Source organism: Anser anser, assembly GCF_964211835.1.
Source record: "Anser anser genome assembly, chromosome: 3".
Lineage (NCBI taxonomy): Eukaryota > Metazoa > Chordata > Aves > Anseriformes > Anatidae > Anser > Anser anser.
Window position 1 is genome coordinate 89,939,012 of NC_139722.1, and position 288,358 is coordinate 90,227,369.

The following is a 288,358-nucleotide window of genomic DNA, read 5'->3' on the forward strand; positions in this document are numbered from 1 at the left end:
CATCCACATTTACCGCCCGCTGTGACTTCGCTGTTATTTGCCTTCCCTGCCTCACGGGGACAGGTCTTCTGGAAGAAGTGGAAAAGTGCCCAAGGTGTTTCAAAATATGGTTGGTTTGCCTTCTGAATGATTGCTGCCAGAAGCCAGTGAGCGTTTCACCCCAGACTTGTCTCACAAGGCCAGAAAACTCCCTTGGCTTAACAAGATTTTCCACATGCCTGTTGTTGTGGGTACAGCCTATCCAAAGCAGAAACGAGACATAATTTCTCGGTTTAGAGCAGCCACACAAAAGCAAGAGAAGCTTTTGCAGAAAACAGGAGATGCAGCGAATGAGCTCAGATTTGCATTCAGACTTAACCTTCCATTGTCAAAGTGAGAGAAATTTGAGGTGATCTTTCCAGCATGTTTCCTTGACGCCTGTTGGCAGTTCAAGTGCATGAGTACAATCTTGTGGCGTGTGCATGGGTGTGTATACACCTGCTGATTATTTATGTGAACTCCGGCGTATGCACTTATGCATATACTCAGGGCTTGCTCCTACCCATTTGACAATACCAGTAAACTTATTTTCCAGTGTTTACCTATGCAAAGAAATAAGCCAGTTGTAGCATTTTGCAGCCAGGACACTGGGGGCACTGTAGAACGACAATAGGAACAATTCAGAGAACAATACAAACACAGTATTAAAATCATCTTATAATTCAAACAAAGCATGCTGAGTTCCTGAGGGGCAGAGCAATGGAGATGTCAGAAAGGAATAAATGCATGGTTACAATTGTTTTGTTTCAAAGCACACTGCCTGAAAAGTGTGTTTTAGATGGATTTTGCACTGACATGATGGTGGGGTGAGCTCCTAGTGCCGGAGCCCTTTCTGACAAAGACTCGCTCTAAAAGCTGAGCTGTGTCTGGGCACTGACACACCATCAAATTAAGCTTGAAGGAAGCAAGGCAGGATTACTGCAATGATCTGCGGTGAAGGGCTTTCAAGCCACAGCACCAGTGAGTGACAGTCACTCTGGCCCAGAGGATGCTGCTGTCGTGCTGAGCGCAGGGCACGGGGAATTTGAGCGGTGCTCATTTCACATCCTAGCAGGTACTGGGGAAGTGACCTCCTCACACTGAGGGCTGCTCCACCAGCCAGCAAAGCGTGTGGACATCGCAGAGACACAGTAGAAGCCCCCTGCCTCCTCTTTTATTACACTTGAGCCTTACGCCCCCATGGCTTTGCCCATCAGGAGCCATCTCCCCAGCTTGCCTGCCGAGTGATGGAGGGGTCCCCAGTGAACGCGGTGGGAGCTGTTATTATTCCTCACATGGCTGTGAGCACAGCACAGAGATACAAAGCCAGCAGGAGCCCCACAGACGAGGGGCTCATGATTCACTGAGAGCCTTCTCCAAGGCTAGCGCTACGTAGAGGGAGCTGCATCTGGTGATAAGCGTCTAGCTCCAAGGCTACTGAAAGCTAAATAAACCTATGTTTATTTGTTTTGCAGCAAGCACAGCTCAAAGCCAGCCTCCCACTGCTGCCCGGTGCCTTCCCCATGTAAATCGGGGAATTCCTGCTCAGATGCTGAACATTAGAGCTGCCTTTAAGTGCCTGACATTGATTTCAATGGGATGTAATCGCTGGAGCTTGGCTCTCACTGAACAAAATGAAAGACCTAAGCAAAGTCATGCCTGGTGGAGCTGACTGTGGTGTAGCAAGAGAAAGGCTGAACACTGCCCTCTGCCTTTTCAGCTCTACGCAATAGGCACTTCACACTCCCACACAGGCTCCCATAGCGTCTGCAGCAGTATTCCAGGAAAAATGCCAGGACACTCAGAAGAAGGAATTTGGGGTCAGGGCTGAGACCTGCTGTTGGTATGCACAGTGAACTAGGAACACTGATGGGAGTAAAGAGTACTGGAGAGGCAAAAACCACCAGAAGAGAGTAGTTCATACTGCTTTGCTCTGGGAGGTAGCAGGAGGCTGTGGATCATGTTCTCTGTCCCACAGGAGTCCCAGTGCCATCACAGCAAAGGACCCCACAGCAACCTGTCTGGCTGTTTTGACTACTGTGCGCCAGAGTCCCGCAGTGCGTGAGGCTTGATGTAGTGTAAAAATAAACCCAACAATTTAATATAATCCCACTGACATAAATACAATCATGAATTTCACGTGCCAGTTCAATCACGAATGTGACACCTGTATTTTCCCTCTAATTTAAAGCACATCAAATGATCTTGGTCCAAACTTTAATTTAATATAACCAGATAGGGAAAGAGCCTTCAGTGTATAAACAAAATTACTTGTTTGTTTTATCAGGATAGCACAGAATACAAATTAGTTACCAATACTTGTACAGTGCTTAGACAAGACAATGGCTCAGGGCTTGGATAAAAGTCCTCCTGGAGTATCCACTCAAGAAAAGGAGACAAAAGACACCGCTCTTCCATCTTTGTGTTCCCTCCGGCGGTTGTTCTTGTGCGAGGGGTAGGAATTGGGTCTGGCTGGCAGGGACCATGCTGCAATTTCTTTTCTTCCACAACAGCCCTACCCCAAAATGCCTAATTGTTACCTGGAAGTGAAGGGTGCTGTGTATCTCAGGGGCAGATCCCAGAAGTGGTACTCCCAATGAAGTCATCGGTGGCTGAGAGGATGAGACCTTAAGGTAGTATTGAGTCAGAAACCAGAAAATCTTAAAATGTATAGTATCAGAGTCATTACCAAGCTTCTCCAGACAGTGCTTTAGCTGGAAAAGTTCCCGTGGCAGTAAAAACAGCATCCCTACAAGACTTGGACAGAGCCTGAGACTCCAAGCAGACCCACCCTAGTCTCAATTTATTAGGCAGAACTATGCAAGAACAGCTACAGCAGCTCTGTCTTTTCAAGGTTAAACATTTGAAATGACCTAATACATCAAAGGAGGTGAAACATCAGGATAAATTGGGACGATTTTTGTAATTAACCCCCAAAGGAGGACTGAATTCCACCTGTCCAGAATCCCTTAAGTGCTGCCTTTCTCTCCAAAGACCTCCTGTTATGCTGCCTCACGTATTATTAGTGACATTAGACCTATATCAATGGCCTCTCTCCCTGTCACAGTCCATACATATCACACACTGACATTGTCCTTTCCTCCCAGCTTTCATAAAGAGTGACATTTTTGACATCAAGTAAAAAAGCAGAAGCAGCAAAGAAGCAAGCTATATTCCTGGATGAAAACACATGGATCCAACTAGCTGGTGATCTGAGAGTTTAGAAGACGGGCGATGTCTCCTGTAGATTCCATCTTCAAATGGAAGGAAAAAGGCTATGTGGGGGACTGTCTCTCACAGTCTGGGGCACCTGGTGAGAAAGCGATTGAGAATGTCCAAAGTTTGTTTCTTGTAGGGCATGCCTATACTTTTGGAGTATTTGAATTAAAAATCTTCCTGAGGCTCCCTTGCTCAGTTTGAGAAAGTCCTTTCTTCTGTGAAATTCTTCAGGCATTTGGGAATGAGGAATTGTGAAAAATATACAGTTTGGGAGAGAAACCTGTAAAGGCTGGCTCTTCTAGGAAGATGTTTGAAAGTGCTGGAAGAGACCACTTACATCTCAGTGTGGACAATTCTGCCTTCCTCTTCTTTTTTCATTATTTTTCTGGGGGAAAAAAAAATTAATAAAAAATAAAAAAGATAATGATCAGCAATAATACAAATAGCACAAAATGACAATACCCAAAAATTTAAAGAGGAAGCACTTTTTGGGGACTGTTCTGGAATGCAGTGCTGGAAGTCACTGCAGAGCCTGACTGCGATGTTGCTCAAACCTCTTGGTGTCAGTTTCTCACCTTACATTTCCTTGCTATCAGCACTATACCTATATGACAGTGTTATATGTAAATGAACAAACAGAACATTTAGTGCTGCCCAAATTTCTGAGGTCATAACTCAGTTTTGACTCAGTCTTTCCTCAGACTCCTTCTGGAGAAAGAGCTGAATCATGATTAAATAAGGAGCACGTAAATAGGCAATGGATAAACAGTGTGATGTGTTTCTCCTAGAACTTTGTTCATTCTTCAGCCATTGCCCTCCATCTATGTACAAAGAGGTGTAAGGTTGGGTACAAATGTGTTCCAGGCTAGACAAAGTAAAATTGATGAAGACTACAGATGCCAGAGTGAATGAGATCTCTGAGGGGTCTGAAAGAAACTCGCTGGCATATCCACTAAATATTCATTGAAATGAGCTTGGGGAACTTTGCTTCATTAGAGCCTGGCTGTGGGGGGAAAGCAGATCCCAGCTGAACTCAGAAGTGTTTTTCTGGACCTGGGAGGCCTAGGTCAAAAGAGACATAACTGGCCAAGGGATGCAATATATTACAGTGACATTTTCCTGAAACAGTGTTTTGGAGGACTCCAGCTTAATGATGCTCATCTCTCTCAGTTATACCAGTGATGCAGTGTTAACACCTCTACAGCTAGCTTAGTATCAGAGCTTTACCTGTAAATGCAGACTCCCACAGATAAAGGGGACTTTTGACCCTACTAGTCAGTGAACAACAATTAGGACAGACTATGGTCCTAGTGACAGTCAGTCTGGAATAAATCCACTTAATTCCTTGAAACTTCTGCAGATTTACAGTAGCATAAACTCTTTTCACATATTCAGTTGTGATACTGCAGGTTTATATCGATATCATCATAAAGCCTGTGTCCATTTCATTTGGAAAGAGGAAGCTACAGACAACTAGAGTCAGCATTACTTATCACCTCCCTAGACATGCATAAAAGCTACAGAACAAGCATGACTTTACCAGTGAAGGTGAAGCAAACAATGCCCTCTGCATTATCATTCTGAACAATGCTTCCCTCATGGTACAAAGCCATATTGATACAGTCAATTGCAATAACATCTTACAATTCTCTAGCACCTTTTATCCCAAAGGAGACAGCGAGGGATCCAGTTCAGAGGTTTTGGTGAAATTCTTTGACTCGCCTTTGCTGCACATAAGCTTACTAATTAAAGATTTCCAAATCAGCACCTGCAGCCTTGCTCTGCCTGTGGAGCCCTTTCCTGGAGTCTACACAGCTCAGTCTGAAGCTCTGAACAAGAACATCACCAAATGACCACCCAGAAAATACCTTCAACGGGAGATCTGAATGCATGTCAAAGACTGTCAGAAGAGCCACGCTTTGTAGGTGGAAGTCATAATCTCAGACTAGTCCCACTGCTGGATCTGTACTGTGAAGTATAGGTGGGTGACAAATCTCCACACAATGAATACATGGCCTGACCTATCAAACATAAAATTAGAAGAAGCACATTCAGACACACTCTGAGAGAGAATCTAGGTCAGATGGAGGCCAGGCAAACGCTGTGCATTTCTATGAGGCTGCATTCTCAGGTTAAGCTGTGAATATCTAGTGTGGGAAGAAAAATCTTCCATGTAGGATCTGACTCTCCTCTGCCTCCATTTTGGATAAATAGTTCTCATGGCAGTGAAGGCAGAATATCGTTTAAGTAAATATGATACCAAACTCTGGAAATAAAGAAAATAGAGCCATTCATAAATCTTCTCGCATCAGAACTTAAACAAACAAGATCAAATTGCTATCTGGTGTAATTTAATTGAATTCCATGGATTTACAAACAGAGACAAATATAGCCAATAAAGAGAAGAATATAAATGTTTTATTCGACATTTGTGACATCATAAAGTTAATATAGCTGTGCAATGAAAGGAAGATTTTCCGAGCACATTTCTCTAATTTAGGTCTCATTTATAATAGAAAGTAATTAAATACATTCCATGAAATTGGAGAAAGCAGAAGAGAATGCTGAAGAATGTTGTTTCATTCCTGGGACAGAGATGTACTTTGATGTTTCCTGCTGTTTATCTTTCTCTTTGCAAGCGGGAGTTCCCATTTATGTTCAGCTATCAGCTGCCAACCCAGAGCCCACTGGAAGATGCATGTCATTTCCTGAAGGATCTTAATAAACACCACCAGTAGAGACATTTACACTTGGCAGTTTATATGTCAGAGCAAGAAATAACTTCAAATTATTTCCATGACCATTCTGCAAGTATTTGTGGAAGGATGCTAACACTGAGAAAATAATACTTATGGAAGATGCAAGCTAGGGAGAACTCACTGGCTTGATTAGGAGAGAGCACGGTTCAGTGAGCTTAGGGGTGACACTCATCTCACCATTGATTTACTACACCAAATTCATCAGGACAGTGAAGAAAATGGAAATAAATACACTTCCTTGTAATGAACAGCACAGTGCTACCAATGGTATCCCGCAGTTTTGGGGTGCCTCTGCCGAATGTCCCTTAACAAGGAGCTGAACCTCGTTGTGGAGGGCAGAGCATTTGTGGGAGGAGGTAGGACTCAGACAAGTATTGGAAAGGTAAGAGATCATCCCTCAGACCCCCCAGGATCCTTCCTCTGCAACAGTGTCAGGGAGATAGCCTTCTTCTCTTTCTCTCAGAAGCTCTGGAAGGTGCTGAAGGTGCTCCACCTTAATTATAAAGCCATACAGCAAACATTCTCAGGAAAGGTGTGCGTATAAGCAGTGTGTCTAAGGAAAAGCATGACCAAGAGGCTTTCTCCTGCAGCCATCTGGCAGAAGCTCCTGGCAGCTTTCCCCACAGCACAGAACTCCTTCAGCAGCTTTCCCCGCAGTGTGGCTCTGCAACCTGCCCTGGGCTACGCTGCCTTAGCTTGGGGCTGTGGACCACAGCCCTAGCCAGCAGCGCTGAATTTTGGTTCCTGCTGTACTGCTCAGGAGCAGGGATGAGAGCAGGGAGAGGAGCAGAGCACAGGCCCAACTTGGGTCCTCTCCTGGAGTGGGTTTATTCCTTGCACGTGTCCTTGCATTTGGGTGCACATGGAGCCCAGCATTGCTGAGCAGAGAGTCCGTAAGGCTTTTGCTCTGGTTTTGACTAAACCTAGTAAGTGGGTCCTCTCTGACAAGGACTGACCTTTATTTAGGAGAAAGGGCTTGGTGTTGAGTATGCATCCACATACTTTTGGTTTAGGAAGTAGGGCTGCTGGGATTTTTTTCAGCCTTTGTTCTTTGCTTAAAACCCTTGCTAGTGCAACCGCTCCAAGCACAGCATGTCCATTCACCCAGCTTTCTGCTCAGTGCCCCCAAAGCACTGCAAAGCAGCACCAGTCCTTGTGAAATAGGAGCTCCATAATTCTGGGCACGTATCCCGAAGGGTTTATTCCTCCTCTGCTTATGCCCATGGACGTCACTACATCATTAAACTGCAAAAACCTCTCGCAGCTACTACTAGATGGGAAATACCCAGTATGGGGTTAGAGGAGCAGGTGCTGGTGTTGCTGTCAGGGAAGCATGTATTGCTGTGGGAATGGTGCTGACAGTCCAAAGCAGGCAGCTGGGTGATGCACAGGTTTCTGACAGATTTGTACAGTTAAGCTTTCTGATTGCAGCAGAGCTGCTGAGAAGACTCAGCTGATGAGTCTTCACACACACATACACAGATACTCACACAGAGCAGCTGTAAGAGTTCACCCAAAAGCATAAATCAAGAGCCTGGATCATCACTAGAGAAGGTCTGCCCATGTTTATATGGTGTGACCAGCAGGGACCTAGGATGCCAGGACCTACCAAAAGCTAGACCTGCTTCATCTAATGAAAAATGTAGCTCTTACTCCAACAGCTTTGACAGAAAGAGTCACACGATTTTTTCCTGTTCTCAGAAAATGGCCTTCCCATCAGTTTTCTCAGCTCATGAAACTTTTTCCTGGGAATTTCTATGAGACTGGCTCCATTCTACCAAGAGTTAATGTGGAATGAGTACAAAGTATATACTTGGAAGGCTGACAAGGATATGACAAAGCTGGAGGCTACTGAGCGATATCTGCTCCTGTGAAATGTGAACCTCCTGTATTTTTTGCCCCATAGCTAATCCTAGCCCTGACGACTCAACGACTGATAGAAAGGAGAAGCCCAGGGTCTTGAATGTGTTAAGGTCAGCAAACTGCAGCAACTCATGGCTCAAAAGGGAAGGGGGTTTGTGTTTCTTCTTTAAAGGTAGGTGCTAACCATGCTGAAATGCAATGTTATTATGCAGCCTGGCAAGATTTCAGTGATTTCATTGACAGGGCATTTTGTTATGTTTATTAGATTTGTCAAAAAGGCATTTTACAATGTTTACGAGCTAGCATATAAATTTATAAAACTTTAACACTTTTGTCAAAAATAGCCTTTACTGAAAATCAAATACTGCAAGTAGTGAAACCTCCTATCAGGCAAACCCAGGCAAAATTTTCCAACAGCCAAGTCATGGACTCATCCACGGAAGAGTCTGTGAAGCACTGTTGGCAAAATCTGTACTGTAAAGCACTTGAATAGCTGCTGGGTGCACCCAGCAAGGCTGCAAAGCTCCCAGGTGGGTGTTCTGGCACAGCTCTCAGATGTGGCACTTCTGTCTGATGGCCTTGCCTGAATACAAGCGTGGGAGTCACAGGGCATTTGCTGGTTTTGTTGCTGTAGCCTTGCAGGAGGAAGGAAAGAGCTTCTGGCTTGTGTTTTGGCGTGGGTACTGCTGTCCTCAATAAGAGCTTGTCCCTGTGGACTCTAGAGCACAACAGGACTGGGGCTGACGTACTGCACAGGAACAAGCCACAGGCACATCCTGCACCAGCTCTTCTGCTTCACTCCAGAAGCCCCTTCTGCAGGCTTTTTTCATTACTGTTGTTGTAGCTTTTAATTTTCTGCAATTCGATTCTGTCTTCTGCCCCTTTCAATAAAAAAAAAAAAAAAACAAAAACACACCTTGTCAGCGAGCTCCCCTCTTCTTGCTTTGTTCATCCTCTACAATACCATCAAGAGGATGTGAAACACTGGTTCTCTTCCCTTCCCCTTCTTACTTAGGAGGTTTATCTGGCACTCTGCCATTGATACTTTCCCCATTCTTGTGGGCTGTGGTATGGCAGCAAGGAAGGCTGAAGAAATGAGTAAATCATTGCTGTGTCAGCTGGGATCTCTGTAGCAGCCATGACAACACTTCCAAAGTGATAATTTTGGAATACCATCACCAAGTCTCTTCTTCACGCAGGGGGAGGCTTATTGGCAATAAAATGTTCCCCATACTGCTTCCCTTTAGCAAAAGAGTCCTAAAAGGAAGGAAAGGTGGAGGTGATGAGAGGCATTGGGAGGTTAGGCAGGAGAAATCCGTGGAGTAAAGGGCTGGAAGAAGAGTGAGGAGCAGGAGGCAATGCAGGCACCCTTTCATGTGTGTTGAAGCAGGTTGTCCTTATGCTGGAGGAGTTCACCCTGGCATGAATGGGGTCCTGAAAAACAGAGAAGGGACCTATTTGAAAGGCAGAGGACAGACAAGGGAGATGTGGTGACTTCATGTGGCAGAACAGCCTTCTCACAGGTGCAGCATCGCTTCACCAACAACTTTCCTGGGCATGCTTTGTCTTCTGCTCTCAGTGAGAAGCTGCAGCATTGACTTGGCTTCCTGCTCTCCTTTATTGTGCTAGGGGACAAATTCAAAGCACAATGCCAAGCAGGGTCCTGCAACAACCTTACTAGGCCTAAGGTCTGATGGTGGCAAGAGAGTGACTGTGACCAGACAAGGGGTATTTAATCTCCTTCCATTTTCACACATCTTGTTTTGGGAAATATACCTCATAAAATGACATGGGATCTGAAAGTTAATAATGTTCATTAAATAGCAAATTGTGTTCTTTATTGCCCAAACTCTCCCTAACTGAAGTATCAGTAGACTTGGATGCCTCTCTTACGCATTCATTTATCTGAAAGTCCTGCACTGTCATTAGTTTGATCGGTCTGGAAGCATGTGCTGCAGTGATTGACCTGGCTGGTATAAAAATGAAAAAGGCTGGGAGAATGGGGATGGTGAGCAAGTGGTGGTGTGCAATTACTATGCAAATTTCAAGGGAATAATCATCACCAAACAAAACTTCTGTTATGTGGATGCTACTTGCAGGAAATATAGCATCAAAATGGGAATTTTAAGCCAAACAGATTGGAGAAACTTCCTAATTCCCATTGGCCTAAAATAACACCAACTGCAGGACTTGCTGAACATATTTAAGTGCCTTCCTTATTCCCTCCCTATAAGCCTAAGATACACCTTAACACAAATTCTGCTACTATCTTCTTGAGAACCCTTTTGCTTCAGTGGTATAGCAAGTTTATGCCGTGTTTATGGAGCATCTCTTCCCTGGGTCTGCTCCAGCTTTTTGTACAGGGAAGGGATCCTGTATTTCCAGGAATTTTCCATCCTCATAGCCCTAGCCAAGTTAGGACTAGTCTCCCCTTTGCCACCAGCACAGGCTGAAGCCTGCACACCCCCTTCAGCACCAAATATCAGACCCAAAGCCTTGGAGAAGGAATAGGTACATGGAGTATTGCCAGAGACTTTGTTTATGGCCTTGGGGGTTTTCCTCCATTTCTGCCAGAGCTCTGTTCCTTCATTGTTGCAATGAGCTATATCCTAAGGGGATTCTTCTCCACTCGTTCCTTTTGGTATATACTCATATAATTTGAGATTGCAGGCATCAAGTTTAGGGCAAATCCAAGCAGCCTGCTCGTCTCCCTGGGTGTAGGATGATCTATGACTTTTGGATGGTACCTCACGTATGCTGAGCAATGAGATTGCAGGGTATGGCACTATATGTGAGATTTTTGAGAGTAAGATTTTTACAGCCTACTTTTGGGTGCACACACCATTAGCCAAATCACATTAGCTTCACCTTTGATCTGTTGAGACCCTACAGGTAAACAGTGAAACAGACTTAGCATGAAGCAATATCGTATGGGACATCAGCAAGATGCTGTGCAGAAGGGTTCAAAGTATAAATGTGTCCACACAAACCTTTATACACTAAAGCTCATCCAAAGATTTTCACAAAAGACATTTTTGTATTGAATCCAATCAACGAAAAATGAACATTGACTTTCTGTAATTCACTGTGAGAATTCAAAGTGTTTCAGGTTTGTAAGAAAAGGGTAGTACAAAAGCATAAATAAGATAAACTGGCCATTAGGTAGCGTTTGTCATGTGGCTGTGAATAACTGAAGAAAGCATGTGAGCAGCACATGCAAGATAGCCACATAACAAAGGATTTGGGAGAAAGGGTTGATCTTTGGGAGAAGATCAGAAGAAAATGTTAGAGTTTATTCCTCTTATGAATTTATTTAACTCTCTGACTGCTTGTTTTTTAAATCAAAATAAAAGATTACTGGTGGACCTCCATGGTCCTTGGATGATGTACTCAGGACACCTCATTCAGCACTTTGGGCTGGACCCTTTGTACTGAATATGTTCTTGGCATAATCCCAGTGCCTTCCACAAAGATGTACCCCATTTCCACAGTGCTGATTTTGCCCTCTCTTGTTGAGCCCACGTAACTGCACTCTGCATTCTCACAGTAGGGAAGAAGCACGTTGCGTGCCGAGACTGCAGATTTAAGGGGTAAATAGAATGAAAGGCATGACTGCAATTTCATTAATTTTACTCAAGTCTGGACAAACTCAGAAAGCTTTCTAGGCATGGTTTTGAAATGAGGAAATATTAAACCACCTTTTCTTTCTTTTTTTTTTTTTTTTTTTAAATTATCAGCTCTGTCCCTGATTGAATATTTTCTGCGTCATTTCAGACACCAGGATTCATAGTCAATCAGACAGGACTTTCAGAAGAGGCTGTCCAAGTACCTGGAGGTCAAAGCAAAAAAGTCTTGGAAATGAACTCTCCTTAATATCTGAATGTTGTTCACAGTTCAGAAGTGTTTCTTGTCCACTGGCAACCACACTTTGCCTATGGTCTTCACGATTTCAACTACCTCAACAAAGAAATTTTGCTTCATGTGTAGAGGTGGCTAATGCCATAACTGATGAAGGCCTGAGATCCGTTCATGTTTGGAGCAGTGTTTACTGTGGAAACAACTCTACTGCATTATCCTTTAGGGCTTATAGAAACAAATCAACAGGGGTGGAAGAAAATAAAAGCTGATCAGCCCTCCCCAGGGCAGCTTTCATGACTTGTGATGGGTAGGAATGAGCCTATGTAAGCTCAGTCCCACTCCCCTCTTCCTTCCCCGTGTGCTGTCCCAGACACTTGTGCATCTTTTCCCTGAGTCTGTTGAATTCTGTCTGTATATGATGAAGTCCTTGATGCTCTTGTAAATTATGCAGAACGAGTATGTGAGAGACTGAAAGTACTCCTAACTACTCCCTGGGCTGGCAGCTTGAAGCAGAGCAGCTTGCAGGGGAACAGACGGCAGCGTTCAAAATATTTGGGCTCCCCAGAGCCAGAGGTTTGAGTCCCAGCAGGGCCAATTCAGCTACTTGTTCCCAGTTGCTTTACTGCAGTCCACAAATCTTCTTGTCCCTAATGCTCTAGACAAGACCTTCAAATCCTGAGACTGTGCCTGGTTTGTATGCCTGCAATACATTTTGTAGCACTCCTGGTGAGGGCTGGGGTTTCCCCAGTGTTTTGGGGTAATGTTTGCACCAGAAAAGATCCAAATATCTAATTGGCAGGAATCCTAGACCTTCTGGGGAATACATTTCCTGGGGAGGTATTCAATAGATAAAACGCCATGTATATATCAATATTTACAATTCCTAGGACCAAATCTGGAGTATCTTCCTGCATAATTAGAACTCACACATATTTTGACAGTGCTAAGTAAGCACGTTGGGCCTCAGCTACAATTTATAATGTGCTTTGGGATTAAAGGTGTTCTATAAATGTAAGATTATTATTAATAACAATATCATTGCAAATCCCAGAACAGTGAGCTGGGAGCAGATACACAGTATTTTGCATGCTTGTTAAACCAAATATAACCACTACAGGAGACCGAGTTATTCTCACCTTTTATTAGACTGAAGCAGACAAGCAGTGTGAACAAATATGATTAAAAAGACCCTCTGGATTAAATGTACCCCTGATTGCTCTTGCAAGCCAGATATCAAATTTTGTGGTATTTTCTAGAGGTTGTTTTTTACTCTACAGTCTTCATCTGATTTTACGGTCAGCACTACTTCAAGCTTATTACATTTGTAACAGGATACAAATACAGCACCATTAATTTAATTTTATTTACATTTCAGAGTTATTCAGATAGAATAAATTGAATGGAATTTGATTGAAACTGCCCTGCAGGACTGACTTTAAGCACATTCAACAAGAGTGCTTGATAAATAATGGCAGCATTTAGTACACAAAAGACACCCCCTTGGACTGGAGGATTTGCAGCAGTCATTAACAGACGAGGAAAAGAAACACTGCCAAGAACAGAGCTAAGCTGAACACTTCCATTTGAAATCCAGTTCTCACTGCAGCCATCTGCAGACGGGACCGCTACTACAGAGGATGGTGACCTTCCACATACAGCTCTGTCTGCGACCTGCAGAAAGCAGTCGCTGTCCTGTGTGTTTCATTAGCACAGCACTCAGTGTTCAAGTGAACATTTATATAAGAGGAAGAAGAAATACCAGTGCTTGTTTTGCAGTGACCCTTGGAAATCCTGGTTAATGATGGAGAAGCTGTTGTATAGACACTTTGCAGAACCAACACACATTCCCAAATTCAAATCAAAAGGACGATGGATGTGTCTTGGCAGACAGGGAAGTGGAAAGGATGAATGGACTCGTGTTTGTGTGTGTGATGGGGAGTGGCCAAACCACTGTCAAGCTCTTCATAGGCAGCATGGTAATGCCAGGGTTTTAGCAGAGGTTTGCAAAAGGATAATGAGGGGGTTTCACACTTCTTTACCAACATTCATCCCAGTAGCACCAGGGAAGACAGCACAGAAGTGTTTCTATAAAAATGTTAACAAGTGAGAAATAGAGACTGACAGAATGATGAGAAGGGAAACGACATTGTCATAGCAAAGGAGAGCTCTTTGGCAGGGTGGGAAGGGCCTGACAGGAAAGATAAATAGCTTGTGTTTGATGGAGTAAAGAGGAGGAATGTAGTAGGGGAGCAAAGAATGTGTAAAATCCTCAAGCTGATGGATTAGGAGGATGATCTTTACAGCCGTATTTTGCAGGGATGTGCACAGACTGAAATTACACTTGGCAAGACCAAAGAGAAGGGTGTTTCAGTAATCAAGATGCAAGGCAGTTTAGTTTTAGCCAGGTTAGATGAGGCCTTCTGATGCTTTTAAACAGGGAAGCTAGGCTACTGCCATGATCTTTCCTATCTTGCCCAGAAGTGAATGGCAGAGTTTTGAACCACTTTTTTGCTACTAATTATTTTTGTTTCATTCTTAGCTGAATGTGTTTTGTTCCTGCTCTTGTCAGCCTGTAGCATTCATAAGACAATCGCATTCACATGTGTGGAAGAAGGACATACCCTCAAAAGCTGTGGGCTGTAGAGTTTTTGGCATCCAGCCACCCCTCTAACTGATCTCATTTAAGCCCTGCAGGAGATTTTGAAGGTATCACAGTTAGGATAGACATGTGAGATTTGTTAGTGACTATTTGGTGGTACCTAATAGGTGGCCCTCCAGGTCAACCTTCTTACAGAGCTAGCACAAGGAAAAAGGGATTCTGTTTGAGGCTACTAGGATTTTTGTGATCTGTCACAGTGGGGCATCTGGTTATGAAGAAATGGAACTGCCTTGCAATACCAAACAAATTGTCCATATAGTTTAATAATCCCTCTGTGATAGTGCCTGGTGAAATGCTTCCGATTAAATACAGGAAACGAAGCAGAAGACAAGTAGGAATGACTTGCCAACAGGGGAAGTTTCTTTCTAATTCTTATCAGTTAACAACTGGCCTAGGTCCTGAAGCAAGAGGGTTTATATCCTTTCATAACAAAAGAAAATACATATTCTATTTAATGAGAACATCCCCAATTACATTATCCGTATAAATGTCTAATCCTTTTTTTGAATCCTACTAATCTCTTAGGCTTAATGTTATCTTATGGGAATGAGCTAATTAGGCATTGTATAAAATGTATTTCCTTTTAACAGTTTTATATGTGGTGCTTTTTATTTCCGTTGAAAGTCCCCTCATCCTGGTATTCTGGAAGGGCAAATAGGACTGTCGATTTTTCCTCTTTCTACCACCTGCATTTTCCACAATCCAACCGGGAACCAACTCCCTGATGTGTAACTTTCGGTGTTTTCCAACCTTCCTCTGCCGAATAAAACATTCATTCACATCCTTTTACAATCTCTGCCACTTGTATCTGAGAGCCTTATTTGGTATCCTCACTGAAACAGGAAACCAGGGCAGGACAAGATCGTGCTGCTTTCTTCAGCAAGGGCATTACCATGACTGCAAACTGACTTGCCCCATACTCTAGGTAGATTTACTTTATTTGCATGTTTGCTCACCCCATTATGCCCTGAGCAAGTGAATCCCTTAAGCTGTCCCTCATACCACCTTAATTCCCTTCCTGCGATGTTACAGCTCAAGCAAAACTCATTGAGATGTCTGGGTGGTTTCCACGACTCCTTCTGGAGCATCGCTGTGTGCCTGCTGGCGTGGGAGCTGGCCCATCATCACTGCCTGCTGCCAGGGGTTGCCTCTGCCATTGCTCCATCTCCACCAGGTTTAAGGAGACTATGGCAGCATCAGATCCACCTCTTACACCTCACGTTTCCCTCCCCTTTCCAAACCAGTGAATCATTGTCAGCTCAAAAACCGATCGCTTGTTCCTGTTTTGTTTCCAGTTCTTTTGCAGGTGTCTGATGGCTCCTCCTCTCACCTTTCACTTGCTTTTTTAACAGTGTCATGGCAGGGGGTTTTGAAAAGCGTTTTTAAAGATCCAAATAAAATCTGACAACTTGTTCACATCCTATAACCCTGCAGTGGTGCTGGAGTCATGATAGCAAAGCTTAGTTCTCACTAGAATATAAAGAGCCTGTATGGAGCAGAATATAGAAATTGTGAAGGACTTCTATATTCTGGATTGAGTACAGCACTTCTGGCTCTCATCCAAGTATCCTCACATTGATTTTTTTTTTTTTTTCAGAGTTTGTACAGGAAGCCAAACAACCTTTCCATTGAACCTAGAAGTAAACTGATCACAAGCCAAAGATGAGTCCTCTCTCTGCAGCTATCTGAACCACTACAGCAGCATTTGTTGAGTGTGCCTTTATTTTTCTGTTTTAATCTGCAGTGTGCTGACAGCCCCAGAAAGATCCTTAATGGATTTTAACAGCAATGCAGCACTAAACATATATAGCACCTGCCACACCAAGGCATCCCAGCAGACCTCCCAAATAATAGAGTTTAAAGCTTCTGCTTTCAGGAGCCAAAGGCAAGGCTCAAGAGAGCAAAATTAAGTCTGGGTTTTAAAATATTGACAAGCTTGCCATTATTAATTTCAAGAGGAGAATTAATCACTGATGGACTGGATTGCAGAGGAGAAAGCAGGGCAGGATCAGCAGAGACAGCGCTGATGAACTTGGAACCACGCTGCTGGATGGGAACCTTTCAAACCCCAGCAACGAAAGCCTCTGTTCAACATGCAACAATTGAAAGTTTACAACTGCTTAGCACATTGTAATTAAAATAAGTCATCCAGAAAAGTGACAAGAAGCCTGAAGTTGGCCTCACTGTATGCCTTTTTGAGTTTTCATGGGGTGCCTTCTATGCAGAGGTCTCAAAGCACTCTACAAGTACTAACAGGTTACACCACTCTGGTAGCAAAAGCATTATAGCTATTGTAAACCAACACACACAAAGATCAAATGATCTGTGCAAATGAATTCATAGCAGTATCAATAGTGAAAATCCAAGAGCTCTGGTTCTGTTTCCTCATCTGCCCATTAGACAATGAAGCTTCCTGAAACTTCAAGAGGCTGAAGCACCACATGCATGACTTCTCTTTCACTTTGCTCCTAATCCTAGGAATGGTTATATATGTGCTATTAAGGCTTTTATAACTTAAATTATGGTAGTCTTATCTGACATAAAGCAGGAGCCATTTCCTTTCATCACTAGAATATCGTGGTTTTAAAGCCAAAGAAGCAGGAGAAGGATCAAAACTTGTGTTTCCTGAGCTGCGTGATCCTTCAGCAAAAAAAAATTAAAAAGTCGGAAACAGCTTGCAGAACACCTGAAACAAGAATACAAGGGGATGCTGAAATGTTTAGAACATTTAGGAACAGTTTAACAGACCCTGGTAAGAGATGTTACCCTTTTCAATGGAATACGAAATCTACTTCTTATCTATCTGCATGAGCTCATGAAAGCTGCTTCTGAACTACAGCTGCACAATTCCAGACAGGTCACCCATTCCAGTAGGAAATAGAGCACATGCACTCTGAATATTACAGAAAATATACACTTTTTGGTTCCATATCTTTAAAACTTAAATGCATCTTCAAATGATTACAGCTATCTTCTTATTCACAAGTTACTCATCACATGTCTAATAAATCTGTGAGCACCAATCTGTGCATCAAGCCACAAGTTCCCATTTGAAACTCTTAAAATATTTTTTTTTATAATGGCAATAAATGATTTTGATTCAGGCAGCATAAGTAACTGTAACTTATAGATATTATGCAGAACTGAGCTTGGAAAAAGGCATTTTTATTTCTCTACTGTAAGACTGCCCTCCTTGATTTTCAAACTATTCTCAGACATTTTGCTGCCAGGCAAAAGGTGACATGTAAAATAAGTTATTGGAAGAAAAGGGTATGACTGAGCAAAAAGTACACAGAGAAAAGACAAAAAGAGCTTTTCTTTGGCAAAGAAAGTTTATAACTAAGCACAAGCAGTGCAAAAAAAAAAAAAAAACTGGTCTGGGGATTCAAATTATTTTTGTAATCCAGTACATGAACTTCACCCTTCTTCAAGGTCATTCTCTCCTTCTGTCTACTAAGAAGCCCACTTACAATTTTTTTTTTTTTTCAGCCTCTGTTGAAGGTGTGAGTAGGAACATAGCTCTGACTGAGCTCTTTTCGGCTAGGAACCAGTTAGTGCCCTAGAGCTTATCTACAAATCTGTAGCATGACTTCCTTTCACCTAGAGAGCATCTGACTCTGGAAACTAAAATGCTGAACTGGTACTCTTGGGCTCTGCTACGGTTGTTTGGTGTCAGAAGAATCCAGCTGGGTAAATCAGGTAACAATTAGCAAAGACACACTTCTGTCATCCTCAGTTCAAGAAAATATAGGACCAGTGTCAATGTTGCCTAATGAAGAAGGTACGACTCAAAATAGGATGTGTTAGAGTTAGTTCCTTCTGGCATTCAGATGAGAAAATGATGGAGGGGCATATGTTTTTCTAAATTCCTAAGCACCACAGAGGTGCCACATAAAACATGAGGCATGCTGCATGTCAGAGCTCCCTCTGGTTCATGCACCATCCTGCGCAAGCCAGGAAACAAGCAGTAAAAAAACTGCATGCTGTCCTTTCTGTCACCACATCTAAAGCTGGTGCAGTCATCAAAAACAGCTGGCGCTGACACTGATTAGAAGAAGAAATCAGTCTAGTATGGATCACAGACACCCAAAAGGGTCAAACAGCTGAAGGGACAAAGAAAACTCATAGGTATTGCATCAGACTGATGTGTCTATTTGGCTGGCCCTTCCTGAGGGATGCTGCCCTCCGGGCAGGTAGTTTAGCAAGGAACTGAGAAGCACCTTTTGCACCTTGCAGCTTAAGGGAAGAGAAGGGATGCTCACTGATTCCTGGGAAAGAGCTGAGCTTTTTATTAGGGTTTATTCAGGGCTGGCACGACATGAGAGGGGAAGAGAAGGGAGAGTGAGTTTAATAAGTGGGTGCTTTATCCTCTTTTCTTTGATGGTTTTATACATGAAGAGGACTGTGTGTGTTTCATTCAGCAACCCAGTACTGCTAAGCGTTGTCATAACATAAAACACTGAGGCAGTTCTGCCTTGATAAAGTTACCAGCCAGAAACAGCGAGCACAGAACAGATCAATATATAATGTGGGAGTCATCAGCAAACCACCTGCTTAGCCAATGTCTAGCAGCCTGTCTCCAGAAATAGACTACATGAGGCAAACACGGGCGTAAGAGGTTCTGCAGTAAATAACTCTAGATGAAGCTAGAGCTAACTACTGAGAGTTTGTCTCTCACCCATTTTTCTACTGCCCCACCTATGGCTGTAGTCCTTGTGCATTTTGTTTCAAGGTCGATTTTCATCCTCATAAAAAAAAAAAAAAAAGCTATACATATTTCAGGATTATAAAGTAGAACCTAGGTTTTAGTGTAAGCTGAATCCAAACTGGACACAGATGAAACCTAGAGAGCGGAGTTTAATTTTAGTAGTCCTTCAATGCCACCACACAGCCTCCTAAGCCTGTGCTTTCCCGTCCCTCTATTGGCCCTGCTTCTTCACCGGCACACTAGAAGCCACCTGCTAGTTTCTAGCAAAGCTTGAACCCAAAATATCACAACATGCTCTATTTCTTCGCTGCTCAGCTCTCTCCAACAGCCTGAAATGACACAATCTGAATGGGTTGCTCGCTGGGCTGAGCACTCAGCTGTTGGTGAGAGGAGAAAAAGTGCGTGGCTGGGGACACGCACTGACACCTGCACAAAAACAGCCACAGAGGCTGGCAAAGGAAAGCTTTGGGCAGGTGGATGTCCTGCGTGGGGGTAGGTTAAATACAGTACCACCACCCCACTGCCTGCTTTGCAACAGCAACCGTGGCCACGAGGCTTTCCCACAGCAAGGAGGTGCGTGGTCAGGTGCTGGTACAGGGTCAAAGAAAAGAGAGAGCAGACTACCTTGAGAGAGACCTTGGCAACAGGAGGACCAAAAAAAAAAGCAGGAACAGACCTTGGGACAGATTGTGTGATCAAGTGGAGCTGGAGATAATTGTATTTTAAAGATCTCCTGGGGAATGGGCTTAGAATAGAAGTAGCAGCAGGGTTGGATCTGTAGCTATGTAAATAGCTAAAGCCACATTTGTTAGCAGGGAGAGGGAAATGGAGAGCTGGGTCTAAATAGGTAAATTTCTTTGTAACAGGTCAGTGCGCTGTTAGACAGATGTGCCAATACTAGTGGTGTAACACTGTCCCACACAGGCTGTTACAAGTCCCAGGGCTATACTAAATGAAATTGTTGACAGAAATACCAGTCTCCAGGGGTTATTTGTTCATAGCCTGCTGTTTGGGAATAATGCAGGAAGCTGGAGAAGAGATAATTTTGTAACCATCTTCTGGTATCTCAGTTCAGCACCATCTGGATGTTCACCCCAGTTTTTCCCTATTCCTGACTGAATGCTTCAGATTTTTTTACAGAGGGGAGACTTGCTGCAAGCTGTGATATTCATAAGCAGGATAAATGTCCAACAGCTGCCAGTGAGCTCTCCCAATTCATTCATATGCTGATCACTCAATAGGTGCAGAAATCTCTCCTCAGAATAAGAAGGTGGTTTTCTGTCAAAAGCCCAGGAAAAGTCATCCTGTCTCTTCTTTAGGGCTCTACAGGAAAATGGCATCCCGTAGGGTTTCTCTAGGTTGGAGAAACATTAGAGCAGCAGTGGTAATGAGCCATACACCTGATTTCAAGCTGCCCCCTCCTTTTTTAACTAAATTTGTTTAATTAAACCATTTGAAACCAACACAGCAGCATATGTGTGGCTGGTGTCGGTAAGTAGGCTACTAATATCTTTTGAAAAGGTTAAGCAATTAAACGAAAGCATGGCTAGTAGCCAAAACCACAAACTAGTGAACTAGTTACCATTCCATAATGTAGGACTTAAAACACAACTTTCCTTCTTGCTCTGGAAAAAAAAAAAAAAAGAAGTATGTTCTTTCATTGTTTTGATAGGACTTGTCACCTCAGACTGGCTAAGGCAGCCGTTCTGACCTTCCAGCGAGAGGCAGAAAGAGAGACGTTAAAAACTTCAGGGGGAACGAGGTGCAAGGAAAGCCCCACTGTGTTGTGCATGTGCTGCACTCTTCTCCATTTTTCTTGGGTATGCATACTGCTTACTGGCAGCTGCGAAAACTTTTGGTATCACATCTGTTATTTCGTCATAAATTGGTTAGATTGTACCATGGATCTGTACATACATGCTGCAGAAAGAAAGAAGAATAAAGATGTTGCACCCAAAGCTTGTAACGAAACATTAAACTCTTGAAATGATAGAAAGAAGGGTAACACCTTCCTCTGCACTTGACAGACAGCTCTACAGAGCATCACCTACCCCCTCACAGCATGGCACAGCCTTCCTGTGATGGTGGTTGTGAGGACAGGGGTCCCCACTTTGTCATTTCGGTCCAGCCACAGCATAGACAAGGGCATTTGCTGGCTGCCCGTGCATGCATGCAAACCAGAAAGGTTTTGAACCCCTTACTGGAGAGCTCTCCCCATCTTCTCACAGACGTTGCACAGATGCAGTGTGCTGCAGAAAACAGGAGCTGCATCCAGCAGGCCTTGCAGGCAGCACGGCCATGCCTTCAGTGCACCAGATGTGCGCTCCAGCAATGGCTCAGCACGCATAAACTGTCTTGTCCCAGGTGCTTTGATTTCAGCAGTTAACTTCTTGAACCAGAGCAGTGCATCTGTTTTTCTTTAAAAAGGGGCGCTCAGCCTCGTTGTGTTGATCCTGGATGCAAGAGTGGCTATCTCACCCCATGCAATAAATCAGCATGGCCAGAAAGCACTAGGGTAGAAGGGAGATGGACACAGCGTGTGGCCTTCCCTCTGGGCCCAAAGGAGGGAGGTGATGGGCCCATCCCAGAAAGGCAGGAAACTACCACTGAGCATGATTAATGGCTATCAAGACCTACTCACAATCATGCTGTCTGGAGGATTTGTCTGACCTCTTGATCAGAGAGATGAGTGAGTTCATGTTAAGGAGACCCTTCTACGAATTGCAGGTAATGATAGCACTTCACTAATTAGCACAGGCAGCTCCCACCTCAGAGCTGTTGTCTATAAATTGCCTCCAAAGGCCAGTAGAAATTCCTGGATAGGGTTTTTCAAGCTTTTCTCTGAAACCAGGAAAGCTGAAGCCTTTTTTGCTTGCTGGAGAAATGATTAGAAATAGACCAATAGAACAGGAAAACAAATCTGTTTGACCCAAATCCCATTTTGAGGTGTCAAAGAGAAACTGTTGTATCACTTCAGAAATATATGCTACTACAGACAAAGCCACTATTTCAGCTTTTCCCTCAGCCTCCTTGTGCCTCTCACATCCCCATTAGCCACTGCTGTGGGGGTTAATAAAGGAACGAGTAAGCTCAGCAGCAGGCAGTGAAAGTGACGGTCCCAAACGTGCAGACCAGCTTCAGGAGGCTAATTGCAACAGTATGAGCTTGAGGATCCCTGCTCAGAAGTCTCTCAATTCTAGTATTGCTTACCAAGATCTCGCTGATACCTTCTCTTTTCCTGTCCTCCTGTTACTCTTTTCTCCATTGCCATGGTTTCAGCCTGTGGTATTTCACTGAACTATTTCCAGCTTGTTAACCATTGACCTGTCCCTATGGTACACCTCCTCCTGTCTCCTGCCTTCAAGATCTACCCTGTAACCTGTCCCTCTGTTTAAAAGTTCTCTGTAAAATACAATAAACCTCCCCAAAAGCCATTTACCTACCCAAACAGAGACTCATGCTCTCTCCCCTACAAGAGAGAAGGGTGGGTAGACATACACGATCATCCAGTCTCTCCTTCCTGTGTCAGCCATCGGCTCCAAACCTCGGTGTGGGTATTTGCACTGGTCTTCTGGCCAAATGTAAGGCCAGACTCTTACTCCATTCAGATTATCATTTGTCCTATGAATCGACACATTTGTAGCATGAACAGGCCAGAGTCAGTCCTGAATTCAAAGACGGGTTTGGGAAGCTGGAGAGGTGAGTGCATGTTCAGCAGGTGAAGTTAAGAAGCTGTAAGGAGTCCATCTCCCCTCACCACCCCAGGACCTTTACATCCCCCATCCATGCACAGACATGTAGAGCCGCTTTCCCGCCTACCTGCTTATAAGCAATCCTCCCTCTCGCAGGAGCTGACAGCCTCTGGGACCATCTGTGTAACTGGAGTGTGTATTATACGCCATGCAGTTTGGGACAGAGAATCCAAGAGCCTTTGAGACAAGGCTTGCCATGCCTGCTGCTGTGGAAAGAAACGGAGGGCACTCCTTGTGCTATGGGGAGACATCAGCCCCCCAGCAGCACCCCCACACCACCCATCCCTCTTTCTGCACTGGTGGCAGCTTCAACAGAGCTGCACAGGACCAAAACGAGGGCCAGCAGCTGGAGTATTGCCTGCTGCTCACACAGGGTGCTTCGGTCATTCAGCTCAGTCACTGCAGCTCTTCTCTCTCCTAGTCTGCTCTCTGCTTTCCATGTCATCCACAATTACGATGTTGTTGGGCAACTCAACTTCTTTCTCGTTCGTCGTGGGTGAAAGCTCCTTCTCATCTCCATTCTCAGCCTGGGGACAGAAGAACAGAGCACACCACCTCGGGTGTATTACTGCGGGAGGGGGGACAGGACTTACAAGCAGCCCTAACCAATTCACCTCCTCTTCCTCCCTTTTCGGCCTCTGTCCAAGTCCAGCCTGCAAGTGCACCTGGAGTCTGCCAGCCATTTGCAGCCAGCAGCTGGCATGATGTTCCTCAGAGGTGACCCGAAAAGCAAGTGGACTGAGCACAAATGTGTCTGCCTGGTCATATAGCATAAAAGAAAGCTCTAAGTGTGCACACAGCAAAGGAAATTTTGCCACGGGTACAACTGTTAACACTTTAAAGTTGTTTTATAACAGCGTCAGACAAATTTGAAACAGCTGCTCTGTATGCTATTCATTTCCAGCGGCAATGTCTGTTTTTTTTTTTACTTGCTATAAAAGAAATTGGTGCTGCTGTTGTTTACAAAATTACCCAGGCTGCACTTATGACTTCTAACTACTGATCTTGCTGTGCTCACATGGACACCAGAAATGGCAAGATCAGGATTTTCTTGGCTAACGTTGGTGCCACATCCCTGAAAAATCTAAATGTTGAGTGCACTATGGAAGGGAGCAGGCAGGGGCAGAAGGGGAGAATCACAGGGTCCCAATTCACATTTTCCTCAGATCTTTTGTCATTGAACTACTGAGCACTTTCTCATGCCGCTAAGCAATTAAGCCTCCCTGACATTGTGGCGCTTATGAGGGAATTGCTGCTCATCTCAGCTGTGCTCAGAAACACCAGGTCAGGAGTCAGACAACTGACAAACCCACTGAGGGGCCTGGAAACGCATTCCGATGCAGATTTCCCCATCCGACATCTTCAGAGATGCTGAGGAAAGGGCAGGAACAGCTCGTCTTCAAACAGATTGCTAGGGGCAGGCACCTTCCAGTTTAATGAAGACCGGACTGCTTTATATTTATACAAGGTCAAGGCTTTATCATGCTTGTTTATCTACCTTAGAGTAGGACCCAGAAGACCTAGGTGCAGACAAGGACCCTTTGGTCTAGTATCTATGTGAAAATACTGAAGGGAAGCCAGGAAGCAAAGGAAATATATAAATATCACGCATCTTCCACCTTTCTGTTTAATTATATTATTTTGCCTTAAGCTCCCTTTTCAAATGAAAGGAAATTTCTAGTGCTTTATTTACTTTTAACTCTTCCATTTATAAACCAAGTAGTTGCATCGAAGATGATTTGGGGTGCCGCTGTTAAGTGATGCTGAATCCAGGGCAAAGGAGGAGGTCGTGAGGGTTGCAAAGGAAGCACTCATGGCACAAGCTCTGAAAGAGGACATAGACCCCTGCATGGGCTGCTGTATTGGGAAGACAGTTTGTTTCACTTTCCAAGGCTGCTTTTCTCCTGGTAAAATTGCTGTGATAATGCTTATCTTTTTTTTTTTTTTAAAAAAAAAAAAAAAAAGTGCCTGGAGCTCACTTGTTAAAAAGAGCTCTCAAAGGCTAAGAATGGTTTTTGCTGAGTCTGCTGTCTATGATTAGGAAATGCCTAGCATGATGTGACCATCATTACACATTCATGAGTCTCACTGTTTATAACAATAAAAAAAAAGTATCAGCTTATATAGAACATCTGATCTGCAGGTTTATTTTTCTGTGAATGATTTCATTCTTAGTCATTGTCACATCTGTGTGGGGTCACTATTATCCCCTCTCCTTTCATTAAATCATGCCAAAAGTTTTGCTGTTGTTGTTTTAATATTTGATCTGTCATTTTTTAGATTAGCCTAGAATGTTTTGTTTAATTGCACTATATATATATATATGTATGTATTTTATTTATTTTTTGCATTTGTGTTTTTCTCAAAGTGTCCTGGATTACATAAAGGGCAGGAAGAGGAAGGAATACATGTGTGAAATAAATAAAAGTATTATTAATAATAATTGCCTCTGGGTTAGTCATATCCTTGCAAATTGCATCTGGCTGTGTTAAGAGTTATTGCTTTCACCTTGGACTCTCCGTCCAGCCATTAATTGCAAAGAAATGCCACTCTTTTAGTTAGAGCAATAATAACAACTAATTCTTGTTTCTAAAAATGCCACCCAGTAAAGATTCTGCTTCCAGACTGTCAATGAGATGTATGAGCATTTCCATTTCAGAAAGCAAAACTGAGGCACAGAGAGATTTAAAACAACATGGAAAAAACGTCAAAGTCCTGACTCCAAATTCTGTGCTGCGACTATTTAAACTTTTCTTTTAGTGTTCAAATGTATGTTTTATGTTTTAAAAAAGACGTAGCTATGAAAACCTTCTAATCTACATGACTCATAAGTTGATAATTCACAGATGATTCTATTTTTTTTGCTTCATCAACACAACCAATGTTGAGAGCCAAGATGAACTCAGCTTGCCTTCTTTAATCTGGAGGCTTCCTCTGAGTAGCAAAGAAGCCTGGAGTCAGATTCATTGAGGCCCAAGCCAGAGGCTAAGGTGCGGGCATTTCTGTCTTCAGATTGCTTGCACTGACACCTAACTCAGACTAAACGAATAAGCAAATCCTGAGGCATTCAGCTGGATCACACCCTGCTATGCCAGCTGCATACAAAGAACCAAGACGTGCTTTTCTAATGTAGAAAACGAGATGAGCTAAGCATTGTAAAGCAGGCATTTGAAAGGCTGACAGCCCTGGTCCTGATTCAGCCAAAAGAATGTGTGCCAGTCTCGGGCAGGGTTCAGTCGCCTTTTTCGGGGTCCTGTCTGTGATGCTGACTTGCTGCAGGTTAATTTCTTCATGGGCGATAGCCTATGCCCCTGGGCTCCTGCGAATCATTGTAATTGTTCACCTTTATAGCTAGATATGACTACGGCTCAGACATGTCATCTCCATCGCCCTTTTCCACATGCTCATTTTACTTTTCAACCTCAGTAGAGGGTTTAACAAGAATGATCTTCCAAAAGAAAAGATTTTGCTACGAAGCATATCAGCCTACTGGAGAGGAATAAAAAGTGGTGATTATTTCAATCAGCTCAAGAGTCTCTCTAACAGATTGGCACCACATGAGTCACTTTTATTATTTTATGGTAATTTAGATCTCAAGATGAGAAGGAAGATGTACAATACTTGTGACATTCTCCACCTGCTCTACTTCACGGTTGTGCACATGTATCTCAACCGGGCAATCATGTTTATACCAAAATAAACAACCCAAAACGTTCTGATTGTACACAGGTACAACTCTTTCTAGTATATATGAAGAAAGGGAACACTTGAGAAACAACGACACTTAATTGTTGCTTCTAAATCTGGTAGAGTTCTGCCTCCTGATCCTGAGAAGTCTGTTACCTCATCTAATCCTGCATTGTGGCCCCACTGAGAATGAGCCCAAAGCACTCAGCAAGAGGTAAAAAATCAGACTTCACCGTGAGAACATTTTCCTTATTTGACCTAAGTATTTCTTCCCTTAGAAACATATCTTTTACATCTTTTACTAAACTGCGTGTGTCCTGCTGGTAAATACCTTCCATGTTTGTTATGTAATCATTCACTGGTCAAACTGTAAACATTACATTTTTAGAGTATTTCATTGTCTGCAGACTACATGTATTTTGGTCGCTCTTCTCTGCATTCTGTGATTTTTCTGCAATAAGATGCCCAGAGAAAAGCTGCAGGGTGACTACAGTCTCAGTAAGCATTACTACCTTCCCCATCCATTTCATGCATTCGGATAAGCAGAACTAAAATTACATTAGCTGTTTCTGTTGGCATAGAGTTAAATTGTTGCTCACTGCTCTTCTGACATAACCACTTTTCAAGTTACTTTCCTACTACTAAGTAGTTTTTTTTTTTCCCAACTAAGTACACCTTTCCTCACCAAGGTTGAAACAAGCCTTCTTGTAACTGGACCATACGATGACTTTCTGAGTATGAATGTTCCCACCCCTATCCAACTAATGCCTTGCATAAGCTTTCTAGGTGCTGCTTATCCATTTGTTTGCACATGCTTGTACATTAGTTCAGAAGGTATCCAGGGCTTGGACTCTCTGGATGAAAAAAAAAAGAATAAAGAAAATGTCAGTAACGAAGCTCCTCAGTCAGGGAGCCAGCGGCCTGGCTCAATAGATCTGTTGGAAGAATGGCTTACACACTCTATGGAGGTTGTGATGCCCTGTTCATGACTATATTAATTTTAGATCAGCTGAACAGATTTTCTCCCAGCCAGCTTCCAAAGAAGCATCGCACACCAGGACTTTCCGTTGCTGTGATGTTGCACTACAGAAACACTTTCTGGAGGTTGCAAATGGACTGATAAGACTAGAAGAAACATGACACAAACTGAAACATTTAAAGGTTTAGAGAAACAAGTTCAGATTAATGTAATGATTTTTCCAGAAGTAATTCTGAATGATACATCAGTAATTTATACCTTCTGCTACTTAAATAAAATAGGAAATACCACAATTATTGAAAAACAGTGTGGCAGAAGTTATTCTTTAAAAAATTCCAAAATACTGTTTTAGACATAAGACATTACAGCACCAAGCACACATGCTCTTTCTATTCTGTCCCAGAGTGTTGAAGTATCCTAGAATCCTAAAGATTTTTTCCCCTTCAGATTATTCCTCCATAGGGCATCAGTATTGGGCAGAGCTAAATTGCTGTTGAGGTATCTTCATTGTCATCGTGTTAAATATATACTTACTTCTTGTAATCCCATTATGTCTGAACTCATGTTTTTCTTGTGTTTAACTTGGAATGAATTACCAAACCACTATAGGATTTTTAAAAATCTGAATTGCTTCACAAACCAGAACTTGGGCATTAAACCCAACATAACCTTACAAAATAAAGTTTATTTGGAATGACACAAGTGTACTGAGCAAGAAGACCACAGAGAATGCTTCTCCATTACATTTGTAACAGCTGAAAGCTGACTCCATTTTAATTGCAAATCAGGACATATGAACTAGCTATCAAATCATCTTTAAAGAAAGACAGAATGTACTGCTTAACCGAAGGGAGTTTACAGCCTCCGGTAGCACTATAGGTAGCCAGCACATAAGGGACAATTTTAATATTCAGTTGACTTACTGGTTTAAAGGGCTGAGTTAATGAAGCTGGGGCTATTTTGTTCAAGTACTCACTTCTCTCAGTGCACTCACAGTGCTGCCTCAGCAGTGAGGCTCCTCCAAGAGCTGTGCCAAGAGGAAGCTCTCACACCCCAGCGCACAGGGCGCTCACTACGCAGCCACAGACTACTTCCAGAGGGCTGGCACCAGTTAATCTGTCAATGAAAACTCTCAACACACATCCTGTCTCCATCGTACCGCTTCGATCTTACACTCAGTGATGTTTTTGCTTTCAAAGTTTCTGCTGAGGAAGAGCAAGGTCTGGCTGAGCTACAGCCCGGCTGGTTCATCAACAGGGAGTCAGTCAGCCTGAGCCTCGATGGTTGTTGGATAAACCAACTGCTATTAGTGAGCTCAGTCATAAACCTCTCTTCAGAAGCAGCCTGTTTACTTGAGTTTAATTAAATTTCAACATGTAAAAAAGTTTTAAGCTTGTCTCTGTGCGTTCCATGACTAGTTTTTTCCCTCTGCCATGAATTAATTTGATACAAAATTCTTAAAGATGGTCAATATTTAAGTCAAAAGAGTTTTGGCAGAATTAATCAACTGTTCACAAAGACCTACATACTCCAGGATCTGTTAACAACGTATATTACTTTCAATGTCAAACATCCTTGGGTTTAGGTTCAAAGTCAAAACGTGAGATAACACCACCTCAACAATGTATTACAATTCCACCTGCATAATCACCACACCGGTATTTTTCCACATGCCATTTTCCACAAAGAGGTCAAAAGAGCAATTTCTGGCAGGGGGTTGGTGTTATTTCCATGTCACAGACAAAACCAAGGTACAGCAAGGCTGCGACTTGCCCCAGGCCGCTTGCTAAGCCTGCACTGTAGGTACGATGCCCATTACTCATCTCCCAAGTCCAGACGCTGGCATTCCGCTCTCCTTTCCCTTTGCAGCCAGCTGCCCAGCCCAGCGGGGTGCCTGCCGCCCATCTCTCTGCTCGCCCTGCTTCACCCCGGCCATTTCCCCCCCTCTGGGGCCAGAACGGCAGGGCCGCGGTGCCCCCATTCCCACTGCTGAGGCCAGCCCTCAGCTTAGCTTCCCCAGACAGCCAAGAACAGAGCACAGGACGGCCGCGTGCTTTAGGAACGTGACCGTTTTTATTTCACAGAGAGGCGAACAGCAGGCGAACGCCCGCCACGGGGCGCCGAGCTGACAGCGGCCCGGCCCGAGCAGCACGGGGCAGGCCCCGAGCCCCGCTGGGCCACCGGCCCACTTCCGCGTCGCGGGCCTACCGCGCATGCGCCGCCACGGCCGGCCCCCCCCCCCCCCCCCACTCCCTCCCCCGTTCGCCGGCTGTACCACTACGGCGTAACGTGTGGGTGGGAGTGAACGCGGGGTAGAGGAGCCAGCCGGCTCTGACAGCCCAGGCAGCCCCTCGTGGCCTCGTTACGGAGATACTCGTTCCCTTCTCGAGTGTGCGGGCGCCTCCTAAGCTTGCTTCTCCCCTCATTCCCACCCCCGCTCAATCCCGTCTCCCCCCGGGGCAGCACATTGGTACAGGCCGCTCCCAGCTGATCCGGCGGCTCGGCGAAACCATCGCGCTCAGGCCAGGGGGAGGCGAGGTGCCGGGGCCGGGCCCGTGTCTGTGTGTGCGCGGGGAGGGGAGGGGGGCGCATTGTTGAGTCAGGGGCCGAGCGGCGCGGCGGGGCGGACGGGCGCACCTCGCCGCGGCGGCGGGGGGGGGACGTCACAGCGGGCGGGCGGCAACGCGGGCCCTGCCGCTAGGGCGCGGCCGCCCCCCCTCCCGCGGCCACCCCTCCGCCGCCTCTCCGGTGGTGGCGCCCGGCTCCAGCTGACCGGCCTGGAATCCCGGCTCACAGCCCCGCCGCCCCCCCCTCCCCCCCCCCCACCGCCCGCCGCCGCCGCCGCCGCCCCGGCCCCGGCCCCGGCCCCGGCCCGGCCCCGGCCCCGCTCCCGGCCCCGCCATGGGAGACGCCGGCAGCGAGCGCAGCAAGGCGCCCAGCCTGCCGCCGCGCTGCCCCTGCGGCTTCTGGGGGTAAGCGAGGGCCCCGCGGGCCGGGAGGGGGCTGAGCTGGGCTGCGGCCGGGCGGGGCGGCGGCGGAGGGGAGGGGGGGGACCGGGAACGGGCAGGGGAAGGGGCAGGGGCCGGGGCTGAGCCCTGGGGAGGGGCTGGGAGGGGGGGGGGGGGCTGCGTTGTGCCCCCCTAAGTGTGGGTTTGGGGCGGGGGGGGCTGCTTGTACCCCTCAGGTGGGGGCAGGCCCGGCTGTGAACCCCCCCCCGGGCCGCCCCCGGGGTCCCCGAGCCTCCCTCGAGCCCCCCCGGGCCGCCCCCGTCTCCCCCTGGTTCCCCCCGCCCAGCCCCACAGGGAGCCGGGGGGGGGGGGGGTGGCTCCAACTGCTTCCCCCCCCCCCCCCCCCCCAGGTCAAGGGGAAAACGCTGTGTAAAATGGTGGTCCCGTCACCTCGGGGAGCCCCACGGCCTGCCTGGCTGCTGGCCGGCCTCCTGCGAGGAAGGGAGAAGTAGGGCTGCTGTTATTTAGCCAGAGCTGGGGTAAAAATACGAAGCCGGGCTCTCGCTAACCCCCTACCCGCCCTAGGGTGCTGGATACGCTTCCATCGCCGATCACTTCTTGTATTTTAAATCAGACGTATCATGGCAGGTGGTTTGCTGCCAGACACACGCAGCCACAAAACGCCCCTAATATATATATATATATATATATCCCAGAAATGTTAGTCCCTAACGCTCCTGCTGACGAAATGCTCGAAGAACACACGACTAAATAGACTTCTGAGGGCTCACCTGAGCTTTCCGCTTGTCTGTGGTTGTGCCTTCCTGGGATTTATGGTGTGCAATGTAAGGTGCTCGGGGGGGGGGGGGAGTGGAGGCTGGGAGGAAGGAGATGCAATAAGAGTGATTTAGCGGTGTCGCTGTGCGTGGGGTGCTTCCACTGGAGCGGCAGGATTTTAAGTGAAATCCGTTTTCGTGAGTTATGAGAGAAAACATGAAGTGCAACATATGCCGTGGCCCTGCCGGGAGTGATTGTGCAAGGCATATTACAAATATACAGTAAATTGTTCTGTTAATTTCTGTTTTCTTAGGCTGCCATGTTTGGCACTGATGCTTTCTGCAGTGTAGTGGGGAGCAAGTTGCTGCTGTCTCTGAGGCAGCGCACCGACTCGTGTAACCTGATCTTGGCGTGAGAGGAGAGTCACAGAAAGTTGAAAGTGAACTTTTCCTCTGGGCTGAACTTTTGGGCTAGTTCAGAGGGTTGTGATAGAGAGACAAAAATCTGGTGCGTCATGTTTGAGGATCTGGTTAATGGTGACAGGAGGCCCTCAAGAAAACCCATTGCCTTTAAAGCCATTACTCTTCTCTTAAAACCTACGTTTCCCTTGAACAAACAATTATCAAAATGCTATTTCTTGCTTCCTTTCTCCCAGGTGCCTTTCAATACTCATTGGCAAGCTTTGTAGCTATATTTCCACTTCAAAAAATGAATAAATTGCACCATCAGCTTCCACAGTCTGATGGCTTGTTGTACTTCTCTGTCTTGAAGAAACTTAAGTGTTGTCCTCTCCTTATTCACCTGGGCCTTGCCAGTGCTTGAAAGGATCTGCTGGTAAATCTGTATGGACATGCCCTTGTAGCAGCGTTGCACTGGCAGGAGGACTCATGGTGTCACGGTGTTATGCCAGCATTCTGAAGGAAGTAAGTCAAGCTAGGATAAAGGGTTGTATGCCTCTGAATTCTGCTGCTCTCGGTGTCAGTTAGGGTTGTGCCAAAAACGTGTCTTAAAGAGGATGGAGTCTTCTCGGTGACCTTTATGTTGCTTTGACACTGGGGATAACAGGGCCATGCTTGCCTTTTCTCTGCAGAATTCTAGCATTTCATCCTATGAAAAGTTCTGAAACTTGTAACTTGATGAAAAAATTGCTATGAACTTTCTAAAGAAAGGCATATAGAGGAATAGCTTTGCTTTGTTTCCTGGTCTGCATCAGTCCAGTGATGGAGAATCCTTGGATGGCCGCTCTCGAGTGCGCCTGAACCACACAGGCTGCAGAAGAGTTCATTGCCAGTGGGTCAGACCGTCGGGTCTAGACGTTACCCAGTACGTCTTGTGGCCGAGTGTAAAAGATAGCGTTGGGGCTTGGTGGTGGCGGTTTTGTTAGTTTTGTTTTGGCTTGACTTTTGTTTACTGCTAGCAGTACCATTTATGGTGAGATGAATACTTTTCTGCAGTAATCCACAAACGTAGCATTAAGGAAAATATTGAGAAAACCATTAAGAAAACCGTTGAAGTAAGCTGTGGATCTGTGGGCTGAACTTTGCCTGTTGATGAATAGTCATAAAGTAGCTCCTGAAGTACACATTGGTCTAGTGGTGGTATTCAAAGGGTTAACAGGAGAGGACTGTACATACTATTGCATTAAAGTTGGAGGGGTTCTTTTAAAATGCTGGATTTTATATTAGAAATTCAGATCCTGTAGGTTGCAGGAATCTCTAGTGACTGGAAAACTACTAAACTCTTGATGTTTCAAGATCTAAGAGACTGAAAAATGAACAACTGAAAGAAGGACTTGAGTGAGCCTGCTCAGAACTTCTGAAACATCTGCTTAAGGTCAACAACTAACGTTTTCTTACCTTTTGTGGAAGATCACAGAAGCAATCCTTAAATCTTCTGCAGACTTCCCCTTCTCTTTAGTATGTCCAGTCTGTCACTTTTGCTCCAGCGAGGTTCAGATGGAACACGGAGATGATCTTTATATTTTTACAAAATCATCTCACACAGATAGCCTCAATTGGGCAAACCTCATCTGTATTGATTTATTTATGTAAAATTCACACAGCTTGCTGTTTGGAAATATTTTACCCCCTGCTCTTTCTATTTTTATATCTTAAACTTCAGTTAGTTGCAACTGTTTTGCTTTTTATTGGGATAGTTTTTGTGTATAAAGGTTGGAAATGGTGCAGTGTGCAAGATGTTATTTTAGATTACTTCATTTAGAGTTTATGCTGTGCTTAGCTTCTCATTCTTATGATCTGGAAAAATTCTTTCTTCTTTTTCTGATTAACAGACCATGTAAATTTTTTTTCTTAGATGAGTGGATTTCAGAAACCAGTCTTTTCTGACATATATAAAATCTTCTGCTCTGTGTTAATAAATACATGGAAATATTGCAATATGTATATATTCCAGTTAAGCCACTTTGCTTATTAGAAATGAGGCATAATCCTTTAATGAAGTTCATGTCGGCAGTTCCTCATCGGCTTCTGAAGGACTCCACAAAGGTTTCACTTGCGTATAGCTCATCAAAGGGCTGGGGCTTTTACTATTACACTGTTAGATGAGTGGATGAGACTTGTAAGCTAAAATACTCCTTGGCTGGTAGAAGCGTACATTGTGAAGGAGTCAGAGAGGGTAATACTGCTGTGATTCTGTTTGTACCGTAGTGAGCGCTGCTTGGTTTTCTTACGGTCCAGATGACGCCAGACCATCGCGTTTAGTGCCTGAGAACCAGGAAAGAAGGGAATATGCTAATGGACCTAAAAGAAATGAATTCCATTCTTGAAATGGTGGCAACCAGCAGGAAGTTGATTGAAAACACAGTATGCTTAGTTTAATCTCATCTTTTTTCTGGCACTATAAGGTACTGTAGTCAGCTGAAACTGATGGCAGTGCTGTTTGAGAACACGCCAGCAGGGGTTTTGCAGGATGGTACCATTTGTTCTGCCTTCTCTGACACTGTGTGCATCATAGACATGGTGAGGCATTGTGCCCCAAGCATTGTGTGCAGACCCAATCCAGAGTTTATTTCGGAGTCTGGATTTTCCAGTTACTTGTGTATCACCAGGGCCCTGCCATGCCAAACTGGCTCTTCTCTCAATTCTGTTTCCTAAAATTAAACGCTTGATCAAGTGGTGAATCATTTAACCTAAGCACGATTAGTTTATGACTATATATCACCAAAGCTTTTTTTCTTCCCTTATATATATATATATATATATATATATATATATATGTCATTGGTTACTTGTATGTATGTGCCGTTAACAAGCCTCCTCTTTGGCTGATCTTTTCCTTCTTTTTTATGGGTGATTGCAGCTGTTCATTCCATAGGAGCTCTCAGTGACTGTCCATTTATACTTTCTAATCTCATAGGCTGTGTACGTCATCCTCAATGAATAATGCCTTCATAAACCTAATTTTAAGTACTGTTGAAACACTCCATAGATGTTCCTAAGTGAGGCTTGATGAAACTGTAGAAATAGGCACCTTTCCCTCTAAGAATTAGTTTTTGCTGGCCTCGAATCGTGCAGTTACTTAGGCTTTCACTTACTCTATCTTTGGATCAGATGCTAGAAAAAATAACAAAATTGGCAGCTTATGCAAGTCAGTGCATCCAGTCCCAAACAAGTTACCGTTTATTAGCCCTCGGTATTAACTGAGGTCTTTGAGCGCCCAGGGAGGACACAACAAGTGCCTGGGGTAGCTGTCTGTGGGTGGTGCCGTGCGAGGGGCAGGGTGTCTCTGCAGTGCTACTGATGACACGAAATGTCAATTCTTTCAATTGCGATACCTTGATTTGAATCAATAAATAAATTAATGATGCTTGTGTTTTAGGAAGGCTAATTCTTGCTGTGCTGTACAAGACCCAAAACGTGTTTTTGTAAGAATAAAAGCTTATTTGCTTTTATTACTTTCAAGTGTGCTGTAATACAAGTAAAATTAACTTCCATAGAATTATACGAACGTTTATAGGCCATCTATTACAGTGAGCTAGAGTTGGTTTGAATCAGGTAATTAATTTGCCTGAAGTGGTCGTTATATTTTGTTTTGGCTTTAGCTTATGGCTAAAACAGTTGAATTTCTTTTTATATACTATAAATGAACTTACTTAATGTTGTGTTACATTCTTGGGTGAAAGTGAGTGGAGCAGTTTGTAGTTAAAGCCATCGTTAACTGCTGCGAGGTAGGTGTATTGCACAAATTGGAAGAAGAAATTATTTAACTAACAGAAACAAAAGGCCTGATGAGGAATTGGTCTAGTCACAGATTTTCCAAGGAAATGCTACAGAGGATGTGGAGAGACTTTGGAGAGACAATGACTTTTTTTGCTTGGATTTAAATTGTAGAAGATACTGAGAATTATGAGACATGGAGAAGCTTCAATCCAAGGAGACAGTGGAGAGAAAAACTGGACTTTTGTCATGTTCCTTGTTTGAATAACAATATACAGAACGAAGAACAACAGTTTGTGAGGTTCTTGGGATTTCCCTGCCGTAATACAACTAGCAGAGCATCTCAACTACAGTCAAAAGGTAGACTTTTTCTATACAGTGAACAATTGCTTTTTGCAACCACATTCACCAGGAAGATATTCCATTTTGTATCGAGGCTTAGCTTTCTTTTTGCTGCAGAAGCTGACCTTTGGGAGTAGGGGTTACTGGCACTTGAAGTAAAAGCAGATGAATTGGATTTGATATTTTAACTGTAATAAGCTCTCTTCTAGGAATGTGAAAACAATGCTTTCTTTTGCAGTGCTTAACAGAATAGACAAAACAGAAAGGAGATTTTGTTATTTAATAGAAAACAGCTGTTCTGGATCATGCCAGAGATGCATCCAGCCCCAACTCTGACTTGGGTGATAAGTGATGCTAGGGAGTAAGTGTAAGAACAGAGCAGGCATGCAGCGATGCTTATCTTGGTATATTCCTCCTTTGCTTCTGGCAGTCTGACACGAGGCTGTCCTCCGTTTTATAGGTGTATGGCTTAGCAGGTCTTAATTATTTTTTATGAATTTGCATAATGACTTCTTGAATCCTTACGTATTCTTGACCCTCACAACATCCTGCAACAAGTAGTTCAGTAATCTAGCCATACTCTTCATGGGGAAAAAAAAAAAGTAATTGATTTTTTTTCCTTTAATCTTGCTGTGTGATAATTTTAAGGAGTGAATAAATTCAAACAGCTGGTGTATGAGGGTGTTTTGTTTAAGAAGATCCAAAAATAGGCCTGCTTGATTAAAACTGTCTGTTTACTTCTTCAGGGAAGCCAGAATTTGAGAAAACAAACACTTGCTTAAACTATGAGTTTATTCAAAATCTTTATATAAAATGTTGTAGAAATACTTCCTAATTATAGATCGATGTGCTGCTAATTATAGACAGCTGTATCCAGCACCTTTTAATCTAACCAAATTCCTCAGTGGTCAGAATGAAATTTGGTTTCCTTCTGCTGCTTCTACTGGTGGAGCAAAGAGAGATGAAGCAGGTTTTGTGTGCTGCTTTTTGAAGCTTGGAGGAGTTGAGAGTAAAAAGTTGCTGTGTCTGTGTCACCGGCCAGGTGTCCGTCTTCATGTCGGTCAGTGTTGTCCTTGTTTCGTTTCTAAACTGTGATTAGCTGAAGGTATTAGCAGTGATTATTCCTCAGGTAATGCTATGAAATTTCTGTCATGCTGGTAAAATGTTCAACTGTTGTGTGGCTGCATAGATGTATCGTGTTTTGTGTATTGCTTCACTTCACTGAGCGTGCTTCAGGTTGTCTGGCGTTCCTAATGGTAAGTCCAGACTGTTTGAAGGTTATAACAGAGGTATCGGTTTTGAGGACATCCTGCTCTTGTTCTTAGTTGCGTAAGCTTTAACCATTTCAACATCAAACTTCCACAGAAATGTTAATGTCGCTGCTGCGTGTCGGGCCCACGGGGCCCAACATGTAATATTAAAGCCTCAAAATGATGGAAGCCTCGCAAGCCAGTGTTTCCTTTAAGATGTTGAAATCGCAGTGATGCGAAGCATTAACTTCAGAGAGTGATCCATGATGGATGTATGCATTGGAGATGTTGGAGACTCGAATATTTTCATTAACATGCTATGCCAATTATTAATGGGTTTTAAAATTATTTTAAATTAGAAGTTTGTGTATGTAAATAAACACAGGCTTCTTAAGAGGCAGTTGGTGGAAATTATCGATGTGATATGTTTTCTCAGTGAAATGATGCTTATATTCTTTGAAGTTTAAAATGCTACAGTGCTCCTCTGTGTCTCCCCAAATATACAACCCTGCCTGGCTCACTTTGGGTCTTTAAAGTGTTGGCACAGTATCTTGTGGCAGTTTTTGGACAATGCTTGACCTTGACTGTGGTGAAACTCTTATCTGGATCTCAGAGAGCAGCTTCATATTCAGTTTAGGCAGGTAAATCAGAATGATCTGTTCTCTCCCCCCTTTTGCTCGGATGGCACTATAGATGCCCTTCCTCTCTGTTCAGTGTCGTCAGGGCTCACTAGCATGGACTCCTTTCTTTATTTTTGGAAGAAGAATTAAAAATCAGGCATATTTGCAGTACGGATTTACTTTCCTAGTTGCCAGATTTGTGAAGGAACTTAGGTTTAAGCAGGGGTTTAAAATAGTTTTTTAACACTTCTTTTTAAATCATGTAACACAGGAGAAGTCAAATAGCTATGTATACGTAGTTGCATTTACTGTAAATTATTCTTTACCTGTATACAGGGAAATGTCTTAAATGAAAGATTTTAATATTCCAAGAGTTGGAGACCCAGGACACTTGCAGTTGTCTGTTCAATTCCTCTGTTAACAGTATCTGAACAGTAGCATCGTGGAAAGTGCAGTGATACGTGTATGGAGAAGTTGTATTAGGAACTTGTGGATGGGTTTTTACATTGAATGGGTTCTCTGGCGTCTTCCAGTTATGTGCAGCAGGGACCTGCCCTATGCCAGGCTCGTAGGGGTTTGGTTCAGTTCCTGCCACTTAACCTGGCCACCGTACGCATGCTCTGAACTTGAACGATGTAGGTCAATGTGAGGAAGGTAATTTTCAGTTTCCTAACGATGTAATATTTTCATTACTGCATTAGGGGAATTCATTTTTAAAGTGTCTTTTACTGGCATTATGTCATTTAATCTTATATATGTTGGCTAGTGTTAGATGGACAATGTTTATTTGGTGCAAATTAGAGTAATTGTAAGCAATGAAAAAAATTGAATGGAGCTAAGAACTGGCTTTCTATAATTTTAATAAGCAGTCAGACAAACTGTGAGAAAGAGAGGGTTGGTGGTTACCACCTGTATTCTCTAACTCTACTGATGTAGTGTCGTGCTGGGTGAGTTGTTTGAGTTGGGGCCTGTTTTGCAATGTATACACTTCTTGTTTGAATGAAGAAGTTCTATTTAATTTCTAAGCACTTAAGATAGCCTCCTAATTGTGCAGGATCCAAAGCCACATCCTCATGGACTTAATGTGACCTACTGAGATCAGCCCTGTCGCCGTAACAGCCGTGTTTTGATCCCTAATGATACGTTGGAGGTGTCTCAGGGGAAGTTGTGTATATAAAGGAGGTAAAATGCTGCCTTTTGGAAAGGATCCCTCAGTACTGGAGGCTGCGTTGTCCTTCTAACTGTTGATCAGATTGATTTTTGGTCAAAGGTACTATCAATATTAGTCTAGACTGTTGATAAATCAATTGTGGGTCTTCAAAACTTTTCTTCAACAAATATCCAGTATTGCTCAATAAAATGCATTTTTAGCTAGGGAAAGGTGAATTTTAGGTCAGGTATTGCTGACAAGAGTTTAATGTCAGCTGTAGTAATGCTTGCTCATAGTTAATGTCCTAGGGGGACTTTTTAAATCCTCTTCAGGGAACTAATGGACAAGAATGGTTTCTTAAACTGTCCAAGTGTTAACACATGCTGAAGCTAGATTTCTAGTGTTGCCCTGAATCATTAACATATTAATCTATTCAAAACCTGATAATTCCTATTTTTAGAATCAATTTCTGACTGCATAGTTCTTTGAAGGAATGAAACATTGGATGTATATTAACATAGCATGATTCTGTAATAAAGGTTCCTTCCAATTTTAATTTTATGTTAGTCTAATTCAGTTTTTAATGGCAAAATTCTTATGGAAAATATTAGGATTTCATTTTTAAAAATGCTCACAATGTTAGGAGACTGAAAATACAGTAGTACTTTGGAGCAGCTGAAATCTTGGGTTTTGTTTTTAGATAGGAGTGTGGAGCCGAGCTATAATTGATAAAGGACTTTTAGGAATAGTCCACATATACTCAATAACTTACCTCATTAACGTAGGTGCTCATTCTTCTTTTGAGCTTTTAAAAGAAAACAATTGACAATAGTACCCAAACACTTAAGGTTTCTTCACGTTGGAGCTTTGTGATTAATACTTCATTGCAAAGTAATTGAAATTAAACTTGCCTTGGAAATAATTAACTGAAGATGGAACAAATTGACTCCGCGTTTGATTTAAGGAAGTAGACCAACTGGTGTTTGTAACTCCTAGTGTTGTCCTGTGCATGGAGTGTTTGTGATACTCTAAAATAGACATGCTGGAAGTGACTTCTCTAGAACTAGTTAGAATTCTAAGTCCATTATATCTGGAGGTGTTGAATGTCACTACATCCTCTTCTCTTCTTCTGTCTGTAGTTTGTTAGTACAGTCATAGGTTTTATTTGGGCACTGGGCACATTGCTGTTTTAACTTCTTGCTTGGGTACGGTGATTCCAGATACATAGATATTGTTCCCCTAATGCTGAGTGCCATTCCCTTTTGTCTTCTGTTTATTTAATAGCTAGAAGTCCTTGGCATTGGAGTTTGTTGGACCATGTTTTTTCACATGCATGTTTGCCTTCATTAATGAATCATGTATCACTCTTCATTTAATTCCACAGTGGTTTAGGAGCCTTGAGTGAAAGACCTGATACAGCAGGGAGTGTTTACAGCTTCCCAAGCTCCGTCCTCTCTAGAGAGGTGTTTGTTTTAAATCAGCACTTGCTGTAAAACAACGCTGACCCATTGACATGTTGTTTCCAAGGATATCCGTGTTGAAGGAAGTGTTTGTGGTGGGTGGAGGAAGCTTCTTTCAATCAGAAGAGTTGCTATGCAATTAGAAGAGCAAGAACCGCCTGCATTACACATCTGCAAGGCTCAGGTGGTTTCGTAGCATGCTCTTGATGAAGATAGGACCCCATTATTATCCATTATTCTGTGATGCAGTGTTTCCTTTTGCTATTAATGTTCTCATGTGACTAATTCAGGCACGACCAGAAATCTTTCTGGTGAATAATTAACACTTCCTGTCCTGCACAAGTGGCTTGTAAAGACGGATTCAGATAGTAAAGGAAAAAACACCGTGATGTATGTCATTACATAGTAAGTTAAGCAAATGTGTTGCATCATTCTTTCAAAATAAAGTAAAATACTGGAAATTTCATCACTTACTGGCATAGCAGGAACTTTACTATTACAGGTTAGAATTCGGTTGCCTGAGCTGACATGTCCTCTGAAATGCATCTGAAATTGAGATAACTGCAATTGCTGCTTGCTTTTGTAACCACTAATTGGAAAGCCAAACTAAACAGCGCTAGGCCAGGGCTTTCAGAAACTGAAATCTGCAGCTTTCAGACAGCGTAGCAGAGGTTGCTGTAGTTGCTGGTTTCCTGTTTTGTGTGTGTCCTCAGATCAGTTTCCCAGCACATTGCTAGGTGTCGAGATGACAAAAAGTGATTGAGCCACTTTCCTATTGGTGTTCTTTCTGTCATTGTTATTTCTGTTGGCTGAATTAGTAGTGGGTTGCTGACTTCTTTAGCAACATGTTTGTTGCGAACTTTAGTACAGAAATGCTTTTAAGTAGTCTTTATGTTGCAACTTTATGTGCATATAAATCTTGGAAGTTTATGTATATACACAGAGAGAATTATTAATTTCTTTGCAGTTTTTGATTAAAAAAAATAAAAACTGAAATGATTTGTCCTGAAGTAGTCATTATATAGTTAGTGTAGCTGGTGACTTAACTGTAGCACAGAAGACTGCTCATACACATTTATGGATTTTGAGGATTAAAGTATCTCTAAGTATCTTTTCTTTGAACACAATTTGGGCTAACTATTCTAGTAGTATTTTTCTTGATATGAATATCATACAAAATAAAAGAGAAGGTTTGGGGGTTTTAGTTAGTTTTGAGGACTACTTAAGGCCACTCAGCCAATAACTATTTCAGTGATTTTATGGGCCGTATATATTTGCACCACTAAGGTTTGTGTGGTAAGACTGGTGCTCCAAAAACAGGGTTGCTTCAAAAGCTTGTATTCTCTGGACATGGTGATGGCAGTTGGAGAAGAGGGTAGGGAGATGATCCTTATCTTGGGTTTTATAGTTATTTGATTAATCAGCAGTGCTTTCCTTTCTTCTGCTTAGCTTTCTTATCCCTTATCGTCTGTGCAAGACAAATTCTGAAGGTAGATTATACATTTTTATTACATCAACTCAATACCCGGCATGGAAAACGTAGACCAACTTTTTGGAGACACAGTCTTCCTTCAGTATACGGGGAAGCTGCTCTGCTTTTTCCAAGTATATATCCAGGCATCACCTCTGTCTCCCAAATCAGTTCTGCCTGTATGCTTATGTTATCATGGCTGCAACAGCACCGCTGGTAGGAAATAGAAGATGTTTTCTACCAGCTAGCTGGATAGCTGACCTTAGTTATTGCTTGCGTGGCTGCTGTCAGTTGGTTATTTGTAGGTGTGGTTCAGAAACTGTTGTTTCTGCTACAATCAGCTAGCAAACACTGAATGTGGTATTACCTTTATCACAGAACGTATTAGCTGATAGTTCAATTTGTACAGTCTAAAGGAAGCTACAGACTTGTTTGATTCACTTCGATTCTGGTTGAATTAGTCAAATGTAAATGTTTTCTGTGGAAGTATAGGTGGCGCGTTTTCCTTTCCCATAATGGAAAGAAAACATATCCTTATTTGAGTTGACTCAAGGAAAAGTAATGCTTAGGTAGCAAGGTCCGAATTATTTGTTTGCCAGGCTAATGTTTGAAGGGGCAGTGTGTTAGGTGAAAGTACTGGGAAGTAAGAGGGCAAGAAAATCATGTACATGAAGTTCATAGCGTACATATTTGCTATTCATTAGTTTCATTGTTAGAGATACCTTTATTTGTCCTGTACCAGTTTCTCAAACTACCGTGGTGAAAGTGGAGAGGGAGGATTGTGTGCTCTCCTTACAGAAGGGGCCCTCCATGAGTAAAGGATGGAAAAGGTGCACAGATATTTGGTGAAAAACTTTTCCATGATTCTGCTTGACTTTTTTTTTTTTTTCCCCAAAAATACTGCAACACTTTTTTTCTCTTGGAGATGAGAGATGACTGAAGAGGTATGACTTGATGCTGCTTCTTGCTTGCTTAAATTTTTTAAATCCCTTTTAACTACTGCTTCTATTTAGGATTCAACGTAAATTTGACGTGGATGATTGAGCAGTAGACTTGCAGTGTACAGCTCCATGCTGGGACAGTGATTAGGTGGTTAAAACTTGCTCGTTCTCCTTGTGTACAACGAGGTTACGCATAGCTTGGATGAGTGTTCAGGATGAGGTAACGTTACGGGGCTCGTTTTTTTTTTTTTTTTAACCTACTGTTAATGATCCCTCAGTGCTTGGTTACGGTGCCTTTCCCTGAGATTGCCGTCAGAAATGCCTCAATAGCTGATCCACCGAAAGGGCCTTTGCTGTTTGCTCTGCATGCGTGTGAACGAAATATTTAACTTGGCTCTGACTTCCCCCAGCCTGAATGAGATGCAGTAAGTGCGCTGATTGTGATTTATCCCTTCAGTCTCAATTAGCAAAGGGAAATTGTAAGGAGTTGAAGCATTTTCCCACGTCCTCCCTATGTTATTTCAAAACAGGAAAATGATGCGGATAACATAATGGTTTCTGTGAGTGCTGCGATACCCTTGGTTTTGTTCATGTAAATAAATGTAGGCTGTCTGCTCTAAACACTTACAAAACAGTAAAAGCTACCTTGTGAAAATGACAACTGCGAAGATTGCAGTTTGCGTTTGCATTAATCTGGATCACCGAAGATGGAAAAGCCAAAATACCAGTGTGTGTAAAGGTTTCCTTCCCCTGTCTCAGGATGAAGGATTGTTTTTTCACTAGATGTTTAAAACCCTTGAACTTTAAGCAGAACGTGCGTGCTGAATGCTTTCTGTGCTGGTAATTGAAATGAGATTGCCTGAGGAGTGGGAGTGTGCCGCGGGAAACATGAGAAAGGACCGATGCATCGCACAGAGGGTCTCACCCCAACGGGGCGCCTGGCACCCTTCTGGGAAGCGCTGTTCTCTGCCGTGTCACCCATCAAATGGCGCACACAGCACCCGTTTCTTGTGGCTAGCATGCTGGCATATGGTCCTTAAGGGCTGTGCGTTTACACCTGATGACTAGAACTGTTGTAGTGGGGGAATGTGAGCTGCCTGCTCAGCGGGGTCTACCACCCCAATGGTGTGATGGGGGCCCCCAAAATGGGCTTTCGAGGCACAGCATGGGACAGGCCATCGCAACATGCCTCCCAGGGAATAAGTTTAGGCTGTGACAAAACTTTGGAGGAGGTGGGAAGCGAGGACGGTGAAGCACATTCCCATTCTGATTATTCGTTTAGTTTCCTTGCTACTTTTTCTTTCAAATCCTCGCAAGTAGGAAAGAAATACCAGGTTGTTTTATCTTTGTCAAAGAATAAAATTTACTATTTTGGGGTGACTTTGTTCTCTGCCCTCCAGCCATTTCTCAGAACCGCTATACTTGCATAAAGGCTTTAGTTACAAATTTGTAAGGAAAATGTCAAGTGGCTGGGCACAAAGTCTGATCTATCTTATTAATTAAATAGGCACTGCAAGCTTCTCCACATACTGCTTAAAATTCTTTAAAAAAAAAATCTCACCGATTATGTGCAATTGTATTATGACAAAGCGTTTGGACTTTGAGGGAACAGGTAACATATTGAGATTGTTTAAGATTTTTGAGATCCTGGTAATTTATTTTCTTAAGTAAGCCGCTAATTGGCTTTACATTGTTAAGAAGAGTAAGCTAATGCTTGTCTTGAATTAGTTGTATGAATCAACTTGTTTAATTCTCATGTTTAAAATGCAAAAGTGAACTGATGTAGGTAAAGCTACTTGAATTTGGAGTTAGGATTTGTGGGTCACAGAGTACCTCAACAGATTGGTTGTGGCAGAGTCGTTTCCAAGCAAGACTCAGTGCTCTTGATATCATGTTTGATTACTCAGCTAAACACCTCACTAACTGCCTGTGATTTAGCATGCATGATGTTTACCTAGTTGCATTTCTCATTACTTAGATGCTGAGAGGAGATGAGATTAGCAGGTTTTATTTATGCTTTGGCAGATTATTTTATAACATTTTGTTATATTGCTGCACTGCTAAGATTATAAAAATAATAGGATACTTTAAAAAAACAAAACAACAAAAAACTTGGTTCTTTGAGCTTTTCCTGTCTGGTTGCTATTTGTTAGTGCTACCCATGAAAACCCTGCTTTACAGAGCTGTCACAGAGACTGAAGTATAAGATAAATACACTTCTGATTAAAACTTTGATTGTGCTAAACCTAAATTTGGAACAGCAATATATCAGTCTATAACATTAAGACTACAGCATGAAAATATTTATTTGTATTTTGCAGACATGAAATGCCCTTTAAAATATCAAGTTGACGTTTTGTGAAATAATTCGGGGTGCTCTGCACTACAATTGTTCAAAACCCTCAAATGAAATTGCCTCCCAGAGTAATTGGGTAAGAGCAGAAACGTGATGCGACATAGCTCAAGAAATGCCTGACATTAGTAGAAGTCCGAATGAGTTTAGCCACAAGATTTAAGCGATAAAGCTTGGGAGAACACACGGGAGATGGAAACCCAAGAAGTTCTTTGTTACCTTATTGCGAGCTTAGAGGTTTGTGAGCAGAAGGCGTGTGTGCAGGATGGTGAGTGCTCTCCTCTGGGTATGGCACTTGCCGCTTACAGGAGGAAATTTTGAATGATGGCTGGACAAGAGCCCAGGGCAGGGTTATTCATGCATGGCACAACTTGGGTTTTCATCTGAGCCAAGTGTCAGAGGAAGTGCAGAAAAGCTTTTGAGGCAGCAGGTAGGTACAGTTAAATGCCAGCTATGGGGGGTTGCCCAGTAAGAAGGGACTTGGACCTTACTTGACCTCTCATGTGTCATCAGGAGGAGTGAGGATGATACTGCAGTGCGTAGTGCTGAAAGAAATTAGTAAGAGAAACAGTAAAAACAATGTTCTGTACCTTTGAGCATGAAAGTTTTAAAAGGAAACAAAAGTAATATTAATAGAGACTGTGCATCAATGGCCGTTTTCAAGCTAGGCAGTCTCAGCTTCCTGGGTTTCACTCACTGGTGAGATAGGTTAGCCTTGTTGTATACCTCCAAGTATTAGAAAACTGAAGACTGAGCTAAAACCACGTACCCACTGGTCAAGTACCATGGGGTGTAATGTGTTTCCTTGTGAATGTGGAGTTTGGTTTGGTTACTGGGAGGGCCTCCTTAGAGCAGCCCTGGGAGTAGCACGGTTGGGATCAAAACAGAAAGAGCTCTCTGTCTTTCATAGGTAACAAGGCAAATACAGTTCTTGTAATCAAGCGTCCTTCACTGAAAGTCCAAATATAAGAAAGGATTTCAAAGCATTTTAAATGACTTGGGTCTCAAATCCCATTGACACTCAGGAGCATTTGGAAACGTCAGGTTGCCATTCATACGTACGTAATATGATCAGACGGTGATTGTGAGCTTGTAGGACTGAAGCCAAAGCCAAAAGTGTTGCGAGTAACTTAGTGGGGTGATTACTTAGTAGTAGAGTCAGCATTTGATAGACTTGTATGTGTTGGCTTCACTTAATTGCGTTTTCAATGTAATTGTGGAGTTCTTTTACAAGTATACATGCTTTGTAGAGGAATAGTGCACCGGTTCTTAACAACTTTGAAACAAGTTACATATTGGAATAAATAAGAGTGTTGCATTCAGATATTTTCACCAACTGGCAGGACAGCAGAACAAAACATGCTGTTGATGTACTTGATAGGTAGCATTCAGCGTTGCAGTAAGGCTTCAGAACATCTGAATGAGGGCATCCATAAAACAGGCTGAATTACTAGCCTTAGCTCTGTCCGCAGTTTGCACATGTGGACGTGGGTCATAAACACATCGGGACTTATTAGCATTCTATATGTCAATGGGAAGTGTTTTTGTTGTGGCTGTGGACAGAAATGTAACTATTTTCATTGTAGACATACAATGATTCCTTGGTGTTGTTGAGCAGTACTTTTTTGACTTCTTACTAACTCTTTTGTGTGTTTAATTACTGGCAGAAATTATCTTTTATATTAAAAATATTTTCCTCCCTAGTGAGGTGTATCACTCCACAGTAGTTTGTTATTGTTCCTGCACACAAACTGTTCTGGGAGAAATAGGGGCTCAGAATTACGTGAGCAATGCATTTATGACTCTGACCGATTCTGTAGCGTATAGCTAATTTTTGTGTGTCATGCAGCCTATTTCCAAATAGTTTTGAGTTGGGACCTTCAGGTATTTGTTGTACTTCACAAACGTAGTGTCACTTTTTTTTTTGTAAAAGAGAAGGACTCAGCACATAAGGATTTTTAGAGCCCACGCAGTGGTCTGCAAGCTTAAGGAAAAATGTGGAAATCCGAAGTTTTCTATGTCTGTAATCCATATGTTCTCCTGTTTATGTACAGTCATGCTGTGCAGTGTTTAACTGTCTCGTGAAAACTTTCTCCTGTCCTTAACCCCTTTTCAGGACATATGCTGTAACAGCATGTCAGGAGCCTTGGTGGCAATAGGATTTTCCCTGAACAGGGTAATCGAGTATATTGCTTTAAGGAGGGAACAGGATGGGATTACTGAACCCAGTGGCAAGGCTCTGGGGAGCAATTTAGATGGTGGTAATGGTGGTAAAAAATAAAAATAAAAAATAGTGCTTAAAATACAAGCTAAGTTCAGGTGTCCTGAATCAGCAGGTTCTCAAATTCACATACTTTCCTATTCAATTCAGAGGAGACTTGGCAGGGCGATAGCTGTCATTAGTATGGACGTTTAACATTCAGTGCTATGAACCTAAAAGTAGTTCGAGTATTTGTACTTTTACTGCCAGTCTCTGCCGTGAGAAAGTTGATTTACGCACCAAAAAAAGCTTTAGTTTCAATGAAACCTGGGAGCATGCCCTCTGTAAGAAAGAAAGACGCCCTTAGTCCAGAACAAGCTGTAAGCTCTCATGTTCCAGGGTGCGATGCTTGGTGTGGGACAGTTGCAGAAGCCTCAGTAAGTGGGAAGATGAGTCAGTGATGAACAAATCAGTTATTCCATCCACACAAATTCTGCCTTTATAAATACAAGCGGAGTTAGTAGAATGTAAAGCTTTTGTACGACGTAGCTTTGATGGAGCAGACTAATGTTTTTAGAGGTGTTCTGCTTTCCCTTAACCAGCCTTTCAATTTTTTGAGACTTTTCTGTGAACTCATACGGCTTTGTTCGTGTTACATACTATAAATGCCAGAAATCCAGCTGCAGTCACTGACCTTACGCTCTGTAATGGCAAGAGAAAAAATTTTCAAAACCTTTGGTCCTGTTGTATAAAGGGTACTGCTTTGTACATCAGGGAAACTTCACTTAAGACCAGGATATTTGTCTGGTTAGTCAGGCCAATTCATAGTGTTTTTTTTTTTTTAATACTTTTGTAATTACTTTTCTTTTGTAATACTTCTGTTCCAAGCAAAAAGTAATGACTCAAAATAAAAGGCTCACCTTAAAGGAACAGAAAATGGCAAAAGGAAAGACAGATATGACTGTCCCATTGGCATCTGAGAAGATGGTTTGTTCAAAAACTGGACCTTTCTGTTCCTATTACTGAGGAGGCTTCTGGACTTTCTTGTGTGCTGGGGGATGAAATGTTTGTGGTGTGTTACAGAAACAAACCCTGCCCTCATCCTATGAACAGCTTTATTATAGGTGTTATGAAAAAGAAAGGAAAAATGAATGCTACTGCAGTGTATTCACAAGTTTCTTAAACAGTAGCAAAAAATAATAAAAAAATGAATATAATCTTTTTTTCCTTTGAAACTGTTGACACAGCAGTAGTTGCATTGCTGTAGCTAATGGGTAAACTCTGCCAGGTGAGTTAGTTAAATGAAAGTTAGTACTCTGTTTTGAAACTCTAAAAAGAGTGTTGGTCACTGAAAAGCAATGAGTGAAAAAAGTGTAGTTTTAGTTGCAAAAGTAGTGTGAGATTACTGAGAAGATGGAAGGATACGGGGTTTTCTCCTTTGTGCTCCCCCCCCCCAAGGAAGTGTATTTTAATGGCAAATAGCTTGTTTTATAACACTCAGGCATTTAATTTCAAATGCAGGGGCATAAGTAGCCATGTGGTTTGTGAGTGTGTTTAGAAAGCGGTCCCGAGCAAATGCCTGGCTAAGCAGTGTGCCTTTCCTTCTGGGCAGAACCAAGACCTGACTCCGTGAGGGTGACAGTCACAGTGTGTTAGGTCTCTTGTACCACTTCTAATGAGATCAGGGCTTTCAGACAGCGGGTTTCAAACACCATAAATTGATGATAACAGAATCTGTTATATTATCCTTATATCCTTACCAATATTCTTATACCGAAGCAATGGGCATTATTGTTTTCTTATTCACTCTATTAACTTGTCTAATTGACTTCAAAAAAGATAACATGGCTTTTTTTTGCTAAACTTTAGGATACAGGGGAACAAAATTTGGTCATTTGTTGTGCGAGGCATAAAAAGTGAGAAGCTTTAATCAGCATTCAGCAGTTCGGAAAATTCTAGTTCTCAGACTAAATTTACATTTTGAGGAAAGCTTAATTCTGAAGTCCAAAGTTTCTGCTCATTAAAAGTCTGAGGTCTTCACTAGGTTTTCAAAAGGGGACTTCTAAAAGGAAAATAATCTCTTTGCTTTTTTTTCTGTTGCTGTTTTAACCTTTATAGAGGAACTTACAAGCTTTGAAATCTGTTTTATCAATTGAACTGTTGGGACTGTCAAGCCACTTCTTGGCTTCTGTTGAATTTAATAAAGTCTCAGGAGCAGAAGTGGGAGCTCTCTCCAACCTTTACTGAGGGATCAGGAAGTGAATTGAAATACCCAGTATTGTTCACTTTAGCTTTGCTCAAGCATTTTGTGAATGCCTCTCTTATTCTGTTTAAATAGGTTAAATATTCATGTTGTATTTGATTTCCTGGGTATTTATTTTTTTAATAATAGTACTTCCCAATGTGTTCATTCTCCTGCCTTCTGAATTACTAGCACTTGTGCTGGAAAGAGAAACAGGGAAAGACAGCCCAGAATTCTTGTAGTGTAAAAATTAGACAAACAAATACATTTTCCTATTATTACTCATACTTTCTTTTATTTTCTGTGGAAGTATACTGGGTTATTTTGCACATGTCGTACTGAACCCCGTAATAAGATAAGCTTTAAGATTTATCCTATTTCTGTTATCGTAGCAGTCAGCATTTGCCCTTGTGTGAATAATGCTCAAGACCACCCCATCAGTAGATGCTGTTGGTTGTAACATACCACTGATACGGTGTTAAGTGTCCATTCTGTATTTGGAGAGTAGTTGTTGTAGATTTATATGGATATATAAATTGATATAATATAAATAGATGTATTTTCAGACGTTGCAGACTGGATTGTGATCTAGCAGTGCCCATTGCAGCTGAAATTCACTGCGGCCCTGCATTTAACGTAAGCAGCCTGTGATTTAAGTTAAATTTTGTAGAGTTGAGGGACGGTCTTTTCAATACGGAGCAAGACTTAGCGTGCCTCATCTGCTGGTACTGAAGTGCGGTAACCCGTTTCTGTAAACCGTTTCCTTTACACAGTAAATTTTCACCAGCGCTGCTAGTAGTTCAGCTGATTCAGTGTTAACAGCAGCAGGAACCCTGTGTGCTGATCGTTTGAGTTATAAAATGCTTCGCAGATGTTAGAGTACCTGGAGAATTACAACTGCTCCGTGCAAACTGGCAGAGACCCGCAGAGAGCGGGGGTTGTAATGCACCCAAGAGGCAGCGTGCTGCATGCTTTTGTCCTGTGCTGGTACTTTTCTGTAATGCCTCGTCATCTCTGTCCCCTTGGGTAGGACCTATTAGGTGGTTATATCTACGGTATATTTGAAGGTATGGGGTCATCAGAGTTTTTATTAAATAAAGTGTCAATTTGATTTTATGGCTTTGGCTGTGTGTGAAGGCTGAGGGAGGTTAGCACTGCCTGGTATGCAAGGCAGGCAATCTCTTCCTAATTTCCTTTACCATTTTCTTGTTGCAATGTGTAATTTCTTTTCTTAAAGAGTTCTGCAGACAGTGTTTAAGCCAAGAGCTGAACCAAGATGTGGAGCACTCTTTCTCTGAGAACAGCGATTAGACATTGAACGATGTGCCAGTTCTTCATAGGATGTGCTCAGGAAAAGACTAGCTGGGTTACTGGCTATTAAATGCCCTCCTGTATCAGCTCCAGGTTGTAGATAATTGATTTAAATCTGCCCAGAGTGAATTAGAGCAGTACTAACTGACGGTGTAAGGAATTATATACATGTTTTTGTTCCTTGCCAAGGATAATAGTAGCAGCACAGAAACTTTTACTGGGAGATAAAAAATTATTTTCAAACAGGGAGTCTTTTAGGCCTATGAGATAAGTACACACTAAAATGTCAGCTCTTCAGTCTTGCAGTTTTTAATGTCCATGTTGTTTTAACTTTCACTTCATATGCTCTGTTTAGAGGACCACATGTGAAACTTGGATGGAAAAGTGCATATCCCAGTGTTAGTCATAACCTAATACATGCTTCAGTTTGTATGATCTCATTTGTTAGTAAATAATCTGGGAGCTATGCTAACTGGCATAGTAGCAGATTCATTATTCTTGCCATTGCTTATTTTTCCAGTCCCTTCCACTTCAGTTGATAGGATGGGGTTTGCCCTGCCTCAGTTTACGTCTTCCACGTTCACGAGCAGGTTTTATAGGTGAGGTGTTCCCAACTGTTCCATGTGTCTGACCAGTTGCACACTAAGAAGGAAGCGAAGCGTAGATTGAGGACAAAATCCTTCCGATAGTCATGATGGGGTGTTAAAAGCAAGATAAAGGTGCTGCTCTATTCTGGTTTGTGCTTAATTTTAACTCTTAAGATTCGTGTCCTGCTCCCCCCACTCCATTCGTTTATTTTACTAATTGTCTAGAATTTGTGGACAGGGTTAAACGGTGTTTGCTGATGTGTTTCTTTTGTATCCTGTTCAGTCTCTTGCCCTGTTTATCTTCTTTTCTGAGTGAAGAACACCAGAGGAGAACTTTCCTGATTCTTATTGCTATCATGCAAAAGACAGGCTCTCTGGAGAGAGATATCTGAAAAGTATCTGTGGAGCTGTTCATTTCCTCTGATCTTTTCTGTCTTCCCCGGGCACCCATACTCATGCTGGAATGTAAGGAATTAGTTTTCAGGTATGTTGCACTTGGACATGCGGAAAAGAGAAGAGTTCTTGATCACAGTCAGAGGAAGGAAAAAAAAAAAAATAACTGAGGTCTTTGACGAGGTACAGCACTCTGGGCATTTTAACTAAGAATGTTTTACAGGGATCACTAGATACATTAACTACCCAATCTTGAATATGTAGGAATGAATTACTGTTGTTTCCTTTCAGAAGTTTGAGAAATAGTTTTATATGTTTTGAGGAGATGTAGACAGCATGAAAGATGGAAGAAGTCAGATAATATGGATGCTTTAAGACACACACATTAGTATAAAAATGCCAGTGTAGCTCTCTAAGGAACAAACTCTTATCTGTTGGATCTAATTCTGCACTGGTGCTGTTGGTCTGGGCTGGTTTTCCAGTACCATGCTCGTTCTGTTTCAGTGCCTATGGAAGATAACCTCATACTATGGACATCTTGGTTGATGCAGTGGCAGTGCCCATACAGGTGTCATAGCTGCCAAAGAGAAGGAAGTTCTGAAGCAACTCAGGATGGACGTCTACGGCTTCATGGCCCTTGGTCAGGTGTTTGACTGTAGTTAAGAAAAGAAAGCCAATATTAATAGCCATCATTGCCTCTTAATGTCAGTGTAAAGTGCAAGGCAGGGGCCTGAAATGTGCACACACGTGCTTTTTTCCATGACTTTGATCATGGCTAGGATTTGGTACTTGTTTCTGCTGAGCCAGGTACGGTAGTAAAAGGTGTTGAGAAGCTTGTAGAGAAGTCCAGAAAAGTTTGGAACGTGGTAGAAAAAGCCGATTGCTGGGACTGGGGAAGGATCTGGAAGATTGACTTACTAGGCTATGAGGAAAACAGTTTGAAACTCATTGAAATATTGTGTAATTCTTTTTAGTTAATTTTAGTTGACATAATTAGGTAAAAGTGGAAAGATTTTTTTCGCATGTTTAAAAGAAAGGAAAAGCATCTGGATTATTGTTAACGTTCATGTGTTATGACTCAAAATGTTTTTGTTTAATTGTATCCTTTCATTTTAATTGTTTCATTATTTACAGTGTTAAAATATGCAGACATCTGTGTTGTCAGCTTTCCTGTTATGGAAAGTTACTCTTTTATTAGGTGTTTTTTTTTTCCCACGAGCTTGTTTTCTGTATGGAAGAAATTCATAAGCATAGACGTGCTAATACGCCAGTTTTATTCAGTGAATCAGATGCGTGATGTCCTTCATTAACTTGTGATAAAATACAATGCCAAAGACCAGAATGCTGCATTGTAGAAGCATGCACAGAGGATGCTCTTCATCTGGCTTTTGAAGCAGCTTTACTGATCTTCAGGTCTCCTGTGTTTGAACCACATTGTATTGTTACAAGGACAGAAAGACAAGTAGTTACACCTATGGGCTAGCTGTAGCTAATGAGAAGATAACTCAGTATTTGCTCTTAGATCAGAAATAGGCAGGTTTTAAATGTGTATTTTGAAAGTAATTTTTTTTCTTTCTGGAATTGGGGCAGAGCATTTAATGTACTTTGTGGAAATAGTTGAGGACTACATCTTCTATCTGCGTGCTGGAGATCGTGTATTTGCACTTAGAATGCTCAAAAAAAGAAAGACTTTGACACCATGACACATTACCTTGTTTTAAAGGTGTTTCCTGTTTTAGGTCACATCAATTCTGGACGCTAAAGCTGAAGCGATCTGGGCTCGGGGTGATCATTACGGAGGTCTTACACTTTTTCTAATGCATAGTTGGTTAGCCCAGTTAAATGTATGCGAAGTATTTTTCTAATCAGAGTAAAAGTTATGAAATAACATATCTGGATAAAGTGCGAAGCTGAGGCAGCTGTCGCTCCTGGGCTCAAGTCATAGGATTTGAGGGAGGCAGCCCGTTCACTCGCAGGCCTCTTTGGCATCATCGAGTCGTGAACTTTCCGTCATCCTTTACTCAGAAAGAGGATGGAGTTGACCAGTGTGTCCCAGGTTAAGCTCAGATCTCAGAAATCGTATTGAAAATGTAGGGGGCAGTTGGGGTTTTCAGACATATTAAGGACTGAAATATTCTTTCTGTTTTAATCATGGCTTTTTATTAAAAAATAAAAATAAAAAGGAAAAGGAGGGGGAAAAAAAGCACAACCAACCAGTAACAAAAAACGTGTACAAAAGTAGCTGCTAGCTATCATGAGGAATATGTTGTGTGTGGATCAAAAATGACAGGGGAGGCAGTGAATCTTTTCAGGGTTAGCAGGAAGAAAACAAGCTTAATGATGTAGTGATGTAGTGCATGCTCTTTTCTGTAAAGCATTCAAAACTTACATAGCTGCCGTGTTCTCTCTGCTGCTACTCCTTTCAGACACTTCCATTTCATTTGTATTTCTTGACTTAACTGTGCAGATTTTTATTTTTTTATTTTTGGCATTCATCTTTAGTGGAATGGTTTGGGAATGTTTTATAGGGCCATATATCGTTCACACAGGTGAAGGGTCTGAGAGACTGCAGGAGTTTTTATGAGCAGCATCCACTGTCTTAGAAGAACCAGAGAAGGCAACATTACACAGCACGCTTCTCTTAAAAGAAGGTGCTACTTTTTTTTATAAACTAGTGGTTGAGCTGTAGGTGACAACTTTCACTGAACTAATGATGCTTAGTATATATATATTCTTTTTCAAAACTTGTGATTGTGCCTTGGTGCACATTCACGAAAAAAATCCCAGCTTTTTCTAGGAGCAGATTAATATCTGGCTTCGTTACAGCTTTGTTTGTCACTATCAGCCTAACTCTTGCTTATACCATTTCTTCTATTATTATTTTTTTTTGTTTGCATATTACAGACGTGTTGTCAAAGCTTGGTTTATAGTGGTTTGTTCCTTGAACTCTTCGTTATTATGGATTTTACCTGATTTATTTTGATTTTCAGAAACTCCAGAAGTTGCATGTTCAATACAAACATCTTGAGGGACATGTTTATAAGCAGTTTTATGCTGTTTAGAAATGCTATGTTCATTTGAATCGCACTGAATTCTGGCTGTGCAGTTAAAAAAAAATACAAAAAAGGCAGAAGCTACATATGAGAGAAGAACTGTTTGACCTCTTAAGTTAAAATATCCAAAGTGTTCTTCTGGGCCAAGACTTTGTATAAAGCGTTTAGTTATGTTTATATTATTTTAGTTTAGCTTATATATAAACTTTATCTTTATAAATTTATAAAATAAGTTTATATTAATATAAAAGTATATTATAACTTTATTTTATAAATTTATAAATATAAAGATGTTTAGTTTATAATATAACGTTTTTAAAATTATTACAATATATACTTTATATATATTGCTGTAGTATAGCAATCAAGTAGTAGAACTCTGTTTCTTTACTCTGGGATGGTTTTTGAGGCAGGGAGTTTCTGTTCTCTTTCTCAGAGATGAAAAATCTGATACAAATTTGTATCTGGGAGCTATTAGAAAGTTAACCGAAACTTCTGGGTGACTGGGAGAAGCATTCAGAACAGTGCTACCAGCAAGGTAGTTTTGGATGGGTGAAATGCAACTGATGGAATTGTGCTAGAAAGGACCTTTTTTGTTTGGTTGGTTGTTTTTTTGTTTGTTTGCACTTGTTATGATGAGTTACCACTGGTTTATTTCACTTCTGAAAGTGACTTTTTCCATAACTTTTTTTTCCTTCTCTTTAATTTTTCTTTAAATGTACCCACTGGGCAGAATAGCTGTCTGCCAGAATAGGTGGATCTTAGGAATGTTTTGTTTAAACAGTTAACTGGAAGATTGCTCCTAGTATAGACATAGCCTTGATAAAGCTCACTGCAAATTTCTGCAGAAAGAGCGGAAGTACTCTTGTTCTCTAGAACAGTATCACGAGACCTGGCTGCAATGATGTTTCCCAGGTGAGAACCGAAAACGAGTGCCTGTAATCAGCTACAGAGGCAGCACTGATCAAAGTAAGAGCGGTGTTGCTTCCTGGCTGGATGACTGGGTACAACACTCGCTGGGATGGAAGAAAGTGAATCGCCCTCAGCTAAACATCTAAAGACTTTACTAAAACTTGGTTTAAAGGGGGAGAAAAAGGCCTGTGAATTTGTGTGCTGGTGGCTTCCATTGGACGTGTGTTTATGAATGGTGTAATAATACAGGTTGGAGGCCTCTTGTGAGAATGCTTCACGTGCTTTTCAAGAAGTGTTACAATTCTACTGTAGTATGCAAATCCAGGAGGGTTCAGTACGCAAAGGAGTGCAAGGAATTGTAAAACTGAGAGTGGCGCTCATTCTTGAAAATACCTTGTTACCTTGCTGCTAATAGGGGTGTTTTAGGGAGGTCTAGGCAAGAGAGTTATCCTGCTGGACATCCTGATTGGTGATGAATGCGATGCAGCTCCTACCGGTCCAGGATGAGGAATGCCTTCTTGCGTTGTCCAAGGGGATGCTCTTTCCTCTTCTTTCTGTCTACTTATTTCTAATTTTAGCTTCACGTGCTTTCCTAACTTGTAGAAATGAATCTTCAAAATAATTATTGGGGTTCTGACTCTTGTCACATCTTTTGTGGATAGTGCACCTGTAAGTATTTCTCCCTCTGTACTAGGGATGGTTAACACTTTAAACTTCTTTTTGCCTGTATAATGATTGACCTGCTACATGTTAAAAATCTCCCTGTGAAAAAGGAGTTTAGGTTATAATTTTGGTATTCTGATAGCTTTTGAGAGAACACATGGCACAGTACTCAAAAAATGCATTTACAAAGTTGAATCCTGTGCAACAGCGTTTTTAACTGGTTTAAATAAGTTTTTGTAAATGTTACACACACATACAGACAGACAAGGTCTTTGAAGAACTTTGCAAGGCATTTTTGTCACTCCAAAGTTCTGCCCATTCTAGGCCATTATCATACCAATTAGCGTTTTCAAGCGTTTTCTAGTAAGAAAAATAATTTTGATTTAAAAAACAAACACACAACCAAAAAACCTCTTGCAAATCCAGGTTTATTTCTTCTCATGCACTTCTTCTCATCTTTTATCTTTCCCTGTTCTAGTTCCACAGTTGGCTGCAGGCCGCTCTGGATTCCAGGAGAATTCTCAGGCTAAATCCTGACGATGTGGGAATTGGTTGCCAGAACAAAAATAGTAGTACAGCCTAGTAACAAATGGAGGGGTGAGACTGAACTAGTTTTATAGGTTGTTGGATTTTTTTTGATTTTTTCCATTTGTTTAGTCTTTGAAAAAATAAATAAAAAAAATCTTGAATTCCATGCTTAACTTTGACTTGGAAAGTTAGTAAATGTAGAAATGAACAAGAGCCATTATATCACCTTGACTTGAAGAAAAAAAAGTCTGAATAATAATCCTTTCTTTACTTTCTGCTAACACTCATCTTATTTCTCTTCTCCAGAAACCAGTATCATAGACAGCTATAATTTTGATTGTATAGGTATAGTCTTGATTTAGAAATCAAGAATAATGCTAGAGACATCAGTGTTTTCTCTTATCCTCAGCTTTGTTAAAGCTGCTGTTATAGTCCAGGTCCAATTTGCCCACTGTAGTTGGACAAGGTATGGATGAATGGGAAGAAGGAAAGAAAAGCTCAAGAATGATCATGGTGTTAGAAAAGATCTCTTAATTGCCATAACTTTGGTTGTTTTGTCCTTACATGAGTAGGGTGCCATGAATCTTCAGGTCTGTTAAAAGTTTTTGCAATAACGAAGAGCTTAAATTCAACAAGAAAGGAAAGGTTTTGTATTTTTTCTAATCTAAATGCAGTTGTTTGGGTGTAAAGTGTTGGAATAGGATTCCTGGGGAGGTTTGATGTGAAGGTAGCCTTGCCTTCAAGTTAGGGGGCAAAACAGATGCTTTCTTGATGTCTCTTCCAACTTCCTTTTTCTTAAAAAGATTTGATATTTATTATCTATTTCTGACCTTGTGATTTAGGTTTTCGAATGCTACTTACCAGTGGAGTATTGGATTGTCTGATCTGAAGAAAACGATAAATTTGATACTACTTAATATTATAAAATCTGAAAGTGCTTGTATTGTCATAGGGCAAAGTTATTTATTACCTGCAATGCATGTAAATAGCAGTGTCCTTCAAGAACTGGTGGAAGGTGGCTGGATCAGAACTTTCAAACTTTATTCCTACTTTTCAACTAAAGACCTTTTAGAGTCTACTAATACTTAGTATTTCAACCTTCTTACTGTCCTTTAAACAATAGGCTACACGTTGTTGTGAAAAAGGTTCAGATGATTTGCAGAGGAATGCTTGGTATAGAATTGTGCTGCTGAGATTTTTTTTTAAGAAAGTTTAGACATGTATTTATGGAGCATTTAGCTTTGACTGGAGGGCAACAACTTTGTACACTCAGCTAGAAACCCCAATGAATCTTATTTAAGTTGTTACAACCCTTCTTCCTTAGTTTAGATGCATTGGATTCTTTGTGGTTTATTGTATGAATCGTTTGGATAAGGCTTTACATTTGAACTCCATCAGTGCTTTTGTGTCAGAGCCCAAGATATGTTTTGTAAGGGTAAGGAGCTACTTTGTTGCTGTATTTTTCCTGTTTTCCCCTCTTGTGTATTTGTTCTGTTCTCTGGCCTTATTATAAATAAAGCATTTCAGTGTCTCTGTATATTTAAAAATATAAGAAGTGCTTCAGCCGAAGAGCTTTAAAAGAAGGCTTTAGTGTAGCTATTGGAAAAATAATAAATCAGAGTTCAGCTACTTCATTGGGATGCATTGGCATATTTTTTGACTGTGGAAAGTTGCCAAAAGGGCATTACACTTGTAAGCTGTGCTGGGCATGAAGTTTACTCTCCATTTCGTCTCAAATTGAAGTCAGGATGATTCGGTCAGTCCCTGTTGGCATGTGACTGACTAACTGAAGCATCGCTTAATGCCGCGTTCCAAAAATCTGACAATGGTAAGGGACACTAAATTGTTCATTGTGAAAATGAGGAGTCCAGAAATCAACAGCAGAAGATTAATGTGTTTTCCAAGCAAGAAAAACCTCTAGTAACAGTAATAAAATCTTCCTGATAACAGTTTCTAATTGAATTGGAATTCCTGTAATTGGTAAATACCCCAAGCATGTGGGTATAGAACAGCTGATGAAGTAGAAGATATAGACCGCATTTATGGGATATTTAATTTCAGATTTTAGTTCACTGAAGAATCTGAGTGTATGCGAATGTTTCTGTTTGCCAGGTTCTCTGCAAGTCCACCTGCATTTGACACGCTCCACTTCTGCTCTTCTATGTGAACAGAATTTGGCATCCATCATTCTTTCAGAATTACTGAGCCACCTCAGTCTAAAAATGTAAATAATTGTTTAAACTGTCCAAAAATCCCTTGACTGTATGCCATTAGAGAGACTACAAATTCAGGAGGAACTGAAATACCAAATATATAGCATACGTGAAATCTATGAGGTGACATTGGATTTAGACCAGTAAAATGGCTTTCTTGAGAAGCTAGTGTACAGGTTATACGGAATTTCCAAAGGGATGATGGAGGGTCTTATTAATACAGTCTAATTAACCTCCTTTCTGTACAAGGTGAAGTGTTATATTCTCAGAGCAAATGATGAAAAGCGTAAGGGAAATACAGAATTGGATCAATTTTCTTTTAATGATGAATAATCCTCCAAGTCTGGTTGGATGAAAGTAAACATGTGTGGGCTATGGTTTTGCTTTTACTGTGTGCCAGGATTCAGCTCGGAGTGAATTCTTCAGCAGAGTTATAAACCTTTGAAAATTGCTTTATAATGGAAATTGTGACAGACCATTAACTACAGTAGTATAAATGCATTGCTTTAACATATGCTATAGCTGTCCTTAAGTTGCCAAATACATGAAACAGTATGTGCAGAATATGTAGGGTGGAGGCTTCTGTGTGGTTTTAAGTAATTAATAACATGACTCATTACATGTTAATGTTTCTCAGACATACAGCCCATGACGTACTGGATGGGTATCATTCAGGAGCTAGGATATATTTGACTGCAGCGACATGGAGATCCCACTCTAATTGCTATACTGGAAGAGGCCCAAGAAGCATTTAACATGATGTGTTTAATCACCACTGCAATTATAGTGCCACTGAAGCAGATAGGTTTTCCTACTACCAAGTCATAGAACTTCTAAATCGTAAAGAATCATTAATAGATATGCTAAAAACTCTTGTTCCCAATAACAAACAAAAACAAAAATACAAACTTGTTCTTAATTTGCACCTGTGGCTTAAATACATTTACAATTAAATATCTAATGTATACATCCCATATGAAAGCTTTCTTTTTTCTTCAAATTCCGTATTGTTCCAGTCCTGAAAGACAACTGCGGAAAAATTATTTCCAGAAATTACTGTTGCTCTCTGGATTTTTTTTAGGCCCTCACAACACCTATGCTAGAATCATTACTTATTTTTACTCGTGTGCAGCCGTAACAGTCTTGCCGTTGGTGAGCATTTGCATTAATAAAGCTATTTCACTATTGCCTTAAATGTGTGGGAGTTATCATAATATAGACCAAATTGAACACTTCGTATTGCTCTTTGGCACTTTAGTGTGAAGTTTAGCTTGTATTAGTTTTTAGCGTTTCTGGTTAGCTTTTTCATCTTTCTTCTTAAAGATGGGAATGGGGAAGCTAGGAAATACCTGACAGTCTGCTGGAAAATGTAAGAGTTTGTTACAAAACCTTCGGTATTTATTAGGTATGCCTATCCAAGTTTCTTGGCAGAAAATTGTTTTCATTAGGAAGTCTGAAGATGCTGAGACGAAGTGGGTTTCTGTATAATTCTTTTAAACTCTCTTCCAGTGCTCAAAGTTTCTGCATGCAATTTATTCTTGAATCTTCAGACTGAGATTCTCTTTTAGATTCTGGCTATTTGAATGAACTGCGATACATCTAACAATCTTGTGAGATTTACGGCTAGAATTCTAACTTCTTTCTCTAGCTGTGGTTTCATATTGATAAAGTTATTTACTGGGAGAGGGCAAAGGAAGAGCAGGCTTCCAGTGAACACAGAAGAGTAGAAGGCACATTGATTTGGATGGTATCTTGCAATGGTACACTGCCAAATGGCGAGAAATAAAAGGAATAATTAGTACATTAGGGCATATATTTGAGAAAATAATTTTCAATGCTTTTAGTGGAGTAGATAAGGCCATGCCTTCATATGATTGTAATACATGAAAAGGGGATCAAGGAGGCGGAGTGGCTGAATAAGAATCTTAGTTTTCAGTTTTATTAATTAGTTACAATATATCAATACATAGGAGTTGAAGAATGTTATTTTTGGAATTTAGTGCTTCTCACTTTCCATTATGCATGTTTAATCTGAGATGCAGATGTTGATCTCACCAAAGTTAAGACCTTATAGCGTGTGTTCTTCTATCTATAGGTTTAAATAGCTTCATTTGCTATAGAAATTTGCAGGCACAACCATCCAAGTAAGGGATGATGGTTTGAATATCCTGAAATGAGCTTTATTTTTACCCTTATATATGATTTATTTAATGCTTGTAGCATAAATGTACTGTAGTTTCTGGGATGTCCTGTTTCCGTAAGTTTCCTGCTTTTTCCAAGTCCCCGCATCATTGTTAGTACTTTCAAGGCTGTGTTTTCAAGGAAGTTTTTGTTTGTTCTTGGAAGTGGAAACACTTTTGATACCTAAACTTACTGTAGACCAAGTCCTGTGAAATAGTTGCATGCAATTTATTCGGTAGCCTCTGGGATTTTTCCAGCTGGCTTGAAGATCCTCTGCCTCTCATTTGCTCTGCCACTTGACCTTCCGAGCATGATTCACCTTGTGGTTTCCAAATCTATATAATAATTTTGTATCACCCTTTAGTTAAATTGTTTCTTTTTGACAGATGGAAGTACCTTCAAGTAGGGTTTAGCTTTATATTCTGCCTCTAGATAATACCATTCTATTTGACTTGATTTATCCATAAATATGAATGTCTTTCTGAATACCAGCTTAAATTATGTACAAGTGGAGATTGTAAATTACTAATGCAGAACTGACTTTGTAGGGATATTGTGCATATAAAATGGATGCTGTAGTAACTCTGGATTAGATGCTGTTGAGCACAAAGCTGACTTTTATGAGGGAAACCTGGAAACTACTTTAATATGTCCGGTTAAAACCAGCAATTTGATAACTGATTCATCGGCATGTTGAATATCCCAACAGAACTGGGAGAGAAGAAAGGTGTGGAAGTGTTGGTGTCAGCCTGAAGAACTGCAGTCTAAAACGTACAATTCTCCCTGCCAAGGTTGACTTGGACTTCGAGCTGCCTATGCCTTATTCACCTTTACGCTCATTTTTATGAATGTTCCTAGAAATCTGCAATGTACTGTTTTTCCTAGAAGTCTTCTCTTTAAGTAGAGTTGACCATGAAGTGGAAACAAAGAGGACTTTATCATGACCACGTGTCGTGACCGTTTGACACCTTAATGCTCAGAGCTCTTCAAATAAAATTACCAGGAGAAAGAACAGGTATTACAGACGTATATTTGAAAAGACTGTCAGGAACATAGGAAAACTTATATTTTGGTGTTCCTGGCTGGTGATGTGCTTCTGGTGAATGCTGGAGTCACTAGGAAGTAATGTAAAATAGCAATGTGGCTAACAAGACTTACATGAGGAAAAATAGCATATATGGGTGTGCTCAGTTTTAAAGGGGTGGTGAGAGGAAAGGGGAAATCGTAGTGATGAGGGGAGGGATTTGCAGTGTACCAAAGAGCTGTCAAACATACCTTTTACTTGACAGACATTGGCGTGTCTTTCAGATGATACCTACTAACCTTGACATACGTAAACTGCTTGATATATTTTCTTAGTAAAAACCTTTGCTCTAATTAAATAGTACACTTTCCAGAAGGGGTGATGGTTAGTCAGCACTGCTACTGTCTCTAGTGTTTAAAAAAAAAAAAAGAAAAAGCATTATCTTAGTATTGGTTTAATGTCAATGCATCTGCAGTGACCTAAGTGTCTAAATCTAGATTCTCATCCAATGCTGCAGCCTCAGACAAACTGTGATGCCTTAAAAATGTGTGTAAAAGGATCAGAAAGTGAAACTTGAAAGAATAACAGTGAACTGAAGATATTTAGCTGGCATAGTTGCTTGTCCGGTAGCACTGTCCTTTCTGAAAAAACTGTTTTTGTGTTATGAGTAAATGACAGTATTTTTCTTTTTCATGTGGCTGTACGTTGTGTGTGCGCATGTGTTTTTATTGTTGGTGTGTCAACAAGTAAATATTGTATGAGGATTTGGATTGATATTTAACGGCTGAGATGGCTGATGATACCAGTGAAAACATTTATCATTGCCCATTCCGATGTCATCAATATGAACCATCTGAACTCTACTTTTCTTTTTCTTTGCTGCCCCTGGGGTTTAATGGCTTCGCAGAGAAGCTCCTGCCTGGCATATTGAGCTGCTCCAGAAGGTCTAACCCATAAGCAGTGAGTACTGAACTGCAGCACACTAATGCTGTAGGTGTTGACTCACCATGCTGTTTTTAATTGCAGCTCTTTTGAAGGTAGATAATCTGTGCAGACTGTCAACATAGATATTGAATCTTTGGGTCTACACTGATATGATGATGTATTTGTATGGCTACAAATGCTGTTCTGCTTTTCTTTTCCTGGGAATTAACTTTTCTCCTGTGCACATACTGTTTGCATTTAAAACTAGCTTTCATGTGTCTGTGGCTCCTGCTATAGCTGGCAAATGCTTACGTCTCATATCTGCAGTGAACTGTGTTCTTCTAGAATCCTTGAGCCTGATGTAAACCAGCTTTCAAATGTGCATGAATTGAAAAGCATCTGTAATGTTTTGATGTGACTAATACTAAGATATGATTGGTCAAGTCTGGATTTACTTTATAACTGGAAAGTCGTTCAAAATATCCATTTGCAAACTCTGTGGGGAAAAAAAAAGTATAATTCTAATACGTGTCATCATTTGCGATCTAATTGCTTTGAAAAAAATATTTTCAAAGTTTTTGTCTTAAGTCTTGATTTTTTTTAATTTGTATATTGTAAGGTGCAGATCTCATCTCAAACTCCATCCATGTTTGGCTGGAATTAGGAACCAACTGTTCTGGTGGTGTCAATTGTTTAAGTGTGCATATTTCCAACGATAAAGATGCAATTGATTTGGCTAAATGGGGTGTTCCAGCTAAGAGGCTGCCTCAAGGGGAAAAAGGTCTTCTGGGCACGGACAGTTTTGGTACAACCCTGCCTATCGATATGTACTTTCAGGCCTGCTCAGGAGGATGCTAATGCTGATATAGAATGGCAGAGCCGATTCAGGAGCATTGACTGAATGAACTATTGGGCAGTGTGCACAGAAACTGGGTTGCTCGTACCTGAAGGCATTTCAGCGCTTAGAGGCATTTTGAGAACTGTCTCCGGCTGACTTCATAAAAGAGAAGTTGTGATATTAGAAGAGTACTTTTTGTAAGCTGGGAGAAGCTCGTGCTCCCATAGTATACCGCTTTGAGTAGTTTCCTGGTAGCCCTGGAGAGGTCTGTAGCCTGAACTTTTGCTGTCGTTTGTCTGTGGGCCTACCGACTTTCTCTGAGGGTGAGAGCTTGTGGCCTAATTGCACCGACACTTGGGAGACATCTGGGAGGCTTAAGGTATTGCTGTCACTCTCCAGCTGTTTTTCTCTCAGCTGAAGGTTACTGCCCTGAAAGTCGAGCCACGCTAATGGATCATGTGAACTATCCTAGTCCATGTCAGTGCAAAGTCAGCCAGGTTATTTTAAATTACTGCTGGATGCAGCTGAGGGTAGTAATGAACAGCTTGAGGTAATAACTCCTTAAACCATTCCAGCTATACTTCCAAGAGCACATCTGTCTATGTCCTTATAAGCACAATACTTTAATCTCTCTATTGCTATGCTGCATTCAGGATTTGTCAGGCCTGCAAAGCTGCTGCCAAAGGGAGCTTTAATATCCAAGTGGAATGTGTTGGCTCTTCGTGTCTATCATTATCATCAGATTGTGATAGAAAGATCTGATTGATGGGTGTGCAAAAATACCTTGAATGGTAAAGGAAGCTTATTCTTGACTATGAGGTTAAATAAGTGAAAGTCGTGTTTTAAAAGCTCTGTAAAGAGGTTATCAGATGAAGTCTCTTCCCCATCCCCGTTCCTAGTTCGGCCACTTCTAGCCTATTGTTATCTTTGACTCCCAGCCATTTAAGTTCTTCCCCTGTCTGTACCCTTGCTTCATTCCTGAAAAGCTTCCCTGTGTTGATTAGAATTATAATAAATTTTTTAGCTCTACTTTTTTTTTTTATTTTGCCCCAGGTCCAGCAAGACTATGAATCTCTGTTCCAAATGCTTTGCTGGTAAGTGCAGTAAAAGGTTTTGTGTTTTTTTTTTTTTTTGTTAGATTATTGAAACCACATTGTTAGCATCTCCTTCAGGGTTTTTGCATGGGTTTCTCTTCCTTCAGTGTGTACATGCAATCAGATTTTCCTCACTTTGGTGCTTCATTTGTTTGCTAATCAAGAATCTCTTGTGTAAATGCACCGATGAAGCCTTGCTCTTGAAGTTTATGGAAGTCAGGAATGCCCTTGAACTAAAGAGCTCCACTGTTAGCACAGCACCTGTATGGATGATGTAGCTTTCACAAATGCAAAAGTCTGAATTTGGAATATTGTAGGATTTACTTGGTAATATTCTCTGAAGTGTGGGATGGATTAAAAAAAAAAAAAGAAAACTGCTATAGAAAACCTCTAGTTACATTTGTTTTTAATTTTCAGCCCGTGGAAATTAAATCATCAGTAGCTCATTAGCAATCTACTTATAATTGCTACATATTATTTTCTTATGCAAGGTCATCGCTACTGTGTAAGATGTTAGGAATTGCTACTGACCTTTTCCTGTTAGAATCTTCTGGCTTTGCCTTTTTGAAATTTTTGTGGTATTTTTTTAGTGTTGTAACCTTATTTTTAATTGTAATTGAAGTGCTTTCATAGTTCATGATTTCAGTTTCTCTTGGGGAACAGGTACAGTATTAAAAAGATGGAAAAAAAATTTAGAAGATTTCAGTCATTGGCTTGTCTGTAAAATATTCCCTTTTAGAACCGAAGCTGGCTATAATATTTGGCTTGCACTTCTTAGTTTTGTTTCTTTTTAAGGTCATTGGTTTCCAGTGGAAAAGTGATAGAATCTTTGAAATTTAAGGCAAAGTGTACCATTCCCGCCCCCTCCCCCCTCCCCCAATGCAAATGCTTTTACTGAGGTTTGTGCACCAAAAAAAAAATATTTTGACTTGTAGATTTCAAGTCTTGGGTTCAGCATCACTTCATTAACAAACACAAGGAAAATAAAGATTGTCAAAGACTGTTCAGCAAATGATGCGTATATTCCTCTGGCTATTTTCCAAATGCATGGATCACTGGAAGGGTATACTGGAGAAAGTGCAAGCGCTTACATATACTCTTTCACTACAGACCATGGTCAGAAGTATGCTGCGAGGTCTTTGATTTGACTCAGTACTGTTGTATTCTTATTAGCATTATAAAATAACTTTTGCTTGCATACTTCAGAAATGTGGATTTTCTGAGATACCAAAATGGCCCACCCTTCATATTATGGGTTTACCAGAGTACCCAAAACTTTATAACCAGCGGGCCAGGCATTAAATAAAAACATCTTTCATTTGGGCTTTATTTTTTTTGTTTGTTTGTTTTTGAAGACATTTTATGATCCCTTCTTGGCTTCTGTTCTGTAGTTTTCCTGAAAAGCTGTTCCCTCTGATCAAGTTCATTTTCTGCTGTAAAAATACACAATAATAACTAAAATGTGTGGTTTAGGGGGAAAAAAGTAGCTTCTCTCTAAAAATTTTCAAGATTTTCTTTGCAATTGTTATAGCTTGTTTATTTTATTGAAATAGTAATTCTCAAAAGTTTGAGAAACTTAAAAAGATACTGCTAATTGGAAAAAAAAAAAGAAAACATAGTATTTTGGTTTTTTAGTAGTTTTAGTATTAGATTTTAACTATGGTTCCTTCATCAACTAATAATGAAATAATCGGAACTCCAGTCCTGTTTGGGTAATAAGACTTGTGAGACTGAGTTTGAGTTTTTCTCAGATATACTAAAAATATTTTAGTGACATTTTTACTGGGTTTCCAGTCACAGTGTTGAAATAAAGAAACATACTTGTTTCTGTAAATTGAACCACCACAGACAACAAGAAAGCTGTTGAAATATGTTTTTAACTATTCCAGGCACTCCAAAGATATGATGTGGAAAAAAAATAGCTTTTTTCTTTTAGTATGGCAGGTTATTCATTCAAATGTATTGAAGCAGATTTGTATACCGGGGGAAATTGGGAATTATTATTTCTCTTGACCATCGTTTCCTTTCTCTTTTATTTTAGAAAAAAGAAATCCACACAACGAAAAAGGTTAGTAACTTCATTAAATGACTTTTTTTCCTTTCCTTTTTCAAATGGTTAGAATCCAGTCTTTTTTTTCCTTTTAAAAATAATTTTGCACATACACAGCAGCGAAGCCCCTTGTATTTGCATAAACCTTGTATTTTTATATAAGTTATAAGGGAACGGCAACAATTCAGCAAGAGATGAAAACATTGTTGGGGTTACATTGAAATATAAGTTATTATGTAGAACTTTACTATCTTTACAGGTTTCTCAGACTTGCTGAACCATATACCTGCTTGTACATACATGATAGTGAGCTATTCTTTGCTTCTACCCTTCCTCTCTTCCCCATTCATGGGGAAAAGTGATCATAGTTAGATGCCTGTGATGGTGGTAGGAAGGAGGGTTTAATAAGCACAGAAACAGAGAAGAGGGCAGTGGTCATGGGCTGTCAGTTTGCCTTCTTGTCTGACCAAATACTGGTGATTTCTAAGTAGTTATTTAAGATTTATTCAAGATAAATTCACTAAAATTAATAGGGAGACTGGAACTCCTGGTTTTGGCTATCTTTGTACGTTTTCTTACATGAAACAGGAAAATATTTTTTCATAGGTTACTTTAGAGATTGGGTTGTTCAGTTCTCTGTGGCAAGGATGAGCTGGATACTTCAGATACATGCAACCCTTTGCCTGGAAGAGCACAGTGTGTTGACCTAGATCTATAAGGTTCACTGAGCTCTTCCACGCAAGGACAAATCTGCTGTTCCTCATATGCCACGTTGGCTTGTGCATAAAGGTTGATAAATAGTGGAGAGGATTTTGAAGTTAGCGGTCCTTTTCAGCCCTGTGTGCCTCCTTCCACCCCATCTGCCTGTTCCAAGAAGGAATACCTGACTTGTTTTGCATAAACCCAGTAGAAGTAGCAGACCCTGAAACGTTCAAGAGCCTCTGAAATCATCCAAAGTTAATTGTACTTCTGCAAAGTACTTTACAACGTTCTGTCTCCAATTCAGTGAGGACCATGTGCTATCGATGCCTCAAAGCCTCCAGATACCGCACAAGCGTAATCCTGCATATTAAATTGCTTCACAGAAATTTGCTCTTGAGATAGTTAAGGCATAGTTGCTTTAGATGTCTTGCACATTCTGGATACAAATGCAATAAAGTGTAGGTTTTCTTTAATGAGAATATAGGCTGGTAAGTGGAAAAAATGCAAATTATGGCTAGAGCATCTCCCTTAGTGACACCACATCTTTTGCTAATACCTCAACCTCTCTTCTTTCAATACAGTAAACTGCTAAATCTGAATGATGATGAGTGAAATTTTTCAAAAGCACTCTTTATTAATCTACTTTTGCTCCCACTAGGTTTAGGGAAGTTTTAATATCAACTTCAGGTAGGGACATTGTTTGAGTGCTTTAGAAAAGCCACTTTGTTAAAGTAGATTCTTTCAAGTAGGAATTCTACAAACATTCACAAAAACAACACCTGGTACCGCAAGAACCCAATTTTAATTGGAGCCTGTGGGAACAGTCACAGAACAAACTACTACAGAGTAAGAATAAATATTTAAATACAGAAAACTGTAAAACTAGACTTTCCACTTAAATAGCTCAAAAAACCTGCACTCTGCCTTTAGTCCATTTGATTGGGAATCTGGAAAGTTTAATTTTTGTGATGGTGCAGTCAGCCTTGGCCAGAGGAATGCAGGAAGTGGATTTCAGGTTGTTCAATTATGTGTGAAGCTAAAGGTAAGTGCAGCACTGGAAGGTTTGGTGGGGAGATGTGCTTGGAAAACTGGAAGAAGATGAAATAATAATTAGGGTATTCACGGGTTTCTGAATCAATTTTGTTGCATTTGTGTGATCGTGTAATTGAAACTTTCTAGAGGTGGATGTCCATATCCTTTCTTAATCTAGCTATCCAATGTTGATATTCTGTGAAGCACTTGTTGAGTATAAAAAAAATTAAAGAATTTTCATCTCCATCCATCAAGTGGGAAGTCAGTATTGCTGGTAATCACATAGGCATTTTCAGTACGTATGCTTGGCTTTATGCCAGATGATAAAGTTTTGTAACTTCAACAGTATATTTTATTTTCTCTGGAGCTTCAGAGATCTGATAAGGCAAAAAAAGAATAAAAATGGACATTTATATCTTCTATATATCAACTGATTTCTAGAAGTATGGGATTATTTGCTATTCTTTCTATTTCCCAAACTCACTCAGATGTCTGACTGGAGTTATTGCATGCTTTTGTGTGTCTTAACCCTTCTGTTTTGTTGAGCAGACCTTTATTTTTGTCTTGCTCAAGTCATGCACAATTTTCAGAGCATACAGAACTGTGGTTTTTTTTGTGACTCAAGAGTCACTGAGTAACGCAGTTTCCTCTTTTTGCTGTCTTTGTAAATCCTGGGAACTATTTAGATTGCTGCCTTGCATGGTCGTAATAACAGCTACTTTAAGGATGATCTGGCAAGAACCAACATTCCTGTCTAAAGAGATTTTGCTGTTAATCAGCTGCTAACTTGACTGTCAGTCAGACTTTCAGGCTACTGAAAACATTTTCAAAAGTTGCATCTTGCATTTTGCTAGTTCATATTTTGTAATCCTTACTGTATCCTGTTGTATGATGAATAATAATTTATGCATAACTCAGCTCTTCATAAAACTTTTGTTCCTAAATGAACAACTAATCAGTCATGCTTACATTTTCCATATCCTTCTAATATCTGATGCGAATCCCTGGTTTTTAGTACTTTATTACTGGAAAAGAGAGAGCGCTTTCAAAAGCGTTGGGTGGATTTGTTTTGTTTCTTTAAAAAGCACAGAGTACTAGTTTTCTGTACGTGCACAGAAAATGCATCTTTTTCAGGGAGGCTGCAGTATGTTGTTACCTTTGTTGGTTCTTAATGGAAGCAAGTGCCTCAATTTGTTGCTTCATTAGGCTAGAATTGTTGCTGTAGTCGTGTCTGGCTTTGTATTTTGAAGTACACGGACTGTTTGCTGCAAAAAGCAGCACTCACTGGCTAGCACTTGAGACTAGTAGAGTTTCATTTTCCACTTTTAGTGCACACTCAGGCTTGAAGCTAAACAATTCTTTGGACATTCTTTTGGAAAATTGTTTAGCTGTTTACAGTGGCAGTAAAGATACTGCTAATTCTTAGAGCACCTGCTAATAAAGTACTGTAGCATTCCAGATATAAACAGAGAATTTATTTGACATGCATTTAATTTCTCTTACTCTGTGCCCAAAGAATTTTTAAAAGGAGAAGACTGGTAGGGAAAAGATGTCTTAACATAGTAAACTTGAAAAAGTCAGAGGTATATTAAGCTTGAGAAAGATAGTAGCCATGAAATGGAATTAAAGAATTAGACAAATGACTTCATGTGGTTTTCACTTACATATAAGCTTGATTTGCGCTGCTGACCCTAACAATTCCTTTTGCTCTGTTAGTTTGCATTATTCTGCAGCTTTAAAAAATGTGAAGATCAGAGTAATAGCTCTGTTGTGGGTTGTTAGGGCAATATTTTGAGAAAGGAATGGGAAAGGACTTTTATGTTATTAATTTACTCCCTTTTCCTTAATCTGCCTTAAAGTTTTGGTGGAGAAATATCAATTAATGGGAAAAAATGAGTTAGGTAAGTATAGTTGTACTACCTAAGCTTAGGACTAATAGTTTTAGTTCTGTCAGAAGTAGTCCCACCAGCCAAATCATCCAGCATATTTATGCTACTTGTTCTTAGTTTGCTATGCGTAAACTGGAAACGTGGGAGAGAATCTAGACCTGCTGTGCTTCTAAGAGTTAAGTAGAGATTGCATTTTAAGCTACTAAATCTGTGTATTATTTTTATATATATGGCATATAAATATATTAGTGTAAGGGGATCCCCCAGCAAGGAGGGGCCTTTTTTTTCCATCTATACCATCTTGGTATGGAAGTAGCAGAGTACAGGGCTCCTGTGTTGTTTTGGTCTGATTTTGCTGGGCATTCTATAGAGGGGCATTAGAGATGCCGTATGAAAGAGCCAGCGTTATCTGCCTGGCACCTGTCTGTGCGATGGTGTTACGTGCATGGCGGTGCAATGGAGCTTGTCAGTAGGGCCAATGGCTCAGCTGCTGGTTTGATTTCCTCAATTGTTTTTCTCCTTTTTCCTCCTCTTTCATCTTCCCCCATATATAGTAGTGAGGAGGGTTAACCGATGGTGGAGGACAGACCCATGAATCATTTCTCTTTCTGTGTGGGCAGAAGAGTTAGTGGAAGAAAGGATTTCTTTCACAGCTGGCACTGAGATTTTGTTTCCTTTGTTCCTTCTTATGTTTCTAACTTCAAGTTCGCTTTTTTTTCAGTAATGTTTGAAAGTGTGTTTTCACCAGCACAGTCTAGGGAAACTGAATGCCTTTTAATTAAGAACTTTTTTTTACAGACAGTCCTATCAGTAGACTACCCTGTAGGCCATTAGTGGCTGTTCCATTGCATTGCATCTTGTTAAATTCACAGCCTAGTAATCTGGAGCTCATTTGTTAAAAAACATAAATTACACTCAAACAACATCTGACAAAAACAATATGACAACATCTCAGTACTGGCTCCCTGAAAAGACTACCAAATATCTTTAATTTAGATTTTTCTCCTAGCTTGACTAGATATCACTGATACTATTTCATGTCTTTTTTTTTCTTATCTCAGGGGATTGCCATACCCATTATACAGGTGGTTGAGCTACAAGCAAACGAGAGCTCAGTCCCTTTTTGTCTTAGGCTTCCATTATTTTTAGTTGGCTTCATAGTTCTGTTATCTAGTAAATTTTCCTCCTTGTGTTAGTGCTGTTTTCTTTCTGTTTCTTTAATATCTTGTTCACCTTCCAAGTCATAACCTTTCCAAATGACTTGTTGAAACACCAGCTGTAATTTAGTCTCTGGTGTATAGGTTCCCTGATGATATTTTTAAAAAAAAAAAAAGTTGAGATATGACTTAATTGCTATGATGTTTGCACATTGCCACCACGAAAGCGGAGTTACCTATTCAGAATGTGCAACCCACAGGTTTCATTTATTAAACTTCCGTGTAACACCATTCTCCTATAAATGCATGCATAAGATATGAGAGGGAATGTTTCTATTTTTTTTTTCACATTTAGCAATTTGCTTGAGTTATAGAAAAGTCTGTGCTCTGCTTTGTGTATTTGCTCGTTTGGAAATCTTCTGTAGTTTATAGAGACACTAGTGATTTGTTCCTTAGCCTCCCTGTGGAGTTTGTTCCATATTACAATCTAATTCCATGTCCGTGTCGTGCACTCCTGAGTTGTTAATTTGTACATTTCGATGCAGTTTGTTTCATCGTGTTTTTGTAATCCAAACTGAGTGTAACGAGCTATGTGCTTTGGGGACCCAGCCTTGCCTTGCCAATTAGAACAAGTGGTTACTGAGAGAGAGCATGTTTTAAATAAAACATGGCACCTCTGCGTGGGACCAGCAGCCTCTGGGGAATAAGGAAATCTGTTTAACTCTTTCTTTCTGAGAAGAAAGGTCAGTATCAGTGAGCACATTTGAGAAGCATTCAACTCATTCCTTTGAGAAGTGTAATCCAGATTCATGTTTCATCTCACAAATAAAATTTAGTTTGTCACTGGAGACATGTTATGCAGTATTGCTTGCAGAGTATTTAGAAATGCACAAGGACAGCTGTCAAGTTTATTGCCTGTTTTCTAGGATTCTAATCACTAATGCCACAAGAACATTGTGGAGAAATACCAGCTAACCTTTCTGTTTCCCCTTGTACTGCTACCCAACAGGCTGCGGTAGGGCAGGAAGAGAGCCAGGTGGTAAAAGAGCTAGTTTCAAAATGTACTATACGAGTGAAAGTGTCTAGAAACAACACTTACTGAATAAGCGTACTAGGGTTATGTGTGAGGTGACCATGAGGAAGGGCTCGCTGTTCTGCCATTCTGAGGTAGCAGGGAAAGGGTACAGCTATGACCATCAATACTAATGAAAGGGTACAGCTATGACCATCAATACTAATCTTTGGGACTGTTGCAGAAGTTATTCAGCACTCTGCTGTTCTTTATACAAAGCTCCCGATGAACTCAAGCAAGACACAACAAAGATTTTAGAAGTTAACTTATTTTTTAATGCTCTTTCTTACTTTCCACCCAAAAATTTTTGTTACTTTCTCTTCTCTTGTACTTGCGCATCCTATGCACTTGAGCACCTTGAAGGGAGGAAGTTACTGTCCACCACCAACCTTCAGCTAAGGACTCTGGAAAATAATTTAGGTGAGCAGTCACGGTGATTGACTAAGACAACATTTCAACAGCCATTGCATACACAAGCAAGGCAAGACCAAGAAAAACATCCCTCATGAAAACCTTCTAGCTCAGCAGCTAGGGGTAAGGGAAGTACAGCTGTTTGCTAAGGTGATTTAAGCTGTTAGGTAAGCAGATGTACAGGACAAGTGTCATCTGGATAACAGAATAATATGTAACTGATGACTTTTCAATTGTCTATCTATTTTATATGAAAAGAGTATGATCTAGCAGCTAGACAACTAGATAGGAACTTGAGACCTGATTTCCTTTTCACAGTAAATTAGCGTTGCTTTGTGATAGACAAGTTTCTTTTTTGTCTTCCACTTCTGTGCCTCTGTTCCTCATTAGTTAGTGAGAGGTGACGATATTTCACTGCTTCACTGGAATGTTTGTGAAGATCAAATATATGTGATATTCAGCACAGTAGCAGTGGTCAACTAAGGAGCTGAGATAAATCTAGAGCTCCATCTTGGGAAGCAAAAATTCATTTTGAGGAACAATATCTGTATTTTCCTCTTCCAAATCAGCTTGAAGTAAGCATGCCATTAGCATATATTAGCTTAAATTGCAAAATGGCTGTCTTCAAAGATAGCCAAGCCCCTCAGGCTGATTAAATTGCCCAAACTGGAATAGAAGCTTGGTCGTTTAGCTATAAATAAGGCAGATCCGTGTTGCACCCCCAACTAGTTAGTGATAATGCAGGAAATTAGTGTAACATAACTCAGTGTCAGATATTATGGAGGAAGGCAATTTGTTTTCACAAAATCTGTAATTAAGTTGATTTTGTCTATTTACGCTTTCGTATCCACGTACAAGCCCTAGGACGCATGTCCAAGTACTCTGGGTGGGATGACCTGTGCACAACGTGGAGAGAAAGGAGTTCTAGCTATTGAGCCCTCACTATAAGCTGATTTTTGACTTGCCTTTTATACTCTTAAGGAGTGAATGCTGTGTGGAACCATTTGCTTCATTATTTTGTTCTAACCCTTAGAAGTCTTAGGCAAAATTCTGGAATTTCAGTTCTCTTCACCTTCTGTGGATGTTCTGTGGTAGCTGTTCTGTTCTCCTTCTTGACATTGTATCTTTAGTTCAGTACTTTTCTTTATTTGAATGAAATCACATTGCAGTGTTGCAATTAATGCATGCCATTTTTTTTAACCCTTTTAAAGCAAGTGTTCCATTCATTCTTTATTCATACTGGTCTTCATATATCCGTTACAAATCTCGTATGTCCTCACAGAGTTAGTCACCAGAGGGCAAACTGCTCATGCAGTTACACATATAGAATACAGCTATAACCTTTAATTTTTCTGAAGTATTGTCTATGCATGAGTTGCCATCTAATTAATGCTATATGTGAAGTGAAAAGCATAATGACTGCCTTCTTCAGAGATACAGAAGTTAGTATTTTACATTGAACAAGAATTTTTACGTTAGCATTCAAACTGCTGAACCTAATTGAAAAACTTGAGGGGAAAAAATCCCGCTTTAGGTTTAAAAAAAATAAATCACTGGTCACATAGATATCTAATTAATAGTCAAGAAGAATAATAAGCTGCACATGTGTTTAAGGTGCACATAAATATAAAACTAAAACATCCTTCCTGTTTTAAAGATCTAACAGTTTAAAGACAGCTGTGAGCTGTAGGCTATGTATGGCTGTTGAATGTTTGTTGTGATGCAAGAGTTCCCATCTTACAGCTTTGAATTTTGTGACCAGTAAGAGAAGCAGAGGATCCCTTAATTTTCCCATTTTTGTATTTGACTGTTCTCCACCCCTTTCAAAGTGCTGCTTAGGAAACTTGTGTGTTCTCAGCAGGAGGTGGTGTATCCTGTCAGCTAACCTGACCCAAAGTGGCTAGGGAGGCATTTGTAAATATGGAAATAAGCAAATACAGAAACAATAAGAGGAGTGCTGTTATTCTTACTCTCTGCATAACATGATGACCACTCAGCGTACCAGCTATCTCACCAATTTGAAATTTAGGTATACTTTACAGGGTGTGTTAAGCTTATTTAGTATTAGGCTCACTGCCCTCAAGTTCTAATGGAACTTCTTAAAATTGTATTGATTGTCATCCTGTCTAATGTTTTACTGATAATCTAAAAAAAATATATTCTGCCCTTTACCAACTGTTTCTGATAATTAAAATCAGGGGAAAACTGTCTGGATAGTCTTGTCTGATAAAGCAGCTGATAGCTCATTTTGTATATGGCTACATGCTTATGCATTTGTATATATGACTAGGTGCAAATATACACACAAACATATACACACAAATAATACATGCACACAGGTGTTTGTGTACAAATGCACGTACTAGATTTGAGTACTTAAGATTTAGGAAACAGCAAGATGGGTTATGTTTCCATAATAATTAATCCAATCTGTGTGTATGCATTACAACTGCTTTTTAATTATACTAAAAGGATTGAAGAGTACCAGAAAGCATAAGATTACTGGCCTAATCTCCTCGTTTATATCACAGGTCATTAAATGTCATGCAGGTAAGCTCTGTTTGCTGAAAATGTCTAAATATCTCCTTTAAACAGATATTCTGTCCTGCTGTGAAGATACTGGTAGTTCTGCATACACAATAAGCACTAATATTTCTAATGAATAACGTTACTCACTGTTAAGTAAGAAATATGATACACATTGTAATTTAAACACTGCTGGGAGATTTCCACAGAGTTGTACACTCATGCTTTGTATAGTATGGTGTATTGAATAGGAAGCAAAGCAAAACAAAAAAATCTCTCTTACCCTTTTTCTTATTATTATGACTTGTACATTGGCCTGAATGGTGAGTTATTAACTTCTTTAAAGAACTTATTAACCCTCTAGTATTTCGGGAAAATAAGTAATTTACCATCTTGACGCTTCTGTGAGTCAAGGTGGTGATACTCTTGTTCATTATACATAGATCAGAATCAAAAGCATGAATGTCAAACATCCACAGATTTTGGATATGCACTTTGAGAAGCATGGAGGTTGTAGTCCCTTCCTAATCTCCCTCCTTTAAGGTATGTAATTTTATGGTGCTTTAAGCATTGAAAGTACAGATATCACTTCCTGCCTCAAGGGAACTATAAGGGTACTGAATGCTTCTGCTAGTGAGGACCCAAGAATGCCTATTTGAACATCCTTTGAATAAGTATGGGTTGGAGGCACATGGAAAAGCCATGTAGGAATTTTGTGGCAGAGGTGGCGGATGGAATCTGATTCTCTGATTGCTCTTCAAAATTTTCTTTGGGGTTAAGACTACGTCAAGAGTCTAGCAGAAAGAAACACTGCTTTCTGTAAAGTTCTGATTTAATGTTTTGAACTACCTTCATTCCATCAAGTAAGAGAGCTTAAAAGTCTTGAGTGTACAAAAGTTTTTAGTTAAAATATTTCCTTCTTGACTGTTCAAACTTAGCAAAGAACGTTGCCAACCAAAAAAAACCCACCACCCTACAACCTTTTAGCTGGTGTCTGTGGAGGTAAATTTAAGTTCTTGGTTCATTTCCAGCCTGAAAATGAAATACACTTGTGCTTTCTACCATCGTGTTTTAGCTGGGCTTAGTAGAGTTTTATTGCTTTTAATAGAGAAGCTTTAGTTCACCTTTGTTGACATGTCCTGCCCAGCAATATGTGAAGAAATAGGAAGTTGATCTCAGTGTAGGTGAGTGCACTGTTTCACTATGACATTTTCTGTGTTTCAGCAGTCTGTGCATCACTTCAAGTCCTCAGTGGAACTGCCTTCCACTGAAGAGCTTTGAACAGCAATTTATAAGCTACATTTTGACAATGTTGGCTCCTTTTTTTTGTATGAGACTCACTAGTATCTAGTGAAAACTGTGATAGATGTTAAATAATCCTAGAAATGTAGAGGAATGGGTGTTTACATTTACCTCGTTGACAAAGGTAAGATAATGTTTAGAAATACTCAAATATTAGTCATTATTCAGTATTTTTGTTAGTGTAGCTATTATTTTAAAATAGTTTTCAGTTATACAATAATGAAAGATGTAAAATAGTAGTAGTAGGGTTTTTTTTGATAATCAGCATGTGAAAATCACAGCTGATGCATGACTGCTAGTGAAAGGTAACTGGATGGGTTCCAGTATGAATAACTTTTTTTTTTAATTGGGCTCTTGAATCAATGAACAACTGAGCTGATGCAAAGGTTGTCCTGAATCCAAAATCAAGACGGCTAATGTTATTTTCCAAATCAATATATCTGGTAGCTGTGGGTAGCAGTGGGTTACTGGTGCATTTCAGTCTTTCAGTCCTTTTTTTTTTCCTTTACCCCTCCAAAAGGTTCTTGTTGGGTCTCAGGGCAAAATACGTAGGAATATTCATCAAATAGATTTAGAAATTTAAAGTTGCTGGAAGCTTTTGTAACAGAACCTTTTTTTTTTTTGGTGGTAACCAAAAGAGCTTTTTTTGATGTAAAGGTCAGATTTCATGTTCTTGTTCCCACTTGAGCTCTTTTTGACAGAATGAAAGCTATTTTGCTCTTGATTTATAAGATATTTACTGTGAGTTAGTACTGCATAAACAACTGATGTTGTGAGCAGCTCTGTGTTCTGCTGACCGTGCCCTAGTAAATAGCGAAAGGGATTTTAAGATATTTATTGGGGCCTCTTCTGTAGGTAGCGTAGCAAAGTACAGTGTCTGTTTACATGAGAACAAAAGTAATAGTTTTGTTTTTAATGTGAAACCATTTTCTCTTCCAATAGCAAGTTGCAACAACTAACTCCCTGCAGAGAGAGAATGAATAGTCAGTTGTGATTCCCTCCATACACACACCTGAGCCTGGGAAATTAAATCATGCCTTAACCTACAGGGAAGGAAAATTTACAACACACTCCCTTTGACTTACGAAGAAGCTCTCAGTTGTACTTGAGACTTTGTCTTTTCCTAGAGAACTTCAGGAAAAGACAAAGTATTGAGCCATATGTAACGTTATGGTGGCTTGTTCTGTAGTTATGCTTGCAAAGGCATTCAAATGAGTCTACCTGTTTAAAAGAGAAAAAGCAGACAATCTTACTGGTGTGAGGACACAGTTTATATAAACTCCACTTGAAAATGATTTCTGTGAAGAACAAGAACAGTTTGTAACCCTTTCTGCACCCCCAGTAAAATTGATTAGAATTCATTTCAGAATGTGTTTTGTAAGGGTTTAATTGCAAAGAAAACTTTGAAACCATCCTAGAGGTTTAAAGATTTCAAAGACATCTCAGCATATTTACCCAAATAAATGTGTGCATGAGGGTGGCATTTCAAGGCTTGCTTTATCAAGCAGAAGTCTTGCATCTTTAGACTACGCTTGATTAATACTAGGTTAAATGGTCTTGTTTATATTGCTTTAAAATACTATTTTTCAGTGAGTAGAAAAACTTGGAAGTTCCTCACTCGTTTCTCTTCCCTACAGTGTTGTTTGATAAGGGTCAGGAATAAAAATCTGTTAATTTGGACCATTTTTTTGGTGTGTGTCTACCTATTTAGTGGGGAAATAAGCTAAAAGCAGTATTTATTTAAAGATGTACTCTATAATAACATCTATGTAATAGATGTTCTCTATTTTTATATGCATATATTCTCTCTAGATGTGCCCTGCGTTATATCTAAGTGCTCTGAAGTGACTTTCTCCCTGAATCTTACGTTGATTCTCTCCCATTATGAAGTTACTTGACTTTTTAGATTTTTATGTTGACTCATCACATTCCTAATCAAAATAAAACTTCAGAAATGGAAATACCTAAGTGATGAGCCTATCCCCACAAATGTTCTTTAGGAGCAACTGACTTCTACCTGTTAGATGCTACAAAGGAGCAAATGAGGCATGAAGTTACAGAAGTCACCAGCTAAGCTGTATGGAAATAGAAAACGATCTCTTGCCGTAGTAACCTCTTCTGGAGGTATAGAAAAAGTATTTTATTAGTTTTGGTTTGTGTCATTACTTTAATGGCAAACATGAAATTCTGAAACAGTAAAAACGAAAAGAAAATTAGCTTTCTGGCTTCCTTGCTTTCATGTGTGAATGGGGGTGTTGGGAAGCAATATCCTGGAGGATGTGGCACTCGGAGCTGTCGTTTTTAGTAACAGGCAGAACATGTAAATAAGTACAAAGCATGTCTTTAACTCCAAAGCATTACAGGTAACTTCTTATCTAACCAAGTAATCAATTTTAATTTCCTCTATTTGTGAATTTTCCCTTGAGTTCCAGTTTGCATTCAGATGTATTCCTAAAGTGCGAATAGACAAATAAGGTAGCAAACAAGAAATGTCCAACAAATCAGGACAAATACTAAGCCAAATTATTATGTAAATCACGTAGATATCCTTAGTTTCTTAGTTAAGAGAAGTATTAAGCTTTATATAAAACCATTTTTTATTGCAAGTTGGTGTGTTAAATGCAGACAGTGACAAAGAATCAACCTTTAAACTCTGATCATCGATTTTAAAAACATTTTGGTTTAAGTCAGTCTTTTGTGAAACAGGATTAGGATAACACGAAGTTTAAAATCTCATAATTCTTGCTGGAGCTGCCAGGTTAGAAGCAATTTATTCCATTTCTCCTTTCCCAGTGAAATTCTAAAGGATTCAGGACGCGAAAATTGACGAAAAGCGTAAGCTATTGTGAGGGTGTCTTACTGAGCAGGTGAAATCCTCTGTTCTGTTCTCTGACTTCTACAAAGTATTAGGCTGAATAGCCATACGATTTGTGTAAACATCAAACTGCAGGGAATGAGGTGTTTGCTATTTTCTGCCCAATCTTCCTGTTTGCTTAGCTGAAAGGAATTCAATATTCTTCAGCTTTGAAACCTGAGGTGGATTCCCTTCAGCATGCAGCCTTGTGCAGGCTGGGGCACCTCCTGGCGTTTCCTGCCCCGTTCTCTGACATGGACGAGGGGAGAAGTTACAGTGGCATGGCATTTACTGTGTCCACAACCTTGACGCCTTTCCTACCTTAGATTAGAAAGCTCTTCTTCCACTTTATATTTTGTCCAGCAAAAGGTAAGGACAGGGACACCACTACAAAATACTAACTTAGTGCATAACTGGGTTAATGAAGGAGAGTCCCACGTTCTGCCTGTTGTGGCTCTCTAGTTACAACTTTCTTTGCTAAAACCTTCCTATAGTACTGTTAAGTGTCACTGATTAGTAACTTAACATGGAAATGAATTTTGTGGCTAACTACAACTCATTTTCTGCCTTTTACTTAAAGCAAAGCAAGTAGGAGGCTTGCTGTCTCGTTTCCCAGTTTCACTGCTTGATGAGGGGAACTGAGATGCTGCAATGTAAGCTGATACCAGTTTGTAGAGCAAGGCATTAACAGGGTTTCGGTTGTGCCCTGCTCACTTGGTAGGAGTATACAGTGATACGGGAACTAACTTATTGTGAATTCTGTGCCTCCATGACCTATTGTAGAACGTTATCCTGCTGCAGTGTTATTAAGTCATTTTTCATCTACTCTTAAATTAACGTTGACATTCTATTACTGGATTTGTTCTTGTCTTCAGATTAGAAGATAAAGGAAAAAATCTTTTTCCTGCAATATTAAAATTAATTGTTTGATAAGCAGTACCTAGCTTGAAGTAGAATCCTCCTAGAAAGATTGTAATGTGGACATCAATCTGCTTTCCATTTGCTTTCGTGTATGAAAAAATGCTTTCAGAGCACATCATTCAGGGCATCAGGAGAATGCAGGAGGTAAGGATGAGTTAAAATCATGGTGAGAAAGGGCAAACAGCAGAAGATACCAGTGTCCTCCTATGCTGGTTTTACAAGGGATTGTAACCATTCAAAGACTTCTACCATTAATGAGCATTATAATGCTTTTTCAATAACTGCATTGTGAGAGTATTTGCTATTTGATGATGTGAATTTTATGTGACACATTAAGAGATGGGAAGGATGTCTGAAACTAAATGCGAGTTCTGTTTGCAGCTGTTTGTTTGTTTTGAAAGCAGCCGTTTTTTTCCCCAAACTGAGTGCTGGTTTGGAGCTGGCATTGTTACAAGTGCTTTCATTACAGATTTTCACTCTAATTCAACTTAGGTCAGCCCTTACTAGAAGTTATCAATAAGGAATAGCACTTCTACCTGTGGAAGACAAATTGGCTTTATAATCCATTTTATATTTAACATTTTTATCAGAGTTTCAGAATACTCCAGATGAAACTTTTGCTTTTAACCTTGGGAAAGAGGTAGATCTACAGGGATAGAGTGATCAGCTGGGGGTGGGAAAGTAGGAAGAAATTCCTTGTTTCGCTTTTAAGATCATTTCAGCACCCTACTTGGAGACTTCTGTCCTTCAGACAAAGCTGAGGCACAAATGTAGGTAACAGGGTCTCTGACAGAAGTAGTGGAGCACAGATTTCTGCCAAGAGGGATGACTCAACACTTTCACAAAAAAAAAAAAAAGGCAAATAATTCAGTAATTAGCAGACCTAGGCAGAAGCACTCGGTTTTCTAAGAGATGCTTTTTAGACTGGTCATTTCAGGTGCTGTTATTTATTCACTAGGCAAGTGATCATATATTTTTACTGTTTTATTTTTCTCTTGATGGGATGGCCAGTAGCGCATGATAGCTGAGGAAGACGATTATCTTCAGCTGGTTCTGGGGGGACAGTCATGTTCTTCAAGGCTTTTTTTCTGTTGTCTTGTATTTTACCTGCTCTAATATAGAGTGGTAGCAGGGTCACATAATAAGGTATGTTTTTTAACCTGTTAGGTTAATGTCTTCAAATTATGTTCATCTGGCTTACACTGGCTTCATTTTTTGTCTGTAAAGCAGATTTCAGTCATTTTGTGCCAATCTAAAACATTTCAAGTTGGCGTGAATTGCTGGTTAAACTAGAGTCATGCAGCAGCAGGAGTGGGTTGATACCTGAGAGAGTTAACTTCTTTTGACTCAGGCTGCAGAGATTTATTTCACTAAAGGGATAATTGGAAACTTTTCTGCTGAAAGTATGAATTGTGCATCTCATCTGGTAAGACTGACTCTTCCTGTAATGGTATTTATGAAGAGGAATGCTTTGGTTTGTAAGAAGTCATAAACTGCTGAAGTAAAAGTGGTTTGATCACCTAGTCCATCTGTAGATGATACAGCATTTCTAACATGGGCGACAGAAACTGCTTTCAGCACAAAAGGCAAATAAGGTAATGGAATTGCTTTATCTTTACAAGGAACAAAGGAAAAATGCTCATTTTCCAGATGTCTACCAAATGAGGTACCAAGGAGAACTGAAAGACACGTACTTAAAATCTGAGCATCATTCAGCAAGAAAATAGCATTTTTTCCTTCTATTTCTTAGCATGTTAAATGCTATGATATCTTTGCAGCTAGATTTGATCCTAGAGGCTTCCAGGGAGTTTGTAAAGTAAAAACATTGGGTTTACTTTGTGTTTGTGCATACGTTAGCTTACCAAAAAAAGTGCAAGGGAGGAGCGTGAGCTTCCTAGGGTTCATGTAAGGGTAACACTGATTTCCTTTTATCTGCCTCATTTCTTCTGAGAATTGAGACCATCATAGGATGTCAGGTGTAGTTTGGCTCCCAACAGAGGTGAGGACTCTCATAGGCTTTCCTTACTTTGGAGCTGCCTTTTGTCATACGTTCTGGTAGTGCTGGCAGTCTAACTACAGCTGTCTTAGGTAGAGTGTACTCGTGATCGTCCCAACTCAGAATGGATTAGTAGTAGTAGAAGTAAGTTGTTGGTTGGTTTTATAATATTTGTGTAAAAGTTGAAAATAATAATGTTTTGATCTGCAGAAACACAGAGAAGAATATGAGGGATACTTTGGCTTTTACCATCCTTCTCGTGAATAGAAACTGCATGTTTGCTTTGCTTGAAATCACCCGGAGTAGTGCATGCCATCTTCTTTAGTGTGATACACTAGTTGGGGTGATCTGGACATATTTGAACTTGGCAAGTTTGGGGATTTGATGATACCCTTGGATCTCTGTAATTCATCTGAAATCAGATTATAAATTGCCATAGTTCTTGATTTTTAAGCAATTGTAAAACAAACAAACAAAAACAACCTGTATATAGCATAGTAATGCTCTGTGTTTTTTCTTTGGACTGTCTTTAGCAGTAAAAGCCAGGAACTCTACAAAATTAGACCTTGGCTTAAATCATGCTGCAAAATTCAGTATAAATATCCAGTTTTTGACTGGTTTCCAAGGGTATCTGCATAGTAGGAATCCTCTCCCACCTGTTTGAACAGAAGAACTTCATTGAATGAGGGACCAAGTTGGGGATCTCTGCGTTCCAGCTGGCAGTGGTTCGTGCTGCCACCTGCCAGCCCTACAGGTGTCTGCTGGAAATGGCTTCCTGATACTGGAGAGCACTTTGGCTTTTTTCCTTTTTTTTTCTCCTTCAGTTTGACTCAGAAGATGAGTGATAGATACGCATCTGTCTGTGTGGTAGTGCCTTCCAAAAAGCAGTACAAGTGTTAAAGGGAAGTGTCTGCATCTCTGATAGCTTTTTGCGAAGCAGTTTTAATCCCTAGGGTGTGCTGCGACGCCTGTCTTGTATTATCAGTGGTGAGTGTTCTCTACCAGGCAGGTGTTTTGGGGCAAACTCTTTACATTCTTGAAATCAAACCCACAGCACTCAGGAATTGTAAAACCAATATTATGAAGCTTCTGTAAGCAGCAGATGCGTATTAAGATGTTAAGCAGCAGGCTCCTAGTGCCTTTCATGGAGGGAAAATAAGTGAAACATTAGCAGTTTTTATTCTTTGTTAACATAAGTCATTTGTAATGATGCTTTTCCCTTCCTTATGTCATCTCTTCTTCCATATAGGTATAAGTGGTAAATGTGAGCTGCGTTTTTGAAGCAGTTTTCTGCATCTGTGCCGTCTGCTGTTTAAATTGATTGGACCTTTTCTTTTAACTTTTATAATGAGTTTTCAAAACTGTTTTAGTTTCTGATCAAGGCTTTCAAATATGTTCATGCTTGAAGTATATTGGGTTATGAGTAAATATTTTTCTATCAATATACTTTTTACCTTTTCAAAGGAATGGAAAATAAATCTTAACTCTAACCTGGCAGCATTGTATTCGTGTGATATTGGACTCCTCCATGATTAAAAATTCAAAGTAAGTTTAAGTTACTCCATACTGACAGACAAATTGTGGAAGGTGTGGTACCTAACTGGAAGAGATTCCCTAGGGAAGCTAAGCTCACTTTTAATTTTTCTTTTTGTTCAGTAGCGGCCATCTGGCTCCCCCATGCAGTTGAATGAGAGTGAATCCACTTCTTGTCTGGAAGTGGATATACATAGCTCCATCAGCAGGGCAGAGGAGATGATCAGTGTGTGTAAAATTAAAATAAGAGATTTGAGAATTCATATTAAATCTCCTCAGTTTTCAGCCTAAACAACTTAACAAAAATCCAAATTGCTGTTCATTTACAATAGGTCGGTACGTCATGCTGCTCCTGTCAAATTTCTTGAGAGCGCTAAACAATAGTGCTGCGCTCACTCATGTAGAGTTGTCAGCTGTGTAGGGAAAATCACTACTTTTTTGGAGCCCATCAAAGCTATTCAGTAATTAGTACATCTTAAAGTAATTGAATCTGCATGATGATTGTACCATGGGATACTACAAGTGATGAAAAGTTGTTAGCAAGCCTGAAAAAAATCATGGCTACTTTACTCCCTAATGCTTTAGTCACTATAATAAATCTTCTCTGTGATCTTCAGTAAAAACAATGATAAAAGCTGCATGTTAATTGCAATTTAATTTCACTTTAATTTTACAATGGTAATAGTCTTCTTGGAATTTTGTTGTGGATTTATTTATTTAACTGTTTTGGCAATTGGCTTTGTAATTTCCATGTGCTTCAGTCAGCGTGCTTTCTTTCTCGATCGAAGGGCACCATGCATTTTGGATTCACTGAAGTAAGGTGCTTTAAAAAGATATGTTCTGATGCTTGCTTTCTGACCACTAGACCCTTTAGTAAGTGTGTGAATTCTCTTGCATCGACTAAAACAAGAAATTGTCAGAGAAATGGAAGTGCTGGGCTTGGCGTAAGTGATGGTGGGAACGGGTGCTCTGCCTGAGGCTGTAAAAGGCAGGCTTGTCCTGTGAAACCATGCAGGTTGTAATAGCTTCTGAAAACACTAAAGAACACAAACCAGTCCAACTGTTGCCCTTTCTTTTTCATAGGTCATAACATACTGCTTTTTAATTCTGTGAGAGCAGCTTCTTTCCAAAGGCTGTTCATTGAGCCTGATTTGATGTAATAGCTTTCTTTCTAGTTTTCAAATGTTATGGGACTGACCTTGCTGACTTTGAAGAAATAAAGAAGCGTGTGTACACATTTATTGATATTTACTTCCCTCACAATTGTGTAGAGACATTTCTTAGTCCTTTTTCCCCACCTGTTTTGGCTATGTTTCCATAGAAATCAGTGATACCTACCCCAGTTTCAGCAGAAAGACCAAGTAGTCCTGTTTCAAGTCTCATTCCTTGATTGAAGATCTCCTTTCCAGGAATAACTACTGGAAAGTTTTCTTTTTGTTACCTATTTGTCATTGTGCTTTGCAGTAATGAGTGTCTTAGCAGTAAAATATCTTTTTGTCTGCTTTCTAGCCTATTTCTAACGACATATATGAAACACTTGACAGAATAAAATGTGTTTATAGTTCATCTCTTACTGGAATTCTGGATGGACTTTTGCAAAAAGGCACTCTATCTAGTGTGTATTTTCCCGTACGTATATATTTTTATATATATATATATGTACATTTATATCTTGTCCCTGGCAAAAGACTCCTCAAGCATTTTGGTGTGTCATGCAGTTCTTTAAAAAGGGAGGGGAAAATGTGCTGGGCATGGCTTGAAATCTGTGTCCTCTACTATTACAACACTTCTAAGTGAAAAATCTCTCTTGCTGCTGGTGAAAAAGAACTGATCAGCTGTATTGAATGTGGCAGTGAATGAATGGGAGAGTGAAAGGTGAAAACAGCAAAAGAAAGATGACAGAATCATAATGCTGGAGATACTTGTAAAAGAATATCTGGTCTATTGATGTACTGTGCTGTGTCAGGGCCATAGAGGAAACTATTGACTCTTGCACAGATTCCATTAACCACATTTTGCTCAATTTAGGAAGTTTCTCAGTAGAAATTTAATTTGTTAACCTGGCACAGACCTTTCCTTTTGAATTGGTGTAAGAAAATTAATTTGTATCAGATGCCTTATTCAGAGTTTTAGTTCAAGTTCTTGGAAATAAATCTCTATTTCAGTTTCATTAGGCAAATCAAGCTAAAAATTTCTGCAGTGAGTTCTATTTGGTGCTGTCTCTAGCATGTATTTATTCTGTGTATAACTGTAGATACTAGCTGCTAGAAGCTTTTCTCATTTGGAATTCATGATTCAGGTGTGGAACACATTAAAAAATGTATCAGAATTGTTTAGTCACATGGTAAAGACAAGAAAAATACCGTGTTATTTCTGTAAGAACCTCAACATAAATCTTAAGTTGGACTTTTATGCTCCTTTACCAAGTCTGCAGACATAGGAACATGCATAATTTGAAGCTGTTTTTACATTGATGATGATGATATAGCTTAAACTGTGCATTTGACTTTGTTTTTGAGGGGCACATTTTAAAAACAAACCTACACAACTTCTAAAGCATTTAATTTTTTGTTACCTAAATAGTCTCATCCATGCAGTATCCACTTGCTTTTGTATCCTTCTTTCACTGTGTGTATTTCTAGTTCAAATCACCTATTGTTTTATTTGGCAGTTCATATATAGCACTTGTCTTTGCTGTACTGGTTGGACAATACAAAAATGTTAACAGATCAAAACTGCTAAAAAGCCAAGAATTAACTAAAACTTCACTAATTTTAAAATGTCATTCCAAAAGCGAAGTTTTCATTAGTTGAAAGATAAGAGTAGTGGTGGGAGAAGATGGCATCAATCACTGTGACTGAAGATGCAGAAAATCCCAAAGTAGGAAGGTAGCTGTGAAGGGTAATGATGGTGTTGAGTCTTGCTGTTAACCACATGCTAAACGAAATGAATGTGTGGTTAATGTTAAGTGTATCTATAAAATACTTTCTATGCTACAATGAAGAACAGAAGAAAACAAATGCTCTTGCCTGTTTTTAAGACCAGAGACTCTTAAAATATCCTTTTGCTTTAATTCATCAGTTGCCAAACCCTAGTATTGAATGCAGAATATGGGATAGAACGCTTTTTGTCATGAAGTATAAACATGTAGATCATTTGCTTTTGTGAAAGCCTTTCAATTTTTGCACTTACACTCAATATACTTTTAGTGCTTGTCAATATTACAAGACAAAAATTAGAGTTAATTTCCAGTGTAATTGATATGGAACAAAAAAAAAAATTATAATCCAATTTTAACCGAAGAGCATGAGCCAAAGGAGAACAAGTTAAGATTCATAATGAGAAAAATTAAACAATATCACGTGGTCTCTCTGAGAATATTTCAGATAGATTTGTTCAGATGAACTCTGTGTTTCAGCACTAAAGTATTTGGATTTTTTTTTTGTACTGTATACTTATTATGGAGTATTCAACGAAGTATAAATACTCTTGCCTGGCGTGTTTGAAGTGTGTGTGTGTTTAAATATCTACAAAATAATGCTTCCAAGCTGCTGGCACCCATTCATGCTAATGCTCTACCCAGCAAGACTATAGGTGCTGTCTTAATTTTCTGTGGCATTGCATGATCTTCTGGAGGATATTGTGTTCCCACGTAGCTACTTGTCTGCCTTAAACATTTTCATATGGCCTATACTGCAGTTGTATTGGCTCAAATGTGGCATTTTCTTATAGATTTAACTCCTTGGTATGGTTTTTTTTTGTTTGTTCCATATAGAGTTGTCCTTATTGCTTGCTTCATTTCAGGCATTACAATGGGATTCACATTTCTTATGGCTGGTTAGTTCTTCTTTTCTCCAAGGGCAAATCCTGTAGTGCTGTTATTAAGTGCATTACTTTATTTTCTACTCTATATTTGTTAGTGACAGCCACATCACCAAAGTGTGCCTTGCCTTTGGAGAAGATTATGATATTTGCAGGGGTTGTAGTTTTTGTAGGAATTCATCATGCAGGTTTGAAATCACAGTGGGGAAGCGTGTGCTGTGCAGGTGAGGAGCCTCACCCTTGCTTTAGGCAGTTTGTGATGTGTCAGTTCACTGCAGGCTTCTCTTCAAATGCCTCCTAGTACCACGTTGGCAGATAACTCTATTTCATAAAGATAAGATCTTCCTAAAGCAGGGCTACCTAGGGCCAGTTGTCCAGGACCATGTCCAGATCACAGCCATAGTGCTTTTGAGCATCACCGTGGATGGAGATGCTTGTGCCAGTGCTCGGTCACCCTCACAGTGAAAGTGTTTCCTGAGATGTTCAGGTGGAGCTTCCTATGCTTCAGTTTGTGCCCATTGCATGTGTTTGAAGAGGTGTGGTTGTCAGGGAAGGAGGAGGATGGGCAAGTGGCCCAAATGAATATCCCTGCTATTTATTCCAAACTAAGTATTTGATAAGAAGGAGTAAAAGTATAATTACATTCTTAATTGTTCAGGACTGATTCAAAGAATATTTATTGTTTCCATGGACGGTTGTATTTTGATGCCATTACGTGAAAAGAACATAAATATCAAAATTCTGTTTGCTTTGATGTGGTTGTATATCTAAATGTATAGAGGTATGCCAACCAAATATCACTGAATCTTTTTTCTGTGTTCTATGCCAATATTCCTTTTTTCCTAACTTTATTTGTCTTAGACGTCAGTCGAGCAAGAATAGAGCTCTTAGCTGATGAAAAGTTCAAGATTTCAGGTGTTAAAGGCCATTTGATAAGAAACAGGAGAATTTGTATTCGTACCTCCCAAACAGCCTTTCATTCCCCATACTTTATGGGGATATGAATATATCAAATGAAGTAATTATCAAATAATTGGTCTAGATGTGATGATGGATTTCAGAAGTCATTTTAATTTACATAGAATTATTGTGATATACATAGTTAATGTTGTAGCTTGCCATAAGGCAAGCAATTGTTATTGTTAAAATCTGTATTTGATCAAATTCTCAGTGTTTTAATTTTTCCAGGCAGAGGATTAAAAACAGTGGCACAGCATTGTGTGGTGTCATTTCCAGAAGCTATTGAAGCATATTTAGAAGAACAGGCAAAAGATGTCATGTGAATTGCATGCAACAGTTCATTATAGCAACAGTGTAAAACAGTACGTCTGGCTTTTTCTTGCTAGGATTTTCAATTCCCAGGTTCACGGGACTGTTTTATAATACTGTAATCTGTCACTCTGCTTTTTATTTTTTTCCCCCTCCAGTGTCCATTAACTTCATGGTGATTGTAATAAAGAAACAATAAGGTGGATGACTGACACTCAGCAGCTCACCTATTAAGGATGTAACTGTAAAATCTGACACTAGAAGAACAGCTAATATACCATTTTCATTTTGTATTTGAATGGCTTTGAGCACGAATGTATCATGCCCTAGAGAAAGGTCGAGTTAATCCTCTGCATTGTGGATACTATGTAATTTATATAGTGTTTCCAGTAGAAAAGCAGTTAAATGGATCTGCAGGTAATGTTTAATAACTGAGAATGTAAGTTAAATTGACCATCTGTTACATGTCTCTGCATTGCCACAATGGCCTGTGAGATGGCGGAGAAATTTCACACTCATTTTGTTTCAGATTGTTCTAATTGTTTCTTTTCCATGAAAAGCTTGAAAAGGCTCTTGCAATTAAGAGAATACCCATTTATTCAAACTAATTGCCTAAGTACATTCACTCCTCCTCAGTGATGTGCCTAGAAGGGACTGTATGTAACTTCTTAACTTCTTTGCAATTGGTGCATCTGAGGTACCTGCTGAGCTGCTGCTGTGTCATTTCTCAACCAGTTTGCTCTGAATAGCAGACTACAGTTTGTCCTGGATTGTTTTACTTTGGATAGTTGCATAACTTGCAGAGTTTCTTAAAATCCTGGTAATTTGCCTTTACGTGGGATTTTTGGACCAGTGTTTCGAGGTCATAGGGATAACTAGAGACTCTGGAAGGAGTCAGCAGGAAATGAAATCCTGAAGAATTTTGTCCATATACAAAATATGATGAGGAAAGTGTTAATTTTGGAGACTTTAAATAATTAGATGGTATCATCCCTTGGTAATTCTTGTGTTTCTCCATGGGCAGCAGAAAGGGTGCTCCCAATGCTAGCGGAATAAATAGCACTTCCTCGTTATGAGAAGCTGTAGCATCTCAATGTCAGCTAACTTGAAAAATGTCCAGAATGAAGTCATGCACCATAAATAAGAATGTTCTTGAGGTAATTGCCAACTGCAATAAAAGAACAGTTTTTAAAATCAAAGTTATTTCAGGGATCAAAACAGGAGTTGAAAAGTGCCCTCAAACTGACATATATTGGAGGGGAAATCAAACCAGGTTTACAGAGTTACTTTGGAAGTGTTAGTACCAAAATCGTGTTCATTTCTTCAGTATGCCTCGAGTTAAATGGAACTTGTCTTAAATATATTATATATATAAACATGCTGTGAGCATAGTTTATCTTTTCCAGTGTTAAACCTGAGCTGTTAGTGGTTCAAACACACACAAATGAACTATATATGGGATTACTATGTACAGAAGTTAGTCTTGACATAAATGTGAACTGAATTTTGAGTAAGGTTTCATTATTATTTTTTTAAACTACCTACATGGTTGTAAGTGATTTGTAACTGAGAAAATATATTTTGTTAGGAGCTGAGAATGCAGTTTTTCAGTAACGTGAAGTCAGGGTTGGGGAGGGAAGGGAGGAACAAACAAAGTCCACATTCTTGGTTGAAGTATTAAATAATTCTTATAAACTATTTTGACCTAGTGCTCAGTTGGTTAGATAATGATTAAACTGGCTTTATGATACAGAAAACTGCACTAAAACCAGTTAAAAGTCATTGGATTTGGTTCAGAAACACCAACACTGGAAAGAGGAAAATACTTTTAAAGGATGATCCTCTTTTTTTTGGGTGAGAAAATACAAGTACTCTTCATTTCAGGACATCAGTTACTACATGTGTTTATATAAGCCTTTTTTGTCCTCACCACTCCCCTGGCCCCCACCACAACAGCCTGTCCACCTGATGAGCAGCAGAAGTCGTCATCTGTTGCTACCTTGATACAAAACTTCAGAACGCTGAATCCTGGCTGCTGTGCCCCACGTACTGGAATGTGCTTCAAGCAGCGCAGGGTAGCTGTGCCACCAAACAACTGCCGATCGTGGGTGGTGTGAAGCGTTGGCCTTGTTCCTCTCTAATGGAAAGCTGACGTGATGTTGGCCGTTTTCCAGAGAAGCTGATGATTGTATTAGTCAGACGTAATGCAGTCGGCTCCTTCCTGATGGAGGAATAGGAAGTGTTTCTGTGCCAAGTACTGCGAGGAGAGTCCATGCTGCCTTTCTTAAGTTGTACTCTGATGATGTATTTGTTCAGTTACCTGCCTTGTCTTCTGACTGAGCAGAATCGCAGTACGAAAGCATCTTGAATTTACTGGACTCGATATATTTGTAGAACAGAAACACTTTACTTATCAAGAAGCTTGTGTAATAGCTGTCAATCCTTTAATTTGAATCTCCCTTTTGTGCAAAGTGGTAGGAACAAGTTCTCAGGTGCTTCTGCATTTTTATTTTTTTAGCCTTACGGAAGGCATTTAAGTGCTCCAGGGGCTGCCTTCTCAGGGTTTTTGCAAGAATGAAAAATGACTTAATCTGCTTGATTTTCTAGCATAGAAATATCATCCCTTTATGTTAAATTGCTGTTGATTGTTTCAAACTTGTTATCCAAAGTTTTCTTGTTACTGTACATAATGTCAGAATACCAGAAATAAGTGGAAGCTGCTGCATCTGTACCTTCCAAGTCAGAATAGCCAGTCAACCATCATTGGTATGAGAATTCTTACTGTTTATTTAAACGTCTTTAATACTGTGCCATGGGGAAAATATTTGCCTCTGCCCAGTTCGCAAATGATGGAAGCAGTGTCGTGTATAATCTGTCTCGCACGCACTAGTATTTGTTAGTTACAGATGAAATTTTGTAATCCATTTGTGTGGAGCAGTATCCTTTCCAAAATGCAGCCGTGCATCTGTTGAGAACAGTATGTGTCTCCCAGCTCACCAAATGCAACTCAAGTGCACTGCAAATTGTAATAACAGGTGAAACAATACAACATTTATAAATCTCTATTTTACATCTGTTGGTTTTGCAGCAGCCTGCCAAAACAGGTTTCTATGCTTTGAGACTTCTGTTGCAGTCATTAATGGTCCCGTAAGCTCGTAATTCCGTTTAGGAAACCCCAGCTTTCTCATCTGTCATCACGCTTTGTACTACTAATGCAATAAATATTTGAATGGTTAACAAAATCTTGTAACTCACACTGCTCTCCTTACTTGAATTTTTAATTTTACTTTATGCTGACTGCCAATACATTTCAACAACTATGAATAATAAATCATTGAATTCATGTCACTGTAAAGATCACATACTCTTTTGAACCCAAAATTTTCACCCAGAATACATAGCTTATAACTCAAGTGACAGCCAGCACTGCACTTTCTAGTATGCTAATTAATGTGTATATGTTGAAGAGATGATCCTGTTTTCACTGCTAGTTGATAATTCTCTTGCTTTTCATGTGTCTTCTCATGGCTGTCCCATGCTCTTAGCCATTGTGTTTTTTGAGAGCAGGGAACGTCTTTCCAGTTAAGGAGCTGAGATGTGTGTTTTGGGTTCTGCTGTAATCTATGCGGTTATACATCTCTTCATTCCCACTGCTCTGCTATAGTTGTTTAAAAATACTTTTGCTGACCATACAGATGCAGACTCTGATACTTGCGAAGCAGGGTTTGACTCTTTCCCTTCCAACTTTCATCATGTAATCTTGTCAGGACTGTGTGGTCAGCTCAGCTCAGCAGCTAGCTGTGATAGCAGACTCACTGCACCATGCCTAGCGAGAGCACGCTGCGACACAGGTATCTCGGGTTGTTCTTTAGACAATTAACTGTAGACTGCAGCAGTGGTTTATGACTCATGTGAACATAGAACCACCAGGGACAGGTCATTTTGACCTTTATGGGTATAGGGAAAATAATAAGAAGATTTTTACTATAGTGCTCCTAAATTTAAAAGAAATATGTTTTATCCAGATTCCGAAGAGTTCAATAAATGTGACTTTATTTTAGAACAGAGGTCAACACTTTCTAAATCAACCAAAACAATAGACTACGAGGGTACTTTTTGAGAAGCGTAACCCAGGTCATTAGCTTGTGTGCTAAATAATTCTGAAGTCTTCCACTTAGAGAAGTTTGTGTATATCAGTTTTAGATATGATAAATTAGATAGAGGGCAAATAGTAGAGACTCTATTGTGGCGTTTGTAGACAAGCAAGTAGGTGTAATGGAAAAATAAGCTGTTTTTCCTGCTTGACATTCATTTAGTTAGGCTGTCTTTCCATTATAGAGCTACTTCAGTTGGTATTTGAAGTTGGTTATTAGTGTGCCCAGCCAGCCATGTATTCAGTGCCTTTAAAATACAGTCTGAAAGCTTGATCTGCTTAGTTCCACTATATCAATATTCCTGTTTCTGAAAACACTTAACTGCCTCTTCTCGCTTTGTGCATACAGGGATTCAGGATGAATTCTGAAATGTATATTTATTTTTAAAGTTTTTTTTGTTGTCTCTTGCGATGCAGAAGCAATAGGAGCAAAATGAAATTCCACATCTTTGTAGCTATAGCCTAACCTGCAGGGAAGAACTGGAAATCGCATAATCTGCAAAGCTGTGGAGCTCACTGCTCAGGTTTCTCCTACCATTGTCCTTTGAGTTGGACAGACAACGAGATACAAAGTTTTCTGCTGACAGCAAGGTGACACTGTGTTTTTTTTATCTTAAAGATAACACCATCTCCTAGAGGCATAATGTTATGTTTCGTGTTATTACTTTTCCTAAAAATCATTTTCAGAAGGCCTAAGCTGTCTCCTGATTTAACAGTTGCATTTACCTCATATCTTTCCACTATAAACTGTTTTTTTCTGATTTTGTTTTCATTTTGGACGTCACTTTTTTCATGCAGTAGTAGACAAACAGTGGTACAGATTGCTTTGTTAGATTTTATGCATTTTGTTTGATTGCTCTTTACCATTTTTACCTGCCAACTAGTAACTGTGCCTCAAAGAAGTGCTTAAGCTCTCAGGTTCTCAAGTTTTTATTTTGTGAAGTTTCTCAATATTTGGACCAATCTTGGCCCCTAGGCTCCTGGTCAGTAGTTCCAGACTCAGGGTTGGGAAGTTTCATCTGAAGCTTGATTAAACTGATGAATGATGAATGAATGAAAATAGATGAATGAAGTTAGGCTAGCTCAAATCTAGCTCAAAATGTAAGTTCCACTTTGGAGTTCCACAAGCAATAGGAAGGGGTATAGGTAAGCCAAAATAGAAAGCCTCACTTGCTTTTTCCCTCTTCTGGCATGGCTGTTTTGGCCACACAGCAGACTGGTCTGGGGGAAAAGTAGCCCATCAAAAAATACAAGCTCCTGGATGAGTTCTCCGTGTCAGCATATTGTGCTTGCAAAGCTCTGTGTGGTGGTACAAGGGAGGGAACAGCTATGCATTAGCCATACTGAACAGACAGTGGAAATCAATAAACTAATTAAAAAAAAAAAAAAAGATATCATCAAGTTGTCTGAAAGTCAATTCAGGAGTAACTAGAGATGTCTTGGTTTTGGGATCTCTTCATTCTAGAAAAAAGGAATCCATGCCAATGATGTGCTAAAATGTTGCTTTGGACAGGGAAATGCTTAGAGGTACTTTCCAACCAAAGCATACATCGCTGAAAGCAAGAAGATAAAAATAAATTCATGTACTCCCTTTGTTATTGCTGAGAAGAATTCAGGAATATCATGGAAATTACCGCACTGAATTCAGTTGCATTCAGGACCTTGTCTGGAGCAGGAGATGTCCAGCACTTCTGCTAGGAGAAGGAGCAAATAAAATCATCCAGAAGTACAAAATGGACAAGTATCTAATAACTGATAGCAAAGGAAGGCGGCTTTTTGCCCCTTGCTGGCAACTGACATCCCTCTGGAGCAAACGGGTTTCATTTGTAATTTATGTATTCTCTTAGAAGCAATGCCAGTGTTGCCCCTTTTAAATCTTTCTAAAATTTTGGCTCCCTCGATACTTCTGGCAAAGGCATATGCATGGTTACAAAGGAAGGAATTTTGTCCTTTAGTTAAAAAATGGAAGAAGGGATATTTGTGGAAGACATGGGGCTTATTTTAGAATGTTTGTTACGAATACTTAACTCTCTCGGAGAGGGAGAGAGACCCTGTGCTTTGTGCAGTTACTTCTAACTGAGAAGTACGCTGAAATAGGTTCCAGACGTGTCAAGGGGAAAATGCATTCTGAAGTTTGGGTTTTAGAAAGTTGATTGAGCTGTATGGAGAAGGAGATAAAAGGTATTGATGCATCAACTCCAAGTATAGCACATTCATGGATATTAAAATACGTATGCCTCTACAGGAAGAAGGTTTCATTTAAGAAAACTGCTACTAAAGCAAAGACAACTAGGCTACTGGATTTTGCAAACGGCTTTAAATGTTCAGAACTTGACCTCTGAAAACTGGAGCAGTGTTCACTCTTTGGATATCTGAAACTAAAGCCAGGGTTTCAAGTCCATGATCGGTACCGCTCGGAGGACACCCTTGTTTGCTCCCTCATCAGCATCGCCCCTCTGGTTCTGCTGTGCAACTGGCTGGCAACTACGTGCTGCTTGCTGGAGTCCAAAAAGTTTGATAGCAGAACTGTGTTTGCTCTGGTGTATGAGGCTCTTTGGGATGAGAGGGGGTGTTCGTATTTCTTCCAAATTCAGCTCAATTTTCTGGTGTGGTTCATCACGCAGTCGTACTGGCACAGCTGAAGGCACAGTGTGGGATGGTCGGCTGAGGAACAGGCAGTGAAAGCTGCTTAAACTGCCACAGCTGTTAGAAGAAATGTTACCCGAACTGTGGTGTGTTCCTGTCTGCAGTAGGAGATTTTTAAACAATGCAGTCATCTTGTTTTGGGTACGTTTTGGTTGGAAAGTGCTTAGGTTATTTTTGCGCTGGACGGTATTTCAGACTTCTGGCTCATGTAAGTAATTGAGTGGGATAGGTCGAGGGTTCTCTTTTTCCAGTTCTTGGAATAAAATCATCATCAACTAGAGATCAGAAGAACTGTATTTGAAAACTGATTTTTGAAAAAAGCGAAGGGAGGTTTATTTTTGCTGAGGTTAAACTTTTTTCATTATTGCAGCATGTAAAAGATTTTTTCCCATTTAATAATACGTAAGATGGTGCATAATTCTAAAAGTTTATTGTTGGTTCTTTATGCCATTGTAATATTTGGGGTTTTACAGACTTTTTTTAAGCTCTTGGTACACAGATATTTCAAAGAGGAGATCTGGAGGAGGAGAGCAGGTAGTGGATTTACAGGTCACCAGGTGTTTGTGTTCGGTGGTGGGAAATGTCAGGTTCCAGAAAACAGACAGCTTGACATTTTCCTCATTTCGATTATTGCAAAGGATTCGTGGGCTTGAAATTTTATTAGTCTGCAATAAGGAGCATGCTCGCAGTGCCACAGAAAATTGCTCAAGAATATACGAATTGACAGAATGATTGCCCTTTGTGCTGAATCATAAAAGAGGGCAATCTGATCTCCTTAGTCACCACAAAGGTGGAATCGCACAAATTCTGCGGAAGACCTTGGACTTTGGTGATTTTATTACAATATTTGAAGGACACTGTAGCATTCCAAATATACTTTTTGCAGTCTTGTCTCTACATGTTCTCTTCTGTGTATACCACGCCTTGCACAATAGCCCTGTTTGAGCTGTACTTGCTACTGCAGAATGAATAGATAAATAATTGTGCTTTTTTGCTTACTTAAAAATTGAAGTAAGGATTTTTAAAATTACTATTTATAGGTCTTTATTTCCCACTGCCAAGAAGTTGGTTTCAGTCAATATACTGGTTAACTTTTCTGTCAGTAGTTGCACACAATAGGGCTGTCAGTGGATGAAATTTGGATTTTGAAATGGGCATAATGTGAGCCAGACCATCATTTATATTACAACCACGTTCTGAAGTGTCTGAAGAAAAAGTGGTATGGTGGCAGTGTTATTAACATGAAAATCTCCTTTAAACTCGAGCAAGTCTGTGACATGCTCTGTCCAGGGAGCTTACAGATCTGTATAAAAGCATTTGCTTTGCAAAGCAGAGGCAACGGTTTGTGCACTGAAGCAACAAGGCTAAATAAAATGACTTGTGAAATTAAAGACTGCCATCTCCGTGAAGAAATGCATCTTCTTGTTTTCCCTCTCCCAACCTTTACACAGTCTTATATTGTCCAGATTGCTGTGGGTCTCTTTGTTAAATGAGCTTTGTATCTCTCAGTTAATTTTCTGCCGCTATCACTCTAGGCTGATGACTGGAGGTGTTTGTGTATCCATTAAGTGCACTGCCAGGACATGTCCACCACTTTCCACCTCTCCCATTAAACAGCTGTCAGCAGGTTTGCAGAGCAGCTTTCTTGCTTTGCATTAATTGCTGCAACTCACTAGGTGCAGTGAAGAACACCTATAAAGAGAGAAGACAGCTTTCGGTGAAATTTCTAAAGGTAAATAGAAATGCCATGAGCACTTAAGTCAGATTTCATATGTAGTCATATCAATATGATTAGCAGGAAGGAAGTGTCACTTCTTTTAAATGTTCTTTTTTTTTTTTTTCAACTAACCTTTCTCCTTGAGCTCTCACCCCATATGGAAAATACTGCTACTATAAACAAGTGCACGTCAGCAGATTCTTGGAAGAGACCGTCTCATTGAAGTTGTATATAATCCCATGCTGAGAGTTACAATTGGTTCTGAAATGGAAATCTGTTACAATCAGGTCAAACATCATCCTAGCTGAGATGAGCATTGTGGGGAAGATGAATGATTTGGACACCAAAGTCAGAATATAGTGGGTTTATCGGTGTAAGGCTTTACAAGACAAGTACTCTGGATGGAAGAAGAGCGCTAGGTTAATTTGTTGGTATTCAGCTAGTTTTCCAGTCCTTTAATTAAATATTAATATTGTATGTTTGTGCAGAATAGGAAATACTAATTCTTTAGACAAGCTTTTTGGAATAAAAATTTCTTTAGTACTACGTGAAGCAGTAAAAACAACAATTAATAAATAATTAATAAAGCAGTATTTTTTTTATATCCAGGCTTGTTTTAAAGCACTGTTTGGAGATCTGCTGGCAAATAGAAGGCCAACACAAGATATGGGAAAAGTTAAGTGTATTGACTCGTGGTTTGAAGTTTAATCTAAAGATTCGGTATGTCTACTCAAGAAATCTGTGATGCTTTACTGTACTTAGCCTTATGCTCATTGACTTCAGGCTTTTCAATTTGCCGGTCTTGTCAAACTGAGAAGCGGAAAGAAATTCTGCTCAACTGACTTGTGCACCATCATCCAGAAAGTGTGTTGAGCAGAACAGGTCCCAAGTCCTCTGACACAAATACGTATCCTGCACGCTGGATGGTGTGGTCTTGTGAAAATGACGGCAATAAAAATTCTCCCTTTCATTCTTCTACTCATTCTGTTTTCTCTGTCTTCTCACACCATGAATTTTTTAGCTGGTAATGTTCTTGCCGGAATCCGTGTTGTTTGTACTCCTTGCCAAGTATCGCCAAATTGGTCTTTTGAGGGCTCTTGCATGTTGCCTTTCGAGCAGCCTACCAAGAGTACTATCAAATGATCAGTTTCTTACCTCTCCTGCCAAACCTGCTGGGGGTAAGCATTCTATGTCCAGTGGTCACAGCATATTTATGTAATAAGCAGTTTTTAAAGATGATTAAGATCTTCTCCTGGTCACGTTTGTGTTCTGTGTTTTATCCCAGTGCTGCATTTTTCTCAACCCAATATCTCTGTGCGATGTACGACTGGATATATAAACCGAATCCCAGTGCAGTTGTAAAATCAGCTTTTTCACTAGGCATGTTGTGTTCCCAGCAGTTTCTAGGCTTCTTGCATATACCAGTATAAAATGATGTTCATCATCTGACTTGCACATTTTTAGTTCCTTTCTGTTCCTTAGTAATCTTTGCATTGTTGCTCATGTAAAGTTTTGATGAAAATTAACACCGTTGCTCTCACTGCTGAATTGTAAGATGTATATAAGATGTGTGTCAGTCTTTTTCATAGAGAAAAAGAAAAAACCCTGCCTTTTAAATATACCACTTAAAAAAATTCTAGTCCCTCCTCCTTCCTTCTGCTCTCCATCCCATCTATTTTGCTCATCACCATAGTAGGACTTGCTCTCTTAACAGAAAATAAATATTATCTCTTGGGTATTCTGTAATTTTTCATAGTTATTCTTGGTGGTTTTATCCATTAAACGTGGTTGGTGATTTGTTTCTGTCCTCTGAGGAAGCCAATAGTTTAATGGATGAAACATGATAGGTAATGAAGAAAAATGTTTTTTGGCGACATGCACCGATTTGAGAAACCTATCTTATGAATGTTATGTTGTACTCAGATTTTGATATAACAAAAAGGGCCACTCAAGTTTCTAAATTTTGTTGGACATGCTTAAAAATCGTGTTGCGTTTTACTCCCATACAATTAAAGGATTGTTTTATTTTGTTATTTTAAATAATTGATATTGAGTAAACTTTTTCATGATTTATGTTGCCTCTCAGTCTTAGGTGTGCCTACTCCATCTTGCCCAGCACTAGTTACAATTAAATCAGTGAACTGGTAATGGTTCATGGTTTCTGAGGGAGTTTGTTAAAGATTTTGGCTAATAACTTTCCCTCTCTGTTTTGCATATCTGATTTTTATTAGTAGTACATACATGTGATCCAGTGCATAGAGAACATACAGATAATGAAAACAATGGACAGTTTTCCACTGCGATGAGACAAATTCTGCTAGCCAGTAGAAAATGATAGCAATAGTAACTGTAGCTTCGTATTGAGGTGCCTTGGAGATGAGAGGATGAAAGCAGAGCTCTTCCTAGTGCAATCAAATTGTCAATTTGGAGTAGAAAAGTCACGTTTTCTTAAATTTCTTAAAGATAGTGTGCCACACGTTTGTAGTTATTTAGGGTTTTTAACTTATTTTCTTTTTTTTTTTTTTTACTTTTAATGTGGAAATGTATATATGCATTCTCACTAATTAGGATATTATCAAAGCACCTAAGTCTTTAAAGTGATGTTGAACTCCGTATGGTAGAAGAAAGAAATACAAGTGGGAAAGGAAGAAGATCTGAAGATGTGGACTAGTTTGGAATTTCCCACAAAAGTACTTTAACCTGTCAAAATTAATTTCCTACTTCTCATTTTTAAAGTGTGCCATAGGAGAAATCAGTAATATTTAAATATCTGAGAGAGAAATTCAGGTCCCCATAGCGTTGAGTGCTGTGTAAACAGCAGTAAAGTGGTCCTTGTGCTAAACATTACATCATCTCAACACCCAGGAAAAAAACATCTTTAACACTTGCTTTTATTCCAAGCTTGTAACCCCGGCGTTTTATGCCGAAGGTTGATATATATATATATTCTGCTACGTGGAGATCAAATCATTTGTTCAAATGTCATTGGGACTTGAAGAACATTTGAGAACTTTGGAAATTGTAAGCAAGAGGAGCGAGTTAAGGCTTTCTAACACTTGTGTATAAATAGCAAGCCATCAAATTACAAATATGTTAATCAAAGATCCTTGAGACTGTAGCGCAAGGAAGCAAGATACTTCACAAGTACAATGACTTGTTGTGAAGGTGTTAGGTACTAATTCACACTAAGCCTGTCTTTGGTTAGGCGCTCGAACTGGAAGTTCTGAATGTGTGACTGGTGTCTGGTGCGGCTCCATCGAGCTGCTGATGGGAACGTGGAAGTTGCTGGTCAGATCTTAAAGCAAGGTATTGACTCTAAATGGGTCAGGCACATTGTGTAATTCCTCAGTTCTGAGGATTTTGTCAGTATAATCACAGTATTTACGTGTTTTCCAAATTGTTTTTTCTTCTCTTTTTCTCCTTCAGCAGATCATAACTCACTTAGTGCTATGAACATGTAACGGCTATGCTGAATGTAAATGTCAGAAGATGTTCTGAATAGTTAAGTTACTCTCAAATTTCAAAAATCTGCAAGTGAACAGTGTAAGTCAGAAAACAGTGAGTGACAACCGAGAGGTTACTTTGCTCTTGTGAGAGTCTGGTGAAATAAGGGCAGAAGAAAATTAACTTGAAGGCATGTTTCTCCTCAGTGTCTGGAAGTGTCATTGCAGAGCTCTTTGCCAAACAGTATCTCCTAAAGCATTTTTAATACACAAACACTTAAAATGCATACAGTCTTTTATCCTTAGTATTAAGTATTTAAAATATAAATGAACATAAAGATGAAAACCCTAGTGGAATCTTGAGGCTAACCCAATTTATGCAAGATTGGGTGGAGCCACAGAAAATCAAAACAAAGATTTGAAGAAAAACTGTTCTTCACAGCTGGCTGCCTTTGTAGATATAAAACATTAATATTTATACAAATGACTGCTGGTTTCCGTGGAGACTATACATCTGTATGGATATCTGAGGGAAAAGGTTCTTAATCAGGAAAAGTAAGATTTCGTAAAGTCAGAAAAACCAGCTCAAGTAGTAGAGCTTTCTGAAGCCAGTAAGTTGCTGCTCTTCTGTGCATTTTGTTGTTGTTGCTCTGGCTTCTTACCACTTCGGTGGAAAAGTTTAAGATTTGCGTTTGAGTATGGTTGTGGATCTTAAAAAGGGCAGAGTAGCATCCCTTGTAGTTGTACTTCATGTCGTTACTGAGAGGATGGCCTGACAGCATCCTGTGTATCCCAGTCTGACAGTAACTACCTGTCATGGTACTGGATTAAAATAACTCAGTGGTGGTTTTGGCTTGTTTTCTGTCTTTTGCCAACATGTCGATTAGAAGAAGCAATGTTACACTGGCTGGAGAACTCAGGAATTGTTGCCTTCTTACTCAGTAAGGCCCTAATTAGGGTGAATGATCTTGGAAAACAGATAATGAAATACAGGATTTAAAGGTAATACTGTGCCACAAGAGTAAAGCTTTCATCATTGTGACTAAATTCTGGCACATGAAAAAATACTGAGAGGATTAAATGGGAGAATGGCACGGTCAAGTGATAGTTCTGTTCTCAAGGCACCATTTCCATTTGAAAAGAAGAGCTACGGGTAGACTGTAGATGAGGAGGGATGTCTCAGCCTGCTCAAAACCTCTACAGGGAAAGCAGAGAAGAGAATGGACCTAGTGGATGTCCTCACAAAAAAAATTGCTTGCCAAATCATTCTTAGGAGAGCAGCGGATATTCATAAAGTTAATGAAGTTTAAGGTGTATTTATCAATATATTTTGCTATAAATTGAACTAACCAAACCAAATGACTTTTTGGGTTAGTTCAGTGGGAGCCTGGCACATATACGACTCTCATAATTTTGAATCATAATTGATCTAAGGTTATATAATGCATTATTAAAAATGAAAAATGAATATTTTTAAAATAAAAGCAGTATGTAAATTGCATGCTGTTATTACAGGGTCTCATTTTGAGGCCCATTCTGATTTTTTTACTTTCTGATAAAAATTACTTTCAGGTGTGTGTTACCTTGGGAGTATCTTTTCTCTCCCGGTATAGCAATTCATTTTCTATTCACTCTACTCTCATTTTATTTACTTGTTGAACTGAATTTTAAATAAATATCATTTTTAGTCTGCAATTGCAGGTTTAGCTGGAAGAAGCACTTGAAGTTGCTATCATACAGTTGCTTTTCCATTTGCATCCACAGCTCTGTTCTAGATGAATAATTGAATTATGGAGCAATCTGAGTGGTGATTTTTAAAGAAATTGCATAAGGTATTGTTACCTCCACTGGACACTTTCAAGAAAGAGCAACTGTTCTTAAGTAGATAAATATATACTCTAGTGTTCTGTATTTTTCTGATGTGATTTCTAGTGCTGTAGTTGAAACAGGATTTCCAAAAATCTCTTGTGCAGATGGTTTTGTTCGCATCTGCTTTTTGCAGTTGCGTACAGAACAGATGTTATCTTTTGCCTAAACAAGGCGTGTAACCTCGGTTTAAAAATTTCAGAAATTCCCAGCTGTGGATTTCCTCCTTCCTGTTCATTGTTCCCACTCATTAAGGAAAACTGAATAAGTGCGGGCACCGAGCACAGGAGCATGGAGAAACTCCTAGGCATTAGTGATAGTTCCGTGGCGTAACCTGCTAGAGATGATTCTTCTCTTCTTGTGAAAAATTGCAATGTAAAAATAACTTGGAGCTTGTCAGTAAGACAGAAATCTGCAAAGTAGTTTTAGCTTGGCAATTTTGGATCAGTTTCATTTGAACTTCAGTTAGACAGTCATTTTGTGTTAAAGTAGAGAGCTACGCTTCCAACAATTTTTCCAAGCAATTTTTAACAGCTGATGTTTTTGCAGATATTTTAGTACTAATCAGGCATCCAGGTGGAAAGCTAAAGCCTTCTGTTCTTCACCACATGAGATTTGATGAAAGCCTTTCAGTCAGCTGTCATTGAACAGGTAATGAAGATAATAGAAACTCCACTTTCTCAGCATCCGAAGAGCAGGCTGTGATTTGTTTCCGTGTTTTGTTTTGAAAGAAACTACGAAGATGTATTCAGAACTGCAGAGGGATAGCTCTGTACCTTACTGAACTTCCAGATCTTCCTAAACGTGTTACTGTCAGTGTTCTCTGCTTTTGACAGGATTCAGGTGCGTTGGGACTGCTTTCCGTTTACTCAGTACTAGCATCTTTTGCTGATGCAGCGTATTAAGGATAAAGTTACTCTTACTTGCTTTTAGCCATGTGTTGTTTTTTTTTTTTCTGTCCACACTGGCAGAAGGAAGAGAATGACTAAAGGAAACGAAAGAAGAATGATGTTTAGGTGAGAAGACAGTAAAAATATAGCTAGCAATAGTATACCTTGCAGAGCACTAAAAGAGGAGGTCTGGCAAGTAGGTAATGCAGAAAATCATAAACACAAGTCTGCAGCCTGGAAGTTGGTGACACATCATTCATGGCATGTACAACTGCTGCTCCCCACTGACCTGTGTCTGTAGCATGAATTAAGCAATGCATCGCAATGAATCTGACAGACGAGGCTGTTCCTAGCACAGTCTTTGTGACTATAGTGCATTTTTAAATGATTACTTTTCTGCTATGTAATTTTGATGTAAAAAACAGTCTGAAAAAAGAAGTAGTGTCATGTCTTCAACGTGAAGGACTCCTCCTGACTTCAGACTGCCACAGTTATTCTCGTGGCATTGCAGATCAATATTTTGCAGTTTTCTTGCAAAGCAGATTTAATGAGAAATACATAGTGTGGATTAAACCATCTTTAAATTGACCGAAGAACACAAATTTCATGTTTCTAAAACAGCTTTTTTTGAGAGAGTATAGAGAAAGGAAGAGACTTCAGATTTGATAAGCAGGGATAAGAGAAAGAAGCTCTAGAACCAGAAAGTGGTAACTTTACACACCTTATTGTGTACTACTTCGGGGTCTCCTGGAAAAGGAGAGCAAAAGTCAAGGGCTGAAAAACTCCTGATGTCAGTTGTGGCATTATTTTATTTGAACTTCAACTAGCCACATCTGCAAAATAGCAGGCTATGTAAGTAATCTCTAAGTGCAGTTTCTTTTCAGCAGGATTGGATGAGCTCTTTTTCAGAGACGATCATAAAAAACAGGTTTTGCTTGCCTAGGAGGGTCAGTGTGATTAAGCAAGATATAAATGTCAAACCTTACAATCTGTGAGCAAAATGGCCAGTATTTGGAATATTGATTTTTAATTGATTTGTGGCGTTAGAATACTCCTTTACATAGAATAGTCCAAACTATTTTCTTTACATAACATTTTCCTAACTATATTCTTTCTTTGCTGATTTTTTTCTCTGCTTTCTTCAGTTCTATTCTCTGTACAGTGTTGCTGTTCTTGCTATCTTCAAGCTGTTCAATGTGCTCAAGTGAATAATTCCTAAGTGCTTCATGGACCTGGGTAAAAGAATGTCTGTGCAGGGCCAGCCAAAGCTCTGGCTAGGCAGCACCCCGTCACCAATAATGGCCAAGAGTGCAAGACTGTAAGAAAACAGGGCAAACTGTTATCACAGCTTCTAAAAATACTCATGGGGAAAAAAAAAAAAAAGAAACCTTCCCAAATTTGAGATGAATGTAGTCTTCCTGACTTTGTCATGCATCTCTCCAGCATGAAATTGAAGAAGTGGCTTAATTTTCTTGATACACAGCTTTTCCCTATCTCTAAAGGCAGTTGGATACCTTTGCAAAATGGATACGAAAATGTAACTAACAACATTCAAAGTCCATTTGCAAATACCAAAAAGATAATTCAACAGTAAACACAAACATTACCTTCAGACATATTACATGCGACATTTTTCGCTCTAAATGGTGTACAATCCTGTATGAAGCAGCTTGAAATATTCCAGCTGAACATACTACAGAAGCTTGGATTTAATCTGTCACCTCTGCAACTGTGGTCTCTTTGGGTCACTGATTTGTCTTTGTTTTTCAGAACTTCTTGTAAACGTGTAAATTGAAATCTGCTCTCTTGAGCAGCATCACAAACAGTACTAGGTTTGGTGGTGTTTTAATAACGCAGAACTTGACTCAAGACAGACAAGGCAGAATAGAATTAGCACAGCTGTTAGTGTAAATGTCTGCAAAATAGAAAAAGGAGTGCTCTTTGTAATATTAAATATGAAATAGTATAATCTTGTAATTGGAAGTTGAGCTTCTGTAGCCATATTGTTTATCCCAGATGCAGCTGATGAGTTTCAATATAGCCCGGGGAACTTGGAAATGAAGGAATAAGCAGGAAGTCAGGCCAGAGTTGCAGTCCAGATTGAATTATGTTCTGAGCTGGGAACTAGAGGAGACTGTAGATAGACGTCCCACTGTGTGTTGCAGAGGTCACAAATTAATTAGCAAGGGAGTATGTTGATGGAATTGAATGCTTGGGATTGATATCAGCGTGTTTGTAGAGCTAATGTGTTCTTAGTCATTGCTGAATTTGGCAGGAAGGAGATAGGAAGTAACTAGGGACACTCTTAGGTCTTTGTGAAATCGGATGTAGGATTCTTGCCTTTATGGAACAAGATTTAAGATTCAAATATTCATACTTAACTGGATTCGAGATGCTATGGAATATCAGTGCGGTTAGCATGGAAGTCCATGAATTAATTTCTTAGTTAAAATCTTGGAGAAAACATGCATCAGCTTGGAATCTATTTCTAGGGGAAAAAAACAAAAAAAAAAAATAGGTTATGGGTAGATGTAATAACCTAAAATACCCTTATTTTACTTCTCTTTTCAGTTGAGCTGCAACTATTATTTGCTGAGAACCTAAATATATTAGTGTTTACGTAAACATTAGGCAAATAAGAGAAACATTTCTTAAAACTGACTTTAAAAATATTTAGTGGTGCATATTTTTTATTTAAACACTTTTTTTTGGTGGAAGTCGTGTTTCTAGAGATAATTCAAGCCATGGTGTGAATAAAATTTATGATTCTGGTGTTCCTTTCTCATGAGAAAAAAAAAAAAGCCTTTTTCTTCCATTTTGACCTGTGCTAAATATATGTATTTTCTTGAAGTTAATTTTATATGTGAGCATAAAAATAGTAGTACATATAGTATCATACCCACCACTATGGTTCTGCTTTATGATTATGAAAATAAAATCCATCCTTCAGAAGGAGAACTTCTGAAATTGTTTGTCTCAAAATTATTTTAACATAAAGACAATTAGGCAGCATTAAAATGTTGCCTTACAGCAGTTTAGGTGAGAAAGAACAGTGGAAAGTCAGCCACAGAACATTACGTGTTAGATTTACTGATGCTGTTTCCAAGCAAAACCCATTGAATAGGGAAAACTTTGCTCTTTTTTTCCTAGATCCATTTTTGCTTTTCCAGCAAGATTGGATTTAACACTGGAATCTCTACTAATAAAACATACCACCTAAAGTTCTGATATTGAAGAACTTAGACTTTACTTTTAAGTAGAAATACCCAATGCAGTGGATAGCACAGGTTTTTCGGTTGGTTTGTCTCCTGAAGGCAGGAATCAGTATACCCTGTATTTGAAATGATACACACCAAAAACCCTAATGCTCCCTTTTTCATAAAAATTTCTATTTTTTGTTGTTTAGTCTTGCAGATAACAGCTATTCAGCTCTTCAGTGTAGGAAGCCTACAGCTCTCTTCTGGAACACAAGGCTCTTGCTCTTATTCCTTACTTCTGCAGAATAAGTGAAACAGCTGTAAAGAGAGATGGCTGGTTTGTGGGATATTTTTTCCCCATGCATAACTGAGTTGCCAAGTGTAGTCAGCAGAGACAAGTAGGTATTTCAAGAGAGTGAGTTAGACACTTAATATTGCAGTAGTTTTTCTCCTAATGTTGGTATTCTGAATCTTTTTCCAGAGGTGTCTGCCCACTCACAGTCATGCACAAATTAATTGCCTGCAGTTGGGCTTTGTCAGCACCACTCCTTTGTCTTTCAGGAAACCATAATATTGGTTATTCCCACAAATTTTTGCAGCAGAATTTACAAAGATGAAATGACATTGGTCTTGCTACTGCAAATCTCCCTCTCCCCTTTTTAATTTGTGTGTCTTTCAATCTCGATGGCTTGCTGAACTGATTTATCCAACAAAGCAAGGTGATGCCACTTCATTTTTCTCTCCCCACTGAAGAAAGCTGAAATAGTTTCTGTTTTGGAAAAAAGTCTCTAATGCTCCCTGGTCAGATGGAAGATGAGAATTTCTATTGTCATCACATTATGGTCAGAAAGAGAGGATTAAGGGCAAGGTTTTCTGCTGATAGTTTGAGTTGGAAATGTTGGATTAGTTACTGAGTTGCTTCTATTAAGTAGAAAATCAAATTTTCCAGAGCAGTAATTAGTCTAAAGTGGATGTGCATAACAAGAGGCTCTTCAAAGTGCCTTTAAAGAAAGAAGGAAGCTTGTTCCCTACTGGTGATGATTAAATAATGTTGAAATCAATGTGTAGGGAAGGAAGTTTTTGGAAAATGCAATCTAATAGAACACCTCCCTCTGCTGGTAGACATCACATAGTTTAATGTGCTGCATCACACACTTGATTGGAAACTTCCTACTGGGGCATGCCTCTTAGGGAGCTCCTGAAGGCTAAGGAGAACTTTTCAAAAGAGAATTGGGTTGCATAGGGAGGTTCCTGCCATTCTTATTCTTTGAGAACGATGGGGGAGAGGTTGGGCTGCTTGTCCCAAGTTTGCTCTGAGTTTCTTAGCTAATGAGACTTTTCAGCTACCTGCCCTCTTACTCTTGGAGTTGGCTGTGTTTTGCTGTTCTTGCTGGCCTACTAAGGATAAGCATCCAGAGCCTGTGCTTTAATCAGGTAATCAGAACAGCACTCATGAAACAGCTATTAGCTTCTAGTAATCATTTAGCTCTTCCTGAAAAATTATGTATCCTTTAGTTTATTCACATTTAGTTATTTGAGCCTAGGTTTACGTGCCAATCCTCACTTAGTTTCCAAAGTAATGCCTGAAGTTACTTGCTTTTGTAACAGAATTAGCCACCATAACTTGAGGATAAAGCTTGTCTGTTAACTGTTTATCTTCTATCTTACTAACAGCAAAAAGCAGATAATTTCTAATATTTTCCTACAAACTTTTCAGGGGTGGGTTCAATCACACGCTGTTTGTATACAGTGCAAGCTCTTGAAGAAGCAATATACTATGTTATTTCTAGCTCTGTTTAAGCATAACAAAAACACTTGAAAGAATGCTTTCAAACACTTCTGGAAAGTACATTTTTGTTCCTTGCATTTCCTGGGTATTGCACTTCAGATGCGAGCAAACTAGCTGAATGCATGAGAATAGCATTTTTCATCCTTGCTTTCCTTTTTGTTGGTAAGCATTTGGGGATGATTTGACCTGTTCTTTTTGGTAAGCGCATTGAAAATTGCTCTTTCTGCACCCCCACCCCTAGTTGAACACTCAAAATAGTTTTTCCCTGTTTTGTGTTGTTAATAGAACTTGTGTAATCCTGTAAATTTTCTCTGAGGCTCTAGACAGAAAGCAAAACAGCTGGAGCCTTTAGGTGAGGAGGAGTCCCAATCATGTGGCAATGAAGCTGTTGATCTGCTTGAAACAAAGCTTGGAACATGGAGAACTGGTCACAAAATCTGTTTTCACATGCAGGATCCCACCTTACCAGCATTTAATTAATATATTGTTACAGGTCTACACATCACTGCTGTGATGTAGAGATTTTATTATTATTATTTACTAATGAAGACTCCTGTCTAAGTGATTGTAAATTTCCCATGCCTAATAAGCTCATGCAACCCAGAGCTCTGGAAACAGCACTGGCAAAAGACTAACTTTCTTATCTCCAGTAATTTGCAAGTGGTGGCACAAGAAGCCAAAAATCACAGATTTATGAAGCAAAAGGATTTTATTTTTTTTGTTTGTTTATTGCACTCTTTTTTTCAGTTAGGACATAGACAAGATTGTTTTGTCAGGTTTCAGCAGTGATCCTCCAGCAATGAGATGCAGAAGGATCACTTCATTGTGGCAGGAGATGCCTTAAGTTCACATGTATTTGCTGTATAAAAATAAGTAGAGTGTATTTATCCATTGTTCCCACTGGAGGGACAGGAACATATCATTCTGAAGATGGTAGTTTTTCCATTCCTCTCCAGTTTCTGCACTTCTTTGAATGTAAAGAAACCAGAGAAGTGTCGAAATTTTGAAATAGTCAGCATTTGTAAGGGAAAAAAAAAAATCCCTAAGGTTTAGAAATGAGCATACTAGATGACTTAACTTTGCAGCCATTTCATAATAATTCCATATTTTAGGTCGGGTTCCAGCTGTGTTGTTTGGGATTAGCTGGCTACTAATGCAAATGCCTGTTGTCATTGACTTGAATTCAACATTTCTGCTATCTTCAAGAAGACAATTTTAATAATTAGAAATAAAATATTTGTTTTCATTAACTCAAAATTTTGTTGTTTTGTTGCTCACAAAAGCGTAAGCAATGTTTATTTTATGTAGACAGTTCTCTGATATCTGCATATTCATGTATTTTTCCCTAAAAGACTGCAAAGGGGAATACGTATATACTTCAAGTATGTTGAAAGTAAGCAAAGGGGGCTGAAATTGGTTTTGTGTTCGTGAGCCATGCTGTTCCATGCTCAGAGTTCAACGATAATGCAGCAGCTTGTGGCACCTGCATCCAGTGACAGTTTGCTGTGTTTGACCTTTTGGATTCATAAATCTAGATCATCTTTCTTTCCATGTGCCCTGAATAGTCTCACTTTGGCACTTTTTTCCTTGGCAGATTGACCACTGTGCTCTTGTGCATTTCTGTATGATTGCAGAGTAAGGAGGAGGGGATGATAAGTGGGGAGGCTACAGCTACTCCTTCAAGTTCCTGGACTCCTTTGGGAAGTTACTAAACTGTGGAGCTTGAAGCTAAGGCACAACAGTGTGAGTTGAGTTTCCAGTGAGCTTTCTCATTTGTGTGATTAAAACATGACCTGCTGTTAGCTATTACTGTAGATTATCACAGCCACAAGTTGCTCACATGGGCTCCAACCATAGCGAAGTTTTGCCTCCACACCTGAGGCCTGTTGCACTTGGTGTTCCCTCTCTCCACGCTTCTCTCCAGGTGCTGTATATGAAAAGCAGGTATTTATTGCAACAAGAAGCATCAGATTCCAGTGAGATTTTGAAGAGTGGAAACTCCTTACATTTCACCTTGCAATTCATTGGTTTGGTGGTTAAACCTAAGTAGCGATAAAATATGAAATCATCTCCTCAGACAGATATTTCCTCCCCCTCCTTTCCTTTAGAAAGGAAAATATGGGATGAGATCTGCCTGCTTTTCCATCGTGTGGTGACTGTGTGATGGATTTTGAAGCCGGATGGTTCTGCTGTGCTCACAGCAGATGGGTTAGTAGCATGGAAATGAAATGAGACTCATGAAATGAGGCCATGCTCTCCTACCTCTTCTGGAAATCTAGAAAGAGCCTTAGATCTGCCTCGTGGTTGTTCAGCGAGAGCTGTGGAAAAGTGGCCAAGAAATGAGTAACTCTGAGGGATGTTTTCAGAGTTTGGACAAAGGTAGTTTTTAAGGTGCCTGAATTTGGAGATGAGGGAGATGGAAATGATGAGGAGTTTGTGGGTTAGTGCTAGAAAGATTTAATTTGCTGTAGGGGCCTTTTATCCCATGTGAAAATCCTGGCAGTTTATAGAATAGGCAACTTTTTGAGAATGCTTCAACACGTGACTATTATTGACAGAAAATGAGCCGTGTGTTCAGTTTAATTGGAACCACATAATTTTGACTGGAGGAATTAATTTAAAAAAAAAATAGACATATGTTTTGAAATTGGAAGGTTCTCTCTAGGTATCGGAAAGGGCATGATGAGGTGAGTTGCAAAGATAACTCCAGTACACGAGAAGCTAATTGAAGCATTTCCTTTATTAAAACAATATTAGTTCCTACGTGTCTTGTGAATGAAGTGTCCAAAATAAATATGAATGGTAATTAAAATCTATTTCTATCAGTTAACAGTCATGTTTTCAAGATCTCTCATTTATTATAAAAGTGCCTCTAGAAGTTCACTTCATTAGTTTACTTCATATAACTCGCTGCTGTTGCGAAGTGCTTGTTTTATGGGTTTACTTATGAGATTCTAATCAAAATGAACATTTCCCCCCCTCGGTGAGCATAGATTTTGATGTATCATCAATCTGAATTTAATTTGAAATGGGACTTTCCTTAATAATTTATTCAATTCCATAAAGTACTACTAGTGCTAAATATTCAAGCGATGAAGATACAGAAGTTTAGGGGAATGACAGAGCTGCAGCTTCTTGTCAGTTTTCTTCTTTTCTTAGTCAATACACGAAAATTTTGTGTATTTTTTAGAATTTTTCTTGCCTATTTTTAAATGTTCATGTTACAGATTTTCCAATTCTGCTTTGAGAATAAGTTCTGTAGATCACAGCTGCTTAGATGTTTTCCCCAGGTACTTTTTTTTTTCTAGACTCTCCTGTATTTAATTCTGTTATATCCCCAGTGTTGTACTGCACTCAGATCATGTTAAATGATTATTTCTCCTTAAGTGGCACATGGATCTTTAAAGAAGTGCAGTTGTTTAGTTTTACAGACTAATTTCTAAACCTTTTATTGGTGTATTTTTCCTGACTGTTGGGTACCAGGGTTTACTCTTGCTGTTCCTCTCTAGAATTGGTTAAACCATCATTACTGCCAATTTTTGTAGTGGCAGCACTTAAGACTCCACGGCAAGCTGCCTGTTGGGCTGTGTGTTTTCTTAGCAGTCCATTTTCATAGGTGTTCTTCCTGATAAACTCACACTCTCTACCTATCATTGAAAAATAAAACATTTCTCACAGTCATGATCAAGAAGTGGTTGCTTTCTGTTTTCCAGAATTTCTTTTAAAGTTCATGCTTTTGCCGGGGGTTGGGTTATTACAGATATTCTTTGACAGACATTCAAGAACCCATACAGTCCCAATTAGTTGGGTAATAAATTGTTTTAATTTCCTAGTTCTGCTGTCAAGTGCAGGTGCTATAGAGCTAGACCTTCACTGGGTTGGGTTTTTGTGATGCAATGATACCTTCTCACTGCCTGTTCTCAGTACTGGATTAAAGCACAGATGCTAACCATGGATGTGAGGGATTCTGTAACAGGAAAATTAGAGTGGCTGTTCAAATGGTAGGTTACTCGTCATAGCTTCAGTACTTTGGATGCTGTGGTGATGGGCAATAATATTTATACTTCTCTGTTGGTGAGTTTTATGGAATAATAATGAAATTTTATATGAGATAGGTAAGCATGCTACTTAAAGTAACAACACAAAATGTGACGCAAGGGTTTTTAAAATGCTTCTCCAAAGGCTTTTGGTGACCTTGTTGCCGGTCAGCACTGAAGCAGCTCCAGTAAGCAAATTGCTGTGGTCAGACAGAGCAAGGAGTGTGTTCGGTGGGGAAGCTTCTCTCAGAGGCTACTTCTCTAGGCGATAATGAAATTCCTCTTTCATCATTTCAGTATTTCACAGCTACTTTGGGGATGGTGGGATCATGTGCTGTGGAAATGGCAGGTTTTTTCATGGCAGTCTTGGAAGGTGTTATAAGCCTGGTTAATAGAGTTGCTGCAGATTCTTCTGCTTGCTCCCATACAAAGCTGCATTTCTCTTCCTTAACAATGCAATATGCATATGTGTTTATTAACAACTTCGATCTTAAAATGAAGGTTATTTGTAATAATGCTATGCTTGTTGGCTTGCTAGTCTTTGTTTAGTAGTCATTTGTGAATTTTCCTGATAAACAGTAAGCAAAATGGTAGTCAAATCTGGAATTTCCCACTTAAGCATGGGGCAGAGTCATTGTATGCAGCCAGGAGAAAGACGGGGCCTGTTTGGGGGTGTTACTTACCCTTAAGCAAGGGTGTCTCTTTTAGGAACTATGGTAGGACTTTACTCAAAAAATGATGTCACCAGATTTAATATAATTAAAGAGAAAATTGATCATGTTAAATGTCCTTGTAGCTTTACAAATATGGAGGTCATATATAACTTGATCCTGGTTCCTGAATGACAAATACATGTAACTGCAGCAAAGTTTTAACTAATTGCTACCTTTGCAGACACTTTTTCATATTTATTTTACCCTTTTTCTAGTGTTTCTGCTTGTTTGAAAAGAAAAAAAAGTGTATGAAAAGCTCAGTGTCTGTAACATCCAAATCACATTATCTGAAACTCCTATTAATGTGTTGCTGTTTTAAAAACGTGCTCAGAATTCTAAAGTTCAGTTGTACAGAAAATGATTTTTCTAATATTTTTGATGGTGTTAGTTCTCCCTGTACTTTGTGCTCAACTGTGAAAGCGATGAGCTCAGCTGATAGTTCATGTAAATATTAGTTCCTACTCTCCAGTCTATTATTATTCTATTCATCCACTTATTTTTGCTATTATTATTACTGTGTACTTATTATAAAACATCTTTCTAAAACGTGTGTACATGTTGTATTTATAAATGTAATTTTGTACAGTACTTACCTCTGATTCCATTTTATGACTTTGGCTGTCTTCTTCAATACAAATGCTTGTTCCGTAGTGCATTCCCCTTACTAACTACTTTCACGCTAATTTATTATGCAAAATATAGGTATAAATGAATGCCACTTCAAATGCCTTCAGTAGGCTATGAAGCAGAAAAACACAGTGAAGAGTTGTCAATAAAAAAGTAAATAAAATCTTTAGGTCTTGTAGTGAATATATCATGGTCATCATGTATGACCAGGCACATGAAAAAGAAAAAATAAAATTATACAATAACTTAAAACAAACGTTTCCCTATAGCAGTTTCAGTGTCATATTTGTCTTACTTCCCAAAGTACTTTCAAAATGCACTTTCTTTGAAGTGTGAAACTGTTTTTTGATTAGAGTAAGGTAAAAGTCTTTTGTGTGCAGTGTTGTGATGCTAATGGACATTTGATGTAACACTAACATGTTAATTTATGCTCTGTAAAAGAACAAGATGCTCTGGTTACAAGAAATGTGCAGCCTGCACATTTAATGCAGTGCAAGAAGCAAGCACTCTCCAAACAACTTTTTTTTGCTAGTTCACACTGTGAAGTTATGGGAGCTGTAGGACTGGAGAGTAAGGAAGTGGTGTGCTATCGCCTCTCAACTGAAATTATTCTAAAGGCTCTAATTTTCCCCTCTTAGCATGCTGTTTACTCTGACACTTCTTGCAACATCCATCATTTATTTGAATGAGCCCGTTCTTTTTTAATGACAACATCTCTTGTAGACCAGAGAATAGGAAGTGTTGGTAACCTTGATCCTTAAACTAGGCTGAAAGGAGAGCTTATTAAATTTAAGACCATTTGTGAGTGTCATAAATTTTATGATTTACTATACTATAGCATTGGTGCAAGTGAGGGGAAAAAAATGGCTTAGTCATTGTATATAATATTCTGACATACATATATTTTTCAGAATTAAATGCTTAATGGTATATTGGTATGGCTCATATTTGACTGTACCTCAAGTTTCCACTGTCTCTAATCACAGAAGTTACTTACCAGAAGCTAAAGGGTTCTTCTTCCCTGTTCAATTACAGACCCCTTATAGTTAAGCAAAAGTCTAGGACTCACTATTATCTTATGTGTTTTGTCAGATATTGATGGCTGTAATATCAGAAACTATAAACGTGCTGGTTTTCATTATCAATGTTATTTTAGAAATATGAAAGGGTGTAAGATTGTCTTACAAAAGAACTTGTCTTCTGATGTCTGGGAACAAATCTGGCTTCTTGCTTTCATTTGAATCTTATCTATTTGAATTTATTGTATATAGAAATTATGAAAATTTTGTATCATGTCTGTATATGCACAGAGTCCTTGTGCTGTTTACACATAAATCCTAATTAACAAAACAAAATTAACTCTCTTATTATTAACACCAGTGCATCAGAGCCCTGCCTGAGACCTTCTGCTTTCACTCGGCTAGTTGGGATGCGGGCTGCAACCCTTAGACACAACACAGCAAAAGGATTTTGGAGCTCAAAAACTGGCAGTGTTGCTGCTTGCTCCTAGCAGCTTCTCTACCATACAGCACAATTTTTTTCAGATTGATTTTGTGCATTTTATTGAGATCTTTTCTCAAGTCATCTTTTAGTGCTGGCTCTGCCTGATAACAAAAAAAAAATCTGAAACCTGAAAGCAGTGGAAGAAAGGGGACAGTTGAGCAGGAAAAGAAAACATTCTGTCAAATGGAGAAAGTTTTAACTAAACCTGTGTACCAGTTGAAGGTTCTGTAAAAAGTTATAAAATTGCATTTTATTAACAGGGAAAGGGGAACGTTGGGTGATTCGATGGATTTTGGGTCATACATTGTGCGTTTTGGCACTGCTTCTGCTAGCATAGTGAAAGTCTCAGTAAAAATGGAGGAGACAAGTTAATGAAGGTGTTTTTGTATGCTTCTGTAGTTAAAAACAGAAACTTCTGGGAATGATAAATTCCTTGCCAGCTCTTGTTCTGGTTTGTTTTTTCCCCCCACATTGAGTCTATTAGGGAGGTCATTGTTCTGTCAATAGTTATGTTCTGATTTTAATCAGAGTAAAGCCTCCCCTTCAAAACTTGCCAGGATCTTGCCTGGATTGTGCATGTATTTCTGTTTTATTTGTTAAGCGGTTAAGGCTTAACTGTATCCATTCAGACACAATTGCTCTGGTAATTGTTGCCAGCTTTTATTGTGTTTGAGGGAGATCAAGGTGGTCTGCAAGTTATTTGTGTTAACAGGTGTCCTGGTTAAAAAAAGGCCAAATGGAGTCCACCAAAGTAGAGAAAAAGTATAATGCAGCTCATCCAATATATCATTAGATACATATTTGCACCAATAAAATATGGGGCCACAAATCAGAAAGCAGTATTTCAGAAATCTGTTGATAATTTAGGTCAAATTTATAATACAGATTATATTACTGAATGGGTCTTGCATTGCTGTTGACGTTACTGAAAGTTGTCTTAGCAATGCAATTTGAAGATGGCAATATTTAGTAATAAACCAGTGTGTGTAAATAATACAAGTTGAGTTACAGTTAGTGTGTCTCAGGGTACACCAGTTTCAGTATCTTCCTCAAGTACTCTCTTCTGCAATGAAAAAGTAAAAGGGTGGACAGGAGATGTTCCCAGGTTCCAGCCAACTGAGCAGGGTTAAGACTTTTTTGAAAGTTAATTGATCTGCAAGCTGAATAAAAACTTGTTCTGGATACAACATAAAGGCAAAAAGGATGCAGATGCAGTGGTGGATTTTCCTGCTGTGTGGCAACTCAGTGTCATTCACAAGCTTTTTGTGAAACACAAACACTGAGTGAGGATTTTTCATAGCCTTTTGTGTTCTCTTTTAAGTTGGAGAATTTATCAATAGGTTGCAAGTACGAATAGTTCTTCAGAAAAAAATGAGCTTGGTTTATGCACATCTTAAACGTACAGCTTTGGGAGGTACTGCATAGCATTAGCATCTACCATTCTGTCACTGAGCAACTGTCAGGACTTTTGTTATTTAGACTATTTCCTTAAAAAATGTTTTACATTCATCTGGAAATGCCCTTTGTGGATGACACTGAGCTAGTCCAACAGAAGTATTTGCATGTTATCTAGGGAAAAAAAAAATACAGTGGCTGAGAGTTTTTAACTTGCTGAATTTTAATAAACTCCATAGTATCTATTGTTGTTCTGCAACTCTGCACTCGTTTTTTTAAATGGATTTTGTAGATTGCTCACAGTGTATAATATTGAGAGGAACCATTTTCTTGCTCAGCTCATTGAAGATGGAAGCGCTCCCATTTTTGATACATGTACATAATACGGCTTCACTTTTGTGCCCTGCCTTGGGTGCAGTGTCACATAAAACACTCTCTGTGGCTACCTTTGCAGGCAACGTGCACTTTTCATTTCTTTTCTCGACGGGTTATTTGTAGGCCAGTGGTTCCCAGGACGTCTCCGGCTGTGAGCTCCCCCTCTGCCAGCACCATGGCCTCAGTATAGGTGTGAAGAGTTGGGGATCTCCTAAACTCATGTCTCCAGGTCTCATGGCTGCAGCTGTCGTGTTGTGGCTGGTGCAGCATCACAAGTGCTTGAAGCTTTCTTGATTGCACAAACACTACTGATGTTCAGGAGCCTGACTTGCCTGAAACTGTGGTGATAACAAGTGAGGCCCGAGTAGGGCATCTTCCCAGCTCCATTATGACCCCTAACAAACTGCATCCCACCAGTTGTTGAGATTTTGTTGTTGAGGCAGATGAATTCCTGTCTGCCTCCTCCCCCCTCCTCCCTGGCTTTGAGTTCATTCCTTTCCAAGCTTGGCTTCTGGCTGAGTCTTCCACAGCAGAAGTTACAGCTTCATTTCTCTGGCAAATTACTTTTAAATCCTAAGTCAGCAATTAGGGACTGTTGGACTGCAGTGCTTCCCAGTCCCAGTGAGTCATGTTGGCAACCAGCATTTCATCATCTGCAAATATTTGTGGACTGCTCCGTTTTTTTCTGTCATGACATAATGAGCAACCTTTATTGATGTATGTGTATTTGCATAATAAATAAATTCTGCCTTTTTATTTCTTCTTCTTTTAAATAATGTGTTAGGAATGCCAGGAGATGATGCAGTTCATCTTCAGCAATCTTTACGAGGAAGAGATGTCTTGTGTTGTGGGAATAACTGGATGTCAAGCAAACCAAAATCCGCTTGGCTGGGAGGGGTGTTCTTGGAGGGTGTCCGAGGGCAGAGCTGTGTCGGACTGAAATCAGTGGTGTAGCGGGTAGGAACTGAGACCAACGCTATTGCTAATCGAGTATCAGGACTGTGGGTTTTGGAAAGCCCTCAAGAGAAGATTTGCACTTGGAAAGATTTCACCTCAAACTCTAATCTGGTTTGGAGCCAGGGTAGGCCTGAGGATGGGATCTATCCAATGTGTGGAGTTCAGACTGTGGGGGCAGTTCTGAGACTTGGCACTTGCTGACAAAAAGAGGGGAAAACTAAAACTTCGAAGCCAAATTAGCTGTACGTAGTTTTAATGTCCTGGAGGGATTTACCTCCTGAACCTAACTCCATGGTCGTAGGTCAATCAGCGAGCAACTTCTAACGCCAGCATTGGAGTTGGCAGTTGTATTCAACTAGCAGATCCGTAGTGCCCTGATGTAGGTGTGTTGGCTGGCTTTTGTTGCTGCCGTCTTCTGAGGTGGTTTTATTTCCTTGTCTGGTTCAATGCTGTCCCCTCCACAGCTCGGTTCTCCCCTCAGTTGGGCGCTACAGGAGGAGGGAGTTGGGATGGGGAGAGAGGCAGCTGCCTCAGCCAGCTGGAGGCATACTGACCGCCACTGATGATGGCTTTGTTAATCTTGCCTGTTGGGCTAAAATAAATGTCTTGGCATCCCTGTGGCAGGACTCCTAGAAAACCTATTGTTTGGTTTGACTAACAGAGGGAGCCTTATCGTCTGGTGCATTTGAAATGTGTTTTAAATTGTTTAAATTACTGTCAGAAAACTGGTAAAATGCATTAGTTTGTCAAACCAAAAAAGTCATATTTACAAATAGTTGATAAGCTATGCTGCAAAACATGCGTTGGCTTCAGTGTTGCAAAATAGTTGTCTTTTTTTCTTTTTTTTCTGGTTTTTATTTATGATTATTCCCTACCCCCCACCCCCCTTTTAAAACATCAACTGGGCTATATCTTGGTAGGTACAGAAAGGGAAGAGGGGATCTGCAAAGGGGATGGGATTGCTTAAATATTCCCGGATTCAGTTCAGTCTGAGCATGGGAAAAGAACTTAAGACAGTGTGGGCACAAAAGGAAGAAGATGCCACAGGTAGACTGAAGCATAAAGAGGCAAGACGTGGACAAGTCAGGTGAAAATAGAAGGGATTCCCTTTGTGGAGAAGTTGATGTGGCCTGAATGGGAACCAGGAAAGAGCTTTGTCCTCTGGTTGGTATACATACACATTTTTTTCCTGAACTTGCTGCTACAATAGTTTGAGATTTAATTTTGTGCTCATAGGACTCTGTTCTTTTTTTTTCATTGTCATAATGTTGTGATAACAGCGTATTTTATTACTTAACTGGAGTGTGAAGCATTATTATTTCATTTTTGGTTCTAGTTTGAAGTTAAGTATGTAGGAGAGAATTGCTTTGCATAAATAACTTTGCGTTTAATATTAAAAGCAAATATGACAAAGTAGAAGGTTAAAAATTACAATGTTTGCAACACACTAAGAAATTTTTACTCTTCTGTTGTTTTAATGGAAACTGTAAACATAAAGGATTTTCTCTTTCAGACAGCTTACTGCACAATTTAACAAAAAGCCAACATCACAATGCCTTAACTTCTCAATTTTTTTGTGGACTATGTAGAATAGTGTTTTTCTAAGTGTTTTTAAATTATTGAAAGCCACAGTTTGAAAGGAAAAAAGTAGATATGCTACTCATTATGATGATGCTTGGTCTTTGAGTGAACATCTAAGAGCATGGTTTAGGTGTTTTCAAAAATGTCAAATGGCAGGCTGGTTAAATATTAAAGGGAATATTGTAAAGACAAACCATTTTCCTTTCAGAGGACTGCATTCATTGGTACCTAGGCTTTTAAAGCCTCCCTGGGTGGTCACTGCTAGCTCAGGGATGGGCATAATGGGATAGGCACAGTGTAAATACAGCTCCAAGGTGCCCCTTGCAGACATCATACCTGCTTTCTTAAGCAAGGTTGGAGCATGTGGTGCCTGCAGCCATGCTGTACTGGGCTGATCCTGGCTGGCAGTGAAGACCCACACAGTCAATTGCTCGCTCCCAGGGGACAGGGCAGAGACGGGAAAAAGCAACAGCAAGAAAACTTGTGGGCCAAGATAAAGAGAGTTTGGTAAGTGAAGAAAAGATTAAGAAAATAACATAACCACTAAACAAGTGGTGCAAAGCCCAGCTCCCACATGCTAACCTGGAACCACAGTTGTCTACATGAGCTTTTCCGGAACTGTTACACTGGTGGGGTTTTAGGTAATGGCAGTGAGAAATATTGTTTTTAGAGAAGTGTAACGTTTCCTTGTACTGCATACCTTAGTTCTTCCTCAGTCAGAGGTTTGCTTCTTTATGCTGTTACAAGTGCTTTGTGCAAGCAGTTATTAAAATGATACCACCGTGTGGTGTATACTGATACACGCAGTATTAAGCTATTGGATGCTCTGAACAGCTGTAGAAACAAGAACTTTGTATAGTTCTGAAATTGGTGGTTGTTCTCTAGCATTAAATAAGTCTTAAGATACTTTGAAATAATGAAAAGCTACTCTAACTTTGTGTTATATGAGATTTAGAAACTGTCAGGATGATGATGCCTCTGACAGTCTTTGGGGGGTTATTTTTGTTATGCTACTTTTTGTACAAAATTGATTAGGTTGAGCAATTGAGATGACATGTGGATCTTGGTTTTGATAGATTTCCAGAAGAAGCAGCCAGATGATGACTCTACTCCCAGCACAAGCAACAGCCAGACAGATTTGTTCTCTGGAGAAACGAACAGTGACAACAGCAATACCTCTCTAACCACACAGGCCGCTAACTCCAACCAGCAACTTTTGACAGAACTGAATGTAACTTCACCGAGCAAAGAGGAATGTAAGTGCACAAGTCCTCAGTGAGAGCAAGGGAGGCATAAATGTTTTGCTTTGTTCTCTGTCTTATGTTTCACAGACTTCTTTCAGAAAGTAAAGAAGGACCCTCTTGAGAGCAAGGGGAGAGGTTAGAAGTGATTCACGAAATACAAAACTGTTGGTTTTAACAGAAGAGCAAATTAAAAGGGGTCACAGGAGTTTCTAACTTTACAGCTGTCTGAACTGCAGTACGCAATTTAATTATGATTTTGAGGTACTCTTATGTTGAGAAATTCTTTCTCATATTGGTAGTAAATTAATACACATATTCTAGGATAAACACCAATATCTTGTAAATTTTGGCTTTAAAACATTTTAAATGGGTTTTAATCCTTGCAATTGCAAATAGCACTAACTGTAATGCATGTTTGTCGAGACTCCTGCTAGGTCACTTAGATAACTAAGCTTCATGTGGTAATCTGTCTCTTATTTCATGGTCTTTATTGTGCTGTTTCAGGCTAAATTAGCCTTAAGCTAGGCTAAGATGTTAAAAATTAACGAACACATAGTGTGATAAAATCATCCTTATTGTAAACCTCTTTATGAGTTCATTCTGTATATAATATATTGAGTTTTAAAATCTGCATTCTAACAACTTAAGCTTAAATGTGTCATTTGTAATTTAAACATGCTTAAACTATAGCTTCATTTTAAAATGATTTTTTATGGATGGAATCTTTCTTGAGTTGAGTTTGCTTGTACATTGTGGCCAGTAGATAGATGTGTGCATTGCAAGAAAAACATACTCATTTAGTATGCTAGACTAAGCTAGAGCTGCTGTTATTTCTCTGCTGGAAATAAGAATGCTGACAAAGCAGTAGGACTAAGAGATCTTTGATATGGCACATTTGCTTTCAGTTGTCTTCACTATTTTTAACTGAATTCCCCAAATATTTATTCTGTTTACAGGTAGGTAGACTTCACATTTATGTTCTTTTTACTTGTGCAGAATGGCTGTGGACAAAGCAGGAAGTGTCATTTTGGGATTGTAGTTGTTTATTAGACTTAAAATGTTTAATTTTAAGTTATGGTTTTCTACCCGTATATGGGAATATTTTCAGAAATAGAGCCCAAAGTAATAGGCACTTTGTGTTGTTTAAGCTGACCTTTCTAAAATAAGTTATTTGTAATAAGAGTAATTTGCCATGTAACTCCTGTCTCTCCTTCACATGTACAGTTGCTGCTGACCACCCATCTCTTCCTTCTGTCCAGCACTTCTTCAGGGGAAACTTGCAGTATGCTGTAAAAACAAAGCCTTATTTTGTCCTTTCAGCAAAATGTTGTGCTTCAGCAACACATTTGAACTTTCACAGGGCAGTGGGGCTCAGCACCTTTGCTGGCTTATGAGTCAAGATCTACTATTTGGCATTAGAGGGTGCTTCTCCAGTGCATACTGGGTCAGGTTTTATGAAAATGTGTTCAGTGATGAATTAGATTGTGTTCAAGTGTTTCTGCTGTGGCTGAGAAGGACTTGGGGGTAAGTGGGAAGGTGATTACAGGGATGGGAAAGAGGGAGGGAAATTAAATAATGTCCTTCATCCTGGATTGCTCTGTGCTTGTGAACATACACTCAAGGTGATGGATATTAGGCAGCACAGCCTGCAGAGCATTTGAAAATATTACCTATAAAAAAATTCTTTATGACTTCCTGCTGGGGTGATTTTAAGTGAAATACAGTGGAGAGATTTATGTACAGCTTGAGCTCTCTCTGTCTTCTCTCACATCCTCACTACCTCTTTAATGAAGCTTAATATCATTTATCAGAAATAATTATACACTGATGGAGCTCTTCTGATGGATAATGGCCTCAGGGTGGAAAATTCTTTCCTGTAATGAAGAATGCCCAAACTTTAAATGTCTTTTTGATTTTAATTTAAGGGTGTATTTTTTCTGTGCAATATTTATTTATTTTGCAACAAGTTCTTTAAAGCATGCACTGCTCTCATTACAGCTGTGTTCTTCAGAGATTGATACTTTGCAGTGCTGTGTGGTTATGTACAGCTACGTGCTGTTCTACATAGAATTGCAGTAATTGACCAGAAATCAATGTATGGGATCATTAAGGTAATCCCTATCAAAGAATGGAAAGATTGGAGTGCTCAGGAAGGATTCTGTGGTGCACTCAGTTTCTCCTTCCTCCCTTTCAAGCTTTTAAGAGTCTCACATCAAGGCATTTGCCATAGCAGTTGAGTCCATAGGGTAAACAGATTGAACAGTTAAGACAAAGTGAAGGTGGGTTTTTTGATTATTTGTTTTGTTTCAAGTAGCCATTAGTTAGCCATGTTAGTTTCAAGTAGCCATTTCCTTTTTAAAGACTCAATGAGTGATGAAAGAGAAAAGCTCCTTGGACTGGATTTTACAGGAGTTCAGTCTGGCAATATGCAAGTATGATCTCTGCCATTTTGTAACTGTTCTGATGTTCTGTGAGGGTTGCACTAAATTCCTGAGTGTCTTATATGCAAAACCAGGTGGTAGCAACTTTCCTCCTCCTGCCACCATCGCTTCTGAACAATCACCTACCCAAATGGCTACTTTCTCAGTATTACAATTGCGAGAGAATTGTATTGAGAATTGCGAGAGAACTGAGAATGGCAGTTCTCAGTATTACAATTGCAGTCAACAAAAATGTGTTAAAAATTTACACCTGGTGACAGTGGCACAAGCTCGAGGACTTTTTTACCTCTCCTCTCAAGTTTTGGTTTTGTGGAGTATTACATGTCATTGATTTCAAAAAATACTGTTACGGTTTAGGGAAAGAAACCATTCTAAGATCATTCTGTTTGTTTTATTTTCCGTATACACTATTATAGTTGCCTTTTTCCATCTCAAATCATCTTGTCTATCGTATTGCCAGTTGCAATAAGTTTTCTGAAATAAGATTTTGCAGATAAGGAACATATTGGTATTGCTTTACTAAGTCTAGATTTGAATGGATTTTAATGACCTGTTTCTTAACAGATAGTTAAATCAGTCTAATTTTTGTTCCTGTGCTTCTTTATATGCAGATACATTTCTCTGTGTTCAAGTTCCGTCTAGTTTTTAATCTATTCTTATTTTTCTCTTTGGCCTCCTTTCTTCTTTTAGGATGTCCAGGCAGAAGTTACTTCAGTGTTAGTCACCATATCAGCTGTTTGCTCTAGCAATGATTTCCTTTTTTTTTTTTACTGGGAGGGAGACTTGTTTATTTTCAATAGGGAGGAAAAAGGGGATTTGTCAATGACCTTCTGCTTCTTTCTCTGCCCCCCACCTCCAACCACTAGCACTCTTTAAAAGGAAAAAAAAAATAAATCAGCTTGTTAAGGAAGGTTCTATGTATTTTGGTAAAGAAAAGGTCACACTGAATATGGAATAATTTTTGCTTGGTTTCAGGCCTTCATCGCTTTCTTTGGGGATGTCACATTATATTTCTGTCACTGAGCGAGTAGACCTAAAGTTGACACTGTGCAGGTTTAAAACTAACTGTGTTGTTATGTGACAGGAGAAATGTCAGTTTGAACAACTCCAGCTCTGGCAGCTGGATCAGATTTTAAATTTCAGTAGTTCTTAGCTTCAGCTGACATGATTTTATTTTAATTATCTGTTTAACTCTTCCTGGCCTCCTTGAATTAGCAAGAACCACAACTGAAAAAGGACAAAAAGAATAGCTGATGTTTCTAGAACAGTTAAATGCTCTACATTTCTACATTGAAGACTTTATAAGAAAGTACACAAAGATGTGAGGTATTGCTGTAACTGTCAAAAAAATACATAGGAGATTTCAGCCCAGAAAGAAGGTGGTTATTACTGTCCACACCTTACCTCTGTGTGCTGAATTTTAGAAGCCTAAATGTGATCATCAGGACTGAATGTCTGTAAATTTTCTCTAGTTATTATAAAGCCTCCAAGATTTAAACTGTTGCATGTCAAGCATTTACAACACCATTAATTTGTCTCAAATGCTTAACTGCACAATTTGCAAGACGAATTTAAAGAATGCTTTGAAACGTTAATTTTATTAAGCATTTCTATGTGCTGCAAACACTGAGTTACACTCAATTATGAAGTTATTTTGCCAAATTTACTTTGTGAACATAAAGGGTACTACATCTGAGACGCAGATGCACCAGGCTTCTATAAAAGATCTCTGGCAGAAAGGTGAGAGATTGTTTTTTCTGCTGTACCTATTGGATGTTTATCCTCTGAATTTCATGGCTTGTTGAAGCATGACTGTGTAAAAAGCAATACAGGCTACAGTACACAGTACTAGAAAAGTAATGATATTTTTCTGTCTTATGAGTAATAATAATAATATAAAAAAATCCTGTGTCAGTTTTTTCAACATAACCTCATGAAAAACAGATAAACAAGCACATCCTTTTTTTCTTTTTTCCCCTCTGTTGAATAGCCTGTTCTCTGACACCATGCAAAAGGTTTCTACCAACTTAAAACTACTTTACAGTTTTTGTATTTTTGTTTGGGCTTGTCAGGGGAGTCAAAGATGTCAACTTTCACATGTACGCTCTCAAAATACAAAGTATTTTGAGTTTACAAAGTATTTTGAGTTCTTATTGTGATATGCTTAATTGTCTTTTGTGCCTTTTAAATAAGAACAGTGATTTTTTGAAATGACAGTTGCTCTCAGATTCCATGCATTTGAAATGGCCTGGCTTTGAGAATTCACTTGTTCATTGTGATACAAGTCATTTCTGTATTTTTTTGGTCTTTTTTCTAATTCTGGTTGCAGGGAAATTCTTCTGGCTCATATTTGAAAGCTATGTGTGTGCCTGCTTTTATAATGCATTGAATGTATAAACAAACCAAGCTAGTAGTCTTTTTTTCTCTTGGTTGTTATAGATGGTCATTGAAATTAATTTGTTTTGCTGCTAACCTGATTTATTCAGATACCAATTTGTAGGGATTTTTTTCTGATACAAAAGAATGCAGTAACTGCTGACATTATGCTGGGCTACAAAACTAGCCTGCCTGACCGACATTATTTAATACTGCAATTAAACTTGTAACTTCACATAACGAACAAAGCTACAGCTAGATGATGGTGATGAGTAATTCTGACTTTCCTTATAAACTCACAAGATTGTCACATGTTCTTTCTTCTTGTACTCAATTTTGTGTCTTGTGTCAGAGCAAAAGAAAACACACCACTAGTATAGAATATGCGTCTGGCTGTTGTTTGATATCACAGTTGTTTTGCATCTGTATACCACAATAACTAGCTGTTTTCTGAGTTTGTTTTTAAACTTATTATAAAGTCACATAATGGTAGATATTCTCCATCTTAAGAGTTTTTTTAACTTTATTTTCTTTAAACGTACTGTGTATGAAGAGCCTTTTGGTACTGTTTAATGTTGAATTAACAGAAATTCAATTTTTTATTTGATTTATCATCAAACCTGGATTTTTTTGAATATTTATCACAAAGTACACTTTTTTAAAAGTATTTATTCAAGCCAACTTTCTACAAGAATGCTTTGAAATATAGAACCGTTCTGAGCTTGATGCTATTGGAGTTATGCTTTGAGAAATATGACTAGTATTGGGTGCCAATGCAGAACATACAGGCAGCTATAAATCTGAAAGAAAAAAAACTGTCCGGTAGAAGTGTTGCCTTTATCATTATTTCATGACTGAGGATCTTTGTCTAAGTTCTAATCAAATCTTTACAGTCCCAGTTTTATCTAATGAACATTTCTGGTTGCTCTTACGGCTTAAGCATATAAACTGGAAAGGTCTGGCATGTAGATTTATGAAATGAACACTTCTTTCCACGTCTGTAGCATGATAATTTTGAAACATAATGAAGACCAGCAGAATAGTACCACTGTTAATTGTTCAGTCTGATTTATAGTCACTTCACACTGCAGAGTAGACAGTGTATCCTAGGGTCCCATTTATTAAAGTGAAAGGACCTCATGGAACGTGAAACAGAAACACGGTCATATAATAAAAATGTGGGCTAGAGCTGCACAGCTATCAAGGTTATATAAAAATTATTTCTAATAATATAACTTAACTGCCAGTTTCAAAAGCCTGTTTTTGCACTTCAAATTGCAGCTATAAAGTGGGAAAGTATCATGTCTACTTTACAAATGGGGAAACTGAGGAAAAGCAGGTAATGGAGTCAGACAATGTTAGGGAATAAAGTGCAATCTGAATCCTGTCGGTTTACTTCATTACAGTTGTTAAATGTAACTGGACTGCTTTGCTGCTACTGGTTTTGTTTCTTTCTCCAAAAGCCGTGTGTAAATAAAAATCCATAAAAGTAAATAATGGCAGATTTGTACAACTAGATTTTTAAAAGTGTATATTTGTATGTGGTTATATATATAATCCTCTTATCTGTTTCGTAATGACATGACATAAATTACCATGCAGTTTACACGGTCTACAGCAGATAAGTAGTTAAATGTTGTAAAATTCTCTTGCTTTTATTTCCTTAGAGACTATTCTATCTATGCAGGCTGAATTTAGAGATTTACATTCCCGTTTATGTATTTGTGTTTGTAATCAATGTCTGTTTTCAAACTCAATTGTGTAGATTAATTAGATTGTGTCTGTACCAATTCAGCAAATGCAAATGCACAGCTAATTTACTGGTTTGGACGGGTTTCCAAAGTTGTGTTCTTTCCCATGTTGCATATAGCCATAACATTTCTCTCTGTCACGGCTACAACACTGCTATCCAAGGATATTCAGCCCTTATATGATTACCCTTTTCCTGCCTGTTACATACACAGAGCTGGTCTACTTTCTTCTGAAGAGGAAGAACCATCACAGTACTGAAGGCTCAAAGCAGCATTCAAGTGTATTTTTGCCACTGCGAATAAATCTTACTGAGCTTTAGGCTCTGTAACTTATTTTTCACATTCATTCATTATCTGGCTTACAGATTTTGTGTTATCTATAATTGTTTCAATGTGTTATTGTACTCTTAGGCTTTGTACTCTTGTATAAGCATGGCTTCACTCCATTCTGCATCTCTTCCTCTGGTTAACAGGTAATGTTCCAAGTGCTGTATTTGCAGTGCTGTTCTAATACAGCTGGCTCAAATGTTCTGGGTTCAAAGAGAGGTTACCCTAGGATTTTGCTCTTTCCTGCACAGGAAAGTCTGACTCAATGGAGTCACTTTGCTTTACAGAAACTTCAAAAATGGGGAAATAACAAGTTACCGTGACTCAGGGTATGTCCTGCAAGATAGGTGCTACTTGGCAATCATTAGTCTTTCAGGAGGGGAGATGGTCAATACAGAATGGCATTCAAGAAGTCAATTTAAACATAAATAAAAAATTATAATAGTTAATAATATTAACACACAGAGAAATATAAGTAATACAGAATAAAATTTTACTACTTAAGAGCTTTTCCGGAGAAAATGGCTTTGAAATGTTTACTTATTTATTGAGCTGCACAGTTCTTAGTAATTTGATAACCTGTTTTTCCCAATTGGTGTGTTAAGTGTACTGTTAAGTTAGTCATAAGAAGCTAGTGGTATCAGAAATCAAAAACATAGCAGCTACATTAACAAGACCTTTTATGTGTATTACAGTGTTCAAGTTAAAAGATCTTGTATTGTCTGTTCTTAACTCTGCTTTTCAACTTGCAGACTTGGTGATGCTCACAATTATTTCTTTAGTATTTTTGCATTTTTAATGTTCTGTTGTTGGAATTAGATTATGGCTGGGTAGCAGCTGCTTTTGTTTGGAAAGGGAGTTGCAAATGTCAGAAGGCACACGCTGGAAAAAATAGGAGCAGAAGCTATTGTTTAATCTGTTAGTTGGATATAGAATAGAAAGATATCTTTATTCTTCCATTTTAATCTCTTGCTTGTATTGAGAAAAATAGTAGTCTGTACAGCCCTCTGGGTTATGTTAGAAGCTAGGCATGTGGCCTCTTGCTGTGCACTGAAGTGTTTTGTGTATCACAGTCATATTCCCTGGAAACAATTATTTTTGGGAACAAAGGTATAGATATATCCTGAAACATGCTAAGTAATAAGCCTACCTTTATGTACAGCAAAGAAGGACTGGTGCTGTACTGTCTGACTTTGCTTTGCTCTCATGCAGAATTTTTATCAAAACTGGAAAATGTGCTGCTGTTTCCAATAATATAAGATGGCCGTATTGGATGTTATGTATACCAAAAAATTCAATATAATGACTTCCATGAAGAATTACACAGTCAAGCCCATGCTACATAGTATTGAATTATGCATGACATTTTTAATGATGGAACAAAAACAATAGCAGAAGGAAGGACAGGAAGCCTTCACTGGTTATTAGGCAGTGTGCGTGCCTACTGTCATTAGGCATGCATGTGCATGCAAATCCCCAAATATTCTTTGTTGAAACCTTAATGTTGTGCTATACAAATCAAAGCTCTATGAAGGTAATACCTAATGAGAGAAGATTAAATAAAACAAAAACTCTAATGCAGAGAAGTGCAGAATAGATACAAACTTATTGTACTTTAGGGACGGAAAAGTATAAAGATCTTATATTTAGTCAGATGCTGAAAATATAAACTAACGGAAATAATTATTGTACAGTAAGATTAGTCTTATGGAGAGTCGATGGTGATGGTGCCTGCCAATGCCTATTTAGTGAAACTGGAGGAATGTAACTAAGTATTTAATGAAGAGCTGTTGCATCTTAAGAGGTAGCTGTGGTCTAAGGTCAGTTCATTGAAATCCCATATCCTGTTGTATATTTTGTGTGTATGCAACCACTGTATATTTGATCTTTAAAAGCTGAGACTGACTTAACAAATGGGCAGTGTAATTTTCAGCGTAAGTATCCAAAATGTTCCAATAGAAAATATGGTAAGTAAATTTTTTCAATAGAAAATTCGGCACTGTTGTGCTCACTCTTGATACGGAAAACAGGGCAGTATCTTATATTCCCAGATGCACCTAATCCTAGAGTAGGCCCTTTTTTCTGAGCCTTTTGCAGTAGTATTACTAGCATAGATTGATCTGATTTTTTTTTTACATTTTTTCTTTTACATTCTAGAAGAATTCTGGAAGAAGATATGTTATGAAAACTGGTTTGAGTTTATTTGACCGCTTCTAAGGGTTACAAAGCTTGGCAATGCTGTCAGGCCTGGAAAGGGCACCAGCATGGTGATACCAGGGTGCTTGCTCCATCTGTCCTGGATGTTTTCCTGTTGGCCAGGGAAGGCATCCAGCCCATGCCTCCCAGTCCTCTGGATGGCAACAGCAGTTTGGCTCTTCTTGTATGCTAGGACAACAGGTTTGGTTTATTATATCATTTCTCACAAACCCGTCTTTCGAAACCTGAAAAATCCAGCCGTCCCTTACAACACTGGCTGTAACTTATCTCAGCTGCTTATGTAGGTGTCTGTCACATGCAGCATATTTCTTTTGTCGCCTTCGGTAGTTCTCTGTGTCCTGTTTGGTTAGCTGAACCCCTGGCCAGGCCCTAATCCATGACCTAGTGTCTGCCTGCAGGCCGAACCCTCACCAGGTTGCCTTTATAACCATCACTTTAAAGATTACCTCTTGTGTGATTACAAGATGGTGTATGTTGCCAGAGGGATTCTTTTTTTTTTTTTTGAAGAACAAAAAGCTTATCAGTCTTTCTCTGAAAAACTGCAAGTGTAAAACTAGTGAGATCTTTGCTCCCAAATGCGTTTAATTTTAAATCAAATGCACCAAATTAATTTCCTCACCTCTTTCCTTCCCTATTGCTTAAGTTTCTTTTGTTTTTTTTTATAGTGTTACGATGCTACAAGTATTACAGTGCAGACAAAGTTACCTAAGAGCTGATACTGAGAGAAATAGAAATAAAAGAAAAAAAATGAAGGGGAGAGAGGGGGAAGGACATCTCTGAGAGAGTCAAAAATAGTTTACTACCAGGTCAAATTTTAAAAATATTTAAAAAGACAAAAAGATTGCCAAAGCCTGTGCTGCTTTCTGGATGTGCGAAAACGGGAGGGATGGAAGAAAAAAAAGGAAAAAGTGTTTCTCAGTGGGTGAAGACTTACGTTAAAGCTTACCATGTCACAATACTCAGCTCTGTTGTATTGTCAGCATGGTACTACTATATTACCAGCAGTCCAGTGCAAACTTGATTATTGGTATTTTGCTAGCCAAACCTCTACTAGATCTAACTTAATTTCAGGCTCTCTAACATCATCCAATTTATAATATCCAATTATCAAAGCTATGATGTATCATTACCACTGGCAATGCTACTCTCAGGTTATCTTGGCTTCACTGTGTAGGTTTTATTTTTATTTATTTATTATTACTGCAAGTTGCTGAATACACTGAATTGGTTGCTATTTTAACAAGATCTCTGGAGAACTCTTCAATGATGATGCATGTTGAGAAGAAAGCCAGAAAGCAATTTACTACCAAGCAGATACCAGATGAGTGGGCAAGAGTCCAGAGTTCAACAAAAAACTTCAGCATGGGAAGAGGTCATTAGCATATGCTTGTGCCACACTTTGAAAACATAATGAGAACAAGATAAGAGGCAAAGTCATTATCTGACTGGAGACAGTGACAGGATTTCTGTTGACATAAGGGAAGTGATCAGTTCCTCCAGTGTGTTAGTTGTGGGTTGGTTAGATAAGTTTTTAGCTTTTGTTCCAACATAAACAGCACCTTTTGTCAACGCTGGAAAAATTGCAACTACAATGTGTATTTTCCTAAAACTGTCTCTTAAAATATTTGTGAAGTAATAACATAAATTGTCTCTTCTCCCCCACTTCTCATCTGTGTTTTTTTTTCAGCTGAAGATGTATTCAGACTTGGCTGGGAAGGAGATACTGAGAATAGTAGAATACTTCTATATATGCATTCCAAAGACAAGTCCTCCTAAGTTTTATTTATATTTCTAAGTATAATTGTGATGTGGTTTTAAGTGTTAAATATAGGCGGTATTTTGAGACTTACAGTCCTCTCTGTTTCCAGGTGGGCCATGCACAGGTACAGCTCATGCCTCATTAACCACACCAACCAAAAGATCTTGCGACTCAGGTATGTGTTTTGTGGGGATTGACAAGTTGGATTTTGCGTAACATGTGGCTGTATAGATACAGTTTAATGATCAAGGGTAGCAACTGTACCTGGAGAATGTCAAAAATAAACATTGTTGATTTGCCGTCAGAAAAATATGTATAAACATAAAAGGATGTGTATGGAAGATGGTTCATCAGAGTCTGGTCAAAAGTAATTCCCTAAGTACACTATGTTTCCAGTTAACCTTTGTAGACCTAAGAAATACATAAATAATTAGTTTGATTTAAGTGTAATGATTGCTGTAATGTTCTGGAAATCACTCCATTAAATGTGAAGTATCAAAGGAGAAAACTTCGAGTTTTATGATTGAAGATGCAGTAGAGACAGGTGATGTTTACTTTAATCAAAACTAAATTTTACCTGCTTTGGGTCTTTTTGGTGATTTTATTTCTACATGGAGGATATAGATTGGATGATCTCTCTCAGAGCTAGTGATATGTTAGGTCATTGCCAGGCTGAAGGTGCTACCTCTGCAACAGATCTGTCGTAAGGAATCATACCAGCACTCATTCAAGCAGGCAACCCAAGCTATCTGTGTTGGCTCAGATGTTTTTTCAGACCTGGGTTTTGCAGTGGGTTAAGGAGAACTCCTACGATCCTTTCCACCAACGCTGTTTTGGAAAGCCATAATCTCCTGTGGAGAGGCACTGACAGGCATCTAGGTAGTGTTAATGTTCTAGCAGTCTGTGTTTCCAAAATAGTTTTTGCCTATATTTGCATTATTATACTAATTTAGCTGGATTGAATGCAGAAAGGAAATGTCTTCCCATTTGATTAAGGACTCTTGCTCTTTCAGGAGTTAAAGGTAAATTTCCTCTAAGGTCATTCTTTCAAAAATTGTTTCAAGCTACTGTACATTTGGCTGAGCTGTGGTTATTCCCTGTGTGCATGGTATTAGCTTGCTTGGTCTGCAGTGAAGGAAGTTTGAGAAGCTACAGTAGCATGTGCTTGCTGAAGGTGCAGAGCTCTCAAGTGATGCACAATAATCTGTGACAATGTTGTAAATACTGTTTGTCAGAGAACTTTGTAAGTGTGGCACTGGAAGGTGCTGGATTCAGCTTCTTCAGAATATGAAGACTGTGGATTCTTTTTCATGTAGATATGGAAGCATACCTAAACAACAAGGGGTGTTTGCCACTGTTTCCCTTGCAAACGAATCTGCATCACAATGGTGTTACTAAATTGTGTATTCTTTGTGTTAGTGGTTGTAGCATTTAACTCTGATTTTCATTGCAGGATATTTTAAAAGGTTTCTGTGATGTTATACATATTGAAAACTAAGAGTACTATATGAATAGTAAAAATAAAAAATATGATTAGCAAGCAGACGAAATCCACTGTTTGCGGTGCCATACAGGACAGTAAAAGCTCCTTAGAGTAAAGCCACTGAAACTACTAGACATGTTGAAAAATAGCCATTAAATGGTTGGCTAACTTTGCTCAGTAGTTCTCTTATTATTAGTTTATGCTAATGTTTGCTATCCTACATGCCTGTATGTTAATCATTTTATGTGTTTAACAAGAAAATAAGGAGATCTTAATTTGATGCCACAAGTTTAATCTTCAGTCTGCTAATTCTACTGGCTTTATATTGTATCATTTTTCCTCATTTTTTTTTTACTATGGGCTCAGTAATTTGCATATTTTGTTTGTAGTCCCCTACACTAATAAACCTGTTAACAGGAGTGGCAGTTTTCTTCAGAGCTTGCGCTTTCAGCAAACTTTTCAGTGCCATTTGGAAAAGAAATAAATATCTTTGTAAAGTCTGCATTTGAGAATCGAGATAAATACGGGAATTGACAGGAAAACATTGGCTATAACATATTTGCCAGAAATGTTATGATATCTTCAGGCTTAGGAAGCAGACTATGTAGGTCAGTATTTCACACTACATTCGCTTCAGTGTAGTCTCCTTTGCTCGTATTCACCTAAATAATATCCTAGGAATGTTTTTCAACACCACACATTGCATATAAACCTCTCTTCAGTAAGAATTCAACATTTCTTCTGCTCTAGAGTGCTTTGAAGAAAGAATGTTTTGGTGGAATTCATCTGTGTAATTTTTTCCCTTCAAGCATAGTTTTTCCCTAAAGTCTGCCATATATCAGCATTTGAGACAGAAAATTAGAAATTTGACCTACATATGTTGCATGCGGGTTCCCATCAGGAGGATATTAAGGAAGGCATAAACCTTTCATATTTTATTAGCATTAATATAACCATTGAAGAAAGATCAAAACAATAAATCTGTCAAGACTCAGGAAAAGTTCTTTTACGAAAAACAGTTTTTACCTCATGCACTTGTCAGCTTGCATGCTGGAGGAGCTGTTCAGATAAAAAATTGTATTATGACACCAAATAGTGGTGGGTGTTTTTTCCCTCCTCCTTGCCAGAGTCACTGCTGTGGTAAAAAGTATTTATATTCCAAAGTGTGCCCATAGGACAAGGATTATAATGAAAAGAATGAGTAAGGACTTGCAATCATTAGTTTGGATGATGCCTTGAAGGTTTCGGAGAGCCAGTGGTCTGAAGGTTTTGTAGGGAAAAAGATGGGACTGTGGCCTGGTATATAGCTTTTTATGTATTCTGATTTGTTTCTTAATAGTTAACTAATGTTCTGATTGATGGCAGATACTCTGAGGCTTGCTCTAGTCAGTAGGGCATCCAGATCCCATTTATATTGGGTGCCTGTGTTGTGAAAGTGCAGTACTATGTAGCATATTACTCTTCTTTTTCTGCTGTGGAACCTAAAGATGATTGAATATGCAATTCGAAAGAGCCAGGTTTTAAAACATTTTCATGCAGCTTAAAGAAACCTGGAAAAAATCACTGGAACTGTTTGAGTGCGCTCAGTTAATTTTTAATTGTGTGGTAGAGAGAGTAATAGAAGCAGACTGTTAAAATGCAGTAATGATACAGTCAATCCATAGATTATATCCATAAAGTTGGTGAGTTTTTAAATACGTTATTTCTCAGTAGTGGTTCTTGAGAAACATGTATCTGTAATACTCTGCATAGATATATGTGCAGAGAGCTTACATTTTGTGAAGATATCTGTCCTAGATGGGTATGGTGGTATTTATTTTGTGCAGGATCACAGTATCTGTCATATGCTCTGTGTCTTCTCTAGTTTAAAGTTTGAGTCTAGAAGGTGCAAAGAGTTCTTCCCCTGCTTCAGCAAAGCAGTTAAGCAGATGCACGGTCCTTTTTGTTGAAGTTTCAGGTTTATTGATGTTCTCATACTGACACTTTGAGGCTGAATCTTGACTATCAAGACGACAGCCTTTTAGGAGTTACAGAAAGGGCAGGTTGTGGAAATAGGAATCTGACAAATTTTTAGCCACAGCGGACTCCAAGAAACCATTACTTTTGTGTGATCGTTTTCTTAATCCGCATGTGTTGAGTAAGGACAAAAAGACCTGGTCCACCACTAACTAGATTTTTTTTATTCCTCTGATGTGCTTAAGTGCCTTTGCAAAGACTGTAGGAAAGATCAGTGAACAGAGTTTATAACATCAAAACAACGTAGAGATATTTTGTTGTTGTTGCTTTTAGGGACTTCTAAGGTATTCTTCAGCGTTTGACTTTTGGAGGACACTGTTAGAGATCCAACCTTCTTAGAGCTCTCACACCAAGAGGAAAGTGATGATAGAACAGCCTTCAAGAAGCATTATAAATCACCCAGCCCTGGCAATAATAGTGCCCATTAGAGATGCTCTTTTTTTTTCCCCTGCTCAGTTTCCAGCTGTACTAATAGAACACCACATCAAGCAAGGCTGTAAATAAAAGTTATAACCTAATAGGTGGGCACTGAAGTGGAACGGACAGGAGCTGAGGCATGGAGGCCTTATTACTGCTCATCAGCAATTATAAACAGGATAAAGTGTCTGGGACTTGCACTGATGCAGCAAGAGCTAATAGAGGCTGGGAAATGACACTATACCATGATCAGATGATGTATGTTGATGGGTTTTTACTATCTCATCTTATTACCTATTTCCGTGATGTGTTGTATTATCTGTTCTGTGCTTCCATATGCATCTGGATAGACACGTTGGTTTCCTCTGCTGCTGAAACGAGTTTGGTGTTTTCTGCACGCACGCTTTGCATCAGTTTCCAGTAGTGGCTATCTGAGAGCCTTCTCAAACTGATGATTACGATTATTGTAGATTAAAATGTGTCTAATGATAAGGATCATAATAGTCGCATCTGTAAACAACTTTACAGACTTGCTGCAGTTGTAGGATTTATTTTCAGTACCACAGTGTTCAGTTTTACAAAATCACCCTCATTCATTATGATACAGTCGTCTTTCCTTTCATTATGGATATGGTTGTCTTTTGCACTGAAAACCTCCTGTGCATTTTTAGACTAAATTTATCATAACCACTGTCTCTCATTGGAGAGTCTGAAGAGATGGGTTTGGGGTCAACATATCAAAAAGTTTGTTACGAGTCAGCTGTAGGTGTGATGATCCTTGCCTATGAGATATAAAAACTTCAGCAGTTCCTGGGAAAGTTTTTAGGAGCTTGTTAGCACACAGTAATTGGTAATATTCACAGAAAAGTCTTTCATGATCTTTTATCTATCACAGTGTCTAGCACATTTCTGTGCTAGACATCTAAATCATCTCTTTACAAAGCCACTGAGAAAAAAAAATGCCTTGAAATTTAGCCTGTACTTGCTTTAATCTAAAGAGAAGTTTTGCAAGCATCTTCATAGTTCATACATTAATCACTCATGCCGTTTACTTCTGAACAGAATTTTTGTCTAAAGTAGTGGGAAAAATACAACATTCAGAAATGAAAAGGTGTGCAGCAGTATGATGGCAGCATGTGAAAACACTGCCTTCTATCCTTGTCTATTCAATACACCCAGGATAAAATAAACAGATTATTTTTCTATCATCCTAAGAATTTAGGACAGGAATACTTACATCTGCCTATGTCAAAATACACTAAGCTAAGACAAATAGAAACCAATTCTGATCATGGTTGGTATTTATTTGAAATTAACTTTCACACATACTGCTTCCTAGGTGCTCCCTTCCTCCTGTGCATTGTGCATAAAGTGAGGACGCCAGACAGCTGAAGTGGCCAACTCGATAACAAATGTAACATGACTGTGGAAGCACTATTTCATATGCTATATAGAAGGAATTAGAAATACCCACAGGCAATGTTTTCAGGATGTTAATAAAAGTGCTAGTAATTCCTGTTCTGGGAATAATCCCCTCTTTCTAATCAATCTGTTAAAGCCATTTATGACAGGCTAATGCAGGTCTTAAAAAGAAAATAAAATTACTATTATAGAATAGGATAAGTAGATGAATACGGTAATGTGTATACTTAATAACATTTGCCATTTTGTTCTGTTGTATTGCCCAAAGTTGTACCAAAACAGATGAACGTTCTTATGAACACATAGGGCAGTCAAATGTGGTATCCATGTCAGTGGTGCATCCTTTCTGAAGACAACAGAAAAACAAAGGATTGCTACTTTGCCATTGTGTGGTCTATCAGCGTAGCTTTATATTTAACTACCTTGTACGGAAGGTGAGATTTGGTGCATACTGGTTTATGTGGCAGAAAAGTGTACTGATTTAAGTAGGTTTGGGTTATACAGGTGTGTATAGCTTATGAGAAATTAGCTTTTTCTCCCCTGTGAGGAGTGGAAGAAAAGCACTTCAATACTGTAAAATTAAAAAATAATAATTCAAACCTTTATTAGGAAAAGAACAAAAGGTCTCCTGGCCTGTATAACTTCTCAGCAGATGGTGAGGTACATCCTTCTGTGCAACTCCAACTATTTGATAGCTGTCCCATGTTGTCAAGTTCATTCAGAGTCAGACTGAAATTTTTCAGATCCAGTATCTTAATGGAGAAGGTCCTCCAGATACTTTGCTGCCCTTATTTATTCTCTTAAATAACCCAAATTCATCCTCTTATATTCTTCATGCTGTTTGGGTAAGTACTCGAACCTTCCTTTTTCACTACTACTTCACAAAATAACCTGTGTTCAGCTTTTTTGATTACTTGTAAGTCCATTCCTCATCTTTCACCTGTCTTAATCTCTTTTTGCTGCTCTGATTCAAATTTTTCATCTGTTTTCATAATGGAATTTGGGGTATGAAAATAGAAGGCTGCATTGGAAGTCAAACAACTTTGAGGATAATGTGCATAAGTCGAGAGGGCAGGCTGATCTCTTGGAAGGAGTTCACATTAATTTGTAAGCCAATAGGAAAATGATTTCAAATGCCAAATTAAGGGCAGTACCAGATGATGGGAGAGTAAGATCGGCTGTGTTAGGAAGAGCATAGTTGACAGATGAAGGGAAGAGGGTTTTGCCCTCTCGTTAGTCCTGGAACAGGCACCCATGGAGGCTGTGAAATGTGTATTTTTCAAGTTTGTTAAGCAGGGACTGCACAAGTCTCTGAGCAACCTGACCTGGGTTTTAGGGTTACCCTGCTTCAAGCAGGAGGCTGGGCTGGGGGACCCGCTGGGTCTGATAGGTGGTTGAAAGGTTCAGTCTGGTGGGTGAAATGCTTGCCAAGTACCAAGTTGTATGTTTTCAAGATTGTTATCTTTTAAAATTCAGATATGAGTACACCTTTGTAGTAAAGTCTCGCAGAGTTGTGACAAAGGATTTCTCCTAGGATCTGTTGAAACAGTAGGTAACTTTATTCTTTATATATATACTTTGAATAAAATGAAACAAAGTTTTATATCCGTTTTTGGTAGTTTCAGGCCATGATTAGTTTTCTAAACTATCGCGATCTCTCTGTGATCAGTTTAACTGACCTTTGACAGCTGATTAATATTTATTATTAGAGAATATACAAATTTGGCTTTATGATCCCAGCAGCTCTGAATTCCTCTTTTTATTGCCAGCATCTGCCCACAGACTGTTAGAATGCCATCATCCCCTAATAACAAAGTCACAGCTGAAAACTTCAAATAACTTGCATTTGTGTTAATTATAGGGACAAAGGAATTGGGGTCCTATGTCCTGCATTTCCCACCTGTAACCCCGTCTTAAAACTTGGTAAAAATATCTGTTGGAACAGGACTGGGGGAGATGGGGTTTGCTTTACTCCCGTTTGGGTTTGCTCGGTGACCAGACGATAGGGAGAATGCTGCAGAGAACGGTTGCGATCGCTGACTTCAGGGACCTGCAAGGGCCTCTGCTCCTGCCAACCTGAAGAACCGAGCTGTTTCTACCCCAGTGTGTTGCAGTTATTAAGCAGCACCTTGGTCTGATCTGTTCAGATCCGGAAGACGACTTTCTTATTGGTGGGCTTGAGCAAATGAGACATAGAGCTTTTATCATTTTTCATTTGGTATTTTATTGCACTCGAGGCTCGTTCAACCACTTCAGCATTAACTTTCTGGCCTGAAACATATTTAAAAGCACATGGACACTTAAATTTGCTAACTACTGATTGCAGTGAACATCAGAGAGCTTCAAGTACAAGTTTTCACTATTTTCTGTTTAGAAATTAATTTTCATGAGGACCTTAAAATTATATGGAAGTAGTTTTAGTCTCTTGGAATTACGCAAAGCATGAACAGGGGAAAGTACGTATCTTAATACAAAATGAGAATTTTTTCTTTTTTTTTTTTTGGTTGTTTTGCAACCAAAGTTGCTTCATTTTCCTATTCCAGTTCCAAATTATTATCCATAATGTAAACTTCAGGGAGTAACTAATGAGACCAATATCCTGAAGTCAAAGAAGGTTGAAAATGAGCTAGGTGTAAGACGCAAGACACGGCATCAGGGCATGTACTATTGCATCTTCGTATGTTTGTTGATCTGTTCTGCTTCCCTCTTTGTGGAGGTCTGGTCTTCAGGTTAGTTTAGATGCTCCCAAATATCCCCTTTCTAAACAGTAAGAGTTTCCCAGTAAAAGCCTGACTTCTGACATATTGGAGACAGCAATAAGGTGTGCAGAAACTGTATTCTGTGCCAGGACAGGTTGTGTTTTCCCCATGAAATTGCTAGGAAAAATAACAAAATACAAACTGCTTTTAATGTTTTATTTAAAATAACTGAATTGAAAACAAACTAGCAGGTAGATAAACTGTACTTTTCAGAACTCACACTTAATGCATTCGGTAAAGTACTTATCAAAATACGAGCGCTTTCAGGTATTTTTCTTAACATTAGTCAGACACAGTCCTTGGAATGATAGTCTCTCATCGCAAAATTTCTGTTGCTGTTGGCATCACCCAGGTTCTGCAGTTAATGACAAATAAGGTTTTTTTGAAAGATAAATATTGAAAATACATATTTTTTCACCGCTAGCAGGCAAGAATTCTTTACAATTCCTCTTCTGAATCGGTGTCTTAGCCTTGGAAAACCCTCATTATGCCAATGGGGGAAGGGTGCGCTCAGAAAAACTCGGTGTATGAGTGAAAAATAACAGAGCAAGTAGTTTCTATATAGAACGGGGTTTAGGCTATTAGTTTGAAGAATTACTTTCCTGAATACTGTGTACTGTTTGATTGATGAGGACATAGCTGGAGTATACTACTAGTATTTTGAAGCAGAGCAGCACTGCTTATTTATGCGCTCTTGAATTGACTAGCAAATCTGCAATATTTATAGCATTACCTATTCATGTTAATCCAATTTTAGAGAACTTCACAAAGCATAAGAGGGCTCTCAATTAAGTCAGCAAAAACAAAACAGCTTTCAAATTTCCCATTTTACCAGAGCCAGTGTAAGCTTATTTGTACGTTTGCACAAATGTATTCATATATGTAAATATGCATATTTGAATACTAGAAAGTAGGTTTCAGGTGCTCTGGAATGCCTGGGATGTTTGATTTGCCTTCATAACTTTTTCATCATGTATATTCCTGTGTTGTAGCTTTTTTTCTTCCTTTTTTAAGGTTCTGTTTTTCCAATTAGCTCTCTATACTTGTTCATTATTCCTTCATTTTATAATCCTGTTCTTATGATTCAGCGTCACCAGAATCTTTGTCCCTCTCCCAGCCCTAACCCTAAATTGCTAAAATACATTATCTAAAATGCATGAAATATAAACACTTTCTTCAAATGTTTACGCTCCCAGCAGGAGAGACGGGCAGCAATCAGCAGGCTGAGTGCTCAGCAGGACCGGCCAACCTCTTCTGCCTGCACAAACCGCTCTGATGTTGTGGGCTCTAGAAGTTTACAGACCTCGCTTTTTGACGTGACTCAGGGAATGACCCCCATCGGCCTAGGTCTTTAAATAAGCAAGATCCTTCCTCCACTCAGCAGCAGTATGGGTGGCCAGTGCCTTACAAACTGTTCCAATGACTTGAAATATGCACTATGCTAATCCATCAAAGGAACTGGACAGTGCAGGTGCCCGAGTCCATTCAAATATTGTACTTGTTTGAACTAATTGGGTGTATAAGTAAAAACGCTTAAGAAATAAATTAACATTTTCCATTAACTGAAGCCATACTGACATCAGAGAGTGTATAGGGAAGGGAGTAAGGCAAGAATTTAACCATGAGGCAGATGAAGTACAGGAGCCTAAATATGAGATGAAAACTAATTCACTTCTTGCTTAATTTAGCAATTATGAAATTTCTTGACAAGAAAGAATAATATGCATTTTCTCACTCTAATTATAACTTGCATAAAATGCATGCAGTATCCTATGTAGTTCACTGTCATGCAATTTCAACTTGCGTTTTGTTCATCTAAGTTACCAGATTAGTCTCTTCCGTTTCATTAGAGATGGCAGTTAATAGCCTCATTAAGTTACCCTGCAGTTACAGCATGCTTCCTTTTGACTGATGGTAGTACCAACAACACAGGCTTAGAGGAAAAAAACGTAAGAGAGCTAAGAAGGAATTAGTGCATATATTTATATATTAGTGCAATATATATATATATATATTCATCTTCCCATCCAGAAATTACATAATTACAGGATAACTGAGAGTGGAAGGGGCCTATGGAGATCATGTAGTCCTCGCTGAGAGCGGGGTCACCTACAGCAAGCTAGGCACCATGTCTAGTCAGACTTTGATCACCTCTGAGGATGGAGCATCCACAACCCCTCTGGGCAACCTGTCCCGGTACTGGATCCTCCCCTACAGTTTAAAAAATAAAAATAAAATGCTTTATGTGTAAATGGATAGTTACTAAAATCAATGTTTTGGCAGAGGGAGGGGGGAAGGCGTGTTTTGCTAGCAGAGTCAGAAGAACATCAGTGGTGTTTCAGATGTGGAATGTCTTACAGTAACTCTTTCCATTGTGTATCTCAAGGAGCAAAGTTTGAAGTTGTTGGTTTCATTGCTGTAGGGTGGTTGGTTGGTTTTGCTCATTAGGGCCGTAGGAAACAACTGGTGTTGACTGGTTTTGTTAATTAGCATGGAAATCATAATTTCTGTAAAGCAGCTTTTTGGGGTTATTTATAGTCTTCAGGGTGATTTCACTGGGAGCCTCCTGAGGCAAAGAAGGGAGGGGCTGATAGGATTTGACTTCCGTAGGGGGTATCCTATAGCTCCACCTTGTGATGGGACAGTGAGCTTTACAGCATCATAACTGCTTTTAAACTCTACATGGGGGGAAAAAATGAGTGAAATGGGGATGCTAACGGCACTGCAGCAATGGTAGAAAGAGGTTGTGTGGTTAAACGTTCCTGAAGGGTCTATGTAAGTATTTGAGGCATCTGTCTGCAGTGTTTTAAGGAAAGCTGAGGTGAATTCACACAACAAATTCCTTGTGAGTGCTTCGACAGAGGTGTATGCTTCGGTTTGTGACACAGCTCCGACATGCAGTCTTGATTGCACAAGGGAACAAGATGCTCATCTTGATGTAAATACCAGAGTTTCAAAATAAGTGTTTTCACAGCATGAAACAGCAACGGGGAGGAATTGTTGGGGTCATCGCTGGCAAACTCTGCTCATAAGATGTTAATCTTGAATTTCTCTCTCTCTTCATTAATAGTCAACAAGCAAATGTGTTTTGGAGTAACTTAATTTTAGGTTCATTTGAAGTAGAGGAGATGATTTTAAATAATGATTCTGGTAAATGTAATAGGAAAGATTTGTAAAGATGCAGTTTCCTCTAGATGAAATTTCTAATGCATAGTCAACATGCCGGGGAATTAAATAATCCCTCATCTAAAAATGGAATAATGAAGAAGAAAAGAGGGAGGAGGGGGCAAGAAACTGGAGACAAGACATTGCTCCAACTCAAGTTAATCCCTGTTACGTGGTTATTGGCTGTGACTGTGTGAGGTTCTTCATGGACAGAGGTTTTAACAGCTCAAGCTCCTTTCAAAATGGTTTCAGAGTAGATGGCAGTGATGTTGGAGGGTTCATTAATTATTGCTGTTACTGGTGTTTGGACAGGCAGTTGAGATCATAAATGCCAGTCTGTCAGTGTGACGGGTTCTTTATGAAAAGAAGAAAACGTGATTGAGTGCCTCAAAAGCTGTCATCAAACCAGAGATGAAACAGATTCATTTCATTCTTGAAGCAAGCAGCAACAGAGGAGGGCTTCTTTTTCCCTTACTAGTCTCCCATCTCTTTCTTCCTGCCTGTTACCTTTTCTCAGCACACGTCTCTGCTGGGCTTACAGCTCCCCACCTCTTCCCCAAATGCCATGAAAGAGCCACTGATTGTTAGCGAAGCCAGGGGTATGCAGCCCACACGCTCCACCTTGACAGGAGATTGAGAGAGACTGGGATTCAGCTCTGACAGTCGTAACACAATTTATTTGGAAGATTTTGAGGGGAACATGAATAATGAAGACAAGAACAGTGACAGTGAGGAGCAAATGTGAGCTTCTGTCCAAGGCACAACACAATTTCTAAGAACAGTACTCGTCGTTTCTAGTCAAGCCTCCAGTTTAAATCTTGCTCAGATAAATTCGTTCTCATATTTCAAATGGGAGCTTGATAAAAAATGCCATAATGAGATGTATCTGCATCCTCAGACATAGATGAGAATAATCCTTATTTCTTGACTCCAAAATTAAAGTTGCAATGGGGAAGTGACGATGGCAGAATTACTGTAGCTGAGAAATTTCTTTGTGAAATTTCTTACATCTATTGTTGTTTTTCTTCAGAAAAAATGTTACAGTTTTGACAACTGCAGGTAAAAGGAAAGCATCCCTTTTTTATCTCAGAGGATTTGTTGGTTTAGGTATAAGCCTAAAATGCAAGTTGAGCGTGGAAAATGTTTCTTAAAAGCAGAGGAAGAGGTAATTCTCGTTGCACGAATCATCCTTCTAAGGAAAACTGTTACTGACTGAAAGAATCCTTAGCCATTTTTGATTGCTTAATAGTTTATACTGAGAGTCTACCCTTAACTCTTGTTGCAGCACTTTATTCTGTTCCTATTTTTTTTCTGCAATCCAGGTAGTAAAGCTGGGAATGATAATTGCCATTTTCTATCAGCTCTCTGAAATCTCGTCTTGCAAGATTGCAGGTGCTGGAAGCTGTATTTTGCATCCAGCATTGTTTGCGTCAGTATTGTGAAAGGCAACGTGATGTGTAAGAAAAAGCACACCAAAAGTTCTGATTTCTGCTCTGTGCTTTCTCTTTGTTCCTTGTACCTACCCATAAGAAGATGTAAGCACATGTATTGGTTGGTCCATTTTGCAGTATTAGCATGTGCGTTGAGGGTGTTGTGCAGTCGGTAGTGGGACTGCTGGAGCTGTCCCTGAGAGTTAGGCTCAGTTAGCTCAGTGTTAGCTCAGATACACATTTAAAAATCAGATATGTAATCTTTCATTTCTATCATATTAGTCAACTTATGTTAATATTCAATTAGTCATTACCAATTAACAGGAAATGTATAATTGAATATTGTAATTAAAGGGCTACTAGCCTGACTTGAGGTAGCTATTTTTCTCATTAAGGCACATGACTTCATTAACTGATTAGACACTGGTTGGCTCACATGCATGAATTCCATATTTGGACTTATAACAAGCACAAGACCGTGTTTTCCATAGGCTCAATGTAGAATGCAAAATTCGCTTTTGAGAAGTACCAGATCGGCGTGTGCTTCCAAAAGGAAAGAAGTGTGGGAAGCAGCTATTTCAAAATAGCATCGTATCTGTTTCTCTGAGTAATGAATAAACTACGAACTGTGTAGCTCCCCACCTTTGACAATGAGGTGGGCTGTGGCAGAGTTTTCCTGAACCCTGCCTCAGCTCAGTGACAGTGGATGAGTTGTGTATTGAAAGGTGCACCCTGCTACATTCATGGCTAGCCCACTTCTCTAAGCACTCGGAAAAATAGTTTATATACGATAGGATGGCTGCCTCGGAGTGTGAGTCGGGATCTCTGCAGTCTATTCAGAGGAACTCTCTCTTAAATCATCTTCTGCAGAGATTTAATTAAAGACAGGACTAGTTGTTCCATAAATGTGTTAATTCATTAGGCGCTACTTTTCATTGTCAGCGTTCCTGCACAGCCAGGCATGCAGAGGTGGAATAAGTTACGTACGGAATGTTAGTTTAGCCCACATAGATGTATTTTGTAAGGTGTAAGTTGTAATCTATGACAGTGATCAAAAAGAAGGCTATATTGAGACATACATCAGATAGAATTATTGCAGCTTAATAAAAACTTATCACCTGTGTACAGTGCAGAAAGCTGCTCACTTTTCTGTGAAATGTGAGATGCGGGGAGTTTGTACGTATTGAAAAACCAGGCACATTTTCAGCATGTCTTAGCAGTATGACAGAAAGAAAGAAGACCCAAGTGAGGCAAGTTGCATATTTATAATGGCTGTAACATTGGATTCCAACCACTGTAAAAATGTTTGAGACGAGATCTGAAACACAGGAAAGAAAAGTGAGTTAGTTTCTATTGCATGTGAGGAACCAGGGAAAGTTAATGGAGCATCACCTGGAGAGGGAGAGGCTAGCAGGTGTTCCTGGTCCAGCTGCAGTAGATATTTGGTTTGGGAGAAGTGCGTAAGCAGTGGACCAGATAAAATCATTGAAATAACAAGGATATGGGCGGTGTTTTAGCCACAGCAGTTATTTCTGCAGAGTGATACCTGGAAAATTACTGTCTTTCTCAGCTCCTGCATCGGAACTTACTTTACAGGAGGTATTCAAGTTAGCCTTAAGTAAAATGCTTCAAATTCTGAAAAATGTTCGTGGATAAGCCAGGACAGCTAACACAAAGTAGACATCTCTTCCGTAAGCACAGGACACCATACAACAGAAATTTAAAATAAAGGCAAAAACAAGTTTGATAGGGTAAAGCCCTCCCAGAAAAATACAGTTACCGTTTTACCTGTAGATTAATTTCCTTTAAAAATGGGTTTAAATGAACTAATGTTTTTTTTCCTTGATCACCATCCTGCAGTAGAATGCTGACCCACTGCAGTAATGGCTTTCAGCAGTTGCTCTCCTTGCAACACTACTACGAACAATGTAACTTTTTAGTGCAGTTGGGGTTAAAATTATTCTCAGTTTCTATTAAAAAAGGAAATACAGGTTTGAGTCAGCTCTGCACAGTCTTGGGAGGGGAAGTGTCTGTCTGACCTGACCTGACTCAGACTGCAGAGCAGCAGATCTGCTGAAATCCACTGCCTCCGATATGCCACAAAAATAAGGTCTGGGCATTGCAGGTTCCAGCCAGTACTGCACATTTCCTTCAGGACTCTAGAGCCCCAGCCAAAGCACTCTACGTTGTTTAAAAATATATATATATACATACATATATATATAAAAGAAAAAAGCAACACTATGTTGCCTGAAGTAGTAATCACATTCCTGAACTTTAACTTCTTAAGGAAACATATTTTAAAAGGGTCTTTCTTAGGTTAAAGGCTAAATTTGAGAGTGGTAGCAACTTACCTTGAACTCTTCGCTAGCACCTGTGTGGCAACTCTGACCCACAACAAAATACCAACAGGGATCACTGATTTGCTTGTTTTTAACTAAAGCAGCACCTCTTGATTTGTATCTTCTGAGAGAAGGATGTTTTCCACAAACTATTTTCTTACAAGCAGAAATTTATATAGATCAAGTTATTAATGCAAATGGTATTCTGACTAATTCTTTTAAAATGGCTGGCACTTTGGATTTAGAGCATGCATGTACAGGTTGGTCTTCGTTTGTATTGTTGGTGTATACTAATTTACATTTAAATTGTTATCCATGTGGAAAGAGGGGAAAGCACGGTATGGTGCTTTCGTGTAAAGCCTTCAGTCATAAGAGAGACAGTTTACATGCTGTGCCTTAAAAATCTTCCTTCTGCCCAGGGAGGAAATAGGTCGAATCTGCTTTTGATTATTTTTCATCAGAAGCCTAGTTCAGTTTGTTTGTGGAGGGAGAACGAAGGCACATAGGAGAAACTAAATGAGATGACAAATGAAGCCTGCAATTGTTTAGGATGGTTGGTACTCTACATGCATCTCTATGCAACCTAGCCATGGCTGGAAGGAAGTTAATCAGTTCACTTTCTATTCAGTATTGTCAACAAGGAGAGGTTCTCACAGGGAACAAAAATAATTTGTCCCTTACTTGATGCTCATGGTGATTGTTCAGAAAATGTATGCATGCGATAGAATGGGAAGTATCAAGCTGCTTGGTGGTGACCCCAGCTGAAAGCAATATACCTTCAATCTGCCCGAAGGGATGCCTCAGCGAGGAAGTTCTAATGTTTTTCCTAAAATATTTGTGAATACAACAGATTCACAGTCGGAGAGTGAGGCTTCTCCTGTGAAACGGCCACGGCTACTGGATGACAGTAATGACAGGCCTGAAGAAACCAGTCGATCCAAACAGAAGAGTAGACGTCGATGCTTCCAGTGCCAAACAAAACTGGAGCTAGTACAGCAGGAACTGGGATCATGTCGCTGTGGTGAGTACTCTGGCTTTCTACCACAGCGGTGCTCGAATCTGTATTAGAGGTGGAAATACAGGGAACCCTTGCATTTTACATCTTTCAAAGGTATCTTAAATAGAAGCTATAACTTCCGCTGGTGGCAAAAGTTATAATTAGTTCCTGTCTGTCTAATTTCCCCTTTAAAATTTTAGCCCTGCTGTACTGTCTTGTCTCAAGAGATCTTAGATATTAATGAATTAAGCTTCAGAAGTCCCTGTAAGGCAGGAGAGTGCCATGCTCACTTGACAGAAGAAACACAAAGCGCATCAGTGGATATGCAAAGATGACAGGTTTCTTACAGAGCTTAAAGAAACATAGGTCAGCACCTACATTATGCATTTTATAATTACATTGGTATTAAGAAGTTGAAACAAAAAAAAAAACTTCTAATTGAAAATGTTTTCCTTCTTATGATCAGCTAAAGAGATGGGGGGGAAGCATTGTTGTTCGTGATACACTTAATATCATTCAACCTGATTTTTCCATAGTTGATGATGATGTTCAGCTAACTGAACTGAGAGTGATAATCTCATGCTGGTAGCTAACGTGGGGTTTCATATTAGATACAAATAATTTTTCTGGAACAGTAAATGTGACTAGATTCTAGAGGAGATGCTCTCTCCTTTATGCAACAGTTGTGCCCATACCTGGTTTATAATGTGCTCATCGGAGCTAGTGATAATGCACGTGGTAGTTTTACCTGCTAATTATTTTTTTTCATATAGTCATGTATTGAAAGCTTACACTTGCACTTCCTGACCATGTTTGTATTGATACATTTGGAGAAGTTTCAGTTGCTTTATCACGTCTCAGCAAGGGGGATAATTGCCAAAGGATTTGCATAGGCAGGTGCAATTCACATTGCGTCTGTGCTATGTACAATATTGTATTAAAATGTTTACTGAGTAGAAGGCAAGTCCATCTGAGCAGCAGTGGGAAAAGAAAGGATTGGCTAAGCTGGTTACAAAGACTGAGATAATGAATTCTCTATTGAATAAGTAACATCAAGTGAAATGATAGAAAGCTGAAAAAAATCCATGTCATCCTTTGTTCTTTTCTTCAATATCTGTCTGTCCGTAACCATTAGAGATAACTGCTGTATGCTCTTTTGGACATGAGACAGGCTTCATTTCAAACACTGGAGCACTGCCATAGAACTAACACACACTATCTGTGAAGCCACCAAACATGAAACCAATGACTGTAATACTGAAATGCTTATTATGGAAATCATGTCTGGATACTTTGAAGTATCCAGTAAGAAATATATATATATATATGTATGTATAACTATATATATATGTATGTATGTATAACTGTAGAAATTCAGTACTATCAATGACAGTTTGGTTTGGCTCTTTCTGCTCAGACTTACGGCAGCAGTTTCTGCTCTTCATCTGCTTATGTCACACATCAAATGAATGAGGGTGCCTGCAAGTACCTTACTGACATAGACAGAAAAATCTACCCTAATATTGGGAGTAAGAGAGCCTTACAAGTTTGGGGAGAACTGAAGAGAAAACGACTTACGTTATTGTATATGTTACATCATTAATCTTTCCTTCATTCTAAAAAATGAGAGCTATGCAAGAGCAATGAAGTTGAAAGCAACTTTTAGAAGTCCTTCCATTGATTAATAATGTTTTTAAACTTTATTAAATAAGACCCTTTTGTCTTGTCAAACAGGGCACAACCTGTTTAAAACAGAGCAGAGAGGGGGCTCATTTTTTACACCTAAGACTTCATGCCTGATCCTGAGATATTTGGGAAACTGCTGTGTTGAGTCTACTGTTTCTTGTAAGACCTGTCCAGAGAGAGGTGGTGCTGTTGAACCCGTTCCCTTGACACTACAGGGAATTTTATGCAGATTTGACAGTGCCGCAGGGCTTTGCCTCGAAGAAAAACAATTTACTACTGAGTAGGGAGTTTCAGTAAGGCTTCTTTAATATCAAACTCAACATTTTTCAGCTGTAGAAAGGATTGTTTATTTTCGTGCACGCATACACACATACTTGCAAGAACTCTTTTCATTCTGCTTCCACTCTGTACAAGTTATTAACTGCTGACAAGAAATTCACATCTCATAAATAATGCTTAAGAACCATTGCTATATAAATTGAATGTGTTATGAATTGTGATGGGCCTTTTTGTAGCGTTCTGTGCCTAGAGCAGGAAGAACAGAGGATGTCATTTTCATTAATTTCTAATGAGGTGCCAATTAAAGGCAAGGAAGGAACTCAGAAGGGAAGAGTCACAGAGCTCCCCTGAATCCTGTGCCCTGGGGCTGTCAAATGAGCATGCTGCCAAGCCTTCTCTGAAAGTTCCAGTAAATTACAAACTCATCTAGAGCACACACAGACAAATTCAGCTTCCTTTTGATCTTCAAAAGAGCAATTTGTAAGACGAGTTCTGAGCCTTTTCACACAGCGAACTGGGAGAAGTGATAGGAATTGTTAATTGCTGATGCACTTTGCAAGCTTCAGTGAGAAAGAAATTTTAAAATGAGTTCTCATTTTGTGCCTCTCTGACTGGGTAACCTTTAAATCAACACTACTAGAACAAAACCAGTTTCATCTGAAACGTTTCTAGAAGACAATTACACCAGGCATGTTTTCCAGACAGCGAGATTCTCTAGTTTGAGTTGGACCTCTCAATAGCTTCGTGTCTTACGATTTATAATGCCTATATTGAAATAATGTATTTATTTAATACTAGCTGTAGCAGGCAATTGGCTTGCATCAAGGAATTACAAGGGTCATGTTCTTAAAGTTGCATTCTATTATTGCATTTCCATTGGAAGTGTAAGTCGTTTGAAATCGATCAGCTAATCCTTGATCTCAAAATTAAGTCATCAGTTCAGCGATGTGATAAGCAGGTGGACATCACAAACTCGGTTTAAAACTAGGAGCAGTGAATTTGGCAGTAAAAGTAGCTATATAACACGTTTCTGGAAATGTAATTTGGACAAGGCAGGTTTTTACACTATATATTTATGGGCCTTATCTTAATTATCTGACTAGATAAATATCGCTACTAAATAGAGTTGTATACATTTTTTTAAAGATTCTGAGTTGTAAATTTCTAAGCCATGGAAGTTATTTACACAGAAAACACTGCTTAATTTTATGGCAGAGGCTTAGTACTGTACGGCAAAAAATAGTTCTGGTATCACTTGTTTTTTAAAGGCAAAACACAGAAGTCCTTAGTGGTCTTTAGTAGTGTTGGAATTACGCGAGGCATACAAGGATGTTCTAGGAGCTCATTAAAGGAATTTCACGTCTGTCGTGTTAGATCCAGTTCAAGTCAGCAATTAAAGAGAGATGAATACAGTGTGCTGGTTCACAGTTCTGCAGTTTGGTATAGAATGATTTGCTATTTATAGGCCACATCCTAATAGACATGTCTGTAGCTCAGGCTCCACATATGCAGAGCTGGGTTTAGTTGTATCCTCTTGCAGTCAATGGAGTGGCCAAGATACTGTGCCCTGGAATCTAACTGTATCTATATTCTGGTAGCAGTGCCTTGGAGAGATGTTGCTGATCTGGTTGTGTGCTTCTCTGATAGGAATCTATTTTTCTGTGTTTTTTTTTCTGCCTGTTTTAGGCTTTGCAGTATACGACGTGCTGGGCTTGTCAGAGATGGCATTGAATGTGACTTTAATGCAAACTGGATAAATTCCTTATTAAAGTTTTATTAGAAGTTGGTGAACTGCTTCATCAAGACATGATCAAAGTGGATAAGATTGCCTTGCTAAAATGGTTTCTAGTTCTAACGTGTTTAATAGCAAGGTGATTGCCACAGCTTAGCAACACAGAAAATCAAAAGATTGCTTGAATAGTTTATAACTCAATTTGTACCAGACTAATTTGTGGTTTGTTTTCCTTAAAGTCGTTGCATGCAAACACTGACAATTGTGCATTCTTTTCTGAGAGGGAACAGAAGGAGAGGAAAATAAAGACAAGAGGCCATAGTAGCACAAGGTGTACATGTTGCATAGTGCAGATGGCTAGAATGACAAATTCATTCATACAGAAAAAAACGAAAGAGAGAAAAGAGAAGCTAAAAATTCATGTCAGGTCTTTGCATTAATGTCTACACAGGTATCAATGCACCATGTCCCTTTGTATGTGAACAGTGATCACGAGGGAAGCTACTCATAGGAACAAAATTACAAACTTGATAAGTCATTTGAAGAAAGTAGCTCAAAGGAAAGCTGACCTTAAGGTGATGAGGGACTAAACCTGTTGGGAACACACTTACCTTGCACAAGAGAAAAACTAAAACCAAACCAGCATTGTGTCTGTTACAAAACATCTTACGTCCTAAGCCATCTCCTGACTTAAGTCTGATGGGGTTCTACAGATAATTTGCCACTTGCCAACATTTGAAATATATATGTATGTTTTGTTAACAATGCAAAGAACTTAAATTGCATTTACTCATTAATGTTTTCAAAGGAGATTGACCACCACAAGAAAACATCATAAATGTTAAAATCTGTAACCATAGAAGGGAAAGAAACAATGTTTTATTTTGTTTTTGTTGTCTGTTTGTTCATTGTAAATATTTGGCAAACATTTTCTTACCTATTTCAAAAGCTTGTCTCATGTTATATACATATATACCTATAGGTGTATACATACATGTACACATTAGCCTAGTTAATAGGTATAAAAAAGAGAGTTCTGGTTCGTTAATATGCTTATTTTTCCACATCCTTATTTGTATTTCATTTCTGTATAAATGTACAGCAGCCTGGTAGGCTTCTTTTTCTTGCCACTGTTTAGAAGTGTTACTTCACTTCTGTTTGCTCAGCAGAGGGGTAAGAGGGAGATAGGAACAGACAGGCTCCTATCAAGCACTGAGCATTTCTGTTAGCCATCAGAAACAAAACGCATTTGTGCAGAAGAGACTTTACCATTTTAACAGATAGTGTGGCAGTGAGTCTCACTGTGATTCAGTAACAAAACAGGTGGAAGAAAAACAGCTGCAGATTCTTAACTTGTATAACAGAGCTGCTTGTTCATAAACACAGGAGATGAGGCACTTGTTTGGATTGTGCCAGAATAAATTTGGAATGATTTGATTTACTCAGTTAATTTAGAAATTATCTTCAAAAGGACAGGAAGAAAGAAACAAACTTGAATAGATAAGCAAAAAGAAAAAAAATGCTCTGACAACTGCTTGATCTCTGTACAAAATAGTCCAACATGTATTGAAAATAATGTTTCTCTTAAAACCGACTAAAATACTAAATTATGGTTCCATTTCTCTGGAACCTTTTTGTATGCAGAAGAATTTGTAATGGTACTGGTAAATTCACTTTCCAGATGGGTAAGGTTTATCTGGTACAAGCCAAAATGTCTTCAGGACATGATTATGTATTGCTATAACAGATGTATAGTACTTCCATGGATTAAAATTAAATACACGCATTGCTTCTGGAGGTTTAGTCAGCCTGCTCATTAATAAGTACTAAAGGAAAAATAAATCTTATTAGTAACTGGTGACATACTATAATTCTGCCTTTGCTGACAAGCCTTGCTGCTGTGACTTTAGATGTGCCATATTCAGCTGACTTATGTTGGCCGGGCACCTCAGTGGTTTGCTCCCAGAATAGTACTTTTGCTTCAGCCACTCCGGTAATGCCTACCATCTTAGCATACATTGCTGCAAGCATTTTAAAAGAGTTTGAATTCAAACTCAAAGGTATTTTTTCTTTTGTTTTATTTTATGAAGATGGTAATTGAAATGATGGGGAATGGGAGCTGTTAACTAGTATTGGTCTCTCTCAGTAACGTGTTCTGAAATGAAACAGTGAAAAGCAGGTAACTTACTGGTGTGTCATGGGTCCTAAAGATGGGACTCAGAAAAATGCTGTAGTGTCTTTGTTTCAGAAAAGCTGTCTGCAGATTTAGAAGTGCAAAGGGAGTTCATGGTCTGCTTGTAGTTAGGAATCAAAAGATCCCATTTGAAAAGGTTCTGGTATATTCCCCCTGCTTGTTCAGCTAGTGGGGGTTGTGTTGCAGCAGGTACTGATCTTGATTTCTTCCACTGTGCTACCTAAAGATCTGCAACAGGCAACTTCTTTGATTTAGTAACACATTATCGAACCTGCTGGTTACATCTTCCTACAGTCCCGATCAATAAATGTAATTGAAATGGGTCAGTTGATCTCTTAAGTCTTCCTTATATAAAACAAGTTAGCAGGTTCCTTGTTTAAAAAAAAAAAAATTTTTTTTAAAAAAAGTTTTATTTTGATGCTACTGATGTAGTAAGTCCTTCAGCATATAACTTCAGGGAGTTTTTGCAGAGATAGTACAAATGTGAGGAAAAAAATAAGCGTTCTGTTAATGTGCCATGTTAGGTCTCTGCTGTCAGTACCCATACTGCAGTGAGAAAAGAAAAGAAGCGTATGCATAAAGTAAAAGATGATACGTTTTTTTAATTGTCTTTTATACCCAAGAGATACGTGGCCTAGTGAACTTGAACATAAAAATCTAGCTGAGACTACCTTATTTCTAATTCAGTCTTTTTCAGTAGCTTTAGGGAAGTAATTGGCTCAGTCTCTAGTTGTTTTTTTCTTATCAGAAAAAAATGAAGATAAAAGCCACTTACCTGCCAGATGTTAAGGGAATCGGTTTTTGAAGGTTAAAATGCTTTACCTTTTCTAAACAAAGCTCTTCCTTTACACTGGTGTTGTTTATCCAGCGTCTCACAGGCAGGTGTAGCTGCACCAGGACCGTGCACTTAGAAAGCTGCTGGAGGTTGGCAGGAGTCCGCAGCAGCCTCTTCTCAGAAGGAAGGAGATGGCCTAGAAAGCATCTCCCTGAAAGTGAATCAAACGTGCTCTGTCTGTGTGCTAACAATAGCTACACGCTTAACATGAAATGAAAAGGTTCACCTATGGAGGTGCTCGCAGCCATTAAATGTTCCTGACTTTTTGAAGTCATGGCCAAGTATGTGAAGAAATGGGGCACGGGGCATCCTGCCATATTCTGAACAAGCAGGAGGGCAGGGATTGTTGTGTAAGCCTTTTCAAAAAAAACCAAAAATAATAAGAGAGGCAGGGTGATGGAAATGTGCATCGTTAAGTCTTTATATTCCTTTATGGTATAAATACATCTTCTGAATGGAGCCCTGTTTTTCTCTGAGAGGAATTACTCGTGATACAGATTGCAGGAGGGTACAGGAATAAAGACTTAGATGGAGCAGAAGGGGTAATCTAAGAGACACTGGAAGTAAGGTGTAAGTAGGGGATAAAGACCTAAAATAAATTTAATCTAGGTTTAAAAAAAAAAAAAATAGAACTGCTTCTCTCCAGTGATTTGGCCAATAAGTGGAGCTGTCAGCCTGTGGATCAATATGGTGCAACCTCTAGAAAGCTATTACAACCCAAGGCATAAATAATATAATTCAGGAAGTACACTGAAAGTCAAACCCAGTACCGTATTCAGCATGTGATGGTTTGAAGTCAAAATGCATGAAGGATCGGGGAGAAGTGTTAGAATTAATGCAACACGTACAGTATGTTAGTATAGAGCCTTTCATTATTTAATCCAGTTCTTTATTAGAAGCTGTATCTTTCTGGCAGTTTCATTGGTCCAAACAAAATGATACACATACATTATTAAATCACTCAGTATTGTTTTCTATTTTAATTAAATTACTGGATACACTTTGGCTCTTAATTAAATCCTTAGCTTCTGGGATGAGCATATTAGCTCCAGTGGGCTTGGTGTACAGAGACTTCTAGAAGTATTAATACCAATCTATCTCTTTTGAAAAAGTCCAACCCTATACACAAGGCCCTGTTACGATGTCAGGATAGCTCTAGCATCCACCTGCCCTTTTTCAAGAGACACTTTTTTCTTTTTTTTTCTTTTTTTCTTAAGATTTCACATTACTCTCAAATTTGTGTTCTGCCTAGGAAACAGATACTTGCATATGCTTGTATAGCCTATGGAAATAATATTATATGAGTACTACCATTTGCAATAGCATTACCTCTTTATATCTCAGTTTTATTGGGTGTCTAGTCTTGGACACTGAGATGCCTTTTTGGCACAACTCTGCCTTCCTACTGCGTATCTCCCAACCTCCATGCTGTTCTTTGGGTTCATTCTCCCACATCCTACAGGATGTAACCTTGTGAACCTGGGAACGATAGGCAAGGTGTGGTGTTGCTTCAATATGTTCCTGGGCACACAAACTTGGCAGTCAGTGTTCCTTTTATGAATATAGTGGTGATATTAAGTCCTCCAGAATGTATTATTTTCAAGATCATGTGATTATTCAAAAAAGGAAATTCTTTACACCTACATAACATCTAACTTTTTAATGTTGTACAAAACTCTCCCCCGCTCCCTTAAGTTATTTGTGCAGTGGTGTTACCTGTCTGGTATTGCTGATGGGGGCAAAACGTATGATTTGAAAATTGTCTTGTTAAATTAAACCGGTTTTTAGCTTCAGTGCTTTAACAACTGCATAAGTCTCTTGAAGAATAATAACTTGTATCAAGTTGAAAAAGAAAGATAGATTTCCCTCCCACCCTTTTTAAAATAGCTTTTTTGCTGGTATCACTTCCAACAAATTAAGCTATCCTTCCAGTTGGAAGGGATGGGGGAGATGCATAAACATTGTTTCGGGGATAATTACACTCTTTGGGGAAATGATGTCCAATTACCGTGAGCAGTGCTGCAGCAGCATGTATCACTGCATGAGCTAATCTTCTCTGTTGGTTAATCTGTGTGATTTTGCTGTTTTGTCTAATGTCCCGTAGATATGTTTACCTTTTAAAGATACGTTAGAATCTGTTCTTGCACTTTGTGTGGTACACAGACTTTATGTAGAAACCTGCATATAGGCTCACATGTGCCGAATTAGATGATACATCTTTAGCAGAGAATTTTTGCGGCACCCTCATCTCTTAAGGCTACAAGGTGCTTTTAAGTTCTGTTCGAAACTCTGTTGATTGGAATTTCAAATCAGCAAGAAAGGTAAAATTTCTTATGAAGCACATGAAGAAGTCAAAGCATACAGTGTACAATTCTGTACAGGAGTAAGTCTTTGCAATTATTGAGGCTACTTTTGAAGAATCTCTGTGTAGATCTACACAAGTTGTTTATTAAATAAAATTTGGAAATGGCCTAAGCTGCAAATTCTGGCGGTTTTGAGAGTTTGACGGGGGAATGAAAATTATAAATGCTGCCAGCATGCAGGTAAGGTGGTTTTAAAGTTTTAGTAGCTCTAGGGTTGTGTGGTAGTATTGACCTTCTTTTCCTTTACCTGCCAATGGGAGCTTCTTCGAACAAATTGGAAGGGGGGTTGGTATGGTATATAAGAGAGTCAGTGGATGCAGTGAAAGTAAATGTCTAGCTTGAACAATTAAGAAGATTGATAGTTGGTGGTAATCAGAGACTTCATCTTTTCATGCCAACAGTTATATTTTTGTATCTGAATGGCTTGGATTTTTCTAGAAATGCAGAAATGTACCTGTACATAAGCGGGTTTCAGTTTTCATCAGTAGATGGGTCTGCCATATTAAGTATATGACATGCTGTATGGAAAAGTCTAAATACGCTCTTTATTCTTACAACAGTATGGATGTACAGAATGTGAGGCAGTTATTAAAGGGTAATTGTGGGAGCACGCAACTACTACTTAGGTAATATACAGCAAGATCTTTCAAATAGGGACACTGTTAAATGTGTTTAAGCCACTTTGTAAATATGTACGCTTTGTAAATATTTAATAACCTTACTTGGCATTTCCACCACTTTTCAAAACATGCTCACAAACAAGAAATCAGTTTTCCTTTAGCAGCTTTCTGAATGTTTCATCTGTGAGATCAAGACCAGAATCTTGGTGGGGGTGGGAAGAATTTCCTTTCTATTATGTTGCTATTCAAGTAACAGGGATCATTAGATTTACCTGTATCTTCTGTAACAGTATAGTGTTCTCCAGCAGTGTGTTAGAAGAGACCAGGACATCATGCCTGGCCAAGTATCTCCACTAGAGTACTCCCACCATGTGCTGTGCCTCTCTGGTGGTTTGCAGTAGCCTGCTTAATGGGCATTTGTGCCATGCTCCAGAAAGTCTGACCACATTTTGTTGAGTTTACAAAGAGAAAAAATAAATTTAAAAAAAATCAGGGAGCCTCCAGAATTACAATTTGGCTTTTGTGTTGTGGATTATCATGCGATTTTGTTTAATAATTTACTGATGCTTCATGTATTTTGCTGATATTTTAACAGTTTCCCACTTTCAGAATTTGAAGACAAAGTTATGAATTGAATTCAGGTTTCAGTTTAAATATTTTTCTTACCATCAATCCATATTCTAGTCTTGTCAGTGCTCTTGAATGTAAGAATGAGGAAAATGCAGTCTGTTTTTGGTATCACCCCTACCCAACAAACTAGGTTTGTTGTACTCTGTCAATCTTAGACTTCCTTTGACTGATGTTTTTTTGCATGTCCTATGCAAAAGACTCACCTACGTGGTTACAAATAAGGCAGAGCTGATATGCTCCTGGCTTTAGCCGTTGATGCTCTGGTGATGAAATGGAAGTGAATTTTTGATGATCGATCATGAAGTAGTTTCTGGGGTACCTAAAGCAACTTAAAGGTTTTGATGCACTAAATAATGTTTTTCTAAGATGTTTGCATTAGAGGCCTGAGGTGTAGATGATTCATAGTCTACTTCTAGCATCAGAAAACAGTTGCAATGCTGTGAGATGTATTATTGCATTTACTAGATTGACATCTTCTGTGGTTGTAGTGGAAGTCTGGCATATTTTGGTTGATGACTACGGTAAACTAACTTTAGTTGGAAGATGGATTCCCTTTTCCAGTGCTCTTTTCCCTAGCAGAAAGTTATTTATTTTGCCTTTTAGCTATGGTGTGGTAAAAGAAGCATTTCTGCAATAAAATCCTTTAGGGGAAGCAACCCGTATTTGATATCTTCCAATAATGAACTTAACAGTAAATATACCACAAGAGCTCATTAATCTAACTCTCCTTTATAACCATAAAAAGCAGACTTCTCAGGACACAAAGTTTCATCTCTAAATCTGGATTGGTTTTAAGGATCAAAATAGAAGCAAATATATTGACCACCTGTCCCAGTGCACATAAGTAAATAATTTAACTGTTGTAAAAGCTGATGGTCCTGAGACTAGACAGGGCATTAGTGCACATGCAGACTGCAGAATGTCCACTGTGATGTCTAGACGAGAGAAGAAGCCAGGAATGAATAGAGCAGTTATAACTTAATTGAAGAAATCTGCTCAAAACTAATGAAAAAATGTTCCAAATTAGTGTTATTCAACTAGCTATCATGTAGCAGTATTCAAATCCTCTAAATTCTAAATAAAACTTAATAAATAAATAAATAAATAAACGAGTTCCAACCTTCAAAGTCACTTAGGCATTTGGAATAATGGGACTAAAGATCTGAAGTATGGTTTGGAAATGAGGCTTTAGAAGATCCCTATTGCTATTTTGAAAAGAATAAACTCCTTCATTAAGAACAGCTAATATATGCAAACCTGTCCTTAGTGATGTTGAAAATGCTTGGGTACTCTTTCATTTATTAGGTATTATCAGTTCTAGTTAGCTATTCATATTTAAATAGATACATGAATAGCAGGTTTAGATCATTTAGTTGCTGCAATTAGAAATACTTTTCCCTCAGACTGTAAATTAGCAGGATCAAAAATGAAAATCGTCTGTCATTCTTTGGGCAGTTATTGAAATTCTGTTCAGGAATAAGGAAATATTTGATGAACAGAAGAAATAAATAGCGTGTTTTATCTAGAATGAATATAGTATACGGTACAGCTTTTCCTGTATGAAAACAGGTACTCTAAGAAGAACTGAAACGTGTTTGATAAAGATATGACAAAGTAGAGAATAGATAATATTTTCTTGGGGGAAGCAGAGTAGAAAGAAACATCTTGAAGCTACTATGGTCTAAAAAAGGCCAGGAGGCTTTGTAGAAGGTGAGGAGATGGTGCAGCTGAGACGTTGTGTTCAAAAGTGATAAATCATCTTCTAAATGTATTTCCATATTAGATTTGTTGAACTTGTCAAAAGGGTCTTACTGAAGCTGTGCAGGGGGCTGTGTATATATTTGGTATCTCCTTTAAATCACACTAAATAGTATTTCTGCGTGTGCTTGTTAGCCAAGTGGAGAGGATCTGTAAAAAATAAATAAATAAATAATCAGGATTTGAAACCAGTCTTTACCTATTGGGGACTGAAATGACTTCAGCCCAATCCTTATCTGCAGGATTTCTTGCATCTGCTTCTGTCACATCCATTGCAGATAAGGTGATGGACTTAATTGATTCTTGAGCTGATCCAGTCAGGTGTTGATGTGTTGTTGTGCCTACAGTGGACACTGGTTCAGTAATTTGAAATCTTATTTCAAAAATAATGAAGGGAAGCCTTCAGTCCTTGCTCTCTGTAGGAGAGAATTGAGTGAAAATGCCTATTCAGCATTGAAACCATAGTCTGAGGACATTTTCATTTTGACAATCAAACCTTGAATTTCTGGCACCTCACAGAAGATATTCATCACATTTCAGTGTGGTATGACCAGATTGAGATTGAAGTAGAGGCAATGATGACAAGGAGAGAGTGTTATCTCAATTCAGTCTGCATCACATCTGTATTCCTGAACTTGCACGTACCGATACAGAAAACTTGTCTTTTTTGCTTTTGTTTCTAGAACTGGGTTTCAAAATCAGATAATAGGCATGTATTTTTGTAGCTGGTGCTATTGAAACAAAGAGCAAAGCTGAATCAATTTTTTCTTCAGTTGTTTTTTTAACATAATTCTGTGTGTGATACTTTTGTGTCCTTTTCCATTTTCATAACAATGGCATTAACATAAAGGTAACCTGTTGTTCTCTCATACAATTGATGTTTTGTAGTTCAGGAGCTTGAAATATTTTACATACACATGTATACAACAAACACGCACGGCTATATGCATATACTCTCAATCATTCATTCATTTTTATTCTTTTCCATCCCTCAAATGTCATCACTTTGTGGCTTTAACGTCTTTTGAGCATTCAAGGAGAGGCAGTAATGTAAAGCATTCAGTGGGAAGCAGTGTGATGCTCTTTGCACCCATTATTCAGGAAAACTATTGCAGCACAGGCAATAGCATACCTCATTTCAAGTACAGTGGACTACATAAACCCTCTGGCTGTGTAACTCTTCTCACTACTTTATCATCCTAATACTACTTATCACATTCATCTTAGAGGTAAGGAATTTGAGACAATTTCTGTACTGTTCTGAAGTCAAAAAGCTGATTTTCTTTGTAGACTAGAAGGAGGTGGCTGCTGGAGATGACCTCCTGGCAACACTGATTAGCTTTAGACAGAGACAGTAAGCTACATCTTTTCAGCTACAGAGCAAGATGTTGTGGCATGATGTGTCCCAGTGTCCAATGCCTGAGGACTTCCTCTTAAATGTAAGAGGATGGCAAAAAAACCACTAGTGTGACTTGGGCTTTGAATTGTGTTGATAAATATGCAAGAAAATGCAGTAAATAATCAGATATTTATTAATGCCATGTCAGGAAAGTAAGTAAAAACTTGATTTTTGAGAACCGAGTGATCCCTCGGTAGGCAATATCTCCCTTCTGATTCAGGTAAGATTCTGCCACTTTCTTCAAGTCCTTAACTTTGCTTTTTTTTTTTTTTTCCCCTCTTCCTTTCCACGGTAGGTTATGTGTTCTGTATGTTACATCGCCTGCCTGAACAACATGACTGCACATTTGACCACATGGGACGTGGGCGTGAGGAAGCCATTATGAAAATGGTGAAACTGGATCGGAAAGTAGGAAGATCTTGCCAACGCATCGGCGAAGGATGTTCCTGAGTGCAAGACTGCAACCAAATGCTGTTCTCTTAGTTCACTAATGTTAGCCTTATTTAGGACAAAGTCAGCCAGACACCTTGTACTAGGCAAGTTTCAGACTACAGCCAATCAGTTTCCTTTCTTTAGCCAACCGTCCTGGTACTGTAGTTTAGGGGATGATGGTGGTTGAAATTGATTTCTGGCTGGTTACTAAGGTGCCTGCTAGCCACCGTATAAAATTAAAACATGAAGAAATATTATTTTTTGAGCATGGCTAGTGGATTTAAACAAAACAAGAAAAATCCAAAGGCTTCTGTTATTGCTGGAGTCACTGTAAAAGCCTTATGCTGGAAACATTCCAGCTGCAGAGTTAAAACAAATAGTTGTGTAGAAGCTGGTGTAAAAGTTTGCTATGCACATGGCTTTCAGACAAACTGTTTAATGTGCAGCCTTTCACCTCTTCACTTCTAGTTAATCCTGAGGAGGTGAAATACTACTAAGAGCAGCAACTGCAGCTGCTTAAGCCCAGAAGACCTGACTGGTCACTCGTGCCTTCATCGCGTGTGGCTTTTGAGTTAGGCAGTGTCACCAGCATCAGGGATTCTGTTGGGGTAGGAATCTTTCTGGTTCTTCCCAGGAAGCCAAAAAGAAAGGGGGACAGAGATTCTTATGAAAAATTTTTATATCTATCTTACTATAAGGAACCTATCAGGGTTTTTTTGTTTTTTGTTTTTTGTTTTTTTTTCTTCTCGGTTAAATTATGATCTCACTTTAAAGCCAACTCCATCCCAGAGCAGTAAATGGTGCATACATTTTACATGGCATCCACAGAGATTCTAAGAGTCGTGTGAAGATTGCACATGCATTGAGCAGTGCAGCCATTCCCACCGGCCGAAACCTGATTGGCTCTCGTTTGCCTTTTGCTAAGTGCAGGTATCTGATAATTGATCAAATAAGGCTAATTCACAGCACAGTAGCCATGGCTGGATTCTACAGACTGACTTTCTGTAGCTAGACTTATATATTGGGGAAAAAAAAAAGGACATTTTGTAGCAAACGGAATTCAGTAACAGTATTGGGGAACAACCGGTGAAACACCCTGTATCAGATTGAGTTTGTATTCCTCGCTTCCAGAGTGTCAATGAGATAATCAAATGGGCTTCGTCAGCCCTGTTTCTATGCAGCTGAACGCTCTCATGAAAATCTCTGCCCGCATCTATTGCAAAGCAAGTATAGCAAGTGAACGTGAAAAGCATTACGTGGAGTAGGATGTTTTGGCTCTGTTTAGACCTATGGTTCTGTATTACGGTATGTCGCATTGAGCTGAGCTGAACTGAATTGCACCGGTCTCGTCAGTTTGTGAACAAAAAAGCAAAAATAATATTCAGCATGTCTCCTGCTGCACACAGGGTTTATGCAAGTAAAAAGGATTTGTACTCATGTGGCCCAGCTAAATCCCGAGTGAATTTCCCAGTCCATTGGTAAGGTATTAACAATCAGGTAAATGTGTAAGAAAATCTGAGGGAGGAAAAGATTTTGTCTCATCTTGAATACTGGGCAGACAGAAGACATCAGAGAGGTGCAGTAACGTGTCACTTGAAAAACCCCAGTGTTTTGGGAGAAGGTTTGTATGAGTCATCCTCCATTCTACTTGTCGCAGGTAACTAACTCGTTATCGGCCAAATCATTGTTACACTGGTAGAAGCATTTAACAAGGAGAACTAATTCCAAAAACAACAACGAACAACAACAACAGCAAACCACATCTCCACACACACATTCAGCATCTGACTGTATTAGCATAAATTAACCACAAATCAGAAGTGTCCCATCACTATAAAACACAAGCTATCTAAAAGGCAAGAGTTTTTTTTATTATTATTATTATTATTATTGTTATTATTCAAGAATATGAAACCAGCAGCAAAATCTTCTCTAATGTGCTGCATTTTCAGGAAATGGTCCTGGTGAAAGGGACTGTCCAAGGATATTATTTACATTGCCGTGAAGAATTTATAAAAGCATGGATTTCAGCTGCTGCAGTGAAACGCACTTTCTTTTCCTACAAAACCCTATTCATAACATTTGATGGGCATTCTGATTGATACACGAGACTTTTCTGCATTAATACTGAAGATGCTTTTTTGTTCCTCCTTAATATTCTCTTTAAACTTGTTGCAAGTGCACAGATGGTTTCAAGGTGGCTCTTGTGAGAACACTACTTAAAAATTCATGTGAATTATGGACAATGTTCACTTTAAACAAACAAGTTGGGGACGGGGTTGTTCCTTTGCAGTATCTGTTCTGTGAAGTTTGTTAAACGTAAAGAAAGCTTAAGTTCTTGTATCTTAAAAGAAGATCTTATTTAACCCTTTTGTGTTCTAGATTTACTTACACATGTAGCCTAGAGCTCAGTTTTAGTTTAACATTGTGAAAATATTAAAAGAATCTTGTAACTTTATTCTTTTTCCTCCTGCTAAAAAAATTAAACCAATCAGATTAAAGTTTGAATTCCTTTCTGCCTATTCCAACAGGTCTTGCTATTTTGCACCATTTCTGCTGTAAGGTCATGTAATAAATATGAATGGGGAAAATGCCAACGTTAGGCCAGTGACTTAGAGCTGAATTTACAGTTGGTGGAAGGTGAACAGGATTTTCTGCCAGATTGAAAGGGGAGAATGGTGTTTTTGCTGTGTTCAAGTTTATTGATTTATTTTGTAAGCAAATCTGGCTAAATCTACTGTAGCTTGAGTATTGGTCAGCTTAAGCGTGATGTTAGATAGAGCAATCAAATGAACAAGTTGTTCTTGCTCTTATCAAGTCAAATCTATACAGTGCACTGTATGATTGACATGGAAGTGCTAAAACATCCTACATGTTCTTTCATATATTTTGGCAACTTCTGCACCTATAGTAGCTGTATTCCAAATTATAGTGGGCTGTATTCACAATGGGTAACTAGAGGAGTAGTGACAGTTTCTTAATCATTTAGAAGCTAGACACTCAAAGGTAATAAACAACAATGTATTAAAGAGAGAACAGCAAGGTGATTATTTAATACTTCTTAAATTGTTTGGAACTGAAATTCTTCCTCATTCATGGGACATGTACACCCCTTATTTCCTCCCAGATTAATATGGTACTTTCAATTTTAAATCTGTATGTGATTCTTGAACAACATGGCTGGGCGATAGAAAAGGTAAGTTACGTAAGACAGCTCTGCCTTTTTTGTCAAGTTCCAAACCTGTAGCTGGCTGCAAGCCAAGGCTTTGAGGAAAAGTAAGAATTGTCCATCAAGGTTGCTACACCGGAGTCTGTCCTTGATTGCACCTGATTTCTGTTTTGAAGCAGTTCAGTGTCTTGAATGAGAGATGATGTAACTGTGAAATGCGAGAACACGAGCTCCTCTGCAGTAATGCACAGGCAACACCCTGATGGAGACCTGGTGCAATTATAGCAGTCCCAGAGTAACATTAACTGCTTTTTATCTACTTCATGGAATGTGATTAATAGGTTCAAACCGTGAATTTTGCATGACTTCCTTCTTTTGGAACATCTGTAATCCACTGGCCTCTTGAATACAGTATCCTGTTTATATTTAACTTTGTGCTCATTGTGTTGTTCAATCGATGCAGTTCCTTCTGTGACTGTGCTACAGCTTGTGTATAAATCTCTGAAGGGTAAAAGCACGTTTTTTTAATCTTACACTGATTCTTTCAGTACAGAGACTCACCAAGGAAGAAAACTGATATTAATGGTGTCACTAAAAATACAGGTCTTATAACAGCTTTAAAAAAAAATGCATCAGTGGAATAATCGGCAGCACCCATGCTCATAGCGATGCATACACAGTTAAGTGCCCAGACAAATGAATTGACATTTTCTTTGTCGTAGTGTAGTTACTGCAATTGTCAGTCATCAGTGGAACAGCAAAGAGAAAGTCTAATTGAAGTAATTCCTTAATGTCACAATGAGATTGCAGCCAATTTGTGCTGGAAATAATTTTGTATGCTCCTGGGTACTTTTAAACCTAGAAAACAAATGGAAATGTTTTAGACAATGCTACTTAAAAATCTGTATCTATTGGCACCAGATGTTTATTTCATCACTCAAATACCTGGTTCTAATTCTGCTCACAAAATAAAAGTAATGTAAGCATTGAGCAGTGGTTCAACACGAAAGCTGATGTGGCAGGAGCTGCTGTATAAGGATACAGTTTTAGTGCAACCAGGTCACAATCTTACAGGTGAGTGAGAGTGTGCGTCTGTTTGCATTTTATTGCAAAGGACCACACTGGAAAAAGAGTATGTAGATTAAAATTCTCAAAAATATTCACAGTGCATGTTTTACATGCTGAACTTGTGCAACAATGGGTTTTATATCTCACTCTATTAGCAGCTTTTCCAGGAAAGCAAACATTAATGATGCTGGAAAGAGCCACTCTTAAATAACAGTGCTCAAAGACAGCAGTTACAAGGATATATTTTTCTGTCTCTCCTACTCTTTATTCACTTTTCACTGAGGCGTTCAGCATGTGCAGCTGGTCATTTGGAAGTAGTCGTGCTTGAACGTTGCTCTTTCTGGATTCTCGGCACTCACCACAGAAAAGAAAGCATCAGCTTTGGTCCTTCTGCAAGCCCCTGTGCAGTACTTCAAACAGATTGAAATCTGGATGATTGGTTGTAAAAGCGGTGAAGTACACGAGGAGGTTACCACAGCGACCGGCTATTTTTTCTCCATTACGTTTCAGTTAATTGATGTGACTGATGTGTTAGGCCATTAGGTGTCTTCAAACCATCCTTTGAAGGGGGCAGGACACAACCACAGCTCACACCCTAGTTCTGTTTTATTGCTCACATCCACTTTCCTGTAAACTCTGTGTGCCTCACCTGCCAGTCTGAAGTTGAGTCGGGAGGAAGGAAAGCACAAAAAAAGGAGGCAGAGGCTGCTAAGTGACTGGTGCTTACTGATCGCGTCCACCTGCCTCTTCAAGTCAGCTCAGATCATAAAATGGTAAAGAGACAAATAATGAATTGCCAAACCCTACCGACGTTCTTGAGTTGGTACTGCAGTATATACTGTTTTGCTTTCTCTTTGTGAATATACCATGTTAGAGTTCGAGTCAATTCCACAACATATGTTATATGCAAAGAAATGAAACAGAACTGTCATAATTAGAAAACATTTTTGATGGATTATTTAGAAAAACTATGGATTTTGCTACAGGACCTTCCTATTTTGCAATACGCTGCTATATTCTGTGAAAGAAGACAAGCAGAACTTTGTAAGACTAACAGTAAACAATTTCAATACACTCTTCTGAAGCATTCAGAAAAGATTACTGAAATAACAAGCATTTTTTAAAAATGACTGCATCCTCTAACAAGGGTTTTGTTCTGCAGCTAGTAGCATGTGTTAACCAAAAGCAGAAGGTTCCTTCTGCTAGGGTCGTGCAAAGCTAACCACATGCAATCGGATGCTGTGCGTTAATAGCTTGTGGCACAGTGCAGTGACTGTAAGTAATGAGAATAAAGTTATAGAGACCTACTCTTGTCTGTTGGCTCTCCCTTTAAGCAAGAGGACAAAAGCTGGTGCCCACTTGGTGCCCAAGCTGGTTTCTTGGTTGCTCAGTCCATTTTATTCTCTTCTGAGTTGCAGACGCCTCCTTCCTTCTCTCTTCCAACTCTGCTCAGGGAGGATGGGAGACCACAGTCTAACTAGAGTACTAAGTACTTCAACGATTAAAAAGAAAAAAAATGACATCTCTGAAAGTGAAGTGTTGAAGAGAAGTCATCCTCTGTATCTGAGATGCAGCACCAGAAGGACATCTCTTCTGGGTGCTCAGAACACTTGACAATGTTCTTTTTTTATTTCTCTTAATGTGTTCAGGGTCTGTTTGAAGTAAAGTAGCAATCCTTTAAAAAAGAGGAAAAAAAAAGTATAGCATTGTATCATCTTTTGAAAGGAAGTTCTGCGTGATCAGCACTTCTGCATTAAGAAAACCAACTGAGAGATTCATTGTTAACTCCTGAAGTGCTTGGTCTCAGCTCTACTTTTCAAAGAAGCAAAGACAAGTTCATTCTTAACTGCAGCAATAGCTTGGCTTTTAATTATATATTTTTTTTCTTCTGTAGCATTTAAATTATATGACACTTACTTTACATTCCTAGAAGCTGGCAGTAGATCTGTTTCTGGAGACCTGCTAGGACATACTGCAGTCAGCAGCAGCATGAGCTGAAGACTATGAGCTCCAGGAATAAGCTAAATTTTAAGTTAGCCTCTGTTGGCTGGCACCACTCGTCTTGTCTACATTAATGTTTTAAAATGATGGCTAGCTAAAAATGTTTTAAATAAGCTGCCTTGTACCAATGTTGCACGAGTCACGCTCGTTTGGATAGTCTGCCCCGTGCACAACAGCCCGAGGTATCCCCTTCGTTCTATCTGCACGCAGTTCCCTCTTCATTACCCTCCATGTCTAAATAGATTAAAGTACTCATCAGTGAAGCAGCAACTAGTTACAAATTCTACAGTTGTCTTCGAGTCACACTGCTTACCCATTGTTTTCTCTTTCTGACTGTTTGGCCTCAGGTCTTGCCAAGAGTCATGGCTCCAAGCAGGTATTTCCATGCACCAATGGCAAGTCAAATTATGTTTCTGGGCTTAAACACCCATGCACGTATAATCAGTCCTTCTGGGGCAACATAGCAGGTCCAAGTGTCTGAATTTGTCTGTGTAGTAGTAGCTGGCGGTTCAGCATTACCAATTACTGTAGCCTCAGCCCTGGAAGCACTGTTACGCTCATTTGCAGTGCCGTTAAAAATCCACCAACCCCAAACAGCTGAAAAGGCTGAGGGCATGCCGAGAGCTGCAGAAGTGAGCACGCTGCTGGGTTGCAGGCATTACTCAGTGGTTTGTCTCGTGCTGTTCCTGGCACTAGGGGCACAGGCTGCTGTGACGGGGGGGGCGTAGCGGGTGGGTGTAGGAAGGTTGTGAATGTGCACATGTAGGTATAGGATCAGACCGGTGCTGCTGACCTTATTCCAGCTGCTAAATTACAGCCACACTTCGCTTCTGTTTGAGGCAGCCACTCCTGCAAAATTCAGCCCTTAGTGAGAGCAGGGAAATACCTGCTCCTCGACACTTTGTTCCAGGTACTCTGGCACCCACACAGGCCCTCGTTTCTCTGCTCCCTGGCTTCTGTGTTCACCGTGATTTCCACAGACGTGCTGCAGCCTCCCTTTGCAGACTCTCCCTCATCAACTGCAATGCTCAACTGTGTTCCCCAAACTGTCATATTCAAAGAGTCTACATGAAGACAACGTAACAGTAGAGACGATCCCTTCTGGAGGTATCGAGGCATGTGTTGCCAGGAGCTGTTGCTGGCTGTAATGAAAATGCTTTTAAGTGTTAAATGACTGCTGCTGTTTACTATACAAAGTCCCTAGAGCTGTGTCTTAACACTGTAAGGCTGAGTTGGATTTCCAATGTGTATTTCCAATTCCTCAGCGCTCTTAACTTTCTCTGTGGACTTTGTCGATACAAGGACCCTTAAGGCTGGTTTGGTGCTACAGCCACGGCAGATAGCGAGCAGTGTGTCAGAGTTACCTCCGCAGGAACTGACAGCCCATCCAGCCCAAGCATCCAAGCATTTTTTTTGTCCTTTTGTTCTGCCTGTTGTTATCCCAGTGTTGTTGTTCTGCAGACAAAACATAAAGCTTGCACTCATTTTCCAAGTAATACTCCAGGTCTATGATGCGGATATAAAATTATGGCCACGTGGTTGATACCGTGGCTTTGTTTGGTTTCTTTACATCAAGCTTCCCAAAAACAATTCCCGGCTGCCACAGCTACTGAAACAGGCTGATTTGACTGATGTAGAAACCACGGGGCACGCGGACCAAGTCAAAAGCATTACATAAGTCAGAACCAGCTCCTTGCCTGTGTTGGTCTCAGCCTGGTGGCAAAGGTAAAGCCAATCACGCTGCCTCGGCTGCGTCCACGCACGAGCTGCCCCTGGCCCCACAGCTGCAGCAGAGCTCTGCGCTCTCACCCCAGGCCCTGCAAGACCTCAGGATTCACAGAACCAAGCAGCCACGCGTCCCTGAAGCGATCAAGTCGCGTATCATACCTGCTCTTTCTAACCACATTTGTCGCGCGAAACAATAAAATTGTTTATAAAGAGACACGATGCATTAAAGAAGCCGGTGCTGGTCTGTGCTTGGATTGTGCTTTCCAGGGTGGCTTGTTCCTAGCAGCCTTTGCCCCTAGCAGGAAGGCAGGGGCGGAGAGGAGCAGCCTGTGGCACCCACGCCACTCACGGGGATGGAAACACCCGCGTGCAGCCAGCAGGGCAGGGAGGTTGAGACAGCACCGACCGCCTGGCTCCTGCCAGCCCTCATTCAGCCACGCAACGGCCCCACGGAGCAGCTTTCCTTGGCTGACACTCAGCACCTTTCTGGGGCAGAGGCGGGGAGCACCGCTTATTTTGAGAGCGGTCTGAAGACAAAATATATCAGGCAGAGCTAGATACCCACCTTAAAGATGACTCAAATTCGTGTAGAATGTACCAAAATGTAATTCTAAGACTAAAACATGTTTTGAATACAGCATTACCTTTCTGATTCCCCAGAAAGCACCATGGCAGCTGGTATCGAGGCATTAACAGCAGAAGGAACAAAAGGGGATAGGCTTCCTGCACCATACAGTTCTTCCCAGTCAGATAGCCAGACCCTTGCTGTTCTTATTATTTATGGCTTTCTTGCTGTAATTCTCTGTTTGGGAGGGCTTAACTGTGAGCTACTCTTTGTGGGTACTGCGTAACACCGTCACCAGATAACTGCTGTTCCAGAGCCTATGACAAGATGGAAGAATTAGCCCTAGAATGGCTAATTTTTACCCTTTGTTTTTAAAGCATATAAATAAGGGTTTGGGACTAGGACACTCCCAGGACAGGCTCACTCACGTACCCAAGCGTTACTTATCTCAGAGATGACAGACTATGCAACCTTCACCTGCAGACAGCTCAGCAATTTGTGTATTCAGCAAGGATAGAGAAGTACTACTTGGCTCTGAAGTATCCATTTATCCCCAGCTCATTTAAATGTGGAAGCCACCTCTGATAAGGAGGCAGAGTCCAAGCCGCCCCATACACAAGAATCACGCTCCACTGGTGCATTTGTACATACTGGATATGGCAAACCAGGGAAAGAGCTGGCGTCCCCGGTGGGATCGGCGCACAAGTTGTACCCCCTTGCAACATCATCCCCCCAGGCAAGTGGCAGCTCGGCACAGCCAAAGGGGACGCGTGACTTGGAGGGGAATACCCTCCTGGCATACAACGAGGGCAACGCTTGGCTGCTTTTTAGGGTTAGCACTCACCAGCCCCACCTTGGAAGCCAGGCTGTGGGCAGAACTTGATTCCAGGAGCTGACAGTGCCCACCTCGTCACTGTGGGCCTGGAGCTTGGAGAACCAGCAGATCTCTCCACCACGTCGCATTCTGCATGCTCAGGACGAGGCCTGGGCCCCGTTATTTCACAGGTCACACCTTGCCAGTCCAAGTCGAGCACAGGATGGGCCCTGCATCAGGCACTGCACAGCGCCAACACAGGACACAACTGCTCCAGGCTGAGCTAACGCTTTGGCTCAGTACCCAATTTTCACAAGACACGGAAAACAGACGTGTAAGATTAGTAAAAAGACGCGACGCTAGCCAGGATGACTGTGCACTAGACCAACTTCTTACAATTTAGGTTTCCTAAGCCTAGCTGAAGTACAATTCTCTTTCTCACACTAGGATGCTGTTCGATTTTTCGGGGGGATGTTGCAAATGTGGCTGTTTCCTCCTGAGGCATTTGCCCTTTGGAAAGGGGATCAGAGCATGCAATCCTATTTGTAAAGCATCAAAATATATGTAAGAAGTGTTAAATGCAGACTATTGAGAGGTCGTCTGTCAGTGTTAATTTCAGAATTTCATAAAGAACCTTTTCTGTCAGAAATAAGCTGCCTGCACGTAGGAGAAAGGGCCACACACTTATTTATTTTACCCAGTATAAGTAAAGCCAGTACGTGGCTCCTGGAAAAGAACATGAACAAAGTAAACCCAGGAGCTGAAGGTCAGGGTTTAAAGGAATTTCCTTTCATTTAAGTTTTAGCAGCCTTGAAAGCAGAAATTCTCCTCCAGCTCCCATGGCTAACTCCTCCCTAGGCCAGGTCCTTGGCAGCAGCCCAGTTTCATGTCTATATTTATCTAATGATTGATGGACGTTTATTGAGCCGCAGCATTTAGGGCTGAGAAGTGAAGCTGAGAAGTAAGGGGTGTATCAAAGAAGTATGAAGACTTCAGATATCTGCCTGAAATGAAACTTGTTCCCAGATAAACCAGCAGCTCCTTCTTCCTGACCATTAAGATTCCTTCCCTTTCCATTGGTATTCAAAAAAACCTCTCTGGAAATGCTGCAACATCAGAGAAACTGCACAAAGACTTGTAAATTTCTGGGCTGCTGCTGAAAGCTTGAGGAAAAAAACACCACCAATGAACACTAAGTGCCATGAAAATGGGTTTGCTAGCATCTCCTTAGGCAGAGCATTGCTCGGCTTGCAAAGGCGTTGATCAAACCAGCTCACAAACCTGGCTAGCAGCATTAGGGCTGTGCTTGTCCACAGTAAATCCAGCTGGGTCCCTGCCACAAATCTGAGCCTGGGGGTCTTCGAGAAACCCAAAGCCAAGATCTGAGTGCACATCTGCTGGCCACGCAGTGCCTGAGAGCTCTGTACCAAGACACCGCCACCACCCAGCAGCAGCAACACTGACCGGACTTCAGCAGCCTCTCACGACACAGAGGATGCCGGTAATTTCCAATAAAACACTGCACAAACATGTAACGAGGCATTTGTTTCCATTCACTGTTGCTCACCCTGCTCATACAGATGAAGGCTTGGGATTTTTGAACATCGTCTTTGCTTTTAAAGCACTCCAGACAACCACAATGCTGAAAAAAACCCACATCTATTTATTTAGCTGCATGACATGAGCTCTGCCTGTTACACTGATGCAAGCAAACTGACATTTTTATTGATCCAGGTACCCTATTTTACGTCCCTGCTTCATTATTTTCCATTTGTCCAATTAATGTAGAAGGAAAGTAGAAAAATACACTGTGACAGGACCATGAATCCGCTAGAGTATGGAGCTATGCCCCACCTCTACTTTCAAATGAGCACAACAGGTACACCAAGAAGCTCCTACTCTCTGAACCAAAACATGTTCTGCTTTGTCAGGCTCTAAAATAAGCCCTCTCTTTAAAGAGAGAAAAAAAAAAATGGAGCTGTGCTTGCTGAGGCAGTCAAAAGCCACCAAAATATATCAAAGCCACCAAAACTGAGGTTTTTCCACTCATCACTTTGTCCTTGTGGAAAAAGAGAGGGACTCTGCCCCTTCTGCTGGAGACTCCCTGCCCATGCCTCTGCTCTCCTTTCCCTCCACAAGGTTTTCCTAACTGCAAACAGCTATTTTTTTTTTCCTCTGAGGGAAGTACAAGGCTCTCCTCCTTCCCCAGGGCTTCACCTGAGCGCAGCTACAGCAGGATAAGCGGGCAGCTCTCCCCCACTGCCCCTCTGCTACAGCACACAGTGTTTAAGACAAACCAGACAGAGCAAGCAGCTATTCCCTTGCCTACGCAAAGCCATCCAGCTGGTGCCGTCTGCATGTAATAAAGAAACAAAACCCAGAACTGTCCTAGCGCAGCTCAGCTGATGGGCCCCGATTCTGCATACTACAGCATGCCCAAGATAATGAATTTCCAGCAGCCAAGGGTAGGCAAAAAAGCAAAATGAATAGAAGACCTGGGAACGGGGGCTAGCTAAGTCTAATTCAAAGGGTGTTAAACCTTCATTTTTGTTGCAGATTTGATGCATGACACAAAAATAAGCCACAAATTGCTGCAAAGACGCTATTCTTCTTTCCTTTACAAAGAAGAAGCTAAACGGAAGGCGGCTCCCAATGAAGCAGCCCTTGCTTTAGTCACACAAATACCATCTCTGACCTCCATTTCTCCATGTCAGCACACGACAGTAACAGAGAAGCTGCGGTGACAGCAGGTCTCCGTGGGGCCACAGGTGATGGAGGGCCAAAAACGCCGTGCCAGGTGGGCAAAGCCTCTGCAGTGTCTCTGTGCACCCACAACGGCTTCTCCTGCCGTGGGATGCAAGCGGGACACGGTTTGTGCCACAGCTCCAGGGGGGTTGTTTCATTTTAAAATGAGACGCGTGAACCTGCAATCGAAACGTTTTTGATTGACTCCCTTTGCAGCGCTTCCTTTCCCAGCTGCCAGCTCGCTCCGTACCCAGCAGCTTTGAGAACGCTCACGGGTGCGGGATGAAATGGCTGCACCAGCAGCCGCGGGGCTGCTCGCTGCTCGCGGACACATCCGATTAGTTAGCACGGGGCTGGCTTTGGCGCCTAATTTGTTTCTTTTCTGTCTCCTCCGATACACGGCTGCTGAGATCAGAATACCAGAAGCAGTCTCTACAAGCCAATCAATGATATCAGGCGCTGAACCCTGCAGATGAAGCCGTAAGAAATGCCTTTTGAACCGCAAAAATAGATTTTTGGGGGTAATTACAGCTGGGCTGCACCCCTCTACCTCCATCTCCCCACCAACCAAAGATCGGGCACGGCTGCTTCTCTCTCATTTGGAGTCATTTCATGGCCTTTACAAAACAGGCCCCCAGCCTCCTGCATTATCTTCGTGATCATCGCGTATTTTGAGAGGAAAGTAACACAGGTCATTTGGTCCAGCACATCTGCAGAAATGCAGACTCAGACTTCCCTTCCACAAGGCAGAAAGGGAGCAAGTTTAAGGTCCATCAGGCTGACTGCTGTAAGTGTAGGAGCACAGAGGCACATGCAGACGACACCGGTAAGGCCAGCATGCATTCTGCCAACACACAGCTCTCAGGGGTGGGAAAATAACGAAGCCATTTGGCAGGGGACCTAAATTCCACATTTATGTGCCGTGAGAGTCTCAAAATCCCCATTCAGCTAGCAGGAGTCTACTTTCAAATGCTGAAACCTTCCCTTGCGATGCATGGACAGCCTTGCATGGACCAGAGAATGCATCAAGTGTGAAGGCGCTTCATAATCAGCTGTTGCGGAGAAATTAATGCAACAAACACATATTTCTCAGTGGTAGCTGAGCTGTCCTACACTGTTTATGCCATTTTCCCCTCCCTGTTCCAAGTGCATAACAGTATTTTACCTTCAGTAATACAAAGGGAAGGTCAAATTAATTAATAGTGAAAGAAAAAAAAAAAGCAGTTTATCTTGTATAGGAGGAGAGTAAGGACTGCACAGATTAGGCAGCCCATTATGTTCTTTTTTATCTTAGCTTTTAAGAGGCAGAAAAATACTAAAATGTCATCAGAAGCATTGGAGGTGAGTCTGTACAGTCACACCAAGTTGAAATGCAACCAAGAAGCATAGAAACCACATGCAAAACCTTGGCACCCAAGGACACCAGGCAGCAGTACCTCTCCTTATCCTTTCCACTACAAAAACCCAAATGTTCACCCCACTGCTGAAATTTCCCTGCTAGGCCTCACCTCACTCGCAATTTTGACTACATAGCTTGCCCACGAAGAATTTGCTCTTACAGAAAGAAAACCGTGACCACAAGGATCCCTTTCCTCCTGCTGAGTTTCCTACGCTTAGGTAAACAAAGCCCAACCATCTTCACCCAGACAAACCCTCGATGCGTGGATTAAAGGCAGATTAATCACTATCCTTCCTCCATCCGGACTATGAGTGTGAGTGATTTAGCTACCAGGGCGCGCAGCGGATCGCAGCTCGTCAGCTGGGCACAGTAGCCAAGGCCACGCGTGCCTTTAGCTCATCGCAAGTGCAAAGTAAAACCATTTTCATGTTGTTTTAAGCAAAAACCTTGTGCTTTAAGTCACTGTTTATCACCAGCCCCTCAGTAACACTTCAGATGCATTCCCCTCGTCTTGCAAATATAGTCCTTCACACACTGTGCCACAAACACTTGTTATCATACGAACGCAGATTTAGGGAGGCAGCACTGAAGTTGTTTACATGGAAAGAGTTTGAGCAGAATAAGAATCCCCGTGCCTTGGGACCTTCTAAACTGCAGCACAAACTGGATGCAGGGTTCATGCCATGCATGAATGACGGCAATTCCAGCAGGACAACGTCCCCTGCTATCACACCAAGGTAATGAGTCAGTCCTTGAAGAGAGAGGAATGCCACCTCCTCTGCCAGCGACAGTAACAAAAAAAAAAAACACCTCGCAGCACCTAATTTTTCTTTAGCATTCTCCCACCTAAGAACTGACCGAGCTTGAACCTGTGTTACCTCACAGAAGTTAGGAGAACCGCAGCCCGCAGCAGCCTGCCAGCAGGCCAAATCAAGTGCTGTTCTGATCTGTGCAGAGCGCGCGTTTGTTTTTCCCCAACCCGTCTGATTGCCTTTGAGCTGGATGCTCAGCTTCAGCGATATCTTCAGGGAGAGCAACAGCTAGGAGGTATCGCACCGAATCCTGCAACAGGCTAGCACCAAAACTGCATCAAAACTACACGGGTGTTGCACCCAAACACGGAGGTGGGGGCTGGGATGGACAAACAAGACGTGCAAAGGAAACACACTCAAGGAAGAGCATACGGTCTAGGCCTGCACAAAGACCTCTGCAGGTTTGTTCTGCTGGGTGGAGGGCGGCAGAAGCACCATGACACATACCTCAGAAACATCTGGGATCCCGGAGGCCTGACCTGCATACAGGCAAAGTTGTTGTGAGGGTTTTGTTCTGGATACAGATACCTGCAGTCTGCAGACAGCTGCACTTTCAACATTACAGGCTTCCGCTCATCTGTGCTCTTACGTCAGGGATGACCTGGGCCTGTCCGTGCTGCCAAAAGGAGCCGGGCATCAGAGGCAATCTACTCAAAAGGCAGACTGCTGTCTAGACTTGGACAATAAAGCCAATTCTGCCTCTACTTTACCAAGAACAGCCAGGAGACTGGAGGAAAAATGAGAAAAACAGGTGAGATCACGGGGTAAAACAAGATAACGAGGGGTCTACTCCAGCAGAAGCTGCATACGGGAGCCACCCACACTCAGCTCTTGCAGGTGTGCTCATCAGCTGGGGGCAATCGGAGGTGCAATTGCTGCCCTTTATGAGGTTAGAGTGAGACGTGAGCATGTGCATCTCAGAAGTGGAGCATATTTCAGAGTAAAGCAAACAGTTTTGCTGTAGATGCTCCTCAGCCTTTGCATTAAAAGGGTAAGCCTGAACGAGAAGGGTTATAGATCACTGCACAGCCCAAATTTGCTAGACACTGCTTCCTAAAACTGCCTCTTCAGTTGCTGAATCACCAGAACTGCTCTCTCCACACCTGCTGCAATTTAATGCCTGACCACAGGTGACCAGGCTGTATGCAATATTCCGTACGTGGTGATGTAGTCTCAGTGCTTCCCTTCTGCTGAAAAATCCTTTATGTCTGGGAAGAAAGGACACCACGAAGCAGGCTTAAACAGGAATACAATGTTGAGATCGTCCCACAGCCCAGATACAGCAAGCTGTCATAACATCCCACTATCCACATTCAGTTTGGCCATTCTCTTGGGGCAAGGAGCTGGCTACTCTGTGTTCCTCTTTTCCTCAACCCACTGGTTCCATTTTCATCGCTACCATAAGCAAAGCAACGGCCTTCACTCCTCCACAGCTCAGTTACCTCCACCCTATATTTTTTTTCTCCTAATACCGAGGCAGACCTTATCGCTCCTCAAGCCAAGCATGCCTTAGGCAGACACCTCCTCAGATCTTGCCTTCGCTGCACTGCCCAGAAGACGCAGGACAACAGCCGGACAGACCATGCTGTTCCAACACTGGGCAATTTCCCTTTTTTTTTTTTAATTTTCTTTTCCTTCCCCTGTTATCTTGTGTTCCTCCAGTCTCTTGTATCCCACTCCTATTTTTCTCTCTTTATAATTGTTCAAAGGTCTTTGGGATGGGGCTTAGCTTTTCATTATGTACACAGTAAAGTCTTCAATCTGATGCGATGATACAAATTAATAACAATAGCTGCAGAATGGTGGTAATACCCGCCAGTTGTGATGGGCATGCTGGAAAGATTACTTGATGTTTATAAAGCTCTTTGAGACTCTTGGATGAAAGTCAAGCTAGTGATGCACAGGATTTATTATTCTATTCAGCACTTCAGTATCCAAGGCTAGCATCTATTCTAGTTGAAAAAGATTTTTGCTGTATTGTTAAATGGAAACAAAATGAAATATATACAGTGCCTGGTGCTTTATATATAAGGCACAGGCAGCCCGGAAACAGAATCTCATTATTGAAATGGATGTAGCTGAAGCTGTTACGCACAGTAGGTAAAAGACCAGATTCAATGACCTCTTATTCCATTTAATCAAAATTGTTAGTATATGGTTTTCCAATGGTGAAGGAAAAAAAAAAGTGTTTTTTTTTCCTCTTCATCAGGTATTTCAACAGTTTGTAATAAGCCTTTGTAGTTGCTTATGATGTGAATTTTAGGCACACCTGACCAGCAGTGAAATGAAAATAAAGTGGATGTGTGTCTAACAAACAAAACCACAGTTCCTCTGTAACACCCCATTCACTTAACCACCAGATCTTACCCATTCAGCAAGGCTGCTCTCCCTCTTTCCCTTCCCCACCACAAGCTTTTGTTCATTTCACAGCCTCCCCCACTGCTCTATTTAGATGCGGGTCCCCAGAAAGTTCCCCCCTCCAGTTCTGCACTCGCAGAGCACAGAGGGGAGACGATGCTGTTTTAATGGTGCTAGTTATGCTATATGTGGTCTTGCTGTTTCTAGGAATAGACATGTTCAGACATCAATTAACATCTAATTGCTGGAATTAATCTTGTTCCTCCGCTACAGATGCCACAGAGATCAAACCAAGCCCATTTGCAGCTCTATTTTTAATTTAGTGGAATGACAGATTTTCCATCCAGTGAAAAATAATTAAATGACATGCTGTCCAGAGAGTACACAGTTCAGGGAGCAGGATGTTTATTAAGAAATGAAACAAGCAGGAAGAGATAATAATTGTTTGTGTCAAAGCAAAAGCATCTTTGTTACTGCAAGTCTTCCCTCTTCTTCAAACCTTCTCACCAGTATTTCTCCTCACTCCTTCCTGCTTGAGTGATCCCCACAGAGACAGCGAGGCTCACGAGAGTTGCTTGGGAAGGAACTGAACTTGTCACCCTGGCAGACAACCCCTAGTTCTCAGGGCCAGCCTGTGCATAAGATGAAAAAAAAAAGCCTGGAGAGTAGATAAAACAAGGAAGTGGAGAGAAGGGATGAAAAAACAATATATCAAGCAAAATGTTTTTCCAGCACTCCCTTGAAGCAGTCACCCATCCTCTTTATTACCTGCTGGAGAGAGAAATTGCAGGCCCCAGATAAGGCTTTGTACTGTATTTTGCAAGACTTTGTACTGAATGAAGCCAAGCAGTCTTCAGCAGGCAGCTCCCAGTCTTAAGCTACCGCTCCAGTTTCGTATGTACATGGCAAGGAAGACTTGAGCCTGGCTGGTGAAGCCAGTGTGGAAACAGGCTGGAGTATGCAGCAGGAGAAAGTTGAATCCTATACAGTAAGAGCGAGCCTGCAGCAGGTCCTGGTCAGAAAGCTGTCTGAGCATGACCCTCTTACAGGACTGTGTGAGATAGTCCAGGCCTGAGACTGCACCCTGGGGCTGGCTCACACCACCTGCTGTACTAAGCCTAAGAAAGCCGAAGCAGGCATTCTGCCCGCTTACAACACCAACTAGTGAACCACATTTCTTACTGTATCGAAGGGCATTGTTGTAGTTCCTCCAGTTTTCAGAAAGATCTGAACCGCTGCTTCCCTGTTCCCGACCCAGCTGTAGAAACATCTTGCTGGTAAGCAGGTCTTGAAACAGAGGAGAGATCTGCTCCCTGCCTGGAAGAGCATCAGCTGTCAGAGCTGGACAAGGTGGAGGAGGCTGAGGACACATCAGTGAAACATCAACAGCAGACAGCAGGGTTTCCCAGGAAGCAAGGAAGAACAGTAGGGTGTGGGGAGGGAAGGAGATCTAAAACAGTCTGTGATTTGCACTGGTTTAGGGCATCCTTCGGGGGCGAAAGTCAACGGGCATGACATGCAGCTTCACTCATTTTTAGTTTGTGTCAACCCAGCTCCTCTCTTGGTTCCTCAGCACCAGTGACTAGATCAGAGTTGATCTCACCCAAGTCCACCGGCCCCTTCCTTCCTTTTTTTCGTCATTTTTGAAATACAGCACACCTCGTAATGAAAACCACTGAACCCCACCTTTTGCTCCCTCCTTCTGTGTAGGATATTCCTCCTTCAATGCCTTCATAACAGCTCAAACTTCTTCCAGATATGCAGCTCAAGGCAAAGGTGCGTGTGTGAAGCTTTCCGATACCTTTATGGTAGGTTACTCCCCTGGTGAGGATCCCATGTGGAGTGAACGAGCACCAGCCAGCTCTGCACCCAAAGAAATTGCAGAAATTTCCAAGAAATAAAGAGTGGTGGAAGAGCAACGCCACTCCATCTGCTCTCACAGGCTTTCAAATCCCACTCTCTTGCTTTAAAAGGGGAGCGGTGCCCAGTGCTTTGGCAACCAGACCCATCCTTCCCACACTCCATGGCTGTCCTAAAGGTGATAAGTGTTGGTGGAGATTTGACACACTTGATTCAAGAAACTTCTGGTTGCTGCAGAAAGGGAAGATGCTCAAAATGAGACTCAGTTTGATAAGACTTTCCTAGGAATAGTTCAAAGTTATACATAGTTATATGTGGGTGAAAGAGAGAGGCAGGCTGTTTGTAGCAATCTGCAGTAAGAAGTAAGACAACAAAACCAAACCCATTTCTTCAATGCGCATCATTAGTTACTTAATTTACATTCCTGCCAAGCAGCAATAAATATCCTTCTGCTGCTTCCCATTCCCCCCCCTGCAACCTTTCCATTAGGAGCTCAGTTGGAGGCAGGGAGGGAGAGGAGGGGAACAGAGAACCTATGGCATAAAACAAGTCTTAGTTCTCAAAATACTGATACATAATTCTGTCAACACATGTCAATCCTGACTTATAACCTCTGTGCCCCCTGCAGTCCTTACTCATCACTGACAGTGCAGCTCCAAACCACTACCACCACATCTCACAACCAATTTGACTTGTTTGCCACTACTTCTGCTTACCTTATTCCTGGAGTTTTCCCCTGTCCCTCCCAATAGTGGCCTGCCAAATTATTCTTCAACCACAATTCTGGCTGCTAGCATCCATACCGTTACGATACAGGACTTTTCTGAAGCAAAATAAAATTGTATGATCAGTGGGAGAGCTAAAAGAATCTATTCCATACTGTTTCATTCTACTCTACAGTGAACGTGCCTCCTTTAAGAGACTGACACTGCAATACGACAAGAACATAAAGAAAATTGAACCCTTCCCAGCACAAAGGTCTTAATGCCCTGTCCAGCTGAAAGCCCCACAGAACGTAGAAAGCAAAGACTTTCCAACTGGATGGCAATTACATCATTTGCAAATTATTTTCTGGTAAGGAAAAGCATTTGCTGTCACACCTTGGAAATATGTCCTATAGTGTGGAAGAAAATACGGAATTAAAACTTGCAGATAAAGAAATTAGCTTTAATTTAAGTCTTCTGCATAGAAATAGTACTTAGAAAAGTAAGCCATGCTCAGACACAAACACGCTTACATTCAGAGATCTCCTTTCTTCACACATCTCAAAGGCAGAGACAGAGATACTGCGACCCAGGAGCAATCAGCTTACTTCTGCAGGGTAACAGCTACAGACCGGAGCTCAACAGTAAAAACCTGCTACAATTACAGCAGTTCAAACATGAGGAAAGAATTCAGATTGCAAAGCACAACAGTGGTTTGGGGGGCATACCACAAGTACAGAAGTAATGCCAAAACACACCAGCAGCCCCTGCATTAGATTTTGAAGTCACTTTACACATCGTTTGTAAATAACAACCATGATTTTACTAAGTAGAAGAAAGGGTACATAGATGAAAGAATGCAGTATCCAATTTCTGTCTTTTATATTGTTGCAAAGCAAACTGAAACATGACTTACATTCCTGCCTCAGTTTCCCATCTATATTAATGATGATACTAACATTCAGACACTTAAAAAAAAATATTTACTATCTTGGTTTGACAAATGCAACACTAATTGTGTTTATCCATGCTAGTCACTTCTATCATACTCATTAGCTCTACTTGAGGACATCACAGCTTTATTAGAGACACCAAAACTGCTTCATAAATTTCAATTACCTAGTACAAATCATTACTACTATTTTATTAACTCTTGTGTAATTGCTTGTTGTGTATGCAATTACAAAGTTAATATATGTAAATCCCACTTTAGAAGCTCTTTCTGTACCTTTTATCTTCATACCTAGCATGTGTGTGCTTACATATTTTTTTTCATTAGCTTCTTCATCATCCAGAAATTTTCTCAGTACTTAAGCATACTGGTGTGATTTTAGACATTAAACTATATTTTTGTTGGTGATATTGCTTACTTCCAAAGCAGCCATTTGAGCTTCTGAAGTATAGATATATGTTCATCTTGCCAATTAGTTGTATATAGAAATATTTACATTTACAAAAATATTGAAAAAGAGGATTGTATCATTTTTTTGGTTGGTTGGTTGGTTGTGTGTTGTTGTTTGTTTTTCAAAAGGGAGAGAAAAAGAAGTCACCAAGTTGGGTCTTAGGCATAACTAAGGTATTGAGATCCCAAGTACAAAAAACCTTGGCACAGCTTCTGTGTGCTGATACAAGGGTCTCCTCTGACAGAACACCTAAGGACTTAAAACATGTACCTGGGGAAGGCAGCATTTGGTGCTGAGCACTACCCCAAGGACCGTTATTAATCAGTAAAGTGCCTCTGCAGTCCCTGAGGCAGGGATCAGAACTCTGGACTCCCAGGTTGTCCAAATACTTCATGCAGGAGCCAAATTTCCTTTTCCCATGTGTTATTTTCTGCATGAAGACATAGGTAGCAAGTACTGCAATTCTTCCCCAGTAAGCTACAGGCTTACTTCTGGGAACAGCGAGAGATGTTACTTTGGAAGTCATGAGCTTGCAAAGTAAATGATCTCTCACCTTCTGCAGAGTTTCTCTAACAAGGTGTTATATACCACAATGACACCTCCATCTCCTCTCACCAGTAGGAGAGGAGGAATGTATGTATACGTAAAGGAAAAACTAAGAGCTCTCTTCTCTTTGCAGGCACCTCGGCTCATTAAAGAGCTCCAGACCACATCTCAGGTGTGTGGAGGTACCTTTCTACACTAAACACCCAAACTCCAGAGAGAGCTGGGATGGCTGCCGTACCTTTCTGCTCGGCGTTTTCTCCCGGGCAGGCCCGTCCTGTGCCCAACGCAGCGTCCTGGCAGTCGCTGTGCCACAGCTGGCTCTTCCTACGCCTCACTGTGGGAGCACAAGCAGGAGCTGATCCAGGCTTCAGGCTCGACTCCGAGAGCAGGTGATTAAAATTAAAGCTTTCTGACATTTGAAGTGCCGCACTTCATTGTGATGAATTGTTTTCGGTTTCTAACTCTTCGAAACTGACATAATGAAGCTGTACTTGCCTTCCTCAAAAATTAACAAGCACCTGAAGGCAAACACAGCAAGTTAATTTAAAAAAAAAAAAAAAAAAAAGTTGGGGGGAAAAAAGAAGTGCAAAACTAACCTGATGGAAAGCAGAAAACATCTGTAGAATCTATGAAGACATTTCAGACCACAGAAAGAGGGGAAAGGGTGGGCAGGTCCTGTAGAGGCCCCAGCCTTCCCTAGAGTGTGGTGCAAGGAAGAGAGCGGCACTTCGGGGCCGTGACACCTGGCAGTGCCCGAGAGCTGCCCCACACGTTAGGGTCACAGAATCACAGAGTGGTTTGGGCTGGAAGGGACCTTACAGACCACCTGGTTCCAGCCCCCTGCTACAGGCAGGGACCCCTCCCACTAGAGCAGGCTGCCCCAAGGCCCCATCCAGCCTCCCAGCCCCGCAGTGAAGGCAGACGGGCCAGCCGGGCCCCCTCACCTCAGCCCGGCGGTCTCCGGCTCCCCCTGCCGGGGCCGCGCCGCCGCCATCCCGCCGCCGTCCCTCAGGCCCCGCGGCCGCCGCCGCCATGTCGGGCGTGGCCCCAGCCGCGGGCAGCTCCCGGCTCCTTCAGCGGAGGGAAGCTGGGGCAGCGGCCAGGAGCCCGCTGTTGGCGGAGGGAGGAAGAGGGGAGGCGGGGGGCAAAGCTCGGGGGTCCGGAGGGAGCCGTCCGAGGGTCCGGGGAAGCCGGCGGGGAGATGAGTGTGAAGGCTGGCGCCGGCTTGGGGTGCCCCCAGGCAGAGCGGTCGGAGCCCCGGTTGGGTGCGGAGCTGCCCCCGGGTCGCCCGACACGGCAGCCCTCGGGTGCCGGGGGATTCCCAGTTATTTCTAGGCCGGGCCAGGGAGCTGGTGGAGCTCCGAGGAGCCCTGAAGGTCGGGAGATGGCCGCTGCAAGGAATTGTCTTTGGTTCGCCAGCAGCCGCCTTGCGAGGCTCTGCTAGGAGAGGCTGCTTTGTTGGGTCTGTCAGGGTGGTATCTGATGAGAGCGAGGCGCCTCTCCCTAGGAGAGATAAGCCACCTTTCTTGTAAAGAGTAATCTCGTTTTAAATTTGAATGGTCTCCTTTAATAGAATAAGTTGTTTTTATCGTTTTTTCTGTCTGTACAAAACACACCAGATTTGTTGCTAGAGATAAAGCTATAGCAAAGGACAGTGTTTAACAAAAGTGTCAAAGGATTTCTCACAAAGCAATACTCAATATACGGTTCACATTACTAATACCAAGGAAAGAAATAGATGGCCATTGTAGATCATCCATCTCCAGAGGAAAAAGGACTTTCCACAGCAGGTTTTATGTAAAACTTCTGGCACTTAGAAGGTCCTGGTGTGTTATTTCAACTGTGTTTCACTGAGGATCGTACAACAAAATAGTGAATAGATGTGCTTGCATTAAGCTCACAATGTCAACCATTAACCCACCTGGATGGCTGTCTGGAGATCAGAAAGCATTAAAAAAATTTTAGGTTGCTTTCCTTTCACTCTTTGCTCACCCAGCAGCTTGGCGCCATTTGCTCGGGATTCTCTGCAACAAATTATGTGGAAGAAGCAAAACTAAATATTGCCGCAGCTTCCGTAGCGGCGTGAAGCTCATACTGTAGCTCAGATAAATCCTCCTTTGAGGTCCTGGCCAGAGAAACTGTTATTTAACTCACCTGTTTTTTTTTTTTTTTTTAATAAAATTGTTTTTAAAATCTATGGGGGACATCAGAGGGGACAAGGCGTACAAGGACAGCAAATGTGCTGTCAGCCAAATAAGCATCTAAATGCAATAAGTAAGTAACCAGAGGAAGCAGAGAGCCCTGAAAGACAGACCAGTAAAGGTGCTGGAAGGCCCAAGACAGCAGTCTGGTAGATGAGCAAACTGTAGCTTTGCTCTCTGACTGCCACCCAGCACAGGGGATGAGGATGAGGAAGCTGCCACTTCTCAGGGCGTGTGCAGTAGGGCTCCAAACACAGGCACAGCCACTTCCAGGGCTAGAAATATTAATGCTGCACACAGTATTCAGACAGAAGCTAGCTGGAGGTCACAAGGGAAAGGAGAATCCGGTCCTACTTACAATGTGTGTGACTGTCGTATGGGGCTTAGATAGCCTGCCATTTCAGTTCACTTATATTTCAGTTCACAAAATATTTGGCATCATTCAGCAATGGCTGAGGCCAATTCAAGCAAATCTGGAACTGACCCCTCATCTTCCTTTCCCTTCCCCAGGATGAGACGGGCAACAGTCACCTTTCTCTGATGCCATGTGCCCAGCAAATCTGAGGCACACAGCGGCATTTCTAAACCTTTACAGAAGTGCCCGGGCTGCTTGCCTGCTCATAAGTGAAATTAAAGTGAAAATGGAGATTAGGGAAGGAACATGACTATGATCTTCCATAACTGGTACATTCAGATATGCATGAGGAAAAATCCCAACATCCATTTGTTGGAAAGCGACACCATTGTAAAACTGTTAAATCCGAGTTGATGCCATTATTCCCAAATGTTTCATTGATTTCTTACATTGCCAAAAACATTATTGACTGCCCAGATCACTGTCTGTCCTTGGTTTCGCATTTCTCCATTTAAATAGATGGAGACTCTGGGAGATACTTTCAAATAGAGAAGCTGTAAATTTAAGCACTATTTGATTTTCAGAGGTGCTGAGATTTCTTAACTGCAGGTGAAATGCATCACAGGGGCATTTGCTCAGTACTGCTGAAAATTAGGGTGGTTTTGCTCAGGTAGTGCAACAACATGAAAAAAAAAATAAAAATAAAAGCCTAGCATGCACACCCAGGTTGGAGATTTTGACCATGATTTTTATCAAATGTCAGTTTAAGTGCAGGTGCAAGATCCTTGTGACACATGGAGAAAATCCTCATTTCATTCTTCACAAAAGTTAAGAGCAGAAATTTCGACTCAGCTTTTCTTTCTCAGTAGCACACTGTTGTGGAGGTTAGTGGGTCTGCTCTTTTTATATTTAGATGCTCATTGAATTGTCCCTGTTGGGGCAGAGGGGGGTGTGGCAGGGGATTGATACCTAAAATTTCTGACCCTGGCAGTGGAAAGCCCTTTTTTATGTTCCTTAGGAGGGGAAAACCTATAAATAGATTTGTTTACCATGAAAATGCAAAAGGACCTGCGGTACATTAATTTTTCATATGGAAAAAGATATAAACAGGTTGCAAGTTTAAATAATTTACTTAGAAGAGGTAACAGCCTCCCTTTTATCTGACTCATTCATTTTTCAAATACAGATGTTGCTGCGAAATAGACTGCTGCTGGCTCCTGAGCATTTTGCAGTGGTGTGGTTTTACTGGCTCAGTGGAAACCCCGAGTGACCGGCCCCTAATGCCCACTCTTCTTGCCACAGCTGGATCAGGTGTACAACAGGGTGAGAGGGAAGAAAGGCCCTGCTGGTCAAGACTTCTGTAGTACAACGCACAGGTGAAACACAGAGAACTGTCGCTAAAGCAGACTAAAGCTCTACAGCAATGCCCTTATGAATTTATTCTCAGACCTTTTGGGAATACTGTTTCCCACTGCAGTTATTAGATGGACAGCAAGTTTTGCAGGGCTTTAGTCATCCTGCTTTCTGGTGTAAGCTCTATATAAGGAAGAGGAATGGCTCCCAACCCTTTTCTGGCTACATACTACAATATTGTTGAATCTGACAATTATGATTAATACTATGCAGAGGGTTATAAACACAACAGTGCTAAATACAGATCAAGAACAGAAAATGTTTGAAATGCACCCAAAGCATTCAAAATACTTCACAATATCAGAAAAAAATGAAAAACTGTTTACAAGCAGTAGAATTTTTCAGAAATCTCCATCCAAATATCAATGTTGGAAACATTTCTTTGCCAAGTATTAACTCTAGTTAGAGACTGAATCAGAAAACAAAATCTTCTGCTGCTTTCAGCACCTTTTCCAACAAGAAAGAGCAACAGAAGTGTAACAATAAAGAGTTTTTTATAAGGCATTGCTCTCACACCAGGGAAAGAAGCTTGGGAAACACCACCACCTCCAGCCTCCCCCACTGTCAGGAATGGTATGAGCAACAAAACTGGCAGAAGAGGAGAGTCTTAATCTCTGTTGAGCAGTATTGGGGTGTAACCAGTCACAAAACTCTATCTACAGTGCAAGGTCTACTAACAAGAAACTAGATCAGTGTCTCTTGTCTTTCACTACAGAACTTCCCTTTTAAAAGGAAGTGCATAGTGAAATAATTGTCTTCAAAATTCCACATTACAAAGCCATCAGACAGATGGCACCTGATGGGGAATGTGGCTGTTTTGACCTAACTTACACATCTGAGGGGTAGAGCATTCTGCATTTAGGATGGATAGTTAAACCGTGCTTATACTATTTGCTAATGATTAGTTTACGAGAGCTGATTATTTAAGATACTAGCTATTTTCCAACAGTTATATGACTTCACGGAAGAGGCCCATATCAATCTGATTTCAGATTGCAAATACTATAGTGCCAACCAGTGATGAGTGTGAGTGCAGTCCCTCTGCTAAAATTTCTTCACGCAAAACACTCAGTGAGTGAGCTCCACTTATAGAAGCTGTTCTCTGTTCAGAAACAAAATTCCAACTCAGTGGGTAAATAATTTGCTGCAGACAGCTTGTGTAGATTGACTGTGGCAGGCTGGGCATGCTGTCACTGTTCTCTTGTACCCACAAAAAGCACTTGTAAGGGTACGTGCTGCAGATCAACATAACGGAGAAGGAGAACATCAAATATTTTCTGTATGGAAAAAGTGAATGTGATGCTTTTGTCAGCTGCTTCCAGTAGACGACATGAAGCTGTGGGCAGGAAATGGGAAGCTCTGATATTACAAAGCTTTTCTAAAGGGCAAGTCAACCAAGCACTCTCTGAAATTTCCAAAAGAACAAACACACATATTCCAGGTAAATCTGCTGTCTGGCTGGATCTGTTTACAACATGCCTTATCTCGGAGGCACAGCTGAAATAATAACAAGGATTTTGATGCTGGTGAGTTACTTTACATATGCCTTATTAAAACTCAGGGTGACTTGGGAATGTGAAATATTTGCTCTAAGACAGTCATGTCAGTACCAGGGACCGACACGTAAGAATGCCCTCATTGCTGGCCAGCTTGTGGCTGTGTGCTCAAGGTGGGGTAGAATATGACTTGTTTCACTGAGGAGGGGGCTGGAGGAGGATATGGGAAAAAGGCGAATATGTTTAAATCACAGAAGTTGCAGGTGGACAACCTAGTCTACATCTATATCAGTGTCACTGTCACTTGAGATGGTAGCAAAGATACGATTTATTCTTTCAGAGCTTTTATAAGGAGCTGAAGCCTCCAAGCAGGCTGGAGAGAGAACTGCAGTGGGACCCGGTATGACATAGTGCTTTTCTTATTAAAGATGCATGATTAGCCTATTGCTTACTGCACTTTCTAACCTTGGAGGTTTGAAGCCTTTTCATGCTGACCATGCCAGGCTACGATCCCAGTGCACAGATCCTTGCTGTGAAGGCAGTCAGCTACCCAGTGGGGACAGTTTGTGGCTCCCTCCATCACCCTCACCCAGAAAAGGAGAGTGACTTCATCTGCACTCTGCAGAACACCTGAAGCTTCCAGCAGACTTCACAGCAAAACAAACCTGATACTGAATCAGTAGGAACCCTGCCACAGGCATCTCTGGTCCACGCTTACCTGCCATTAGAGTACACTTGGCTTTTGCACCCTCCAAGGAAGACTCGCGTGTTTCCACCAGCTCCTGAATCATCTGTGTGTCATCACAAACATAACAGTGTCATAACAAACATAATGATTATTCACTGAAGCTGGGGACTTTTAACCAGGACTTGTCTATTAACATTCACTCTGAATCCTTATCCACAAAGGTGAAAAGTCAAGGGGAGGGAGGGCTCACAGTCTTTACAGCTTCACATTAAGTAGAACAATTGATTCTTCATGGAGCAGCAATACTGGCACAGAGGTATCAATCAAAATCCTGCTCTCTAGCCCACAAGTGTGGTAGCATGTGGGTATCAGAAGAACATGCCAAAAGAAACAACGTGACTTTACCTTTCATTATATAGTAACAAAGAATTTCTGATCCTCCATCTGACTCCATCTTCTGCTTTTTGTCTCTGAAGCAGGGCAACAGAACGTCCGTGCGCTGAATTACTCACATCCAGTATTTAAGAACGTAGAAAACTGATTACAGTACTATGCTCTGCCAGTTCTCCAGAGATCTTACAACACTTCGTAAATGCTAATTCGGCCTCAGAAATTCCACTAAGATAGGCAGGAGTCAGGATGTTCATTTTTAAATACGGGAAGACTGAGGCACAGCGGAAGGCTATGATTCATACAGTATTGCATCAGGAAGAGATCTCAGAAATACGAAATTGCTGCCGCAGAGCAGACTGGTTGGTGAAGGCTGGGTCCCCATCCTCACTGAACTCCTAAGCAATGTACGTGCTTGTCCTATAGGTGTTGGTCACGCATTGGCAGTTGCCACCGCCAGATAAATCAGAGGAAGGCATAAAATCCCAGGACTCTTCATTCCCAGGGCATACATTCCCAGGGCTGTTGTGTCTGGTTCCTGTTGTATCACTGAGGGCATTATAATTCTGGATAACCTTTGAAGGGTAAAATGAAGTCTTCCTGTGAATTTTTGTGTCCCCACAAATGGACAGGTATTGGAAAAGGAGGCTGGTTTTGCTTTTGCTTTCTACAACTGTAACTGAAGTGCCTGAAGTTGGACACCTAACATCCTTCTTTTGCAGTATCACATCGTGAGTCTAAGTGAGGAAAGAAAAGTGTCCTGTACCTTCAAACTCCCCATGAAAATAAATTAGTCTTTTATTAGGAAAAACAAACAAACATACTTTCAACTTCAGTTCCTATATTTTTCCAGGAACACCTAGATATTGAAATCCATAATGTTTTGGGTTGTTTGCTTTGTCTGAGAGCCATTTTTACCTTATTACTTCCTAAAATCTTGTTTTATTCCTGTCTGTAGGATAGATGCAAGTTAAGTAATTCTTGGCAGGGGGTTTCTGGTGTTCAATTTTCCTTTGGTCATTAGAGAATCAGGACGGTCTATTAGTGTAGTTGTAGTGAAAATACAGTTCTCCTTCATAGTCTTTAGAATGACAAAGCAGCTGATTTTAGCAGCTGGTTACATATTCATTTTAATGGATTTTTCCTTCCTCCCCCATTAACCAAGAAGAGGAACATTTCAGATTACTGCTGTCCCCTGCAGTTTTCCATGTTCTGGCAGGAGGTGAATGTATCCAGAAGGCAAGTGAAACCTGCTTTGGTTCTCTCTAAATATTTGAGTACACGTGATTTCCTTCAAGAATTTTTCATTTAGCTGCCTTTCCTTCAGCATATGCAGTTCAGTTGACCTAAGAAGCACATCCTATTTTTTCTGCTGAAAATACTGATAGTCATGTATCCGGTGTAGGAGGACACTGGAAAACAAGCATTTTTCCGTGCTCAGCTGATGACACTGTTGCAATCCACCTTCCTCTCCTGCACCCCCAGTTCATAGTCCCCCTATCCTTGCTGAGCTATAATTTGCAGAACTTAATGCTGTGCACGTTACTATTCAACCACCTCTCTATTTTCTAGGTTTGGATTATCCTAGACGTGGCTTATATATGCCATGGTGCAGAGGTAGTCAGAGCTCTGGTACGCTTTCCATTATAGCTGAGGTGCAGTGGTGGGGAACATGGACGTGCTTCTTACAGGCTTGGAAATCCCAGAGCCGTTTTGTGTGGCATGGAGCCCCAACTGCAAACCTTGGCACACTGAAAGCCTCTCAGCGCCTGAGCCGCACTGGCAGGCCCAGGTGGGCAGGCGGGACAGCATGCAGGGACAATTTCCAGAGCCACAGGGAGTAAGCCAGAGCACAGCTGTGCACGGTAGCTCCGCTCTGCTGGATTTAAGCTAACACCGTGCAGAACCACTGCCTTGCACCTGCGGCTCCGTGCTCCTGCTTCCAGGGCTCGCTGCTTCAAGCCATGATGTAGCTGTGGACCTAGAGCAGGGCCAGCACTGCACTGGATCAATGAATCCTCTCTCTGGAGGTCTGGGGAACACCTGAGTGACTCTGCAAGAGCCAACCTAGCTCTGGGATGGCCAGAAAGGATACGCTTTGCATAACTCAGATCTGCAGTGGACACGGACATTGGGTATGTTTTGCTCTCAGGTGCCCCCAGCAGCACCTGTACGATCTACTGTACGATCTTATCTCCCATCTCCTATCCAGTAGGATTTTTGTGTGTGCAAAGAAGAACAAGTATGGCAGATGAGATCTGCAATTTGCTAAACAGTGTAACTGCAGCAACTCAGCACGCACTTCCCCGCTCCTACTTGTATGCATTTTGCATGAGATTCTAAAGATGAAAAACCTTACAGATACGACTTTATCAAACACAGCCTTGTTCTTGGCTCGTTTGGTGTCCCAGATGCTTTATTTACTTGCACAGAGACAAGACAGACAGACTGAACCTGGAGCAGCGCCTGCCTTCCAGCTCCAGGAGGCTGGGGAGTGACCAGGCGGAGTGCCAAGGCCGAGGAAGCTACTGGAGAGGCCACCTGACCACCAAGAAAAATGGACTGGTTTCTCCAGCAGGGGTGCTAAATTAATTAACTGTAGTTTGCAGTATATTTAGTAGACTTTGGGCCTTTCATGTTCAGAAGAAGCAGCACTTTGGAGGGAAATAACAGTAAATAATTTTAAACTAGCTGATTACGACTACTGTTTCTCCACTTCTAGCTTTACTCCCAAGACCTTGGCTGTCTTTTTTGACTTAGTTGTATGCATGATTTTCTTCAAACTGATTTAATAGAAAGCATATTTGCATGCACATTTCGTTTCACTTCAGCGTCTCCAAAACTAAGCTTCTCTGAAATTTTTGGCTTCCTGAATATTTTATTATATTTTTTTCCTACCACAGTTTCTCAATTTTCTCTTTGCTTTTTTTTTGCTTTGGCTGAGATACAAAATCTGAGGTTTGAGCAACTTTGCTTATTGAAGTTTCACTTTTTGAAAGAACCAGAAAATAACTTCTGCACCACCTTTTTTATTTATCCTAGTTCCCACCTCTTATTTCTTTGTTCTCCTATGCTTCCTCACTTACACCCCTCTAACCTTTCTTTTTCTTTCCAGCTTCTCTCCACTGTGGAGTAGAAACTCCTGTTCTTCTCTGTGGTCCAGCAAGGTTTTCCTCTTAGCCGTGCTGGATGGATGTTTAAAATGAAAACTATGTTTTGGCAAATAAACATACATCAATAAAATGTGAGCCTCCATCTTTCCATTTGCAGTCAAGTTACAGTCATCAATTATACACGATCCTCCACCTGACTGCAGGGACAGTCTGGCAGTCAGAAATGCAAGTTCATCCTGAGTTTCACTTTTTAACCTATCTGCTGAGGCCTAACTTTACCACTTTTGAGCTTCTGTCCTACAGAGAGCTTAAACTGTCCTCCATCTCTAGACTGTAAATACCTGACCTGGCATTGTGTTGAAGGGTACTGGTTTGCTGTTTTGCTGCTACAACCCTCAGAGAGGGCTTTCTCTTGACCACAGTCCACAAAATAAATTCCTACAGGTCTCAGCCTAGCTGGCGGGTTAGTAAGCCTCCTTGCTTCCTGACATCAGAAGAAGGATATAACATGAATACAAAGTGGCCGTGAACATGGAGAACACTGCGGTTATTTCGAGTTCATATTTTTACCAGCTGTTAATCATGCCAGCAGTTTCCTTCCACTCTGCTTCACGTGCTGAGCCTCCTCATTTCCTTTAGTCACAAATTAGTGCACTTGTCAAGCAAAAGGATTCTCACAAAGTCCGAGGCTGCTCTGAATTCGGTGATTGTCAGCCCTGACAGCCTTTCAGCTAAGTTTACTGGGTACGTTTTAGCAACTCCATTCACAGAAAAACACTTTGTCACCAAGCTGAGATACCATATTGATCCCCGCTGGTTATATTGTAGAGTAGCCACTTTCCTGACACATGCTAGTGCCAAAGGGATGCTTGCAGCAAATGCACGCCATGAAATGATTGCCCAAAAGAGCGGGAGCAAGGCCCAGGAAAGAGGAGACAATAATGTGCAGAGCTTTGAATTTATTCATCTAAGATGCCTTGCTTCACTTGTTGGTTTCTCCACCCTGTCTCAGCACATTTTTCCCCTTAACATAGATGCTCTTTCCTACCTTCATAAATTGTAAATTTTATTTCCCAGACTGAATATAGCCGTGATGTTTAGTGGAAGCACACCAGGCTGAGCATCAGTACAAGTACACAGACTTCTATAAATGTCTTGATTTTTTCCCTTAGGGAAGCCATAAGTCTTGTTTGGTAATCCAAACCCTGTTAAAGGGATATTTAGACAAAACATTTTTTATATTTTGAAACACAGATGTACTATTAGAAAGACACCTGTTTTAATCTCTTTTGCCTCTATGTATGAATGAAAAAATCAATGCCCCAAGTTAAATTTCTTATGTTGGCAGAGAGCTGGAGCAAATCTCTATTAAAGGCCATAGCAGGACTGAATACACTGGCTGCCTTCTGTAGTTTTAAAAATGTAATGAATATAGCATACCGTGTTTTCTACTGATAGAGACCGCTGCTCTGTGGATTCAATTTTCATGTAATAGACATTTGGGCAAGTCATTTTAAATCCATGATACAGTGTCTGGTATACAAAAATCTCTCTATATGTATTTTTTCACTATCATTTTCCTACCTTACCTATTATGTTGTGTTTGAAATTAAGAGTTCAAGTTCCTTGATGCAGGGACCCCATAACCTTTTTGCATTGTATAGGTGTTTAGAATTAGAGTAACTTTGTATATATATACATATATAAGAATAGAACAACGATTGTTGTCGAATGGCAATGATTCCAACTTTCAGAGGCCCTCATGCATGTCTCTACCAGCTTTTACTTCCCATACAATGGATTCTGGGTTAGACTTGGAATTAAATACTGTAGGTGGGTCAACTGTGAGTGAAAACTATACCTATGCTCAACATTTTTACAAGTTTTTATTTATATGGATCTTCTAGTAGGCTGTCGCCCATATAAAGCGAGGCTTTCCACCCATCTAAGTGATCAGAAAACAGTGTTTTTACCATAGACACTTAAGCACTGAAGTAATTAGCTCAGTAGGCTTTTTATAGTGTTTCTTGAGCATTTAAAGATTCCTTTGTCTCATGAAATCACCAGCTCTTGGGGAAAGACATTGTCTTCAAGCCGTGTTTGTTCCACTGTTTCTGTGGACACCTAATCTTGCCATTGCTGGGACACTGATATTTACTTCTGATTTTACAATGTGTTTTATTTCAAGCTTTTTCTCTAATTCTACATTCAAGAAACAAATATTGATTCAGCCACAGAATTTAACGTTACTCTCCTAACTCACTGATCTAGCTAGACACATGCAATGCCCATTTCTTTGTTATCTGAATGCACGGGCAGAAAATGCCACACCAGTTGTCATGAAGAGTAAATAGAGTAGCAACCAAACAACTGTGCAGTCATGAAATCAAGTTTCTCTCAGATGTGCTTAGAATCCGCACTGGCTGTTCCACTCTTCTGATTGCTTTTCGCCAGAGCTCATTTTCTGGGTGACATGGGACAGCAAGACGCAGAAAGAATTTCTGAGAAATGACTGCATTCTCAATCTCTGGGCAGTGACAAGAGCAGCACAAACTGACCTTATCTATCACTGATGAACGCTCCCCATAAATACAAACAATGCAGGAAAGCAGCTGATATTGCAGCTTCTTTGGTAAAACTCCATGATTTAGTGTGTAATACAGCGGCGCTTACTGTGTAACTTTACTACAGAAGTCCAGGATTTACAGCAGCTCACTCTGTGCAAGAACATTGCCGAACACTGAGATTGGTATGAGGGAGAATTCGAAGAGTAGAAAGCATGGGTAAATATAATACATGGCCTTTGCTCCTTTTAGCTGCTTTGTTTAATCTTTGATATGTATTTACCGGTTAGCTGAGAGACTTTTGGGGACCTAGATCAAACAAAGCTCTCACATGTATTTATTTTTAATACACGTGTACATATATTCACACATCTATGGCATAATTTAACTGGAAAAGTGGGTGAAGAGTTACAGGTAGCCTTGTACAGTAGTAGGTGCACAAGCAGTATCTATAACCAGTTGATTATCCTCAGAAGAAACTCTGATAAGGATTTTTGTTTTATTTTATTAGTCTACAATTCCTATTTTGTTTCATTAATGCTACTGTATATCTGATATTTCAGATGTCAGAAGTACTAATAGAATATAGGCAGTAACTATAAATACTGCTTGTGACAAAGATCTTAGCATATATCTTTTCCTGACTTACAGCCTTTGGAATTCACCGATCTGCCTGATTTTGCCTAACAGGGAGAGGGAAAAAGGAGAAGGGTGGATATGGGGGTTGAGGGGCAGAACATGACAGTTGTTTGTGTATTTTCTGTTTTGAAACCATAAGGAAGACAATACAAAAGCAATTTAAGATAATACATTTCTCACATTAATGTTTTTTGTTACCATTAATTCATCTTTGTTGATGGTATGCACACACTGCTGCCTCTCAAAACCAGTGACATCTTTCTGTCTTGCTTTTCGACATCCGGCGGCATTGTAATAAGACATTGTATGGAATTCCTTTATGAATATGAATAGAAAAGTCAAATAGATACCTGAACGATGAACATTCATTGCAATAAACCATGCTATGCTGTGCTGTGACATGTCTAGTAGGGACTAGAAAAAGCAGCATCTTCATTTATTTATTTTTTCAGCAATGGTCTGAACTTGTTTTTCTTCAGCACCAGAAAACACTGCAGTAAGTGTACCGCTAATATCCTGAAGAACCTCGCTTAGTTTGCATTTCTTTAGATGATGTCTTAGGATGTGTTGTCAGTGTGACTCGCTAGCTTCACTGACTCCTGTTGCCCTCTGCAAGAGGAGCCTTAAGCAAGGCAATGCACTTGCTCTCTTCCACCACAATCACTTCCATAGATGTTCCCCCAGTGCAACGCTGTGAAAAGCCATGGTTTTTAGGAAAGGAAAAGTGAGACAGCGGGACAAGGGCTCAGGCTTGTAAAGCGAATTTTTCATTGCTTTACTATGAAAAGTATGTTTTAAATTATTTTTTTCTTTAGTGGAAATCTTATGAGCACTCAGATTTAACTTGGCAGTTTCACTGAGAAACTCCCATTTTCATATCGCATGGGTAGGACTATGGTATAGTACAACATTACTGTGACAGCTCAACAAAGATCCTTGAGCATGTACCATGTTGTAAATCTGCTGTAATGGAAGAAAATGTTCCTGGTCACTTCAGGGGTGGGGAGGTCTCTTTACTGTTATTCCCCTCACTTTGCAGTGGAAATCAAGGCACAGCCAGCTGCAGGTAGTAGGATCTCAAGCTGCCTGTTTGTGACAGTTTCCATCTTAGCATGTTTCTCTTCAGTATATGATGCCTTCTGCTCACTCTTTGGTGTCTGTACAGCTTTCAGTATTCAGATATTCAACTTTAAAAGCTTTCCCCAATTTAACACAGAGCCCCTGATGCATCCCTAACTAGGGAGGATAATTAGATGAACCGGGCATACAACGATGTTCCACTAAGGATAGTCTCTGTGACAAACCTTTGAAAAGCAAAAGAGAAACTCCCACTGGAATATATAAAGAAGCAGTAACCATATGGGGATTGTGATGTTGAATATATCTGAGAAATCAAGAAAAGATATATATCAGGATAAGTCAACATATGGCAGGCATCAGCAAGGCTTAGGCATTCTCAGCTTGAACTGTGTGTTTCTTGCACAGGTCACAGAATAAATACTAATGCCAGGAAAAAAAATATGAAAGATCAAAGTTTGCACATGAGTTAAAAGCAACTCAACATGTGGGCACAGCAAGTAATTTGTGCAGCAAAATGAGCAGTGTAATATATCACAAGCCGGTGCTTCTAACACCTGATTGCAACCACAGGGGTACAGCCACCTCAGTTCCCTCACCCTGCAGCCTGTTCCTCTGACCACCAGTATTTGCATTTTGAAAAAAGAGTAATCAGACCTCACATCTCAGGCCAGTCAGTGATCATATGAAGGAATAATTAGAATTTTCCTTTGCTCAAATCTTATAAAATGTTGATCATCATGGCTTCTGAAAATGCACTTGAATCAAAAATTAAACAATTGTTTTTTTCTCCCCTCATTTTTTATGGATTGCTTCCTGACTCTCTGTCTTCTTCTGCTCAGGATTGTTCAACAGGACAGGTATGTTTTAGAGAAGTCTTCCGTTCAATCGGAGCACCAGGCATCAGCCCCAGCCAGCAGCGATGTAACTGATTTGACAAGGCAACAGTTGGGTGACATCATCTATGGTAGGAATAGTTTCCTCTCTTTCTGGAGGCAGTTCATACATTCAGAACTGGTCAAATTTGTTTTGCAATGCACCAGTCTATCATTCGGTGAAAGTGAGTTAGCAATTTCCAAGGTAATTCCCCTACTTCCCTGCCAACAGCTCTGACAGGAGTCCCTGGGGAAATAACTATTAAGCAAACACCTGTGTGTCCCCTATCTGTCAGTATCTCAACAACTCCAGTAGTGGGGGCTGACATGAAGGACCTGCCAGCTTTAACAGAGCCCAAATTCTGAGGCAGCTGAGATTAGCACAAACTCTGACTCAAGAGTGATAAAGACCTAGAGATATACTGAACAGTGCAAACTGCTGTTTTCCTAAATGTATTATGTTCACCTTGATACAATATATGTCAATTTTTACAATAAAAATCTCCCTTGAGAACCTACTGCAGGATTAGTATTGTCATCTGTCTAGTGTCATCTCTCTGGTGATGATACATCATATTGTCATCTTGTCAAAATGATTAAGTGAGCTAAAAAGCTAGAATTTTAGCAGTTTCATGATAAATAAAATGCATGAAGTTCTTGTTTGTCAGCACCTGCTGTGTTTCAGTAATTTGGCTCTGAAGGGTGAGGGAAAAGAAAAAAGAAAGCGGAGAGAAAGACAGCTAAGGAAAACCATTAATCTTGAGAAAAATAAGATAGGCAGATTGCACAATCAACCTTAAAATTAAAATCACTCAACAAATGGGCAATTTTATTTACATTTGAGAACGAAAATGATACAGCAACTTGCTACTTCACATTCTTAGAAGTAAAATTTACATGACAGCTATTACCTAATATCTTCAACATTTTCAGGGGAACAGAATACATTAGTATCTTCCCTGCAATAAAATGGACCAGTGAACAATTCCAACCTAAGCCTGAAATACAGCTTTGCATAACACCTAGGACAGGATAGTTTCTTCAATTAGATCATGGGTACAACTGTTACCTTATTTCATCTTGAATATTTATTAAAAACAGGAGATGTTGCAAGTGACATTAGTGATGGAAGCTATACTGTAGTTATCTTCTTACAAACTTGTAATCAAGTTGAAAACATTTGATATTTTGGATTTAGACATTACACAAGCATTTCCAATTGAATAAAAGTCAACCATTAAATTTGATGTAGGACTGCTACAGGCAATTGTGGGGTATATGCAGTGACCTTCCATGGCATCTTAGATTTATGTGCCTACTGCTATGTCGCAACCTAAGAGAGCATGGCTGATTTGACCTGCCCACTACTGCAATCAGTGGGGAGAATCAGAAATCATATTTAGTCCACATAATATAGGTACCTATTAATTTAGGTATTTAGCCTACTACCCACTGACTGCATAGGATTTGGCAGCGTTGGAAAGCAGCTTTTACAGATATCAACCTTACTTGTCAGTCCGTTGGTCAATATGGTCCTAAATATTCATGTTTCATCTGCTCCTTTCTGTCTCATCTTCACACAGTTAAAAACCCTTTCAACCATTACAAGAGCACCTCCTTGGCTATGGCTCATGATAGGCTAAAATGAAGGACCAGGTCTTTTCATGAGCTCCTTCACGTCTGGCCAAAGGATCATTTCCTGAAGATGAATAATAATCTTTCTTCCCTTTTCCTTATCCTGCTGAAAGAATATCTGAATTGTGTAACAGTTAAGCTTAGAAATCATTACAAAGAAGTTATTGGGAGAGTCACTTCCCTAAACAGCTACCACTGAGAGCAGTTTTCAGAGTTTAAGCTTGAAAACACAAGAAAGAAAACGTCCTAGAATATAAGTAAACTTGCAGTTTGCATTTTTAAGGTTGCAAGTATGAATAAGGACATGAGGGGAGTAACAGCACCCCCTTTGAGCAGAAGTTTTAATTGTCCTAGTCATGTACTGGAATGTCTAAATGCTGTCTATCACCCAAAAAGATTATGTGCAAGTGTAATGAACCATGGAAGTTGTTAAACACACCATCAGTCACACCTGAGTCTTGCAAATGACAGAACATTACAGGATGTCTTGCTGTCTGTGGCGGCTACGCTCTGCTGCTGCACTTGGCCTACGTCTTGCTCAGGCCTCAGTAGGCCTCAGTGAGATTGCTCCTTCAACAGGACCAAGGGAACCCCAGACAGAGCTCATTCCAGGAAACAACCTGATAAGGAAGCTGAGCTTGACTACAAATCAATCACTTTATCTAATAAACATGAGAGGAAAAGCCTCATTCCTCTGTTATCTACAGAATGTGGTGAAGTCCGACACTGCCTCACTCCCTTGTTCAGGGCTAAGGGGGAGGAAGGGGGGATTGTGCAACGTGATTCCTAAACAAAGTAGTGAAAGAACTGAATCCTGGAAAATTCCTGACCAAAAGACAATGGCCTCGCAATCCTATAAATAGTGATCCCAAACAAGAACCCTTGGAGCTCTCCAGGGAGCACAATGGGCTGCACCCTCCATCTCCCCTTGAGCTGGGACACCTCTTAGGCTACCCCTGAGGGGAAGCTCATCACAGGGCTGACTCCTTGGGGAACAAGCTGGTCTGCGGACAAACGCTGATGAGGGAGAAGGGCTAGTAATTCCTTCTGAAGGGGTATTTTGGAAGTGCATGACTGGATTCAGATCCCCAGGACCCTGCAGTAAGTCTCAGGTGAACCTTGCCATTCATAAATCTTTAACTAAGTTGCTGTTTCTAGTGTAGCAAATTCCTTTAGATCATGGTGTTAATTGGCTGATACTTAGATACTGATTGAGTGCTGTTAAAATCATATAATCTAAACTTATTTGCTATATAGGTATATAATAAATCTTTAATTGCTGCTACATTAGAGTTGTGTAAAATCTAATTCTACGATGCTGGCCTAGTCTAGTTTGAAACAGAAAGAAAGGTCAATCTAATGAAGAATTAGGATCTCATAAACTGTCCAGGATGACCTATGCATATTTATACTATTGCTCCCGATTCCAGAAAAGTGGAAAGAATGCTGGAGCTAACTGACTGTTCTAGTCAGGGGCTAATATGATGGTAGTGGGCTATAGCTGTGGCAAAACTCTCCCCAGTTAGTTTTTAAGACTTTGAAGTTACCAATGCAGTATTCAGTGTTCTCTGCCCAAGTATTTCCACAGGTCTGCAGTTAGAGACATTACTTTTGACAACGGAGCTGTCTGTATTAACCTGCATTTAAATAAATCTTTTCACCAGTTCAATATAAGAACACGGACAAAGAAAGTGTTTGTATAGTAGGGACATGCTCCATTTCCCTCTCAACAGATTGAACTTGAGAGTCAGAGAACAGTGCTGTCACTGATAGAAGCCCCTGCACGTTCAAGTTACAGTAGCACAAAGAAGAGAAAAGCTGCTGGGAGCAGGCCAGAGGAGCAGACCAAGAAATCACTACCATTAAACATATGGGAAAGAGTTAAGTGTACATATCAACCGGAAAGCTGTTGACTGAAGATATTCATATACCACTACTGTTACGTCCTTCTGTATTTTAGCTGAAAAGCACATTCCTTCTAACAGCCTTAATCACAAAGGCTTTTCTTTCTTATGATCATCCTAATAGATTTTAACCTAGACAATACTATGACAGCAAGTAAACTATGCATTAATTCCTTTCCTCATTCCAGTCACTTACAAGGGTAGTTGTTTCTGTCTGATATTATCATTAATAACTACAGAAATTAAAATGTAACCATAATGTAAGCTTATGTATTTGCAGTGAACTTCTTCTGATGCCATACAGCTTAGAACATGACTAAAAGCACCATGACACATTTTCCATTTATATCAATAAAAACCCATTTATCTGCTTATTAATAGTAAAACTATTAGCTTAAAAATACTTCTGTAAGAGAAAGTGCCAGCTCCATTACGTGATGCTGAAGTTTGGACAGTGCAAGCAGCAATAAAATTACACTGTGTCAGCACCTTAGGAAAAATATCTTTTCACCCAGCAGTTGATAACAGAATGTGATAATGTCATGTCTGAATTAAAACAACAAGGATATTTATGCAGTGGTCTACCAAAGAGCACTCAGCATAAAGAACACACCTGTCAAATATATCTATTTGTTCCACATTCTCATTGATTTAAAAAAATACCCATCTTACGTGTTCATTTCATGAGACTGTTACAAACCAAGACCTTTTGAGATCCTTACAGTGGCGTCGGTTTAATACATTGCAACGTTGGATTGATAGCAAATTGCTTTGTTAAAATAGACTTGTAGAACTGCACCAGAGAGCCTCAGGCATTTCCTAAGCAACTTTCTAATACTCTTTTATTATACTCTATTGATATGTTCAAGAACACTTGTTTGTATATGATTTCTTCAGACATTTGTCTAAGGAAACCATGAAATCAGGCTGCAAAATAGCTATTTCTCAAAAATGAATACCTCCAAATACAGCTCAGACTTGGTCTAACGCACGGTCTCCAAGGTAAGAACAATTAGGAACAGTTGTTGCTAGAATCACTTTTACTTTTATATGGTCGTTAAGCAGAAATTCTGGAATCCTCAACAAAGCTTATTAACTAAGAATACAATAGCCCACATTTTCAAAACTCACAATTTCTACAAATCAAATTAAGGATCTCTCATTATCCAAGCATGTGCATGCACATAACTCATTTGCTTGCAGCCATTTGCATACATCAGGTACACAGAGGTATGGGTGGATACATGACCTACAAGCAAAGAAGTCTTTAGATTAAATAAACACATTTGTGTCTCAACCTATGTTGTTGCCCTGTGCATGAGCCCCATGCACCAAGGCACACAACTGGAGAATAAGGGAGGCACAAGAAAGTAGCCACAGGCAGTCATCAGAAGCAGGTGCATGAGCAAGCACTTGGCAGTGAATGAGGATGACCAAATTCCCAGGCTATCCCATAGCTACGCTTCTTTGGCTGGGTGGTGGATTGATTTGCAGGACACAACACATGCAGTCCCTGACCAGTGGCTCATGTCTTCTAAAATCACACTACATGCAGTAGTGAAGGACTCCAAATGAAAGAGGGGACAGGTAAAAGCGTATGATCCAACAGATCTGAAAGTGTAAAAACTCTTCCCCAGGGAAGAGATGAGCTGTGTTTCTGTGTTTCCCCTTTGGTAAACACACAAAAAACTCAAGATGGCTTTTGCAGAGGAAATAATTACCTCAGAAATTTGTTAGGTGCCTTGAAAAAGTAAATAAGCACAATAATACATGTGATCAAGTTGGTATATTTACGTTTCCAAAAAGCTTTAGATAAGGCTCTTCATGGCATCTCACCCTGCTATGGACTACTAGAGAAAGGATACCAGGGCACAGAGACTGTATCTCTCCAAAGGCTCAAAGCAGCAGAGCAGGACACAGAATGTCCTCTCTTAAAGAATAACTATTTGAAAGATAGGAAGCCAAATATACCTTTTATATTCTAAAAATACCTTCTCTTGCCAATTTGATTTTATCCTAGAGATGATGATATTTCAGTGCTAAGCGATACCACTATCTCCCCTACACACGCACTGTGAATCTTAACATTCAAAACACACAGTGTTTGATCAAACGGAATGACAGAAGCTTGCATTTCCATGAATACATCGATAACAACTGGCCCACATCCTCTCTGCAAACCAGGAGGGAACCCGTGTAGCAGTCAGGCAGTTTGTTGCTGATAGGAGCCAAGATCTGTGAATATTTCAGTTTCCCCCCCTAAGACTATACATCTTGGGGGGGAGGAGGGAGGGAGGAATAATAATAAAAATAAAAGCTTAAATTTTTAAGCTTCAACCTCCAAGCTTAACATCTTAAAAACTAGACAGCGAAGAACAGTTCATAAATGGGGCTAGAGTTACCACTTTACCATTGCATAGACTAGATGTGCAATTTCCCAATGTCTCTGCTGCATTAAGGGATATTTTTGTGATGCACTCACTCTTGTTAAATGGGATACACTTTGTTCTTCTGATGCTTCAGAGAGAACAAAACAAAACATAACACAACACAAAACCACACTCCCTGGCATAGAAGCTTGGCATATTATTGGGAGAGAAAAAAGGGAAGAGAATGGGAAAGCCCAGGAGTAGAGAGATTCAAGTAAGATATACGAATCTCTCTCTCTTTTGCCTTAAGCTATAAGGAAACCATTGCCTACATACTTAACCTGCTTTCCAGATTTACTTTGTTTAGTACAGCCTAAGAGGATTTTTAAGTAGTAGTTCATAAAGGGCAAATTATAAAATGAGTAAGTAACAAAAATATCACATCGATGTGCATTTTGCTCCCTATCATGAATTCAAAATGACTGTGACTTGGTATGTGTCTGGTCTCTCCAACTCGTATTCAAATGATGTGACAGTGTTTTAAGCTTAAATTGCTACTGCTCATTTACAAATGAGTCCATCCTTTAGAATTAGAAACAACTTAGAAATCAGTCCCCAGGCTGTGTAGCATACAACTGCCTCGCCTACTGTTTGGAAAGGTGTCTGCATTTCCATTTCAGTCTTCAATTCCTCACAATCCCTTCCTGTTAATAGATATTTTACCAGCCTAAGCACATAAACTGGATTCTTACCAAAGCAATGAGAAAGAATATTTCTTCCTAACTTTGAGTTCATCCAACCTTTATTCCTCTCCTATCCATGCTTTGTAAGTGTATTTTTCCTTCTAGTATAATATATCCAACACTCGCTATGAATTGCATTATCCTGAACATAACCAAAATTTTGCCTGAGGGCTGCAATGGAAATTTCTCCAAGCCCTCAAGAGGGCTCTGATTCCCCAGGATAGAGCAAAAAGCATTTACCTTCTTTTTAACTTGGCCACATGGCCTGGGAATGCAGATATTTTCAACATGTACTACTTTTCATTGACTGGGTTATACCGTTTTCTGGCTTACATTTAGTCCGTACTATTTTAGGCAAACATTATCTCCAAGGCAAGCCTTCCTTGCATAAGTATCCCCATATATTAAAAATGCCAAAATTTACTAAGTGAGGTGACGGGCACTTTATACTCCAACTTCTATCTTAAAATCACTGGGCATTTACTCTCCAAACCTGACAACTGTCAAACTTATTAACAATTATATGTCTAATCAACATACAGAAGAAATCAGGTCTAATTATATTATGCCATTGCATGGATTACTACAGCACCTTGGTTTGATCTTACAATTTGGTATCATACTTCTGTCTTCTGTGTTTGGCCTCTCCATTTTCTAGATAACAAAGACTATGCATTTATGAAAGGAACACACACCCACAACTGCTTAAAAGATTACACAAGAGAGGATTTGATTGTTGTTACTAGAGAACAGAACCTGCTTTGGGGCATGAAGTTCTGAAATCCAGGCAAGGCTTACAAAACTTCTGTTTAGCAAGTGAAGTTGAAAAAACAGGTTGGCAAGGGCCTGTTATTTATGAGTCAAATGCTCAGTGTTCCCAACTTTCATGGAAGTCCAAAGGAAATCAAATGCTAAGCACTTCTGAAAATCAAATTTTTTGCTTGTTTGAAAACAAATAGATTCCCAAGTTTGCAAATAGTTCCCTCCCCCTCCCCCCTTTTTTGGGTGAAATAAAGTGATGAAATACCAATTCACACAGTACTTCCTGAAAGTACAGCAACACAACCTGGTAGCAGCCTACTGCAGCTGTTGTCCTCAACATTCGCCACAGCATCATGGAGTCCCATTAGCCTGCAAGTCACTATGAAAATCACCAGCATTTTTTATGTCATATTTAAGCTGCTGCATTATGAGTTCTACATCAATAAAAGTCTTGCCGTGCTACGATGTAAGTCCAATTCTGCCAGAAGTCTCTTATTGTTAAATGCAAAATGTGAATGGCACCAGACAGGCTCTACCATTACTTTAACAAAACTGCAGACAAATTGTTAAGCACAAAAGATCACTTTATGTCTCAAATCTCACCTCTCTCATTCTTGAAAAGGTGGCATTTCTAATCATCACTATTTTAAATATATTCTTTTTTTTTTCTGTGCAGTTAAATACTTTAAGGAAAAATCCCCAAAGAAATAAATACGAAGCACAAGAGTTTCACTTGACGGTTTGATTTGAGCATTGTCTGGTCCTGCATTCACTTTGGAGAATTTGGCTGCTCTTTGAAACTCTTAAATAAGAAATCCAGATCTAGCCTTCCTTGCTCTCCATAAGCCTCTGCTTATCAGCTGTTAATACAAACTGTTAATACAACGCTGGAGCATGCACAGCATAGCTTATAGCAGTTTAATAATTCTACAACTTCTGTTACAAATATATGTTGTTACTACAAAGGATATAACTGTGATGCATCTTTTTCTAGATGTACATAGAAAATTTTGTGTTACAAAATGCTTGTTTGATGATGTGCATGTCTGCTGGTTAAAAGGAAATCAGTACAAACAAGGCTTACTGCCTTGCTGAGTGGATAACTTACAAAACCAGACAGTTCCCAAAGTTATTGATTGGATCGCTGCTGCACAATCTGCAACCAGCATTCTCCCTGAAACCTAATTAGCCCAAATGGTTGGCAATGCATATCCACTGCAGTATAAAACGTTACCAAGGTCATCAGAACATGCTGTGTGGGGGATTATTCTCGTCTGATAAGCACAGTCCAACACAATTGTGAAGTTCTTGCTAACAGCCAGAAATGGAGGTCTGACACCACAATTTTTATGACGGTTGTCACAGTAAACGATAGGTAAAAGTAGTCCAGTGCAGGCAATATCACTTTTCTTCAAAGAGCTGAGACCAGAAAGTCAAAGCACTTCCCATATCAGAAGCTGTGCTCCTTAAATGTTTTCTGTGAAAGAGTTCTGAGTATGAACCTGAATGGGTGTGCCTCTGAATTCATCCCAATTAAGTGTCTTACTCCAGGGAGATTGTGCTCCTGAAATGCAGTCGCTGCCAGGCAGGCTGATTTAGCTACATATACGTGCATTTAGGGAACATTCAAAGGCCATGACAAAGTATTCACTGTAGCTGAAAATCTGTTCACAGCAAGGTCTGAGGTAGTTTAGAACCAAGTTATGGGAAATCGATGTTTAGGAAACATGAGAAAGAAGGAAAGGGATTTAATGCACAAAACTGTCAAGATACAATGATAATTGCAACAGAAAAGGGGAATGTAACCACAGAGTTTTTAACTCCTGTCTGTCATGAAAGAGGAGCACTGAGAAATGAGTGGAAGAAGTTAATTAATAGCTGAAATTCTATTTAGCCTGGCTCCTAATATTTAATTTACAGTATTTGAAGGAACAATATTAACAGTCACTCCAGAAAGACAATAATCCAGATAATAATAAAATTGAGCAAAGCAGAAAGGAAAGAAAATTTTACAATATATTGGACAAAGTTAATAGACATGGGCACCGAATTGTGAAGTAATGCTGTATTTCTCAAAATGAGTCCATGTACTCAGTGTGATGCTTGAATCTTCAAGTAGCTGAAACACCTTCCCTACAGGTACTCTGAAAAGTTACAGATTCTTTCAAGGTTCACTTTTGACAATGCAGTTTATTGAGAAAACAACACTTATATACAACTAACACAGTGAACAATGAAAAACTAACAAATTGAACATATATGAACATCATTTGAAAGAGAAACACGTACAATTATATTTGACTTAAATTGGATAAGCCTGCACAAAGCCTGACCTACAATTTAAGTCAACAGAAAACCTCTTAATGATTTTTCTCTTAAGGGTAACAGACTGCAGATTATAGAAGTACAAGCTTGAAATGGGCTAGTGTTTCCCATAGCCACAGCCAGCCAAATTTAAATTTTGCTCACTAGCACTTGACAGCCTAGCAGGAATCAACTTTGAAGTCTGACATGAATGAACTGGGACTAGGATACTTTATCCCACATAAGACAATAAAACAAACAAAACAAAGCAAAAAACTTAATATATTACAATTTGGAGGAAAGTTCCAGGGAACACTGCAGCAACAGCAAAGCAATTCTAGGCAGGGAGAAAAAGAAAAGGAGTAACAAGCAGACTGGGGGAATCCTGCAGGAAAAAGAGGTGTGAGGTCAGGAGACATACAGAAGTAGCTCAGACTACAGGAATCGGACCTTCATGTTGCTCTTCCCATAAAAACTACTAAAGCCTTGCTGCCTACATTCTCTTCCTCTGATCAGTACTCATATTCAGCTAAATAATAGATTCCTTACCAAAATTCACTAAACTAAAAAAAGGCCATGTCAAAACACATCTCTTCAAAGTCACTTCAACTTACGAAACAGATACATTGTCTGAGCTATATATGCACAAATGCATACGAGTAACTACATAGCAGTTTTCTCCCCCAATTTTCTCCTCCTTGCAACTCCAGCCCTTGCTCTAAGTGATATGTTTCTAACCTAATCATTTAAGACCCACAAGCCTTCTACTACTCCATAAAAACATTTACTCAAAATATTTACCTCTCAAAATGAGTATGTTACCTCATTCCTGAAACAGACCCAAATCATGCAACATCAATGCATGTGCTACTAAAAACAGCTCAAACTCCCAGAATTATCCACATGGAATCTGGGACAGCAGAAGAAACCTGTCTCTGTGCTCCAGCAATGAACCCTCTGAGATTGTTTCAAAACTGGTTTCTCAGTGTGAAAAATGAAGAAAAATTCCTGTGAAGAACCCTACAGTCTTTTAGCAACTGAAAATAACTAAAAAAAATGTCCCACCAGATAAATATGGAAGATGCCAAAAAACAATTCAGGGGACTGACCATGCTTCGAAAGCACAATCCAAAACCTTTCATTAAAGACAAAACTTCTTCACATCCATTATTAAACACAGTTATTGGATTCTAGGAATTGACCATAATCAACCTAGCAATTATAGCTCAGTAGTAGAGAGACAACATATGTGTGATGTAGATGATATGAGGAAATATAAGGAAAATGAATGATTTCTGGAAGGCATGCAAGTTCCCTACTTCCTCTCCAGAAAGAAGCCGCAAGTATTCACTCCAATTACATGGCACAGAGTTTTAGAGGTGCAAACCTTCATCTCCACAATAATACAGCCTGACTTACTAAGATGTTTCAGGCGTTACTTGATACTGTTTGGACAAACAGCATTTGTTGTAAAACAGCACAGAGGTTAATTTTGTAAGCTCCTTAGCATAGACAGTAGTGGTGATGCATCTGTTGGAGTCACTGGATAACCCAGAAGGCCCCAAGAAAGCAGGTAACCTTCTTCTAACTGAGGGATGAGGATCTGCACAAAGAGAATGGATGCACCAAAATGCTAAACACAGAACAGATGAGTAAAAGTTTTAGCGAGAAAAAGTACTTAAACTTCACCAACAGTGCAGCTCTCCTTCCTCTAAAAAAGCCCAGGGCCCACCTGAAGAAGCAGGAGGCACTGGAGAGGCAGATTTGCACCTAGGCAGACTAACTCATCACTCATTCAGATATTTAGCTATAATAATGTACATTCAATTCCCATAACATTTATGTAATGAATCAATTATAATTTTTTCTTTCAGAACACTGACCTGTGCTATTCTCTTAGGTTGGAACAAATGGGAAAATAAAGAATTCTGATGTCCTGGTGGGGTGATAATCTCTAAAGCCAAGGGCATGTTATTACTTAAGTGCAGAGCTGATAATTCACTTATTTCCACCATTTGTATATATCACAGTAATTAAACACATATGGTACTACAAAACTGATGCAAGTAGTTAATTTAGTTAATAGTCAACAACAGATACTTGCAGTTTCCTCACATTATACTACAGCTGTTTATTTGGGCTTTCTTTAGCTAAGAAGAGTTGCAGGATGATTTTTAAAACTATTTTTTCAAAATCAAACATAGGTCCAGATTCTGTCACGGACTATTGGTGTGACTTCTATACTACCTCAGTCAATGCTTTGCAATGAAAGCTTGCAAAGGGCCAAAAGAATGCACGTGCATTTCGAGCAGTTAACAAAACTCACCTGGAGGCTCGCTCTGCGAAGACTGCAGGCCATAGCACGCAGGTAGCTAGGAGGAATGTGCCTGTGTTCTTGGGACTGCACCACTGCCCTTGAGATGAGTGTTTGGTTTGCTCTGTTTTACTTACACCCCGCTACAGCCAAATTGCCAGCTCCTAACAACTGGGCAAAACCAGCTTTGGACCTGCTTATCCATACCTTGTTTAGACATTTGCACATTTTAAGCAACCATAAAAGAGATTCTGCATCCTGCCATACCTCATGGGTAACATTTCACACCTTTTTATTTGGTTGGTTTTTGTTCTGTTTAGGAGCTTTAGAACCTGTTCTAAATTCAAGCTAAGTGATTAACCGCAAGGTCAATTCAACACATATGAATATTTAGGTACTCCAACTAACCCTGACCCAGGACTTCTATTACTTGTATCCTGTACAAAGCTTTGGGAAGCTTCTATATGTAATTTAACCAGCACAACCAATGACAATCAGTTCAGAGACAACTAAGGGTTCTGACCTAAATACATCATCAATTAAGAGAAGGGGAAGGGAACCAGGCCTCAAGTGTCCTCTAGGATCTACAAGTTACTGTTTTTACAGCACAGTTTAGCCCTCTAGGAACTGATATGATGACGCACAAACCTAAACATTTACTCTTAAACACATTAAGTATTACTTGCTCTGATATTTGCTGACTACTCCAGCCACAGCAACAAAAATACCAATGCATTCATTTGCCCGTTTGATGGTGTATTATCAACAGTTGTCAAAATACAAGCCAACAAAGACGTTCACAGAAGAAAAACAACATATAGCTTTTCTGCTTTCTGTTAAAACACAGCTACATTCTCATTCCATATTAAGTGTCTCTGAGTGGGCGTCACTGTATAAGCAGAGCTAACACACAACAATCAGACAAAAATGGCATTAACTTTGCCTTCTAATCTTCACACTGATTCTAGATGTACAAAACATTGCTCAATAATGAGTAGATGTTACATGCATTTGGTTAGAAGAAGTGGAAAAACTACTGATATCATTGCCTTTCTTTTCTTTCACAGAAGCTGACTCTCACCAAGTCAGATGGCAGACTGAAGACTCTCTAATTTGATGTTATGATTAGTAGAGATGAAGATGCATTAAGTTCATTTGATCTTTTCAGCAATGATAAGAAACACTCAGCTCCTTCATGAGTTATCATATTAAATAAGCAGAAGAGATTTGCATGGAAAAGGCATGAAATGGAGATGTAAAGGAAGGAAAGTGCGATGAAGAACAGATCCTTCCCTAAAAACACTGCTGATTCTTCCCTCTGTGCTCTTTTACATTAGTCTTGGATTACCTTCTCTCACTGTAATTCCTATTAACATACCATTCAATTTTGTTTTAGAGCTGCTTTTCCCAGATAAATAAGTTTTACAAATACTGAATTTACTCTTGTTGAAGTTGATTTTTGGCCCTGGATTTCTGTGAATAAAAATATTTTAATTAATTTGAAATTGGTTAATTAAAGAGACTTTAGAAAGAGCTTTGTTGAGCTCCGTGTGAGTTAGATCTAACTCTGAATTCAACCTATGGAAGAAAAACAGAGAAAAAGAAGCCTGGAGAATTTGAAGGTAACAATAACTATAGCTCAAGTAGTAAATAGAATTAATGGTTCAATGATGACAATATAGTTCTGTTACCTAGAAAATTAACAAAAGATCTATCTCATAGTTTCTGGCAAGAATATAACGAACACCTGGTCAGTTCTGCTCTACCTCTGTTGCAAATAAAATATGAGTTAAGTGATCATGCACTTCTGAATAATTATATTATTTCATGACCCTGATAGATCCTGATACTGTAAATGCCCTGATGTTAAGTCATAACAGCACAACTTACTTCCACTGAAAGCAAAAAAAATTAATAAATAAATTAAAAAAAATCAGAAGAACATACAAGAGCTACATCTGATATTAAGAGTCAATAAATAAAGACAATAATTAGAAAGCATGAGAATACTCGCACAAAAGCACAGATCAGTTCTGTGTGGTATTTTCCTTTGCCTCTAGTAATTATCTCTTGCTGCCACTATGTTTAAAGCAGGAAACTATACTAGGCAATAAAGATATCAGGAGTGTTTGTAGGTGGATGATATTAGAAGACCGTGAAGAGTTCAGGTCCCTTACACATTTCAGCATTATTTCTTAGAATAAAAAGGTAAAGGATTCACTAGAAATTGTCAAGCTGTGGCAGGGTTTACCTTAAAGGCCTGAAAGCTCTGTGACACCTCTGACTTAGTCACAGGTTCTAAGAAAAACTTTAACAGAAAAAAATAAAGATTGTAAGAAAGGCCAAATGTGACTGACAATACCTAATACTAAAAATTTTGATTTCTCTGTATGAAGGGACAATGATAAACTGATTTTTGTTTTGAATTATTTTTGGGGGTAGGTATTGGAAGTTCTGTAGGAGCTGATTCTTTTTGTTTTGGGAATCTCTCCTATCTGTTCATTCAGATTCCTGGCAGAGAGCTAATGTCATGGGAATTAAATAGACATTTCTCTTCAACAGTGAGTCATAGTACAAGATCAAAAAGGATTTGCAATAGCTTACGGTCTGTAAGGCTTATTAGTATCCTAAAAATTAATTGTGCACATCAAAGATTACAAACTGAAAATCCTGTTCTTTCTCTGAGTGCCTAAACTCAGAACAGCTGGCACAAACCTTCCCACCCCCTTTTTTTTAAGCATTCCCTATAACAGTGACTATTAAAGGCTAACAGCTAGGAAGTTATGCCCTTTGCTTGCCCACAACTTGAGAAAAGCAAACTTGTTTGATCAAACTGCAAACAAATACCACCACTGACAAGGAAGGACTTATCTACCAAAGACAAGACATGCTCCACGCATCTCAGTAGTTCCAGCATGGCTTACAACTAGAATAGAGGATTTTTCTTTTTTAACTTCTCAAATAAAAAAAAAAAATCCAACTTTTTGGACTTACACAAAAGAATTGCGTCCCCAGTAGCTAGTCTCAATTTTTTCATGCTCCAAAGGCTGTTAGGCCATAAGGTAATCACAACCAAGACTAGGTGCTGGCTCATGAGCAATAAATATCCTGCCTCACAGCTCGGGGTTGTACGAGGCAGCCATGGCACGTATTACAAGTGATATATAACGCAGTGCGCATGCATCTTCACTCACAGACATCACAAGTCAGAAAAAGGCAGTGGCAAAGGAGGGGACTGCACGCAAATGTCTGAACCCAAAAGTAATTTGACAATGAAAAATAGTGTAATACTATTGATGAAGCCTAGTCATTCTTATTGGAAACAAGAAAGCGGAAGCATTTCTCCTTTGAAGGTTCTACTGATTCTTTGCTATTGTTTGTTATGTTTCTTCCTGTTTTAAGCACAACCAGTCAGGAAATTCTTTAAAATTAAGTAGTGTGACAGATTAGCATACTATTTGCTATATTGATATAACTCATTTTATCAGTATGGTTATGCAAAGGAAAACCATATTTATCCTGCACTAGCTTTCTTTTTCTCTGACAAGCTTATCTGTCACCAGAGGAGATTCCAAGTTCAAAAAACTGGTTAGCTGACATTTCCAACATAATATGCTTTGTGAGGAGTAACAACCTCCTAAACAATTTTGCCAATTACATCACTGTCGCAATACAAAAACACTTCATCACACACTGACAGACCACCACGGAGCTCTTCCTAAAAGTCATGTAGGTCTGGAGAATGAGAGGCTGTGTTCTCATCAATATGGAAACACTCGGAACAAGCAAAGTAGTACACAATTTAATCCAGACGGACATGGATGGATAATCAATTCTGTGATGTAAAGCAATAGTCAGATCCTTTACAATACTGTGTAAAAGCATCGCATTTTTTGAAGATTATGAGAAAAGTTTATGTGAGGCCTTTAAATTTTTAGCTCCAGAGTGTAAAGCATTTTGTCTTGGATACAAATAAGTTTCTTCAAATTCTTCTTTTTGTATTCAGAACAACTGCTTTTCAGTGACTAGATGCAGTTCCATTTTTCTATGGCAAAAAAAGAAAAATAAAAAAAGATGATCTGTTGCAAGTTTTCTTAGAAACATAAGTAAAATTTAAGCAATAATCTTCATGAGTGAAAAATAAGCTTTTCTCAAGATGGAAGTTTGATTTAGGGATTCTCTTTTTGAGTATAAGAAATGACAATTTTGTACTTCGAAAAGTTAACTAAGGTCAAGATTAACATAGCATCCATTAATTAGTTTGTTGATATCATGAAGGCTTTTCTTGTCATCCCACTGATGAATGAGGGAATTTGCATCTCAGCAGGTAAACATATTTGATACTTCCTTAATCTACTGCACAGCATTTGCTACAGCCAAAAATAAGAAAAAGTGGGATACAGAGTTAAAACAATTTAAAAAAGAGATTACATGATAAAAAGAAATATGAATGAAGAATAACTTTTAAAAATAACGTGTTCTGTACTGATGTGTTTTTTAAACATTTTCTTTGCTAATGGAAGCCTTCAGGGAATAAATATTTGTTTCATATGCCTTCCATTCTGCTCAAGTCATTTTAGGTTTTCATTGTAACTCTGCCTTTTTTTTTTCCTTCTGTTCTCCTTGCCTTGGTTAGATTAGAGAGGTAGGTGTTAGTGGGGTACTTGATGAAGATTGAAGACCTATTTTCTCCCCCCTTGAAGACCAGCCTGATTTGAACAAATTGAGGAGAGTGAAGCAGTCTCTTCATGTCCTTGGGAAAAGCCTTTGCCATTTCAGTATTTCCATCTTTCAGACATGGTCCCCTTTGTTCACAGAGAAAAAGAAAGAAAAGGTACCAGCACAAGAAAATTCTGAATGATTTTATATAATGTCAATGGGGCTGCAAAAGCTCCCTTTCAGCCTCCTTTATGGTTGGTGAGCATGTGAACGCGAGGTGGATCCAGGAGGGGAATGCAGGGAACTAGTGCTTGCAGCTCGAACAGGGCGAGAAACAAGCTGTTGTCCACCACCTCCCACCTCTGTTGTTGCCACTTCCTTACAACCCTCATCCTTGTGGGTACCGTTTTGTGCTGGGCACTCAAAATGCACACAGTGAAAAACCTGGAAAGAACAAAAGATGAAGATAAAGCAAAACAACTAAATGCTGTCAAAAGCATGATCAAAACAAGACGAAATCTACATGGAAGTATGCAGGCCAAATCAGTACTTAACCAAATTAGAGTGTTTCAGCATGATGTCAAAAACATCTTTCCATGTGTCATAAATATTGCAGTGACATAATGAGAGTGGAGCAAGAGAAGGCCTTCAAATTATACAAACCTTTACTTACGGCACCAAAATTCAGAAAGACAACAATTCAGAAAGTTCAATGGCAGATAGAGATATTTGTAACTGATTTTTCCTTTGCCAAGTGGCATAAATATCTACTACATGCTATTGGAAGACAACAACAATTATATTAATTGTTTTAAACGTATCTTGTGATCTAATTACATCCTCCAAAGACTGAATGTTCATTCACATGAAAAATGAAATTTAAATCATTACCAATATGACTCTATTTCAAGATTGCCTTCTTCTATAATAGCAACGATAGTTCTACAGAGATATCCTGAAGTATGTAGAGATGTATTCAGACTGTCCAAGGAAACTGTCGCTGTATCACATGAAATATGCCCTTTGAAACAGTGATCAGTTTCTGATATTTCAAAGCAACCCGGACCACTGTACAGGTGAGTGCTTCCTGAGTAAGAAACTCATCTGTTAAGTATTTTTTTCAATATATTTTCTACTTGACTTTTACTTAAACTTGTTCTTGACTTGCCTCGGAAGATAAAAGGGAGGAACACTTAAACTGTTACAAAACTTACTTCTACATCATTTGTCACTGCTATGAATTGCACAGCTTTGCCACATAGTAATTTAAGTATTTTCTTATATTGCTTTTAAAATTTCCTGTTTTGTCATTTATTGTAGTTTTATAGCTAAACTTTGACAAACATTAAAAATTGAATTTAAAAATTGTCTTAAGTTAATTATGTAACTTTTGAATGACATCTCCTATCATTCATCTTGTAAGTAGTTCGTATCTTTAAAGCTCTTCTCACAAACAACGGGAATCTCTTATAATCCTACCTGCCCTTTCCCAGGCCCTTTCAAGTTAAAGTGGACAAAATCAAATACCATAAACAAAACACAGGTATACTACATATTCATAGAAGACTACACACTATTGTATTTTCTAACCTTTCTTTAATACAACTGAAAATCCTATTATGCTTTTTGACCATCCTTGCACAAGTGTGTATAGAGCAGATATCTACAATGACATGCCTAAAGTAGCCCCTGGGTCTTTTCTGAGGAGGTGGCTAGTTTTTAATTCAAATCCTGACAGCATGAATGGAATGAATAAAATATATTCTCATTCACTCTGTTTTTTGTATCCCCATTATATTTTCTTGTGCCTCTCAGTGTACAAGTTCTTGTAGTTTTTTTTATAGAGATACACAACGATGCATGTTTATATTTCCACACATACACACATGCTAATATAAAGATGTACTGCTATGTCTTCATATATATATGAACAGATTAAAAATATATCTGCACCCACACCCACACACATACACACGTGCACGAAATGGCTTTTTCTCTGCATTTCTTCTGGTAAGCTTTTTCTGAAGCCAAACAAATTTCTACAGTGGCATGAATTCTCTCCATCTGTTACAGTTCTTGAGAAGCCAATTTTTGTGTTCAGCTACACTTCTTGAAAAGTCCCTTTTATACTCATCACACTCCTATGCTTTTAAAAGTAACAGCTATTGTCATTTTTCCAGCCACACTTATCAGCATCAGGATTTGCAGGAGAGAACAATATCTCATCATTGCATTTCTTTAATGCATTGTATTTCTTGAAAGGAAGTACAGTCTAATGAATGGGATGGAGATCCACAAGTCAGAAGATTCCGTAACTGTACTGTATCTTACACCAATAAGGTTTTTCATATAAAATTTCGCTTTACGTAGTGATGCATGCTTTTTAAAATATATTACGCTCACCACTGAAATTTAGCAGATATTAGCCTATAAAATCTGAAGTACCTGATTCTTAAATTATAGCTTTAATTTTTACCATTTCTTTCATACTAAATTCTTAATGGTCATCTCAGCATCTGGCAAATTAACAGGCCTGTGAATTTATTCATTCCATTTTCAGTTACGCTGCCACTTTAACATATAGAGAATTCAGCTTATGAAAGAAGCAGAAGATAGAGAAGTACAATTGAGCTCATCTACTTAATCTAATGTTGAAATTATGTACTTAAGACCAGTATTACTAAAACAAACAATCCTGTGTTTTCTACTCTCAAAAGGTTGAGATCACAGTTCAGCATCGTTCTCTAATGTTATGTTATAGTTCTCATGGATGTTTTAGGGAAGGTTTGACATACAAAGCAGTAAGGCCAAGCACACACACACTGGTGCAGCAATTTGTAAGACAAAGCTTTCACTTTTGCAACTAGATGCTCTTTCCAGGTCAGTACTACTGAAGAGGAATAACATGACAAAACTTATATAGTCAGTTAAAAGTATCAGGTGATCTGTCTGACAAATAAATGATGATAAGGACTAAGGAAAAATAATCCTTTTATTTATAAAAGTAGGATGTCTGTAAGCTCAAGAAAAACAGGTTACATTTTTATCACGTTCTAACCTACCAAAAAAAGAGAAAAAAACAGGTCAAGAAAATCTCTGTAAATTATGTCTTTCAACAAATGGAATATATCGTGGAGGAAAATACAAGTTTAAAAGATAAAAACATTCAATAAATGGAGAAAATTTACATTTTTGTTTTTGTAACTCCAAAAATCAGATTGTGCTTCAAAGTTAAAAGGTATGCTGCAGCTGTGTGCTCGTAGAAAAAATAGGGTATATAAAAGTAATATAATATAGCAATATATGTACGCTAATAATCTTCCTCCAAGCTTTGGGATGAATAAACTGTTTGAAAAATAAAATAAATTAGAATGGGGTACAATTTTTAAAGACAAAAGAGGGTAAGACTTAGAATGGCAACATGCGTTTATAGTTCCACTTAGCTGTTACATGAATAGCCATAAACTCTATTAGCATATACTGATTTCACTATAGTTATGCAGTGCTCCATACAAATAACTACACAGGATATTAAATTCCTTGTTAACGGGAACCAATTTGTAATTAGAATTATGTTTAAAAGCCCATAAATCTGTTACTCTTCAGGGCTTAAAGCTACCTTTAAGAATTACAAGTTGGAGGTAATGTTTCTTATAGGCCGATTTGCTAAGTTTATGCAATGTTCCTCATATTCTTTTTTAATAAAGAGATGAGAAACTACAGAGATTGGCATGAGAGCAAATAGGACTGTCTATGCTGATCAGTAATGGAAAAGGCTTCTTCATGCACGCACAACAACCTGAAGGCAGTTTCTGATTACATATTTCTGAGAACTCACTGATGAGGATTGAACCACACGCTACAGGAGATGGTGCTTAGAAAGAAAAATGTTATTTTTGGTTCAGTATACTGGTCAGCTTCTTTCTAATTGTCTGCTGAAAACTGATGTTGACACCTCATATGTTGTCAATAGGTGCTCTAAAATTGGACATAATGCTATTTGACAATTCTGCCCATGTCTAAGAACTAGCCTTCCCTTATGCTAAATATGATCAGAAATTGCAGAATGGTTAAGGTTAGATAGGACCTTTGGAGGTCATCTGGTCCCATCCTAATCAGTAACTCCTAATACTGCTGGAGCTGGCAACCCTTAATACCACTATCTACAGTTCATTGTAAAGGGTGAAAGTACAATGTTCTGGGCTGAACTATGCATGCGGGCTGTAGATATACATGCACAAACACGGAAGCAGCTCTTGGTGCCTCTATTTTTTGTCATGTAAGATCATGATCTCTCAAAGACATGCATATATTCTTAAATCTACATATTGTAAATTGTTTCACTGAAGTCAACTGTAAAACACGGACTTCCTCTGAGGCAATACACAACAATAATAAAAGACAGAAGCACAAGTAAACAGAAAGAGGATAATGTTGCACTGGGTTGTTGTAAAACATTTTTTTCTGTATAAAATGAATGGAAAAAATCTCTTTGGTCACTGTTAGTTAACTGATTTACTGGGTACGAAAATCAGTTATAAGAGAATAATATGCAAATAAGATTTTCTTATGAAGAATGAGATTTTTCTTATGTTTCCTTCATTAAAAATATAAAAGTCATAAAACCAAATAATCAGAGACTATACACCTTTCTCTAGTGCACTAAAATAGTATTTTCATCATTCATCAAAATAAGGGATAAACTAAATTCTAATCAAACTTGACAGGAATGTTTGATGGCACTGTGCACAGGTCAAAACTAGAAACACTTTGCTGTACTTTGTGTGTAAAAACTAACCAAACAAATGTATTCTACACACTAGCAACAACCCTTCAACTCTGTAGAGTCTGGGAAGATGATAACAGTTTACCAATATTTAAATACAGAAAGCATTCATTCTTATTTTGCTAGATTGCCAGAGGAGAAAAAAAAAAGCATGTACACTTTAGCGAGCATCATTAATTTCGTTGCAAGATATGAAAAACTATATGGTTATATATTCATGAAGAATACAGGCTATGTTAGAAGTTCCTTACCTCATTAGCTGTGTTGTGAGTTCCAACTATTCTGATAAAAGATGCAGGCTGTTTATCAAAAGTGATTGTTTGCCAGGATCTACAAAAAATTCCAGAAAGACATACAAATATTAGACACAATCACGACAGCTTGAAGTAAAATATACAGGGGATCTGTTCAAATGACAGTACATAATCACTTAATAGGACAAACAGAGAAACACTTTTCATCACCTGAATTTCCAGTGCTACTTGTTCATGTTTATTTTCAAGTGCCTTGACTCTGCTTATTTGTATTTATACATACCTTATACTACTATAATTTCTATGCGGGAATAATACACATACTGTGACTGAAAGTTAAGAAAATGGTAACAAGGGAAAAAAAAATCTTGAATGCAAAGTCTAAAATCCTTGACGGTGCTACTGTCTGTGTTAGATAAACAAAAGATCAGATAAATAAAAGTAAATGCATGTTAAGTACTCATGAGAAATCATCAATCATCAGAGCTCAGTTAAAGAAAATTACAGCTCTAGGAAAAACAAACAAGCAAACCTCTCCATCCCATTCTGTAACATGAGTAGTGGAGGCAGAAGATCCAAGCTTCCCTTGTATGGGTCCCGTCCTTCCAGGACACTAAGCATGACACGAAGCATTTTGCTCAGCTCGTGTTATGACAATTTCACCATCCGGACACAGAGGCAGTGGGGAGACCAGACCACTCCTCCCAGAGCTAGAGTGCTACTTTTGGAGTGTAGGAACTACACCGGGAACACTATAATCTGCCTTCATTTGTACTCTTCTGATTTGGGTGAGATACAACACATCACATGGAGCCCCCCAAACAGCAGGCAAAGGACACCACTTCCCACCACAGCTTTGTGCTCACAGAACATACTAACAGTGGAACAGAGAAAAGAAAATGGGACCTAGAGGCTTCAGTTTGATGCCAGTCTTCCACTGCACTAGATTAGTGCCTAAACATATGAGAATGTAATATTGTTTTTTATTCATAAAACAGTAAAGCTAGATATAGAATTTAACTATTTAGCAAAATCAGGCTCTACCACGGAAGGCTTTGGTGATAAAATGTAGTTAAGTATAACTACATTAACTCACTGAAGAGAAAAAACGTTGGATGAAATTTTCCTGAATGTGTCCTAAATACCTTCAGAAATACTCACAGAAGAAATAAGGGACCAAAGCAAAACTGGAACAAAACACCACTCCCCATCAGTAGAGTGCACCAAAGCCTCGCAGTATTAACAGCTTTGCTGTCACGTACTAGAATTTTACCCTAGCAGAAAGCTATCATCATCTCTGACACAAACATAGCATTTCTGGGTCTAATTTAGTTGACTATTAGGTTTTCAATCCTGTCAGGTTATATTTGCTTTAAGAAGATTATGAGACTGATTAAGACCTAATTTCACGTAGTTTACTGGTATTACTGCACGAAGTAATGGATGTGATTACAGTTACTCATCATAATAGAAGCGCAAGGTCTGAATCAGGCCTCAGAGGTACAGATGTTACCTATCTGCACTTCACAGTTTATTTATATCCCTTATGTGGCTATGTTCTCCTTATTTTAAAGCTCAGGCTGTTTCTTCAAGTATTAAATTAAAGTGAGAATGGACTACTCTTGACTGCCTCAAGATATGAAAGGATGTCATGATTTAAGCATTTTTTTCCCTAAACAGAAGAACAATTCTTCTCGAGTTTCCTTCTCATATTTCTCTAGTATAGCCACTCAGTTAATCTTCATGGCCACATGTAGACTACATAGTCCCTTAGCTTTTAACCTTGAAATAGAGTCCCAAGATGAGTGGCTGTGACAATCAGACAATTACGACACTATTTCTCGCAACAAAGTATTGCTACAGTTTACACAATGTATATGATTTTACATTTACATGTGAACTCTGTGAGAAAAGCAATGATGTAAAAATCAGACCTCCGAATTCAGTGGTTTTTAAAATATTCTAAAGATGTCCTAAACACAAAGGGTTTAAAACCCCAAGGAAGTTTCTGAGAACAGCCTATGCCTTCCTAGCCTCTAAGACAGAGCTTGTGTTCTGCGACAAGAAAAAAAGGTTAATTAGGGACCACGAAATAGAATATAATTGGGAATGTATTTTTTATAGTAATTCTGAGTGCTGGTCGAAAAGTACTGCTAGAGTTCAGTGCAGATTTTCCCAGGATGGCAGTAAATGACACTGTCTGTCATATGAAGTGACACCAAAGACAACACATCCATTCAGTAATACAGAAGAACATGATGAATAGCAAGAGGTTGAGAAAAAGGCCTCTGAAAATCCTTTGACAACATTCATCTCGATCAGCAACTGCAGGAACCTCCTAAGTTCTTCCACTTCTCACTGCAAGTCCTTTCTTTCAGCTACCGATTGAGATTGGTTTATAAGTATTCTTTTAATAATACCAAAGCTTGATATAAATTACTATAAATAAATAGAATTGAAAAAAAGAATGTGAGACTTGAAGGAAATAGGGTTTTCAATAAATTAGGTCCTAAGAATATTTAGTATTTTGGTATGTGTCCATTTTATTCCCTTCCCATTGGAAAAAAAAAAGTCAAAATTATACACAGCTTGTAGAAGAGTTATTAAAATTCAAGAATATTGCCACTAGAGAATTAGTACTTGATGGGATAATGAGAACATCAGGTCTCTTAATTTATTTCCTTAGCAAAAAGGAAAAAGCAAAACAGAAAACAAGCCAAATGGATTTGGAAAAAGTCACTTTTGAAATAAGGAAGACAAACTTCCATCACTAAAAATCTGCAAAAATTTCAACTGTAACAGTACATGTAAGAACATCGATATATATATATATTTATAAAAAATACCTCTCCAGTACAAATATAATGCAGCAGAAAGATAATTTATGCAGTGTAACTATACCATATGGGAAGAGAGATTACTGACAACAAATTATCATGGCATATCTGCTTTCTTTGTATTTCTTTTTATTTTTTGCTGATAAAATAAATTCGCTAAGACTTCTATTGATGTATCAACCATAACAATTGTTCAGTGGTGTTCCTCAATTAAACGAACAACATCTGAGGCAAGCCTTAAGTTTCTTTTAAATTTTCTTCTTTTGCTACAAGTTACCTCTTCTGGTACTCTTAAAATAATTTCAGTTTCTGTGCAGAACTTTCATTTTGCAAAAGGTTTTGCAAAGGTGTAGTCAAGCCATGCATATTTGCTTATTTTATTCTTTCCTAACAAGAGCTGGTCCTTCTACCCTCATAATTCCTTTTGATGGTCTTTACAAAAATTTTCTCCAAATTCTATGCATATCTCTGGTGTTGATGCATTCATATGTCACTGCATACAAGTAACAGCAGCATTAAAACATATCAAAAGCATCTCTCTTTTTGGTCTGGGATTAGACATTTCTGCGTAATAACTGTCATTTCTTCACCTTTGCTTCCCTATGCCAAGCAAACAAACCTTTCAAGCTAGCGGCAATGCTTCCACCATTCTTTACCTAGGACATAGTCATTACGAGGCTAACAGAACTTCTTTCTCCCATAAACTGACATTATCATCTTTGGACTTTTTATATCTCTGTATTCTTTATTACTGATCCATTACAGAATTGACTTCCAGAGAATCTTAGAATGTCTTGAGTTGGAAGGGACCTTAAAGATCATCTAGTTCCAAGCCCCCTGCCATGGGCAGGAATGCCACCCACTAGATCAGGTCTTTCAGGGTTTAGCGTTTTTAAATATTCAAGAAGTGTAGATCTTCTTTCTTCTGCTTTCACATCCATCTTGGTGGTTGGTTCATTTGGGATTTCCTACTTAATCGTCAACAGTTGTAGCTATCACTTTGAGATGGTCATCTTTAAGAGAAGATTAGGGACTATCAGTCTACTCAGATTTATACTAGGGTCCTCAAGCTGAAAGGCAGTACTGCAAATTGTTTGGCCAGCAAAGGTCTCCTGATAACACAGTTCCATTTTCCAAAAGAAATTAGCCTTGTTACAGCCCTATGGTGTTTTATTTAACACTCTACATCTCACCTCAGCCATCCGACTTCTAACTCTCTTGTTCTGCATGACTCCCCTAAGGAGATGCAGTAATTGATGATTAGCATTCCAAAGCCATGCTTGCATCCTGTGAGCCTGTCATATTTAATTACATTTTAACTATATTCGTCTTCTATAATAGCCTGAACATAATTTAGATAATTATCTTTTGCTCTCTTATTCTCTGACTCTGCCTGTCTCACTTAGAGCTCCTTGCAACGAAAATCGCTTTCTCTGCTCAAACGTATAAACAGACTCTTGGGCCAAGTGCTTTCATCTCTCCAACAGCAACAGCTGTCACTGAAAACTCAATGGCTCTGTGCATCCCACAACCTATTCACCATATTATTCACAGGAAGAAAAAAATCATTAGAAGCCCCTGCACTTTCATGTTTCTTCCTGTCTTTTTCTTTAGTAGCCTATTGCAAGAAGAATGCAAAAAAAAAAAGTCCAAGTAAATTATAACAATAGCTTGCTATTGCTTAAGCTATCTATAGCTCTAAAATAGCAATTCACCTCTTAGAGAATGTAATGGCTTTTCCCAGCGTTTTAAATTCTTGCCTAGTTATCTCTATGAAAACGTGCAATCTTTCTAAAGATTTATTATACACAATGGGATATAAAGAGTGACCCATCCCCTTTACCTTTATTTCCTCCTCTTCGAGGAGGAACAAATTAAGAAAGAATTGAAAGCTTATCTCTTATTGACGTTTTCTAACAAGCCACTGGCATTACAGAAATACTGCCACACTGTGGGATCACCAGAGCAGCTCTGATTATAGCTGAAACCAAGCTCAGGCCAAAGACATAAGACCAAAGAGAAGGCTGTTATACGTAACTAACTTTCACGAAGATGTAATAACCACATTATATTCATATCATGGCTTGCTTTAGGCTAAACATGTGAGGTTCGTGTATGCATGCTGCAGCTTTGCATTTTCCAAAGTGACACACAAGCTCCATTTTTTGTTCCTCACTCCAAGGAGAGAAGCGAAACAGTCAGGAAGCAAATGTGGAAATTAACCACACACCTTGAAAAATTGCGATTACCAGCAAGTAGCCTCCATCTTGCTTTCTAATGTTTGTCCGCACATGCCTCATTCTATAAGTGAAGAAGCACTTCCTAGTTATTTGGATGTGGACTTTTTCATTTATGACTATAATTTTTTATTAATGAAATACATCATTTGTTGTGATGAGCAAAGAGACATTTGTAAAAGCAGATGAAAGCAAAAGGAAAGAGCAGTTGTGTTGTCTTTCCATGCATCAGTCTGATGACTACTGATGAAAACAAGACAGCAAGCTAGTAACTAGTAGGTGAAGCTGCCAAATAAAACATTTTGCGCACACAGAAGCAAGCCAACCGAGACTCGAGAAGTACTGTAGTATGTTCTACATGATAAGTATTACACCTCTTGATTTATTAACAACTATTATATTAACCTCTGCTATGGAGTACCTACAAAATAAAGACAGAAGCATGCACTAAAATTGCCTGTAACAGCTATTGTTATACAGACTTTTTTTCTTTATAAAATACCCCAAAGATCTACAGCTACCTCATAAATTGCCTATAAAAAACATGTTTTCCGTTATAACAGTACTAAAAAACAAAGTGAAATAAAAACTACCTCTCTCTTAAAGCTGTAATTTAACATATTAATTCAGAGGGAAAAGCCATAAAGCAAAGAAGTCAGTCAAAGCTGGTATCTGGTGCAGCCAACCCTTTTTCTTCCTGCTTCCCAAGCCCCACCGAAGGGAAATGAGGACTATGAGAAAGCCTGTGAGGACTCCGAGGTCATCTACATTTTAGTTTTTAAGACAAATTAAGCACAGTTCTACTCCTTGTCTTCTTCAACTAAAACCTGAGACCAAAAGCTGAGTTTCCATCTATCCTGCTGTCATCATGACAGCACACTCACAAAAGGCAGCTTTGAATACCTGGTATTTCTAAGGATGCAAGGAAAGTGGAAGCTTGAAGTAACGGCTTGCTGTCTGCAGCTCTCTTAGAAACAAACTCACCTAATAATGCATCTTGATTCTATTAATATTTGGTATCTCTTCAATGAGCTATAACATACTTTATCCAGTGTCTACTAAGGGAAAAAAACAAACAAACCACAAAGGACTTGCAATACTAACAGAAGAGATAATAAAATAAAAATAAAAAATTATTTGTTGCAGTATTTGTTACATAACTGCGCTATATGCTGACAAGAAAGTACGTAATGCCATCCACCCCCTTTGGGAAAACTCCCCCAAAAGTTTTTATTCTAAATATGTTTCCCGTATTGAACACACACAATTTAGAAACAATCTGAACAAAACTTGAGGTTACTTCTGTAGTTATGACTGGCCCCTCCACTGCTATGGCAAATCCAAAAAAAAAAAAAATATATATATATATAATATATATTAAAATATATATATATAGCTGTATTTCTCACAGCTATAAGAATACTTCACTAAACTGCGATAAAACTGTTATTGTACATGATTTATTCTAGAAATTAAATGTGGAGATTTATTGTTGAAAACAAATGTGGGCTTGATAAAGCAGACTTATTAAAAATTCTGACATAAATTAGATTTACTGAAGTCTATACTTAATTTCTGACTTCTTTAAAAGCCTTCTAATATAAAAGACTCCTCACCGAATCTTTGCTTTCACAGCTTCAGGGCTTACATTTTTGCTGTTTTAGAAATAATATTACATTAAAACACATTAAAATATAGTCAAATTAAGCAACAGTAAAGCTAAATGTAGCAACTATTTCTCAAATATATCCACATGCCAATATAGGCATCAAGTAGCATTTTTATATTGCATAAGGTGTGTATTCATATAATTTAGGATGCTTGGATATTCTACAACTTTTAATAGGTTGTTTTTCTGTACTTTATATTATATATAGAAATATACTTATATAAGTATATAGAAATATACTTTATATTTTAAAATCCTACAAAAAAAAATTAGCAATTTGCTGCCAACCATCTGGCAAAATGCCATGAGCTAAATTTTTATGCTGTGTCAGGAACTGTGTGTGTGGTATCTACCCCTCCACCCTTGGTGGATGGCAGTGGCTGCAGACAGAGGCTGTGTACTTGAGTATCTTTACCTAGGAATTCTTCTTATTTCCATACTTTTCTGTACACCATAGAGCATGCAAGCAGAAGACACACATGCACAATCCTAGAGATTGAATTGGTTTTGTTCTGTTTCCTCATTACCAATATTTATTGCTCTTGATGTTCATTTAGATAGCAAAGATGAAAAGCCATCCAACGCATTAACATATCCAGTAATACAACGAGGTGGCTGTTTGTAACTTTGAGGGCTTCTTGCCCCTGTAATCCTTTGACAGTTTGTAAGCTATTTTTATTATATAACTTCTCGTACAAACGGAATAGTTGATTAACAGCAAATATATAAAAAATATTTTGAGAGATATGAGGCAGAATCATGCTCCCTATTAATCAGTTCCTTTGTAGCAAGTGGTGTGACGCTATTTATCGCTCTTCTCTCTTACATTCCCTTGGGCACGATTTCATGGACCACTCGTAAAAACTTCACATTTACAGCAACCACCCTTCTATTACTGTCGATAACATCTAATTGACATGTCAAACATCCAAGGAATGCAGTAAATTGAGCCGCAGCCTCTAAGAAGAATGAAACAGTGGAAAAAGTAAATCAGCATGTGCCTCCTCATAACAGCAATACAAACGTACCGAGGTTTGCTAATGGAAGGGAGGAAAACTGTAGCTCTTCATCCTACCACACTGAATTATCTATTAACCTCAAGGTCAGCATACAAAGCCTGCTGACTTCAGGCTCAAACTCGCGTGGGCTGCCTAGAAAAAACTGTAACCTGCATCCAGGACTGCAGTAATTTTAGACATGAGACTGAAGTGAATTAAGACAAAAATAGTAAGCACAACTTCTGTTTCTGTTATCATGTTATAGAACAGAAACAATGCAGCTGCCCTCCCTTGTGATTCTGATGAAACTAGATTTAGTATTTCATTCCAAACTCTGTACCTTAACACTAAATATACAGAGACAAAGTAGAAGAAGTTGGGTAAGATTAATAAGCATCATTTTAAAAACTGAGGAAACAGACTTATGACGAATGAGCATGAAATAAGTCAGGCAAAAATTGTTTAAGAAGCAAACAAGGTGACAGGAAAAAGGCAGAATGACTTTATAAATATATGGTTGAAGTGTATTAAAACCCATTAAGCGAGAAAAATTGCTTTACCGGGATAGAAACAAAATAATGGGATGAAATTAGGTAACACAATGTTCAGTACTAGCAACAAGAAAAAAAAAAAATTACTGTGGGAAATCAGTGTAATAGAAAAGCAAAGAGCAGAATGGAAGCACCGTCCCTTAAAGTACAGGAAACAAACGGATGAAGTACTGCTGTAAAAGACACACCACACGCCATATGAAGTACTGCTGTAAAAGACACACCACACGCCATAAGGTACAGAAATCCCCAAAGGATGGGCCTAAAGACATAATAATTCTTCCTTTTTGTGATTCATGGGTATAATCTGCCCAGGTACAAATACTACTGTGAATAAATCAATGGATTAATTCTGTATATATCTTTACACAAAATATTTGTAATGCTAAAGACTATACTTGTTTTGGCCAGCATAAGAAGACATGTACTTTCCAAAGTTTTAATGACATTAGATCCTGAATACCAACAATCTAATTAGTGCAAATCTTTAGAAAGAAAGCAGAACGCCACATTTAGCATAAAATGCATTAACATCTGACTGGCCTGACTATACAAGGAGATGTCAGCAGTTGCTATATTTAATGATTGTGCCTGCAAGAAAGGGAAACTGAAGACAGAATAGCAACTTAGCATCTAGTTCATGAACATCTGGGCATCTCCTATTCATTGGGTTGTCAGATGGCCCTATGCAACAATCAACTTCAAAGTAAACAAAGAAATGCAAAACAAAAGTGGAAGTATTAGGCGTCCCTTTTCAATCTCAAGCAGATAAATGGGTCAGTTTCACAGGAGATCTATTATCTGGATGAATTTTGTAGTGTTATTTATTTATAAAGGTGCTGAGAGTGTATGTGTGTGGGGGCATGCGCATGCCTGCAGGTACGTCTGTGCTCTGACTCACTGAGTGCAATCCGATGTACTGCCACAGGATCCTTCTGTAAGATAGAAGTGGTAATCAGCATTTTTGAGTTCTGACACAAAAGCTGTGAATTTGTGCTGACTGGAGGAAAAAAACAAAACAAAACTTTGCTTAACAGGATGCAAGAGAGGAGTAATATTCTTCTCCTAGTAAGAAAAATAGGATTTTTGTTACATTGAGCAGAGTTGGCAATAGCTGGAGAAGAGCTGTTAAAACAAAAGGCTTTTCCTGAATTGTCATAGGTCAAGAGGCTTTATGTCATAGGTTAAAGTGGGGCCCAGGTGCTTTATAGAGGGGAAATATTTAAGTCAATTTTCAGAGCCCATGTGAGCAAGCAACCACAGAAACAGGAGAGCAGGAACTTAAAGTATCTGAGAGGGGCACAACACACTGAGGTAAAGCTCAACCACTGTGTAAAAGCAAAAAGAGGAATAAACCTACTAAGAGCAAGTTTTCTTACCCTATAAAATAGCTTTTTCATGGCAAACAACAGAGAGTCAAACAGGTGAGACTGACCACCAAAAAACTGTAGTGCTTGTTTCAACACAGAGTAACATCCTAGATTCTGACTACAGTTTTAAATTTCATTTTAGAAGACAAAATTAATGTTTACTTATAATTTCATCCTGGTAAATGACACAGTGATCATTTCCTATTATCTTCACATTTAGTCTGCACCTACTAAATAGTGTTATACAGTGAAAAAACATGCAATGTGTAACTCACCATCTTACTGATATTCTTTAATATTAAAAAGTGACCACAGTGCAATCATGCAAAATATATCCACGTATTCATGCTGTAACTCTCGAGGAATACATTGACCTCTTGTACTTCTATGCTATACAGAATGTTTGCAGACCAGATACATTGCTTCAGAAAGGGGCTGCTCAGATCTCCATCTTAGTGTCTCAGAATCTTACATTCTTCAACATAAGCAAATATTTCTTTCTATTTAATTCTCTTCATTTCAGATTTTTTTTCTGTGCCCTTAGGCTTTCCAAAAGCATAAAGTTTTCATATTTCACTATTAAAAACAGTGCTTGTATCATTTGATTTACTTTTTAGCCTGGCAGAAATGATAGATCAAGAAGAAAAGGCACAAAGAGGAGAGGACAAAGTTTTGTGATTACATCTCAGGAGTATGAATATATAGAACAGGTCTCAGAGCTATAGTATCCAAGAGCATTCCCCACCTACAAAATACAAATCATCTTTGTGAACTTAGTATTGGTTCTGCAAATCCTAATTCATTAACACTGGTAATTATCTGTTTTGGTGGCAGATGTTGAAAACGGGCATGGTACCACATTCAAGTAAATGCAGAATAGAAGGAAAGTTGAGAATAAAGATGTTTCAAAACGGAAGGGGAGGAGCCCTTTCCCTCCTGCTGTAGAGTGGGATAAGGGCTCTTGACTTGAAGCACAAGAAGAGGGGAGGTCAAACTCCCTCGGCTTCCAAGCAGGAACTTGAAGCCAACTCTCCAATTGCCCAGGACAACAACCCACCCACTACACAGAGTGCGCTCCAGAATACGCGTGCCACATAGCTGAATATTCACTGAGCTATTCACTGAGCTAAACGGAACAATGAAGAAAAACGTTGTCTTCCTTTTCTAGTGGGTTAGGTAGGTTGGAAGGAGGAGATTAAATCTGTACTTTAAAGGAAAAGATATATATATATATTTTAAAGGCACGGGGAAAGTGATGTCAGTAGTGGTAAGAACCTTCACTTCCTCTGAAAAAAAGCTTTCCCTTGCTCATATTGGTTTAATCTAGTACTTCTCTGCACAGAGAAGTTACTTTTCTAAAGGTGACAATATTCACACTGTTTAAAGTCTAAGTACTAGCTCTGCAACATCTATTCATTGAATATGATAAATACACAGAATCAGGCTACACAGTAACTGAACTCCACACTAGCTGTTAACACCAACTGAAATAAATTCATTAATAAACTCATTTGCTATTGATCATTTATACTATTTATTCACATGTGTTTTATCAGTTCAGAACCAAAAAGTCTGAATACTTCTATGGTCTGTTCCCTGGGCTTAGGAAAACACGTCTGTTTTGAATTTTAGCTTTTGTATAAATCTATCCTAACAATAAGCAGTAAAGAATCTCAGATGCTGGATGTGACATCCCCCCCTGCCAACACATTCTACCTATGAAGGAATGTTTTATCTCTGGCATTAAAGGAAAAATAAAATGGACTGAGAAAGACACTGACATTGAAGCATATTTGAATTTGCCCACTGCATGTAAAAAATGCAACAAAAAGCCTGTGAAGTGATTGATGTCTCAGAATGACATATTTACCATAAAATATCAAAGTGCATGTACAGTAATTGGTGAAAGTGTAAAGTAAATTAATATCAACTTTAAAGAAAGAGGTAGAACTACAATAAAAAGTCTTACTGAAAAGCCCTAGAAACTGTTTGTTCAAACAAAAACTCAAACTGGTGTGCAAGAGTCTTTCAACTATTGCTCAGTAGACAGTGAGTTTGAAAATCTGCTGTGTCAGAACAGAAGGTGAAATTGCATTACCTAACCCATGACTTTGCACTGGTAAATTCTAATTTAAACGTCATCAATTTCTGCACATTTGAGAAATCATCTGGAACTGTATGTTGTATTAAAACTCACAGGCATCAAAACGGGAGGCAAGGAATCTACAGGAAGGCCACGCTTCAGACAAATGACAGCACAACAGCTTGTGATGAAAGCACCATGGCAAGAAAGCATTGTGACCATTTAGATAGCAGCACAAAAATCAGCAACTCTGGCAGCAGCTGGCCTTGCTCAAATTCAATAGGGATAAGTAGTCGCAAAGATGAACACATAAATGAAAGGATGGGCTAGTGCAGAATATGCAACAATGAGTACAGCAGCCAGAAACCAGACAGATCTAATCTCATCCACATTCACAGTACAGAAAACAAATCCCTAAGTGGCTAAACCAACAGGAACAGGAGCCCAGGAAGTAAGAGAATCAGGAAAAGGAGAGAAAAGGAATGTCTGAATATGAGAAACATATTTGGGGTTCATAAAACAATTAAGGCAGTCTCCCTCTCCCTTCTCTTAGGGAAGCACTCCCTTCCCTAAGTGCTTTCACCCTTCAAAGCAGAATGGAAATACACTTACTGAAAAACCCTCCTATACCTAGCCCTTGCAGTAAAGCAGTAGTTAACTGTAAAGAGGGAGAACTAGCTTATATTTAAAATTTAATCTCTTATAGTAAGAATAACTTAGAAGTTTTCTGTTCTACCACAAAAGCATTAGAAAGCTACCTGGCAAGAATCAAAAAGGAAAAGACATTAGGAAGTTTAACTTCTACCGAAACTTCAGCATAATAAATAGTTATTGCTATTTAATACTAATGAATAAAAATAATTAATTTGATTTTTATTTTAAATGTGACACTATCTGGGAGATTATACAATAGATATTTTATATAAACTTAAACATTTCATTTGAAAAAAACATTCCAAATAAAAAAGTGCTCATAAATGCATTTTATCTCAATTTCTTACTATGAAAGTCAATGTAAACTTCCTTTTATTTATCAAAGAGAAGTAGAAAACTAGCGCTTACTGTAAAGCATGATCAACAGAGTATCATAAGTAGATTAAGCACTCATGGAGGAGTAAGACCTATTCCTTTCTTCAGGATTTATCAGATTGTTTGAAATATTAAAAAACTAAACAAAACAGTTAAAGTGAGAAGTAATTCAGTAACATAGGAATCAGGTTGCCCATTTCTAGTGAACACTAGGGGTTTGGAATACTCCCTGGGATTTCACTGTTGTCGGCTAAGGGTTTAAAAGTCTCTTCTGTGCTTAGTCCCCCTAACCCAGAAAAGAACAAATGTAATTTAGCTCGGTCAGCACAGCTTGGCTCTCCACAGAGTTTCCTTTTATAAAGCTTTTTGTGTACATCAGTGACACACTTTGGGATAATAATTATTTCAAGTTTCCTTTTTCTCTCCTCATCAAAATGTATTTTTTCTAGATGATATATTATGAAATATTAAAACACACATCTATTTATATCATTATCTCGACAATTTTTAGGGGTCTCCAAAGACACACTCAAGGCTTTGATTGCATGGGAGAAAAACACCTAAAAGAAGCAGTTACTGATACTATGAGTATTATTGGTTATTGCTTGTTTTCTCTGAGGCAGAACCAAGCTAACATCCCAATTTATGTCAGTGTTACTGTGATGTTTTCTCCACCATCCTCACAATAGCATCCTGAGAACATGGCAGTCACATGGCAAAACAGAGCAAAGCAAAAAAGAGCTATACAAGCTTCAATGCATATGGTGCATGCAGAGCTGCAGTATGGTAAAGCATTCAAAGGAGACGACATGCACTGCAGTCTGCAACTCCTTATTGCTCTTTTCAAGACTTGTTCAAAAAATCCAAGCATATTTGTGGCTGAAAAGCAACAAGGAACAGAAAATAAAAGTGGAAAAAAAGCGTAAGGCATTAGCAATTTGAAAACCTTGTGATCCCAAATCACTGTTAAGAAACAACTTAAAAGAAACCAGGCCTTTCTTAATCAAACTAGACTCAGCTAAAATAAAAGCCAGCAAATTAAATACTAGATGCAGAATTTTCATGCTTCCGAGAGCCTCCTAATGTTCTGAAATAGTATACAACTCTGGTTTGTGGCTGTGAAATCTTTGTGCTTAATAAGGCAGGTATGTGAAGCTGCAGCTTCTTTCTTCTTTTGCTTTATGAGAATCTTTCAAAATACGAGCATATAAACACAAGGTAAAATACGTACTTCAGTGCCTCAATCGTTCAGGGCTTTTAAGCTCAATAATTACACAAAATGACCCTTTATATCTGTCTGACTTGCTTCAGTAGGCATTACTAGCAGCATAATGAACAGATTAATGAGAACCCTCAGTTTATTTTTCTGAAGTGAGACTTGAAATTGAGCTTAACAATGTAGCAATTTCCCAGACATCTTGCTTAACTATATTTCATCTTTGTATTGTATGAATGTGGCTGCACCAAGACCCGGACTCAGAGAAGACATTCAGATTTCACAGAGTCGCTGTGAAATTAAACTTCATGTAAAATGGGATGAACCGTGGTCAAAATATACCGTGTTTGACGTGAGGTACAAGAACATTTTTGCTGTGGAATTAACTCCACGCACAATAGGATGAGCTGTGGTTTAAATACACTGCTTGACGTAACAGGTACAAGAGCAGCTCTTTTTACCCTGTTCCACTCTGCCACTTGGGAGCTCAGGCATGAAACAGAACTAAGGACTAGACAAAAATTAGACAAAAATGTTATTTTTTCATTCTAGGTATGACAGGATAATAGATACATGTAAGACAAACAGGAAGCCACAGAAAAAAACAATGTGAGCGTATGGACAGTTGGAAAGGCAAAACAGCTAAGAAGTGTTTTAAGAGATTTTATTGTAAGAGAAGACAGTTGGATGAAAGTGGTTAAGGAGAAAGCAATGGAGGAAAGTGGATATGAGTGAACTGCAGATGGGATCACAGAGAGGGACAAGAGGAAAAAACTTCTATGTTTGTGGTAAAGTATGAGGAGCTACATGTATGAGTACGCAACTAAATCAAAAGAAATATCCACACTATGATAGAGTTTACTAAGATTTCACACATGTATACGCAGGGAAAAAAGTAGCATTTGTCACTAATATTTTGCAAACTGGAACTATTTTCTAACTTTAATTCCTTAAACAAAATAAAAAACACTCTGTTGTGCATTAAAAAAGCTGTTTAGAACAGTTAAATGCAATAGCTGTTTTTAGCCTTGGATCTCTCTAGTGTTCTTTACCTGCGACTTGCTATTAAAGGAACTAAGGAGTTTCTGAAAACTCAAGAAGCACACAGGACATCACAGAATGAAAATTTGAAACTGAACAAGAGCAATAAACCTCAAGGCTGAAAATTATTCTTGAAAAATTAACAGGACCAGTTAAAGAAAAATAAATTTTGTTAATGAAACTTGCATCCACATCCCAAAGGACTTTTCACAAGAAAGTACTAATTACATCCAGGCAAACTATAAAAAAATAATCGAGAGGAACTGAGCTCGGAATTTCGGAATTGATATACCTATTACATAATAAGACAATAAGCAATGGAAATAAGAAATTAAGTTTGGAAGTTATTAAACATCTATCATAACAGCAGTATACTTTGCATAATTAACATGAGTCCAGCAGAAAAACAAGTTGATATAATGCAATATAGAATCACAGAATCATAGAATATCCTGAGTTGGAAGGGATCCTCAAGGATCATCAAGTCCAACTCCTGGCTCCACTCAGGACCACCCAAAAATTCTGACCATGTTACCTGCGAGCACTGTTCAAGTGCATCTTGAACTCCCTCAGGCTCGGTGCCATGACCACTTCCCTGGGGAGCCTGTCCCAGTGCCCGACCACCCTCTCGGTGCAGAACCTTTCCCTAACACCCAGCCTGACCCTCCCTTGTCCCAGCTCCATGCCGTTCCCTCGGGTCCTGTCGCTGTCCCCAGAGAGCAGAGCTCAGCGCCTGCCCCTCCGCTCCCCTCGTGAGGGAGCTGCAGGCCGCCATGAGGCCTCCCCTCGGCCTGCTCTGCTCTGGGCTGAACAAACCAAGGGACCTCAGACGCTCCTTAGCATCTTCCCCTCCAGACCTCTCATCCTTGTAGCCCTCCTTTGGATGCTCTCTAATAGTTTTATGTCCTTCTTAGATTGTGGCGCCCCAAACTGCACGCAGTGAGCCTGCACCAGCGTAGAGCGGGACAACTACTTCCTTCCCTTGACCAGCTGGCAATGCTCTGCTCAACGTACCCCAGGACATGGTTGGCCCTGTTGGCTGCCAGGACACGCTGCTGATTCATATTCAGCTTGTTGTCTACTAAACCCCCCACGTCCCTTTCCACGAGGCTGTTCTTCAGCCTCTTATCCCCCGTTTACATTTATCCATGGTCCCCGGTGCAGAATCAGGCACTTGCTCTTGTTAAACTTCATGCAGCTGGTGATTGCCCAGCCCTTTAATTTGTCAAGATCTCTCTGCAAGGCCTCTTGGGTAGCCTCAAGGGAGTCAACAGCCCCTCCCAATTTAGTGTCATCCACAAACCCAGTATAGCTTCAAGTCCTGCAACCAAGTCATTTATGAAAACACTGAAGAGAACTGGCCCTAAAACAGAGTCCAGCAGAACCCCACTAGTGTTATAAACCTTTTGAAAATGAAGCCATGCCCTTCACCAGGAAAATGATAAATCTGTCCCTAGGCAACCATATAGACAGTTGATACCAATTGCCCTAGAACTGCTCATAAATAAACAATATTTATTGTCTCCCAAATTCTATCAGAGTATTCAGTTCCTTTTTTTCCTACTGGAAAACTGCACATTATACAGCTGCTATCATGGATTAGATCCATTCCACAGTAACTATACAAGAGAACTTTAAAAATGATACTCCGTCGATAACCTTGATGATAGCCTGTTTCATATTTGTCTTTATGGGACTTATTTTATCAAAAGAGTCATTAACTCTGAGGTCTGACTCCTACTGGCCTTTGGTATCTTGTTTTTCGTTTGACTTTCAGCCTTTTTGTCAGCAAATTTTTCTAACAAGTGCACGACTATTTTTCAACACTAACGTGCTCAAGCCAACTTATCATAAATGCTTAAAAAATAGAACAAAACATGGCTGTTTTTCATTACTGTCATACTGTGTAGAGAAAAACAGTTTATTGTGGAAAAGAAAAAAAATGCCTATGTAGGGCATTTTAAAATTGGCAATTAGACAACAACCAGTATGCATTAATTGGTTATCACTTAGGGGAGGTAAGGAAGCTTTCTCTGCGAAGATAACAGACATCCAGTTTGTCTTCAGCCTTTTTAAAAGGCTGTGAGAGATGAGGAGGTTAGGAGTAGACTGTCAGGTTTTGTCTTTGAGCACCGAATTATTAATTTACACAAAATACTACATTAAAAATATGATTAGAACAACTCAAAGCAGCATACTGAGAGTTTAAATGGAAACTTCATACTTCAGTAGACTGCCAAAATCAATATATGCTATTCAAGCAGAATTTGATTTAATTTTCTTTCTCATTGTTTTGTTTGCCACTTACAAATCATCAGAGATGGCTGTTGAGGTTTGTGTTTGCTGCCTTTATGGGTCACTCTATCTCGTGTGCCAGAGATGCGACAAAATGATGTGGTGACCTCACAGAACACTTGTAAGGCAGCACGCTAATGACTTCAGCAAAGGACTGTAACTCCACTGAAAGAGTATGCAGACAGAAAGCCAGGCAGCAAAGAGCAAAGCAAACAGCTCTGATCCACAAGTCTTTGAAGACAGAAAAAGAGAATACAGAATATTACTAGCAAAGTAAATTTTCTCATCGCAAGTATTCTATCTCTTGGAATATGGGCCCCTGTGAAATTCTCTCGAGTTTTAACTCCATCCACTTTCATTTGCTACTGCTGCATATTCTGCACAGAAAAACAAGCAAGTTACTTTTCTAGAGTCTACTGCAGGATATTTACCACAGACCTAATGCCAGGAAGTGTAAGCCCAGGATTTCAAGACATCATCAACCACCTAGAATTCACCCACATATCTAAAATTTTTAAAAGAAACAGAGATAATCTCGGGTATACTTTTTCAAAGAATTCATATTTCAGCCTCACACAAATACACATATAATAATATTTAATAACAGATTCTCAGTTGACAGTTGCTCTGAGAGGTACCTGTAGCCAAACAGGCAATCATAATCCCAAGGACATACCTACATTTATTTATTTTTTAAACAAAGAAATGCATAAACCTAAGCGATTGGAGTTCATATTTTTGAGTGCTAGGATGCCTAGCATTCCTCAAAAAAATCAGGATTCGGATGAGACAAAAAATAGCTGCAAACTCCGAAAGAGAGAGAGAGGGCTGTTGCATTCATAAAAATAATGAAGACTGAAGAGACAAAGGTGTTGTTGCGTCTGTCCTATTATGCTGTAGTCTGGTTATGGCAAGTTGCTAAATGTGAGAATCCTTAACTGGTTCCCTAAACCCTAGGATGAGTCAGGCACAACGCACAAGCTGATTCTCGCTTGTCCTTGGGGAGTGTTTGAATTGCTTGACTAAAAGTCATTCTGAGGCAAATTTCTCTCTTTTGGAACTGAGATGCTTGCATAATATACCAATGTATTCATGGTAAGGGGAAGGACAGAGACAGAATGAACTGTTAACTGTAAATGAAAAGTTAAAAGCCCTGTGGGAGGTGAGATACCTGTACTCTGCACAAAAGTCCACAAACTACTTCATACAAGAACTCAATCTAGAACACATTAGATAAAGCCTCTTAAGTAAGAAACTAAAATCTCAGTACTAGAGAAAAAAAATCTCTTGCATCTAACTGGAGTATTTTAACCACTACCCTATAATGGTAAACCAGACAAATTGCACCATTTCTGCCTTAATGCAGCATCTGTTAATCTTGGTTAAAATCCAGCTCTTCGTCTCCTCTGTAAAGCTAAAATAACTTGTTTGTTTTTCTCGTAGAAATAAATCCACTCATTTTATTTTTTTTATTTTTATTTTTTAAGTACAGAAACTGAAAAATCAAAAGTGTCTGGTTCAATTTTCTCTTGTTTATTAAGATGTCTCCTTCACCATACTGAAACCTTGTCCTACAAGTATAAAGTGAGGGGCTTCATTCAGTGCATGAGTCACTGAATGATGATGTCTCTTCCACTCTACTCAACCATTGTTGAACACCAAAAAATGTTAGCTTTTTTTGGTCATAGTACCACCATTTTTCAATAAAATGAAAGTGGTCCATCTCTAACTGTAAGGAATTACGATCCTCTGTACTTTACAAAAAAAAAAGTCCTAATTTTTGTAGCCTTTGCCATTTCTGTAGTACTATTTATAAAGCTTTTTATGTATACGAATATATAATGTATAAATATATAAACATTTTATGTATGTGTATATATGTACATATACATATGTACTATTTAGATGTAGCAATCTGCTATTACAATCAAAGTAATTTTTGAGCTGAAGTCACTTCAGCATTTTTGAAAATCAAATGTATTTAAACAGCTTTCTTTGGTGAGGTGGCTGTAAAGATGTGATTTGCTGATCATAAAGTGCAAAAGATTTAAATTGGATATAAAAAATGCTCTCGAATGCAAAGAAATCACCTGAAATTTGAGGGATGGGGCTGGGGTGCAGTCCACAAATCTTTTAACTTATTGCATTTACAGGTGATATAGTATTTAAATGTAGTTACAGAGGATAATTTTTAAAAGGAAACATTTTTCAAATGAAAAAGATACATGAAAGATTTTTCAAATTGATCCTTTTTCTTTATAATTTTCTAGTCTTTGCTAAATTGAATTGTTCTGGATTTCACTGAGCTTTTGTAATTTTAAGTTTTAGGACAACGGCATTATTTGTTGAGAACAGATAGAGACTGTTACAACACTATAAATCAGTAGACTTTAAATTTAAGACTGTCATTTTGGAAGCTGGATGCATGTCTGTCAGAGCAAGAAGTTAGGGAAAGTACAATTCTCTAATTCACATGAAAACAGTTCCTGCAGCTACTGCTTTGAGAACTGCCAGAGCACTTATGTTTTGAGTCAATAATTTGAAGTATATATCATGAGGCAACAGCTACCTTCAGTTCAGGAATGCACCTATATTTGTCCAAGGTTAAGGGTTTCAAAAATCCATGGTTTGAACATTGTGAACAGATACCTGAACTGGGCAATCAACTGGCAATTCCAGCTGCACTGTGCATACTTAACGAAATGTTCCTTTTGGCTGGTCTAGGCTATTAGTACCAAAATGTACAAGGGTGAAGTGCAAAACATTTTGACTCTCTGCTCCCACTGCTGGGACAGCCAAAAAAAATAATAATATTTTTTTTTCCATTGCACTGAGATACCTTTGAAAATGATTACATATCCTTTACACTTTCTCCAGAACTTAAGGCAGAACCCAGGATTTCTGCTCATCAATACCCTGTCTGTTACAGACAGTGAAAGAATGTGTCAAGTTCTCCTTCACCCGCATATCTAGCCTGCACTGTAAATGCATCTTTGAATTGGATACATTAAGAGATAGAACAGAAAGTTTAGGAAATGTGCATCAGCAGTGTTGCTAGAAAAGGACTGAATAACTTAACCACTTGGCACTAACACAGGATGGGTGGCAGCTGTCACCACACAGCTGATGACTTCAGTTTTGTCCCACAAAAGAAAGAATATCTTATGGAAAACTGACTGGGGATAAAGAAGGAGAGAAATAAGATTTTTGTAAGTCTGAGCTTCCCTGGGGATCAGCCAGGAGATTATATCCTATCAACATTCACTGATTGCTGAGCATGCCTAGCTTCTGTATATGTAATGTATAAATTTGCAGCCTATCTTTTCAGTCCCAGTTGGAATTAGAACTATCAAATTGTTTAAGTTTGCTATCAACACTGAATTATTCTTCCACATTAGAACAACAGGTTTTATCAGCAGACTCAGTAATTACAGAAAAGCTGATAGAGAGTAAATATGTGGAGAGTATTCATACCTGAATTCTTCTGATTGAAGTATAAAATAAAAATGAAACTTTTTCTTCCCTTTTCTCTTTTTAAGAAGCTTTTTTTTTTTTCCTCTCCCTATGGAAGGGGTCTGTTCAAAAGCAGAGTACCTGTCCTGTGTGCACCGACCACATGGTCATCACTGAGAAAAGGTCAAGCTAGGTAACTGAGTTCAGTGGGTGATCTGTGACAGTTTTGTCCCAACCCTCACTTCCTCCATCCCTTTCAACTCTCTGTATCATGCTTCTATGTGCTTTGGTAGGGGTGGAATACATTTGGTAAAGAAAATCCTTTACCAAGCTCTCTTCCCTCCCGTACCAAGTTTCTCAACAAGGGGTGATTTAAGGGTTACCATATACGTGAACTTTGGACAAATGTGGTTTAACTCCCAGGGCTCACAAAAACAAATGTATGGAAGCTGGGCTGTTTCTGAGAATGAATAATCAAACTGGAAAACATAGTACTTGTCTGGCTCTTCACAACGTGATCCTGGTTTGAAAGGCTAAATATTTATCCAGATGAGAACCTACAACTTCCTGAAGTTATACTTATAATGGTCCAGAATTTGTAATCTATAGGTTATGCAATGATCATTCTTTTCACAGTCAAAAAGTCATCTATTTAAATACCGAACAAAAGGAAAATAAAAAGTTTTCTAGTTCCAGCTTTGTGCAAATAAGAGGAAAAAAATTAAACTCACTTGCAGGAAATTTTTGTGCGATCAGCCACCATAGTCCATTGCTGCTGATTTGTTGAGACCTCAATGTAGTAGCTATAACTCCGATCGTCACAGTCCCAAAGCAGCAACCTAAGTGAGGAAGCAGTTGAGTGATAAGTAAAATAAACATAAAACCAAGATGCTTAAGTTTTCTAGTCCTGTATTTCCACCTCTTAAATCCTTTCTAAAATCACCTGTTTATTCTGGAAGGTGCCTCCAACATTCAGGAAGATCCTTACTGTTTCCATCATCTCAAACTTGAGAATCTCTATTCTCATTATCCTAAGGCCAGTAACTGACTTACAATAACCACGTTACTGACATTATTCTATGACATTCATCCCATTACTTTTAATGTATTTGAAAGTAAATAAATGAGCTAGTCTATTTGGCATATAGCATTGCCTGCTTTAAACCTGCATCAAAGATGTTTCGAAAGGTCAATTTAAAAGGGGAAAGATAAAGAGATTCTGGTGACTAGAAAGATTACACTGTATTTTTATATTATTATTTTTTTGGTAAAAATAGCAAACAGTTTTAAAAGAAAAAGAAAGGCAAGTAAGAAAATTGGATTTCCTGGTTCATCATGATATGAGGGAGAGTGCACTGAATTTTTGACCAAATTGCAAAAGAACAAACAAAAGAACAAGAAAAAAAAATAGTGGTCTCAAGGATTCATTCCACATGCATCCTCACAAATACTCGTATCTTCAGGAAGTGTGATAAATGGTATAGCAAACAGGCTTCAAGTTCCATCCTTATCTCACAGAGAGGAAGATCTAAAGCATCCGGGTTGTGATTTTGCCTGAGTATATCGTTCTCAAAAAACACATCTGGCAAATGTTGTATCTTTACTACTCCTTCCCTTTATATGGGGATTATCTCTCTCTTGTAACAGATGTTTGAAACCCCAAGCATCGTTTCTTCATTTCGTTTCTCATGATATGAATTAAAGCAAAGCCAAGAACCTTTCCCTTCCTCTCCTCCCCTGTCAGTGGGATAGGACGAGATGTGTGCAATAGAACAAATTCTAGTATGAATTCTTTCCAGCATATTTGGGAACCAATATGCAGCATCCTTTTTGCATCCTTTCTTCACCGCCCCCCCCCCCAATAAAGCATCCACAAATAACAGGAGGGTATTTACACACACTAAAGGGGCAACTGACTGGGCGAAAGAAAGGCAGACACTTCTGCAATTTCTTCTTTAGAAGCAGTTAAACATTCACATTTTGATTATTAGATGAATTTTTGCCTACGTTTTACATAAGTCCCCTTGCTGGCTTCATTCCATTGGTTAGCAGGGTACAACTGGGAACAACTAATTGCTGCTTTCATACAAAATTTCAAAAATATTTTCTATTTTAGTTAAAGGTGACTGGTGGCAATACCATTTTCTAAAATAATGCTTTCTCTTCAACCTACCCAAAGTTTTCGGATTGCAATATTCTAAAGTGAACAATCCACGTTATGTCTGCTAAAAGAAATTATGTTTTGCTGATTTTGTTGCTGTTAAAACTCCTATTCTCTGAACTCTTACTTGATACGCATATGGAAAACAAATACCATAATAATGCAATGTACGGCACAACTGACAATCAGTTGTTGTCACCTCTTGATCCTCAGGTTCTCGTCTTCAAAGTTAGCTAACACTTGCTAGGGTTGCTAAAATCCAACAGTTTGTTACAGAAGTCAATGAACATGACTTCACTTCTACAGTGAATTTGTAGACCAATAAACAAAGAGCAGCTAACCACCCAAAACAGCTACAACTGCACGGATGACCTGAATCACAGTAATTACAGCAAAACACAACTAGAAAACTGTGAAAGCCGGGTGATACACCTAATCTGAGTTCGTTCTTCAGCTGTGAGAAAGAGCTACTGCAGATCCACACTTTTCAAAGTGCAATAGATAAGGATCCAATAATGCAAACAGCTGAAATGTTTGAAAAGAAAAGGAAATTGTGCCACACTACAGTCTTTCCCAGGCAGATAGCTTCAAGCTGTCTCTATTTAATCATCTTACAGAAGAGTACTCAAGTTTTATACTATGAATTCCCTTCTTCTAGTTGAGAAAATCTTTCTGGCTTTCAGCTGCTTCTTCTGCTGGGAGAAATGTAACTGCAAACAATATTGCTCACTTTTAACATTGAAAAACAAGACTGCTAGAGGGGGAAAATGACCACGCCATTTGCTGAACATAGAATCCTTTCTCTTATAGAGAAATGCTGTCCAAAGCAGAAGCTGGACTGTCTTCGGAATTAGTTAATTAAGGACATGTGTTTATATCTTTGTCCTAAAAAAAAAAAAAAAAAAAAAAAGTGCTATTACCTTCTGTTCAAAGCAATCTGGTTTAGCTCTATTTCCCATTTGGAATCCCAGCATTTGAAGTGGAATTGGGTCTACAGGTCAAGCAGATTTAAAATAAACTCCCTAGATGCTCTCAACTAAGCCCAGCACATTAATATTATGGAAAATAATAAGCTACCAATAAATAGCTTTAGGAAGCTAAAATAAAACACTTAACAGAAGCCTTTTAGTACGTGTGAATACTGTCTATTTGCAAATTAAAAATTCAGAGCTGACATAGTAAAAAATTAAAGTAGTTGCGTACAGCATCATATAAGACTTGGTTTAAAAACAACAACAAAAACCTAACCCCTCTGTTTCATGAGATCTTCCCCATTCTGTTTTTCTACAGCTTGAGGGTGTTCAAATACTGAAGAGACTGAATGAAACCCATTTTCTGGGTAAAAAAAAGAAAAAAAAAGTTTATGGATTAAAATCCTGGATTTGGTAAATGTGAATAATTAATAGATCCTGACTTCCTGACTTAATACCCACGTTTAGACTAAGCCTTCCAAATGCTAAGAAGAAAGAAGAACAAAAACATATGTAAACTTGTTTTCTTTTAAGAAAAGTTGTTGAAATGTAGCTAATTATGGTTTTTAATAGGATCTTTTTCATCATGGGGGCTCGGTCCTGTTTCTTTGAACCAGGTTTTCAAAGCTACGATCAAGAGTTTGAATATCATAAGCACACTAGTGACTGTAATTACAATTAACAATACTGTAATTAAAACACAACTGGCTTGGCTTTAGAGCAAAAGGCTAACAGGACATATGTATTATATGCATTCCTTTTAAGGACACATTTAATTGCTCTCTGCCAAAACAACCTAGCCCAAGTTAAATAGCTTGAAAAAGCATATGGCTTGGGATTATTACAAAACAAACAATGAGTCAATTAAAGTTAGAAGAATCTTTCCCAAAGTGATTTAGGATGAACGTTAAATGTAGATTTTTGTTGCTTTGGGATTCATGAAAGACAGAAAAAGTTCTTACTTATCTTACTTCATTATCTTTCATAAGAGAGAGAACGGAAGGAGACTTGCCACAGAACCTATTTCAAATTTATTCTGCATGAAATGCCTTTCTGGGTAAGTAGCAAAAAACTTTCAAGTGATTTCATGAATATTCACCAGTGCACACTGGGCATAAGGACCACTTTTTATGCCAATGCCAGGTACAATAATCTTTCAAACACATTTCAAGCAAACTACCAGGCTAAACTTCTGTAGAAAAACTCTGTCATGCTATGATGGATATTAAATCACTGGAAAGAGAATATTTCAATGAAAAAGTCAAAACTATACTCATTGGAAACGCATCTGTTTAAAACAAAATTGTCCACGTTCCTAAGACCTTCGATATTAGAATAAAAAGCTAAATTAGCTCTTGTTCGTAAATCCCTCTCTCAAGATGGAGAAAGAAAAGCTGAACAAGCTTTATCCAGATCACTCCTGCAAGATCATGAGATTTAAATATATTTCTGATATGCCACTTCTTTCGGTATCTAAATTGTAAGCCTGTTAATCATTTAACATGATACTGTTATTTATATCACATGCTGAAAACACCTCATTTTATAAAATAAGAGCTTTTCAAATAGAAATAAAATTTAATGTTAGAGGTGTGGGAAACTGACTATATTGTCTGTTACATCAAAAGTGGCTGCTTTCTCAGCAGCATTTCCCTAAATGCCACTTGTTTCCCTGTGATTGATGGTTCCGCACTTCCACAAGCGTCCTGTGCTGTCTCTGCTTGCGTTTTATGGTCAGAATTCTGAAAAAAATTGTCACTGTTTAGTTCAGACTGCTATATAACTATATAAACAAAAAGTGTTAGCAGAATACCAAACAGTAATAGTTGTGAACCTTACAGGATGATACCCAATTCTTGAATACTATAAAGTTAGTAACACATACAGCAAAAGTATTTTATAATACTATGTTCAGAAACTATATGCATACTTCTAGAAAGCCAAAGACTGTAGGAAATTAAAGCATGAGGTAACTACATTTGTTGAAAGATGGAGAAAAAAGAAAGAAACCCCACAGAATGAGTATTTTTATAAAATTTTCATTGCATTTTTGTCTCTGGTTGCCTATAATCCCCGTTCAGTTTCTGCAGTTATATATGGTTCAGTAATTACCTTGCAGAAAGTCAATCTTTTTTCTTCAGGATCCTGCAAAGGAATCAAAATCGTGCATATTTCCTATATGCTTATATGATCTTATATGATGCTTTATTCTAAGTCATGATTTCACTCTCAGTTCAGGCAAGAATAGAAAATAAAAAGAATAAAAAACTTCATAAGCAGAAGTGGTATGGAAACTTAGAAAGCATAAGAGATGTATAGGATGATGGCATAAGCAAACAGAAAACACATTAAAGCTGTCTGATATAATTTGTTAATTTAAGAATTACTCTGAATATGAAAAACAGAAGTGTTGAGCCCAACGTATCCATGTTAATAATGAAGTCTTCAAAGAGATTAAACAGGGATTAGTGACTAGTCTGCTTTTACAGAGATGCAAAATATTTGTTTACTTTAGCTTGGAAATCACTACAGTACCAAAGAATTCTGTCTCCCTCTGTCAAGCATTACTAGAGCAAGTCCCGTTCTTTCAGGACTTTTCTTTCTTTTTGGAAATTCACAGAAAAAATACACCTATAAGGTTATCAGCCAAAGATTGCAGTATAATAGTATTAGATTGCAGGATAATAGTATTATTTGTCTATTCAAGATAAATGCAGAGAGAGTTAGAGCTATTGGGATATGGCAGTCTTTTCAATATTAAGGTATTAGCCATTTAAGAGTTAAATAAAAGGCACTTACATTACGTTTATAATGCTGTCTTTCTGTGTCCAGTTAAATATAATATTTTTTTCTGTCATTGATAAGGACATTTTCAGAGAGGAAAAAGGCAAGGTGTTTTTTTTTCCTCCTCTGTCCAGACATGCAACAATGTGGAAAAAACAGCCAGTGAAGTAATGTATTTTCTCTGTCTACTGACTGATCCAAGATCCAAGTATCCTATAAGCTCTTGCAAGTAGGAGCGATAAACTTCTTAATTCACGTTTTATCTAAATTTTCATGTGTTTTCGCTAAAGACTCTATATAGTTACAACTATTTTAAAATTATTTTCAGGTCTTTTCTAGTAGAATCTATTATTGAGCACTATTATTAAAATTGTTTCAGAATTTCTGAGTAAAATTTGATGTGGAAGCCAAGAGCTCCAAATTTATATAAGAATATCTGAAAAAGTATTTGGTATTAACAAGGTTTCAACATGGTCTCCCATAGCATTCCTGTATCCTAGTTGGGATGTTACAGTTTAAATGGGTACACTACAAAATAATGGGTGAAAACTGGCTAGATTGTTTAGCTGAATGTGTAGAGGTTAACAGTTCATCATTCTCCTGGAGGCTGGTTGCAAGAGTTCCTCCAGAGTCCATTCTGGGAAAGGGATTATTCTCCTTTACTTGGCACTCATTAGGTCCCAACTGGTATATTATATCCAGTTTTGGACCCCAATACAAAACTGATAAATCTAAATCCCACAGAGGACCACCAAGATGCTCTGGAGGTTGGAGCACACAAACTGCAAAGAGGCTGAGGAAATTGGCTTGTACCTAGCAGCACTTTTCAATACCTGAGAGCATGTTATCGAAAAGACTGAGCCAGGCTCTTCACAGAGGTGCAAATGGAAAAAATAAAGACAACAGCCATAAATTAAAACAGGAAGTTCCAGATGGCCTAGAAGCATGGGAAAACAGGAACCACATGAAAAGGAAAAACTGTATACTCCGTGAGGATAATTAAATATTGGAACAAGCTACTCAGAAAAGTTTTGGATTTTCCTTCCTTGAAGGTTTTCAAGACCTGACTGTGTAGTCTTTAGTAGAATGGTCTTACGCCATAGACGACCCTGCTTTGATCAAGTCTGGACAAGATCACATCCTCAAGTCCCTTCCAACCTGAATCGTTCAAAGATTCTAAGCAAACTGATAAGATTTTGCAGAAAACATGCAGACAAGATATACTCCAGAACCATTTAGCTCCCTATGCATTTCTAATGCATATTTGAGTACCAATAGTTCTTTTTTTTTTTTCATAATCAGAATTTAGTTGCCATGGGAACACATTTTGACTTTGAGCCTCTCTCCAGCGGAATTCTGATTTCTATAGACTAAAAGCATATACTACCCCTCTTTTTACCAAAAAAAAAAAAAAAAAAGCTCATATTTAATCTCTCTGATACAAATATATCCAATGGCACATTCATGCCTCTAAACTTAAAAGATGTATACTTTAATTTCTAATTATTAATTTAGAATCCAAACCCACAGTTCTAATGACTCAGTTTCTCGGGGCAGAGCAACTCATGCCATTCTGCAGTGACTAGCCTACAGAAAATGCTCCTGGAAATGTTTTTCTCCTAGGTGGATGAATGAGATCAAGGGAGTTTTCAAGTGAGCACGAAACTAACAAGCAATGAACACAGTTCAATCAGTTGGGGAAGATCTGTTAAAAAAAAAAAACACAAAAAAAACCTACCACTTTCATTAAGATGAAATGTTAAGACTTTGCTTTGATCTGTGTTTATATGTAATTTGATCTCTGTACCAGCCATAGATTTCCTAGTGCTAAACACAGAGATCATTGTCACTGTCTTCCACATTGCAGAGTATAGGACATGTTCTAGACCCGTGCTAAAGCTGCAGCTGCTACACAGTGAAATCTTCCTTCCCCACTTAAAGGGGCATCTTTCCCTCATCTGCCCATGATCTCACATAGGCATGGATGTAAGCCAAAACACTTATTCTTCTGGGCAGAACGTGAAAAGGAAAAGATGACACAGTGCTAGCATTTCTGTCTCTAGCCAATGCAGGTCATCTCCTCTGTCAGATCCTTTAGATGATGATGATGATCCTTATTGTCATTTTTTAAGGAAAGCTGTTCATCTTGCTTGTACTATACATGCAGGAAAAAATGTCAAAGAAAGATGAGATTCTGATCCCATATCTGTACAATGCAATACCACATAAATCATTAAGTGCCTATTAGTTTTAAAATATGCAATAATAATGTTTATTTTGCAATTTGCTTTACACGCTTATACAATTATTATTTCCTGGCAACCAAAAATCTAGTTCACCTAATACATTATTTAATAATAAGCCTTATTAAAAAAAATCCTCCTGCTCAAGAAGAATAAATGCTAGCATAGTATTTAATATAGGAAAGTCAATTTATTACACTAACTTGAAGAGATGGTATGATTCATCAGTTGAGAGCAGAAAATTGTAAGACATGGAGACAGAGGGTCAATGAACTGAAAACAACGTTTAGTTAATATATTCTTCTCTTACTCCCTCACATAGGCAAGCCTTTGCTACTACTAAAAATTTAAGCTCGAAGTGGCATGAAAATGATGTAATTACATTTTCAATTACCTCTTTTAAGAAATCCGAGTACTGTGTCTTCCTGGTTTTCTACTTGAGATGCAATACTTAATTGAATAATAAAAACACAAAACTCAAAGGCGTAAAATATTCAACATGGAAAGCTTCCAACTATACTTCTCATTCAACTTGTTTCACATAGTGAGAACAATGCTGAACTCCCGTTATGCATAGCTTCTGTAGCTGGTAAACACACAAATCAGTACTTCTGTTATGGACAGAGATTTGCCTGGATGTCTGATTTTAAACTTGACCTTCAAAGTTTTATAACAATCACAGCAATGCCAGAGGCTAAAACAAAAACACAGCCGCAGCTTTGGAAGAAGGGAACAATTTATTTCCTTCAATTTTCATGATTCAGGGATATGGGAATTCTGCACTTCTTTTTTCCCCTGAACTCACTTCAAAAAGGCTACTTTTTATAAACGCAAACGTACAGTGATTGATAGAGAAGAGGATCCAAGAAAACTAACCACACAGTCTCAGGCATTTCCTGACACCTCCCTACTGATACTCTCCTTCAGCCTGAACAGTTTCAGACTTCCTTTTTTCATTGTTGAAGAACAAAAATTGGCAGTTTACAAAACTGACTTCAAATCTCACTTGCTAATCAATTAATTCAGAGGCAACTCTAATAGGCAGATGGCACAGAGATAGATTCTAGCAATATGCGCCTATGTATAGGGCCTCTGCTGCTAGCCAGGACCTAACCTGAAGTTTCCACATTCACTCACTGGCATGCTAACTTCAGAAACCTTTCTCTTTTTTCATTGTCACGGAGAATACAAATTCAGTTCCAGACAACACACTCTAAATTTACAGAGAATAGAGAGGTATCAAGACAAGGTTCTGAATGTCTGATTTTGTGAAACAACATCATTTAGTCAGGATCTGAAGTTGGCAAGAATATTTTCTTCACCTGTAAACAGTCCTGCTTTCCAATCTATCTCCAAAGCAGAAAAGAAAGGAAAACTGAAAAAGATTGAGTGTAAGAAGCTTCTGCACTAGCCAAAACCTTGTCTTCTCATAGACACACACACACATTCACTGGGGAAATGGCTCAATGAATTTCAATCCAGATCTAAATACCTTCATTAATCCAACACTGTAAAGCAATATTCAAGTTCTGTGCCTTTATTATACACTCTATGTTTGAGTTCATACTAATAGTGTATAGTGAAAAGGAAACCTAGATGACTTTGAGATGGTGGCTTTCTTTAATAAATGCTTCTATTTTCACAATGAGATGCATATGAGGAACTGTACCTACTGTGATCACAAGTTAAGCTGCAATTGAATTTCTGTTCTAATATAAATATACATCTTTAATCTTACAATTTGACTATTACTATTATTATGCTTCAGAAATGCAATATCTTCTGGAATTGCACTGCTGTATCTTGACATACAATTCATACATTTAATTTTTAACATGCCTATTATACTGAAATAAAAAAGCTGAAAGACAATTAATAAATTGGTCCCCTAATTACCATCATTTCCAAGTGTCCTATATTTTATAGGAAAATAACTGTACTCAGCAGAAGTCTCATTGTTGCCCTTAGTTTGGAGAAAAATAAACCCCCTTACCGTATTGATCCAATCATGTAGGGCTGTGCTAGCTGTACTACAATAGCTCCACTCCCAAGCTGATGGCATGTGTACCCAGAATCCCAATCATAGTTTTTTGTGTCTCCATTCAACAAGGCATTGCGACTTCGACTTACACCCTCAATCACACTGGCACAATCTGCAATTGTTGCAACATTTTCAGCAGGAACTGCAAATTAAAACACAAAGAAGACAGACAAGGTAATACAGTCAGAAAACAGTCCAGATAATAATGGTCCTTATATCTGGCAAAGAACTGGAAAAAAAAATAATGAAAGTACGATCAACACAAGGAAACAACTCTTACTTAATATAAATTACAAAGCTCTGTTTTACAAGTACTTCAACACTTAATTTTTGAATTACATTTAATTTTCCTCTGTTAACATTTAACCAACTATGGAACCTTCTCTCTGCAATTCAGAGAGACTCCCCAAGCTTTTTGAATGTCACCTTTCAATAAGATGATTGATGGACATAAAAAGAACCCTATTCAGGTCCAGCACTTTCTCAGAAAATATGATTTTTAGATAACTTCCTGAAGTTTTCAAACATGTATGTCACATACACTTTCTTTCTCCCTCTCTCAAAAAAAGTTAAGATGAATAAGGTTGCAAAATGATATTCTCTATGACATGCAAAAATCAAGGCTACCTGTTTAGCCATTTTGTAGGGTACATAATATTGAAAATGCAGTTTTTGCTAACTGATGACAAAAATTCTGTCTACACAGGCTGTATAAAAAAAAAAGGTAAGATTTTGTATGTCATCCTCTGATGAAGAATGACCAATCCGTGTGTGGTAACGCAATAAAAAAAGGAGAGGAAAAAATGTTACCAAATTATGTGAAGGACAATGATCAATTCGACAAAATTTCCAAATTCACAATATCTCATATGGAACAAATTAAAAAAAAATCAGAACAAGAACAATACCAGCTAAAACATGAAGTGCACAAAAAAATTAGAAATACATGTAAAACCAACACTGTGAATTTTCACAAGAAAAAAAGTAGTATAGATGAAAATGGATTTATGCAACATTTTAAGCCCACTTCCAACTGATTAACTTAATTACAGACAATAATTGTCTCTAAAATATGTATTTAAAGTACTACAACATCTGAAAATGGCTGAAATACAGCTATATGAAATCTCAGAGCTAATTTCACAAGTCTCCATCACCCATAAAAGAGCTAATTTTCCATGAGGAGCTTAGGATTCCAGTACTTTATGAGGGCCTACAAGAAAGATGGGGAGAGACTCTTTACCAGGGAGTGTAGTGATGGGAAAAGAAGTAATGGTTTTAAACTAAAAGAAGGTAGACTTCGATTAGACATTAGAAAGAAGCTCTTTACTCTGAGGGTGGTGAGGCACTGGCACAGGTTGCCCAGAGAAGCTGTGGATGCCCCATCCCTGGAGGTGCTCAAGGCCAGGCTGGATGGGGCTTTGGGCAACCTGGTCTGGTGGGAGGTGTTCATGAACAGGGCAGGGGGATTGGAACCAGCTGATCTTTAAGGTCTCTTCCAACCCAAACCATTTTATTATTCTATGATTATGTGATTCTTTGTTTTAAGTGTGCTATTAGTGTCAGGAGCAGAATCTTAAACAAACATGAAATGCTGAGGAAAAAAAAAAAAAAAGGAAAATGTGTAAGCTCATTGTCAAGTAATAATTCAAGGTAATGGAAAAGCAACAGTTTCCTAAAAATCTACTGCACTATCAAATTTGATATCATCACTGTATGCTCATCAAGAACTACTAACCCTAAAAACTAATAACCCTGCCCAGAGCAGGGGGGTTGAAACTAGATGATATTTAAGGTCCTTTTCAACCCAGGCCATTCTAGGATCTGTGTTATATGCAATGTTGCTACTATCAAAAAACAAAAAGGCTTTATGTATAAGAAGTTACATGGTTTCAGGACTGCTAAGAACATGCTTTAGGAGAACTCCCCAAGACAAGTCTAAAACTGGAGGAAAAAAAAAGTGAAGAATAAAAGGGAGGAAAGACATCAGCAGATTAAAGCAGAAGTCAATATGTATCAACACGGAGGTTTAAAGCTCTGCGAGATTTCAATGCAAGTCAGTTCCGTTCCTCCCACTACAAGAGACTCCAGAAGACCTTTTCTTCTGTCTAACTCATAGGAGGCAACATGTCTAAATCAGAGACACTGCTTTAAAGTGTTCTATGGCAATCAGGTTCCTCTTCAGGTTGCTTTGATTCCACCATGACTTTACCTTCAAAGGTACTTCACAGCACACCAGCCGATTGCTCATGTGCCCGTCCCCAGCCTAGTCAAGGTTACAGCTCTTGCTCTGACAAGTGTTTTTTGTTATCATCTTCCTAAGCAACCTGAGGAAAGAGTACTCAATTCATGTGCAACCCGACGTGAATGTGTGTATGTAAGACTACAAAGTGATGAAGTCCATGTTTTGAAAGAAATAATTTTGCAAAGATCCTGGATTCAGAGCTGAAGAATGTTTTTGTAAATAAATGTGCTTGTAATGAGCAAAAATGCACAGAAGGTGGAATATATGCAAATATGCCTTGGCATATGATTAGAAAAATTGTTTTGTGCCCATTCTATTACATAGCACTGATAGACACCGAGAGTCCAGTGCAGGGCCACAAGGATGATTAAGGGAGTGGAGCATCTTCCTTACGAGGAAAGGCTGAGGGAGCTGGGTCTCTTTAGCTTGGAGAAGAGGAGACTGAGGGGTGACCTTGTTAATGTTTATAAATAAGTAAAGGACGAGTGTCAGGAGGACAGAGCCAGGCTCTTCTCGGTGACATCCAATGATAGGACAAGGGGCAATGAGTGCAAGCTGGAACATAGGAGGTTCTGCTTAAATATGAGACAAAACTTTTTTTTACAGTGAGGGTGACAGAGCACTGGAACAGGCTGCCTGGGGGTGGATTGTGGAGTCTCCTTCTCTGGAGACTTTCTAAACCCATGTGGACACATTCCTGTGTGATATGATTTAGGTGTTCTTGCTCTGTCAGGGGGATTGGACTAGATGATCTTTCAAGGTCCCTTCCAATCCCTAATATTCTGTGTGATTCTGTGATACTAAAAGCACCACATTATTATTTTAGAAATGTCTTGATTCAGTATTACTAAAAAGAGACATACAGAAATTTCCGGATTCTTATGGGGGGAAAAGTATTGGACATGAGGTATACTTCACTAGGAATGATCTGAAAAAAACAAAGACCAACAATGAAAAACTATGAGCACAGGCATCAAAACAAAGTTTGCTTTGGCTTTCTTTTCTTCCCCTTTTCCCTGGCAGTAAGGGAACTTCTCTGAGTATCCATTTTATACAGGCATTAAAGCATCTTTCATTTAGTGCTGCTTTTTGTAGGAAACAGAAGCTATGAATATCTAGGTTAAAAAAAATACGTAAAAGATAAAATATCAAAATCAATTATCACTAAGGCTCTGTGGCACATTCCAGACACCTTCTAAGTTATTTAAGGCATTAATTTAACATAATACTACTCAGTTCATCCAATATCGTACCTGCATGCCCTCTAAGCACCATCACGCTCTCTCACATTTAAATTTCTGCACTTATCCATGAACTCCTAAAATGATGTTATTCTGATTAGTCAAACTTCTTAACAACCACACAGAAATTGTCTTACTGTGCATTCAATACAATTCTGTCATTTTCACTACAATGGTTAATTAGAAAGTGATTCTAACTAATTGAAGCATCCAGAAGGTGCCATACTGTTTCTTCTCTCTAGGGGGGTCTGCCACTCCCTATTTTGAATGTTTATCATCTTCTTTTATATCTGCTTGATAAATCTATTAAAAATACCATCTGGTGGGGACTCTGATCTGTGCTGTGTTTTCAAGTCCGCTGGTTCTCCTCCTTTTTCCCATTAGAATTTCTACTACAATTTGGGTCACTTGTTTACAAAAATGTACTGCCAAAAACAACATTTTTAAAAATTTTTGTCTTGCTTTGTTTCTTGATTTTTTTTTAATCTACCAGCTATCCAGCTATTACAGTAACCAATGTTGTTAGAAAAAACAAAAGAGGAGATTACAAATATGTAAGTTCTTCCTCCCTCTTCCCCCAGTTCATACTCTTGACAAATCTAATTCACTTTTATGGAACAGAAAATATGTTTGTTAGCAAAGCATACACATTCTGTAAGCAAACAAAAGGAAAAGATGATTGAGGCTACAGTACAGGAGGAAGAAAACAGTTATTAAAACTTATTTTCTTGTTTCCTGGTCTTATGCTGAGGTATGGAGAGATGAATTGCTTGGCAGTATATTTAATTCTAGCATTATTATTTTAAGGATTCAAGAAAGGGCTTGGATACTTTTTTTTTTTTCTTATCTGTTCTTATGGTATAAATACATCCACAAAATTCTGACAATCATCTGATTTAGTCAGTACTGTTATCAACTACTAAAATGTAAACACCAGGCTATGCCACAGATATTAGAACTGCTGAAGGATAAACTTTGACTTATGCCATAGACACTGCACTGGAATGTGAAGGTTTACATAGCCATGTCTGTGACTTGGAAGAGAGGGCAAATTACAATTTTGGCCAATTTTAAAAGAAAATCCCACTATTATTCCTCAATGTGCAATTGTCAGTTTGGATTAAAATAATTGCAGAGTAGGCTGCTTTTGATTCCAAACATCATACAAAAAGCATAGAAGTCATTAGAATTGGGCACACTTTTAATTGGCAACCAATTGGTTGATTACAGAGCTCTTTAACTGAAATTTGTCTGAGGAAGACTTTAAGAAATAGCAATCATTTCATAAAAGCCTTCAGAAGTAAGCAGCCTTTGTTGCAGCACTGGAAATAAGGGGGAAAAAAGTAACTGGCACCATATGAACAGATCTTTATTAAAGAATAGCACTAACTAAACTGACCATGTGGCTGCCCTTTCCCATAGAAAAAGGAAAAAAAATCCCTGCAGTATTTAGATGGTCTTAAAATTTTCATTATTTCCTAAGGCTATGCTTGCAGTAGAGATGACTTGCATTGCTGGAGAAACCTGCATGGCTCTGAAAGAAGACTAACCTTTAAAAAGAGATGAAATAAAATAAATAGCTTTGGGTGGAGTCAGCATTAAACTAGATGTGGAAATAGCACCTCTTGAGGCTTCCTTGGAGAGAGTCAGCAGTATTTTACAATGCTGAACCACATACTAGGAAACTGATACAACTGGTTTCTCTTTGTTATACATTTAAGTGGTTTTTTGTTTGTTTGTTTTTGCCTTTTAATAACTGCCAGTGAGTAAAAGACAAGTGAATGATTACATATTCATTTCATTTTTTCCTTTAAAACAAGTACTCCTAAGGCATTGAACAAATGGAGGTTCACAATGATTCACAAGTACTGAACAGCATTCCCCAGAGGGTGACCAAGGACATTCCAGTGTTTTATATCCATCTCTTGCTCTTCAGTCATTATTCACCGTTTCCCCTTTTGTTTGTAATGCACCAGTTTAAGGATAGTCTGAAAGACTGAGACAGACCACAGATAAACACAACTTTGTGTAAAAGCCTTCCACGTTGCACTCCCTATGGCCCTCACCAGGCTCAAAGTAGGACTGTGGCCTAGTAAAACCCGTGTGCTTGCACAGTCCTTAACCGCACCTCAGCACTGGTTAAAGGTTTTTTTTAACCACAGGACTTAGGGAAATTATCATTTTTTCCCCCTCAGGCAGATAAACAGAATTGATTCCTATATATATATGGGAAAACAAAAAACAAGAGTGGCATTGCATAGGAGAAGCCCCTTGCCCAGGGCTGTAGCTTCTTGCCACCGGGCAGATTAGAAGCCATTACGAACAATCGCATCATATTGGGTACTGCTTCTCCCTTGAGAGGAGCATGCCTCCTGCTTGTGAGAATGTTAATTTGTTTTGGATTGCAGATTAAATATTAACGACTAAAGACCATTCAAATTTCAGAAGTTAAAAAAAAAAAAGTTTTTGAGATTTAAAAATATTTGCATCCCTGTTACACAAAACAGTTATGTCAATCTAGTGAATCCAGTATATAAAAAAAAATGCAAACTTACAAACACATTTAGAGATAATATGCCAAAAGGAAAATTACATCTCAACCCCAACATCTGCGTTAGGGAATAATTTCCTATGATTGAATTCATTTCTGTCACTTACCTCATTTAACAAGACAACAAAGTGTAAACCAACACTAAAACATCAGACTGAAACATCAGTGCTAGAAAGAGCACATCCTGCTACTTTTACCTCAAAATTGCTAGTTAATTGCCAATGGGTCAATTCAGCATCACATCCAGTATTGTGTACTGGAACTACACAAATCTTCCATATTAACTTTTAAATATAACATGTCAAGTTAATCATTTGTCATGAAAACCCTGTATGTAAAAAAAAGACAACATAAAATTGCTATTACCATGTGATGACACTTCATTTTTATTATTTGTTTGCCAGCCTTCTAATCTTTGCTTTACAGTGACAGCCGTTAGATACTATATATCAGTAATAATATATCCGACAAATTACCCTCTTTGTATATACAGCTTTCTGATCGAGTTGAATAGGTTTAATGAAAATTAAATAATTACTTTTAAATCTCTGAGTAAAATCCCTAAACAGATACCTCAGTGGCCTGAATTCTTTGGAATGAGATTTGAAATGAGAAACTCCTTGTATAGTATCTTTGGTGCTCTTTTTGTAGAAGGGTCACAAAGGCTTTCTGAAAGGACCATACAGCCTTCAAGGGATGAGCATTTCCTTTCCTTAATAGGATGGATTATAGCAACAGCAGTAAAGGTATTAAATTAGGTTGGAACACATTTAATACCATACTGCATAAACAATGAACTCAATAATATTACCCAATACTGCTTTTCAAGGATAAGGATGAAAGCTTCTCTACTCAATCAAGCTTAGAAGCAACCTACTCTGATTACTGCACTTTCATATACTTCACAGAGCTTTCCTAACTGCTTTCAGTTCACTTTACCCTATCCTGTCACTAGAGAAATAGAAAGAAACACTATGAACCCTCATTAGAACAATAAGATAAATCTGTGCCAATTATCCTATTGGTAGTCACACAAAATTTTTATGGAAGTGGAACTGGGACAGTCTGTTTGATAAAGGGAACCAGACAACACGCTTTCTTATACAGGTATGTAAAACAAAGCACTAAATGCATATAAGGTCACTTTGCTGGATGAAAGCTTTTCAAGAGGTAACATTGTTAGCAATAAATTCTGGTGCAACAGCCATTATACCCCTGCATTTCACAACTGCACTGCCCCCAACTTGTCTCAAAATCTTTCCATTTGTCCCTTCCTCTGCAAAGTCACATATTCAACTGTTGATGCCTCATTTGCAATCAGAAATTGGTCCACATATTCCCTCTTTCATGGTATTCTGCCATTAGTCATCAATTTTCTCATCAGTTCACACCTCTAAACAATATCAAAAGCATCTCATAATGCAGTTCATTACACACACTGAAATTGCAACTCTGCTTGTAGTTTAGGAGGGTAATCTGTTCTGAACAGGGAACAGTATTTGTTTTTCAGTGACTTTGCATGCATCTGCATTACTGTTGGCAAGGCTAGTAGCACATTCTTACCTCTGATGCTAAGATTTCTAGTAAAAAGGAGATGTGAAAATGATAAAGTGTTCTGTAGTGCTGGGAGGCAAGGAGCCTTTTCTGCAAGAGTGGCAGCTAAAATTGGAAACAAGCAGAAGGCTACCTCCAAACATCTCCACAATTTAATAGACAGATGCACTAGGGGCATGGAGCACTGAAATATGAAACAGCAGGTGATATGCCTGTGGCATATGTTGGCAAAAATACCATACAGTTAAACCAATGGGAATTTGATCATAGAATACAGATGTATATTGGCAAGAGATGTAGCAATAAAATGACTTGGCTCTAACAGTCATATCCTAGCCTAAATTTTGATTTACATAAGCATTTACAATATACAACTGATATTGAAGAATGGCCACATATTACTTTTCTTCCAAAGTACAAATAAAATCTGTAACTACAAAAAAAAATCATGAACCAAGACATTTTAAATAAAGCCACTTGAAGTCTCTAACCCCTAGATTAACCTTGAAACTCATGATTTGAATTTGGAACCCACTATCATGCAATGCTGAAGCAGATGGAATTGTTCACCTCACAAAAAAGCTCACTAAAAAACAAATGTCATTGTGTACCTGAAAGGCAAGTCAGCTATGGTACACATACACTCCAACAAGCCAACATGGATTCACTACCTTGCCTATTGTTATGACAGAACAATCTTCAAGTTATTTAAAATACGCAAAAAAGGGGAAGGTAAATATGTTATTTTGGTCCTAAATTATTTACTAAATAGAATTGACAATCTTAAAACAAATGTATAAAGATATATGCATCACTTACCTGCACAAAATAATTCTAATTTTGCATGAAGCTTTTGACAAATTCATAGCTAGCAGCAATACATATGAAACTTAGCTCAAAGTTTTTTATCAAACTCGAAACATTTTGTTTCTCTGGTAACTAGCTTGCTACAGCTAAATATTTTCTTTAAATTCTGCCATTCCTTACTGCTTATTCTATTTTCTTGTCGATAACAATTGCAGTACTACTTGCAAACTCACTAAAACAAAGGAAAAACTTTCTATTTGCATTATTTGACAGCTTATACATTTTCAGGCTGCATGATGTAAAGATCAGTAAAGTTTGATTTGTCAGGCAATTTATTTATTCAATGATTCTATAAAGACATCATGAAATCCCACAGCAAATCTCATGAGACTGGGTTTAGTGATGTTATGCCTTTGTATAATGCATGGAGGAAGGGCAAAAGGAGTTGGGACCCATTTTTTTTTTACAGCCAGGTATAGTTCTCCTCAGAAAACAATTAAGAGAAGTATGTCTGACTATGTCTTACTGAAAATTTTCCCTCTGATTCTTTTTCAAGAACTGTTTTCCCTTCTATCTACCATAGGTGCATGCTTAAAATTTAAATTCATATTTTAAAAAAATAGCATGAACTCCGACAATTTTGCTGAAAATTCTCAATTTCTTCCCAGAACAAGCAACAATCTGCAGTACTATATCATACACAACAGTAATAGGTGGTCTGAAAAATACAAAGAAGGACTAACTCAGAAGGACTGAGTTAGAGCAAAACCACAAATTGGGGAAATCCCTCCTATAAGTACACAACAACTAAAAGGTATATAAAACTCTTTTTCCAATGAATTTCAAGATCTCACTCGTAAGCTTATACAGAAGAATATGCAGAGATCACCCTGTTTGAACTACTAAGAAATCTTACTTTGACCCAGTTTATCATTTAGTATTGTTGATCTGTTTGGGATTTCTACGTTAAGCAATGCAATATTATGTAAATGTACTTAAATTAGTATAACACAAGCTGTCTGGAGCAGACAGCACCAGAAATAACAGAACATCAACACAGTGTTCTGAGAATAAGGGTAGCCAATATGATGCTCTGTCATGGCTAGATGCGTCTATAATTCTTTGGTGGAAAATCAACACATTAGAGTTCACTTTCAGCAGTTGAAACTAGTCTGCATAAGAGGCCTTAAATGTCCAAACCCACCTTCAGTACAATAAATATCTCTGGTTACTCCATCCCAGTTACAGAGTTCAGGCTAACCTAGCTGGAGGCAAAAGCAACCCTACTATGACATGGAAAGAAAAATCGGATTAGGAGCACAGAGTGACTCAATTACCAGTGGTTTTGTCAGCAGCAGTTAATTTAATTTGAACTTTAACATTCCTGCAGCATCACTAATTGATCCACAGCACTGGAATTTCAAAGCAGCCATGAGGACTAGCCAACTAATCCTAAGATTACAGCACGATTTAACTCAAGTTAGAGTGGAAGGGGAAGTACAGTAAAAGTGCAGTGATGGCCAGTCTTAAAAGGCAAGTGTTCACAGCAGTTCATATAAAAGGAAAACAGTTGCATCTCTTACCTATCAGACCCTTCTCAAGAGTAAAGGATTTGTTGGTAAACATGCATTCAAATGCAACAATGTGGAAAACTTTGTTCACTGTGTTGTGGGTCCCAACAATGCGAATATACCTGTGGAGGGGAAAAAAGACAAGTAGTACAAGTTAGGCATGATGAAATTCTATGCACCAAAACATAAATGATTCATTGGGACTGTACTGTGAAAAGCTGTAAGAACCAAGGAATAAAAAGAGAGAAAATTTACAGCAAAACTTGCCAGGCTGCTGGCACTAGTACAATGCCATAAAATTTATCAAAACCTTTCCAGACTAATTTGCCCAGAAAACCAACATGAGACACCTTCTGGTTCATAAGTTGACTGTTAGCACAAATGTGTGTTCATTGAGGCATTAAAAGAAAATAAATAAATAAAAATCCCCTAACCAACTGCCTTCTACCACAATGAAAAACTTCATACAACCAGGACAAACCCAACGAATCTCCATGACTTCTCTGCAGAAGCCACTAATTATTTACCTTTTAACATGACTCTGTCAGTAATTCACTGGATGTACAAAATACCAATGTCTTTGTTGGCATATCTTTTATTAATAATAATAAATATCTGAACAATCAAATGCTTTGAAACAAAGCCAGTTCTGAGTTTCATTCTGGGTTGTGTAACTTGTACTTTTAAACTCTAATTCAAAATCAAATAGAGCTACTCTTGAATACCCTAACCTATTCACCTTTTACCTTACCCTGGAGACTTCACTTTCTATAAACAGTCATTAATCTCAATTCAGCTTGATTCCTTCATTTTTCGGAAGAGATACAACAGTTCTTACTATAAGTTTTTACTTTAAATGGAACATTGCACATCATTTCAATAAATGTTGAACAAACAACACAGAAGACAGTCTTGATCAAATACCATTATCTCACAAAATGGGTTACCCACACTGCAGAAAACTTTGTATTAAATTCTCTTCAATTAAGAACTACCAGAATATACGAATATTAAGCAATATCCTTTGTCTGCTATAAAAAACTAACCTTTCACTTATGCAATACAATTATAGGTCCAGCATAATGGCTGTTCACCAACAGAATCATTTTAGCTTGTGTTTTTTATCATACCGAGTTTGAAAGATACACAACTTTCAACCCTGACTTTTTAAAAAAACAAAAAAACACAATGGAAGAGCTCCTAGCTACATACCATAGTGATGTTAACCCTCTTCAAGACTTATTACTGATATTACTTTGTCTTTAGTGTACATAGCAAGATATTTAAAAAAAAATTAAAATCCACTTAATACATGCAAATGACTGCAGGAGACAACTATGTTATCTGAATATCATAACATCACTAAAATTGCCAGAGCTATTGTATTGACCTCTGATCCTTTTAGCTTATATAACCACTTCGTTAAAACAAAAGAAAGAAAAAAAAACTCATTATTACATATTTCCTTTATGTATAGAAAAATGATATAAAATATGCTCAAAATTTCAATTAATTTTAAATTTATTTTTATTATCACTGCTTGAAACAAAAAAGACTGGTGCTACGTGAAATGCCATATTTTGCTGTCAACAACATGATGGTAAAACTGATACCAGCCTCAGTTTTTCTTAACATGCTGAAGTTGCAGTGCAAGTGACACACAGCTAGCCAGAGCAAAAGTACAACAGAGAAACAGAAGCAAGAACCACCCAACCCACTGCAGCGTGAGCTACCCTAAGGCTTCTTCTACTCACAGAGCTGATCTTCTGCAAAACAGGCACATACCTATTTCGTCTAGTCTTTTCAGGTTAGATTGTTTTTTTTATACATATATATATATTATTTTTTTTTGTCAATTCATGAGTACAGCATGAACCCTAAATACATTGGCAATGACCAGCATACTACAATGCTTTATTTCTATCAAGCATTAGAAATGGAGAATTTAAGTATTAAGGCTAAGCACAGGAATGATCTTGGAACGCTTCAAGTACACATGGAAGGCTCGTCTTACCCTAGAGACTCTTGCCTGTCTCAGGCAAGAAAGGTATTGACTGAGTTGCCATGCTTGCACAAAACACACTTTAGGGTAACCAACAGAACATTACTAGTGGAAATACTTTGAAATACTTCAGTTATGCTTCCCTGCTTTAAAGAATTTCAGAGAATATACAAAGTAAGAATACTAATAGGAATGCAAGGAACTGCTTCACAAAAGGCTCCTTGTGCACAATGGCACAATTGAAAAAAAGCTAATTTATTTAGATTTTTTCATGTATTAGAAAACTGTAATACTTGGGCAAATTTCTTTTTTTATATATATATATATATATACACATCAAGAGGGTGAGAAACACACAAAGACAGTCTGTCATTGGAAAAGTGTCTTTATCATACTGCACGAGTTAAGTAACATTATCATTCACTGGTTAACACAGTTCTCTGTTCAACAAGTAGAAAGGCACAGAATATTTTTTTTTGTACGCCAGATACTCTTATCAGTTATTTTGAGTAATAGTTGACAGTATTTTATATTGGTGGAAAGCTAGAATTTTGTAGTAATATAAAACAAAATCCCATCCATTAAAATAATTACATATAAACTAATCTTCTGAAATATATTATTTCAATGTGGTAATATTATTGCAAAGCAGAACATAATGATATGGCAAACCTCATCCTTTTCACAGTGACAATACATGTATCTTATTCCTTACTTATTTCTCTCAAGGTGAATAATAAGCATTGTTTCCTGCCTGAACCTTATATACTTCTACTTGGTGGAAAATAAAATTAGGCAATCTTCAATATTATGTTAAATACCTTAACTTCTAAAAACAAATTCTGAGATTATAAATAAAAATTCTAAGTTATCATTCCACTTGATGCAAGCTTGATGTAGATTTTGTTAGAGATGCCCAGTACCTCTAGGTAAGGAAGTTATATCTGCATTTTAAATATCAACAATGAAGAAAGATGTTGAAGATACATAACCTGTTTCAGAACATTAAACCATGGACTGAAAAGAATGGCTCAGAAATATGATGCTGATGAAAAACTGCAACATGGGTGACTTTAATATGAACAATGAAGTCTTAATTCAAAGCTTACAGATTTCAGAAATTTAAAATATCTATTATAGCTCATGATGTGCTTGAAAATTTGTAAATTTTCCTAAGCACTTTTCTGACAGAAGAAAATGCAACATGATTAAAAATAAAAGGATCCTTCATGCAATCAGTGCCTGTGTATCACCTCATCATTTTGTTGGAACAATTTTTTAGATGGAATATGCAACTACAGGTAACAAAATTAGTATGTACAGTTATTCAGCACATGCACATTTACAAATGCTTAAAATGCACTGAATGTGTCCTGTGTGATTGCTTCTAAAGGATACTTTCAAAATCAGCAAAGTACATTACCAACATCACCAACACAAGTACAAAAGGAGTTTGAAATAGAGATTTTCTACTGAAGTGATGTATAGGTTATGGAATACACACTGACCTTGAAAACAAATCTCCCAACTTTCCTTTTGTTAGCTATATTTCCACAATCTCCAAAGACTTTACCATTGACTTCTACTGCTTATTCCAAGTCTTAAAAATCATTTGAATATTAGTTGTTGTTCTCCTCTTTATGTACACTTTATTTATACAGAGCTGAACAAAATTAGAAGAGTTGAAATTGAACTTTAATATTAATATGATGACACAAAAATCTTGCATTTGTTTACAATGAAGAAAACATGTATATGTTCCTCAGTTGTCTTACATCCACTCTGAGTATCCTGTCCCCCTAACAGAAACAAGCACAGTCTGGTAATAAAGTACTGTAAAATCTGGGTGGGCTTGAGGTCATACATCCTGTGTGTGTGGACACCATGTTTCTGTAAGCTATTGTCCAGCTGCAACACAAGAATACAAGTAATAAAGTACTGTCAAACCCAGATGCTAATTTTGCGGCCAAATTGTCAAATCACTCTCATCAAAAGGCTTGATCAAAAATTCGGGAACTCAGTTAAGTGGTAGTTAAAACATCTCTCAGAAGAACTTAAGAATTCCTGTATTGCTGATATGCAATAGCTTACAGAAACATGGTGTTCACATGGGATACACAACCTCAAACTGCAATGCAACAAAATGCAGAAATTCTGCATTTTGGTTATGTCACTCATCTGGGTTGATGGTGTCATAGTCAAACTGAAAGCTATATTGTATACCATAAATTTTAATGCATTTTTTTAAATCAAATTTTTGGGGCTAACCCACAAAACAATGCTGCTTTTGGGTTTTGAGTGGCAGTGCATCACCAGGTAAAACCTTCTGTATCTGTTAAGAGGTCTAAGCTACAGACAGCTGAGAATGAGGCAGCATGAGCCCTAAGAGCCTTCTGGTTGCCACAAGCGCATCTGGACCAAGTACCAAGAGTAGAGCACCTGGAGATATTCAGTAACATGGACAGAGAGTAGTGTGCGACTGTCTACAGCAAACTAGGAAAAAAGTCCTTAGGCCAGAAGCACGTTACAAAATCTGTCCTTCCCTCCACAAAGCGTAGGAAGTCTTCCATGAACTTGAAAGCCAAAGCTAAGACCCTTTTCTGAGGAACTGCTGTGGGCACTGGTGCTGACAATCCTGCTTTGTACAGGAATCTGTTCCAAGAGAACCACAAATAAAGGCTCCGATGAGTCCCTCTACCAGTGGACTTTATACTCAACTGGTAGATTTGGCACGGGGAGAGAAACGGAAAAAACACTGTCTCGTTCTTCAGAAGAGAAAACCTTGATCACTTTGGGGGGTTTAAAAGTATTTTACTGGTAGGAAAACAGGACTGCGGCATGAGAGTTTTGTCCCTTTAGAAGACCTTTCACTTTGGTTTCTAGCCCTGTTCAAAAATAATGGATATTGATAGCATGGAAATGCTTTAAGAATTTCATCCACATATCACAGACTTCTCTAGTCACAGGCTACCCTTGGCCTCAAGATCCCTTTGGCAGGAATACCAGAAAAGCCTGAACTCTCATTTTTATTATTTGCACTAACAAGAAAATTATTTTAACTAGAGGGGAACACTGTGTTCTGCTACATCTTTGTAGAAGCTTAAGGTATTAAAATTTGAATGAACTACCTGGCTTGACTAATTCAGCAGCCACATGGCAATGACTTCATCCATCCCCTCTTTTTCCCAGGGCAATCCTTCACCTCTACGTGAAAATATGACTCGGGCACTTTGTTGCAACTACAAACACCCGTATTTCTGAACAACTACATTATGTTTTACTTCTGCTCTTTTCATTTGTACAGCTGACACATTTAATTCAGGTGACAGCTGCTGCTGAGCATACCACTGATTCAGCTACCCTGGAGGGCTACTAAAAACAAAACCGAGCTGCCTGCATCCAAACAGTACTTAGGACATGTGTGTCAAAGCATAAGAATATGCATACTCTAGGATCCTTTTTAATCCTTCATTATAACAGCATCAGTAAGATGTAGACAAAGTCTGGAATCTATTAAGCACGGAGTCCAATCCCGTAAGAATACTAAACAGAAGACTAAGTAAAGAGAGGTAAAGGAAATTAACAGATATTTTGCATTGATATCCCACTCTGAGTTACTATCATGGCAAAACTGAACAGCAACAGGGAATTAAAATAAAGAACTAAATTCAATATGTACAAAACTACCTCCTCAGAACTTAGCCTTTTATTTACATTCATGGAGCATTTTGTATGAGACACCCGTGCTAACAGTTCATATACCCTTTAACTGCTTAGAAACCATTAACATTTGCATTCTGATCATTGCCACAATGATGTACGGAATACAGCCCAGCACACAAGGGCATGAGAAGACATTCTGTTTGTCTTTTAGTGGAAAAGGAAACAGTGATATTCACAGCCATCTCAACCTCATTTATTCACAGTTCTTTAAAACATACAGTCCTGCAGACACACACAGCTGAATCAACAGGCTCATGGCAGAAGGATGAAAAAAAAGGGGGGAGAAAAAAATCTGTTGCCAGAATTAAATTATGTGGAAAAGCATTGGGTATAAATAAATTAAATAATTAAGCCATAACAAATATGGAAAGCATTCCTGTCTTCTAACTGGAAATAAGTTTTCCTGCATTTAGAGAAGAAAGTCTAATACAGTCTATTTTATACCAAAGGAAATCCGCACTGGAAATATAAGAAACCAGGGTGACAGACCAAATCAAACGCCTACAAGATCATTGAACTCTAGAAGGAAACATATATATAACATTTACAAAGCCTGTGCGGTAACAACTTCCACCTGTGTAACCGATGCAAAACAAACAACAATTACAAAGAGAAATGTGTTTTCAAAAATGTTTAGGTAGTCTGTGCTGCAGCCTCCAAAAGGCTAAAAATATTGATATATAACAATTATACAGGATACACAACTATTTGTGTACTATATATAAGCAACACATGGACTAAGAACATCACCCAGTGTTTCTGGGAATATTTAATCATATTAATGCTGGCACTGATGGGAACGTAAGTAATATTTCCATGATGTGGAACACGTTTTGCATTCCACATGTAAGAAAAGTGAGCTTGCAAAGCTGTATTTTTTCATTACTAGTTTCCAATTTTACTTAGACAAACAAACAAACACAGCAAAACTTGAAATCCCTGAATCTGAGATGACCTTGATTGAATCTGAATTGAACATTGTGTGCATCTCTGGTTACATTCGATTTCTGAACATGTCTCTGCAGGTTTTGTTTCAGGTCAGATCTCAACCCCGAATAGTTCTATTTCCCAGAACCTGTCTGGTTATGGACAGGAATCCATAATTTCACCTGATCTCTTAATGGACTTTCATTCATCACATAAATTCCACACCTGTTAGGAGAATACAATGAGATTTTGATGTCATGAAATCTGTCCTTAGATCCTATCCCTGATTCAGCTTTGCAGCCAAACCTTACTTAAACACCACCTTTGTTTGCCTCTGTGCTATCTCTATTGAATACATAAAACAGGACTCTCAGAAATTAAATTTCAAGGACAACATTAGTTCTCTTAAATACAGAAGACAGCAGTGGTCCTCAGGAAGCCTGGTTTTAACACCATGCACACATGGGACTTGGAGAAGAGATGTGGGAGTCTGCTCTGCATCTTCTCCAGGCTGGTCTGACAGGGAGGCAGATTCCTTCCAAAAGGTACAATCTTCAACTGGACTTGTTTTCTTGAAATCAGTTATACTAATACGGTTTCATGGCTTTGGTACAATTTAGCTTAGACTACATTATACAGACCCATTGTAGACTCCACATTTTAAACTTATTGAATGTACCAAAAGAAAATGTAGGAAAGTTCAGGGTGTTGAAATCTGAGAATGTTTTCCGTTTTCCCCAGTTTCTCATGTTCCATCAGCCTATGAATTTAACATGCAATAATAATTTCTTGCTCCAAGGGCACCTCAGCAATAGTTGTCTAGATTTAGACTGGAATCAGCCTATATAAGATATGACAAAGAGAAATATTTGGAAAGTATTAGAGCAAAGCGATCTACAAGTAAGCGGATAAAAAAATTAGATATCAACTTGCATTATGGTAGCTCAACAAAGAAGTAATTGTGTTTTTGACTTGTGTTTACAAAAGCAAGGAATTTGGAAATCCTTTGTGTAAATCTGTAGCTAAGGTACATAAAGAAAATTGTGTTTAGCTCTGGCATCTCAATATCAGAAAGATGGTGGTAAGGAAGGGTGGATTTTCAAAAGAGGGTGAAAATGATTAAAAAGATAAGATGGCAATTGCTGGAAATCCTTTTTATGTAAGGGTTGTTTGGATGAACCATTACTAGCCAGAAGTATGGCAACTCTATGTATTTGAGCACATAAGCAGAAGAGAATAAGAACCAGATGATCTTTAAGGTCCCTTCCAACCCAAGCCACTCTATGATTCTATAAATAAGTGAAGGCTTCCAGGACTCTTGAAGCAGGGAGGGTGGGGAGTTATAATTGTACATGAAGCTTGTAATATTAAAAAAGTAAATAAATAATAATAAATTAAAAAAAAACAGTAAAACATTTTATCTACTGATAAATAGGAGAGCTGCCTATCACTGTATTAAAATTACAACAGAATATGATAAACAAAACTCTACTGGAAACAGCAAAGTACTGGTAAAAATGACTGGAAACATCTTTTTCATCATTATTTCTATGATTTGAAAATTATACCTAAAGAGTCAACTCCTTGTACTTGGAGAAGATTAGAAAATAAATGCAAAGTATTGCTGGCTCAGTTTGTAATTTGCTGTGCAAACAGTTTTGGAATGCTGAAATGTGGTGTAATTCATTATCTTATGCTGAGTTTGCCTTATTTACTTTAAACATTTATCATAAAGCATTAATATTCAAATTGTTCAGATGTGAGGCTCTATTAATTGGTTCCTTGACTTAAGCTATTATCCATACAGTTGTTAATGAAATTGTTGTATATGAAAACCATTGTACTACCCACTGATTTACTGATAGAAGTGCCAACAGCAACTATGTCACTTAAAAGATTAACATTAACATGAACTCTTCAACAGTAGAGATTTTATGTTTGTAGGAGCAGAACCCCTGGAACACCACAGCTAATGCTAATTTAAACAAGAGGAACATCAGACCAGGCGTTCTCCCTTATCACGCTGCAAGGTCCTGCTTCCCAGGCCCTGCTTGCATGGAAGAACTGCAACAAACTTGAATCTTAGCACCCCCCAAACGCCCCTCCACTAAAATGACCATTCATTATTTATGTATTTAACAGAAGCATTTTGACAGGCTTTATTCTGGACTGTATTCTAAGCCAAAGTGCCCCTGTAACCATGAAGGTGCAAGAATTTTATTACTTGGCTTAATTTTTTTGCCAATTTTTTTTAATCCATGCTTTGTCAATGTGTTATAAATACAAAAAATATATATTCACTTCAGTGAGCACTTCCTAAAAAAATGTTTTATTAAATTCACAAAACTTAACTTTTCAAGTTTTAAGTCATGAATTACAAACCTATGCACAATTTGTATGCAGCTAAGAAGGAATTTTCTCTGTCAGGTATCACACAGAAACCTTCTCTGTTATGAACAGTTGCACCTAAGAGATGCAAAATGTATACAGAGCTGCACATAAAACCATTATTATAAAATAAAGCCTGACACAAGAGCATAGCTTCTGCCAGGTCATATCTGCAGGGGATTTTTCATGTGTATACCTGCACAAATTTCATGCATGCAAGAGACATACACAATACTTACAATTTACAAGTTAAAATTTTTTGTGCAAGGTACTCAGCATATCACTACCAACTCTTGCTATATACATTTTCACTTTATGATGAACAATGGCACAAAACCCAAAATTCAGACTCATAAACCTTTAACGCATTGCAACAATTAACAGGACACTGCTATAGTAAACTTTGTGCCTATATGAAGACAACTTTTTTTTTTTTTTTTAAATAATGTAGTCTGGTGCACAAATAAGATTTAAATTCAAATTTAGCATAATACAATGCTCCATTTTAAGTGTCATACTTAAGTTCTGATCTTGTCCAAAGTTTCAACAGGGAGAGTACTACAGATAGTTCCTTCTAGGTGGCATTTATCCATTGTAATAAATAAGCACCTGAAAATTAGTCATGGATTTCTGTTTCATTCTATTGAAACATAATGTAAGCATAAGAGCTGAAATTGCTATGGTTTTAATAAAATTATATAAAAAAAAAAACTTTACTGGGAGCCAGTTTGGTTTTGTCTTTGACTGGCACCTTACTTTAAGGTGATCATACTCTGCACTGCAATACTAGCTAGTTGATGATTCCAGACAAAATGAAAGAAGACCAAACATCTTTACTAATAAATGCAGTAAAAAAGTTGCATTAAATCAAAAATTTTTATGTGATTCTATATTAAGGCAACTCCTTCAAGCATTTACCAATACATGACAATATATGCAGCCCAAACTACACAAAATCACCTAGTGCCAGAGGTACCTAGAAAAAAGAGCTGAAGGAAAGAATTTTTTTTATTTATTTTTTTTGGCTCACAACATTAGACATATTTGCACTGAAAAACAAAGAAGTTAGGGAGTATTTACGTGCAAATAATGTTTCATGAAAGTTACTGGATCTTTCCAGGAAAGCTGAAGAGTTAGACGTTGTCACACATCTTCACTGGCAGAAGAAAGATCTGACTGGGGCAAATGCAGTAATTTGTCATTTATACAATGCCTTCAGGCCACCACAGCTTCACATTAACAGGACACCAACAACACAATCACTCTGCATTGCAGTGAAGGGCATTACCATTGTGAACACTTCTAAGGAGAGAATTTTATGAAGGTAACTGAGCCCTGATAAAGAGAATCATATTGTATATTTTTTATCAGTAACAACAACGAATCTACCTTGATCTTCCTTAGTAATACATTTCAAATACCTAATAACAGATCCCACAGAACACTGAAAGGACATGGAAGAGTCAGTATCTCCTTGTGCACAAATATTTCTAGCAGTTGCAGGATGACTGCTTCTGCAGTGAAATAAATTTTATGGACATGGAAAAAAAACAAGTATAATAACTTCCTTCACTAGAAACACAGAAATGCAAACAAAAAGTGTGTACCCCTAACAAATCTTATGTGGCTGAAGATTATCTGGCAAGAGTTAATTTAAATATATTTTTTTAATTTACATAATGGTACATAACATTACATAGTATTATCAAATTAAAAATATTATGTACTATGAATTCTATTGAGAGCAGTTACTAAAATTAATAATGTTTAATCACTGCTCAATACCATAAACTGTTTTAAAATCCATTTTCAAAGTAAGATTACACCAATGTTTGGCTGAAAGAAGCTAAAACAAAAGGAGACTAGAAATATAGTGTTTTGCCTTGAAGTAGGAAAATATTTATTACTGAGATGATGCTGTTTCTAAATCCCTGAGCTAGATAACCTTAAACGAGAGGGGGAAGGTTGAAGGGCACTTTGATGAAAAGTTAAGATTTACCTCACCTCTTTTATTTGGGAATCCAACAAAGCTCTCTCTGGATACCTACTTAAAGACAGAACGCATTAAACCATTATCCTTTTAGCTGTCTATATAATAAGTGCAAGAAAGGTGTTTCATCAACTGTTTCAAAAAGAGCAACATAAACTCACCGTGTATAAAAATTGCAATGAAAATGCTGAGAAGTTGCAAAGATAGGCTTGGAACCAAGTTATGACAAAATAAAGGTTCCTTAAGTGATTTTAATAATCTACCTATAATGTAACAAACTTACTTCTCCATATGCCTTTGCCTTCTTTAGTACAGAAGAAATGCAGTACTCAGAAAGGATAACCCTTTTGCCCAGCTTAATGGCATCACTGAAATGCTTCCATAACTGATGAAGCCCCCAGTTCAGGTAAATCTTCTTGATTTTTTCTCTGTCATTACACGTGGTACAATGCTCACGATGAAAACCACTAAAATGTAGCTCTAAATACCATTTTTTCCTCTCTCCAGAAAAAGAAAATGTGAAAGAGATCTTTAAGTGCTTTGATCAATCTAAACCTTTATCACAATTTCCCTGATATTGCCTTTTAAACTTGGGTGCCACATCTATGTTTTCACCTTGATAGCAGCTGGAAGAATCCTGCCCATCTTACACATCTCTATCACTGACAAACCAGAGCTCCTAAAAAAAAAACCATGAAGGTTGTTTTAAGAGGAAATTGTTATCTTTCACTTCTGTCTGCTTTTAAGTATTGCTGAATTTACTTAACTGAAAACACTTTAAAACGTGCCTACTCAACGAAGAAGTAAGCCATTATATTTGAACCAAAGTCAGAAATAAAAAAAGCAAATGAAAACCTTTTAGAATACAAACTGTTGTGCAACCTTACAATTGTAGTCTTTTCAATACTCCCTATCCTGCACATAGCAGATGAGATGGTAAAAATGAAACTAGTGATTTAGGATATTAGCTAACCATTTTACAGTTGAGGCTATGCAAGCAAACAACCGACCAGCTTATGAGAAACCTGCAGTAATACATTTCTGTTGGAAGAAAAAGTGCTGAGCTAGTGTATTCATATGCTTGTTCAACCATACCTGTGCTGATATCTGATAGCTCTGCATTGTTATTACCTTGTATTTGGTCTTCCCAAAGTGGCTATGTTCATACAGAACTCTCTCATATTCAAAATACAATTAGACCATTACAACTTCTCCTTGGAACAACTGCCACTGAAGGGCATGAGCTTGTATTGTACCTTCTTCAAGAAGATTTTTTTCCTCTAAACAACATGACTTTTGCCTCAGCAGTGACAGCACTGGTCTGTGATAAATATCATCTTTTAAAGGAATCCTACCGTACAGTAAAGTGAAACTTGACTCTACAGACATAACCTTCATTAGTATATTAATTCAATTTACCTGATGTGCTATATTACCTGTTAAACCATCCACTTCACTTTATTAAGCTGATAACGTGAACTCAGTACTGCATTATTTTGATATGCAGCTAGAAGATGAAGTTTATATATTGTATTCATATATATTTTAGTAGCAACAACATGTTTCAGGAGGGAGCTCTTCATTGTTGTTCAATGTTTTATTCCTAGCTGTAATTGATGTCAGTTGAGACTAGGAGATTATTATCAGGCTAACGCTATCTCTAGACTATTACAGCTAACTCCATCATATTATTATTCTAAGTATAATGAAATAAATCTGTGTTTGGAAATAGAAGCAGCCAATATTATTTATTGCTGTATTTTGAGTAACTAGAAATTTGCAGGGAATACAGGACTGTGCCTTAGTTTTGTCCTTCACCAAGTGGAACCTTTGAACTTCCAAACTAACTTTCCCTGTTACGCCTTCTAACCTCCGTTACCTATGCTCCAATTCAAATTTTCATACTTTTTTCAGAACTCTTACGCACGTGCTCATCTCAGCTCATGCCCACTTTCTTTCACCTAGGCAGCTTACTGCAGAGTTAGTGTTTCTGATTTCCCTACAAGGTCGTATGTCCTGAAGTAGATGATATATTCAGAATAAATCTTCGTTTACTTAGAATACAGTCTCCAAATTCAGATTGAAATCAATAACTGACCTGTTTACTTTTCACCATAAACTGTTTTAAGAACCTTACTGTATCCATGTGTAGCAGGCAATTGTGATATTGATGTAATGTTTGTTCTTTCCTGTATATATCTTATCCACCTACTTCAAATCCAGCCATAGAGCTTTCTTGACTTTGAACAACCCTCAACAGCTCAAATATGTCAAACACAAACCTCCTCCTCATCATCATTATTATTTACATTATTTCACATTAGAAACCCCTACCTTTAACAGCACAAGTGTTGAGAAACATCACATACAACTTCCTGCACAGTTTAACATTCTCCCTCTTATTAATTTTTAAATAGTTAGCATTAATACATTCCTCTTTGCATTACTACTAAATCTCCCTGCAGTTGCCTTGTAGCTTGGCACACTGATGAACTGCAATCCAGCGCTTCACAAACTTTCTGCTGTATTTAACATCAGGAATGATGCAAACTGAGGTTCCAACTTTTCCATTTTTATTCTCAGCAGTGTCTTTTCATGAAAATTGGGAAAAGTTACATTTACAAAAAACTGCAGCGTAAGTTTATTTCAAGTTTCCAAGGAACCTATTCCATTTCATAAATTATTCTATAAATTATTCTACCATGCCTTTACCAGAACTAGTGGAAAAGACAAAATCCAACCCCCTCCATGATCCCAAACCAACCATTGTCTTTTATTAAACCTTTTTCGTAGCAATATTTAGAGTTCTTTGGGAAAGAAAAAAAAAATCCCTTTACTGCTAATCTAAAATATGGTTACAGAATTGTCGAATTATGAAACAGCTATGATACTGTCCAAACCAAAATGGTGCTTTCTCAATGTTGTTCTTGTGGGAGAGGTCCCTGAACAAAACTCAATTACTTTTAGCATCCCAAGAGAAATTAAACTCTTCTATGCTCATTTTCTGTGGTAGTTTTTCCTTAAACTGTAAATCATTGCAACTTTGGGGTAAAAGAAAATTATCAAAAGAGATTGCGAAGTATTAAGAAAGCTTTTTTTTTTTTTTTTCCTCCCTTTTTTTCCTCCAGCCATCAGCAGCTCAAGTTCTTCTGGATGGGGGCAATGAGAAGAAAGGGCTGGTCAAAGGTCTTTGTATTAACCAGGAAACCACAATCATCAGTTTAGTTACTCCTGGGAAGACTGGTCAGTGAGTCTACCTAAAGACACAGCTAGGTCTCATTGTCTCACTTTCAGTGTCAGCTCAGAAAAGGGGCAGATAATCCAAAGAGGTCAAGAGTCCCAAAATGTTTGTGAAACATTGGTTTATAGAAAAACTTTAAACTGATTTCAGGGAACAAGAGTCTGGGAATGCACTTGCTTAGCCAAGGTGACTGAACCACAGGGAAACGAAGTCATGCTAACTTTAATGACACAACATCATTGGTTTTACACTCTCCGATTTGGATTAAAGGGTATATAAGTCTTAAAAGAAACCACACAGTTTAAATGGATGGAGAGTGCAACTTACGCACTGTTATTATCCACGCTAGCCAGATTAAACTTAAAAAGTGCATGCCTAGCTCATGTTAGGATCACGTTTTCATTTTGTTATATACACGTACCATAGAAATGAGATTTCTAAGGGACCAAACAGCATTTATAATGATTTCTTATACTTAGGAATTCTACTATATTTGCTGATTTTCCACAAATAAGTAAGTAAAACAAAAATATAGTGGTTAGACCTGAACAAGTTTCATCTTCAATAAGTTTATATAGCTGGAATACTAAAATTAGTTTGTCCAATGCTTGAATCTATCTTTATACGTAATGATAAAGTCCACACATTAACCACTGTGTGAAAACTTTACAATGATATTATGTAAAAGTCCATGTCTGTGCATGGCTAGGAATTTGTGAAACAGAAAGAGATAACAAAATGCATAATGCTCAGAGAAGATCAATTAGCATAAGAGACTTGGCATCTACTTCTGTTTCAAGAAATGTATTTTTCAATACCTTAAATACAGGGTTTAAATACAGTGTTTTAACCACCCCTCTCAAAACAAACAAACAAACAAAACCAACAACCAGAAAACAAACAAACAAAAACAAATAAAAAACAGCCTCCAAACATGAATATAACTAAGGAAAGAAAAAGAAACAGTGAAAACTAATGAAGAGGCAGCTCCACATCATTCTACATTTATCTTATTTCCACGTATCCTTTTAAAGGAGATTGCTTTTAAGATAGTATTTTAACCTCATAGCAAAAACTAATATTGTTACCTCATACAAATGAGATCTGATTTTACTGTGATAATTATTAGCATATTCAGACTTTAAAACATCCACCATGTTTTGTGAAGAAAAGACACTTTGGTTGCTCTAGCACAGCGACCTAATGCTCGAGTTTATCTGGTTAGAAATCTTCTGTTCCGCGTCACGCTATTAAGTAAACTGTAAAGGAGCATTACCAAGCTTCTTTAGTTCCTCATGATATAAAACTCGGTCGTCCTGCATAAGTGCAACATAATTTTTAAATTATCTTATCAGGCGTGCATTGCCAACGTTAATTTGTAAGCATTTCAAAGATTACTTTTATTGCAAATAATATATTACTGTTGTAGGGTGTCAGTACATGCATTTAGTTCCACACCTACAGCTTCATCTATTCAATCTATTTCAAAGTAATAATAATATACACATATACAAAAAAGGACATCCACAATGAACAAATTAAATATGAAAGTACGTTTTATTGCAGGGCAAACGGAGAGCACTGTCGCTGTATCTGGGCTATGATTCCAGCCATGTTTGTGCTTGCATCATTGGTACACTATGAACGTGCCTATCCTACAACAAAAAATTTGACCTTGAAATGACTCTCATTCTCATAAATACTAATCCCAAAGGCCTGGGACACATTTAAATTAGAACTGAAAGTTAAACCTTCATGACTTTTGAAATATTAAACTGTCATCATAAAAATTACATTTTTTTTTTCAAAGGCATTACCTAAATTTTATGCTGTGATGTCCTTTCTCTAAAGTGAAATTCCAGACCCGCATTTCTATAACGGGCTTGGACTACAGACAGAACTTTGTTTGAAAAAAGACTGAGACTGACAACCTGGTGAACCCTTTGCCCTGGAAATAACAGTCTCGCCTCTGAAGAAACATGTAGTTTACTTATTTTTGAAAGTGATTTCATACATGGCTGAGTTAGTCCTTTCCTTTTAAAAGAGAAAGATTGCTGGGAATACTCTGTTACCAATTCTCTTCTATATTTATACACACATTGTTAGTGCCATAGGATCATGATTAAAATCTGCTACAGTAGGGATGATTCTTTTTGCTGTCAATGGATTAGTGCTCTTTGGCTTTCTTTTGACTTTACTCTTCCTATCTTTTTTTTTTTTTTTTTTTGAAGAAAAAGATCTGCTCCAGACCTATATAACTTCAGCATTTTCCACACTATAGAGAATTTACTATATTATTTATAACCAACATAAGCTTAAATTCAGTGTTGTTACCCTATAATAAATTCAGCCTGAAAATTAATATTAAACCTGTCTCCATGCTGTATGAGCATGTAGTTAGTCAAAAAATACTTGGTGTCAGTGTAGATTAGAATGATGATACATGCTAAAATCAAATACATTCAGGACAGAAGTCGCTAGCACTAGTCACCATCAGCACGCTTCCTACACAGCTTCCTGGGCAGAAACATGTCAATTCTAACACAGACCTTTGGTGTCTCCATACTTGATATCTGGCATAAAGTAGAACATTTACTCGACACATTCAAACACACAGTTGTATAAACTCTTTATCTGAAATATAAGCAGTGGTGACCCCTAAAGCATGCACAATTACATCAAAAATGTAGCACACCAAGAAGAATCATAACATTTCCCACTCCCCGCACCCTTTATATAATGGATGATTATTTTCATCGGGGTTCCACAAAGAAAATTAAATGGTATAAATCTATAAATATGTATGTACAAACACGTGCATATATATGCATACACCTAAAAATCAGCATAAAAGAAATCAGCATAAAGCCACGGTTAACAGCTAGAATGCTCATTACATACAAGGTTATGAGCACTGGATATCAAAATGAAGTGAATTTTGACACAGCGCTTAGTTACAAGGATCCAATCAAAAATGTTTTTGAAAGCTTGAAAGAATGGGATTATGCATCTCATCCGCTCAAGGGCAAAACAACTAAAGGACGTTCATGTGATGAAGTTTTAAAATGGTAACATGCAACTGATGATAAAAGGAACTTCGCATACATTTAGAAAAGTGCTCTTATACAGCTCTCTAATGTATTTGAGGTGGAAAGAGGGCAAGGTTAGCTTCCACAGACATGAGGGTAAATAAGAAAGTAAAACTGAAAATATCAGATAAAGATAAATTTTACCTTATTGCGGCATAGACATCATACTTGGATATTACTATTTTGATGTTATACTTTACAAATATTTCTAAAGATTTTTGGCTTGCCTGCAGGGTTTTGTTGGTGGTGGTGTGTTTTCTTTTTAAATAGAAACATCTTGACTCAGACTTGAATGGATGAAACATACACAGAACAATGCATTAGACTCTTTCAAGGAGGAAGAAGGCATAGAAGGGACCTTGAACTTAACATCAATAATACTGCCAGTAAATGTCCACATTCAATTAATCTGTAAGTTAAAACATGAAGCAGATAACCAGCTATCATTTGATTTTAGATGCAAGTTAATTCCAACCTGACAAATATATTGGTTTTGACAAGGCCAAGACTCCTGTAGGAATCAAATTCATTTTCTTTTAAGGACATCCACAGCAGGTAACATTAGACTTGCCAGAGTCATAAAAAACATTTTATTTGAATCTTAAAATATTTGACAAACTTTCCAAACCTGTCACTAGACAAGACTCTTGTACTACAACTAGTTACATAGGGGTTGGGCTCTTTTATTCCCCTCAATTGGAATGAATCATTTTACGAAGAGACACAGCCTGAGTTTAAGAGAACAGAATATAAGAGACAACAAGGGGGGATGTTTTCAAATACCAAATGAAATTTCAAAACTGACTGCTTCCTTCAAATACATATGTTACATTTTGCAAAATCTCTGGTATCTGAAGCAGGATTAGGGATTAAAAATTTAAAGGACAAACGACAATGATCTTGTCATTCCCAATCTCACAAAAAGAGAACATGATAATGACTTAATACTTATCAACTATATTGTTGTGGTTTTTTTGTTTTGTTTTTTGTTTTTTTTTTTCAACCTTAAAACATCAGTGTAGCTCTTTTTCAATTCAAAGTCTCAGGCCTTTTTTTTTTTTTTTTCCTCCTTTTTAATCCTTGCTCTGCTGAATTTAATTGCCTTGGCAATGCCAGAACAGTGTCTGATACTAATAGGTCAGCATTGATCGCTCTAAACCAATTGGTTCCTTCATTACAGAGAAAATGAAGTAAAAAGAAAAGGCAGGTGTGCTCTCACACAGTCAGCTGGACTTCAGCTTCTCTTGCCCTTCTTCTCCCTCATTAACTAGCAACCAATCGATCATGAACCTGCTCAGAACCCACAAAAACTATTCATCAGTTCTGACATCAAATGGTTTTAACAGGTCACTAAAGCAAAGAATATTTGAGGTATCTATCTTTAGAGCCTAAACTGATGTCCAAGAGAAAGGAAAAATCGAAACGTTACATTTCTTATAAAGTTCTACTCTAAACCTTGAATCTAAAATAAAATTTCTGTTAGTTATTTGCCCAAGCCAAGAATCCTTGCTGTAGGACAGCTAATTTTAAACATTCTTTATTATGAAGATCTTTGATGATGGAGAGTGAGGGAGACAGTAACTGGGAGAATGAGCACAGAGCCCCAGTCCTGGCATAGTGCTCACTCTCTCCTTTACTTCTGTAGGCTTTAGTTGATTGAATTCAAAATTCCTGTGAATGTTCAACCTTTACACAACATTTCTTCCTACAGCTCCACCTTTTTAAATATTTGAACAATGCTTGCATTTCCCATCGCTTTTTCCTAATAGCCCCTTTTCCTATCATGCTCCTTGCTGTTCCTCATTTGACCATACAGCTGCAACAGAAAGCCTTTACCCTATTTGCCAAAAAACTAACTTTTAAAGTCACTCTTAAATTATTCTTCTTGAGATATTCAAAATTTTTCCCCTGCTTTCTCTGACTGTAAATTCTATAGAACATGTCTTGTCCTTATGCTTTGGTCACTAAAATGTGTTTGTTATTCTACATTACTATCAGCTCAAAATATTGCCACCAAGGCAACTCATGAGGAGAAGAAACTGAAGAGATGAAGTAATAAATACATAAGCGGGGAACTAGATACTAGGAAGAAAAAAAAAAGGGAAAAACCCCCAAGAAGAGAACTAAACATAGAATAGGGGAACAAGAAAAGAAAGGAAAGACAGCAGACAAACAAACAGACTGATGAAACAAACAGCACAGCTTTGAATAGGAAAAGCAAAATTCCAATGAAAGAAAATAAAGCAAGCAGTCTGCAAAATCCTGAGGTAAGGAGGAAGGAGGGTAAAGAGATGGAGATGATAAGGTCAAAAAGAGAGAAATGGCTTAAAGAAGTTGTAATAAATCTTTTCCATAATAAGGCTGTGTCCCTTTTCACATTATGTTCTGTCTAGTCAAAATCAAAACATCACTGGGCTGTCTTAAGCAAAGCAGAAGAGAGAACTCGTAACTCCTCAAAAACTACTTGCAAAGCCCAAGCACACTGAGAATCTGTGGGACAAAGGAATGAAAAAAAACATTCATTAGTTTAAAAGTGAAATCTTGTGTGGGGGACAGCTGAGAGGCAGCATACACAAGGCACCTCACTTAGCAGTATAATCATGTTGGTGATGGTATTCTATTGCAATTCTGGAAATCAGTCTATACCACCATATTTCAGCAGTCCTGGGGATACAAGTGTGTTCATAAATGTTGATTCCCAACGCTGGCCTAGAAGCAGCTTTGCAGAATGAACCAGTCTGCTGCTGAATCCCAAACCCTGGCCAAAATATTCGTGGATTTAAACTGAATACTGAACTTGGAAACCTATTTTTGCTGCAAGACAGTAAAGTAATAGAAAACAAACCTTGGAGAGAGAAACAAAACAACAACAACAAAAAAAACCTGAAAGCTGAACACGCAATTGACAGTTTGAAAGCTTCCTGTGTATTTTGAATCCCGCACCCTGCCCCAGAGACCTTTCCAGAAGCACACCACTGCAGCTGATGTGAGGAAGCAAGTGCAGAGGTAGTGCTCAAACAACGGTGTGTTTTCATTAACAGTTTGATCTACCTTAGTTTTTTCTTCCCCCCTTGTATAACCAACGATGTGCAAAAACATTATAAAATGCACTACAGAAAGTACTTCAACATTATATTCACTTTAGCAAAACAGCAAGAGAAAACAGCGAGGGACACAATTACAAGACAGGAAACGTGACCCTTAAAATACTAACCAAACCAAAATGAAAAAAACCCATTACTTTTTCAAAAATTTTTTTACAGAAATGTGATTTTAAAAACCAACAATGCTGTCTACTATGACTAAAAATTCAAGTTTTTGACAGTTTCTCAAGAATCTTTAATTTATTTATTTACACTTAAAAGACAGTGCACAAAAATGTAACTTCTAGTAGAGAGAACTGGAAAACAGAGACAGAGAACCACCACATCACTTTGTGGTACAATGAATTAAGAGGAAAAATTTATAAGGGCAACAGCACATAGCAGTTTAATTCTTTTATGTGCAAATCACTGGAATAGCCATTTCTCTCCCAGTTGTGTCTGTTGTCTCGCAAATTAGAAGAAAATGTTTAGATTATTCTTATGAATAAAGCCATGGAACTGAACTGACTGAATCTCATGCAACCACATAAGGAAAATCGGGAGTTTCATCTGTGTTTTGTGTAATAGAAACATAATGTGAACAGAGAAACCCATTTCAGTTGGGAAAAATGTTATCAATCATAGCTATTTATCCCAGAGTGCTATTACAACTGTTAATTATGCAGTACAATGAAATTACCAAGGACAAAGAACTTAACTAATTCTCTTGCTAATTTTTCCTCTCTTCTAATTACATATTATTTACTTTGAAATACAATTTTCATTCTGAAAAAGAAAATAAGAAGTACCCCGTTCTTCATCCTAAGTAATGGTAATTTAAGAACCAGCTTGCTTTTTGTTGTTGTAACATTTATCCCCGTGTCATTCAAAAGCCTGGATTTCTGAAAAGACGTATAGCTATTCAGGAACACAGTCTCCTGGGAATCAAATCAAATTACCAATACAGTATACTATGAAGGGCCGTGTATATAGTACATGTGACCTAAATTAGCAATTTAGATTCTACCTAAGTAACGGAGCTCCAGAGGGCGATTCAAGCTCCCCAAGTCTGGATTGTTTATCCTTTACCACTGAATCAATCCCTCTCTCTCTCACACACACATTCATGAGTAGGTATCTAACTCAGACAGAAATGGGATGATTGCACCAGCTGTGGTTTCCAAGTACTGCCTACTATTTGGAAACAGACAGAAAAAAAGGAAAAAGAAATATGGACATGCTAAACAGCTATTTAAAAGCCTAAGTATGATGAGGGAACTTAACTGACCTTTCCCATAACCAGTCAGAAATTATCTCCTAATGGTAAAAATACATTCCTGTGGATTTGTGACAATCCTACAAAAGAAAAAAATCATAAAAAAAATGAATTTGACATAGCACTGCAGAAAATTATGCAGAACCACTTTTCCTTTGACATTAAAAAAAATAATAATAATCAATTAAATCGAAGATTCCCAGTCTCTTTGGACAAGATGACAGTGGCAACCCTCCAAATTTCTCAGACCTCTATATATTCTATCAAGCCTCCAACAAATTCTCTTATGAGCACCAGAATATGAGGCCTGTTCTTCTACTGATGTGTGTCACATCCATTCTTTCACGTTTTGACATACAAAAATTCTGAATTACCCCAGTTTTGGAGAAACTTATCTAAAAAGCTTTTTGCAGCCTCTGACTCTTTTCTCTAAAGAGATTTTCAGATGTCTGATAATATTTAGGCATTTTTTCTCAGCAAAAGCATTAACAATATCTCTTTCATATATTTGGGGTCTTTGTTGGAAAGAGAAGGGGGGACAAGGCATAAGGCAAGAGGGAATCATACAACCATAGATTATTCCAAGTTGGAAGGGACCCACAAGGATCACCAAGTCCAACTCTTGGGTTCGCACAGGACCACCCAAAAATCAGACCACATATCTGAGAGCACTGTCCAAATGCTCCTTGAACTCAGAAATTCTTTGGCTGCACCAGTGCAGAGTACAGCAGGACAAACAGGAAAGGATACAGGCCAAAAACGATTGTACAGGCTTCATTTCCTCATGAAACCAGAGTATACACACATACCATAAAGGAAACATGCTTCACCATATTATCTACTATGTCTCCATGAACAGTAATCAATAAATCAGAGATTAGATAATGTGGGGCTAGATTAGCTCATGTATCACCTCCAAACTAATGAAACACATGCTGACAACCAGAAAGCAGAAGAAACACTAGGTTTTTAAGAAGTAATACCCTTGACCCTGCAGTCATTTTCATGTTGCTTTTAATCGAACTGCCAATCTGAGTCACGCATAATCTAGAAATCAGAGACCACAAGTCACAGAAAAAAGGCTTAAAAGAGAATTTAAGAGGTCATTTAGTCCATCCTCTTGTCACTCTGTCACAAAGAAAGTCTGAGCTACATTTATATTGTTTCTGACAGATAAATGTCTAACCCATTGCTAAAATCCTCCAGTCATGAAGCTTTCACAACCTTCACAAACAACCTATATTTAGCTATTGTGAGTTTTCTGAGTGCCCAATCCAACTTTTTCTTGCTATAACTTGTCTAGTACCACTCATCTTATTACTTATGAAAATGAAGTATATGTTAATCTCTTGTTTTGTAAAAATTTATTTTTTTGTTTGCTATTCTAACCTCTTCAGTGGTTTTCCATGTCTCCCCTAAGGGCTCTCTTCTTTAAACCAGTCAGGCACAAGTTTTTCTGTCTTTTCCTGTAGGTCAAACTGTGCTGGGTTCTTGGTGGTCGCTTCTAGACTCTTCCCAGACTTATTGAAATATGAAATGGTAATTCCTTCAACAGTCCAAAATTAGCAATGTAGATATGACTGAATTGAATGGTTGATGTCAGTTCATATTACAAGCTATGCTCCTGTTTATATATTCAAATACATTTGTGTTTTTGTTTAGTTTAGTTTGTTTTTATGCAGAAGTACTGTTGAGCCATTTGTTCCTCATCCTGCTTTTTAAATCCATTTTTTTTTTCCTGCACGTGTATAGATTCTTGCATTTGTTCTTTCCAAACCGCATTCTATTTATTTCAGGTCATGAATCCAATTTGTCAAGATCCTTTTAAATTCTGATTTTGTTCTTTCACATAACTGAATATCCTCTCCATTTCATACTATCCTCAAATTTAAGAAAATATGTTTCTTTTTCACAATCCAAAGCATTAACTATATATTGAGTAGTATGGAACACAGGAACGACTGCATAAAAAAGTCCCACTTCTACCTGTTTTCTATTTCACTATAACTATGCTTAGAGGCGGCACTCCAGTTTTGTATTCCCTTTATAATATTTTCATCTAGACTGTTTCTCTTGCTTGCATACAGAAGTATCATGCTAGTGTCAAAAGCATCACTGAAGACAAAATATAACATGTATTGATTTCTTATCCATGCCCTGTTTTTCTGCCTCAGAAGAAATCTAAATTGACTATTTGTTTTTGACAAATCCAGTTTAGCTGACAGTAATTTCCTTATCTTCTTTGCTTACAATTTGGTTCAATTACTTGCTCCAATATTTTTCTGGGAACTGAAGTTGTGGTGCATGACATAATTCCTTGGCTCCTTCCTCTTGCCCCTTTTAAAGATGGGAAAAGAACAAACTTTAACTATTTTCTGTAAGTTCCAAAAAAATCAGCAACTTCTCTAAACTAGTAGATATAAATTATAACTACTAGTTCAAAAGCTGTTTTCTGAGGGTTTAGAATGAAAGGTTATATATTTATATAATGAATAAATTTGGAATTAGAATACAAATTACAAGTGCTAGCACAACAACTTTATTTCTGGTTTTACTAATTGTTTTTTGCTACTATTACTGCCAGGAGACTGAGGGCTTACACAATGCAAATTTTCAAGGCCATCTGATAGTTCAAGTTTAGATTATTAGTTTTATTTCCCAATTTACATAATATTTTATGAACAATAGAACAAGTACTTCCACCTCACTAACATGATTATTTCTCCCTATAGCTCAGTAGGAAAATAAATATGAAATTTTACAATTAACTTTTACATGTCATGAAATTATGCCACTCTTTACACATACACAGTATGAAAGTAAACCAACTTCAAAAAGGAATTAGAAAAATATTCCTTTAATGCTGTTCTCTAAGGTATATAAATCAAGAACATATACAAAAAAAGGTAAACAGCATGACAATACATTTTTATATATATATATATTTAATAGCATCTGGAAAGGTAGTTTGAAAGAAAGCATTCTGGTGGGAATATACAGCTCTAGTCATAAAGAGTGAACATAAGCCATAGATGCCAATAGCTGTTCTGCTATGATGCAGGAGTGTTCTTTATGATACAAGACTGAGGACTTTTCAAGAGAGACCTCCAAGAGAAGGCAGAGGAGGGGAAAACTGAGATAGTGTCATATTGTAATCTAACCTTCCTACAGAAAGAACTTAGACACAAAAAGATATACGTCTCCTTGCTATTTACACTAAAAAAAACAACAACAAAAAATCCCACAGCTTGAGGACTTCTTGAGAAGATTCCATTTAGCAGGAAAAGCTCTGGAGGTAAGAGCTTATCTTACCTGAAAAGGACAGAAACTACAGCTCAGTAAACACAATGACAGCAGCATCATAGCTTTCAAAAATAAGCTCACCTTGCTTTTGATTACAATGAATGAAAGCCCTGAAAACATATGAAAACATATCTGATCTGCTGGTATCTGCTGGATCTGTAAAGTATCTATAATGATTATACACGTTCAAAAAAAAAAAAAAGGAAAAGAAAAGAATTTGGTAGAATTTGTTTTCTACAAAAAACTTTGTTTTAGTGCTATAGAAAAACGTCTTTTAAAGTCCATCTCATGGTACCATACATAGAGATTAAAATAAAATTAAGATGGGAACTACCTGATTCTTTTCCTAAATGTAAATTGGTATCGGAGGCATAAAAACCAATTAGCTATGTCTTGTTCTTTCAGTGTACGTAAAAAGTAATGATATTGAAATAAACAATGTGGAGATTGTTTTTGTTTATTTGAAATAGACATGTTATAAAACATGCCTAAATAGAAAGCAAAACAAAGTGGATAATATACTGTATTTGTTTCATGCAAATACCTGCCTGTTATTTATACTGTTGGTTTAAAATTCAGGGGCTCAAGAAAAGTGGGTAAATAGAAATTCAGCTGTGTCAATAACAACTCTTTTTGTGCTTTGCAACAGAGAGCTGAGAACAGCCTTCCCACTGTAAGTAAGGGGGGAAGAAAATCTTACACTAGGCAACTACTTCAACAGCACCACTCTGTTATGTTGGTAACCTGCATCAGCATACTTCACGTTAGCATTCTTGGCTTATTTACATACAGCAATCTCTGGCTTTAAGACCAAAACCCCGAAACCTGCGAGTCAAATTCTTATCCCAGTACCGCTGGAAATGCATGCTCCAACTAGACAGATACTTAAATTGTGCTGGAGCAGCCGAAGTTACTGCCCCACAACCAGAAGTTGCATGCTGTTCATACGAATCTACGTGCATCTTGGTAGAGACACTAACCCTCCACCAGAGAATAAATAAATAAGAACAAGATGAGAGATTTGAGAGATTTACAGCAGGAGATCAAAAGCTAGTTAGGTAAGATTGAGATGATAATGTATGCACATACATTTGGTATATTACTAACAAAGCATATGTTTCAATGAAAAGCAGGAAAAGCTGTTTGCTCTTTTAGACATACAATACTGACGAGGTATTTACTGACAAGAATAGCCTCACAAATCTAGCAAGAATCTAGATAAAATGCACAGACTAAGATACCTCAGAAAAAAGCTGAGCACTTCAGTAATTTTCATTTTCAAAATCATTATATCCTCCTTTTGTGGCCATGATCAGATAACAGAAGAACGAGCAGTATTCCTCAAAACAGATTAACTATCAGCTTTTCCCTTAAGAAGCTGTTATATTGCATTCCCCCTTTCCTCCATGTGATAAGTAAATCTTAAAAGAAATCAACGCCACACACCATGATCTTAAAATACTATTTTAAAAATTAGCAGTCTAAAAAAAATATGTAAAAATAGTTAAAATTAGAATTATGGGCTAAAGACTTTTATCTACCAGTCTCATGACCTCAAAGATACCTACAGTTTTCCTCTTTGCTTCCAGTGATGGGCCTACCACAAAGACGTTGCTTGGATATTTTTCTTGAGATATTCCTGTCCTCCTAATTAGAAAAGTTGTGAGGTGAGAGACAACAACAGAACTATAGTGCAGGTTTTCAAACATGACAGGAGGAAGAGGAATAGTTTCCTATTGCACTCAAATGAAGTACATGATCTCAAGTATCAATAAATATTCTGTATAAATGAAGTTTGGTACTGTGCATCATATTGAACAAGTATTAAGCTAAGTCTTTTAAAAAATCTTCAAGCACTTCTAAGTTCTTTTTGAATATCTGATCCTTCAAAAGTACACATATTTAGGAATTTCTATAAATAAATAAGTCTCAGAAAAATATTCAAATACTAAACATTTCTTTCTATTACTAAATTTTGCATCAGCAAACCATGATTTAGGTATCAGACTAAAAATAGCAGTATC

General features: G+C 38.9%; 2 protein-coding genes and 4 long non-coding RNA genes across 11 annotated transcripts in view; 3 read left to right on the forward strand and 3 right to left on the reverse strand.

The window, feature by feature from the left end:
* Positions 1–9,126: 9,126 nt before the first annotated feature.
* On the reverse strand, positions 9,127–31,292 carry LOC310897868. Of its 3 annotated transcripts, XR_014582656.1 has the most exons (4): positions 31,242–31,292; positions 23,206–23,363; positions 22,904–23,042; positions 11,610–13,388 (listed from the first exon to the last, which is right to left on the reverse strand). It is a non-coding gene; the product is annotated as an uncharacterized lncRNA (long non-coding RNA). The 3 variants fall into 3 exon arrangements; XR_014582654.1 differs by lacking the exon at positions 11,610–13,388 and adding an exon at positions 9,127–9,293 and having other exon boundaries at positions 22,904–23,363; XR_014582655.1 differs by having other exon boundaries at positions 11,608–13,388; positions 22,904–23,363.
* Positions 29,806–165,152, forward strand: ZFAND3 (zinc finger AN1-type containing 3). Of its 2 annotated transcripts, none has more exons than XM_083831971.1 (7): positions 29,806–30,474; positions 65,112–65,152; positions 67,194–67,220; positions 121,654–121,833; positions 132,802–132,867; positions 148,577–148,747; positions 162,515–165,152. In XM_083831971.1, exons 1-7 carry the CDS (start codon positions 30,404–30,406, stop codon positions 162,667–162,669), a joined length of 711 nt encoding a protein of 236 aa, XP_083688097.1. In that variant the 5' UTR covers positions 29,806–30,403; the 3' UTR covers positions 162,670–165,152. The 2 variants fall into 2 exon arrangements, with proteins under 2 accessions (XP_083688097.1, XP_083688098.1); XM_083831972.1 differs by lacking the exon at positions 29,806–30,474 and adding an exon at positions 63,203–63,256.
* LOC310897867 lies at positions 67,230–110,646 on the forward strand. Its single transcript, XR_014582653.1, has 2 exons — positions 67,230–104,164; positions 104,245–110,646. It is a non-coding gene; the product is annotated as an uncharacterized lncRNA (long non-coding RNA).
* On the reverse strand, positions 164,674–184,739 carry LOC310897864. Of its 3 annotated transcripts, none has more exons than XR_014582646.1 (5): positions 184,420–184,739; positions 184,062–184,341; positions 182,408–182,529; positions 181,887–181,993; positions 164,674–181,401 (listed from the first exon to the last, which is right to left on the reverse strand). It is a non-coding gene; the product is annotated as an uncharacterized lncRNA (long non-coding RNA). The 3 variants fall into 3 exon arrangements; XR_014582648.1 differs by having other exon boundaries at positions 184,643–184,724; XR_014582647.1 differs by having other exon boundaries at positions 184,062–184,738.
* A 1,104-nt stretch (positions 184,740–185,843) lies between these two features.
* On the forward strand, positions 185,844–193,609 carry LOC310897866. Its single transcript, XR_014582652.1, has 2 exons — positions 185,844–189,318; positions 189,629–193,609. It is a non-coding gene; the product is annotated as an uncharacterized lncRNA (long non-coding RNA).
* A 17,795-nt stretch (positions 193,610–211,404) lies between these two features.
* The window catches only part of BTBD9 (BTB domain containing 9), a 122,696-nt gene continuing 45,742 nt past the window's right edge, over positions 211,405–288,358 (reverse strand). Inside the window, exons 8-12 of the mRNA XM_083831967.1 lie at positions 261,325–261,434; positions 251,296–251,485; positions 241,875–241,982; positions 220,362–220,440; positions 211,405–215,768 (exon numbers count right to left, since the gene is read on the reverse strand). Of these exons, the coding sequence (XP_083688093.1) occupies positions 215,574–215,768; positions 220,362–220,440; positions 241,875–241,982; positions 251,296–251,485; positions 261,325–261,434 (682 nt within the window). The 3' untranslated portion in view covers positions 211,405–215,573. The remainder of the gene's footprint in view (positions 215,769–220,361; positions 220,441–241,874; positions 241,983–251,295; positions 251,486–261,324; positions 261,435–288,358) is intronic.

Bases quoted from the DNA above. Each gene is read 5' to 3' on its own strand.
- ZFAND3 (XM_083831971.1), top strand. From the start codon at position 30,404: ATGGGAGACGCCGGCAGCGAGCGCAGCAAGGCGCCCAGCCTGCCGCCG. The intron at 65,153-67,193 runs GTAAGTGCAGTA...CTTTTATTTTAG, and splicing joins CTGTTCCAAATGCTTTGCTG to AAAAAAGAAATCCACACAAC. The intron at 67,221-121,653 runs GTTAGTAACTTC...TGGTTTTGATAG, and splicing joins AAATCCACACAACGAAAAAG to ATTTCCAGAAGAAGCAGCCA.